General features: G+C 37.7%; 5 protein-coding genes and 3 long non-coding RNA genes across 19 annotated transcripts; 4 read left to right on the top strand and 4 right to left on the bottom strand.

Annotated features, from left to right (window-relative positions):
* Nucleotides 1–49337: 49337 nt before the first annotated feature.
* On the top strand, nt 49338–50597 carry cox7c (cytochrome c oxidase subunit 7C). Its single transcript, XM_077715265.1, has 3 exons — nt 49338–49507; nt 50276–50405; nt 50498–50597. Exons 1-2 carry the CDS (start codon nt 49433–49435, stop codon nt 50390–50392), a joined length of 192 nt encoding a protein of 63 aa, XP_077571391.1. The 5' UTR covers nt 49338–49432; the 3' UTR covers nt 50393–50405; nt 50498–50597.
* Nucleotides 50598–73358: 22761 nt separating this feature from the next.
* LOC144195096 (ras GTPase-activating protein 1-like) lies at nt 73359–95536 on the top strand. 2 transcript variants are annotated; one of them, XM_077714480.1, is made up of 26 exons: nt 73359–74508; nt 83011–83163; nt 83269–83404; nt 83567–83637; nt 83814–83931; nt 84119–84150; nt 84345–84397; nt 84475–84625; nt 84700–84778; nt 84852–84975; nt 85060–85216; nt 85580–85667; nt 85792–85872; nt 86705–86862; nt 86944–87020; nt 87100–87272; nt 88128–88287; nt 88361–88503; nt 88681–88796; nt 88871–88957; nt 89326–89393; nt 89495–89583; nt 89649–89726; nt 89801–89935; nt 91030–91109; nt 92703–95536. In XM_077714480.1, the coding sequence occupies exons 1-26, from the start codon at nt 74003–74005 to the stop codon at nt 92749–92751; spliced, it is 3162 nt and encodes a 1053-aa protein (XP_077570606.1). In that variant the 5' UTR covers nt 73359–74002; the 3' UTR covers nt 92752–95536. The 2 variants fall into 2 exon arrangements, with proteins under 2 accessions (XP_077570606.1, XP_077570607.1); XM_077714481.1 differs by lacking the exon at nt 73359–74508 and adding an exon at nt 78080–78452.
* On the bottom strand, nt 92014–98009 carry ccnh (cyclin H). Its single transcript, XM_077714482.1, has 10 exons — nt 97869–98009; nt 97072–97190; nt 96871–96993; nt 96730–96803; nt 96429–96642; nt 96193–96356; nt 95805–95875; nt 95623–95731; nt 92175–92238; nt 92014–92109 (listed from the first exon to the last, which is right to left on the bottom strand). The coding sequence occupies exons 2-10, from the start codon at nt 97186–97188 to the stop codon at nt 92083–92085; spliced, it is 963 nt and encodes a 320-aa protein (XP_077570608.1). The 5' UTR covers nt 97189–97190; nt 97869–98009; the 3' UTR covers nt 92014–92082.
* Nucleotides 98010–98351: 342 nt separating this feature from the next.
* LOC144195098 (uncharacterized) lies at nt 98352–131151 on the top strand. Its single transcript, XR_013326047.1, has 3 exons — nt 98352–98522; nt 121389–121476; nt 130793–131151. It is a non-coding gene; the product is annotated as an uncharacterized LOC144195098 (long non-coding RNA).
* Nucleotides 131152–137311: 6160 nt separating this feature from the next.
* Nucleotides 137312–149278, bottom strand: tmem161b (transmembrane protein 161B). 2 transcript variants are annotated; one of them, XM_077715135.1, is made up of 12 exons: nt 149020–149278; nt 146574–146677; nt 145883–145963; nt 144737–144834; nt 144503–144659; nt 141593–141744; nt 141455–141515; nt 141233–141373; nt 140966–141079; nt 139846–140020; nt 139152–139248; nt 137312–139018 (listed from the first exon to the last, which is right to left on the bottom strand). In XM_077715135.1, exons 1-12 carry the CDS (start codon nt 149020–149022, stop codon nt 138744–138746), a joined length of 1458 nt encoding a protein of 485 aa, XP_077571261.1. In that variant the 5' UTR covers nt 149023–149278; the 3' UTR covers nt 137312–138743. The 2 variants fall into 2 exon arrangements, with proteins under 2 accessions (XP_077571261.1, XP_077571262.1); XM_077715136.1 differs by lacking the exons at nt 144503–144659; nt 144737–144834; nt 145883–145963; nt 146574–146677; nt 149020–149278 and adding an exon at nt 143270–144422 and having other exon boundaries at nt 141593–141703.
* A 2092-nt stretch (nt 149279–151370) lies between these two features.
* LOC144195892 (uncharacterized) lies at nt 151371–154959 on the top strand. The gene is made up of 2 exons (XR_013326180.1): nt 151371–151416; nt 152906–154959. It is a non-coding gene; the product is annotated as an uncharacterized LOC144195892 (long non-coding RNA).
* Nucleotides 154960–163070: 8111 nt separating this feature from the next.
* Nucleotides 163071–199414, bottom strand: LOC144195891 (uncharacterized). Its single transcript, XR_013326179.1, has 4 exons — nt 199271–199414; nt 187016–187096; nt 167880–167988; nt 163071–163257 (listed from the first exon to the last, which is right to left on the bottom strand). It is a non-coding gene; the product is annotated as an uncharacterized LOC144195891 (long non-coding RNA).
* A 7935-nt stretch (nt 199415–207349) lies between these two features.
* mef2cb (myocyte enhancer factor 2cb) lies at nt 207350–283415 on the bottom strand. 10 transcript variants are annotated; one of them, XM_077715415.1, is made up of 13 exons: nt 283278–283415; nt 277076–277178; nt 250632–250853; nt 240896–241099; nt 223795–223938; nt 223505–223642; nt 221129–221309; nt 219650–219697; nt 212597–212769; nt 211247–211270; nt 210371–210500; nt 209127–209262; nt 207350–207850 (listed from the first exon to the last, which is right to left on the bottom strand). In XM_077715415.1, the coding sequence occupies exons 3-13, from the start codon at nt 250683–250685 to the stop codon at nt 207499–207501; spliced, it is 1584 nt and encodes a 527-aa protein (XP_077571541.1). In that variant the 5' UTR covers nt 250686–250853; nt 277076–277178; nt 283278–283415; the 3' UTR covers nt 207350–207498. The 10 variants fall into 10 exon arrangements, with proteins under 10 accessions (XP_077571541.1, XP_077571547.1, XP_077571548.1 ...); XM_077715421.1 differs by lacking the exons at nt 223795–223938; nt 277076–277178; nt 283278–283415 and adding an exon at nt 273664–273987; XM_077715422.1 differs by lacking the exons at nt 223795–223938; nt 277076–277178; nt 283278–283415 and adding an exon at nt 273664–273987 and having other exon boundaries at nt 221129–221306.
* Between the last annotated feature and the right edge of the window lie 4943 nt (nt 283416–288358).

Below are 288358 nucleotides of genomic sequence, written 5' to 3'. Positions count from 1 at the left end.
GCACATTCACCTTCGGTTTGAGTGGGATTTATCAAGGTAATCTGGCTTTCTCCCACATTCCCAATACATGCATGGTAGGCTGGTTGGACACTATAAATTGCTCCTAGGTTTGATGTGAGTATGAATGATTGTTTGTCTTCTCCTGCCCTGCGATTGGCTGGCCACCAATTCAGGGTGTCCCCTGCCAAATACTCCCATAATAAATAAAAAACAAAGGGTGTATTATTAATACAACAATAAAAACCTTTCCTGCAGTCCACTAAATTGAAAAATGTCTTCACTGACTCAAACATCTATTTTATTGTGTTACATTTTGTATGTTATTGAACAACGATTGAACAAACAACGAGTAAGAAAATTAGAATCAAACTGCAAATTAGAAAAATTCCTGTGTGTGCATTGCTGACACCGCTCACCTGAAGCACCTTGATTTTTATCACTAAATATTTAAATTGAGCCTGACTAAATTTTACTTCATTTAGTGAATCCTATTATCACTAAAATTGCATATGCTTCTGCCAGAGTCATTGTTGAACATTTCTTTGCTATCTTGTCAATGCCAATCATTGCTGCTGTGCAAAGAAAAATGAAATTTAATGAGTTGGTGGCAATAGTTACTTCATTTGATAAAATGGCAAGAGAAGGAGGTTTGTAACTCCCATTCACTTCAGTAGAGCTCATTTTAGATCAATTAATTTAACTGGGCAGAAATGCATTCACAGGGGGGTCAGACAGTGAAAAAAAACCAATTCTGGAGCACAGAGCAAGTGTTGGATGCAATTGTTCAAATAAGTCTGTAAAGTGAGCGTTGGCCATCTTGAACGATTTAAATTATTTAGAGTTGCTAGTTTTACAAATGTCAGTGCCCTTTATTCCCAATGTTCTTTGTTATGAAATCAGACAAGCAGTCCAAACGATACCTCTCATGTTTTGTTTACTTAAAGTGGTTTAATTGTCTCCCTGTGTGTGTCTGGTGCTTGCTCTGTGCTGATTAAGTTGTCTCTTCTATCTGTGGTTGTCAGCCTTTCCTTGTGTTTGACCCAATCAGCTTCCCTCATGAGCTATGTATGACATTTATAGACAACCATTCATCTGCAACCAATACCTGCATTGTTTAGGTATTGAGTGGCTTGTTATCATTTTTTTTTTGTACTTGTACAATTCTCTTGCGGCACTCATCGACTCAATTACTCTCCATGGTTTTAGATCACTGTTGAGCCTTTTTTCAGAGATCCTTTTTATTACTTCCTTTTTTTGTGTTTGCGTGTGTATTTGAGTTTAATAAATATTGTAACACACATCCTGGGTTTGCGTTGTCTGCTTGGGTGGCCAAAAATACCGCAGACCATAACAGAACTAACACGGAACAAAGGCAGAGAATTTATCCTTGACAAGCTCATAATGGCTCTGTTATTTATCTTCCATGACCTTAGCAGTCCTCGTCAACTCAGTAATATTTTTATTCTGTGAAAAAACTGTTTTTCATTTAGTTATTTGCCAAAATCACTTTTTTTTACACAAATAAAACCTGAGCAAAATGGTTAGCAATGATTTATTTGCTCAACTACTACTCTGAAATAAGATCCAAATTTGTAGGAGCAATTTCACTTACAAAGGGAACCTATTAGACAGATCCAGAGAAAAGACTTGGGTTTTTTTGTTTGTTTTTTTTGTCCTGGAGTTGTTTATACCTTTATGTGTGAAACAGCATAGCATTCGGACAAATATACTCAATATCTTTACATCAAGAACACAGAGAAATCCCCTGAATTACGAATACACATCTTGGAATAGCTCTGATATATTTATCTCCAGAAACTTAAAAAAAAACTTTTGAGAAATTAAATAGTATAAGAAACTATTTTAATTAATACATGAATTAATGTTATGCTTCAAATGGCCGAGATGCACTGCCAAAAATGTTCACCAAATGTGTAACTTTATTTCATTTTCTTCGTCCTACTTTTAAAAGAAGACAGTAAAACAAAAATCAGAGAACACTCAAAATAAGTTGTATTTATCAACTGCCATTGAAGGTGAGTCCATTTTGAAAGGAAGGGATTATGATCAGCCCTCCCAGTTAAAATTGATTGAACTTCTAGCACAATCAATTGCATTTAAAAGGTCAGCATTCATTCAATGTATTGAAATAAATTGGATGTTTATCTTTGTCAATGGCTTGCAATTTGTTAAATATTATGAAAACACAAAGAAAATAAAACAGCTTTTAATGGATGGTATAAGCAGAATAGTATACTTTTAAAATTATGTTCTAAACAGGAGTTTTACACCCTGAAAGAAGGTAAATGCATGTGGACTGATGTGGAAGGTATCTGTAAAGTTAAGGATCGAGTTTTGAGTAATTTATGCAGAATAAAAAGTCACAAAAGAGTCATAAAAGTTCAAATCCCCATCAAAACCAATGTCCAAGAATTTTTATTTATTTTTTGATAAAAGCACTGAATAGAGGATGAGCTATAATTTTACAACATTTATCCATTCAATAGAAAAAAAAGATAATGGAGCACAAGTTAGCCCCCTATGCCTAAAAACCAACATAATTTGTTGTAGGAAAATCATGAATATTGCATGTTTGAAAACCGGAAAATGTTTTCAATCACCCAAACAGCAATTATGCTTTTGTATGTGTTTGAGAAAAGTGAGCCAGTTTTGGAGCTTTGCATTTCACTGAAACATTTTATTAATTGTTGTTGGTCGATAGAGCCAGGCACATTTTGGATGTGGATGTTATTATGTTGTTTTTTCATTTAGAGATAATTTCTATTTTCGTAGTGGTGGGTTGGTAAAATGATACAATCTGCAGTCTCTATATGCTAATCACAACATGTAGTTTTACATCATCAGAACACAGATGACAGCCGCATGCAAGGAAAGTTAATGAGTCTCTGGGCTTCAATTGTATCCTGCACGGGATTCTCATGCAGAATTCAGAAATATGCCCGCTTTGGTCACTAGGCTTTTAATGAATAGATCCTTTCATCATCAGCATACTTTTTGTAGTTAAGCCACATTCTGACATTTGGATTAATGTCTGGGGAGATTTGACTTACCTATAATGACCAGTGGCCTGTCCCATACCAATATTTTTAGGTTCAGAAATTGATACATAGGATATATGCAGCTACCCAGAAACGTATAACAATTTTCATTAGGCGTCGAGAACCTTTTTGATTGAGAAAAATAAAAGATGTTCATTCATTCATTCACTTTTTAAGCAATTTTAATAAGGACACTGCATAATAAATTTGGGTCAATACACCCAACTTTGGGGTCATTCCACAAAGGATGATGTTGTAAGAATTACTTATTCTTATTTTTTAAGTTCTATAGTTGATTGATATTCAAATGTAGATACATTACTATATATGTGGATCTTAATTTGGGATTCAAATTGTTGCAAATTGACCAATTAAAATTAGTGTATTATATCACTAAAAAAAGTGTACGCTGAAAAGAATTTTGGTCAAGAGTGTATTTATGTTAAGTTTACATATAAACAGACATGAATATAAAAAGAAAGGAATCATCTTTAGTTACCTCTGTGCAAAAACATCTAAATGGGAACCTGTTTTCTTGGCTATATAAATTGTGATTCATATAATCTCTCTGTCTTTGGGTTCCAACTGACATGTCTAAGTGGAAGCATGTCCAAAGGAGCATGAATGGCTAGCAAACAGGATTATATTTTCTGTTCGGGCTTCAGAGGGTTCCAAGCCCATGTGCAGCTGTTACGACAGCTCTTAGAACAGCGATGTTTCAATCACTACACAAGATCTACACAGTCCCATGGGATGTAGACCTGCTTCATGTCATGATCCTAGCAGGGGGGTTTCTTTTACTGTACTGCAAGCCAAGTAACTGCTTGACTGGATATTTCTGCAATAGTTATTTCTGCTTGTTTTGTGTTTTTTTTTAATTATTTTTTTTATATGAACAATTGTCCAACGGTCATATTTAGCATAAATTGGGTGTTATGGTTAATGTTTACTGAATTAATTCCGATTGACTTAGATGAAAAACTTGGTGAGGCGCTCATATCACCAAAATCCAGTCCAGCCTATATATATATTTCTTCAGATATTGAAAATATTTAGGCAAGCCATCAATTTCAAGTTTAAGCCCACACAGTCAGACAGACAGTGAATCCATTTTAACTGGCTGGGTTTGTAAGTTTGCTTTGTTTTTTCAGCCAAATGTGTTAGACCACTGAATCACTAACCTAACTTTTGCAATGTTTCAAGCTCTATAAAGTATCAAAGCCTCATGGGTGGTGATCCCTCTTCAGGTTGTGATTCTACACAGCAAATGTATTTTCAAAGGTAAAGGGGAAATCTCATCAAAACCCACTAGACCCCTGCCATGAAGAGAAGCAATAACACTCCTTGCTCCATGCATCGACCTTTAACTAGACATAACGGTCATCAAAAAGACAAGGTATGGTAGGTGTCGTTCAAATGTCATTTGATGGTTCTGTCAAGCCTTTTAAACACACTGGAATTAACCTTTTTAACATCCATCTTTGCAGAAGCTATAATCTTGGAAGTCATTTATGAAGTGTGCATGTGCTCAGGTTAATGTGCCTTACTCATATGCTGAATTAATTTAACAAAATAACTTGGATTGTGATGAATTAATTCTATTTCTGAACCACTTATCCTCACAAGGGTGGCGGAGGTGCCGGAGCCTATCCTACCTGACTTCGAGCCAGAGTTGGGGGACACCCTGAATCGGTGACCAGCCGATCGTAGGGCACAAGGAGACGGTTAACCATGCACACTCACACCCATAGGGGCAATTTTGAGTGTCCATTCAGCCAAATTTGCATGTTTTAGGAAGGAAACCGGAGTAGTTTGGAGAAAACCCACGTATGCCCAGAGAAAACGCAAACTCCACAAACAAGAACCGACTGGGATTTGAACCCAGGTGCCCAGAACTGTGAGGCCAACGTGCTAACTACTCTCCACCAGGCTGCCCGGATTTGGATTTGTCCCTATTTTACTTAGACATCCTGTCCATATGAACTAGGAAGGGTAGTGGTAATCATTCGCTGCCAGCCTCTCCCAGTTTATTTGGATTGAACATCTAGCCCCGTCAATGGCACTTAAACATGATTATTCACTGCAATCCCTCACAGTTTTAATGGATTGAATGTCTATCATGTACAATTGAAAAGCTTGACAGTCGAGGAAGAGAAAACTTTTAATGGCTTCTCAGGAAAAGACAAGGAAGTTGCGGTATTCCACTTCATCTTATTGAACAAGTTTGCTGCCGCTAGCAGCTGTCAGCTAAGATGCAAGATGTTTAACAAGCTTAGTTGTTTACACGTTCCTTTCCTTAAACTTTCCACTTAGATGTTCTTTCTTTAGTTTCCTCCTACGTTTTATCCCACAACACTGCCACGATCAAGTTGTTTGCTGTCTTCTAGTTGGCTTCCAAGGAATATGGCGGCTCGTGTAGTTTCTATCAGTCGATATCAGCAGCTAGAGTAACAAAAGGTTTCAGCACAACCTAGAAAAATCAATTGTTTTGTCTTTTGGTGAGACACGAATTATGAGATGAGATGAATGATATGTGTCGTTCCGTACAAAGAAAAAGTGGAAGGCCAATGTGAACTACAAGCACACACTTTAATTTAATCTTCGAAAATGTATATGTTATAAGATTAACTTGGAAAACAAAATGGAAAATTCCAATATCACTGACATATATTCACAATAATTTAAGAATAAATAAAGGAATTATTATCTAAGTGGGATAAGTTTGGAATATGAATTGAAAGAGGTGTTTAATGCATTTTTTTTATTCAGGTCAATAATTTTGGAGGTCAGAAAAATAATTTGGCAATCATTTGATTCATACGTAAAGGGAGTTGCCACTATAACAACTATGGTGAGGCAAAGGTATTAGTGTATTTTATTACAATAGTCTTTAGTTATTTTTCAAACACATTTCCTTTATTTATTCATTTCAATTATAGCATTGTCCATTACTGTTAACTTCTATTTTTGTCATATATTGTTTCATTTTGTAAGCACTGATAAACTTGGCTTGGAACGCAGAGTATTTGTTCTTTTAAAGACTACTGTGTAATGCACTATTCATATCCCACATTTCTTTTATTGTTATTTGATGCAACACCAATAAACAGCAGCAGTGGTTCATAAACCAATTTTGTGGTATCCTACAATGGAGAGTAAGTACTGGTTCTTATTGTCTCTCAGTGTGAATAACACGTGTTGAGTATGTTAAATTAAAAATTGCCATCCAACATAACTAGTCATTATACCAACAATATGTAGAATTATTGCACACTCTATTTTATACTCTTTATTCCCTTTACACAGGCAGAGCCTTTATTTGCTTGAATTTTATAATACTTGTGTTGAGCTCAGCTCCTGTTTTTCAGAGGCAACAGCCCAAAATGCACATGAGGATTCCTGGCAGAACACCAGTTTACTGTTTGTAATCACTGTATGGAACAGCATCAAGCTGGCTTTGGTTCCCCGGATAAGAAAAAAACTGCAATCTCTCGGGAGGTCTTCATGACAGAAGAGGAGAATTTTTAAAGAAGAGTCCTACAGAGTCAGTGTTAAGAACAAACTCAAGGAATTAAAGTATATCAATGTCGAGCTTATGCTGTATTTAACCTCTAGTTGACTACTTCAAATGGTTAGTTACCTTAGTTTTCTGACAAAAGAATGATAAAATGTAAGAACATGTTGTTTCTTTCAGACTAAATAACAATAATAACACAGAGAAAATGTCAATTTCCATCACATCTATTTTCATGCCCAGTAAGTAAATTGCAGGGATAAGATAGAAAAGTTACCTTGGATTTGGATTAATCAAAGAACTAGATGATGTCAAATCTCCTTTTGCGTCCAGACGACAATTTTGAAAGGTCTGAACCCCTAAAAATGAACAAATTGGAATGTCTGAGTGAAGTACAAATATAATGCTTTTGTATAATAATAGTTTGACATCCCTAGTGAATGTCTGGAACAATAGTTGAAAAAGGTTACCACAATACACTCTGAAAGGTCTGACTTTGATATTGAGGAAATAGCATACAATGATTTCTATAAGGGAAAAACAAACCATTGTCTAACCCTAACCCTAACCCTAACCCTAACCCTAACCATTGCCTTTTATTTATTTCCAGGATTAAATTTTCTAAATATGTATAGGACATCAACAATTATATACTACAGGTGTGTCTTGTGATTTTGTGATAGAATTGGTTTCATTCATTCATCGTATCCCTTCACACAAGTGGATGGGGTGCTGGAGCCTAACCCAGCCAGCTCATGGGGGACACCCTTAATTGGTTTCCAGCCTAATGAAGGGGACAATGAAACAGACAACCACACATGCTCACAATCACACTGTCACTAAGTGGGAATCAAATCCAGACTGTATGCTCCAAAGTAGGCGGTGAACTACTGCACCATTGTGTAACATGACCATATCTATTTAGAGTTTTTTTTTTTAAATGTATTTCTGACATTTGATCTTTTCTTTTTGCTTAGATTTGAATGTGCAAAATAAATAAATACAAGCTCAACTGGAAACAACTGGAACAGTATCGCAAATTGTCAAAATTTCATCAAAAAAAATAAACATCTAGTAATGTTACAGCACTGAGTGTAAACTAGATGTAAGAAATAGTTTGTGTATCACATTTTGCCTAAAGTTATCCTGCAACTATTTAACCGTACATAAACATATGCATGAAACAGAACATTCATACAATTTTATCACTTGAAGGTAATGTGAATGATTAATTCAAGGAACTTGGGCAATTATTCAAATTGAATATCTAAACCTTTTGATAGCACTTATTAAGAGACAACTGCAAGGCAATCTTTAAATGAAGCGTATTAGAATTCACTTAGCAAACTTAGGGAATTCACATTCTCCTGCTGGAAATGCTAGCAGTAAATGATCACGTTTCAGTGCCTTTTACAGCGAAAGACGTCCAATCCATTTTTATGTAGATCAATCGCTATCAGTCCTCCTAGAAAAAATGGGATTGGACATCTGTCACTGTCAATGGCAGTTGAACCTGAATTAAATCTCATCTAAAATAGATATTAAACACATGAGTCACTTAAACCTTTAAAGTCCAGCTGCCACTGCTCATTTTAAACCTTCACATGGGTTCATGCCAAGTGCTTATATTGTTCAGATAGGCGCTATGCCCATCTGTGCATCCATATGCACTGCTTATTTTAACTAGGGTAATCATTTGGTCGGCTCATTCCAGTCTTAATGTAGTGCAGAGCATTTGCTCCGCTGACCAACAACACACATCTACAGTTTATGATCCATTATATTACCGTTAGACCAGTAGGAAAAGGTCTGAAAGTTTCCCTCGCTACAGCGCATCAAGTGAAATTGGAGGTTCTAGTATATCGTAATGGATGAAACTATACCATCAAAGTATAAAACTTAAAAGCCCACTATCCCCCTAGGGACACTTTTCTGAATAGATTTGACTTCAGAGAGCGACAACCCATTTGTTTACTACGACTTATTTATTATGTTTACTACTAATTATGTATTATGCTGACTACCTTTTTATTTACTACGTATTTATTGATTATGTATTTGTTATGTATATGTCTGTTTGTTTTTGTGTTGACACCTCATTTATTCATTTTTGTTACTTGTTTATTGATTATTTATTTATTTGTTTGTTGTTGTTATATGTGAACTTCGCGATGAAGCTCTAAATCGCATTAAAATCGATTCAATTCCTCCGGTATCATGCATGGGACATGCAGTGGGTTGAACACTTTAAATTGACCCCAGGTATGAATGTGAGCATGAATGGTTGTCCGGCTCCTTGTTCCATGCAATTGTCAGTGTGCCTCACACCTGATTCACGAAGTTAGCTGGGATAGGTTCCAGCACCCCCTGAGATCTTTGCAAAGGATAAGCCATACAGAAAATGAATGTATGAATGAATTTTAATAGCCATAGAGCTCTGCAAGTTCTTGATCATTTATTTTTTTTATACTGTTTGATAGATCCTATCTTAATGTGTAATCTTGAATTGCTATTGTGTGACTTGAGCATTAGTTAAAACATGATCTGTTTCGTTTAGAACGTTTTTTAAAAGATGCATTTTTTCTTTCTCTTTCTGGAACTGCTGGTTTTATGAAAATAATTTGTACATCTTTCTTCACCGTTAAACATCTGAAATGTATAATTTCTGTTTGTTTAGTTTTTTTAATTGCTAAAACAAAATTGTAACCACTGGCATCCACATTACCCATACAGCCACAAACTGAAAAATTAAGATGGGGGAATAAATGTAAAGAAACATGATTGCATATATATGCCACCAAAATATATATTGCATTACATCCAATGAGGAGGCTATACCATTCATCTTCAGTACTGACAGTGCATATTCTCTGCTTACAAACATTGACATAAGAGCGACCATGCAGTATTCGGTTTGCCATCCGGTGTTTGGCGCCATACTGTTTAGACGACAACACATGATCTGTCTCTAACTCTCCCAAGCATCTGGCTATAACAAAGATTAATAGTGTAAGTTACAGCAGTCATTTGGGTCCTGATCTACAGCACTGTTTCTCTAGGGATGAAGCCATCAAGCTGACTGCCGGCATCGAGATTGCAGCGAATGCTCAACGTAATCGCTTGGAGATGTATTAATAAAGTGCTCTGCTCAGGAAACCCTTCTCCAGTCCACTAAATCGGAGAGGGAACTAAAACGGGAAAATGTCACAACCCAAGGACACCACGAGGATCTCGCCCTGACACTGCAGGGAGATAATTGGGGTGTGAGTGTGTGAAGGAAAGCTCACCCCTCCTGTTTTTTGTTTTCCTTATTTTATTTTCAAAAGAGAGAAATGAGACTGTATAAAATAGAAATCTTCCAGACAGAATGTATTAGACTTGCAGAGCAAAGCCAAATTGCCAGGATTGGTAGAACAAATAAACTTTTTTTTAGTAAGTGCAGGGTTGTAACATTTTAATCATGAAGAATTGATAAATTAAAAGAACAAAAAACAACATGTTTTTAAACACAATTTGCATTCCAAGCAATGTTTCCACATTTTGTCATTGATTTAACAGTTCCTAGTAAAAAGTTATGTATACATGGAGTCGAGTTCATTTAATTTTTTTGAATGTATTAATTATTTTTTTCACCAAAAATAGAGTCTACACATGTTATTGCACTTACTAAACACATAACTAGGAAAATGATATACCTTGAGGATTAATTTACACTAATATTCGATGAAATACACTATTCTTTCACTAATAAAAGGTATGCACGTATGTGTGCACAGCTGCCACTTGCGATACCACCCCATTAAAAAAGGTTTGCATTTCTTATTCTTTAAGGCTTAATAAAAAAGTGTATTATTTATGTACATATATGCATTCAGATACATATTTCATTCAGATTTTGGTATACATTTATAATTGTCAAAGGATTTAGGGTGTATTAATAAAGATTGTGGAATGAATTATGCTAATTCAATGTAAAATATCTTTACTTAAAATGTTGTAAAAATGTTTTTTTTAGTGGAGTCCCACTAGTAGAAAGCAATATATTCATTTATTCTCAAGGACTTTATTTCCTTGGCAAATTGCAAAAGCTGAGCAGCAAAGCACAAATCTTACATGAAGCTATTGATTGGGCTTTATGACAAAATCTATATGAAATGCATTCAAGTATTAAAAAGGTGAGCTGTTAAAAAGAAAGCCAATGCCTTGCTAGGCAATACATATCATTTGCAGTGTACAGATGCTCCCTCATTGTGTGGTTGCGGTTGATACATTTACACAAGAAATTCATTTTCATGACCTACAAATTATGAGGATGCATTGTAAAATTAAAAGCCCATATGCGTAGTTGTAGTGATAGCTCAATGGGAGCTCAGAAGACCATCTGAATGTCCCTTGGGGTGTGTTGTGCGGAAAAAGTTACATGGATGTCTTTTTTATTAACATATATATATATATATATATATATATATATATATATATATATATATATATATATATATATATATATATATATATATATATATATATATATATATATATATATATATATATATATATATATATATATATATATGTATATATATATATATATATATATATATATATATATATATATATATATATATATATATATATATATATATATATATATATATATATATATATATGTATATGTATATATGTATATATATATATATATATATATATATATATATATATATATATATATATATATATATATATATATATATATATATATATATATATATATATATATAAATGTGATCCTCTCCTAGGCAACCAATGAGTTGAACAGGTACCCCAAAAAAATGGAGAAATCACATATCCAAACTGCTCTTAAATGAGCATATTTTACCCAAAGTTTTCTTGCATAGCCTCCAGCATCCTTGTGACCCTTGTGAGTATAAGTGGGGCAGAAAATGAATCATTAAATGAATGAATGTAATTTTTGTTTTGTGACCAACAAAATTCTGTTCCACACTTTAAAACTAGTTGTTGGCAATAATGCAAGAATGAGCTGCTAAAGTTATGTTTATCAATGATAACAGTGAAATTTATTGGAAATGAAAAAAAAATACATTGGGTGTCAATCTACATCGAGAGTCACAAAGCCTCAGTATCATACATGTTCTTGTGTACATTATGCATAATAATATAGGATATAATCATGTGAGTTGGTTATTATGTCTTCTAAATTCATATCCTAAAGAATACCCATCATAATTTACATCGCAGAGGGGGGAAAAAAGATACATTCCTGATGTTCATACTCAGGATATGTATCAAAGCAAGAGTGCTTTTAGACTAATTTGATTGTAGAGTTGATCTCAATGGAGTCGCTCTGTCAAGCACAAAGAGCAGAAGACTTTCAACCTCTCCTATCGTTTCTTGGCTAGATCATTAAGATCTCTTTTGGTCATGGTAAGTAGGCTTTCTTCCCCGGGGTCCAACTAATCATTCCATTCCTGCAGATTGGCAAAGAGACAAGTTAAATCATAGCACTGAGCAGCACACTATTGTGGACGGATGCACCATGTCCCGGTATATCAGTCACGGATCTCTTTTGAATAGCTTTATCTCTGAACGGGGGGCCTAATCTCGTGTTTAAAATGGTTGAATAAAAGATATAAAAAATGAAATCCATAGCTATTTAAAGTACAAAGTAAGGGTTTGGTTAATTGAAGTCGGTATTAACCGACTAAAAAAAATGAAGGGGTGTTGAGTAAAGGCCATGTACATTGCTATTTTATCCTCCAATGTGAACTAAACTGTATTTGAGACTTCAAATTGTTCCCCTCATTGAATATTGCTTTTGTTTTCCCCTCTAGGTCTTTGATGAGAATATATTTGTGGAACAAATGAAGGACTGACACAAGTACACCTCACGATAAGCAACAATATAAGGTTGAAGAAGCACCAAGCACTCGGAAGAACTTAACCCAACATTGACTTTATTTAGCTTAACCTGAAGCTCATCTCCAATCTTGTACATGTCATTCTCCTATGTATTTCAATGAAATATAACTTTAAAGTTCATTCTCCCTTTAAATAAATGATTCATTCATTCATTTTCTGAACTGTTTATCCTCACAAGGGTGCTGGAGAATATCCCAGCTGACTTCGGGCTGGAGGCAGGGGACACCCTGAATCGATAAGGAGCCAATCGGAGGGCCCAAGCAGACTGACAACCAATCATGCTCACACTCATGCCTAGGGGCAATTTAGAGTGCCCAGTCAGTCTATAGTCTATACCGTGACTGTTTTTGAAATGTGGAAACAAACCGGAGTACCCGAAGAAAACCTGCACATTGAGAACATGCAAACTCCACACAGTTGGAGCGACCTGGATTTGAAGACCCCAAAATCGTGAGGCTGACACGCTAACCACTTAGCCGCCGGCCCACCAACTAAATAAATTATAATTGAAGATAAAATAATCCACTGCTTGGCCATTTTCTACTTCAGCCTACATAAAATTTATAATTTATGCACATATCTTACTGCAGTACATTAAATCCATAACTTACAAATATTTACAAGATTTGTAATAAATGTATTCAAATTATGCAATTTAGATTAAGTTGAATATGATGAATAATCAACAATAAATTAATATACCAGCTACACCAATTTCATGTAACAATGTCAAATGTTGTAGTCTCGTAATGGAACATTAATAAAGTGATTGATAGTGAGTCAAAATGTGGGTCTCATTAGCGAGTTCAACTGAGGTACAGTATCTTGTGCATTTCACATGATGACCAATCTCCAAGGTATTTCAGCTTCCAAATTGTGCGAGTTATAACATTCTGAGGTGCCATGGTAATTCTTACCTTGCTTATGTATTAGGGAGCCTCACGCCTACTGGGGGTGTAAAAAAAATGACAGTGCACATGTCAAGAAAATGTTCAAACTGTATGAATAGCATTTGCCAAAGCTGAAAATTGCAAACCAACTTTTATAATATATGATCAACATGCCTAAAAAAACTCTTTTTTATTAAATGTCAAAGACAAGTGTTCTGAAGCTTGAGGGAGGAGTAAGAATCTCAATGCCACCAATTTTTAGGGGAAGTGCTTCAAAAAAAACGAAAAAAATTCAGCATCTCCACAAGTCATATTCATGCAACGTCTCCAGAGGTATGAAATAAAACTGGGCTGACTTCCTCTTTCACAGTCTCCTCTATGCCACAGAGGAATAAGTGAAAAGGGAGTGTTATATAGAGCTGCAGGTGCCGAATTGTAGAAACATTTTCTTAACTGAGGCTGAGCTGAAAATCCAGGGAGTGACTCCTAAGACACTATTTCAGCTGTATTTCTCCACTCGTGAAAATATTCTTTTATAAGACAGCCGCTTCTTCACATGCCAGGGATTGCAATATGTCTATCTGGCTTATTCTGGGAAATATATAAACATCTCAAAGGTTAAAATTAAAGGCAAACACATGATATAAAGTCAATTCAACGTGTATTCATAAAATGCTTTTCAAACAATATTACATACAGTGCTTTAGAAGTTAGAATTACCCATCCACCATCTCACTCCTCATAGTTGGAATAGGCTCCGGCACCCCCTGAATCTTGCGACGATAAGCGGGACGGGAAAAGAATAATTTACTGTAGTTTTTTTATACTCTATGGAGGAAAAAAACTAAAAATGAGCACTGTATCAGCTCTTTACCTTGCATTAGAGGTATTTTGTCATTAATGGCACTTAAGCATTATCTTTCACTCGTGAAGGTAGTGGCAAAAAGCAGCCTTCCTTCTGATAATCGCATATTGTTCACTAATTGCCTCATTATGTTTTGTACTTCTTTTTTCTATGTAGACTATTCATCCTCTGGCACAGTGCTTTATATTCTCAATGTTCCCTCTATGTTGACAAAAAACCTCAAAAATCTCTTGCAGGCTTCACTCTTATGTGAGCAATCTGAAGATGATTTTTTTTTTTTTAAAGAAGGCGTCTTACTCTTGTATTTTGTGCACACTTATCAGCCATTCATTGCTTTCCTGAGGTGTACTCAATGATTTATTCAGAGTTGGCTGGCAGCGGTGGGTGATGCCACGCAAAGCAACGACAAATTCCCAAAAAATAATAAAGGGGCCGCCCCAAGAAAAACAAAGAAACCACATAGAGCGAGATGAATGAAATTGTTGCAATCAAAAAGACAATTTTAAATGTTCCATTTTATCATATTTAAGACTAAAAGACCAAACCTATATAAAACCTATTGATATGCGTTATGTACTTGACAATCTTCAAAAAATCACATTTATAATATGCCATGTTTATTTGTTCACTTGGTTTCAAGGGGAACTTTTAATATCAGAAAAATATGCTGTACCATCTCAGGTTACCTTTTTAAATATATTCATTTTCACTTTTATTACTTTTCCTATAATAATCCATAGTTACATTTTGTTTTGATTCCGGGGTTAGTTTGGCTTAGTCAAAAAAAGGATGAATAGTGCGGTTACCAGCAATGATAATTAAAAATAAATCACAATGGCTTTCACAATTCTCGAAAACTTTGCTGTGATGAATTAAATTCCTTCACATTGTTCACCTGTGATGTGAGCATGCCTTCTCCTGAAAAAATGCCACCTTACTCTCTTTGGCTTTTCTAACTCAACCCATAATTTCCCACCCATTAATTCCAGCAACTCGTCTTCAGTGTTTGTTCTATATGTCCGCTGGCAGGCTAACATTTAGTTTATGTTCCACTGCAATCAAGGCATAGGGGGACAGGGTATGTTTAGAGAGAAAGAAAGAAAGAAAGAAGGCAAATGGGCTGAAAAAATTACTTGCAAAATTGTCACTGATAATAGAGTGGACTCTCAGTTTTGGCCAGGCATAGCAATTACTAAGAATCTGTAACTTTTATTTGAAAAAATCTGTGATAGTTTTCAACAATTCAAGGGTTCTTAGTCAAAACACCAATTGGAAAGTAGGGCTAAAAATTATATATATATATATATATATATATATATATATATATATATATATATATATATATATATATATATATATATATATATATATATATATATATATATATATATATATATATATATATATATATATATATATATATATATATATATATATATATATATATATATATATATATATATATATATATATATATATATATATATATATATATATATATATATATATATATATATATATATATATATATATATATATATATATATATATATATTTTTTTTTTTTTTTTTTTTAATTAGCTTTTTAGACTAAACATTTGTCTTTGTTTTGTTTTTCACCTTCCGTTGGTAAAACCCACTATGGGTGGTAATGTATTCCATACCATATGTTTCCTGTTATCAAACCTGCAGGACATGTTTGTAGCAGGAAAGAGAGGAGTTGATTTGGGGGTAATTAGGTCAAAGACATCGTTAAAAGAGTTTCGTGATAACGCAAGGACAAACAATTATGATTTATTATGAAAACGTGTAAGTTTGCAATATGAAACAGTAATGATCTTCCTCAAGGTTACTTTGACATCGTCCTCAGGACATGGAATTCACCTTTTGAGGGGAGACGTGACTAAGCTGTGATTAGGTTGCTCTGGCAGAAGTCTGCCAAATATTACTTTTGCTATTATTAGTTTTTTTTTTTTTATTTAAAAAAAGATCTATCTACACACCTATATATGCACATTTCCAGCTAAAATATGCAGCTTACAGTAATAGCACGTGATTCAAATATGAGCTAATGAGTTGACTAAATGTGGCCTGGGGTTAGCATATCCACCTCACAGGTCTGAGATCAAAGGTTCAATCCTCGGTGGGTTGTGACCTTCCTGTGTGATGTTTGCATATTACCCTCTGGGTCTGTGTGGGTTTTCTCCAAGTAATCCTCCCAAATCCCCAAAACATGCAGGGTAGGCTGGTTGGGATCTCTAAATTGCCCCTAGGTGTGTGTGTGCATGAATGGTTGTCTGTCTCCCTGTGCCGTGCGAATGCTGGGTAACCAATTCAGGCTTTCCTCTTCCGGTGCCCATTGTGGGCTGGAATAGGATCCAGCATCCCCTGTGACACTTGTGGAGATATACACAAATGAATGAATAGTCCACTAAACAATGAGCAATTGACTTTCAAAATAATGGTTTGTGGTAGCACTTGATTGAAAGATGGGAAAACACAAAAATGTTCTGTATAACTTTTCAATTAACAAAGGAATGAATTCAATTAACTAAATAACTGCCATTCACAGCGATAGACTTTTTATCCATTTGCTATTATTTTTTGGTAAATCCTTCTAGTTCAAATGGTTGGGCCCTCTATCACTGCCAGTTCTAAGTGCAACTGATGCACAATTAATCTTTTGACTGATCCGCAGTTTTCCATAGTTTTTCAAAAATCACCTTTGTGTCCTTTCTGGAAGGTTATTGACACCATTGAAACTTTTATCCTGACACTGATAAATGTCAGTGTGAATTCTGGTTTGTTGCTCTGCTTTTAAACACGGTGTTCTGAAACCACTATCAAAAGGAAGAATCATGATCCCACAAACCTCTGTCATTATCAGCCTATTTCTCAACTGCATTTTTATCCACGGCTTTAGAGAAAGGAGTTTATATCCAGCTGCAGTCATTTCTTGCCCAGCATAACATTTATGAGAAGTTTCAGTCGGCTTTTAAGACAGGATGCAGAACAGTCAATTGCCTCTAGCTTGTCCATAAGGCAGTTCACTGTCTGTTTACTGGTATAAGAAAGTAAGATCACATCATACCGATTGTAGATTCCTTTTTTAATGGCCTTGCGCCTTCATAGCACTCTGAGCTCCTTACATCCCTACTCTCCAACCACATTTTTAAGGTTTTCTAATCAGCTACTGTTGAAGTTCCCCAAAACTAGGCTCAACACCAGAGGTGACGGAGAGCAGCTGCTCCTAGACTCTGGAACAGTCTTTACCTCTCAGTAAGGACCTCGCAAGACTCTAAAGGCTTTTAAAACCTCTTTGAAATCTCACCTCTTTCTCCGGTGTATCATGATTAAAAACACACACAAACTGTCAGTTGCACCAAAAACCAGCACCTACCTGTGGAATAGTATGGATTGATCCCTGTCATTGTTTCTCTCAGTTGTTATTGAATTGGCTATGAACAAGGCTGTCAGTTTTAAGCGGGTGTGTTGAAAATAAATGTGGTGGAGAAATATATTGGTTGAATCCCCATAAATGGAATAATGAGAAACAGAAAGCCGAGCAGAGAGAGAGAAAATAATGATCGGATGAATAATTGATGACACCACATTTTCCAAAATAGTAATGAAAAATAAACACATTGAGCAACAGTCTGCAGAGATCTTTAGCAGTTTATTAATACATAGTTACTGTGAATCTCACCATATTTAAACGCAATGATTTTGTGTGCAACATAAACATAACCAAATAACAATCAATACCAGGGAATAATTCAAGAATTGTGAGGTGGGGGTAAGACTGCTGGGCATCTTGGCATTCAAGACGCAAACTTGCTCCAGATATGAGTTTTCCTATAGTGATCCATCAATGTAAAATATCCACATATTTTGACCTTGGTGTAGATGCATCAATAAGTCAGAGAAGGGTGAAGAAAAACATACCGGTCTCTCTGCTGGCTCTATTCATAAATTTCTCACAGAGCCAGAGGACGGGCATCAATTATTTACCTTTCCAGACAAGGCAAAGATGGAAAGGAAACAAAATGAGAGCCAAAGGGCATAAAGAATAAGAACAGGGTTGATTGAGTCTTGAAAATGTTCGATTAGTATACAAATAAAATAGGTAGCATTTCCCAGTGTCTATTTACCTACACTCCATTGGTGTTAGTTTTGTGGCTTTGAGTGTGTGGACACTTTGGAACAAACCAGGTTAGAATTGAGATGCCTTCCCTCCCAGTTCAAACGGGTTGGCTTTCTAAAACAGGGTAGCACAGCCAATGACTTAAAGATAACTTAACATTGAGTATGACTAACCTTCATGTAGGAGAAGATTACTCAAAATATTTAAGTGTGCAAATCATGAATTCCATAGCTCTCTAGTAAAAGCGAGAAAATGGTTTAATCACCAAAAAATGATTTTCACTGACGGATATTTTGAGAGATTAGTTTCACCTACTCATCTCAACTCATTTTCTGAACCTCTTCATCCTCATTAGGGTTGCGGGGGTGCTGGAGCCAATCCCAGCTGTCTCCGGGCCAGAGGCAGGGGACACCCTGAATCGGTGGCCAGCCGATTACAGAGAACACAAAAACTCCACAAAGGTGGGCCAACCTGTATAATTTGAACACAGAATCAAAGAGCTCTGAGGCTGACGTGCTAACTACTCAAGCTGCCGGGCCGCTTTGCTTCTTCACAGTGTATAAAGTAAATTAAATTAAATTAATATTTCACCATCTTGGATCCGCTTGACAATTGATGCCACTATAATTTTCCCCACAGTATGTGATATACAACTGCTGAAAACAAAAGAAGCCCATCAAGGTTAATGGACATGAGCAAAAGCTAACCCTTGTTATTCACTCCATTTATACTCCCTACTTAGCTATGAACTTGAAACCAAACGACATGGGGTCTGAAGTTTATCGAGTTTGCAAGAATTATAGCTGCTTGAGTCTTACCCAAAAATACAAATGTTAGGAAATTCTTTCCTTTACAATGTCAGCCTGAGCCTGATGTTCCTGGTAAAGCATTTTGTTTCTTTTGATTGAGGTCCTTGGGTTAAAAAAATGTCATGTGCCCACAAGTTAGCCTACAGGGGCAACCTTTAAACAATTAATTCTCACTGTGCTTCTGACAGTGACAAAATACCCACAGAGTCCACTAATAACTCTGAGCTCATTTGGAATGAGAATATGCGCCACCCTCATCTGCTACAGAGATAAATGACTGTGGAACGGCGCTTGTCGTTCCTTCCTTTTTCTCCTTCCCCACAGAGCAAGGTCTTGGGGAAATGGGTGATATGACAGAATCTTTTTTTCCAGGAAAGTGATTTCTAAGACGCCTCGTGAGACCGAATCGAGCGCCTCCCGGGCGGCTCTTACAGGGAGATTGGGAAAAGGCTGCCCAGTTAATGACATCACCTGGAGTAATTGCAATTAATCCACTTTTAAGGTCGCTTGTCAGTTCACCAGTTGATTGATGTGTCTCATCTTCTACCTTCGGACTTGTCTCGTTTTGTCAATGACAGACAAATCAACATAGAGACGTGAATAGCTGCAAAAAAATGAGGTTGTTTATCAAAATAGCAAAGCAGAATGAAATTAAAGTGTCTGTTTTGAATGGTTATGAGAGATTTTATCAAGTTTGCTAGGGTCCTAATTTCCTCTCTCTGTTACCTCGGTGTAGCACCCTGGGTTTATTGCTACTCACTTTGAAGACTATTTGGCATGAATACAATATATAGTTTATATGTGGAGACAAGACTGTCAGAGTTTTATGACCATATTTAGATAACATTGGAATATAAACTCAGCATTATTTGTTAATGGTGTTTTTTAATGTGATTCCCTCAACTAGTCTCGGCACACTATCGCATGAAAATTTGATTTGAAAAAGAATGCAGCACTGTACAGTAGTTCACCATTTGTCCACCAGTTTTCTATTGCAATGGAGTCAAACTCAAGGCCTATGACATGAATTTGTATGGTATGCAAAATGTAAATTATGTGCATCACTTTTAAAAAATTAACTAATTTTAAAAGGCACTTTTGGATTGGATATCGGTTGTCCTCAGTATGGTTACCAATGAGTTGGATCTCCTAGACCTGGTCTGGTCTCCATCCAATTCCAGGGTTTATGTAGGCAAGCAACTATTCACACTCACACCAAAGAACTGGTTAGCAATGTAGGACCTAGTAAAAATTATATCTACTTTCCATGTAATTTACCTTTCTCACATGACACATGAGCACATATCTTGATTTATGTACCTTTTCTTCCAAAGTCACCTATTGCAATTCATCTTCATACTCCATGCTCGCAGATGCAAAATCACCTCTCTCACCTCTCTTGTATTGCACCTAATTCAAATGCCGATTTCACTGTTTTGGACATTCCTTACTGGCCTTCGGATCAACAAATGACACCATAGATCCTTGCCCTAAGTCTTTCCTGGGCTGTTCTCTGCCCATCGTGTCGACCCCAACTATTCACACACAGACACTATATTTCTCTCATTTCCTGGAATTCTGAAAAGAGTAGACTGTCTCTCTTCTGCCCCCCTATCCTGTTAACCCCTCCCCTCTGGTGCCGGCAGCTTTGCAAATAGATTGCCAATAGGTTTTGTGGCAGGCACCACCAACTCACTTGCCCTTCTCTCTATTCCCTCCAAGCCCCACCACCCCACCCTCAGTAATGGCTTTCCTCAAGGGAGGGAGTTCCTACCTGTCACTGATCATGCTGCTCCCATGACCCTACCTTGCCACTTCTTCCTATTTTCTGTCACACCATTTGCCTGCTGTGAGGTAATTTGAGCCCATCTTCAGTGACTAGCAGCCATACATTAATTTGGTAATTCCACTTGGACAAGCACATAATTCAAATAAATTCAGTCTAATTTGCATAAATATGCATAAATTAAGTGTCAATATCAATGTAGGAGAGGCAGAAACTAAATCAAGAATATCCATTTTCATCAGAACCATGTTTACATTTCCGAAAGCTGCACTTTTATAGTTATGATATAATTACTTAGATTATAAGGAGTTCTTCAACGAAATAAGTCTCATGTTTTAATCCTTATTTTGAGTGTGGTAAGTAATATATCAAAGTTACTGGATAGTCAAGGTAAAATGAGCTCATTTTTGGAGCAACTCAGGTTTGTCTTTTGCTACCAAATGTCTTATATGCCATTATTTCATTTTAATTTTAACTGAATACCACCATAAACAAACTGATATTCTAAAGGCAAATTTATTGTGAATGTATATGGGATATATTTACATTTTGTGTTGTGACTTACATCTTACTGGAGTCAATAGGTTCTCTTCATAGTTTCATATGTTGATATTGATTGTACATCTTGTCTGGGTTATTACAGAAATGCACTTAAATGTCCTCTAACCTTTAACATTTTCTTCCTGCCTCTCACTTGCACTGTCTATACTGATTGAATCATCTCGCTTACCCTTTTGCCAGAATGTGTCAGAAACCAGCTCGGGGTGTAAAGTAACTGTGTGTGAGCACTTTTCTATGTAAGAGAAGATTGGTTTTCTGAGGCTGAAAAAATCAGTTCTAAATTCACTGTGTGAATTGCCTTGTTTATTTTTGCATAAATAGGTGTTGAAGCAACTTTACAAAGTCTTTTAAAAAAGTATCAAATGGTGACATTTTTAAGGCTTCTGTGTTGAATGAATGTATTGGGGTCTTTCTGCTGTCATCATTTCCAAACAAATCAACATCAAACAGCTGGGCTTTCTCGTCCTCACAGAGATTAAGCAGCCAGGCACCTGACATCTACAGAGGTATTAAAGGGCAAGTGTTCATTTATGTTTCAGCAGTTTCAGCAGCTTATCTTGAATTGCCTCGGAGTGTCGCTGCGTTCTTTTTTTTTGTGTACATGGATCGGTGTTCATTTGTAAATCCATCAAGGGGACAGGTGTGCTGTGGCTCTTGCCCTACTTCTGGATGGGATCTGTAACTAATTCAATGCTCAACGTGGCGTAAAACAAAACAAACAAAAAAGGCAACAGAAAGTTTTCTCTGCACAATGAAAATTGTTATTATAACTATAACTTGTCATGCTCAGATACAGGCAATCGTCAACTATATTCATTTAGCTCTCATCCCATGACTCTTTTTCTCAAACTCCCACTCATAGCCTATTTTTCACCGTTGCATCACTTGTTTTTTTTCAGTTCTTACCCTGCACTAACAATTGGTGCAATTAACCAGAAATATCTTGAAATGGCAGGTGGCTTGCCAACATAACAGAGGAGCCCAATTTCACTCCCTCACGACAAAAAAATAATTGCTCTAGAAAAACACCCATTAACAAATTCTTGTGGTAGTAATTTCAGGCAAAAACTGGCAACTTCAGTTTTTATTAATGATCTGTATTAGCAAAATAGAAAAGCTACATCTCTTCAAATTAACCAAAGTTATAAATTATGGAAGTCTAATTTGGCATAGGTGCAGAGTGAGAGTACTTCAACATCCTGTTTTGGGGTTTTTTTTCAGTGGATTGGAACGAATTAATGTTTTTATTTCATTTCAATGTGAAACGTTCGTTCGAGTTACGAGAAGCTCGACATACGAACTCAGTCCCAGAACGAATTGAGCTCGTATGGAGAGGTACCACTGTACTAGTGTCGATAGGGGAAGGTTGTTTTTTCTTTTTTTTTTGTAATTCCTCAAACCTCTCATCTTCTCGGTAGTGCTAACCAGCCCTCAAGGCGTCTCAATTCCCCCGTCTCATCCTTTTTTCTCCCCGATTATGGGTTCTACCCCCAAGGTCTTGTTGACCTCAAGAGGGCTCTCAGGATCAGACAGCTCCTGCTTGGCTTGCATTTCACCCCCAGTAACTTGGATAGCTTATCTGTTTCATTTTTTATTGAATGGATGTAAGTTTCCTTATACCCTTGGGCTCCAAGGGGAGACGCCCACATGCTGGCGATGGGAAGATTTTTATGCTGACTGAAAGAACATAAAAGAACCCTTACAATAAACATGACATGGCCACATGCTGTACCTGAAAGCAAAGTACATTACATATTGTCGCAGGCAACCTCTTTGTGAAAAAAAGAAGCAGGGGTGACACTTACAGTTAGAGTACAATTTGAGAAAGGGGAAACTTGGCTTGATAGGCACCAAAAAGGATTTCAAATCAAACATTTAAGGAGATGTGGAAACTGAAGGGTGTATTTGGAAGCATTTCGGACTCAACTAGTCATGCTGACAATTTGATCATTTTAACAAAACTCTAAAACGAAAGCTCGGCCTATAACAATGGTTGTATGAATCCTGAAAGACCACCACACGCTATGGTGAAAGACATGAGACCCAAGGCAGAAGTAAAGAGGCAAAGATTAATGAAAACCTGCTATAGTGTTCACATGCATCCACAGAGCCCTGACTGAGAACAACAGATCAGGTCAACCCTCACCCTCACCAGGACAATACTATGCAAGCCATTTACTTCTAACAGGCCTTTGCTTTCCATATAAAGTGAGTCCAGCCGTCATCATGAGCTCAGTGGCAGCTCCACAGCTGTGCCCTGTTTAGTCCTAATGAGCTGGAGTTTCCTCTGAGGGTGATATCCATTAATAATCTAAAATAAACCATTACATGCATAACAAATGAGGTAGATTCACATTGGCAACTGTATATATTCAGCGCATTTAAGCATCGGCAGCAAGCCTTTATCTGCCATTGGGCATCTGTTGTTTGTTTTGTCGAACAGTGGTGCCGTATTTCACTTATGGATACATGTAGTCATGTAGACGTATATGAATGTGTTCATTGTCTTGAATATTTCTCCCATATCCCAAAAACATGCATAGTAGGCTAGTTGGAAACTCTAAATTGCTCCTAGGTTTGAAGGAAATCATGAATGGTTGTTGGTCACTGTAAATCCATTGTATGAGCGGGATTGACAACCACAGTCTCAGTGCCTCACTGTCAGGCTCCACATTGGCAATAGAAAGTGTACTTTGCATGTTCTGTTTTTTTTTTGTTTTGTTTACAGTTTTCTCGGATGTCCTGTGTCAGGTAAATTAAGATCATTTACTTGATCTCTAATTTGTGCTGTAGTTTTGTAACCATTTCTTTCAAGCAAATACAATTACAAACTCTATCTTCTTAAGTTACTTGACATGGCCACTAAACTAATATCAAGCTTTCATGAAGACTTAAATTGAACTCAATCAAAATGAAATTATTTTTTTATGGACATAAATTGTGTTTCATTTGGTTGCCACACCTCAGTAAACCGACAGCATTATAAACGGCAACATCTTAAATGGACCAACACCGCCGGTCAAATGTATGGCGAGTAATAAAGCTGTGCAGGAGCATGTTAGGCTAACGCTCAGAGTTCTGTGCTTACATTAATCAACATGGACATGACTAAATGGACCATGATACCGTTTCCTGCATCGAGCTGCAAACAAATCTAAGTTACAAAATGCCTGCAGCTGCTGACCTGATCTGAGAAGGCAGAGCCAGTGAGAAGAAAATGAGAAGGCAACATGACAAATTTAATGTTTATTAGAACACACACAAACACATAATGTAGGTTTCCTGGCATAGCAGTGTGTGCGTGTATGTGCAGACACAATCCTTAATAATTTATAAAATCTTTTAATGCATCTAAATGTGTCAAAAAGCTCCTACTATAGTTGAGGCTGTTTTCAGTTTTAGCAGTTGAAGCAGCACCTCACTATTGACCTGCTTGCTAATGATGTGCAATACCTGTCATGAGTGACGGTTTCAAAGCACTGCAAAAATACAATAACTAATGACCCATAAGGAGGGAATTACACTTGCAGGGAACAAAGGGTCCAAGGTCATTTTCAGCCAGAATGTCTCATAATTATACATAATATTTTCTCCAATTTCAGAGACATTTGGCAGTTTGGCCACAACATGGTTTCATAATAGCAGCAATAAAACACAATATTAGCAAGACAGCATTTTACTGTCAGAACGTGAGATTTATTTGCCTGCTTGTTTTGTACTTATAATGAATCTCCAATATCAGCCATTCCAAGTACAAATACCGTGACTAAAGAATAATAAGTGATGATCTCCAAAAATCATTTCAATCCTCTGATCTGTTCCTCATTATGTTATGATTTTTTTAGGCACTAAAGCCCACCTATGTCTTTTCTCCTGGCCTTAACATTACTAAGATCTCTGATGTTAATTGATTAACTTTCAATAGATCTGACGTAGCGGTCCGGCGGGTCGAGTGGTTAGCGTGTCGGCCTCACAGCTCTGGGGTCCTTGGTTCAAATCCAAGTCCACCTGTTTGGAGTTTGATTGTTCTCTCCGGGCCTGTGTGGGTTTGTCCCGGGTACTTCAGTTTCCTCCCACATTCCAAGAATATGCATGGTAGGCTGATTGGACACTGTAAATTGCGCCTAGGTATGGAGTGGTGTGTGAGTGTGCATAGTTGTCTGTCTTCTTGTGTCCTGCGATTGGCTGGCCACCGATTCAGGGTGTCCTACGCCTTTGGCCCAGAGTCTGCTAGGATGAGCTCCAGCACCCCCCATGACCCTAATGAGAAAAAAATGAATAGATCTGAAATAATATATCTGAATCTAGGTTGTGCGATTCTCTTTGGGTCTATGTTCCAAAGGTTTTAGTCCGGTTTCAGACTTTATGTGTGCATTATGACCACTCAAGATTCCTTACCTTATGATGCAATGCTTTTCACTGCCACATTGTAACATTTTTAAAAGCTTCAACCTGGTCTCTGTTCCTTCTTCTTGAAGCTGATGTCTATACTGTGTCGGCCAGATGTCTGCCTTCTGGAAAAATGTGATGAAACTATGTGTCTAGATGTGATAATCACATACTCAGGCTTAAAGATGAGGAAAACTCAAAAAGGTCACAACTAATTAACGGCTTATGTGAGAGCTCTGAACTTTTTCCAATTCAACCCTTTTTGTGGGGGGTATTCCAATCAATTTGCACATGAAGGCTGTCACGTTTCATCAGATTAGGCCTCTCAAATGGCCACGTTCTCCGCTGAGACATCTTCTCCCAGTGTTTCATTGCAATACATGATAGTAACTTAATCCACAATATTCTCTAAAGACCATTAAAATCATTACAGTGAAGACAAACTAAATGCTTAATTGTCTCCATGGAACACGGTCATCAAGACACTTAAAAATGGGCTACAACAGATTATGGTCCTGTACCAGTTAATTTGATTTCTATGCTTGCTATTACTTTGATTGCTCAAAGGTCTACTCACACAGGGATTTTCCTCATGATGAGATTGCAGACATGACCAAACAGAACCGTAATTGTCACTATGGAAAATCTCCCGTTCTCATCGTTTCTTTTTTCCTCAGGTGTTATCTGCATAACAAAGAACACAGCAACGATGCATACATCATCACATTTATTAGCATGTAAAATGCGTGCACATGCAGAGACTTAATGGAATATTCTAATACCTCAGGAGACTGTGGATCGACTTATGTGGAGCTGAATTAACCCTGATGTATTTATAATGGGTAGACAGTGTTCAGAAGATTGCATTAACTCCCCATGTGTTCACAAGGTAAGTTATTGAAATTGTACATGAAAACTATGTCAATAAAAGAGACACTTTTCCAATTTCAAACATGGAAAACTCCCAATTGATTTTGATGTGCATATTGTCAACGAGGCCCTGGTGACTGAATACAGCCGCCGTGTTAATGGATTATCTTAAAAGGACGTGTACCCTTGATATTGGTCGCTTCGTGGTGGTGTCAAATGTTCACAGATACCTCTCCAAGTACTTAACGTGGAAAGCTGTTCAATTGTCTCTTAATCCTTCTGCTCATGGACTTGGATTTGCGAAAAAAAATAAGAATGTTGTAATGCTGGATTGTGTGGTAAGTAATAATAGAAAAAGCATAACTAAAGATAAGTTTCTCTTCATTCAAAGTAGTTGATGAAATAGACACATCACACCACTACACGTGTTTTTTTTTGTTCGCATGGTTGCCAGATGAAAAAGACAGTCTCAACCTAACTATAAGGAAAACCTACCCAATTCGATGGGAACCTGAATCTGTCAACACTGCTGCACCTACGCACCCAGATGCTCACCCTTGCTCTCTTCATGCAACAAAGATGGATGGCGGTGCACTGTGATTGTGCCACGTTTCACGTTTTTTATTTTTTTTTAGCTCCAGCACTCCACGCGACCCTAATGAGGATAAAGCGGTTCAGTAAATGAATACGTGAACTTCCCCACGTCCACCCGGTTAAGTCCTGATGAATGCCTCTGCCCACTTTTGTCTTACAACAGTGCAGATTGTAGCACAGAAACCCATTCAATGTGTATGTTGGTTGGGCGTAAAAACTGGCCCTCAAATCATGTTTTGGTAGAAAATTGTAGAGCCATTTCAATCTCATCCTCCTCCTTGAAAGGAGAAAAACTTGCATTTCTTGTACAACAATGAAAAAAACAATGTGTGGCTGTTCGTATTATTTTGCAATGAATTTAAAATGAGTTTGTCTCTTGGAGACATTGGGTTGACAGCAAATGAACAGTCGTCTATGGCAGTCAACGGCTGACAATGATAATATTGTGGACTAATTGTTACTTTTTGGTTTGCCTGTACAGTGCATTGTCATAAACACATCTTTGGACATATAATCAAATGAGGGCATCAAGCGGTCATAGGTCATTTAAACTTGATACATAAACATTTTTTACTATATTGAATTTCCTGTTGTGCTATCCTAGCAGTTAAAGCCATATAGATTGGACTGACACTTTCATTTAGCTCAAGTTTAAATGTTAATTTTCATCGGTGATTGATATTTTTAAGGGGGGGTCAGGTTAATGTAGCCACAATTAGATATATGTTAGTATAATGGCGTGTTTATAAATATCCCTTATCTTTCAGTAATAAAAAGGGACAAGATTTGGCATGGTGAGTGAGGGTAGTCTACCTTAAAGTTCTGCACATATGGACAATTAGAGTGGCAAACAGTGACATCTCATTTAACATTCAAAAGAACCAAAATGTTTTATCCCACTACATGTATCTTTGCAATTGACTGGCAACCAATCTAGGCTGTGGCCATCATGCTAAATGTATCCAACATTGAATATCTCTACGACCTAAATTTAGTGCAAAGTAGTGGAATAAAAACAACTTGACACAAACCAGACACAGTTTGAATTCTGCCAGATGATATTGAGGAGCTAATCATTTTTTCTAATTGTGAATTATTCCATCACACAGCTAAACGGTAATTGTGAGTAAATAAGTAAGGCTACTATGCAATCAAATGCAATCAGGATTACAGTGCATCAACAAAGTTGAAATCAGCTCAAATTACAAATATAGGCATAGATGCCAGCTATGAACGCTAAACTGTCCTCGACACTAATTTAGATGACCAGCTGTGCATCTGATTGTAGTTGCTGAAGTAATGAGGCTGATTGCTGAGCGTGTTGAGAGAGCCACCTGCAGAGCAGAAAACTTTAAGAACATCTTTTATGCAGCCATTACCTTTGGGAATATATAAGGCAGTCTGTGTTGTGTCAAAGCCTGTGCAATATTAATCTATTTTTTAGATTTATAGCAGAATGAAAATCCATAACACATAAGGAAGGAGGTTGTGTTTGACTTTGTGAATTGGATTTTTCAAGAATGTTGTACTGGTTATGTCATCATGTATTGATGCTATCGTGATCAGGGTTACAATTCAGCAACAACGTGCATGCGTTGCTGTCATGCTTTCTTGCATGTATGATCGAGACCACGGGTGGCAGATTAATCAACGTCGTGGGCTGCATTGTAATTATGGTTTTTGGATAGTCTTTAGATAAATTAGGCTACCACAATTACTCAGATTACCAAATGACTTGACAAAATTCCTCTTTATTCATGAACAATTCATCTTATTATTCATTTAGAGCCTTTTTTAAATGAAATTGTGTCCTAATTCTCTGTTGTGAGTCTCAGAAAAAAAATGATTCTCTAGTATACAGATTTTAATTGACCTTTTTTTATATAAAAAAAACCTAAAATGTTCTTTATTACATATATTTGTTCATGTAAAGAGTTGGAACTGTAAATAGTGTTTTTTATATTTATTTTATTTTATTGAGTACTACAGAAGTAGAATATCTTTTAGGGAGGAACACGAAGTCGATCCACATGATATACTTTGGCACGCTCAGGTCAGCACGAATCATTAGTGAGAAAACAGGCAATATAGTGTCTGTGTGTGCGTATGAATGTGTGATTTTATTTAGAAGGACTCACAAAGGACTATCCATGGAGGGCTGAGGGCAAGGCAGGTGGTCACCTGTCAAATGCCACCATGCGGGCAATGAGAAACAGCAGGTGTGATACACAAAAGCAGCTTCGAAAAATCACCTACTATGCGCTATGTATTCTTCATAAAATTCTGAATACCTTTGCCCAAAACCTCATGGCAGGCAAAGTAGCAAGACTGACCTGTAAATTGAAAAGCAGCAAGAACACGATTATGTGAAAGGTGAGGTGTGATTCAAAGCTCAAACCTGGCCGGCAGCAGTGACTCAATGGTAACGAAGGAAGTATGTATTTCTTTTGCAAACTGGAAATTAAATGCTGTTGACAGTTTATTGTGTCATACTTGCAGAGTCAATTGAACAGGAAATAGCTTTTAGGGAGAGAATATTACTATTGTAAAACTTGATGATGAGTGGTCTTCTCATACACAAAACTAAGGCTTGGCAAATCAGTGGACTGTTTCCAAAGGTGCCTTTTTAATTGGATATCAGGCTAGTTTATGAATGTGCTGTTCCTTGCGCCATTTCTGCCATATGTTTGATTGTTCTGCGTTTATTGTCCGGGCTTCATGCTTACTTTTTCTCTGCGTAAAGGTCGAGTTGACCAACCATGAATAATTTGGAATTCCACATAAAGTCAACTTTTTTTATGATAAATTTAAGAATTGTAGTGTGAAGGGCAGTCTATGGAACTATCAATAATTTGTAGTTTTAAAAGGCATCACCAGACATGTTTGACAGGTAAAGTAGAGTGCAATTCTTCTCCTTTTTACATCCTTGGGCAAAGAATTCAATAATCCACACGTCATCCCTGTTCCCAACAGCATCCAGTCAACCATTTATACAGTAAGTATGTATTAGAAAGAAATCCCATTTCCCAACTCAGCCTCTTCTGAAAGTGCACTTCTCTATTTGTAATGGCAGTGGTTTGATTGGCAGGACTGTGGACCCAACTTCTTTATTGATCTGATTGCCTTCCGAGTAAATTTACACCACGTCATCTCAGCAAGGTTAGAGGCTACAAATTTTAAAGTATTTCCGTTCCTTGAGGGAATCTCATAGGAATGGTGAAGTCTGCCACAGGCAATTTCCCCAAAATATGGCGGGTTTCCTTTTTTCACTGACCTTGATAGTGCTCTGAGAATTCTTGTTGAAATACTAAAAGTAACCTTTATCAGTATCTTGTTGAATAATTTCTTTAAGTAAAGTTGCAATTTAAAAGAATATTCTACTCTAAAATGTGGAAGAGTGCTTAGCGCATCTGCCTAACAGTTCTGATAGCAAGGGTTCGATCTCAGGTGAGTCCTCACTGTATGGAGTTTGTATGTTCTCACTGGGCTTGTGTGGGTTTTCTATGGGTACTCCAGTTTCCTCCCACATCCACAAAACATGTGTGGTAGGCTGGTTGATAACTCTAAATTGCCCCTAGTTAGGAATATCAGCATAAACGGTTGTCCCTTTACTTGAGTCTCGTGATTGGCTGGCCACCAATTCTGGAATAGCTTGTCTACCCCTAATCTACACATTCACCCAATGAGATGATGAGATGATAGAGGTCAGTTGTTTGGAAAAGCTTCCATAGGAAAATAAACAAATATATCAGGTGTCAAATATCCCTAAAAACCGATGGAAATGACAGCGTTCATTTGAGAAACTGCAACAAAGACCTGCTGTGTTGGCTTACTCAGGGGTCACCTGGGGAATTAAAGGATAAGCACATTTAAATTATCCTACATCAGTTAGTTAGAGTGATGATGTTACCTTTCATTTTATAGACTGAAGTGAATCATATTAAACAAAGGGCACTCCCCTCCCTGCAGGCCAGTGCTCTGGGTTCCTGCACAGTACGAAACCATTAATGATTCTGTTCATTGCACCAGTACGGCTAAACAGTAACTTGTTGGTTAAGCATCTTTACATCCAGCCTTGTTGCTTTTGGACACTCCCAAGGTTTATGTTTGTGTTTAATTTAGGAACGCGACTGACTAACCTGGGCGGCCCAGCATGTTCATGTCTATTCAAATATTAGGGCCATTTAATGAATAATTTATTTGCAAATCTTACTTAATACACCTTTAATTGAAAGTGTGAAATTTTACAGATGTATATATCCATTGGAGTATTATCAGAGTGGAATTCCAAAGTCTTTTAAATTTTCTAGCAGTTGAACATAGAAAAAAGAAAAATGCACAAAAAGCAGCAACATTTTGAGCTGATGTCAGCAGTAAATATCAACTAATGATGCTAATTTGAAAAGCATGATTCCTCCGTCAACCCAATCGTGAATGATTCTGATTGGTTCTCTGATTCTGCAATGGAATGATACAGTATTTTATCATTTTAAGACATTTAATGTAATCTATTGTCTGCACATCTTGCGTTAAACTGTGAATCTCCTTCTTTAGTATAATATATAAAACAGTGGTGAATTCCCTAACTAAGTAACTTCAAAATAAATTAATCCCTAAGTATATTATTAAAGGAACAAATATCAACGTAAACCCATTTTTTTAGATGTCATGTCTGAGCGGGGAGCTGAATTAAGGAGGTGGAGCTGATATGAGGTGGCATTGTGGTGAGTACGACGAGTAATAATTAAAAAATCTGACAGAAAGAGTTCATGACATAATTCTGAGATTTATAACTGACTTGTTCGCTGCTTGCACCCATGTTTTCAGCACTTATTTTCAAACAGATATCCTGTATTTAATTAGTAAATCTTCAAAATCGGCCTACGGCATCTTTAAGTTATTGGTTGCCAGCATCCATCTTACTAACAACCGTTCATGTTAAAATGGTGATTACAGGAACAGTCACCCAAGGGTTGTGTTGAGCATCTCTGAATCATTAATGTTAAGACCAAAAGAGGGTTCCATTAAGTCAAAAGGAAGCCTGAACTTCACATGAACCAGACAGGTTTGGTTTTACAAAGGCTTTGACAGACGACAGGTGACAAGGGAGAGCTGTTTCCTCGGGCATATTGCAAATGAGTGCATCAGACTGTGAATCGATGCAGTGTGTCGCATTTGAATATAGTCGGCTCATACAACGATGGGGGAAAACGCAAGCCGATTGTGATTGGTCCCGATGGACCATAAGGAGAAAGACTACTTGACACTTGTCTTCTTTTAAGCTCACCTCAGTGTGTTAAAGACAAATGACAAGGCTTTACACGTGCTTTACTTTTCACAGGAATGGTGTCAAAATCAAGAGAAAATACGAAAATGAACAAAGTGTTCGACATCTGCGTGGCTCTTCATGTCTTATCTGCTTATAACATGCCTGTCCAATTTACCTAAATAAGAAAAGACACAGTATGGGATTCTTGTTATTAGTTTATGATCTCATATTGTAAAAACAGTCTATTTATTACTTTACTCCCTGAAGTCGAAACACATTCCTGTTTGTGCAAATAAGCATTTAAATAAAATGATCCTATCATTCAGCAATAAAAAATTGTGTTTTTCCTCCCACAACATCAGCAATAAATCTAATTCCGCCAACCGTGCAGTTTATTGCCAGCAGTAAATGTTTTTTTTTTTTTTTCCGTACCTTGATAGTGGCCTGCAGTGAATATTGGCTCAGGCGCATTTATTAAATGAGTGGGAAAGGTTGGTAAATTACAAAGTTCTGTTATATTGTCACAGTAGCAACATAAACATGCTCCCTAATTATTTTAGAAAATTTTACTTATACAATTGATAGCACAGAGCATGAAGTGTTAAAAAAAGTCATTATTTCAGATCAGAACAGGTTTTTGTTGAAGAAACACATAGTTTTATTCATTCATTTTTTGATCAACCTTTCACAATGGTTGCACGGGGTGCTGGAGCCCATACTAGCCAACTACAGAGAGTAGGCAGAGGACACCCTGAATCGGTTGCCAGACAAGTAATGTTGACAATGTGCCTCCGCAATTCATTGATTAAAATAATTGTTGACAGTTCATTTGATAAGTGATTAGTTGTTGACTGGTAAATTAAAATGATGCCACGGTTGGCAAACCAAAACATTGGCACGTATCTAAAAGAGATTCACTACTCCGCTATGATTTTATGTAAAAAGTTTTCAATTAATTATTCCTAACAGTAAAAGTTGGCTAAGAAAATAGTTTTCCAACTAAAAATACCATCTAAGAAGATGATTCAATGAGCGTGTGTCATCCTTCATCATTTTTAGGGACGACACATGTATTTTCTTTTGTTAACTTCAGACCGATTTTTATTCCAATTGCACTTTGAACCTAATTTCTTACTGGAAATGATTTAACCGATTGTCTCAAACCTAAAAGAATTTAATCTCTCACAGAAAGTCACTCATTAAAGATTTAGACATTAAAATGCTCCACACTAAAAGGCACCTCGATTAAGACAGTAGAAGAAATTAGCATTGTTATTTTCCGCCTTAAAAATCAGCCTAGTTCCACATGATTGGATTTCAGCGTTAAGGTAGAGCGTGTCATCTAACTGCCAAATATAAATTAGGATTGTAAAGAAAAACGGTTCCATTTTCTAATCAGAATTTTTCACAGTGGCTGAAAAAGGGCCGACATTTCTCCAGGGAATGATTTTTCACTTTAAATTACTCACTGTGTCCATTCATCTCCTAGCCAATAAAGTCCTAAGTCCTGCACACACCTTGTCATCTTGGAGATTTGGTGTCAGTCCAGATGAATTATATTTGATCCCCATTCTACTAGGCTTCTAGTGGCCACAGCAGGCTAAAGCCTTTTGCTAAAGGAACCCCAAAGTGTTGAAAAAATTCAATTTCCTCCGTACAATATGATTTTTTTCCTTATAAGAATTAAAGAGGAGGAGATATAAATCCAAGCCACCTATTTTTGATACTTTCCTCTAGATTTAATGGCATTCACAGTTCACATTTTGCATCATTTTTGATTGATTTTGGTTCATTTCTAGGTAATTTCCCATTTTGGGTTACTTCCTGTTGATTCAGAAGCATTTGTAGGGTAGTTCCTGTTGATTGTGGGTCAGTTCCTTTTGATTTAAGGTTATATCTGGCTCACTTTCTATTTATTTTGGGGCATTTGGGACTTCTAGATGCTAGTAAATCAGTGCAGAGTAGAAAAGAAAAGGAAAGGAAAGGCCTACTAATAGTAATTCTGTTTGTGATCATTTTTCTCCAATCCAGCTATCTTTTTATCACGACAAACCCCAAAGTAGCCATAATCTTATGTTCAACTGTTCAATAAATGTCAAAGTCAACCGATTTTGTGCAATGAACATTTTTCGCGGTGCAGCTGATTCGTTTTATTTGTTTTTCTCAAGTTCTCTTGCGCATTCCCGGGAGATATCAGTATTAAATTGCTTTTTAGTTCAGAAGCTTCTCTGATGCATTCCAACGTGTAATGGACTTTGCCTTGGTGAAGGCGTCACACGCTTTAATGATTGTGCCTATTGGGTACAGCACAAGCTTTTTCATTGTGATGAATAATTCATTAGTGCATTAAGTTTATTGTCCTAATTGTTCCAATGTTTTGATGGTAAACTGCTCGGGAGGAAACAAGGCTGATTCAGTTGCACTCTGTATAATTTGAAAATGTGAATGGTAATATGATCATTTTATTTTTTGATATATGAAGATGCAAACCTACATTGGCTGCAAGGCAAACAACGTTTCAGAAGGGTAACGCCTCCAAGTTTTAATTAAAAACCACAGACAACCTAATTGTGGTGCAGTTGTGCTCTGCTGGGCCGTGATTGCTTTAGACACGAAAAATGAAATTGCAAGAGTTGCTGGCACAGATATTGCATTCCATGGTGTCAACCTCACGTCTGGACGTTAAGCAATTTATCTCTGAAACTTTATTTTGGGGTAATGAAGTCCCTTTAGATTTGTTCATTTGTTTGCAGATAGGTGGAAACCTCAGGGATGAAATGTCACTTAACTTGTTCTCTATGCACATGAAAGTCAAGTGAAGCAATTAAATATAGTTTGCCCTATTTGCATCTTACAAAGTTAGTCACTTTGAGAAACTACTTTGGCATGATATACTTGTTCCATACAGATATGTATGGGCTATAATTTGGGACAAGCTCTATGGACGATAGCTTGCATATTTATGAATATGGCAGCCCTTGGCATACTTTTAGCTGATTTTGCAAATGCACATGGAGCCGCATTTAGTTATAATCCATCATTATGCCATGAGGTAGTACTTGTCTTAGCATCGCACTTTGTTGTCTGTCAATTAAATTATTCCCTAATGCACATTTAGAAAGACACGTGTAGTTATGACATTGTTTAAAATTAGTTTGGAAAATACTATAAAGTAGCATGTGAATGTATTCACTGTTCAAATCAGTTGGACGTCTGTTTCCATCAATGGTAGGCAAGAGTTAAATAGTATATTTAGACACTTTAGACATGCATTCCAAACAAGAAATATACTTACTATACTGCATGGTAAGCCGCCTGATGGTGTAGCCCAAGGGTGTCAGACTAGGGTTGGTTCGCGGGCTGCTTTTGCGTCAACTTGATTTCATGTATGCTGGACCATTTTAGATATAACATTTAGATTTTTATTTATTTTATATAAATGGATTAAAAGAACTGGATTAAAAGCCCTGAATATTCAGTTTGTTATAGATCTAAAACAATGTTTATTTTAGCTTTTTTATATATATTTGTAGATTTTACTAAATTATTTTTGAACTAAAGACATAAAAAAATGATTAAAAATTACAATTATTGATTTAAAAGGGGGAAAATCAGGAAATGTAATATACATCTATACTCTTCATTTGAATTTGATCCTAAAACAGAAACTTGTGATTTACTTTCCCTGGCCACACAAAATGATGTGGCGGGCCAGATTTGCCCCCAGGCCACCACTTTGGCACATAGTGTATGTAGACTGTAGACGTTCACTCGCCTGACTTCGATGCAGGCAAGCGCAGACTCAATTCCCGCTGGTGTCAGTATCATTGTGGATGTGGTTGGTCGTTTGTCTCTCTGTGTGCCTTACAGGGTGACTGGTGACCAGTCTTGGGTGTAGTCTGCCTTTTCGCCGGAAGACAGCTGGGTTACACTCCAGGAAACCCCACGCCCCTTTTGGGGATGGGTGGCATGGAAGATGAATGAATGGATTAATGAATGAATTATACAAGTGACACAACTGTATACTGCTCTATTCTATTCTCCAATACCAAATAAGTTCAATATATTTAGCATTTGCAAAGATGCAAATAGGTGTATCCATTGGTCTCCAATCAGAAATTTGCGTCAACACCTCAGTTAGTATTGCCACACAAAGTAGTTTGGTGACACCTGACATGCCTGCTTATCTCTCCTCCGGGTCAGCGCAAAAGTTAAGCTACAAAACTTTATTCAAGGCCATTACAAAGTGGCTAAAATCCGAGTGAGTCAGCTGTTTCACTCCACCTAAAAATGCTGCCTGAAAATGTTGGCTTTAGCCCCAAATGAATTCCATTTGAATGAATTTGTATGAATACAAGACAAAGTACCCGCATATAAGATTTAGAGTGCCACTCACTCTATGATAACAAGATAAAGTCTCTTAGCTGCATTCTCCTCTGAATACGTATTAGGAGCCCCGCTTTCCAACATTATACATGCAAAGTGCTTACAGTATTTGAACGTTATCTTTGCGACATAGTCAAAAGTCAGGTTGCAAACACATCCCCCATAAGTGAGGGATGTCAGGCGGCTGCTCCAATGCACATGGCAAACTTTGAGTGTTAGGAGAACTGAATTGTCAGGGCGAGGATTAATAAAGAATGACTTTCTTTAATGTTTCGCCTGAGCAAGCTCATAAAAGCTGACATGTGGCAAAGTCAGAGATGCAATACAAATAACACGAGAACCAATAAATGTCACTGCGTTCTTGTGTTTGCAAGGCATGCAGAAAATGGGAGTGTTGGCTGCTAGGTGATACAGAAAATGTAATTTTTACAGAGCGTTTGCAATTGGCTGGCTCCTCTCAGAAGGAGGTGCGTTGTCATGTGTGCTCTATCCTTTATCTGATTGTGTTGCTTGAATGACCTTTTGAAAATGTGTTCCTTCAACCATCCTCACATCGCCCATTCCTTGTGGCTTTTCTTCACCATGTACCTATTCACACATTCAGAGTCATTTCATTTCCGATTTTCCAGGTAGTTCAATCTGGAAGTTTTTAGCCCCTCAACAATCGTTTGCCTTTGCTTGAATGAATGTTTAATAAAGAAACCACTTCCTTGTTAGACTGCAATTGTCATGTCAGTCAAATGACAGGCTTGTTTGCAAAAAAAAAAAACATGTTGGGGATGTCGGCAATGCACTGTTGCTGAACAACATTGGCTGACAAAGTTGTTCACTTTTACCTGGAGTGTTTCTGTGTAGGGTGGAATACATTGATTTGCAACACAATTTATGTCTAGTGGGGAGTTTGCGTGCTTTTTATTGTAGTTACTTACTCACTTATCCTGGTCAGGCTTGTGGGGCGCTGGAGCCTGTCTCAGCTAATTTCTGGCCAAAGTTGGATTACACCCTACATTGGTCGTCAGTCAGTCATACGGCACAAACTGACGGACAACCATTGGCAGTCCCAATCACACCACCACAGAGGAATTCGATCCCATGCTGCAGGCAATGTCAGGCAAATGAAGCACCATACTATCAGGTAGCTAAGTATTCACTGCTGCTTTTTTCTTAAAACATTAACTTCACATTCAAACAAAATGTCATAGTTTCATTCATTGTTGCAGATTCATTGAAACTTAGCTGAAAAAAAACAAAAAGATTGGAAAACAAAAAATGGTCAAACCAATTATCTCAGGTGATATAAGAAAGATTTAAAAAAAACTTTTTATTGGCTAGTTTGACTTCTATGTTTATTCAATTACAGCTACATAAGAGAAAAAAATGTGGTATATGGTATTTGTTCAGGTATCTTAATGTGTACCTCATGAAGGCTTAATCAATGTTAATCGGCAAATCAATTTTATACACACTTGGTTCTTTTCCAACACCGAATGAGCTGTACAGTGATAACAATTTACACAAAGAGTAATCAAACCATTGGTTTTTCCACTGACTTCTGCTAAAATGCTCACATTAAGGGAACATAAAGCAAAACATTCAGGTCTCGGGAAAAATAATAGCTGTAACACCCACACAAGTGTAAATGCACAGGCATTGATCGTGTCTGAGCCTTAAACTAAAGTCCCGTGGAGGCACACAAGACAGGCAGAGCCCATGGGCTGGAAGAGCCGAAGGCGAAAGAGAAACTTAAATCAATTCAACTTGATTAGGTGCCTCAGTATACACTACATCATTATAATTCCATTAACACAGGCATGGATTTTTCATTGAATGTAACTGCAGGCAAACGCTTGGGCATAATTGTATGAAATGAAATAGAACTGTGGTTTAGAATACGAGCGTGAATTTTTCCACTTCTTCGCCCTTTTCAGATAAGTACTTGGCTCATCCTTATCCTGCATGCTTGATCTTTTCCCTTTTTTGCAAAGCTACATCCTGATACGCCAGTGGAATTCTTAATTTCTTTTTCTCTGGCAACCCATCATATCAGTTTCAGCTCAGTGGGCCTGGGTTAGCAGGGCAAAACTGCCGTGCTATTGCATAATAATGTTGTGATAAATAAAATGAATGTGTGCCATTAATTACAGTGCAGGGAGGTTAAGCACTCCAACGACGCTTATTATATTATTCACCGACTTTGATATTGTGTTTTTATATCAGTCAAATAACAGTAGAAATGCTTTAGGTCAAACGGGGAGATGGTTGAAAAGGCTCTTTGACAACAGAAAGAGGCTGATTCTGAGTGGCGGGAGTGTGAGAAAGCCATTCCTGAATGTAATGCTCTGGATTTCAGGCAGTGAAACTTAATGATGATTCTTTTGTCTATTAAATCAGTTTTCCTTCATAAGTTGGTAAAGCACTGAACAAGCATACATTCGTTTCCTTTTTAATTGCACGATTACCACCAATGACCAGCCAATCACACTCATTAAATTAGCCTACTGTGCATGTTTTTGGTATGTGGGAGGAACCGGAGTACCAGGTAGCATAGGTAGAATATGCAAACTCAGCCCAGAAACTCCCCAGCGTGGACTTGAACCACTGATCCCAGAACAGTAAGAACGATGTGATAACCACTCTGCCGCCGTGCCACCATTAGTTAAAGAAAATTGCCGCACTGTAAGTTTGTGATTAAATCACAGTGGGTTGCTTTGCCTCTCCGCACCCGAGCCACGCCGCCTTGAGGGGTCACACGCTTCACCCTTGTCAATTACCACCACTGGGTAGCAGTGACCTAGTTTAAGTCCAAAGACCAAGTTTGGTAATATGATATTTTACCATGTGTATGTTGTTCATCTGCTTATAAGCAGCACTGAACTTTACTGCCTTTGATTTCTCTATGAATAGTTAACCTACTTTTCTTCTGTTAAGACCATTGATCAGAGGCAACCACTCCTTGAGCAACGTTGGCACACTATGCTGCAACTTTAATGCAGCATACTCATAAAATATTTGTGCCTCTCTCCTCTAAGCAACACAGCACTGACTGATCGCCCACTTGCACTCTCTCGGAGATTTGCCCTGTGCCGAACGGACATTGCATACATTCCCACACTCGCAAAGTCACAGAAGAAGGTCATAGTCAATTTGACTGTGAAAGTCTAGACTACTGAATCAACTTTTGAAATGATGGATGTTCTATATATTATCAGATAAACTTTAAGTTCCATTAGATATTGTCAGGCTTTCAGGGTTATGCAAGGAATATGTTGTGATTTACAGAAACAGTGGACAGAAAGTGTGCATGAATAATTTTAATGTTTTTAAATTTCTTCACAATAATGAAATTCATGGCGGCCCAATAGCCGAGTGGTTAACGTTTCGATCTCACAGTTCTGGAGTTGAGGGTTCAAATACTGGTCATGTCCACCTGTGTGGAGCATGCATGTTCTCCCTGGGCCTGCATGGGTTTCCTCCAGGTACTCCGGTTTCTTCCCACATTCCAAAACATGCAGGGTAGCCTGATTGAACACTCTAAATTGCTCCTAGGTGTGGTTGTGAGTGTGCATGGTTGTCCATCCCCTGGTGTCCTGCGATTGGCTGGTCACTTATCATCAATCTCCCCAAAAGCTAAAAGCTTAAAGATCCTGATTATTTGATTTGGGTGTGTTGGAGAAGGAATATATGGAAAACAGACTGGATAGGTGCCCTCGACGACCCCTGATTGTCTTCTTACTTTTGTGCCATATTTTTTCCACTATACATTCCTACAGTCGCACCGGACTATAATTTTTGGAGTGGAGATCTTATGTCTAGCAGCTACTGTGTTCATATAAACAGTACTTGACTTTAAACCCAGCTTGAAAACCATCAGTTTGAACTGTACTGCTGTATTAATTTTAAGATAACATTTTGGGGGAATTAGCAAACTATGTTACAGCCTTTCTTCAACAACAGTCATTTCAGGAATTTTTTTCAGGGGCTTTTCTCACAGTCTTGGACAATAGCCTGCTCACAACTGTCTTGTTAGTTTACTTGGGCTGTAGAAGCAATCTCTGCATTATTTCCGGGCTTCGGTTACATATTTACAATGACCAAGGTGTCATCCAGCTTGCCTCCAAAACTATTTATAATAAAAATAGAAAAATACTGTATATTGCTTGACCTATGGAAAAAAAACAAAAGAAACTTGTGTAGGTTCAACAACTGACACTCACCCAATGTATAAAATCTCATATTTCTGCATCTGGTAAATTGAAACTTGGAATAATGCACTTGTGAAAATAAATAGTAGATCAAAGTGTATTTGTCAAATATTTCTATCCTAGATTAGTTTTTCACCTATATCAACAATCATTCCTCCCCTGACCTTGTCTCGAGTTCCCCAGTGGGTAGTCAGATAAACCTTCAAATCCACTTGTGTAAATAATCATGTTTTTCACGTCCTACAACCATTGCAAGGATGAGCACAATTTTATTCCAATCTCTGCATATTTCTTTGTAAGTCATAAAAAATTTCCTAATTCCCCAATTTTCCCAATGAAAGCAAATGTGCCAGTTATATTGCGCAAGGGGAAATCAAGGAAAGATTTATGGGCATAATAATGAATCGAGTGTCTGCTTTAATTACAACAATCCTTGGCTCTTTGAAGTACGCTGTAAACCACTTGCCTTATGTCTTAGCCCTTAACACAGAATAGATTAATGTGCATCAAAAATTGAATTTGCATGTTATTGAGATGTGGTTAACAAACTGTAGCAAAAGAGGCTTAATAGCTAACTCTGCCTTCATAAATACTTCACGTGGATTCCTCTCAACGTTTAAGATGACATTTCATTGTCTGTTCATGAAATGACGGCCGAACAAAGCAGCCAGTGTTCAGTGTTGCTGAAATCCAATCCACTGGAAGCCACTTGTGATTCATGTGCACCGCTGATGTCTTCCAAGCATCCTTAGAGTGGCAAAATGAGGAGCCAACACAGATGCTTTTTACTCACATGGCCTTTCCTGCACCTGTCCCTGCCGTATGTTGAGAAGTCTGATCACTCCAAAGCAGGCGGAACAATGTGAGTAGGTCAAGATGACCTGCCAAAAAAGGTGTGTGACAGTTCCACCTGTGTCTCAGTAGGCATTAGCTTCATCCTACTCTCAGAGTGATAATGAGTTTCTTTCCCTGCTGGTTCAAAAAAAATATCTGTCATTTGTTTGGAATTTGAAGGTCTCCAAAAAACCAAACCTCCCAAATAGTCACCTCTTCTCTCTTAGAGGTTTAACTGCGATATAAACTGTAGTTCTTAAATTAACGTGCCATGATTTTATTTCATATTATTATATATTTGCTTGTAACGAAAAATGCATGCAACAAAGTTAAAGCTTTACTCCTGAAAACCTTGGTTAGACTAAATAAAGAGAAGCCAAAACGAACTCCTGGCAGCTGTACCTGCGTCATCTGCCTTCACCACGGACACTGCCAGAAGTTTGGTTTTGCTACTAAATTGACTCCTGGAATACAAAACAAAGAGAAGTCAGAACGCCCTGTCGTGCTGGGAATCTGGTCAGGGAACTGCACCTGCGCCTACCACAAACACTCCAAAAGACTGCCTGATACTTTAGTCCTCATCTGTTTTGACTTTTGACTATTGATGTCTCACTTGTGTTCTCAACCGTCCCCTTAGAGTTGAGATGTCCAGGCAATCATGCGTAAGGTCAGAATGCAGTGAGAAGCTGTCTCAATGGTCATTTTCTTTGCAAAATTTCAATAAAAAATGTCCTTTCCTCTTTATTTGTGCGTGAATTTGGGAATGTCTAATGACAAACCTTACACAAAACAACAGACAAGTTTACTGAGAGCATTTCATTCTAGCTTCTTCTTTGGGATTGAGGGGGTGTTTAGAACATACAGTAAAACAAGGTCAGAACCCAGGATACTGCATGAGGAGAGCACGTAAAGTGAGATGAGAGGAGGCGGAATGTGTTTGATGGATGCTTGGCAGCTTGACAGCAAAGCATGCTCGCAAAGTGTTGGCCTTCTACTAGTGAACGCCGCTCTTTTTGTGGGCTTGGGGGGAAGGCGCAGCTTGGCAGATGGCATCAATGGATAGTGTTTATTTGAAATTTGGAATCAACGGATGTTATTCTTTACTGTCTCTTATATTCTAACTACGCTGGTTTTACCCAACTAGGGTTGTCTCACTAGGGTCGCAGGAGTGATGGAGCCCATCTCAGCTGACTTCAGGCCAAAGGCGGGAGACACCCGGAATCGGGGCCAGCCGATCGCAGGGCACAAGGAGACAGACAACCATTTACACTCACATTCATACCTAGGGGCAATTTAGAGTGTCTAATTAGCCTACTATGCATACCTTTTGGAATGTGGGAGGAAACCGTAGTTCCCAGAAAAACCCACACAAAGCATGCAAACTTCCCATAGGTGGACAAATATGGATTTGAACCCAGGACCCCAGAGCTGTGCGGCTGACACACTAACCACTCAAGCAGACAGGATGCATCACTTGTCAAACGATAAAAAATAAGGTTTGCTTTGTTTTGTTAACCCGGTGGCCAGGCCTCACACACGTAACATGACGTTTTTTTGTGGAATTGTGTTTTACCATTATCTATAGAAAGTTACAGCAGTTTTTTAGCAAGCTACTTCAGCCTCCCCTCTCTGAGGAAAAAACCTTCACACTCTGAAATCTGCCATCGCTCAAATCACGGACTGGAATAAAAAAAATATTAAAAGTCTCTCTCCTTTTTTGTTTATAATTCAATGTGTGGTTAACATGCTTGTAAGCAGTTTTTGTTGACACATGCCTTGCGTTCTAGCAGCTACACATTTGTTAATGTCACTTCCAACAGCCAAACGGAAGGAGACGTTCTTAGCACAAGAGGGTGACGGTGGAGAATATGACAGCTTGACAGCTCTCATTAGTGTATTAGATGCAAACAGTAGCACAGATGCTACCGGTCATTTCTTGGTCAGCCCGGAGCTTTGCATAACAGCCTACTGACAGGTGGCTTTGTGGCCTTGTCTTATGGTTGACAGGGTGGTAAAAAAGAAGCTCATTTTTAATGGACTACTGGGATTAACCAAGACAAGTGCTTTTTTCCACACGTTAACCCTCAAGCTCAATAAACAAAAGTCACAAGAAAAGGATTTCACCTATTAAGGTTGGATTTTAATTAACTACTTAACTACTAAACCATTGCAACCTATAAGGTTGTATGTGATTCATGTCAAACATTTGCGGACAGGCCTGACTTCCCTCGCCTGATTTTTGGCATCGATTCTCGCTGGTGGCTCTATGGTTGTGAGTGCGAATGGTCATCTGTCTCTTTGTGTGCCCTACAGCGGACTGACAAATAGTCTTGGGTGTAGTCTGCCATTCGCCCGAAGTCAGCTGGGATAGGCTCCAGCAACCCCTGCAACCGTTCCAAGGATACACAGTTCGGAAGATGAATAAATGAATATAGAAAATCTAAAATACCTGTAAAGTTAGGCAAAAATGTAAGTGACACCATGTCGAAGGCATACATTAAGGTGTTTAGAAGGTGTTCTTAGCTAGTGTATACCCAACAGAGGCAGAATCTTAACTTTAAAGTAACTTTTCTCTTTAACATTTCTCACAGAAAAGAGACCAAAAGTTCACTTCTTACATTCCCAGCAGAAGTTGAAAAAAAAGAAAAAGCAAAGCTAGAGGCACTGGTGTTTTGTAAGTCAGAACAAAAAAATTACATTATTTTTCCATCACACCTTTTAGAAGTTTTTCTGTAAGCCTCAAGGGTGAGACAGAATGGCTCTAAAATGTAATAGAGTCACTGGGAAGAATGTCAAGAAGCTCGAGAGAAAGGGACAGTCTAAGCGAGAGTGAGAGAGAAAAAGAGAAAAGACAAGGCCAAAAATCTGAGTGACCCTTACATGGAACTTTATTTGTTATTTGCTCAGCTTGACATTTCTGTCACTGAATCTTCTTATAGATCACTTGCTCTGTGTGAAGCTTAAATGTTCTCAGCTTCCCCAGCTTGAGTCAGCATGATAGAATTCTTCTCAAGCTACCAATTCTTTTTTTGACCGAAGAGATTGTTTCCTCACCCCACTTTTATGACTTCAAGAAAACAAGTCTACACTAAAAGCGAAACAGACAACAGTCATTGAACTTGGCAGTTGTGATCCAGACCAGAATACCAGATGTTTGATGACAGTTGTTATAAATGATCTGTTATAAAAATTAACTTATGAGTTTGAGCAATATTAGAATTTTCTCACCATGAACTCACCATGTGATTGCTTCTATTTGATCATTGGTTTGTGTTGCCTGGTCACAGTAATGTGTGTCCACAGTATATGGCACTTGTGTTTGCTTTATAACAAATTATTCCTGTGTTCTGGCAGTCACAGCAAAGCAAAAAAATATAGTAAAACTTTTCCTGACCTGTATCCAAACAACCTGCTCTTATAGTTCAGAGAGAAGAGTTACATCTTGAGATATCTGCCCTAACCGTTGTTTACAAAAAAATCCACTGGTATTTGTTTTATAAAAAAAACAGTTGCTAAATCTGGCAGTTGTTCAGATGGTTCAGTATCAAAAACTCTCCTTCCCGCAAGCCAGAGCGTTGACTGAATTGATCAAACTAGCTAAGGACATTCTTCTGTAACTGAAACACTAATATTCAAATTATTGCTCAATTCTGTGTGCTGGAAAACAAGTTTATAAACAAGAGTTAGAGGAGGAGAGGTCGCCGTTTCTCTTTGTAAATAAAGGATGTTGTTTTGAGAACTGACCAAGAACCACCACTATGTCTGTCCTGTCTATAATTTTACAAAGTCCTTCAGAACAAAATTAAGAATACTAACACAGTACATAAGGTGTACGTACAATGACTGAAAACATTAACCCTAATAGTCAGGATAATTTAATTAAAAGGAATCTGCACTGGTTTGAATATACTTTTTCTGGAGGAAAAAATGTTAATATGGCAAATTACAGTAATTTGTAAATTCCAAATGTCTCCTTAGTAAGAAAAATCACAAAAATTAATAGCCACAACACTAATTCAAAATGACCAAACCAACCAAGACAAGTTACACCGCTACATTTGGTAGATATTGATTTGTGACAGTCTACGCCTTTGGGTTTTTTCAGAAGTAATCATCTCATAGAGATCATCGATGACACCGCTCGTTTTAGCCGAATGTTGTCATCATTGAGCACACAGATTTGACTTGTTGATTGTTGCAACCAGTGAGTCACTGGTCGGCTATTTCGTGGAGTGCCATTTGAAAAAAACAACATGGTCAATGGAAGGTGTCATTGAAACAAAAAGATTGCTCAATTTTTGAACAATTTTCAAACAGGTATGTTTGTCAGAAATGTCAGATATGAAGTAATCTGACAGCATACTTAACTCATCACCTACAAATAAACAGTGCCAGATGTCATCTTATCCATTTGAAGTGAAAGGACGGAAGTGAATGAATGAACTTCAAATGGATTGGATGTCTACTAGTGATAAACTCATTTAAATTCCCATAAGACGATGAAAAGAACCTTGTCACACTATTATTGTCAACAGCACAAAAAGAGTTACGAATATTATTTTTACCGTAGCAACTACAGTACTCACATTCAGAGCCGAGGAAATGAAATGGCCTTATTGCCTTTCATCCTGATACTATAAATGCGGGTAGAATACAGTAATCGGTGTGTCTTTGCTGAAGATGAGTAATACGAGGAGGGTCAAGGTAATATGTCAAACTAAGCGGTATTGAAATAACATTGTGTGTTAGTGGACTGCACAGGGCATGAACTCCAATCTAGGTGAGGAGTTGTGCTATTTTAAGAAGCCTAACCCAAAATACAGGAGGCCACAAGGTTGGTCAAATGCAATTCCCCTGCTAATCCGCAATAAAGATTAATGCCAAATCAAAGTGCAGTGTGCATGCAGTGAACTCCTCTGTTGATTTAACTGCTGGCCGGCTTGGTGTCACAGCATAATGTGTCTATATTTCTATATTTTTGTGCGCTCATTCCCTCACGTTTCCAAAAATGTTCTGGGTACAATGTTCTGGCATGCTAAGGAAAGTGAAGCCTTAAACCTGTTTGACAGTCTTCTTATTACATGTTCTTTTATTGACTTCACGAATGCGACCACTCAACAGGAAATCAATACTCATAACAATTCACTTTTTGTGCACCTAAAGATGCTGTAATTGTCTAAGTCAGGTCCCATCAATGGCAATTATGGCAGACCTTAAACACATGCATAAAATGAACTGTCCCCATTCACTTCATTGATTATCATTATTCACCCATCATCTTCTATCTCACTGTTTTCAACATGTTTGTTTACCTAGACAGGTCAACATACTATTTTTCAAACCTGCAATTTGAACATCAAATTCCATTTATAGTTAAATCTAGCATATTTAATGCATATGGCCCTTTTTTGTGGTGACTACGTGGATCAAACTGGAAATGTTAAATGTTCTAAGATAATGAACAGGGTCCACATAATCATTGCAAGGCTATCTCATTAATTGTTTGATTTTCTATTAATTAATCATCTCAAATTCATATGCAGGATATTATTTTATATGACTGATTAGTTCAAATCCCCCTGATGGTTCACTTGTATGACTTTGGTGCATCCTCGATTCACGAGCTCTCTCTGTGTGTTCTACGGCTAACTGGCGACCAGTCTAGGGTGTAGTCTGTCTTTCACCCGAACTCAGCTGGGATAGGCCCTAGCAACCCCCGCAACCCTTACGAAGATCCGCGGTACGGAAGATGAATGAATGATTCGTTCAATTGTTTGTTTTGTATTTGTTCCCGTTGTCTCTCCGCCCACATAACCTCTGACAAAGCACAGTGTGCAATATAGAAAACAAATACCCAACAAATCAATAGTAAACCCAGAATTGAATGGCTTTATATAAAGAATAAAGTAAATTCAAATAATTCAATTTCAGGTGGCAGATAGAAATGTTTTATTTATTCAAGGCATTGCAGCAGAGGGAATAAAAGTGCAGGAACATGGCAGCCGGCCAGAGCATAAAAGGTATTTTACTTTGGTTAACCTATGCCACTTATATTTTTTCACACTTCAGGGATGCATTCTAAATGAAAACTTCACTTCAAATCAGCTCTTTTCTTTTTAGGCTCACATTGATGTCATCATAATCATAAGAGGGAGTCTTCAGGTTAGGATGTCATCGACCAATAATATTTTGACGTTATGGCCCATGTGCCACATCCGCCATTTAGTCCCCAAACTAGTTTTTCTACTTAGCCATTGCATAGAGCTTGACTCTGTTTGTGTGCAATGTGAATAATTCCCCTTTTCCCAGTTTTTTTTTACATTATGGCCCCTAAGAAGAAAGCTGGCCCAGCCAAAATGAAAAGCAATTACCATTGAAACGAAGCTTAACATGAAAAAAAGATGGGCGACAGGAGAGACACCGACAAATTTCAATAAATGTCCTTACTGATATACGACTAAGGAACAGCTTTAATATAATAATTTTATGACTTTTTGTTGTGATATTAATGGATTCTTCTAATATTACGCCAAAAGCAAAATGTGCAGCGGTGCACACAGCTTTCCCAGTCTCCCCCTTATTTTTTCTCCTTCAACCTCTCAACAGTAATGATAGGTACAACATCCTTTTTAATGCATGTTAGTTTATTACGTGTTTTCACATCAATTTCACCTTTAATAGCAAAATCCGACTTATGCGGAATTTCAGGTTACACAGCCAACATATGGATAAAATTGTATGAAATTCACCCAATTTCAACTCAATTTAGGTAATGAACTTTAAAGTCTATTGCAGAACTGTGAGAGACAAAGTATAAACAAAACATTAGAAAAGGCAAAGAGCCACATTTATTTTTTCCGGAAGCCACATGAGGCTCGAGAGCCGTGTGTTCGCCACCCACAGTCTATTGCAAACAGTGGCATTTAAATATGATTGCATCATTTTCATCATTAAATGCAAGCATTGGGCATTTTTGTTGAAGAAATGTAAACCATCTAAAGGCTAATTTGAAAAGTTTTTGCCCCAACATTTCCAAACAATGGCTTGGATATTTAAAAAAAATAACCCTATATAGTTGAATTTAAAGAATATATTTGTATTTATTTATTTTTATAATAATTTGGTACAATAATTCTCTATAACAAATAATTGACTCTGGGTTGCCAGAAATAGTGCAGCCTGTCGGGTAGGATGAGCATTCTCATTTAAACTACATTTCCCATAAGCCCCAATCTTTCCCAGCATCCTTTGCGTTACAGCCCATCTCTCTCCGCTCAGAAACAAGAAGGTCGCCGCGGCGTACGACTGAAATCAACCGCTCACCATGTTGGGACAAGCTGTAAGGCGATTCACGACATCTGCTGTTCGTTCTTCACATTATGCTGAAGGACCAGGAAAGGTACATAAATATATAGAGCATGACTCGTTTAAATATTGATCATTTTAATTTGCGGCCTTGTATTATGTCCCGATCTTGCTAGCTAAGGTAACCTGGAGGTCATGGCGAACAGTTCTAAATAGTGTTCCTGTCATGGTTCTTAAAGCCCATTAGACTGCAAAGCAAACCCCTGTAAAGAGCTGTAAAAGTGTTTAAGTCGTAACGTAGTAATTGAAATTATTCGAAGCAGTACAACGTTTGTCTTTGACAGGCTACATTCATTTAGCTTCGTGGCTAATCAACCTGCACAACCCTATGCACGACGAGTAAAACGTATAAAATAATTTAGAAGCGGCTCTCTAAATGTTCATTAATCTATCCTGGTGTATCTTCTATTAGTTGGGTTAGATGTGTATAAATATTTTAGTCATGCCCGTTTCTTATTCCATGTCTATGTTCATGTTTCTAAATAAATGCACATGTTTTGACAAATTGGCTTACATTTTTGGTGGTAGACTTCCAGTCCATTTAAAGTGGGAGTGTTGTTTACAAATTGTTTGTGTATTTTCTGCAAACATCCCCAGTTCAAATTCACAGCACAAGCATAGAAGGAAACAACTAAATTGACCTCTATCATTGTCAATTGTGGTGTCTGGGCTGTAAACAGTTTGTTTCCCAAGCTCACGTAATAATGTTCAGCCCATAAAATGTTTCAATGTATTATTTGCACCCACCTATTAAAACCGGTTGAAAATAAAGTAATTCACATGTGGCAACACATCTTTTTAGAACCTTCCATTTTCCGTGGACAACAAGTGGCGTCTGCTGGGAATGATGGTTCTGTTCTTTGGCAGTGGCTTTGCATTCCCCTTTGTTGTGGTCAGACATCAGATTCTGAAGAAGTAAAATGTACTTTGAGGTAAGTTTCACGATCTCGTTATTTGTAAATTCTTGCAAACAAGTCATATTTATCATTGTACTCATTAAGTTGGTTGTTTTATCTTTTTGCAGACCAGCATCAGGAGCATATTCTCACCATCAAACTTCTCCACATGCAGAACAGTGGGACTCTCTTCAATCTTTGTAAATAAAATTATCTGAAATGTCCTCATACCTGTGTTTTTCCTCTTTCTTGACAAATTTGCAATCTTATTTATCTATAGCTAAACCTTCTCATTAATTCTATACATTTGTTTTGGTATGAGGGAAAAATGCATACCTTAGGATATTCCTTTGTGGAAAGTATGTTCCTTCTAATCCTTTATCACAATGACAAATTAAATACAGTTACCAGCCAAATACAAAATGTAGTTGAATTTAAGAAAAACACCAAAGGGAAAACGGCTTACCAAAAAACTAGTTCAAGTTTTTTTAATGTATTTATTAAAAAATGTACTTTTCTTCTCAACCTGAGCCAAAATGTTTTCTAAATTTTTGTGGGCATGATGACCATGTTTTTTTAACCAAAAAAAGCTAACATAGGTTATAATTGAAGATTCAACTCCATTTTAAAAGCTCGATTTGCCTTGCACTTTATATACAAGAAGTCTTAACATACCTTAACACCTCATGCATATAAGCCACTTAACTTTTCATTCCAAATCTGCATTAATCAAGTCCTGTACAACATCCTTGATCTAAACTAGCTTGAAACATTAAACATTTAAGCCTTAGAGGTACATTTAGACTTGCTTCCTGTTAATACAGCTCACTTCATTTGAACTCTCAGGGACTTATTTCCATTCAATTAACCCTGTGACAAATAATTATCCGAGGGCAAAATATTCCATAAGTATGCATAGTCATTTTAGTTCTCTGTACAGTGTGTGAAAGGTAGATTTGATGTGAATGTTGAAAAACAACCTGCCACCCTTGTACGACTCACAAATTCCAAATGGGAACTTGTAACCCTGCCAGTTGCTTGTGTGTGTGTGTGTGTGATATGTAATATATTGCGTGCCTTTGGCCCGCTGGATTGTGCAGCAAGCCGGTGTTTCAGCGCTAGTAAAGAATCAGACATCTAATGGGGTCAACGAGTAGAGAGTGTTTTATGTGTCTCACTTAGAATAGATTGTCCTTTGTGTATAGCTCAAGGGGAGAGAGGATGTGTGGTCTTAAAGTACAATTTTGCAGTATTCTAAATCTCCATAGCCTTTTCACTTCAGGCCACGTTTAACTCTGATAGCAACCTTTAATTTTTTTCCTGTTTCCACACGTGAGGAAACAACAGTAGCGTCTCATGAGAAATTGTCAACACTCCATAATGCATGACATTGAAATTTGGCTCTGTGATCTTGCAATATCTTTCTGTACTTTTACAGACGACAGCATTGAGCCTGCCGCCGACAACAACAATCTCTTTTCAGAATTTTCCCTCATATCAGCGCGTAATGAGCCATCCTTCATGTCACTCATTCTTTTTGCAGACACCTCTTAAGAGCTCTCCAGGCATCAGAGACAAATATGCCTCTCTCAAGTCATGTTTCATCTGGGCGCCCTCCTCTGAATGCTACACAAGAGGCTGTGAATACGCGACTTTTCATGATGCTATTTGTCAGACAAGAAATACAGCAGCCAGTCCATTAACTCCATATGCACAATCTTCGAAAGATGAACTTTTGTTCCCTGAACTTTTGACAATGTATTGCTTGGTAATAACTCAATTTCCATATGCAATGCTTGGCTTTATGGGATTTTTTCTTTTGCCATTTGACATCATGTCTTTCCTGGCAGTTGGTTAAATTTAGGGTCAATTAATGAATGACTTCCGCCATAAGTTTCAATGATCCCTGCCATTTCTCTATGTCAAAAGGAATTGAATGTCTAGTACATTCAATGGTACTGAATGGTTGTTCATCTTTTGAGTCTGCAATTAGCCTGGCCACCGATTCAGGGTGTCCCACACCTAGGCCAAAGGCTTGCGACCCATGTGAGATTAATTGGTTCAGAAAACGAATGCAAAAAATACTGGAATTCTATAAAAACACACAAGTAATAAGAACTGTTACCTCCAGGCCATTTCTTCATTAACTTCCTGATGGCCAATCACAGTCCGTTATTCTTTCAGCCAATCAAAAGTATACAGATAATGGGCTCTGCACTAAGAAGGTTATGTTGCTTGCATTCAATTAATTTTAAATGAAACTAATGCTTGTGAAATTTCACGTTTGTGTACATGATCTTGCAAACCTGCCATCTAAGAAAATTGGAAACTGTTCTATGGTTTTGTTGATTGACAAAATCCATGCGAGAACATTGACCGGCCCGGTTTTCATGTCCACAGTCCGCACTTTTTCATTATGGGGGACCACATTTTTTTTAGCGGTGTGCAACTGGCAAATACTTTACGATACATCACGGCATGATTTCTGTGATATAAATAAAAAAAAGTGGCATGGGATTTATTTTCCATTGACTATCCTATACATATTTATATGCATATGTATATACATGCAAACTCCACACAGATGGACCGACCTGGACTTGAACCCAGGACCCAAAGCCGTGAGGCCGACACCCTAACCACTCGCTCCATCGGGCCCCTCTTTCCATATTTGGACACCTAAAAATGACGACAAATTATGATATTCGAGGATTAAATGAAGTGGGAAATACATTTTTTTCTGCATCTGCGAGAGAAAAGTGCACTCTTTGTGCAATCATGTTATAAATGTTTGATCTATTATCTACCATTATGCTCCTGAGTGTAGCTTTTTTTAGAATTCTAAGTGACTCCTCACTCTGTCACTGAGGAAAAATTAGGCACTGTGGTGTAATCCGCCATATAGGGGATGGGCTGCAGTGCATTGCAGGCGATTTAGCAAAAGTCGGCAGGAGGGCACGTTGCAGCTGGCGTTCCTATGGAGCCTCCAATAGCCACCATGACACTTTTCAGCTTGGAGAAGTGTAGCACCAAATGCACAGTTGGCTTGCTAGACTTCTTCATAGTACATTCATGCATTCGATTGTACATTTCTACAGTTTTTTTGCCAGGTTATCCCAGCATTTGCATCTTCATTAAAGCAAGTAAACTCATTATTGTAATTGTGGCGAATGCTCTGCATTCCCAAGCGTCCGGGCTCTAATTAAAACAAAGTATAGTCATTAAAGATCAATTCCATGGCAGTTTATTCTCATTCACTGATTGCTTAATGCCATGCATTCTAATAAAATAAGTAGGTTATCCTCATTACTGCAGCAAGCAAAAAAAAGGTAAGGCTTCACACCGTAATCTCTCGGTTGCAGCAATTACTTCAAATCTTTGTCCAAGTGGCTAAATGCACTTTCATGTGCCCTTCCTGATAAGTCACCATATTCGTACCATCTGGGCCATTCATTGTGGAGAGTTCAGCACTAGCCTTTTTCCACATCACACATGTGCAATCTAATTATAGGACTCATTTGCACTTCAGAGCACAATACACAGAGCTTGGCTCAGTGCAGCCATCGAACACAAAGACTCAATATTATACGATTCGCTTCCTCTCTCATGTAGCCAGAAGGATTATAGGACAGAATTTAGTTTTTCTTTTTTTTTTTTTTCAGTGGCCAATTCGCTGCAGATTGGATTCACACAGTGAATGAGTTAGGAAAACTCTAATGTGTAGTCATTTTGAAAGGAAATCAATTGATTGTTTAATTTAATGTCGGGACAGCTGATGGCGTCATATGTAAAGGTGAGCTATAACAGTCTGAACAGTCTCATAGGATTTTGTGTCAGTCCATCTAAGTTTCAAGGACACACTCAAGTTTCTTGTTAATCACATCCACTTATCCGTTATTGTCTTTGTTTACCAAGCAAAAATGCTGATTCACGTGGAAGTGCAGAGTATCCCTTGCAGAAACATGAAGACACCTGCATCCTTCTACTTTAGCTCAGAAGCCTAAGCCGAGGAGACTGTCATGGTACATCAAGACTCTGCTTGTAAAATGGATGCATAACGATGCAGTGTTTGGTGTTGGCCAAAATGTTCTAAAAAAAAAAAAGCTGAAGTTTGAGAATTACCAGTGTGCTTCAATTTTGAAGGATAAAAAGGATTGTTATCTCACTAAAAAAAACTCACATAAAATGTTTCCAAATGTTTGTCCTTTATTTTTGGTAGCTCAAATGAATCAGTTCAATATTAAGATGAATCTAACAAAATCTACACTTAATACTTCTTACATTTCAGATTTTTCTTTGTATTCTACTTCTTCATTATTTGTCACTGATGGCTGTTTTGCAGTGCTATTATCAGGACCCCTTTTAATACTACGACCGGTGCAAACATGTATATATATTGTTGGGAGAACAATTGTTTACTAAGCCAAAATGTAGGTATACTTTAATGTACTGTACTGAACAAGAGGCCCACTAGGAATGTGATTGTTTACTTCCACGCCACTTGCACAGACGATAAAAAACCCAACAGCGAGTTATATTATTTTCTCAAGAGAAACATACTTTCAGTAACCGTCAGATGTAAAGGAACAGCATGCATGCGGTGTGGGAATGGGGTCTAAAAATGTAAGGTCACTGCAGATGGCGAATGAAAATAAAAGGCAGAAAAGCTCAACGGCTGTTTTTTTTTTTCACTGCCACTTATTTTTTTACTAACATTTAGTGAGGAAAAATTTGAAAGATTGGAACTGTCTCCAGCTTTCCACTTTTTACCACCCTCCTCGTTAGTGGAGCCTACTGTCTTCTTGCCCTCACTGCCACGCACCTCCATATTCACATCTGTGTTTGCACATATTTAAGCCTCCAAACAAATGCACAAACACTACTCTAGTACATCCACAGAAACGCCACTAAAATGGTGTGTTTTTTATGCTGAAACAAACAGAAACAGCCCACTATAATCTGTCACATTTATGCCAAGGCCATGTGTTTGTGAACACTTCTATTTATGCATCGGTGCATAAATTAACGAGTCATTCGGGCATTGACAACAATCAGAAATTGGTGTTGAATCGGTGTACAGGTGCCAAATATTCCAATGTGCCTAAGGTGCTCAAACTCTTAAACCTTTACAATGCACTCATTCAAGTCATTTGACTACCATTGACGTTGTAAAATGTCCAATCGATAGCATTTATAGACATTACAGTAAATAGTTTTAAAAAAAAAATTAAATGTTTTTTTTTACTTTTTTAAACTAATACAAAACTGTAAATGTAATATCTTATTGCTTATTTTATTACATAAAAATATCACTAAATATTGTCTTAATTTTTACTATTTGAAATGGTTAATATAAAAAAATAGTCAATTTTTACTTATTTTGCAAAATATGTTTAAAACTGCAGCAGTTAGCATGTTCGCCTCAAAGTTTTGAGGTCAAGGGTTCAAACCCCAGTGGTTTCCTACCTTCCTGCATTGTGTTTGCATTTTCTCACCATGCATGGATGGGTTTTCTCTGCGGTACTCCATTTTCCTCCCACATGCCAAAGACATACATACAAGGCTATTGAACACTATAAATTGTCCCTAGGTGTGACTGTGAGCGTGAATGGTTGTTCGTCCCATTGTGCCCTGCGATTGGCTGGCAAACAATTGACAGTATCCCTTGCCTCCAGCCAACAGTTGCCTGAGATACGCTCTGGCACCCCCCAAGACACTTGTGTAAATAAGAGCTGTGTATAACGACAATAAAGGCATTCAATTCAGTTCAATTTAAAATTTTATTAGGTTGGAACAGGATTCTTCCTTCTTCTAAATCCCCAAAATCCTATTCCATAAAGATCACAACAGGGATTGAGTTTACAGAAAGGCAGTAAAATCTCAGTTATTTATCTCCAAATGTCGTGAGTGAAAGAAAGCACGAAGGGTGAGAAAATACAAACCCAAATAAAGTATAGATCTCTTCAACCGTGGTGTCATTGCCCTCTATTTGTTCCAACTTTTGTGAAGTGTGAGACTCAGCACTTTTATGATTGTAGCAACTGAGTTGACCATTTATTCAGTCTAAGGATCTTTGAAAGAGCTCAACTGTGATCTGTCTGGAGCCAGAGAGGTTAAGAAGTATTCCTTTACTCTTGTCGAACAGCTCAATAGCATCCCCGTTTGGACAGTGTATGGAATGAATTATGAATTCTGAATGATTTGGAACACTGTTAAATATTTACTATATCTGATTAAATCATTGGTTTTCTTTCATACAGATAAGATATGAAAATGGGACCAATTTCTGTTGTGAATTCTGTACTTGATTTGAAAGAAAAGACAGTTTAGGAAATGTCGAGAGATACATAGTGTTCTGGTTTTGATGCCTATAATTTCACTGTTATATGTCGCCTGTTTGTGTAGGTGTGTGTGCTTGTTTGTTATCTGCTTTAGACACTCTTTACTCTTGTTGAAGAGGTTGTGATATCCAATTAATAAGTAAGGTTAAAGTTGGCTTTCCACAGGCTGATCCCAATCACAGGAGGTGCCCGAGTTAATTTGGTGAACAAAGTCATGGCAGGGGTGGCCAGCGACTCAGGGAAAAGTGAAGTAAAGAGAATGGGATGGATGAGAGGAAGCACGATAAGGACTGAAGGAAAGATTGCGAGTCTCCTCCTGACAGCTCAGCCTGCATGGCAAATGAGGAAGCCGACCGAAGAGAAACATCTGCTGAATTTCTAATGGGAATGCTGCAAACGGGTGTGATGGTGAGAAAACAAAGGCCCAAACACAACCCCCAATGACATGATCACTGATTTTCTCAAATTAAGATTTGTCAGCCTATTTTACTTTGTTGAAAACTGCATTTCTGTCCTTCTTTGACATACAATGTCTGCATATAATTTGATGATTGACAAAAGTAATGACCTACATACTATGGACCAGATAGCAACCTTGCACAATGCAATAAAACCTTGAGTTTGCATCAGTTTTATTTCATGGCATAGTAGTATTGTACAAGTTATTGTGTTTGTTTTAGGAATAAATGTAATTTCTTATATATATATATATATATATATATATATATATATATATATATATATATATATATATATATATATATATATATATATATATATATATATATATATATATATATATATATATATATATATATATATATATATATATATATATATATATATATATATATATATATATATATATATATATATATATATATATATATATATATATATATATATATATATATATATATATATATATATATATAATATATATATATATATTATATATATATATATATATATATATATATATATATATATATATATATATATATATATATATATATATATATATATATATATATATATATATATATATATATATATATATATATATATATATATATATATATATATATATATATATATATATATATATATATATATATATATATATATATATATATATATATATATATATATATATATATATATATATATATATATATATATATATATATATATATATATATATATATATATATATATATATATATATATATATATATATATATATATATATATATATATATATATATATATATATATATATATATATATATATATATATATATATATATATATATATATATATATATATATATATATATATATATATATATATATATATATATATATATATATATATATATATATATATATATATATATATATATATATATATATATATATATATATATATATATATATATATATATATATATATATATATATATATATATATATATATATATATATATATATATATATATATATATATATATATATATATATATATATATATATATATATATATATATATATATATATATATATATATATATATATATATATATATATATATATATATATATATATATATATATATATATATATATATATATATGAAGTTAGCGAATCAGTAAAGAGAGGAAGCAATAGTATTTGTAAGAACATTTTACCCCATATTTTTATTATTGCTTTGTAATTTTCAGTGGTAGTATTATCTCAATGCGATCCAATTTTAGAGTGGAGTCCCTTTAATGTCAGTGATTGTTTTCATCCATTCTTCAAAGCTCACCTTTTGCTGTATCAAAAGTGTTTCGATACTTTGGCGTCATTTTCACTGGACACGTCCAAGCAAGATTTAATGCAATACTCTCTGTTCTTTTCTACTTTGAAATTGCATTTCACCTATTCTTCAAAGTTAGGCAAATGCAATTAAGCAAACTTCTTTTACTTTAATTGTGATTTTGGTCTGAAGTGCCTTTGTTCTTAATGTCTATTCTCATAAGTTAATTTATTTCTCAGCAGGAGTTGTTCAGCAGTATGTAATGGGTATTTATTGGGGAGCATGTATATTGCTATTCACAAGCTGCTCTCTCGGCAAATACCTTTGCTGCAAGGTGAAATTAATCCCCCTATTGTACAATGAGCTTGTTATTTATGTTTCTTTTAATAAAAAGTTAGTTAAAAAGTCATGGGCTGCCGCTGATGGTGATCCATTTGAAGTATGAGTGGCAGTTAGCCAGTTCTCCTTCTACTTTTTAATCCATTTGCCTCAAAAAATATAAATTGTGGTCTGCCTTTACAACAATTTATCCCTGGTATCATCTTTTTGTTGGATATATCAAACATGCAGTCAGACTACAACTGTAGAGAAGAAGCTCAATTGTTTGGACGTCCATTGGCGTCAATGCTTGCTTCGTCACTACCCATAATTAACACTGCTTAAGCAATTACCCTCCTTTTTCACATATTCCTGATATGTCCAATCAGCCCGCTTCCCCTCCTTTTGCTTATTAGGGGCATCCTCTCCCATCATGGTGTCACATCAGCAAGGGAAATCGTAATGAGTCCATTGAGATGCTGTGGCACGATCTCAAAAGAGCATACAAGAGACCATGCACACCAGATAAACAAAAATATTGCGGTACTGAAACTAGATTTCTCCTGGCTGTTGTGCAGGTCAGATCTGCAATTAAAGGAAATGTTTAGTTGAGGTTATTTGTGCAAAAGGCGGCTCAACCAGTTACTAAATCATTAGTGTAACACTGTAAAGTCTATTTTTTTGTTGTTGTTGTTGTCTTGTTTTTTGGTTGGTGTTTTACACTTCATCCAAATTAGGAGTTTAATGTTAAAGCCCAAATAGTTTGATTTATTTAATAAGGAACATCACATATTCATATTCATGTCTATATATATATATATATATATATATATATATATATATATATATATATATATATATATATATATATATATATATATATATATATATATATATATATATATATATATATATATATATATATATATATATATATATATATATATATATATATATATATATATATATATATATATATATATATATATATATATATATATATTTGACAATCTTGCTCTTGCTAGTCTCTTACAAACAAAAAGAATGGGAAATCTAGCGCCACCAATGCCTTAAATGAGGATTGAATTTTGTTTTTTCATTGCATTTTGTGATTAAAGGGCTAAATATTCTTGTGGTAGTTATTACTTGCCCGATAAAAGACTCCAGCTAGAGTTAGCCAAAGAGGATACAAACTGAGCTATGGGAATGTTTTGTGTTTGTGAAGTACTTACTACAACAGAGGATGCAACCCTGCAAAGATTCCCTAGCTATGGGATTCCTTTTAGCTGCCATCCTTGAACGAAGCAGGGAAGGATGAGCATTTGGAAATTTTGAGACTCTGGAAATGTTGAATCCAATCTGTGGCAGCAGTGGCAAACAACTAAAAGAATTGTGTTGGCTAGGGAGCAAAGCGAATAAAAGAATAGTGCAAGTAGAAGAGAAATCTCGACTTAGACAAACACTGGCACATTTCCAGGTGTAACGCGACAAGACAAACATTCGGGAATGTGGCCTCAACTTAACTCTTTCAGTGCCATATGATGCAATGGTGTACTCTAACTTTTGTGTGCGTGAGTGGTGATTTTTTTCAATGTGCTCTGCGATTGGCTGGCAACCATTTAAGGGTGTCTCTCACCTGGTTGGCTGCGATTGGCTCCAGCATCCCCCCCGAACATTCGTTCATTTGCTTCCACCACTCCTAGTTCAAATCGTTTGGACGTCCATTGGCGTCAATGGTGAGACATATTAGTCACAAATGTGCTTTGTGACTTCACATTATTTGGCATAAGAAAAAATAAGAAAAGAAGAAAAAAATGAATGAGAAAAAAAGAGGAAGTATAGTGAGGGAAAGCTACTCTATCATCCCTGCCCAGACACAATTGAGATTCCGAGTGGTAGAGAGACTAATCGCCTCTCTTGACCTTTGAGAGAATAGCAACATACAATCATAATCCACTGAATGGAGAAGCTGAGCAGGTCTTAATATTGAGGGTTTGGGCTGAAGTGAACAGAATGCTGAGGAAGATAAGCCTAGGAAGGATGTAGTCCTCATCACCCCTACGGAGTTCTGCTCTTGTAACCCATGTTTCTCTTAGTCTTGGAGCTTGGGTGATTATGTTGGAATTCATTTACGTATTTTCTCCCTTAAAAGAAGCCAAGATGCCTCGGCTCACCAAGAATGCTCAAATCAGTTTAAAGATTTGTTCCAGCTTCTTTGCTTTGGGCTGTACTTTTTCTATCCCAGCCAGCAGTGAGTTAAGGTTTTCCAATACGGCCATTCCTACTTAACTTGCCCTCATTGCACGTTTTCTTTTTTCTTTTTCTTTGCCGCACAGTGAATGTGAGATATAGCCTGTGGCGTTGTGAAATCGGTGTTGCAAAGGTTTCATCTGCTAATAAAGAGCACTGACTAGTTAATGTACGTGTCTGCCACTGTAGTGTTTATTGAAATTTGATCTACATTGTTCTAGGCTTCTTCTTCTATTAGCAACAATAGAGACAAAAAAATGAATTAAGGGAAAGCTATAATATTCTTGGATGTGAATTATTCATCATTTACATGACAAAAAAATGATCCATATACATTTCTGGATCGCCCAAATCCTTTTATGTGCTATTTAAAACAGCCCACTCTCAATTTGAATTAAAGTATAATGCTGTAAAAAAGGTTTTTTAGTGCTCTTATTTTTATCTGCCTTTGCTTTTCAGGGTTATGGTGAGGTTACATATACGTAATGATTTTATTTATTCAACCACGGACCACAATGTTAGGTATACTCGCATGTTCTGTTAGGATTCAAAAACGGCCCTGGTACTGCTAAAATATGCAAAAAATTTATGTGATTTTATTAGTATCGGAAGTACCCTACTGTGATGTTCATAACCTAACTAAAATACAGTAAATAAAAATCATTTATTAAAGTTATTCATCATTTTAAGTTGCATAATTACTGTCACACAGGTTGATGAAGGTTTTACCTATAAACTTTTATATCCCAAGGGACTATTTTTGGTTATTTAACAAATGTAACTTTAATATGATTAATTATTATTACATTTGTATGGTATCATAATTTATTATTGTATTTTTTAAAAATATTTTTAATGAATAAATACCTGCAAATGACTGCAGTAGGTTCTGTATTCCATTCTAACTGAACAAGAGGAATCCTTTTCTCCAATCAGGTGTCATAAAAAATAATAATAATAACTTGATTGCATTCAGAGGCTGAAACCTTATTTGGTATATATCTCTGTGGGGGGTGGGGGGAGTCTGGGACACATAGTGGCCCTCAAGGACTGGTTTGGAGACCCCTGCGTTAAAGGTTTAGTCTGCTGCCAACCCTGCTTCCCAAAATGGATTGGACGTCTATTGCCACCAGTAGCAGTCAATGAGTTATGATAGCTTTTCATCATTAAAATTTAAAAACGACTGGCATGTGCAGTGTGAATGTTCTATATATCATTACAAATTGTGAGACATGCACACACTTTTTTCCAAATTTTATTATGACAAATAACATTGGAATATGAGATGACTGGTAAGGTAACCAATTTGTCTCTTTTGGAATCGTTAATGAAGCAAAACAGCATTGCATGAACTTACCAAACAGAAACTTTGGATTGTTTTCATTAAAAATTGAAGGCCAATCAGTATTCTAATGGTCCTGAAACAACAGTACAATCGATCATTTAATCATCTCATATCGCTAAATCATTAGTAGTGCTGAGTTGGGAAAATGCTGAGATTGTATATATATAAAGTGCTGTTTTGCTGAACAATGCTTTCAAGTAGAGCAGACACTGTCTTCTGCACTTGCTCAGCAAGTTCTTGTTGGGTTGCAGGGGTCATGAGATCAGGTCATAACACCTTCAGCCCTGATATAACTTGGCAATTTAACGCCATTGTGTAAAAGTGCAGCTTTAAAAAAAGGCCTACAGTGAAAATTATGTCAGTGGAGGAAAGAGATTGATGCACTTTAACACCTAAATCCTGCAACCCCTTTTACAATCTATAGATCACTAAATCACAGGCATTGTAAAAAGAATTTATGCCATTTAATGAAAGTGTGCGCAATTATCTTTATTTACAGTTGCGACAGCAGGCAAAAGAGAAACAGTTTCAGTGGGCGTAAAATAAAAAGGTTGCGATTTCTATCATTTTCTTCTCATTGTACAAGATATGAGAAGTGCATTGTTTGGGTGACAAATTGTCATTTATGTGGCTGCAGCCATTGACGTGGAAAAAACGCAGGCTCAAAATGTTTGCGTCTTCATGGTTTCTTTAAAGAAACAAAATATTTGTTCTCTAAAAGTTTCGCATGTACCAAAAAAAAGCCCAAAATTGCACTTTTTGAAAATAAAAAACAGTTAGAAATATCGATTTTTTTAAAAACTGGGGCCCAAATTCAAAAGTTGAGTGAGGTAACATCCCAGAGCCGTATATTTGCCATTTTTGGTTCAAAATCACATTCAAATCGGATGCTCACATTCTCAGAAATAGTAATATGTATAGATTATTTATCTTTAATGGGTCCTGGTGAATTTGTATGTGTTTTAAGTCAGAATAAAAATAAAAGAAACACGAGAAGAGGTGAAGAGCCACAGAATATATACAATATATGACAAGAAGCAACGGGCCGCATGCAGCTCGAGAGCCGGGTGTTTGCCTCCATTACAGTAATGGGGGGCGGGCATGTGTTATACTACAGCAAATTATCTTGGCATTGCAGCATGAGCTAATGAAATCATTTAAGATGCAGCAGTGCCGTCTACTGGTTAGTGCAAATGTTCATGCTCGTTTATTTAGATACTACGGAAGCTTATTGCAATTCACCTTAAAAAAATTAAAATACAAAAAAAAATGTTACACATAATACACTTTTTTTCAAATTATGTATTAATATAAATTTTCAGTATTGGTCTTTTCTTTTTTGTCAAACGGGGCAATGTAGTTGTAGTAGTAGTAATAGTTTTCATGTTAGTTCCAAATATAACCAGAGGAGGACGCTGTATTACTGTTTTTCCGTGAGCGTCAGGCGCTAGAAAAAACACAAAGCCCATTTCAGATCAAGGTTTTGAATGGATTCTTTTTTCAATAACCAGATCATCTCATCTGGCCAATGCCTCTTTTGTGTTGGAACAACAACAACAACAACAACAACAACAACAACAACAAATGCATCAATTCAATTGTTTGATTTTTTTCTTTGCGTGTAATGAAAATCTGTCTTTATATTTGGACACCTGATCAAGGCTTGTCCTTTTAATAACTCTACATTTGGAATAGTTTGTGGTCATAAAGACAGAATGTATTGTAAAATCGCATTATGTAACGTTTAAATATTGAAGACGTACAAAAACATCCCAATTTGAGTCATGTCTACAATATGAACATTTCTGACTTAATGTGCACATATGTGATTTTCCCCCCACTATTATGGTAATCATATTTTTTTATATTTTAAAGAATTTATAAAATTTCCAAATCAGTCATTCTATTTCCCCCCAGGATTCTCAAACTGGTGCATAAGATATAAAAACAGCATTAATAACAAAACATGTTTTTAATTCAAATTCTAATGTTTTTTTAATTTCAAATGAATATAGTTAAAAATAAATTCTAATGTATGTACTATGTACTATTTAGCTGCCATTGACAATGATAGAATTCAATTTTATTTAAGGACTGGCTCAGAATGCCCATCTTTCGGGGCCATTGATGCTGTTAAAAATCCTATCCATTTTGACGTTCCTCATTCGCCCTTCCCACTCAAAATAGATTGGACTTTCATGGAAGTTAATGATTTAAATGACTGCCATATAAAGGGTTAAAGTATTTTTTCTGTTAGTGTATGATCAACTCTAATTATGGAAGACATTGGATATGAAAAAGTACTCAGAAACCCCTAAGACATAGTGACTTAATGCACAGCTTTAGTTTTCATTGTATGCATTATGATGAGGTTTGTTTGTTTAGGTAGATAGATATAGATATAGAATGTACATAAGAGCAACGAACGTTACATATAATAAGTAATTTAGCTAGTTACAGTTAAACAGAGCAGTGAAATAATGAATGCAGAAAACAGGATTAATGTCCTCTTCATGAATCAGTTAAATTAAAATCCTCTTCTGGAGCATGGAGATGCTCTGAGAATATTACTGCAGGTAAAAATATAAGCGGTATTTCTCATCTCAAGGCTTGTCCTAGATTTCTCCACCTGCGGTGATCTTTATTTCCAACTTATATCTACCATTGCTCCTGTTAGAGAGGAAAAAAACAACATCATCATCAAAACAGATTCTTTAGAGCTTGAGGGTGCTATAAGTACATACTTTAAGCTATAGTATATTGACATACCAAGAAAAGAATTTGTAAATGAAACAATAGCCAGTGAGTCAGGCGGTACACTGATTTTCATAATTTAGTTGATGCATAATGTGATTTAGGCACATGGCTTTTTATCGCTATGACCTAATTTAAGCATAAATGTGCAGCATAAGTGAAGTCATATTAAAATTAAATATTAATAATGAATGATCAACGATTCAGCTACAGCTCCTGTTCCTAGTTGCTCTCTGACCTACTTTTTGAAGGCTCCTCTTGCTGCTTCAGTTGAGAATTAACAAAATGCACAAAAGAGCCAGGTTTTAGGCTTTAATCTTCATGTATTGTGGGAGCAAAATGAGAGGGATTAAGATGAATGAACTTTAATATTAAACTTGACATTTATAAAGCACATATAGAAACATATTACTGGTCAAAAGTGAAGCAACAAGTCATTATCAAGCAGTTGTAATAGAATACACAGCAGACTTGCACAAGTGATAATAAAATATATTATATATAAGTGATGAATTTACTAAAAGGCTCTACTGATCTATGAAAAGGATGTTCTGTTGAACAGATTGTTGCTTGTTAAGGCAGATGACTCCAAACTGTTCCTTGTGGCCCTACTTTTTCTTCCAACCAGACGTTTCTACAGAAAAAACACCCGACTCTAGTTTGGTAAAAAGGCCTGTTGGAATGAAATCATGCCTCCAAATCGGCCCTTACTGGAATAGATTGGAGACCCCTGCTCAAAGAGACCTCATCAAAACACTGATTGACATTATATGGACATTCAAAACAGAATAAGTTGCCATTAAAACAGAAAGACATTCCATCTGTTTTTACTGTGAGAGTTGGCAGTGAATGATCATGTTTTGGTGTCAATCCATTTCGACTGGGAGGTTCTGGCAGAGATCCTCCCATCATTACCATTTAGAGAAGCCCCAAATGTTTTACGTCTTGGTTGAGTGGACCGCTGGGCTGAAGGTTGTGTCAATGTGACATTGTCATTGTCCAAAGTTGTTGTTCGGCTGGTATTTTTGTTGTTGTTGTTGTTGTTGTTGTTGTTGTTGTATACATATATTTAAAGATGTCTCTTGGGCCTGATGATTTCATTCTCAGATATAAGGAGGGGAAAAAATGGATAAACTAGAGCTGCACCCTCAGAGAGTATATTCATCCTAAACAGCCAAATTCAAACTTCAGACTCCTGTGGCCTTTGACGCTTTTCTCTATTAATCATCATATTTCCTGCCTTGCAAATTTGAGTTATAGGCTGCTATTAGTATTGGAATTAGCGATGTAATCTTTTTAGTTAGCTGTTCATTGATTGATTGATTGACTTTAAAAGGTATGCTACATATTGATCAATATATTTATATTATCTCTCTATATATATGTATATGTAAATATGTAAGATTGTAGCCATGATTCTCTTATGTAATACATGCCAATACGGGACTCATTTACCCACATTCCCAAAACATGCAAAGTAGGCTAGTGGAACCCCCTAAATTGACCCTAGGTATGAGTGTGAGTATGAATAATTGTCTGTCTCCTTATGAATGGATGAATGCAAATCAATATTCTCAGCATCCCATTGTGTTGAGTGGATCTATGGAGAGCTTCAATAGATTTTACCTTTGTATTGAATAGAGTGAATAAAAATTCTAAAAATCATGAGCAATAGTAATGAAAATATACTATTTATACTTGAGTACCTTAGCAATGCTTTGTGAGTCCCACATTAGAACATATTTTGGGTATGACATATGTGTGAAGGTAAGTAATGCAACACGGAGCTGCATGTCCTCTCCATGGGAGTGCACGTTGCAACTGTGACTGTCAGCACGTCTTTGGGGAACCTCCATTATTTACAGTGTCTTCCTGTGACCCCGATGAGACATGACAGGAGCTACAGGAAGCTCATAAATTAAACAGAGGGGCCTAAAAGCACAAGAGGGGGAAGGTACCGTGTGATGGCAAAGCCTGACGGAGACAGCAGAGAAGCGGGGCTACAGATTGCAATGCGCCAACCACATGGCCCTAGGGGCTACGGGGAGGTGAGACAGGAAGGAAAGGCTGCAGGGACAGGAGGAAGAAGGAAAAAAAAGAGAGGATGTGAGAGAAAGGAGATGGTAAGACATTCAAATACTGTACACACTCTTTCATTAAAAGGCTACAATGAATCAGACAGGGAAGAGTAATGGTCCTACCAGCAACAGCAGCCTTAATTTAGCTAGAGAGACATTAATCCCTTCCTGATGCACATAAAATACAGCAGTGGAGATGATGTCATACATAGAGCCGACAGTCAGCAGGGAGTGTGGTGTCTCAGCTGTTGCTCAAATTGGCCGGCACCGGGCGGCTTCTGGTGTCATCCAGCATGCTCAGACGGGATGGATGGATGGGATAACCTCATTTAGACTCCTACTCACTGATGCAGCAAACCGGAATGTAGAAACTAAGGCTCATAAAAAGGAGGGGAAAAGCTATCCCTGCTTTAAGTGAAGTAATACAATTTGACTAATGGGTATTGAGGTCACTTGCAATTTGATGGATGCTGACTTTTTCTCCCCGCTTTGTGTCCACACACCAGTGGGTTTCTAATACAAATGCATGTCTATTATGAAGCTGAATGTTTCTTTTGTGATGGACTCGTGATTCCTGTAAAACTCATACAATGTGTACTTGCTTGGGAGATTTTTTCTATTGGTTTAACAGGAAATATAAAATAGAAGCGATGAGGGAAACTGAAGTACATACTATTACCAGTGTGTAAAAATAACCTAACCACTAGCATGCAAACAGAAAGAACAAAAGGTGGATTTACCCTATAGTATAGGGCACTCGTTTACCTCATTAGCTGCCACTGACAGTGCTAGATGTGCCCACTAAAAGGCCTGAAATGTATCTAAGTATAGTGTTAAAGGAACATAATATACTTGATAGTTTACATTCTATAAAAATATCTTTGATATTATATTGAGGTAAACTTGGCTTTTACCAAAAATTATAAACAAAACTCTAAGACTGAAGATATTAATACTTAGACTTATGCTTTAATACTAAAACTTATACTTACATATACTCTTTAGTATGCTAAAAGTGAATGGTCTGCAGTATACTTGCTATACTTATAATAGAGCATACTTAAAAAATACTTAAGTATACTACTTTTTGAAAGGGAGGTTCACTCGCCTAACTTCGGTTCAGGCAGCCGCAGGCTCAATTCCCGGTGCTGGCAGTATGATTGGGAGTGTGGGTAGTCTTTGTCTCTCTGTGCCCTACGACTGACTGGCGACCAGTCTAGGGTGTAGTCTCCCTTTCGCCCAAAGAGAGCTGGGTTAGGGTCCAGCAACCCTGCAACCCTTTCGAAGATGGGCAGTATGGAAGATGAAGGATGAATAGTACAATTTGCTAAGGGTTTACTAAAGTCGGAGATCTTGATGGGTGGAGAGGGTCATATCAGGACTGGGAGTGAATAATTCACAGTATTTACATGAAAGTTTAAAAACGCAGTAAGTGACAAATCCATCAATGGCGTGAGCGAAGATCCTCGGGATTAAGGGTGTCATTGCTCGCATGGGATTGTGGAAATCTGCCCATGCCGTGTATACTGTGTACAATGTCATGCAGATTGTTAAAGTTTAATGTAATCTGGGATTGTTCAAATAGGACATGCAATGGTGCATGTAATCCACCAAAAATGACACTTCGATTGTTTCAAACTGTATTTTCAATCATACAAAGACAATTTCTTGTTAAAGTTACAGTACAAATCAAAATTTGACATAAATGCTATGTGAGTGTTAATTGTTGTTCGTCTCCTTGTATCCTGTGATTGGCTGGCCACTAATTGACGCTGTCACCTGCTTGGTGCCTGTAGTTAGCTGGGATAGGATCCAGCAACTTTGGTGAGCATAAGCGATTCAGAAAATAAATTAATGTTTGTAGGCGTGGTCATTTATATACAGGTTCCTCATTTCAAAATTTCAGCAAAGACAGCAGTTCCTTACTCTCTTTCCTTACTTTTTTCTTAGTTTTGCTTTTTTAAGGTTGCAAATTAGGAAGTTTGCAGCTGCTACTTGAGTGGACAAATGGGCAGTGTGGTAGTGGTTGTACTGTGGTTGGGGGTTGGGGATTGGCCACGCACATGTCCTGTTCTGTCAGAAAGGGGTGGTGGCTGTCCAAGCATAATTTTCTCACAGGAAGAGAGTGTCTTTAGGGGAACAACCTTGATACAAGTCATGATGATGTCATTCATGATGCCATTGGACTTCCGAGTCATCTTTTACTCAAAAGTAATGGCTGTTTTCTTAATGTCCAAACTAGCACCAAGAGAGTTTCTACTGTCATTCTTTCATCTTTCTGTTTTAACAATTAGTAATTTCATTTTTTAACATTTACCAAGCTATCTAAAAGTCATTGTGGTGTCTGTCTTTGCTGATAAAGACAATCACATATAGTTTTGCATTGTGGTTTGATGTTGAAAAAATAAAACAAAACGGAAATTAAACAGAAACTAAGTGTCATCTTAATTATTATTTTTTGACGGACAAGATCATGATTTTTCTTCTCACCAGAACCACCTATCACAATTTTATTGTTTCTATAGACCATGCTTATCAAATCAATATATTGTCCATATAAAGCTAAAATAACATTCTATTAGAAAAAAGCTTGGATTTGGTCCATATTTGCACAATTATGCTTTGTCATACTTCTCAGAAAATGTCTTGTCAAGATGAATTCAAGGGGGGATTAAACACACTCACGCACAAATAGATGGACAAGTGATACACCAAAAGAGTGACTACAATTACAACTAATGGACAAAATCGATATGACAAGCTCTCTGAAGCTTTATGGGGTTGAAGTAATACTATTGTATTATTAAAGTTGGTAAGCCTAATTTACTTTAAGATTTATAACACTGCCAAATTCCCATTTCATAAGACAATGTAAAATCATTTGCCATTTGGATCAATACTTGAAGGGGGGAAAATTTCCTGATTACATGAGGTCTTTCCCTTTATTTGATAATGTACAGTGTGGCTCTATGCCCATATTTGAAGTTCATGATTGGATGATATCATAATGCCACCACAGTTGAGAAATGGACCTTAAAAGCAATTCTTCAAAAAGTTACTTTCAAATATAAGGAAACACAAAAATGCTGTGTGTGTAAATCAATGAACAAGAGAGCAAAAATCTCTTCCGATGGTGCATAGATCAATCAAAATCAAAAATAAAATCCTAAATAAATCCCTCGCAGTCAAAATGAATAGTTTTCTCGCGGTGTCAATACCACTCCAACATAAGCATTGAAAGCCATTCCTACCAATTTAAATAATCAGGACGTCTATTGTTGTCAATGAGCTAAGGCAGACAAATGCAACAATATTATGCTGTTGCAGTATATATATATATATATATATATATATATATATATATATATATATATATATATATATATATATATATATATATATATATATATATATATATATATATATATATATATATATATATATATATATATATATATATATATATATATATATATATATATATATATATATATATATATATATATATATATATATATATATATATATATATATATATATATATATATATATATATATATATATATATATATATATATATATATATATATATATATATATATATATATATATATATATATATATATATATATATATAATATATTATATATATATATATATATATTATATATATATATATATATATATATATATATATATATATATATATATATATATATATATATATATATATATATATATATATATATATATATATATATATATATATATATATATATATATATATATATATATATATATATATATATATATATATATATATATATATATATATATATATATATATATATATATATATATATATATATATATATATATATATATATATTTATAGCATATGTTTACATACATTGTAGAAACTTTCAAGAAATAATATAACTTTGACTAAAACAAATGTCCTAGTTATAGTGAAACAAACTTAAACAGAGGCACAGCTGTTCTCCTTGAAATGCCTTTCATTCTTTGGCAACAAGTCAACACAAGATTTCCTTATCGAGGAAACTTACTGGGAAAAAAACACGATGATGCTTGTAAATACAGAAAAAAAAGTGTGAAGGGCGACATGTAACAAAAAGGAAAACATCTAGAAATGTCTATTGGCTAGAATTGCTATTTGTGTTCATTTGAGTTTTCCACGATACAGTTTATTTATATGTTCATGAGACTAAATGAGATATGATCTGATCATAAGACTTAAATAATCAGTTTTGGTGCTGCTCCTGATTAAGGAGTGAGCATAATAACACGCCAAAGCAGTGTGTATGTGTGACCCATATCATGCTTGTGGGTGTCCTGTTTATTGAAAGAATACATAAAAAAATGAATCATCATTTTTTTATTCGGTTTTCAACCCATCAATCCACAAAAGCATTTTCTCCCATCATCAAACAGTATTACAATAGGAAAAACCAGTTATTGCAAAATTTCTTTTCCCATCTGACCTTTGACTTCCTTACCCATTTTTAAACAGCTCTTCTTTTTTCAGATTCTTTTCATCCTGCAAATTTGATCACAATTCTTTTGTTGTTCTTGGGTTATCCTACCCACTAGTGGAAATAAAAATCTCGATGCAATTTATATTGAAAAGATTTTGTTCAAGGGAGCATTCTGGGAAATACTTGTCTAAGTCAAAAACATTTTTTCATAGTTAAATAGAAATTCAATTTGATGTGAAGTCCGCTGTTTTTATTCTTTGGTCAGTCAGGGAAAACCAATTATCTGCATCCTGTCTAAAATCTTATTACCTTCAGTTTAAGAATCTGCAGCAGGACACTGTCATATTCAGAGAGAAGATGGTGACTAACATGGCAAGAAGCAGTAAGGCTTCAGTGTCATTTTAATGGTAGCGCATGTCTGTATGCATATTTGACATTCACAATGTATTTCTATGGGGAGAGGCTGGCAGCGAATAATTGTCAGCTCCAAAAACCCAAGGACACAGGTGTCAAAGTGGCGGCCCGAGGGCCAAATCTGGCATTTTGTGCGGCCCGAGAAAGTAAATCATGAGTGCCGACTTTCTGTTGTAGGATCAAATTAAAATGAAGATTATACATGTATATTAAATTTCCTAATTTTCACCCTTTTAAATCAATAATTGTCTTGGACTTCTGATTCCAAGTTTGGGAGAAAAGGAAGAACTACGTTTTTTGGTGGGAAAGTGGATTTTATTTATTCACAATATTTCTATTTTGTCTATGTATGCATATTGCAAAGTAAAGCACAATAACACTGAAAATGTATGCTTTTACTCTGAAAATAGATAAATGCAAAGACAGAAATTGCAAATTTTCAACTAATTGATAGCCATTGACATGCATAGACGTCAATTCCTTATTAATATGTTGATTGACAGTGCATGAATGAAAGTTCTTTTATTCAAAATTATTTTACGTCTACTAGTCTACGGGTCCGGCGGCGGGTGAGTGGGTAGGGTGTCGGCCTCACAGTTATGTGGCCCTGGGTTTGAATCCAAGTCCGTCCCACTTTGCATGTTTTTCCTTGGCCTGCGTGGATTTCCTTGGGGTACTCCGGTTTCATCCCACATTCAAAACACATGCATGTTCAGCTGATTGGATACTCTAAATTGCCCCCAGGTATGTGTGAATGTGTTGACCGTCTCCTTGTGTCCTGCCATCGGCTGACCATCCATTCAGGGTGTGTCCCGCCTCGAACCCAAAGTCAGTTGGGATGTGCTTCAGCACCAACCACGACCCTAGTGAGGATAAAGCAGTTCAGAAAATGAGAGAGATTCCCTTGCCCCATTGAGGGTCAATATATGACTACCCTGCCTAAATCAGGCTGTACCACCACCCTAATTTGAGGGCTTCTGTTTAGATGTGGCCATCACATTTGTCACTGTTGAAATTACATTTATTTTGCAGTGAAGAGTGTCTGGAGAAAAACAAAATCATCATCAACAACAACAAAACATTTCAGGCCTTCCAGTGATTGTAGAAGGCATGGATCGAGGGGTAAGGCTACAATCTCTGTGCTCGCTTGCCTTTGTCTGCTCGGTGTGTGAAGGGGAGTGGGAGAGGGAGGGCAGAGGGAGTGAGAGAGCGAGTAAGCCACTAGCACAGAAACCTGCAAACAACGTAAACTTAGATCGGAACGGGTAAAAATGTCTACTTTGACATAGCGATATGCACGGGGTCGCTCGACAACGCACCACGCCGTGGGTGTAGGCGACACGAGCGGGTCGTGTCTACACAAAGCTCGGGACGAACCGGACTCCCGAAAACAACAACAGTGGTAAAAAAGAAAGAGGAAAAGAGGAGGATTATACACTACAGTGACAATAAAACAACAGATCGAGTGAGCGAAGGTGAGCAGTGAGGAAGGAAGTAAAGAGTATTGAGATGTGCTATGCTGTTTTGGAGTATTCAACATGTGCTTTCTTGCTGTGAACTTTAAGATCGGGAAACAATGAGGAGGTAGCGAAGAGAAAAGTCATCAAGTGTCTGTGGACCTGCTACCGTTAGCTTGGCTATTCCTGCCTTAGAACGAATGCGAGGGAAAGCTAACGCGTGCTAGTTAGCTTAGGGGCTAACAGCGTTGCGCTCAACTTTTGCGATTGTTTCCCGGGAGCCCAAACACTGACGGAGTGTTCTGAGAAGGGAGGGGAAGGGCGGGCTCCCTTCTGGACTTTTCCCCCTCGACACCCCTCAATAGTCACCCCCGGAACCATGGCAGCGGAGGTGAGCAGCGAGGAGACAGCCTCGGTTACAACAGGGACAGGCGGCGGAGGCCTGGAGACGGCCCCTTTCCCCGTCTATGCCAGGCCAAATAGACAGAGAGTGTCGGATTTGGGAGCGGTGCCGGTCCTCCGTCAACACTCCAACACATCACCCGACTCGCTCCCGGACATGAGTCTGATTTATCCAATATCGAGTGGGGATGTCAGCGTAACAACCCTGTGCACAGTAGGGAGTGGCGGTGGTGGACATTCGCTTTTCCAAGGAACAAGCTCAGGGAACGTGGGCGGCATGTGCGGATCTCCCACATCGGATGGACCAGCATGCCGGATTTCGCCCTCATCGGACACGGGGGTGACCGAGTTCCCCCCACTACCTCCACCTCCGCCTCCTCCTCCAGGTTGTGGAGGTACCGCGGATGAAAGTGACCTGCAAGATGGACCAGAGTACGAGGAGGAAGAGGTGGCCTTTCCCCTCTCTGCACCACCCTCAAACCAGTGAGTACAACAATTAGAAAGTTTCAGAACTGGAATCTTAAAACTGGATTGCAAAAAGTATCAGTTGTCATGCATTTGATGGCAATGGAGGATAGTTTCCCTGTTAACTTGGTGGCTGCTATTGACAGTGCTGCAGGGTAGGCAGCAAATAAGTGAAAATTCACTTGGTGCCAACCTCCCACTTCGAATGGATTGAATGTCGATTACTTGTTTAAACTAAGTGGTGGACATTTTGCTTGAGGAAATCAGATTGACTGCCATTGATGGTGTTAGACATCCAATTCATTTTAAGTGGGAGTGTTGCACAAGTTGGCATTGGTTCATTTTCTCCCACCCTGCTAGGTTAAATAGATAAGACATACATTCATTCATTCATCCATCTCCCATACCGTGAATCCTTGTAAGGGTGTGCAAAAGGCAGACTGCACCCGAGACAGGTCGCCAGTCAGCTGTAGGACACACAGGGAGACAATTCACACTCACAATCATACGCCTGCAGCTGGAATCGAGCTCGAACAGAACCACTACAACATCAGGCGGCCTGGATCTCCTAGTGCTAAACTTATTTAAAGTGTTAAAATATATATATATATATATATATATATATATATATATATATATATATATATATATATATATATATATATATATATATATATATATATATATATATATATATATATATATATATATATATATATATATATATATTTTTAGATCCACAAAAATTGTTCCTTTCTCCACCAACACTTTTGAATGAAATTATCATTAAATGTATATATAGATATGTAAAAATATTTAACGCATAGCAGTAATTACATCAGTCACTTGAGTGATGATGAAAGATGTCCAATCATGTCTCTGTTCATCCTTCTGCTGTAAAATCAGAATGTAGTTAGTCACCACCACATGATTTGTTTGTTAGATATTGAATTGTGGCAAAATGTTTTGCAATATAGTGATCAATCATTTTACCCTCCCTAGGTACTAGTACTTTTTTCCAGCCAGTATGAAATTGGTAAAGTTTTATGAGTAACAAGTTCAGGAATCATTTTAACAATATTTTTAAGGGTGGCATTTTTTGCTACTACAGTACTTTAGTCACTCCTGATGACTTTGAAGTTTATCATGTGAGAAAGCATCATCCCTTTCATTTGAAGCATTATGATCATATGCTGACAGTACCCAATTATTTTTGGGTCAGTGTTGAAATGGTAAGCAGACATTGCTTAGAGCCTCAAGACTTAAACTAATAGCAAATGGGTAACAACCATGTTAGTAAAGGTAATTGCAGCCACATGTTGTTTTGACCTACAAACTAACAGGGAGCTGCTCATTTTTTGGTGTAGTTTTTTTTTTTCAAATGACTGATGGACCATTTAATATTAATCAAACCATTAAACAAGTTCTCTGGACCCTTGAACTTTACATGAAATATATGTGTTGTTATACGGTACGGTTTTCAATAGAGGATTCATACACAAAATATTTTATGCCTTAGAATTTTCTTAAATTAATAAGCGGTACGGCAAATGAATGAGTTTATCCTGCAGCGTGATAGTTTATATAATCTTTGCCCGCTGCTCTCTTTAGTTCTGCTCAGTCTCTGTGATGTCATGGGAACATGACAGCATCAGTGATTTTTAGAACGCTTGTAAATTGTAATAGTACCACAATTTATTTTTATGATTGAGCTGCACTCTGTACTTTGACCGAAATTCTCCATTAGAATAGTGTTAAGTCATTGGCTGCCATTGACGACATTAGATCCTCAAATTCTGAACATTAATCATGAAATAATGCACTGTGAGGAAGACGGATGTTTTTGACAGACTGTCTGCGACAGTGCAAAAAAAATCAACATTGCTTATTGTTCATAGAAATGTTTTAATAGGCCACCAAGAATTATTCTCTCAACAGTCGTAGCACCTTTTCTCACTCACCATGTTTTGAATGTCTTCTCTAATTTGTACCAGGACAGTGGGATATTCAATTAATTTGAGCTAGCAGTTCGTAAAATGCAATTGACATGAGTGGACAACGTAAAATATTTGGACTGGTATTAGTGGTCTTAACTGCATGTTGCACCCTGACCCTGAATGCTGAACTCAGCAAATTGTGCTCTGAGTGCAAATATGTGCAAAAGAGCAAGGTTGGATGTGTGTATTAAAAAAAAAAGTCATCATTTGCCATTCATAAACTTGAAGTGTGCAGTACGAATATCATACTGATGGTTAACAATGTGAAGTTACGATTTGTCCCACAAAAGTTCTCTACTTTATGGCGAAAGTGAGCGCTTAATGCCTGGGCTTAAACAAACAACACTGGGAAATGAGTGGTAGATTTCAAGTTTCCACGAAGATTAAAGCCTGCCTAATTCAGAAAGGGTTTCCCACAGTTGTTAGTCAAGGAGAAAGGTTTGGTGGATTTGATGATTATTCCCCAATAGTGTGAATGAGTTACCTGACTTTTCTAACTGCATGTAGAAAAGGCATTTGCGCTGGATACAGTGTGACAGAAAAAATACCAGCCTTATAAGATATTTGTTTTAATTAGTTTGTCTACATTTTACATTTTCAACAAAAGTCAATTTATTTAATCTGTATACTGCACATTGATAAGGATGAAACCTATAGTTTCCATATATTTTCATGACATTATGCAATGTCCTGTGCCCTTCCAATACCCACTCTGCCCTGCGTTCTTTCTAACATCCTGTTTTTCAACACTTCTGAGCCATTCATAACCTTAATAGAGTTTCACTTACATTTGACTTTTTAAGAGCTTCTCACGTGGGTGCGGTTTGCTGCATCATAATCAGCATAACTAAGTGTTGTCTTACTGTAAAGGGATAATGGGTCCTATTACATTCTAACATTGTTCTCAGGTTTATTGAATGATTTGCAGTGTCACAGTACACCTTTTTTGCAACCTAATAGTCAACACAATGTGACAATTCTTTTTGACGGGAAACAATCTTTTTTTTTCTCTCTTTTCGCAAAAATAATAGTGGTTTAATGTGGATTGGTCGGTAGTGAATGTGAGCGGAAGAGCCATCGGCATCCATATTTTTGGTATGTAAAGTTCCGCAAATGAAAAGGGTCTTCTTAGGAGTTCTCCCTAGATTGATTTAGCATACCAGGTCAGCTATCTTCCAAAATATATAAGTTTGTACACATAAGCATAATTAAATATCTACATACTTGCTCAAACATTCACGTTAACCTGACTGTTATTCATTAATTTACTCAAAGTGGTTTCCATTGCTATTGGCACAGAAAATAGAAGGATGACAAGCCCATCATTCACACTATAATCAAAGTATATGTTCAATCGCCTGGATATTGCTACCCATGTCATTATAAACATGTTCTCTTAGATGTTTAGGGCAAAGCTGAAGCTATGTTAAATGCTATCTGCGTTATCAATGATCATCATATAAAGCAAAATGCGTATTCATACATATGTTTCAGTGCAGAGTTGCCACTCCCTGCTGCTTCTGTCTCACTGAGTCAGAAACCAATCGGCTTCACGCTCGTGGTTTTTATGAGGGGAACATGGGACGAGAAGTAGGCAGAAAGTCAGAGGAGAATAAGAGCAACAACTGCCGGACAACACTTTGCCTCCTTCTTGTTCTTGAGAGTGACCAACAATCTTTTAATAATATTGGATAACAGCCATTGTTTGTTTTAAAAAAATTAAAGAGTGACGACTTTCTGAGTCTGCATCCTCGTGCTATTTCTGCGGATGTTGATAGCGATGAATGCATCAAGGCGACAGCGGCAGCACATCATCATGGCTTGTTTAGATTTCAAGCTGCCTGGGCTCAGCTTTCTACGGCAAACGTCACATTTGGCCACGCGGTAGCCGCATCAGTGGAGTGGGCGCAGCTTGCGAGACCACGGGACGCAGTGGAGGGAGATGCAGCAGAGGGTAAACTCGGCGTAAGTGGGGCGTCTGTTAAATCCACAACCCATACTTCAACTCCAAAACAAGCGTATGACAGAGCCTGCTTATTAGGTCCACTGATGTTGGATTGAAAATGATACATGAATGGCAGCGTACCGGATTCAATACATTGATCAATTACTATGTATTCTTATGTATTAATCGGATTCAAATTATATTTTTGCCTATTGTTTAGTATAATTCTTATTACAGTTTCATTACTCTTTGATTTAATGATGTTTACATTCTTAACTTACTTACTTGTTGGACCTGCCTGTAGTTATGGAAGGGAAAAATATATTTAAATAGTTTGGAAACCCATTTTCTGCTAACCCAGGATATACCTGCAGGCATGATATCATCACACCATTAGGTTTTCTTTCTTGATTAGTTACATAGGTAGACTATTCAATTTTTTATCCATTCATTGGCAATTGCTGAATCGTTTTTTATTGGGCTGCATACAACTTGTCGATAATTCAAAAAATATGAATTAATGAATTCTGTGGATGTAATACTTGCACAATGAAAATTACTTGCTATTTTTGATATTTGAGGTTATAAATGTAAACATTTTGACATTATGTATATAGCAATGAAGTGACTCAAACAGAACAGATTTGTTTATTGTTTATTTATAACAATAACAATTAAAAATTAAAGTGGTATAGTTGGATTTTTTTTCTAGGTCAAGTCGACTTGCAAAGAGCAGTTTCCTCAAAATGTTCATTATAATTAATTAATGTTAAGCTCCTTTAAGCCCGTTGCACACCGAGGGATGTAGCCCAACCTGACTGAACTTTTTCACAGGGAGCGGGTTTAAGCAACTGTTTGAATGAATGAATGGCTGATCACTCAGTCACTGGTTTTGCTATGATGCGGAATTTGAGTGCGTGCGGTGGGTCTTTGACCACCCAGTGAGGGATCTCGTATTCAGTTTCAACAATCTTCAGTGAGAGTTTTACTTGCCAGTCGACAGTATCACACAAACTTGCTCACAGGAAATGCTAAAATGATCTTCTTTTTCATATTACCTCAAGATGACAGGACATTGTGGGCCATTTTGTGTATTTTGATGTTTCTGCAGCGGCAGCGATTTGCTATATCGGGGAAATGTCTTTTTTTTTAATGACCGAATACTTATCGTGTTATAGTTGTTCTTGATGTGCTTTTGTTTGGTGAGTAAGGGAAAATCCAGAATAATATTTTATCCTGAGTGCAGTGTCAGTCAAGTAAATAAACTGCGCATCACTGTACTGCTCGCTGTTCATGTTCAGACATGACTGGGAATTCCTCTACTTCATTGTTGAGCCTAATCCCATAATCACTGCTCGGTCATTGCTTAGGTGGCCAATATTAAGGAAAAATATAAATTTGACAATTTAAGTCGACATGTTTCAATAATTGTAATTACCTGTAATATATGGTCCAATGATTACACTTGCTCAAAGAAGTAATATAAGTAAGATTACCATTGTTATTATTTATTAAATGCTCAGAAAATATCAATAGACATTACAGAAAGAATATTTTTGGAAATACTTTTTAATGGTTATGCTGAGATTTCCCCATTTCAAAAGTTGATTTTCCCCAAAAGCATTTTTTTTTGCTTTGACGAAAGCTCGAACTTCAGTGCTCACCGGCACTTCAGCCAGAGCATTGACAATCCATTTCAAATGATCACGTAACTCATGCGAGGCTGCCTGCCACTCTTTGTCTGGAACTTGTTTGCCATCCGACATCCGTCACTCCCAAGGTGTTCGCAACACCCCTTCTCCCGGCTGTTATTTCGTGTTCGGTCCATGGGTCGAGTCCATCTTCCAAGCTTTCACACACATCCTGTTGTCATTCACGTTAGGCCCTTTCGTCTGTGTAGATTAGAGGTGGCGTTTCTTTGACTATTGAGGGTCAAAAGCACGAAGAGCATGTGGAGGTCAACTGCCTAACCACTTGTCTGAAATCTTTTGAATGGATTTACCATAATGCTTGGAGTACGCAAATAGGCTATTTTTAGGGTCTGCTCATTTGACCAAGAGAACATGAACGTCCACTTGGTTGACCGCAGTAAGTAGCGTGACGGCAAGAAATGAAACCGGTCAGTCAAGTGGTCAGTGTCGTACAAAATTTGGAACTTGGTGCTAACATAAGGCGCAGACCGACTGATTTGGCGCTGCGTCAATTTTAGAGGGAATTCTAGACTTTGAAGTGCGCTCTATAGGCGTAAAAATGCAGTACTTATTCACAGCAGTTTGAAGCTCCAAATTGGAAAGACAAAAAGTTATCTTGATAATTATCGATAACGACTGATAGTTTTTTTTTATAGTGATCATTTTTGTCATATCGCCTTGGCTTTCCTGCAAAACAAGGCTTATCATTTTTCGTCCAATATGGCTGTCAACAGTTTGGCTTGCAAACCCCTGGCGTAGGTAAACAAGTTTGCAAAATTCGTTTGGGCCCCCTGTGTCTTTTGACATCACACCAATAGTTGGATTGCACATAACAACACTTAAAAAGCACACCTATTGGGAAAAATTAATGTCCATGATTGGCTAGGACAAAAGCCATGAAATGTCATTTTAGAGAGTAAGAGTTGAGAGGGAAATGTGTGCACACGTTTCTTCTTTTATATAAAATTGATAATAAAATGTGTGGGTTTTTGTCACTCACTAGAATATAAGCATTTTTAAATGGGTACTTTGGCGAACACATTACGACTCTCAAGAACGACTGGCTCACTTTTTAACAGGCGTTTGATAGGCAACCATTGGCCAATAATATAGCGAGGGTAACGACACGTTACTGTTAAGCGCAAGTCCCTGAGCACATTTTGTCCACGTATTCAAGGCATTCAATCGCACAAGATCTTACTTAAAAAAGCATACAACATTTTCATCATAGCGTTGTTTCTGTAATTTTAAAATGCAACATAATTGAAATATTGGGAAAACAACAATAAAGTCTCACTTGCAATCAAACTTGCAGTATAATTTTTGGGCCACAAGTTTTTCATATTGCTCCTTTATGAAATGCTGATATACTGTGTTTGAGTGTATTCTAAGTTGGTGAACCTGTTTGGTTCCTGTTCGGGCCAGGAACAAAATTAACGGCTTGTGTGAAGGTTACAGCCAAGGATTTGTTGGTTTTCATGTCACAAAGCAGATTGACTATTAAATGAGCCTCAAATGAAAAGTATATAATTAGTGTTCTATAATTCCTACATTTGTAATTATTTGTGGGCAGTGTATGCACAACTCTGGGATAGTAAGTGCTTAAACTTTATCATGTGGTCATAATTGTTGCCAAAATACTCGTAAAATGATGTGCCGAGCTATGCTTTCTGACACTTTGATTTTGTCTCTTCGTCTGCACGTGTAGATCTTCCTTCAGCATTATTTCCCACCATTGCCTCGGCTCCTTGATGTGGCTTGCCCAAGCTTTAAAGCTGCACTGTATCTCCTTCAATGCTCTTATCACACAAAGCCCTTGGAGACACTTCACTTTCCTGCTTCTAGCTTCTTCTTTGCAAACTCTTCTTGGTGGGAGGTTTAACACCCTTTTCCCACCAAAGAATAAACCCACTAGTTCATAAACTACACAGGGGTCAGTCTAGCTTTACTGTTTCAAAAAGTATGTATTGGTCAACCCCTGCCACATGTTATTATTTTTTACCTCAGTTGGGTAAGGAACATCAACATTCAGCCTCAACTGATGAACATTTTGAGACAGCTAGGTTAGCAATAAAGTCTAACTGCATGAACGCAAAATGACAATAACATGGCCAAAATTAGCGTTTATGAGATGCAGGACAACACAGAGCCAATCCATTAAAAGATTCAAGTGAATTATCCCTGGCATTTTCTTACTTTTTAAAAAAATGCCCCTTTTATACCTGAGCAAAGAGCAGCCTTATTGAAAATATCCTTAACCCACTATCCTCATTTAAGGACAGCCTGTAATATTTTTCTTACTTGAGATCAAGGGGTTTATGTAAATGTCTATCTTGGGTTAAAATCGGTTAAGTTCATCCAACTTTTTTATTTTATTTATTATTATTTTTATCTATTTATTTCATATTGCACAGCAACTTTTGGTTTGAAGGCAAATTAAAAAAAATGACGCCTTGCAAAATTTGTGCAGGTTTTATTCTTTACTTTTCATAATGTAAGCAATGATTTGTCTTGTCTTTATTGCACAACTGAACTTAAATTTTAAAATCATATTTCATATTCTCTTTTCTTATAAAGCTAGGTAACAGTTACCTTCATATTTGAATAAGGAAGAAAGTAATCATATTATTATAGAATTTCAAAGTTTCAAATTTGAAACAAAGATGTTATAGTTATTGTGATAATTTTCGATAACGGCTGATAATTTTATTTTTATTGTGATGACATTTTTTTTCATATCGTCCACCTCTAGTTGCTGGTAAAATGTAGTGGAAACCATGTGCAATTGTGTTTTGTTTTGGAACAACCTTGAATTCCACTGGTACAATTGGAATTGCAAACATTTTATCTTAATCAAGTTTTTTTTGATTTCTTGCGATCATCTCAGGTGGTACCATGGCAAGCTAGACAGAACCATTGCTGAAGAGCGGCTGCGCCAGGCCCGGACCCATGGCAGCTATCTCATCAGGGAGAGTGACCGCCGGCCCGGTTCTTTTGTTCTGTCTTTTCTCAGCATGACCAACGTGGTCAACCACTTCAGGTAATTTAAGACCCATTTTATTTATCGATGTGTTATTGTGTCAGTAATATAAACATGTCCGATTGGTCTAATTTTTGTTGTTGATGTATTGTTTACTCTTTCAAGGATAATTGCCATGTGTGGAGATTATTACATAGGAGGGAGACGGTTCTCTTCCTTATCAGACCTGATTGGTTACTATAGCTATGTGTCTTGCCTGCTCAAAGGAGAAAAGCTGCAGTGGCCTGTGGCCCCTCCTGAGGTTAGATGACATATTTTTGGCATTTTATACCAATGTTGTACTATTTGTGATCAACTCCAGTCAAACACATTTCTATTTGTGTGATACTAAACATGTTAGTGTCATAGTGCCCATTCTGAAGGTGAGAAAATAACATCTTATTTTTTTAATATCTTTTCACAGCCAGTAGAGGACAGGAGGAGAGTAAGGGCCATACTGCCATACACCAAAGTGCCAGATACTGATGAGATCAGGTAAATGTTCATCTTGTAATATGACAGACCCTAAATGTAGCGCAATTCTGTCCTCTGCTGGTTAGTCTTTGTTATTTCAGTAACACCAGTAAATGATTTGTTAGTGATCCACTTCTAATAGTAATTATAACAGGAATTAGTCCCTCTTACAACATGCTGACTAAACGTGCCTGCAGCTTCTTGAAGGGAGACATGTTCATCGTCCACAATGAACTGGACGACGGCTGGATGTGGGTGACCAATGTCCGAACGGAGGAACAGGGTCTGATCGTGGAGGATCTGGTGGAGGAGGTGGTAAGCGCATCCTACTTTGAATTTAGTTTAAGATATTTTGTCTTATTAACCTTACTGAAATAATTTGTGTTTGTAGTTTTTAAATTTGTTTTTACACACATGAAGAAATTGCATTATTGGTTCTCATTCCCAAGCAAACATATAAAAACATGTGTTGATGAATAACTTTCTATGAATATGTTTCTAGTGCCGGGAAGAGGATCCACATGAGGGAAAAATGTAAGTTTTGTTGTTTTTGCTGTTATTTGGTTGACATTTTGACAAAATGCTATCAACTAATGCCATTGACAGTTATAGATGTCCAATCCATTTTATCTGGGAAGCCTTCAAAATGGTTTGGACATCTACCAGCATCAATGGAAGCTAAAGCGTTCACAAAGAGACTAATTGAATTAATTTTGGATCTTGTACAGCTGGTATCATGGAAAAATCACCAAACAAGAGGCCTATAATTTGCTGATGACAGGTAGCACACTTGACTTATTCATAAAGTATAAAAGATTTGAGCACTAATGCTCACCTTTTTTTTCAACTAATACGTAGTTGGCCAGGTGTCCAGTTTCCTTGTCCGGCCATCCGATAACACACCCGGGGACTACTCCCTCTTTTTCCGCACCAATGAAAACATCCAAAGGTTTAAGATCTCTCCCACCCCCAACAACCAATACATGATGGGAGGGAGGTACTACAACAGGTTTGTGTTAACTTGCTTACAAACATCCTAAACCATAAGTGTATTAAAACATGTCTTGTGCTCTAACCTGGTAGCGTTGACGACATCATCGAGCATTATAAGAAAGAGCAGATTGTCGAGGGTTACAACTTAAAAGATCCTGTTTCAATACAGGTAATGTTCGAAAAGATGTCACCTACATTCCTTCATTACTAAAATTACAAAGCTTGTGTTTGCATTCATTTAGCACCAAGAACAAGTTATTACTGACACTGTGGATGGGCGAGAAATTTACAACACAATCAGACGAAAACCAAAGGATGCATTCTACAAAAACATTGTCAAGAAAGGCTACCTCCTCTTTAACAAAGGTACGTCACCTGATTAGTCTTACTCTGTATTCTAGCATTTTTCTTCGTATTGTCATGTATTTTCTATAATCTTATTGGGTTTAGGCAAAGGCAAACGCTGGAAGAACCTTTACTTCATTCTAGAGGGTAACGATGCCCAGCTTATCTACTTTGAGAGTGAGAAAAGAGCCACCAAGCCCAAAGGGCTCATCGACCTCAGTGTGTGCTCGGTTTATGGTGTGCATGACAGTCTCTTTGGCAGGTAAGGGGTAAAAAAATATATATACTACTCAATATTAGGCTATCAGGCTTTTGCACTGCTAAAAAGAAACCTTTTAATAAGTGATGATAACTTAAGCCGTGAAAACTCAAATATTTAAATTTTCTTAAAAACGTTATTGAGTTAACGCTTAATTTAATAACATACATTGCTAATTTTAATATGTTTGGACAAATTTTATTCTTTTTTGTTTTCTGAGGTCATTTGACTTTACAAGTTTCCATTAAAACTTGTAAGGTCAAGTGAAAATAGTTTATTTGCAATTGCAAGTACCGTTTTTTTTTTATCATGTGAGTAGATATAACATTTTATTGATTCTTCTTTATTTTTAATTATCCCATTTAGGCCAAACTGTTTCCAGGTTGTTGTCCAGCACTTTAGTGAGGAACAATACATTTTCTACTTTGCTGGCGAGGTTCCAGAGCAGGCACAGGTATGACAGCAAGTGATTGATACAAGTCTTCAATTTTCAGGGGAATGCAGTCATAAGTGTATTTGATCACTTCTTATGACACGGTTGGCATCTATGCTAATTTTGTTTGATGTCTTTTTGATAGGATTGGATGAAATGCCTTCAAACATTCTGCAGTAATTTACGAAAAACAACTCAGCCTACCTCCAACAAAAGGCTGAGACAGGTATGCGTCAATAAACACTAAATTAGTGGGAACTCATCTTTGATGTGGGTCATATCGTATTTGCTATTTTCTACGGAGGGCCAACAAGGGCTAACACAATCGACACGAACACTAAGTCATTAGCATATGAAACAACTATTTAAAATATTCAATTAATTGTTTTAATTTATTTTTCATCTCAAAATTATCCGCATCCTCTTTCTTGAGCCATACCAGCATATATTACAAGAGGAGCACTGGAGAACAAGACCTGAGCATGACCTAGTAGACGATTGCAGACAGTCCGACAGGGCAGGCTATCATTAAAAAAATGTTTAAATAGACAGACAGACAGACAGACGGTTTGACAAGACAATGAGGAGCAGGTCGGTGATCCGAGAGACAACGAATAAGGAGAGACACAAAGGGCAAGTAACAACAAATTAAATCAATGGGGTAAACATGCGGACAGGTTACACAAAGGGAAAAAGTCAAGAATCCTCAAAATCACCACAATAAACCCTATGAGAATGCGTTTTTATCAAAAGAATCCCAATCTATTAATTGCGCTCATAATTTATAATTGTTGCGTAGCCTTAATTTACTCTTAAAGCAGCAAAATGAAAGTAAAATATTGTCATAGTCCTTGATATTTCATTGATGATGGCCAGCATTTTAAGTTTACAGATATAATTATTCTCACAAAACACACAAAATGATGTGGCCGGCCGGATCTGGACTCCAATATATTTTGTTGAGAAAAGGCTACATTTTTGTCTTAGGCACCCAATGAGTTAACTCCACCATTAGTTTTTCAAAACCAACATGGATGGATTTTGTATTCATTTTTCAGGTGAGCAGTCTGGTGCTGTATGTGGAGGAGGCCCATAAGCTACCAGTGAAATACTTCACCAACCCCTACTGTAATATCTACCTGAACAACGTCCAGGTAGCCAAAACGCACCCAAGGGAAGGCCCAAACCCCGTCTTCACCGAGGAGTTTATTTTTGAGTAAGTCTCCATTCAAACTTCATTTTTTGACAATTTGATTCCTTGTTTATTCAATTAAAATTCACGTCTGTCTTTTTCTAGTGACCTGTCGTGTGAGATCAACAGATTTGAGATCAGCCTTAGCAACAAAACAAAAAAAAGCAAAGAAAGTGACATCTGTATGTTCATTTTTAATATGACATTTATTCTTAGATTTGGGGGAATTCTTATCTTTTGAACATTTTGCTATTTTGGTAGTATTCATGCGCTGCCAGCTGAGCCGTCTGCAGAAGGGCCAGATGATTGACGAGTGGTTTCCGCTCAGCTCCCACGTACCTTTAAAGGGCATTGAGCCAGGGTCCCTGCGGGTACGCGCACGCTATTCGATGGAGAAAATTATGCCTGAAGAAGAATACAGCGAATTTAAAGAGGTCAGACTATTACAAATTAACATTTACTTATTCATACAATATGAATTTGGACTAACACAAATTCAATGGCTCATCCACAACTGTTCATCATCTCGAGACAAGGTTGACTTTTATTTATCATTGATATTTCTGATTAAAAACTGTAAATATTGCATTTTTATTGATTTATTTAGAAGTATATTAAAGTAAAACGTATTTTTGGTGAAATTGTGTGGGGATTCTCTGTTCCCATGGGTCACTTTCTATTAATTTTGGGGCATTTTCATCCAATCTGGTTTAGCAGCATTCTAGAGTCCCTTTCTTGTACATTTTGAAGTCTTCAGTTTACTTGAGGGCATTGCTGGGTCGCTTTTTGTTAAGTTTGGGGCATTTCTGGAAAAATTCAATTCGAGTGAATGGAAATTTTTTTGAGGGAGATGAAATTTTCTATTGGAAATTAAAGGAACACTTTGTTTTAATTTAGCTATTGACCCTGCAATCCTTGAAGTTCCATGTATGAGCTTGTAGTTGATAACTTTAATGCTTGTTATTTCTTTCTTACTTCTACAAATGTTACTTCCCTTTAAAATCAATAGGAAAGATTTTGTCAAATTGTTTACGTAATTGTACGTCTTGCCAAAAACTTGCTATAAACGTTTTAGCGCCATGATTTTGCGTCAATGGACATTATTCGCAATTGCACATATTGCAATTTGAGGTTTTCACACTAAAAGATAGCAACTCAAAAATCCGTTTTATCGCCTGAAAATTACGGTCGTCAACTAACTTCCAGAAATAAGCAGTGCTTAATCAAAACAATCATTTGTGGCAGCCCAACTCTCAACAATAATCTTATGTCTTTGTTTCCTCGTGTAGATGATACTGCAGAAAGAGTTCCATGTCGTTTATGCTCTGGCCCACGTGTGCGGTCAGGACCGCACTTTACTGGCGAGTCTGCTATTGAGGATATTCAGACACGAAAAGGCTGAAGCCCCACTTCTCAGGACTCTCAATGACAGGGAGATTAACATGGAGGGTAAGAAAATGAAATAGAATCACAGTTAGATTAAGTCTAATCTCTACATCTAAATCTCTCTTCTTGTGGACAGATGAAGCTACAACGTTGTTCAGGGCCACCACGCTGGCCAGCACGCTAATGGAGCAGTACATGAAAGCCACGGCTACACCTTTCGTCCATCATGCACTAAAGGACACCATTCTCAAGATCATGGAGAGTAAACAGTCCTGTGAGGTAAACTCTTAACTTCTTTGAAACATATATCCATTCAGTTCAGAAAAACTCAGGCGGGAAGTTAATATAGCACTATAACAGCTAGGTTTCATACAAGTGAATTGCCTTTGTCCCCTGTTGTTACAAGCAAACCTACCACATAACATGACATTTCCATTAATCTGTTTCATTTTTAAGTTGAATCCTTCCAAACTGGAAAAAAATGAGGACGTCAACCTCAACCTGGCTCACCTCCTCAACATCCTGTCAGAACTGGTTGAAAAGATTTTCATGGCTGCTGAGATCCTGCCACCGTAAGCAAGCAGCATTGGATTTGTTTTTGTTCCTTCGAGGCAATCCAATAAAGCTGCATGTGTTATTGTTTCAGGACACTTAGATTCATTTATGGCTGTTTGCAAAAATCAGTGCAGCAGAAATGGCCGGCGAATACCACCATGCGGACCAGAGTTGTAAGGTAATCGAAACAAGATTATTGGTGCTGATTGACCTCGCTAAGCTGAATATAGGTCTGGGCAATGACAAAAATTATGCTGACTTAAAATAAAAATTTAAAAAATGATACTTTTCATGATAACCATCACATCTTTTGTCTTTCAAATTTGTAACTTCAAAATTCAGTAAATAAGTAGTGAATAAGTTACTTTACCCACTATTTTCAGCCTCATAAAAAGAAATGATGTAAATTGTTGACCATACTTGTGGCAATTTAAAAAAAATAAAATTTAAATTTTAGATGACCTTAACCCAAGTTAACAAAGTTTTAAATTTTTGCAATGTTTTCATAACATTTGCATAAATTCAATTGAATTCACTGTCTTTCAGTGGCTTTGTCTTTCTAAGACTCATCGGTCCTGCAATCCTCAATCCTAGAATGTTCAATATCATTGCTGGTAAGCATTCATCCAAAGCTACATACAAATAATTTATGCAGTAGCTATTTACAAGATAAAACATAAACTTACATATTAATTAATTATCTGTCTTTCTGCAGACCCTCCATCTTCAACGGCCGGTAGGACTCTCACACTGGTGGCAAAGTCTGTTCAGAATCTCGCCAACCTGGTTGAATTCGGTGCTAAGGTAACTCCAACCTTTACAATGACGATTTTGGGGTGATAGTCTGACAAGATTGCTTCCATATGCAGGAACCTTATATGGAGGGTGTAAACCCTTTCATCAAAAACAATAAGCATAGGATGATCATGTTTCTGGACGAGTTGGGGGTGAGTACACTTTTTGATTCGTTGTGAATCACCAATTTTGAAAACGACTGAAATTTGGACCAACCTTTTTGCAGAATGTTCGTGATCTTCCCGAAACCACAGAGCACTTTAGGACAGATCTGTCCCGAGACTTGGCCGCATTGCACGAGCTCTGCGCCGCGCACTCCGACGAACTTCGGACGCTCAGTAACGAGAGGGGGGCTCAGCAGGTGGGTGACATCAGTGGCGCTGCGGGTTTAACAGCTGTTTCATATTCAATCGGACGTGACATGGCGTTGATGGAAACTGACAAATTTGCAAGATTTTCTTTTAAGAGTCTAATCCAATGTTGATGGTGTTTTAGCCATTTATAACACTTGTGTTTAGGTGAATTGTAACACTAAACAAGAGATTTTGCATGTACGTAATGTAAATTTGGTACGCCGTTTAACGTACGGGTTCATATTGAACTGCAACGTTATTGACACAAATGTAGAAAAGAAGTGGTGACTTGTTAGCCAATCAGAATGCAGAACACAATGCAAATCCATGAAGTAGCGAAGCCGTCAAAAGTAAACCTTGTTACAGCGAGGGATCACTATCTTCCCACTGCTGGCATTTTTCTGTGAAGTACCACCCCCCAGTGGCCGAGGTGCACTTGCGCTCGTGTAGTTCATTTACAAATTTACTGCAATATTGAGGGATGACTATTAAATTTATTAAGAAATGTGTCAATTTTTTTTTTTTTTTTACAATTGACTTGATATGTTAGTGTCACTCACTAGTTATATGAGGAAAATACACATCAAATGAATAGTAAGAAGAAATATATTTTTAAATCACCCGAGTTTCTCTAACTTTCAAGCCCCGTGCCTATGTTATCCGTGAACCGATCATATGGCATTACCCAGAAGTCCAACTTATTCATTCATTTGTGTTTCAGGGCAGAAAAATCAATTGTCAAATTATTGTTGCCTCTAGTTTAAGAGTAAGCCAGCATGCTGTAGCACACTTGTCTGTTTCCATTGTACATACCTCCTAAAATGTCTTGATTTGCGATCTATAGTTATCTATAGCCATTCTTGCATTTTTGAACAAACATTTTTTAAGCTTTTTTCTTACTTTCTGCAAGGGGCGTGGTATTCATTACTGCTAATTTTACTTCATATTGGGTAAAAAAAAGGGACTATTCTCTAGTTTCTCAAATTTACATTGGATTATTTTCAAAATTACCAGTTTAAATAACAATAAACAAACTAAAAATAAAATGTCAAAAGAATCGGAAAAAATATATAATGGTGGTTCCTTTTTCTTTGTGTTCCAGCATGTATTAAAAAAGCTGCTGGCCATCACGGAGCTCCTCCAGCAGAAGCAAGCTCAGTATGCAATGTCCAACAGCAACAGGTAGTACTGCACCCATCCTTCTTCACTCCCATCTCCATCCCCCAATGGGGGCGCCACACTGTGGAGACCTCGCATGTTCTACCCTCATCTCCATGGCAACCCCATCCCACACCACCACGCCTCATCATATCGTCCGGTAGCTCCGCCCGGTGACTATCCATGTAGACCACAAGAGCTATGCAACATGAAACTGACAGCTGCCTGCACAGTAATAACTGACTGACCTTTTTACAAACTGTGTGAGTGATTCCAACTTTGGGTATATATACACATGCCTTGCTCATGAGGGACAATGCTTGGATTTTAAATGGTTTGTCAGTACCTGCCACGCAGCACAAATTGCCAAAGTGTACCCCCGTTCCTGCTTGGTTTGAGGAAACTGACATGAAGAAGCTAGTTGTCTCTTTTATTGTAACTGGATTGCAAGCGAGGATGCTTTTATACTGTAAGTAGTGACTGACTTCAAGTTTGTGACAATATCTGCCAAGTGCTGAACTAGCATGTTTTTTTTTTGTTGTTGTTTTTTTTTTAGATTGAAAGAATATGGTTATTTTATATAAGATAAAATTCTCTTGCTGGAATCATGAGTATAGGGGTGCGGCGAAATGAATTCCTCCCAGTCTGATTGTATGGGCTGTTTTGATTCTTTTTTTTTGGTTAAGCTTCCCCACCCACAAGAGTTTGCAATTGTGGCGAAAAGCATTATCTCAGAATTTAAATATGATGCAAAAGTGTTTACAGCTGGGGTTTTTTTGGAAATAGATTGTATCAAACGTGCATGCACTTATTAAACAGTTTTTGTAAAATAGTTGGAGTTGTTTATTCTAAACTTGATCATATTTTTCAGTGCTATTGATGGGGAAGGACATCCAGTCAATGATAGCCAATGTGTTAACACAGCATGTAGAAAAAAATACCTTTTATTTTTAAAGCAAGAGGAAGGAAAATATTTGACAAGGAATGATTTTAACAGTTACATTAGGTCTTCATCAGTCCAGTCCTATAAAACATATTTAAAGAAAATGATTTAATGTTTAACAAGAAAATAATTGAAGACGGTCTCACCTCTTCTTTTATTCTCGGCTCCTTTGACACATGGCCATCCTCTTCATATCCTCGCTTGCGTTTGCTGTAACACAAACAATACATGATTTGTTTGGGAGATGTGTGAGTGTTTTAGACCAAGAATCTGAAACATCATGAGCATGCTAGAATTGTAGAAGTCTGAGCAAACCTTTCATTTCATTGAAACAATAAGGGGATCTTTGTTGACGTATTTTCGGTGCATGACTAAGTTGTTGGGTAACAAGAAGTCACAAAGATGACAGCCGGCAATAATGACACGATAGACAGTTGGCGAGCAAAATCTCAGATATAAAAACTTGATGTGAAATATTGGTTCTTGCCACCCGCTATCAAGATGCAACGCAAGAAATAATGTCATAAAAGATCCTCCCTTTAAATGTGTAGTTTTCATTAGGTGTAGTTGCACCTCCCACTTCATATCACTCCATCAAGTGAGTACCGCTTTGTGTTACAAAAACTAAACTCCACGCATCTACCTTTGCTCAACAAGTCTACTTTATCTTCCAGGACAGAGTGCACCATCATGTCACTGGCAGCTGCCATCCAGGTAATGTGAATCCCCCGGAATCCCACCTGAGATTCAAAAGTGCCAGCCAGAAAGAGTAAGGCCTTGAGTTCGCTGGTCTCTCTCAGCATGTGGCCTACTATCTTTATACTTCAAATGCAATATGGCCACCCTCAATAGGTTGGAAACACATTTGCTGCATATGTGAACGTTGTCCTTCCAAAGCTTTTCCCAAATATGCTTTAGACACCGTGTTGGAACGATTAATGATGGACCTGAGCTGCCGCCAGCCGCAAATCTCTACGACCTCCTTTTACTATGGATTTGGGGGGCAACCAAAGCGCTGAAGTAGCATTACCTGCAGTGATCAGGGTATGTGAACACGACCACATAAACCGCCTTAAGCCCATTTTCTACACACCATCCTTGTCACAACACTAGTTCTATTTCTTTTGTATGCTGCTTTGTCGATAGAGGATTGAAATGTATTTGTATGATGTAGTAAAATGGCAGAAAGTTAGTCTTGTTTAGGAAATGTGAGTGTGTAACCGGTCTTTTGCATGTGTTCATCACTGCTCTTTCACTTAAGCGGGGTACACGCAGAGAATAATTTATCAGCATAACCAAATTAAGTATGCTTGCTATTTCTACAGTAGGAGTAATTCAGATAACTAACATATTAAAACTAACTTAACTAACCTGGAATGAAGAAATAAAGCGGTGGTTAATTAAATTCAATTGTGTTCTACATCAGTCCAACAATCATAATCAAATATAATCATTTTAACCAACATTATGTTAGGGTATATATAATGTGTTAAATATGCATGGAGTTCTTTCACTTGGGTTCGCTTTAATATATTTTGAAAATCAGTATGCGTGTACTCCGCTTTAGTCGCAATCTCACCCTTTTTATATTAATCAGTACACCACCAAATTCTTTTGGCAGGTGTCCTTTTGACAAGTAATCGTGCTACATTGCAAAGTGTGAGCGCAGTGAGGAATTTCCACTAGATAGTTTTCAAAATACTAAAATGCAAATTGGAAACTTTTCATGGAATTGGTATTTCAAAAATCAAAATCTCCCGAGTTAAAATTAAATTAAAACAACAAAAATAAAGTCAACTGATTGCAAAAGACAAATCAAGGTACTGCTTGACTTGCAGGAAATGTTTTGTAGTGCAAGTTAGGATTTTGGGATTTCTTTTTTTTTTTTAACTCAAAGACCTGACCCAAAATGTGTCAAGTGTCAACTATAAATCAGACAATAGTCCATCATCCAAGCAGCCAAAATCCAAGCCTCACTATATTTATGATCTCTATGACCTTTGACGCTTTCTCTCATCATGTCACCTACTGTGCAAATATTTATAAAATAGGCTAATTTGTCATTGTAAAATGCCTTGTTTTAATCTCTCAGACCTGATGACCTCAAAATGTAATCACTTCATTCATTTTATATAACAAACATATCCTGCAGGTTTGATAATCTTTTATTTGCTCTTGAATTATCAAGAAATGCCTTTTCCATACTATGTTACCTTTGTAAATCCCCCTTTAAAGTGGGAGCCAGCATTTTTGTTTTTTTTGCCCAGGAAAATTGTAAAGGTGTTATACAACACAAACATTGCCGATGTAAGCCACTATTTATCCCGTCCAACCAAACAGTAAACTGAGTGAATTGAGCACTTAGAAGTGGGGCAGCTGATAAGTAGCCTATTCTGTTGTTTTTATCTAAACATTTGGGTAGTTTTGGGGGACTAAACTGCAGTAAAATGTGTTAGCTGGTTAGCATCCATACTTGCTGCTGTAGTTAACATTGGCGTGGGAATCAGAACAAGACTTTAGCCGGAATTTTTTTCCTGGCCCACATCGTCAAAAGTGCACCATTAAAAAAATTAAATTAAATTTTAAAAAAATCCATGATTTAATTCCCAATGAAAGACTATTAGATTTTCAATCGCCAGATTTGCAGAGATACTTACCATTCAGTAAATCCTATGTAAATGGAGCCCAATAAGCTTGTTATGGTGCTTTAGCCAACATATACATAGCAATCATGTTTTTGGGACCCATTTTTTCTACTTTTAATTTTGTTTTCCATGGTAAAACCAAAAGGAACCCTTCCATATACTGTTTTTTTCTTCCCATTGAGGCATACGGCCACTGCTGCTCCTGTCCTCCTATTACGCCATCGTTCGTTCCAAAATATTTTATAACCTATATTTTTTACAATGTCAATACTTATGATTCTGTGTGAGTCCTAATGGATCATTTTTGAAAACTCTTTGCCAAGATTCTATCATTTAATTAGTATGGAAAACCTGATAGTGAGACTTTACGAATATAAATACAATTTGATTATGAGCAGTAACACTCTAAAGCTAATTATTACTGTGAATTTATGTTTCAATAAATAAATGAGTGCCCCATAAAGGTTTAAGTGTTTAGCGATGAGAAATTTAAGGGTCTTGATGTTATATAGGGTATGTATGATTGATAATGATATTAGTCAAATTCCATTTTTGTACATTCATATTTTAGTCCCATGGAAATGTTCTACTTTTGAAAATTCCCACCTCGACAAGTCTGTTTTTTGTATCAATGCCTGTCATATAGGTAAAAAAGCAGTTTTACCTTCAAGGCACGTAATACCACGGACCTTGCCAAGCTCATTAAATGTCAACATCTGAGCTCAGCGGCATATCGTACTTTCCTGTTATTTTATATGTTGGATAATGTGTTCCTTTTTATTTTTCTACCTGGAACAAAACCTTGAACCTTTTTGCATCTTAGATACGACAACCTGGTACTAATAAAAGCAACTGTTGTGACACAGCTGTGTAGTGGTTCACTTGGCATGCTTTAACTGACACTGTCATGTAATTTGTAATTTTAAATTGAACGAGAAATGATCCTTACTTCTTTGAAGTTGAAGCAAATTCAGCGTGGATCCTCATCAGCTTCTGTTTGCAAGAATTCACCTCTTCAGGTGATGGAAGTTGATATCTTTTCAGGAGATTTTTAATCCCTACAAAGGAGGAAGCATGCAGGTTATCAGCCTTGAAAATCTATGCCACATCATTCTGTGTCAAGTTACTCACGTCTCATGGTGTCGTACATCTTGGACAGCGTTTCTTGGTCGTTTTTCCGTCCCATGCATCCAGTCAAGTAACTAGAAAACAAATCCAATAGAAAGACCTTTTCATAATGCTTGGAAAGACAATGCACCAGAGTTGTTTAGTAGTACTGCAACCCTCACATTTTCTTTAGTAACTTCTCATTGCTCATAACTCACCAAGTTAACCCCATTAAGTTTATTATGAATGCTGATCTAAGTTCATCTTACTCCAAATGTTATCACGTTTTCCATCAAACCTGCAAATGCTGGTGAAACAGGTCTACTTGAAATTCCAAGTGCTGGTCACATTTTTTTGACAGTGTAGGTATGATGTCATAGTTCAGAAAAAACAAAGTAAAACAATGCCTTACCTCTCCATGTTGAGGCCAGCCCTTGAGGCGCTGCTCATGATAGCGGTAAGCGCAATCTGTGATGGGGGAAAGAGCAGCCCAGCGTCCGTCATGGCCGCATATGCCAAAAAGTCATCCACATTCTTCCTAAGTGACTCTGGGTTCTCTAGTGTAGGATATCTGGTCTGAAGAATGAACGTTCAGTAGTGATTAGGTCAAATCTAACACTATGGCGTACGTAAAAGCACTCAACACACCTTTAGGTCAATCAGCAGCCCCTCCAAGGGTCGGTATGGGTTGTGGACCACCAAGTGGAAGTTGAGTTGCTGGACAAGTAGCAGCTCGTACTCTAGGATTTGTTCTAAATCTTGTTCTTGTTCCGCCGGACTCTGCTGAACTAGGTTTCCCCCGAACTGGATACTTGAGACGTTGAACTCGTCCACTTTGCAGGCTAGATACGCACAAGTCAGCCTGAAATACAAGGAAAAAAATCCAGCATAGTTTGAGGTATTGAGGGAAGAACACAATTCCATTGCAGTTCATTCTTTTTAGTCTTACATGATAATCCTGGGGTGATATTCCATGAGTGAATTGTTCATGTAGAATCTTCGGAAGTACATGATGGCCGTACCCTGCATGATAGATACTTTTTCTCATATCTACAGCATTGTTTTGAAGTCTACAAATGACGATACATACAATAACAGATTTAGGCATTGTTGGTTTGAATACATTGCAGAAGTCCAGAAGCCTTCTCTCATAGTTTCGGAAGAGAATATCTTCTTCCCGAGGGTCTAGCAAGCTAGACTCGTTGAACATATGCTGTGGAAGCACAAAAGAAGGGAGTGTGGGCATTCTGATTGGAGAAATACTGTTAGAATTATAATCATCATCTTTAACCTTTCCATTTTCTCTTATCTTTGTTCTGAACTTCTGGTTGGCTTCATGACGCAACTGTTCCAACTCAGCTTCGTTGTTAAATGTCCAATATTTTCTTTGGGAGCTGTCATGGAACATGTCTGCAAAAAAAGGACATTATCATTTTCTGTTTCTCTTACATCTTTCATACACAAATTGGGACACTTTGACGAATTTTCAAGGGTTTAGTTGGCAGTGATGTGAGAACATCTCATTTCATCTCATTTTCTGAACCACTTTAACCTCACTGGGGTTGCGAGGGGTGCTGGAGGCTATCCCAGCTGACTTTGGGCCAATTGGTAGCCAGCCAATCGCAGGGAACAAGGAGACAAACAACCATTCACACTCACACTCATACCTAGGGGCAATTTATTGTGTCCAATCAGCCTACCATGCATGTCTTTGGAATGTGGGGGGAAACTGGCGTACCCGGAAAAAAACACAGAGAACATGCAAACATCACTCAGGTGAACAGATCTGGATTTGAACCAGGTCTCCCAATGGGAGAAACGTGGATCAAAAACTAAATTAAAGAGGTACGACTGTATATATAGATTACCTTTCCACGAAAGTTTACAATATCTTTTTTTCAGATTTTGATTTCATCAATCTGCTTGATTAATACTGTAAATACAAGGTGATTGAAACCAGTACGGACGTGAGATCATGTATTATAAGCATTTAAAGAAGATATCGCGCATGTTAAATTACGTTGACTCTAAGCTATCTACCGAAGAAAATATGATAAGTACCAGATTTAAAATTAAAAAAACAAATACCTTCGATGATCACAATAGTTTATAGATTAAAAAAACATCTGGGTCCGGGATACGCACGGAAAAAGATGCCATTAAATACTAGTCGCAGAAATGACGTCAGGTTTCAGCACGCCAGATCGTCGCTTTCTGATGACGCACAAGGTAACTGACAGCCCGTGCGTGAATATTTTTGAGCTTGCTTTCTGTATTAAACCATTCATTTTTCAGTTTGTAGTCCTTATTAAAAAAATAAAATCCGAACATATAAACATACGTGAGACGGTGCCCCCAAAAGGTGTCATGATCCATATTTTTTTAGACGGATTTACTTCTACTATGTATTTATTTAATTTCCGAACAATAACCTTTGCATTTCCTTATTGTTTAGACTTTTTAATATCCGCACATTTGATAGGGGTAACACAGGAGCTGACTCTTAATTAAAGGCAGTGTATTAGGAACGTTGCTCCTCAATGTACCCCACCCGTGTTTCCGTAGACCATAATTTGCATAAACAGGAATCATTTGTGAATAATGAATACACATGCGTTCAGCGAGAGCCTCTGATTTGCACATGAGCCTAGCTTTAGTTTGATTTCTTAGCTTGGTGCTTATTGTCCTTACAAGCCCCGCGAGCCAGCTAAAATCACAAGTAAGGAATTACATCTTAAACAGGTACGTGCGTCCGTTGTAGTGCATGTCAATAATACATTTAATGGGGGTGTCTGTTTGTGGTTGGATTGTTTGTGAGGATTGTTGCACCTTTGCCTCAACTCAGTTCTTTGCTCCAGCCTGCCATTGCGTAAACATATGGAAACATGCATTATTGATGAGTGTTTGTGTGTGTGTGCGCGCGCGTGTTATGTCCGCGTGTGTTTACGCGTGTGAGTGTGCGTGCGTGTGTGCGCGCGCGCGCGTTATGTCCGCGTGTGTTTGCGCGTGTGAGCGTGCGTGCGTGTGTGTGAGTGCGTGTGTGAGTGCGTGTGTGTGAGTGCGTGTGTGAGTGCGTGTGTGTGAGTGCGTGTGTGTGAGTGCGTGTGTGTGAGTGCGTGTGTGTGAGTGCGTGTGTGTGAGTGCGTGTGTGTGAGTGCGTGTGTGTGAGTGCGTGTGTGTGAGTGCGTGTGTGTGAGTGCGTGTGTGTGAGTGCGTGTGTGTGAGTGCGTGTGTGTGAGTGCGTGTGTGTGAGTGCGTGTGTGTGAGTGCGTGTGTGTGAGTGCGTGTGTGTGAGTGCGTGTGTGTGAGTGCGTGTGTGTGAGTGCGTGTGTGTGAGTGCGTGTGTGTGAGTGCGTGTGTGTGAGTGCGTGTGTGTGAGTGCGTGTGTGTGAGTGCGTGTGTGTGAGTGCGTGTGTGTGAGTGCGTGTGTGAGTGCGTGTGTGTGAGTGCGTGTGTGTGTGAGTGCGTGTGTGTGAGTGCGTGTGTGTGAGTGCGTGTGTGTGAGTGCGTGTGTGTGAGTGCGTGTGTGTGAGTGCGTGTGTGTGTGCGTGCGTGCGTGTGTGTGAGTGCGTGTGTGTGTGCGTGCGTGCGAGTGTGTGTGATAGTGAAAGAGTGGGCACTCTTTTCTAAAGTGTGTTCTCAAATCATTTACCATCATAATGGAGCCATATCCGCTATGATCACCCTAAAACAAACAAAACACATTGTCATGTACCAGTATATTGATAAAATATCTCAATTTTGTCTTTAAATTGAGGGATTTATATTTGTTTCAAATGGAAACTTGGGATAGTCACAATTTATTGGCTAAAATAGTAGCAGAATTGATCCAATGGTGACAGGTAGCTGGTTGTTTAGCGCTTTGGCCTCACAGTTGGCAACCTGGGTTCAAATCCGATGCTAAGAGAAATTAGTTACATGCCACAAGATGATGTGGCATATATTTTCAAAGGCTGATAACCTGCATGCTTCTTTTGTAGGGATTAAAAATCTCCTGAAAACATAGCTGAACACCTGAAGAGGGGAATTCTTGCAAATAGAAGCTGTTGTAGTTTTCATAACGCTCTTAGATTGCTATGTTTGGGGGATTTGAATCAATGATTCCTTTTTTTTGTTATTATACAGTATATTATGTGGGTTGAATGTGTTGGGTATTTTATAACAGTCTATCTGTGGTTTTATTTGTGTTTTAATTGCATGATTCTGCACTACCACAAGAGGAAATCAAATTCAGTTCTTTTGAATTCTTTTGGTAAAATATCAACCACAAGATGCTGTCATGGCACTTAAGATAAACTGCATTTATAAAACAGTGCAGCAAATATTTTCATTCATTTCACACATTGAGTGAATATAAATAAAATTCACTGCCAGGAAAAGTTTTATTTTTGTAGATTGATCCTCTATAACAGGGGTAGGGAACCTATGGCTTGGGAGCCATATGTGGCTCTTTTGATGGGTGTATATGACTTTTTAAATCATACGTTTTCTTCATTAGAGTCTTCTGCATGCATACTCTTATTGATACTCATTGATTAGCAACAGTGAAATAATGTTCTCAAAAGAATTCAGACTTATTATTTACTTTCAAAGTGGTGAAATGAATAATAAATGCTCACATTTTCATGTATTTTTACTTTTCAATTCTGAGTAAGGCTCCCAAGGAATAATGTTTGAAAATATGAATTGTTTATGGCTCTCCTCGTCAAAAAAGCTTCCCGACCCCTGCTCTATAATGTTGCCGTCCCTGATGTCAGATGTTTGACTTTTTTGCCCCTTTAATCAACTTAGACTTCCACACACATTGAACCGTGCCTTTTCTCAAATATCACAAGCCTTTTCCAGGCGTATACAGTGTAAAAGATTGCAATTCTTGGACACAATGTCACCTAAAATCCAAACACCGACTAATGGATCGGTACATAGTCACCTTGGCCGTACACATCTCAGGCGATAGTTATCATCTTGCCTCTCATGTATAAAAAGAAATCATTCTGAAATAACCTTGGCAGCTACGCAAATTATTTTTCTGACCAAGGATTTGTTCACTTAATCTCATTTGACGGTTTTCATTTTTGTTAAGCAGCTCGGCTTCACGTGTCAACAAGTACAATTAAAGCCTGATTTTTAAATCCCCTCATGTGCATATTAATTACAACGTGAGCCCCGTTCTCTTTCCATGCCTCCGTCGCTGTGGCAACCGCTGCTTGATTTCAGAGACATCTCCAAGGACACTGGCGCCGCACGAAATGTGGGCATCAAAACCAAGATGGCCACCTATCGCCTTTGCCATTTCATGTATTAAAACACATTGGGAAGTTTGTACTTACCCTGACACCTAAAAGAATTGCCTTTTAAAACCACATATTTGTTGACAAAAATGACAAATTTGCTTAAACGCATGTTTGCATTTGGTTTCCTCTGGTTGGCATTGTTTTCCCCTCCCATCCTCCACCCGTGTAGGCTCTTAACCCCACCCCCTTTCCCCCCATTCTCTAATTGAGCTTTGTGTCTACTTCCATTTTCATTCAAACACACCCTCATTTACATAGCACTGTAGCACCACGGACAGCTCCCCAGCTGTACAGTACAGAAGTAAATGAGGAACACAGCCCCACTTAACGTGAAGTGAATACTAAGTAGCCTTTGCATCCTGTCAGTGTTTTCTGAAAATATAACAAGCATTGAGAGATGAGCTTTCATACTGAGCCAACTGGAAAGACATGTACAATTTTGTATGTCAAACAAAACATTTCAGACCGTGTTGTCTATAAATTGATACGAAGGAGTCATAAAATGTGCTATTCAAGGGTGAATCTTAAATTCAAACTCAGGGGTACTTTTTAATCAGTTTGGCACAATGTCAAAACTATTTAGCACATTTGTTTAGTAAATCTATTAATACCTATCACTAATTCAACAACAATAACACAATCTTTCACTGTAGTATAGCATAATTCCATTTTAGGGAAGGGTCATTGGGTGGATTTGAAGCAATAATTTAAAATGGAGTTAACATGATTCTTATGAAAATATCAGTGTTTCTTAATGTGGTGATAAACTTTAATATAAAATGCAAATTCATTTAGGTCTATATTGGGCTCTCGTTTAGCTCACTGGCAGCGCTTAATGTCCAATCTATATTGACTATAACAGAAAATACAATAATGCATATGTTGACATGTCATTTTCTATCTTAATCATGAAGGCGTTATGACCACACATGTGGACGTCATGTTTTAATGTTTTTATTATTATTTTAAATGACCAGAAATGGTCATATGCCCCTTTTTAAAGAATTCAATATCATGTTAAATACTAAAGAACTGTAGATTTTAAATACCATACAAACTGTTAGCCGGTATTTTTTAAAGAAAATAATATACATCCAGAGGTTTTCTGATATGTATTTTTTAATATTGACGGCATGAAATAAAATCTGGATTCGATATTAATTGACAGTACTGAAATTTCTATGCCCACTTTGCTAAATATCCTCTTTGGATAAAGAATATTCTGGAGTCAAAATGAAAATGTATATCAAATGAATCAATCATAGGTAGTTTTTTTGCCCTTATAACAAAACTACAAAATACCAATAACTTTCCAAGTTAAAATTACTGTGTGTATGGAGGCCTAACCTTAGTACACGTTCGACATTAATATAGATATTTTTGGTATACACTATATGACTGGATGCTAAGATAAGCGGAAGAAAAATGAATGTTATGTTTTATTATGGGCATCAACCCAAGGACATTTTTTTCTGTACTTATTAAAAGACATTGGTGACATTTTCTTTGGTTTTAAGATTTATGGAGTAGGTGTGGCTCCATTTAGGGGGCAAATGCTCTTAGTGTAGAAAATCCATGGGAGAAATGGGAATTGAACTTAACGTTGCAAAGGTTTGAAATCTCAATAATTGATGCTCATATGTAAATGCTTGCCAGTGTGGTATAAAGACGGGGGTGGAAAACACATGCATGCACATATCGAGTGAACAAATACCGTATATACACTGTAAATGCTGTTACCCTTTTAAAATGGGGACATTAAGGTCAAATTGATCCGCGAAGGTTGCTAGTCTTTACTTTACATGTTAATTTTGTTTATCATCTTCAAGGCCCTGCAGTGTGTGTTGGAGTGTATGCATGTGAATGTGTATTGCAATACAACAAACACAGTATAATAGTACATAATGGCCCTAAATAATTCAGTTTTACTGCGTTGGCATTTGGCATTATAATGAGATGTCATGTAATTCTGACAAAAAATGTTCAGGTCTTACAGGAGATGATTTTTTTTTAACTGCTTGGATAGGAGATCAATGTAATGTCACATTTGCAATTTTTTTAATGGCAATATTTTATGTCACAAAAAGTATATGTTAATCATTCAACAATTAACTTATTGGTTGTCATTGACGCCGCTCGGTGTTCATTTTTTTTTCACTGGGAGGTTGGCAGCAATTAAATGATTGAATTGGACCTCTAGTGCCGTCAGTAGCAGTGAAACATGATCACTCAATGCCAACCATCCCATTTCTAATAGATTTGTCTATAGCTACCAATAGCAGTCATTTAGTTAAATAAGGCAAGCAGCTCTTTTTGGTCATTTAGAAATAATTTAACCTCATAAATACCTGGTGTCCACATTAGTGGACATCACATTTTGGGTCATGAGGGCCACAATTTTACAATTTGCTAAACAAATGTGGTCTAAATGTCCTCCTGTACACACTTAGTTAATATGAATTCTAGACAAAATGAACACAACCAAACAAAAATATATTTCAATAAGTCTAAAGTCTTTTTTAAAAATGTATAGTTATTATTTTTTGTTGGATAACCATATCCACACTGTTCATTTAAACTGGAATATTGGCACAAAAACAGTTAATGGAACAAGATGTCAATTTTGTCTTTAACTTTTGAAAATGAAATGAGTAAATGGGAAAGAAAAATACAATCTTAAGTGTAGCATTACTTTTTAAAATAAGTGTTTATTTCCTTCATTATTTTCTATATTCTAAATTTCCAAATTTGTAAATATGTGAAAGTTAACAAGTGTACACAACATTTGGATTCAATTTGAATTAGAAGCTTCACACTTGAATATTAAGATAACACCATTTAAAATGGGGGAGGGGGATCTGTTTGATCAAGTCTGGTTGCCTGGCAACCAAATTCATTTTTTTTTTACAGACAAAAAAAAACTGATTTAATAATCAGGTTGTGTGCATTAAAATGTAAAACGGGCTTGTCAGCCAGCACCTGAAGGACGACAGGAATTAGACCAGGGTAATTTTGCTGCTTCCTATTGAAAGGTTGACCTTCTCAGGAAGTGGGTGTCGTAATCACACACCAACACAACAAATTAGAATGGGCAGCTTTTAAATGTGTACACATTTCAGTGAATAAAATGAGACATATTTTTCTGTTCTGCAATAATTAGTTGTTGGAGTCCGTGTAAAAGTAAATGACAAAGTCAGAAATTCTTATTGACAAAGTGCATTTTTGTTGTGCTGCTACTATTGTCTTGCTGCTTTAATTCCCGTGTAATAGTTGGCAAGCTCTCATTTTTGTTTTCCTAATTGTCGCCATCCTTTTTTTTTTTTTTTTTCTTTTTCCCGGACACATTCTTGTAAGTGCTTGAGATTTTCCCGGGCCTCCTGTGGACTCGCCTCACAAAAAGCCCTGTCGGGTGGTCATGGCCATTAGTCATTCTGCTCTTTGTGTCTGGAAAATTTGACATTTAAAGCACACACATATTTTCAAAGCACTTACTCTCATTTTCTTTTTTTACCAGACAAATATTTGCCTCCAGGTCTTTAAACCATTATTTTATCTGCATTGGGCCACACTATTCATATGTTTCGGTGTACCATCACAAAAAATAATTATGAAGTAAAAGGTATTTGTAAGTATTTTCAAATGAGTTACATTTGATAGAAATGACAGCGGATTTAAAATTAAATGTGGTCATTTGAAGAGAGAACATTGAAACGATTGAAAGATACTTGAACTTCTCTTGGTCTTCACTAGATGGAGTAAGAACATCAGCCTGTATAAGAAGTGAAAACTGCGAGAATATTCTCTGATTTTTTTTAGTTTTTTTTCTTAAAATGGCCATAAATTCATGCATGACTGTCACTCTTAAAAATCTACTGAGGTAAGATTGATTTGATTTTTTTTGTTAGAAAAGGCTGTAAATGTTTAAATGATAGCTGGTCTATCAAGTAAATATTATTTTCTTTTCATTTTTTTAAAACAACAAACCCTTCAATCCTAATACAATAAGATTAAAATCTGCGAGATTTTTTTTCATGCAGATTTTTTCCCTCTCTCTTAAAGAGACCAAAACATACAAAAAACAGGGAAAGCTCAAAACAAGCTAAAAAGGATAACAATTGAACTTTATCTTTAAAAAAGTGCAAAGCCTTCATCTTAAATATGTTTCTCTCTCCCCATTTTGTGCTGTCACCCCCAAAACACAAATAACTCCACAAAAAAACATAGTACGAAAACAACAAAATACTAAATAACTACACAAAGAACATACTTATGGTAGAATTTATTGATTATCAGCCTCCTCATTTATAATTCAAAACAAAAACATCTACAAAAAACTCTAAATTATTATTGTCTGAATTTTTCACATAAAAAAAATCACATTATTGAATGAATTTGATTAATGGCTTAAACAATGTTATTAATTTTATTGCTTAAAAATAGCAGATGTAAAGATTTGGTTTTGTTGTTCATATTATCACAAATAAAAAGAAAAAGGCAATGCCTAGTTTTAGCAATTATTGAAAAGAAAAACATATGCTATGTATCGTTATGTCCAATTCGTTTTGACTGGGACCGACTGACAGTCAAAATTAATTGTACGTTTCATCTTACCACTTTATGATTGTAGAAGAAAAACTGAAAAAAACAACCAAAAATGTAATAAAAATGTAATAAAAAAATGTATATTTATATTAAGGAGGGAGCACTCTAAGAGAGTAGTTCGCATCCTAAGCAGCCAAATGCAAAGCATCACCATATTCCAAACATTATGCATTCCTCGTCTCACATACAAGTTAAATTAGCATATCCTTTATCAAATATGCATAAATTTCATTTTCTGACCTCATCTTGAAATTTATATTTTAACAAAGTATATATTGCTAGTTTGATAATAATAGTACCTGTATCTGTTCTTGAGTTATCATGAACACAAACATACAGACAAAAAAATAATCCACTTTCTATGGTTTTACTTTGTGGCAGCAACCAGAACCGACTGGGCCTGGTTCTAATAGGACCACTATTTTAATCGCAAAATGCCTGTTTTGGACAATGTTTATGGTGGGAAACATTATTTCTATACAAAATAGTGAAACTACATCCACCCACTCAATCAACACAAATTCTGGGTAAATACACCAACCAGAACCGATTGGACCTGGTTCTAATACAACCACTATTTCCATCGCAAAAAGCATGTTTTTGACACTATTTATGGTGGGAAATAGTCCCAGAACATCCCTGGATCTTTATTCTTACAGAGAATAGTGAAAATACGTCCACCCACACAATCAGACACTAACTGTGGGTAAAAGCACCAACCAGAACCGACTGGGCCTGGTTCTAAACCACCACTTGTAAATAAAGTGCCCAAATTGAGGTCATTGATTCGCAGTAATTGTAATTGACACCTTGCGTCCACGTGTGGACATCACACACAATATAGACATTTTTATCCAACTGTGGCCTACATTATCCAAAATGTGATGTCAACATATATAGACACCAGCCAGGCCTGTAAAGTGATAAAAAAATCAGCCAAAATATTCACTTGCCCTATAAACGAGCCCAAAGTCCGACTGAGCCCAGCCACACTTTTCCTGTGTTCTTTATTCATACACCCTTGTCCTTTTCTCCCAGAAAGAGAGCCAATAGGCCCCAGCAGGTGAATGTAAAGAAACGCGAGAGGAGCCCCCCCCCCTTGCTTGATCGGCCTTTCAGGGCCAGACAATAGGCCGGCCCACCTCCTGTATAGCTGCATTAGAAGACTGATTAAAGCTCTTCCTGTGAGCCATTGATTGAGGACGTAAAGCTAAAACCAACAAAACCCCACACTGCTGCTGTCTGATAATGATGGAGTCCCACCTACAAAGCATAGGCTTCAAATGATTAGCAGGGCTTTGTTTTCATAGTAGCCTTGCCCGTAGTGTGTGTGCTTTAAGACGGAGCAGTGCTCGTCTAAACATAGCAGGAGGTCTTCAAACAGATAGCTCCAATTAATCGCAGCTTTGCTCTAAATCTGTAATATCCATTCCTCGCTTTACTTACAAGCTCTGTCGTCCAATTAGCGGAGACAGCGTACGTGTTCCGTTTTTCAGATGTGTATGAGAAGTCTGTATTATATGTCTTGTAACGTAGAATTACAGAAATGTTTATTGCTCGCGTTCTCAGGTAAAACACATAGAATTAAAAGCCTTTTTTTGTCTTTGCATGGTCGGGCAGTTTGCACTTCAAGACTGAAATATCAATTGCATTTCTAAACTACTCATTTCCAGTTATACAGGAAATAATAATAATAATAATAATCTTTCAATATAGTGCAATTTTTAGCATTTTTTTTTATTAAAGATCCCCAAGTGTAACTATTACATTTTGTAGCAACACTGAAATTTGCGTCCAGGGAACACATGGTAAGTCTCAAGAGTGTTAGTATTATTTTTATGCTGACAACCATAGAAAATGAGGACCATATTTTTTATTTAAATCTCAACACCACTCGTGCAGTATCCTATGATGTACAGTTACTTTCACACGGTGCTTATTACGTTCCCTGGTTTAAAATATGGATTTTTAAACACTCCCCTCATTGTTATGCTAACGGCCCGTTCTGCATGTTAATCCTTTTATGAAGGAATGCTATAAGGGTCAAGATGTGGGAAAAGATTTGCAGACAAGCCGCCAAAAATACTTAAAGCCTGTATGTGTGTGTGTCTGCAAGAAGGATAGTTCTCAGATGATTCATAAATATTGCATTTCTTCTGGGGATGACACAATTTCATGTTTCTGCTACAAATTTCTGTGTTGCACGTCTGATTTTGTCACCCGTCTTGCAAACAGCGCAGGCTGACAATTATCCTCAAGAAGCTCCTGAAGAAAAAAAATCCAAACACACCCTTGTGCATATACTTCATCATACTCACTTCCCTTCCATATACTTTATTTGATTGCAACACTCTTTATGTTGTTGCTCATCCCTTCTCTTACTATAAATAGATTTATAGCATGTTCATTTACATTTTATACATTTTTTTCAAATGTTTGTTCTTTTTTTTAAGCATTGTAACAACATTTTTTGTTCACTTCCTTGACTGATGGGCTATTTTCTCACTATGCCTGGAATTATGGTTTTACAATGACAGTTAAAGCACTACTGTCTATTTCTCATATTGTTCAGGTCAAATTTGAACTTGTAACAATATATGTTGTTGGAAAGACCCAGCGATTCTCACTTACAAACAATTTTGATTTTTCATAGCAAGCAAAAATAATGTACTTTGAAATGTCAGTTTGGGACCAGTGTATTGTCTTTAAAAAAAATAGTGGTGACACAAAAAGACTGTTAAAGTCTGAATGCCTTTTGTGTGAGACTATTTCCTCTTTTCAAGACAAGAAAGTAATAATAACAGTGTTTGAAACTGTCGGATTATTCCCACTCTTGCCTTTTATATATTTGAGAAATCTCAAAACAGTCAAAATGTGAAAACGATGGATGATCATACTTCCAACAAGGTTAATTGAACGATTTATGGATGTCAGATATGATATTATTTTTCTTTTCAAATCGGAATTTCAGAACGTGGTGGTAATGATCAACCAATAATTCGACAGGGCTGATATCGGGGACAATTGACATATATCAGTATATATTTATAATATATAAATCTGAATGGGTAATATGAAGAACTCAATTTAATACTGGGTTATTTTGGCTTAGATATAGCCGCGCTTTTCCTCTATATATCTCTCTCTCCTGCCTGCCCTCTCTCTCTCTCTCTAACATAAACGACCAGCTGCTCATTAAGTCGAGGGCTTTGTCGTTGCTACTGCTATGCTTCAATTCGCGGCGGCCTTTATTGGTTATAAACACATGCATGCATACAAAGACACAGTAGCTCCAACGCAAATTCAACCCCTTAACCCTCTATTGCCATGCTGCCATAAAAAATAAGTTCAATTGTACATTCAATAACATACAAAATTCAAAAAATCCTTAATATACTATTTTTTAATGAATATAGGGCTAGAATAGATCATTTTGTTATTATTTAATATATATGCATTGTTATTATTTTTTTACACTTTTACTGCAAGTGAATATAAGCTCCATATATCAGATATCGGCCTGCGCCATCTACTATTAATCGGTTTCGGTCCTGAAAACCCCATAATGGACGATCAATAACTCTTAGCTTCTTATCTTTTGTTTTTTAATCTATATTTATATTTTCTTTATACTGTTGATGAAAGCTTTTATAGAGCTAGTGACTTTTTATATTTTAAGAATAAATAAAATGGTTAATTGCTAAAATGTTAATCAAAACAAAATTAATACAGTTTAAATAAATGAAATAAGAATTGTACTAAAGTTGATTTTTTAAATTAAGTATTTTAACGCTTCGCCTTCCATTGACAATGTTAGCCAGCCAATGTATTTGAACTAGGAAGGGTAAATGAAAACTAGTTCATTCCTTCCTCCCAGTCAAAAAAGATTGGATGTTTACTGCTTTCAATGGCAACCAATTAATTAATTGAGTGCCCTATACAAATTTAAGAAGAGAGAAAACCATCAGACATTTAATGTCTAATTTCTATGATAATATGTACATATGGGCGGCCTGCCGAGTGGTTAGTCCGTCGCCCTCACAGTTCTGGGATCCTGGGTTTGAATCCAGGTCTGTTCACCTGTGTGGAGTTTGCGTTTGTTTTGTCTGGGTACTCCGGTTTCCTCCCACATTCCAAAAACATGCATGGTAGGCTAATTGGACACTCTAAATTGCCTCCAGGTATGAGTGTGACTGTCAATGGTTGTTTGTCTCCCCTTGCCCTACGATCGACTGGCCACCGAACGATTCAGTGTCCCCCGCCTCTGGCCCAAAGTCAGCTAGGATAGGCTCCAGCACTGACCCTAATGAGGATAAAGCAGTTCAGAAAATGAATGAATGAATATGTACTATATTTGTCATTGTGAGGGCTTCATTTTGCCTCATTTCTAAGTACCACACAAAGCTCAAGGTATTTTTACAAATCAAGCCACAGAATTGGGAAAAAGCAGATCCACAAATGACTAAAAAAATACAATCAAAATACTTAAAAAAATGTTATAAAATCACTTTTTTAGACACTTATTTTACAGAAGTGGCGACAGAAATTGCTCTACACTGATCTTTATCACCTCACTCAGTGAAGGCTCATCACATTTAAAATCTAGATCTATCATCATAAAGTTTCCATAGTAGAGGTACACACTTATTTAAAGCCACTTACACACCTGCCTACACCCACTCTTTTCACCCTTTCAAACTCGGCGCACCTCATCCTCCCACTCTCCTATAATTAACCTTCAACACTCAGACTGACTGACTCCACCTACCAGCATGCATGAGTTTCAATGACCGCCGTTCTCATTTCACATGGGAGAATGTCATTGTTTCATTTAGATGCGGTGCATAAATTTAATAGCTAAACTTCATAAATATTGAGCTGAGAAATATTCTTGGCAACAATATGCTTTTGAATGGAATACCAGTCCTGTACTAGTGTTTTAAATAGTCACCATGCTACGTCAGTATCTAGTAGCATTTATAGTTAACATGTCTGACTCACATTTTTTTCGGTTTGGGTGGGAATCTATGAGGAGTTTGCATATTCCTACCGTGCTCATGAGGCTATTCTCCAACTATTACCCTCGACTAACAAAAACCAGCATGTATCTCCTGTAAGATAGATCAACCACAGCTCTAATGAGGACAAACAGTTTTTACTGATTCAATAATTCCCTGGTTGGAAATTGAAAATCAATGTGTTTTAGGGTGCAGTTGTGTGTTTCCCAATAACCACAGACGGGCACTCTCAACACAACCCTTGTCCTGAGTACCGGTTCGCCCCCCCCCCCCCCCCCCCCCCACGCACCCTTGTCCTTGCCCCCATCTCTTTGCACTCAACAAACCATGGTCCTTTGCCACACAAACAGTAGTACTTTGTCACATCCTCGACCCTTTGTGACAGCCGCAGGTCACCGAAACGACGACGGGTTGCGTGCGCTATTAAACACACACATCAGCGTGAAGGACTGCCACGTTGTCAGCGACTGTTAAAATTTCACACCTGCATACACACACCTGACCCTGCACGATGTGGCTCAACAGCTCTGACAACTATAAGAAATTAAAAGTGTGTTTCGTGTTTAAAAAGGCACTGGCTAAACTAATTTGACGCACTAACGTGATTTGAGTGGGCTCAGATAGAGTGCTGCGGCGTGTAACAGATCTTTGCCAGGGAAATCCGCTCATTCGACTTATAATGGAAGCAAATGCAGGCAAATGAAGCTTAAGGTTGAGCAGGCTGCTAATCTGTTTTCTTAACACATAGGCAGGTCTAGCTGCTATCATTAAATGTTCTTGTGCTTAACCTCATCAGGGCTATGAACAGACTGCCTGTACCATCTGACTTTGAGGCACTATAGACACTATAGCTGCCAGCCAATCGCATATTTTACACAGAAGAATCAAGATGATGTTTAGCATTTGAAATGTTTTTGAAAGATACATACAGAGGTCGTGACCCTGATGGAAGAGTGGATAGTGTGTCGGCCTCACACTTCTGAGAACGAGTTGCTGGAATAGGCTCCAGCACCCCCGCGAACTTTGTGAGGATAAGTGTGACAGAAAGTGAATGAATGAACATATAGATGTCATTTTTAGCATTTTTTTTGGACCATACTGTGACTACTTCTATCCGGAGGCAATCTCGGTTCGATAAAGATCATCAGATGAGTTCTTAACAAGGATTGGGGGAGGTCAAAAAGGGTGCAAGAACAAAGTGTTGATTGGATCAAAGTGTGTGGTTGCGCTTGGAAATTTGTGAAAAAACAAGGTTGGCCAAAAATGCATGAGATTCCCTGAAGAGATTTTGTTTTGTTTGTTTCTGTTTGTTCAGGACAATGCAAGCACTCTAATCTGTATGGCCTTTGCCAGTTTTTAAAATTATGCAGTATGTAGATGGAAAAATAATTATCTAAATATTTGCATTGTCAAAAGTCCTACTTGGCAGGAAATCAAGCCAAGTTAACTGTCAGTAGCTCTTAATGCTGACGGTCTGTGGACGGAAAAACATCAGAATTGGACCTTAGTCTCTTCTACCCACATATGGCCACACGATGACCCAAGTGAGAGCTTGCTTCTGTTGACAAACCCCTACTGGGCCCTCTAATCCTGTCTAAAAGAACCTGGAAGATGGCTTCACTGCACCATCTCTGAACTTTGGCCCTGTGACACCTCTCAGCGGGTGAGGGGATTAGCAAAGCAGGCGTCAGGTCTCCCTGCTGATTCAATGTGGAGTTGACCCTGTCAGCCTATGTTCAGGTGGACCTCTGAGACAGAAGAACGGCAAAGCCCGAATTAGCTTCGTTTTAAATGAGGTGCCCCGAAGGGCACCAGGTAGGACAGGTCACGCAGAGTGGACGCCTCCCTGTGGTGGGATACAAAAGGAAGTGCAGGATCACCTGCCCATTGGCAGATCAAATGAGGGCTTAGAGAGGGGCGCTTCCCTTGTCAAAGCTCTACTTCTTTACGGCCTCCCACTGTCTCAACCTCCCATGGACCTCTCAGCCTGTCCTCTTTTAACGTCAATATATTGGAGCTGAGGTCCCCTCACAGTGGTCATCAAGATCTTAATTCGTACTCTCAGCCTTTCACTAAGTACCGCGTGCATAATGGAGCCATAATCAACCTGTGGCCAACGGAGTCTTTTCTCTCAGCGTGTCTGCACTCACGTGGATCCCGCATGTCGACTTGCAATGATATGCTAATTAGTACTCATATCTACCCGTCTAATCTGTGTGTTCACATTCAGGTACTTTTAATCCACTCCGTAGCCAAATGCTTCTCGCTAATTTGAGGGTATTAGGCCCGTCATCAAGAAGGCCCGGGCGAAACGGGTGAAATGATTTCATGAAACATGAAGAAAGCACTCTTTCAAAGCACATTTACAGTAGGCTGTGTGGCTTCAAAGCTAACGGTCAGATCCTGTTCTGGCTAGCAAATAACCTCATCATGCTATTCGGCATGACAGGGTAAGTGTGGGGTGTGGCAGTCTCGGTGCCCGACACAATGCCCCTTGTCAGTCAGTCTCATTCCTGGGGGGTGTCGAGGGGCGAGGGAGAGGTAGCCACAGGCCCTTGGGTCTCTGCAATTGGCCTTAATCCGCCAGATAATAAGTTCAGAAAGGGGCCATATGCTGCAGTGCAATGTGCGGGGAGGGGAGTGTTGCCTCATGTTACTTACACCAGGCCGCCGCTTTCTCAGGTACCGCCCTCCCACGGTCTGCGCCTTTGTACTCGGGGATCAGCCCTCTCCACGCTGTGAATGCTCCGAATTGATTAAACCCCACCGTATAATTGTCAGCAAATCCCAGCGAATCATTTCCCATCCATTTGAAAAGTACAATGTGCATTTCTTCTTTTCACCTCGACTCCTTTCTTCAACGCCCTCCCCACCCCTTCAATCGTCCTTGCCCTCCTGTTTTTCTTCTTCCCCTTATTCCAGGGACCAGGTTTGTCCCTGCGTGCCACCCTCAGGCCCCCAACGAGGGGAGGGATAAGAGGAGGCGTAGGGGTATGCTCGGCTGGACTGTTGGCTGAAGATGAAAGTGGAGATGTGATTTAATCTGCGGCCGGGTGGTTGATCTGAGCTAGTACCTGCCTGAAAATAGACACATAGTCACAGCATGAAGTCCAAAAACGCCATGAAAGAGATCAAATATTTTGCATTTATTTGTCCAATATTGTCAAATATAAATACTCAATACCATTTTACATAGGACATATATACAAACCTATTCATATATTCATTTATTGCTTTGCCATCGATAATGATACATGTCCAGTCATTTGGCACCCAATCTCCATTCTGTCACTAATTGAAACAATTACATTTTTTCTCTCTCGTAGAAGTCCAATCCATTTGAGCTGGAAGAGTTTCAGCCAATAAGGATTCATTCATTTGCTACCAACTGATTTGGTTAAGAATCAAAGACCATGTCTTTAAAAAAAATCCCTTGCTCATGCGGGTTATTTTTCCGTTATGTCTTGCCAGAATGTAACAAAGAACAATGTCCAAACTCTAGCATTAAAACGCATCTTTTATAATGCCTGCCATCTACATTTGTTTTAATTCTATGTTCTCATTTTTGGGGTTTCCTCTTTTAATTCATCTATTCACCCTGTCAACAATCTTCAAACTTGACATTGATCTCCACTATTGGCGCTCGTCCTTTCATTACCATCTTGAAGGGCGTTGTTTGTGAGAGTGATCTTCATGTAAAGTGCTCATAAATGCTCATAGGCCACGCGGGCAGATTTATTGGTGTGGGGTTACAAGGAGATTTGGGACAATGCACCATCTCATCTAAACTCACATAAACAGGACACTCGGCTAGGTTTGGGGTTTGTCTGCGGTCAGGACGATAACGATGATGAGGTGAGGAGGGCCCGTCTGTAATATAAGGGGCTTTGGTTATGATGATGTTGGCTTAATGACTGACTGATTTGGTGCTATTTCCTATGCAAAGTGCCTTGTGGATGCTCATGTGGAACACCCAACACACATTAGAATAACTAATGGTCAGGAAATGCTTCACCTTTTGGCCTTTTATTTCCGAGCAAGATAATTAATCTCCACATTAATGATGAAAACCGCTCTACTCAAAACTCTACCAGCCAAGGAAAGTAACACTTATTTTCCTCTCGCCAAAAAATTGATGATGATGATTTTCTGCATGGATGTCTCTTTGTACCTAGTGCATATCTGCCCTCCTATCCACTGTATCGTGATCTGTGATTCAGGTTTTGTCACATTTTAAGGTCAACACAAGTTCGGTACAACTACCGACGCAATGCAAATTTCTGGAAAGTGATTGTAGTAAATTGCATGTGGTTAATGTTGGCTTATTATTTTTAAGTCAGTATTGGAGGTCCCAGAAAAAATGTGACATTTTTGTAAAAATGTTTCAACTTTAAAATAGAGATGCTCATCCACAGTCATTAACTCATTGGGTGCCATTGATTGTAATAGATGCTCAATCTATTTTAACCTGTTTGTCTGTATACTAAAAGCCAAAGACAAACTAAAACCAAACTTCATGATATGTTTGTAATATGAAACGGGTGAAATTATTACATCTCCGGGTCATGTGGTCAAAGATCATCAGGGTCCAAAATGAATTTTCCAATTACTTGATAATGGTTTAGCCTATTAAACGCAAATTTCTACAGTAAATGATATAAAGATATTTTGGGTCATGAGGGCCAAAAGTAGGATGCCGATTTTCCCAAATATGCCAAAGCTTTGAATTTGGTTGCTTAAAGGGTCTACACTAAACTATCTCTCTGACTCACCCTCTAGTTTGAATTTTCATAATCGTTTTTAAAATTAACAAATACATATATGAATCAACAAAACATTACCACAAAACAAAAAATATATCAAACAAATGATCAATGTTTTGACAATATTAACACATTTTTTTAGATTGACAAGGATCCAATTATGTGGATTTCTTTTAAATCATTGAAATCAAATGATAATTATAATGAGAAGATTCATTAAAATTCATTTGCTGCCAATACCTCAATTTGAAAGAATTAGACGTTTAGCTGCATTAATGGAAACCAATGAGTTAAATGAATAATTTATCACATTGTATTAATTTATTACCAAAAACTTTTACTCGGAAAAGAAATTACATTTTTACTGCTTGATGATTCAACATTGGACCTTTAACACGGACACAAAACTACACAAAACTTTATAGAAGCTATGCAAGAAAATCACATTGGGTTTTCTTTGTGTATCTTGTGTCACTGTAGAAATCGTAAACACATTTTAGGGAGGAGAAATGGCATTATTTTATGCATTTATTTATTCTTCTTCCATGTCGCTTTTACTCCTGGGAGCCTTACCAGCTAACTGTGGGGAGTTGTCGGGAAAAAAAAACCCTAAATAGTCTTGCCAGCCAATCACGGGGCATTGTTTTACTGCTGTCAAATGTCAAAACAGGTCAGATTTGACCCGAACATGATGTAAAGGTTAATGATGTGTACTAAGCGACACAGGAGTCCATCAGTAGCATCCTTCTGGGAATGAGGTCGTGGTGTTGGGTTCGTGAACTTTGACCTGCAATGACCACAGTAGTTTGACCCACACATGTTGCTCGTGTAGCAATGAGGTCATCAATGGAACCTTGTCAAGGGCCTGGAGAAAACCGATTAAGTCCATTGTTTGTTAAATAGGATGACCAGCTGCCTCGTTGCCCATCGCTGTCATTCCGTGCGGAAAGGGAGCAGGCACATGCTGTTGTGTATTCATAAAAATGAATGAAAGAATATGGATTTTTGAATGAAAAGAAAAATTAAATATATATGAATACTACAAGAAAAAATCTGAGGATTTGCCAACTTAAAAAGAAAAAAATTGAGTTAAATTTGATGCGAGGATTTGTATTCTTACACAGATTCAAGGGAGATATGACATGTTTATAATAATAACTCATCCCATTGGACAGGCTGGTTAAATAATAGATTTTTTCAATGTGTAATAGTGGAGAAAAACATGATAAAAGCCAGTACTTTCAGGAAGTAATGACAACATCATCAATGCCACTATCATTTTAGCCAGCCAAATGCAACTATCCCAGATGAGCCATCTTTCGTTGTTACGTATTTAATACCCTTACGACATGAACCTATGTTAGTGTGTAATGTGCGCAGTTATTTTTTAGCTGTCTTTTTTGTGTTTTTGTTTAAGTGTTATTTGAGACATTATGAGTAGTTTAAATTTCAGAATTCGCATCCTTAAATTCTTCGAAAAACCATCTTTTACGAGGTAATGTAAGTATGTTTTCATTCGAATTACAATATAACAAGAAGAAACATATTATTTATTGCAGTATGCTTCCCTTAATATACCCACTTAAACGTCATAAAATAATGACGCTCTCCCACAATTTTATTTTCTCATACTTTTGAATGTCAAGGACACAGCGAGGAGAAATATAACAATTCTCTGAAAATGACAGGTTTGCAACATTTACATCGTAAACTGTTCACTGCTACATTTTGTAGCGTAATTGATAAGTACTGGTGAGAACAAAATGAAAACGTGTCCAGGCCAAACATTAACCAAGCAATGGTGGTCAATTGAGTCATGCTAATCATTACTGCATTAACCCCTTACTGCATAACAAATTGCACCTTGACCATCAGTAAGAAGGTTGACTGCGTGAATCGTGTGTGGCGCCCCTTGACCCTCCGGATGCCGTCGAGTATCCCCATTTGATCCCTACGACCCATATGGAGACTGGCCACGCTCCTATTGGTGTGGATAGTGGACAAGACGGGGTCAAAGGTTAATTGACCAGGCCTGTTTATTTAGTTAGTTATCCAGTGTTATATTAAACTCATACATTTTTACTTTTTGGGGGATTTTTTTTTCATCATATGATAAGGCTAGTTTTCATCTTAGCTAGTGTTCCCTTCATCACCATCTCTTCACATGGGTTATGAATCTGATTAAGGCGCGGTTTGCCTTTGTTTAGTGTTTACATAAAGAGGCCCAGTGGGACCAGGCCTGGGGGTTAGCAGGTCGAAACTAGCTTGTCAGAGAGCCTTGTGACATTTCTTTCCCACGTTTCTAGGCACCTATTGTCTGCTGCCTAGAGCCCCCTTTAACGTTTGGCCCTGGGAGGTAGTGTGGCGTGAGAGGGAGGCCTCGGGGCATCGGACCCTCAGCGGGTTCCTGGGAAACGGGCGTAACCAGGCGGGGTTGAGGCCACCGCAGACAGCATGGGGTCATTTTCCGGCTTGCTGCCCCTCTTAAGGGCTTTGGAGCCCTATATTGGCCCCTGGAGAAGAGATGGTGTGGAAGATGGTACAAAAGGCTTTGTTTGCACGTGTGTGTGTGCGTGTTTGGAATTCATGAATCAGTAATTGTCATTACTGCTGAGGAAGTAAAATAATACCATGGCAATAGTGAAGAACAAGGATATCAAGAGTTTAATTTATTCATGAGACAAATTTGAACAATTAGCAAAGGGGTGTTCATTAAAATTCCGATTATACCATGATGTTTTAAATACAAATGACTCAACTAACTTGACATGATTTTACTACTATTGATGTTGATAGACGAACCAGATTGTTTTAAAGGGTGCATCGATCAAAATTTTCTGTCTATTTAGCGATTTATGAAAAGCCCAATGATCTAGTTTTTTGCCAATTCCAGTTTTACATTTAACATTCCAATCCTGTGTTAGTGACAGTCAAACATTAAGTGTGAAACAGCACACACACTCACAATCCTGTTTTAAATTGCGAGTTGTCATACATTTTTTGCAGCGTCATTACAAAACAGAATCCGTAATGCTTTGATTACAAATTAAGTTTGATCAATGGTGCTTCAGTGTGTAATTTACACATAAAGCAAATGATACCTGTGTGTATTGTTCAATTTTCTCGCCACACTTATTTATAAGACAGCATTGTCTCCGAACACATATTTCATTTCTCTTTCCCTAAGTAGACATGCATTAACATTTTGCCAAGTGTAGTCCAAGGGTGTCACAGCATGCTGAAACACTGAGCTATTGAATATTAAATGGACGTCAGCAAAATGAATAAATAAAACATTTTATCCTCCCATTATCCAGCTTTTCAACATTTCCATGCAAAAGGAAAAAAAATGTTGGGTCCATATTCCAATTTCTAATGAGGCCATTCTTTTTTTAATAGTATTGCTTGTGTTCAGTAATGTTATACGCAGCTTTGCAAAAGTGAGACGAGTGGGTGTTCACAGGTTCTGACACAAGGCAGTGGGCAGTGGGAAACACTGAAATATTATGATAAAAAGTCTTCAACCTCTTTAGTTGAATGTTATTGTTTTATTGCATAAAATAAACATAGATGCTCACATAGTATTTACAGTAACATAAATCGGATTTTATTGCAAAATTGCTTTTATTGAGTAAAGAATGGCTTCTACTTGGTGGTATTTTAACCCTTAGATTCCCAATGATATAGTAGTAGGTGGGTGAATACCTACATGGCGCAACTCATTGCTACATTGTTGCAAAGTGACCTATTACCCAACATATGTTCATTGCGTGATTCTTTCATTGAATAATGAAAGTGATCATACAAAAATCAACGATCGTTTGGGCAGGTTTTTATTGAGATAAATAAAAACAACCATTTAACGTACAATTCAAAACATTTTCTATGATACGACAAATGGCTGGCTTGGAGAAGTAAAATGGTTAACGCTTTTTGTAAAAGGTTTTTGACCATGAATGTCATAGTAGAAGCCTGTATTCTTTATCATCTCTCAAAAATGACCAATACTATGACAAATCATGCAGCCCCTGTATTTCCCTAGTAGCAAATCTGCTTTGGCTTCGATTTGGCCCATATCAACAGCAAAGGTATCGTCCACCATAGTTCCCCTGAGTGATTGACGGCTCACATCTTGCCCATGGATATTTACATTTGTGTTCAAATAATTGCAGTCCAATCCATCCAAAATAACTAACTAACCAGATTAATACACATTTTGTGAACATTTTACATCTCTAAGATTTCTTACAATTCTACATGTCAAACAATTTACCAGTAGGTGCAGTAGACTTTCAGAAAACGAATAGTACCCAGCATCTATTACATACACACTCATAACACAGAGTAATTGGGCAATTTGTTGAAAGAGGTGGGTTCAATAAAACATTAGTGTGGGATTCAATAGGGTGGTTTATCAATTTTATGAAAAAACAGGTGTGAATCAGGTAGCCCCTGTTTTTCAGATAAAATAATCTCTAATGCCATGAAATGCAGCGCAAAACCAGACTCAGCCTCAGCCAAAGATCAGCTCCAGGATGATCAAAGTGAGTCTGGAGTTTCCTATAAGTAGTGTGACAATGAGAAGGCGTCTGTGTGAAGCTAATCTATTTGCAAGAATCCCCTGCAAAGTCCCTCCGTGGAAAAAAAAAGGCACGTGCAGAAGAGGCTACAATTTGCCAAACAACACATTTACTGGCCTAAGGAGAAATGGAGCAGCATTTTGTGGACTGATAAGAGTAGAAATGTTCCTTTTTGAGTTCAAGGCCCACAACAGTTTGTGAAATGACCTTCAAACTCTCAATTCAAACCACAGCATGCAGTGAAAAGCATGAAGGATAATGGTGTAAGCATCATCCCAAACTCAGGATCATGGATCGGTTAGATTATATGTCAAAATACTTGAAGAGGTCATGGTGCCTTATGCTGAAGAGGAAATGACAGTGAAATGGGTGTCCAGACAAGACAATGAATATAAACACTAGTAAATATGCAGTCTTGGTTATATACCAACAAAGTTAACATCATGGAGTTGTCCATCCAATCCCTAGCCATTAATCCAATTGAGAATTTTTGGGGTGACATGAAAGAAATCTTCATCAAAACAAGAAATGTAAATGTATTCTTGACTGCCATTACACAATCTTGTAGTGGAATAAACAGTAAATGTTGCTACAAGTTAGGTGACTCCATGCTAAGTTATAAAAAACTCGTCATACATTAAAATATTAGTTCAATGATTCAAAATTAAATCCTAGAAACGAAAAAAGTTTGTACAAAATAGTTTGTAGTTTGTAAAGTCAACAGGACACTGCTATTTTTTTTTATACACACCTCTTTCAACTAATTGCCAAATTCCATAGGCCTAAGACTGAGTATATCAGGAATGTTTGGTCTTGTTGGTTTTCTGAGAATTTACGACAGCATCGACTGGTAAATTGTTTGACATATAGTAATTATACAAAATATAAATGAATAAAAAACAGGCCTCTCCCACAGCTGTGCCAACCACAAATGATTTCATATTGCCTTGGGCATCATAGAGTTCTGATAAAAGATTGCTCTTATGTAGCTCACAAACCATTTTTAGTCCAAAATACAGATTTAACCCAGAAGCAAAAGTAGTTTATACCAAATTTCTTTTACCTGGCCAACATCTGAAGGAGATGGGCCACAAATAGTCCATTGGTTAATAGTGCCAACTAACCAGATATCTACCAGGAGTGCACTAAATAATCCTGATTAAAATGCTTGATTAGGAAGTAAAAATTCAATAACTGAGACTACTGGGGGAATGGAAACAGCCTTGTTCAGTTCTGGCAATTGCAGCCAAAGAGGTCATTGAGTACCCCATAAAAGGTTAAATCACTGTTCATTTTTTAAAATAATATCCAATCCTTCTAAATGCATACAATTCTCTTTTCATGCTAACAGAGCTACCATCTGAACATGGATAAAAAGGTGAAGATTCTTATGCATCTCTCTCCATTGATGATGGGATGAATCCACGCACAAATCTAAGGTACCCCCCTTCATTTCCGGCGCGGTGTGTGTTTGCCCAGCAGTTAAATTCTTAAACTATTGTTTGTTTAGCTGACAGCAACGAAACTACTGAAGGACACAGCAGTTCAGCAAACAAAAACCTTCTTGATTGGCTAAGGGACAACTCAGACCAATGAGCAAAGTTTTCATGGTACGTGGGTAGTTTTGGAATGGGGGAGGGAGGTTGGTGTTTGAGGACTGTCAATTAAAGTCGCTGCCAATGCCTGAGGTGAAATGCGCTCGCCATCATCTCTCTGGTCCCGTCGGATGTGTGGTGATAGCTGCGGTGTCGTTCCAGCTCAAACAGGAAGAGCCTGTCAATATTCATCTATTTAATAACCCCGAATATGGTGCTCACGCTGCCTTTTGAAGACTGTGCCGTCCGCGTGGCGCTTTGATGTAGTTTCATTGTCAGACTCTATCTAAAATCTTCCCAGATAGAATTGGTGACATTTTCTCGTTTTTCATTCATTTAATCCAACCTCAAAGGTTTCCAGCGCTACTTTTTTCCCGTCCAAAGTGCTTTTTTTGTGTGCAGGGTAGAATTCAAGTTGGTTTTAGTTACCCTGCAGGATTTCCATCACGGGGTAATGGAACACCAGGAGATTTTGGCAAGGATGTTACTCACCGAATCTGCATTTTTATGTCTACTGCATGATTTGTATACACTTTCATGCTGTGCATCACTTGACTTTCGCACCAAAATGACTGTTTTTTGACAGTGGCGCTTTCTCTCGACCACTGATTAAATCCTATATTATGAAGTGGTTGGGACGCTATAGCATAGTAAATAGCTGGGTTCCCACATGCGCCTTTGGGCTTTATAGAACTAAAAGCCATTTTCTTCTAAAACATTCTTTGAAAAATTTCCTTTACTTTTCTGTATTTTCACTTGTATTTAATGCCACTTATTACAAAGGTAGCAGAGGGTGCTGGAGCCTAACCCAGCTAGCTTAGAGCACCAGGCTCTAATTTGTCGTAAACAATCAAAGATTTATTATCGGATCTTACGTTTTCTTGATGTTAAAATGAAATTATATGATTCATTTAATAATTACAATATTGGGTATAATTACGATAACAGGGTTGCAAATCTGTGGTCATTTGTGTTTTTCTTAGGTACAAGCTCTTATGTTTTATTATTTTGTTCATTATGAGAAAGCAGCAGACTGAATATAATTGGAGGGCAGAGAGGAAGGAATGAAGAAAAAGAAAATGTATATTTCAAGTTGTTATACCCAGAAACTGCATGTTTTTGTGATTTTGGGATATTTTAAATGAAGGACCCATTTAATGACCAAGTCCAGCTGTCCACTGAGTAGTCCAATCTCTGAGTGAGAAGAGTGTTTTTTTCCCCCTTGCTGTTAAATATTTTTATTAAGAGGTTTAACTCTCTCGAGAGTAAGCCGTAATGTTGAACAACCCTCCCGTATTTAACTCACTTGCGTTTTCTCTTTTCTTAACGTGGCATCGCGTTCTCTTTACGTCTGTAGCGGCCATTCCCTCAGATTTTGACTCTATGCGTCCTGACTCTGAAGGGCCTTCACGCCAGTAGATAAGAGGAAATGAAGTCTCGTCGGCACAATTTGAAGCAGCGCTTTGAAGCTGAATGTGAAATAGGAGCGCTCTGGCTGGTAAAATAAGGACGCTCTCGTTAAAAGCACTTTACCTGTGCTCCCTCCACGGATCATTGTGCTCATTAAACCGATTTGGGGTTACATTCATTCCACAATTACTACTCCTAGCGCTGAGTGTTCATGGGCTCCAAGGTTGGAAGAGGAAGAGAAATGTTTTTGACATTTTCTTTTATATCTCTCTTGGAGTTGCCACTAGAATGCATCATAAGGTGGAGGGTAATGCATAAACTAACCTTAACCTTTTCCAAAGCACACCGTGCCATATTCATTTGTACTGGAAGACTTAAAAAAAGTCTAAAAGTACACTTTATATTTAGTGCTTCAGACAGCAGGAGGGTGAATATTTATAGGTGTGTCTACTGAGTTGCACTAGAATCTGTGTGTAAGTTCCTTCATTCATTCATTCGTTTTCTGAATCGCTTCATCCTCATTAAGGCCGTGTGGGTTTCCTCTGGGTGCTCTGGTTTCCTCCCACATTCCAAAAAACATGCATGGAAAGGCTGATTGGACTCTCTAAATAGCCCCGAGCTATGAGTGTGAACGTGTATGGTTTTGATTGTCTGTCTAATTGCGCCCTGGTGCTGGCCACCGATTCTGGGTGTCTGCCACCTCCGTCCCGGAGACAGCTGGGATTAGCTCCAGCACCCCCTGCGACCCTGATGAGAATAAAGTGGTTCAGAAAATGAGATGAGACAAACGTGCTTAGAAAAAGTCAGCAGTAACAACTATCTGTTTGTAGGGTATTTAGAAAGGTTGTTCATATGTTGTGTGTTTATGTTGGTGCCGTATGCGTAATGGTGTCTTGTGGTTACTGCCTCAGGCAATAACAGAATGTAATCCAGCATATGCCTCTGGTCGCTTAGCTGCCCGCATGGATGGGAAGAAGCGTTTTAGCCCCTGCAGTTTGCTGTAGGGCACAAGTTCTCACCCTTCAATATAGTTAAGAGGCAGTACGAACCTGGTGTGGGGCTGACACACTTTTTCTCTCTCTGTGGCGTCATATCTGTGGGGCCTGGTTCAATTTGCAGCAATGAGAGATGGCTCAAGGAGGGAGAAATTGACTTTTGACAGCCATTATAGTAAAGTATGCACACTTTTACAAATTTTTATCTGTGTCTGGAGGTGAGGGTGCCGCGCTTGGCAGGAAATCATTCATCTTGTGAATGTGCGGCCTTATCATGATTGACACTTACTTGTACAAAAAGCTAAGATCCTCTGGTGCTAAATTCAAGCTTCATGACAGGCAATCATCATTTTTTTGACAAAGGAAGCAGATTTATAAAAATATTATTTTTTAGTTTTATATATATATATATATATATTTATATATATATATATATATATATATATATATATATATATATATATATATATATATATATATATATATATATATATATATATATATATATATATATATATATATATATATATATATATATATATATATTATATTGAAGGCTTTTGATGAGTGACAGTCATGATGATTTTTTTTTAAATTTCACCTGGCAAAAAACTTTCTAATGATCTTTCCTTTGATATCTGTGCCTAGAACACAACACAGACGAAGGGTAGATCATTGGTCTTCAGAATCGATAGGTCAGGATTAGAAACAGCTCAGAGGTCATCGTTGATCAATTCCCACCTTATTGCACTACAACCTCTTTTGCTGAGTGTCGGTCATTATCTATGAGACGCGGCAGGGGTAGCGACACCCCGCCTGCTCTCGCTACCGTCAACTAATCCTACTTATTAGCTGAGCGCTTGGTGTAGAAGAGATGACAACATTTTCTACATCTGTATGCGATGTGATAGCTGTCTGGTCCTCACACCCTTGACCTTTCTCTCTATGAGACCGGTCCTTGTTAGAAAAAAGTCAGCTTGCCTCCCGCTGCGGGGATCTGTTGCGTTATGAGCATCAATACTGAATGTGATGTTGTACGTGCCTGGCACACCATGAAGCTGCGGGACCGAGCTCCAGGAGGCAATCCGGAGCCGATGGGGTTTCTAAATCAGAAGCTTATACGTAGATAAAAGCAACCATAGTGTAACATGTAGCAACGCGGTAAACCTACCCAACATCTGGATGACTGGTTGGCTGAGTCGAACTGAATGAGAATTCCATTTTTCCTAGTCAGCGTACACTTTTCACCAGTCTGACATAAACGTTATCCTTGCTAGCAATCTATAAAGACTTTTGGGAGTTTTGCAGGATGAGTAAAAACAGACTAGACTGAATTAGAAAAATTATTATCAAGTAGGTTAAAACAATCTTTTCTATGACCAAGCCACTCCCTTTTCCTTATTTTTGACACTTAAGGTCTATTTGATCCGCCACTACTTTGCTCAAACCACAATGAAGTAATTATGGTATGGAATTATGATTTCCCACTCTCATAGTTCTGCCTCCCTCTGGGTGTACTGGGTGTACAGAGTACTTCTCCAACCCAGGCCTTCGGTCCTTTCTTTGCTCTGTCCTTCTATTCAAAGAGAATGTGTAACTGAATTTCAAATGGAGGGCCTTTGCTTTCAAGGATTGCCACTAATGAGACACTTTTCCTTTAAATTTAGGCTCTGGTAGGTAAGGCCTGGAGATCATAACCTGCAGTGTACATCACATTCTCTGCTGAGATGTAAAAAGATGGTTTTGTAAGTGTGTCTACCTAAATCTTCATGCATGTAGCACCAAATTAGTGTGCTCCCGTTGTAGTATATTGATACTATTAGTGCAGTTATCACAGCCGTCAACCTGGGTGTATTGACAAAAGGACTATATATCCCAGCAGTCACTGCACACCGACGGTTATGTATAACATATATATGTACTATATATCTATATATCTATATATCTATATATCTATATATCTATATATCTATATATCTATATATCTATATATCTATATATTTATATATATTTATATATCTATATATCTATATATCTATATATATATATTTATATTTATATATCTATATAATAATCTATATATATAGAATATAGAATGTGAGAATTAGATTGAGAAAGTAAAAAGAACACAAGAGTAGATTCCGAGCTCATCACGGAAAGAGGCGCCGAAGGTAGTCAAAGGGAAACAGGTATAGTTGACAGTTTGAGGTTTGGGGATCATCTGAGGGACACTGCATGGGGGCATTGATGAAAGGAATCAAGTGTTTTCCTTCCTAGGGGGTTCCCTATTTAATCAGGGGCCCCCGAGGAGAGGACTGTGCAGCTTGTGGGCCTCTGGCTGCTGCTAAACACTGTCATGCTAATAAACAGGAATCAGGGTGTGAATGGAGAGGCTAGCTTGTTACCAGCAACCTAATTAATGCATGCGGCTTGAGCAAGCATGGACGTGTGATGGTCCTGTGCATCTTTAATGAGGAGTCTGAGTGTGTGTGTTTGAATGTCAAGATGGCAGGGTAGGCACACGAGTAGACGGATGTCTGACCGAGTTGGAAAGCAGGAGTACTAGGTGAGCAGCCATGAAAATAATTTGATAGAAATAATACTGATTTTATGAAAATTTAATTATATATAGTATAAAATCAGAAGAAAAATCCTAATGCAATTGAAAATGAAAAATAACGTAAATTGCCTTTATTTTTCCATTAATAACTTTGTAGTGGGGGAGAGACATATAGAAACAGAAAAAACAATAGTTTGTCACTGTGATAATTTTGTACTTACAGTTCAAAATAAATATGTTTTTACGTGTTGTATTTTAGATGTTTTGACTAAATATATTTATCAATTAATAAAACACAATAAAAATACAAAATGTATACCATCAACATTCATTTTAAAAGGAAATATACCAAAAATATCATTTTCAGAATATGGCTTTCCCCGTCAAAATAGATCAGCGTTTCGCTCGGTCAATGTCAGCCATTGAGGTGCTTGAGTGCCCTATAAAGGGTTAATTACGCCCATACCAGAAATAAAAAAAACTATAAATGATTTTCTAGACTAGAGCATTAAATCTCCCACAGGATGTGACCCAGTGTAAATGTGCAACATTAATATCACCGCTCCACTTTTTCCTGCCAATCATTTGAAATCCATTGGAAAAAAAAAATCCAATATGCATTTTAAGGCAGCTCTTTTAGAATGTGCTATAATAGAAGTGCCTTTATTTTGTTGTGCTAGAACAGTCACATGTATAGCAGCCCCCTTCCCCTCCCCCTACCTGACCTTGTTCTCCACTGTAAAGTACCATTATAAAATTGTCAAGGGGTCCTTCTCTCTTGTCCTGCTTGTCAAAATCATGTGCCATTATGCAAATCATGGTTGAACACACTCTCACCAACTCTTAGCCACAGTGAATTTTTATGACTACTAACCATGTATCCACTGTAAGCATTTATAGAACATACAATTCCTTTTAAAGTGAAGGGTTAAAAATGTTATTGTTTTAATGTGTCTACACCACAAATAAACACAGTATAGTGTGACATAAATCTGCTAGATTGATCTCATTCCTAAAAAAAAAAAAAAATTAAGAGGGGAATTTTAAAAAAATAATTAAACAATGGAACATCTCTAGAGTATTCAGTAACTTGATGTATTTGTAAGATGGGAAAATGCCTTCTTTACATTTTTAATGTCTGAATTATTAAGCCTTAAAATATGCATATACACCACCCAGTACACCTATTCATCCATTGATTCATTTTGAAAACCACTTTACCCTCACTAGGGTCGCGGGTGGTGCTGGAGCCTATCCCAGCTGACTCCGGGCCAGAGGCGGGGGACACCCTGAAACGGTGGCTATTCAATCGCAGGGCACAAGCAGACGGACAACTATTCACACTCACACCAACACCTAAGGGCAATTTACAGTGTCCGATCAGCCTACCATACATGTATTTGGAAAGTGGGAGGAAACCAGAATACCCAGAGAAAACCCACGCAAGCCCGGGCAAAAAATACAAACTCCCCACAGGTAACGAACGTGGATTTGAACGCAGAACTCCCAAGCTGTGAGGCCGACGTGCGAACCACTCAATCCGCCTGGCTGCACAGCACATCTATTTGGTTAAATTTGAATACATTTTTTAACTAAAGAGGATTTTTCTTTTCAGCTACTTGACTGATTGAGCAGATCTTACTAAACGGTCATATGTCAACAGCCCTTCAAATTGCATTTAAAGTGATTTTTCTCAGTGATGATGAATGCCTATTTTGCATTCCTTGACTTTCAAATCTTGTGAATGTTAGAAAACCGGCAAATGCACACATGAGGAAAAGTAGATGTGTAGAAAGGGTGTGTGAGGGACGGAAATATGTTGCATCTGAGGAGAAAAACAGAATGAATCTCATGTTGAGGTCAAACCTGTGATGTAGCCATTTGCAGGGAGTGTCATTAAACCCATTTACAGTTACTTTCACAGCATTACTTGGGTGTAATCACTATGGTCCTTGTGAGGAGAACCCTTGTATTGCATTATTCATCAAGAAAGGATGGATTCTATCCTGGGTTGGAGGTGAAAAATACAGTCACGCAAATTTTGAAGAACTTGGTCTTGTCTTGGTCTATTTTGAAGAACTTGGTCTTGTCTTGGTCTAGACCCCAAAAGGTATTGGTTATATATTTGTGTTGGTGGATTATACTTCGTGGATTGTCAAGACTTGAATTCAGATATTAGTCACTACATTTATTTTTGCGAGCAAAATCTGTGCGGTGGGGGATTTTTTTGTGGCAGTGTACTCAACTCCACAAAAAGCAACAGTTTAGCAGATGTAAACTTTTTTTAAACTAAAGCGGCTTCACTTGATCCATTCCGCTCCCATTTGCCAATTAGTGTCAAACAAAACATTTTTAAAAAACTAGACAAATAAAGATTGTGCATTTAAAAATAACCAACATTCCAACGTGTGTTTTTGGCATCCTTCTGAAGTGCACAAAAAGTGAATGCAAAGGCAACAAAGAATAAATCAACATCATCAGACAAGTGAAATATTCCTCATTCATGGCTTGCGAGTTAAAATGGATTGGATGTCAATCGCCCTTAGCGCCAGTGAAATATGATCTTTAGTGCCAAGCCCTCGGGTCTCTTGTTCTGACAGCCCTGATGCCGAATATGACTCGATGTTGCTTGTTTGTGCAGTCAGATAAGTCACGTGAGTGACAGCAAGTGCGAGCTGCCTCACATTTGCACTAATTGCCCCTTCCGCATCGCATGTACAGCATGCCAAGTTCGTGGTGAACATAGGTATGGCGTCCACAAAAACAAGGACGAAAAGGCTACGTGTTTCCACGTGTATTATTCTGGAAGGACAGAGGGCTGACGGCCTTGCTTGTAAACCTCTGTGGCATAATAATGTCGCGCTTCCATCTCTAGCCATTTAAAGAAGGAAAAGTAGCAGCGGGGTGAAATCGGGCCTCCCCAGCCAATCAGAGGTTAGCGATCCACGTTGTAGTTTTTGTTCAAAGCGGCAGCACACACCTCGAAACTGGAGGATATCCTTTGAAAGGCTGCAAAACGACCTGATATGCACTGATGCTGTTTTAATTAAATAGTTGCTAGGTTACACTGCACAGAGTGGAATTGCATAGGCGCCTCTGTTTGTGTGCGGTGTTATAGCACCGAACAATGCGACCACATTCCATCTTATGTAGAAAGCACGGGAAACCTCCAGCCCGCGGGCCGAATACAACTGACAAAGACAATATGACTCAATTTGTGATCGAAAAGAAAAGAAAACGTCAGAGCAATTGTAATAAAATCCACAGGTACTACACGAAAATATTGGTGAGTCACCCAATTAATGGAGCAAGTTTCCTAGACCTTAAAAAGAAGCTAAAACTCTACTTTCCATGCAAGCAATGCAACGCCACTAGGCTTGTGGTTTTTACTTTTTTTCCCCTTCTAAATCTCAAATCAATGTGAGGTTTTGTAAAGTCGACTTTTCACTGTTTCCTTTTATTGTTATGTGATTCTGCCGCCATTGACAGCGATAGACATCTGATCTATTAGAGCTGTGAGGAGGTTGCTGACTGCCGTCCCAGTTACAAGAGATAGGACACCTGTCGCTGCCAATAGAAATGAATGAGTTGGAGGATGGCTCTCGAGGGGATTAATGGAATTCCCATTCATTTCAGTTCGGAAAGTTAATGCTACATCTATGGGACTATACAGTTGTACCTCTAATTACAAAATTAATTGACGGTGGGCTTCATTTGACCCCCAGGCTTTAAGTTGGACACCACTGCTGCACTGGTTAATCTTGTCGACTGGCTTGAAGTTGAAGGGTGTGTGTGTGTGTACCATTTTCCTCCCCCACATTATCCTTTTTTATTTTCAACATCATTCCCCCTCAGTCTGCTTCCCTTTACCATCAGATATAATGCCGTCATTTAAGGCAGCTATGCATTGTGTGCGATGACTGATGCTTGCTTCTCTTGCTAATATGCGGCCGCCAATGCTGGATAATAGTCTTTTTGTCACAAGAAGAAAAGAAATGCCTTCAAAAGGAACCAGGCATTTAATGTTATATTCACTAATGTGCTAAGAGTGATAGATAATTCTGTCCTTTCATTAGAGGCTAAATTGATAATGATGAAAGACTTCTACATTTTCTTTTCCGGGCTGCAGGAAAAAAGAATATATGAATACAATTTCCAGACATTCTTTGACACTAAATCTTCTGTGTACCCCCAGATTATCACTTCAGCTAAGATACGTTCAACCAAACTGCAGGTCTTCCCGAAAGGGCCCACTTTCCCCGAGGGACTCATCTGAGATCAATCCGATGACCTGCTGCCCTCGTTGCTGGTCATCGTTGGATGACTAGTGTCATGTGCTGCCATTGACAGTAATAGACGACTATTAAATAGTAAAAGACAACTATGAAATTCATGTTATAACAAAAAAAAACTGTAAAATATGTTGTTTCAATGTAATATTTGTATTTTTTTCCAAAAAAAATCTGCGAAGCTCTGAGTCCGCGATAGCTGAACCGCGAAGTAGCGAGAGAACACTGTAGTTGTAACAGACAAAACAATAAATACTACTGCTTACTTTTGGGAACCTTTGGTCCAGTGAATAAGTCATTGGCCTCCCACTTCTGTGGACCTGGGTTCAAATCCTGTTTTGCTCTGCTTACCTAACTTTCCCCACTTGAAGGTACCATAAAGTACTAAGTATGATCTGGGAGTGGAAAGAGACAAGACAACAAATACTACTGCATAATCCTGTAGAGTGGTGGACCAGTGGATCAGTCATCAGTCTTCCACCTCTTTGGTTTTGGGTTCAAGTCCTAGTGCTTGCAAAGCTTTTCCCACTATTATTCAGGTAAATGAAAGAGGTAAAACTGCAGATACTACCACATACTCTCAGAGGGAGGTGGATCAGGGGTTAAGTCATCAGTCTACCACCTCTGTGGTCCTGGGTTCAAGTCCTAGTGCTTGCAAAGATTTTCCCACTATTATTCAGGTAAATGAAAGAGGTAAAACTGCAGATACTACCAAATTTTCTCATAGAGTGGTGGCTCAGTGGTTAAGTCATCAGTCTACCACCTCTGTGGTCCTGGGTTCAAATCCTAGTGCTGGCAAAGTTTTCCCAATATTATTCAGGTAAATGATTGAGACAAAACTACAAGTACTACTGCTCACTGTCATAGGATGGTGGCTCAGTGGTTAAGTCATCAGTCTACCACCTCTGTGGTCCTGGGTTCAAATCCTAGTGCTGGCAAAGTTTTCCCAATATTATTCAGGTAAATGATGGAGACAAAACTACAAGTACTACTGCTCACTGTCATAGGATGGTGGCTCAGTGGTTAAGTCATCAGTCTACCACCTCTGTGGTCCTGGGTTCAAATCCTAGTGCTTGCAAAGTTTTCTCAATATTATTCAGGTAAATGATGGAGACAAAACTACAAGTACTACTGCTTACTGTCATAGGGTGGTGGCTCAGTGGTTAAGTCATCAGTCTACCACCTCTGTGGTCCTGGGTTCAAATCCTAGTGCTGGCAAATTTTTCCCAATATTATTCAGGTAAATGATGGAGACAAAACTACAAGTACTACTGTTGACTCTCACAGGGTGGTGGCCCAGTGGTTAAGTCATCAGTCTACCACCTCTGTGGTCCTGGGTTCAAATCCCAGTGCATGCAAAGATTTTCCCAATATTATTCAGTTAAAAGAATAAGTCCTAATGCCTAAGTGTATAAGTCTTCAGTCGTGGATGAAGTATTTTGTCCAAAAAATGACTAAGTGTTTCACCCCATTTCCTTGGATAAAAGTATAAGTACTACTGCTTTCTCTTACAGGTTGGTGGCCCAGTGGCTAAGTCATCAGCCCGCCACCGGTGTGGTCCTTGGTTCAATTCCCAGTGCCGGCAAAGATTTTCCAAATTTTCAGATAAAATAATAAGTTAAAATGCCTAAGTGTTTAACTGAATAAGTATTCAGTGGTGGATGAAGCATTTTGTCCAAAAAAATGACTAAGTGTTTCACCCCATTTCCTTGGATAAAACGTTTCAACACCTATGTATAAGTGGGGCACGAGTTGGTGTAGTGGGTTGCACACTCGCCTTTGCACGGAGAGAACGTGAGTTCGCTTCCCGGTGTCGGCGGTTCACTGACCAAGCAAGCGGTCGAGGGTCGGCCGAAGGCCGACCCGAGAACGCCTTTTGCACAGACAGGTCCTTCAACTGTCTTCCGAACTGCCGAAGGCAGTTCGGAATATAACCTTTTGCTGAAAAGTATGACTAAGTGTTTAATATAAATTAAAAAGATCTTTCTTTTTTTTTTATTCTTCTTATTCCACTACTCCTTTTTCCACTACATGGTGTAGTGATCAGCCAAACGACAGCGGGATTCGAACCCTGGTCTCCCCGACGGGAGTCCAGTGAACTAACCTCTGCGCCAACCAAGTGACTACACTTCCCTTAGTAATCATTTGAGTGTCTTGACAAGAAGTACACAGAAACAATTAAGTGAAAAGGTGTGCCGACCGGGATTCGAACCCAGGTCTCCCCGACGGGAGTCCAGTGAACTAACCTCTGCGCCAACCAAGTGACTACACTTTCCTTAGTAATCATTTGAGTGTCTTGACAAGAAGTGCACAGAAACAATTAAGTGAAAATGTGTGCCAACCGGGAATCGAACCCAGGTCTCCCCGACGGGAGTCCAGTGAACTAACCTCTGCGCCAACCAAGTGACTACACTTTCCTTAGTAATCATTTGAGTGTCTTGACAAGTACACAGAAACAACTAAGAAGAAAATGTGTCCCAAGCGGGATTTGAAAACAGGTCTCCCAGACAGGAGTCCGGTGAGTTAACCACTACGCCACCAAGTACCTATACTTGCCTTTGTAATCACTTGAGTGTCTTGATTGCAAGAACACAGAAACAACTAAGTGAAAATGTGTCGCAACCGGGATTTGAACCCAGGTCTCCCACATGAAAGTCAAGTGATTTAACCCCTACGCCACAATTTGGCCACACTTGCTATTGTCATTATTGGAAGGTCTTGACCACAACTATATAGAAACAACTAAGGGAAAAAGTTTCCCATCTGGTAATCGAACCCCAGCCTCTCACATGGGAATCACGCAAGTTAACCTCTACACCACGAATCAGTCACACTTTATTTTGTTCATTATTGGAAGGTCTTGACTACAAATATATAGAAAGGTCTTAAAAAAAGAGCCTTATTATACAACAGAGAGGTGTAGGCCTTTTGATTTCAAGTGTCCCCTCTCTTTTTCACATCTTGTCATAGTTACGTTTTTTAGTCAACGCAGCGAAGCACTTCTCTCTAATTCAAGCATTAGAAAATCAATGCAGACAATTGCACTGTGCTTCCAATTCTTTAAAATCAGGTGTCATTCAAAGGCCGAGTGAGTGACACTGTGCTCAATCTTTCCATCCTCCAATTGTGGTTCATCATCATTATTGGGACTTGAAGGGAGCGTAACAATAGTCAAGAGGTGAGACCTTCATCTTTGACCAATTGCATTCATTGCCAAGACTTATAGACTCCATCCGTGAACACATTGCAGAGGTGCTCAGGTAATTGGATGACATGCTCTTGCATGCAATGTCACACATGGATGATGGCACCAGGGGGCACTCCACTGTTAGTGGATATTGTGAGTGGGAGGTTGATCATGCAACAACAGCAGATTATATTCATTCATTGATTTTCTGAACCGCTTATCCTCACAAGGGTCATAGAAGCTGCTGGAGCCTATCACAGCTAACCACAGGAAGGGGAGAGGGGACAACCATTCACGCTCAAACGCATACCTAGAGCCAATTTAGAGTGTCCAATCAGCCTACCATGTATGTTTTTGGAATTTGGGAGGAAAGCGGAGTACCAGGAAAAATCCACACAAGCCTGGGGAGAACATGCAAATTCCACACAGCAGGATCACCGAGTATATTTTATATACCAAGTCTTTGCCTGCAGTCAGTTTAGATAGGCTCCTGCACCCCCATGACACTTGTGAGGATAAGTGGTATGGAAAATGAATGATTATATACGGCATATGGCAGTTTGAGTGGTTTATCGTGTCGGCCTCACAGTTCTGGGGTTGAGGGTTCCACATACATGGACATCTTATCATATTTACATTTGTATACAAGTGTTGTCTAGCTTAATTCTAAATTTAAAAAAAATATGGATAAAAAACAAAATAAACTCATGTTAGAGCATTCCTATGGTACATAAAGTACCATAGGAATGCTCTAACATGAATTTTCTGTTCATAGTATTTAACATATTAACTGCCTTAAACAAGGATAGATTATTTCAACTGGGAGGATTGCTAGGAATATTCACATGATTCAAGTGCTATGAAACGTGCTAGATGTCCAATCCATTTTGACTGGTAAAGGCTGGCACCGAGTCACAAGTGAGTGCTTCTTAAAAGGTTTATGAATAATAGATTTACATGTATTTAGCACAACAATACAACATGATGGCTATTTTAAGGCAATTAGACAAATTAATCGTTTGGGTTGAATTTCCATTAAAATTTGATTGGTTGTAGAAGGTCTAATTCAGTGCTGGTTTGTGATTTATCAAAAGAAAACACTGGGATTGATTCTAACTGAAAAAATATCCACAACCATGAATAGGGTATTGTCAGACATCATGGCTTACAAGTGGATATTTCATTTAATGCTGCCATTTAGCACAGGCTCGGTCCACAATCTCTTCAAAATGATTATTTAGGTTTCAAAAGTCTCCAAAACACAGGAACTAAAGGGAGTGAGTAGAAGAACCTCTTCACTCGTCGAGTCTATTTAGAAAGCTTATAATCTTTTATTGATCTGTAGCAACCAATGAATGTAATGGCCCAGTTTGGCCACTTGGCCCAACAATGGCACTCAAGGCCTTGTATTATGTTGCTTGATGTAATTCCCAGAGGTCAAGATTGCAAGCATTTGCCATTTTCTACTATGCCCATTCCTTAATTCTGACAAGGACACAGAAACAAAGAGAACTAAATTGATAGCCACAGACTGTCAAAATCAATAGCAGTTTACACAAGGACACATATCATGACTCCAGTGGTGTTCAATAAACAAATAAATAGCAAGAGCCATATAAATACTAGAACTAGGCACTGATCACAATTTTCTAACCTTTCTCTGATTTTGGAAAAGCCAGACCCTGATTTCTGTTGTTCATTAATAGATGCACCTTTAAAGCTTTCAGTGCCATTGACAATAACAGAGGTCCAATCATATGGAAATGTATCTTTCTTGCTTGGAATTTAGTTTTGTACTAGTGGAAATCCATTTCATTGAAAGTGGGAGGGCAAAAGGGTAAATGAATGTGTAATCCAATTAATCTTGCCTTTCTGTAAAACATTAAACATTACCCAGAAAGAAGACTCATTTTTTTAACTGCAGATACAATAGTTCCCTGACAAATAATTGAAAAATGATAGATTACTTTACCAAATATTCAGATGCAGCAGTATTTTACTTTACAAAAAAAAATCACAAAATGTAACTGAAAATCTCATTTCAGCTCATTTTCTGGGCGGATTTCCCGACCAAATGTGAGCAAAACAATGTGGATAAAAAATGACTTACTCTAGAGCAGGGGTGGCCAAGTCTGGTCTTCGAGAGCCCACATCCAGTCTGTTTCCCACGTCTCCCTTCACCAACACACCTGAATGAAATAATCAGGATTGATATGAAACTTCTGGACAGCTTGCTGATGAGTTGATCATTTGATTCGGGTGTGGCAGATGAAGGAGATACAAAAAGACTGAATAGGGACTGGACTTGGCCACCAATGCTTTAGAGTCTAGAGACTCTAGTGACTTGTGCCCAATATTGGCAGTCATATTTTTTTATGATGGACTTGTCACTGATCCCACAAATAAAGTGTCTTTGTGCGACTTTAACAAAAAGATATCCAGAAATTAAAGAACATAATTTATTTCATGACAAATTATGGTGCCAAAATAAATACATGGTCAACATCAGCACATTACTTTGTAAATCCATGAAACGGAATAAAAATAACATTTATTGAATTTTAATTAATGATTTGAAAAAATGTGAATTGTGAAAGTATCCCAGCTACTCCCCAACTAAACAGGTCAACCCGGTAGAATATGATTAAAATTGTCATTGATGTACAAAACTGATTGAAGTGACCAAGTTAGATCTTGAGTTAACCATTTATAGGGGCGCTCGTTTACAACATTGTCTGCCATGAACGGTGTTAGAGACCCAATCTATGTTGACTGGTGGATGAAAGAATTTGCCACATCCCAGTAGAAATGGATTGGATGCCTAGCTGGGACAATGACACTAAACAATGAGCATTCACAAGGAGTTAGACAATTTTGGAAAAGCCCCCAAAATTGTGTTGTTGGGGCCATAAACAGAGGGTAATTCTGTTATAAATTTTATTTAATTCCTAAACAAATCTGATTAATTTAGAATGGTATTTATTAATTATTTTTATAATTTTATGTATTTCTATATATATATATATATATATATATATATATATATATATATATATATATATATATATATATATATATATATATATATATATATATATATATATATATATATATATATATATATATATATATATATATATATATATATATATATATATATATATATATATATATATATATATATATATATATATATATATATATATATATATATATATATATATATATATATATATTACAGAATATAATAATAACCACTTGCCCTATAAAGGTTTAAAAACATGTTTACAGATGTAGAAATATTTAATAAATACAATGTAAAGATCAGTTAAAAGCAGTCATTAGAACAAATAAAATAGTGTTACCACAGTGTAGCAGAATGGCAAAATGGAAGTGTGGGGTGATTAGAGGTATAAAAAAAAAATCATTTCATGTTCACAAATTACGCAAGCTTTATACATTCAATTTGTTTCCCATTGTGTAAAGTAAAAACATGATATGAAGGGACTATCATTATAAAACTTGAAGGTGCTATAAACTCAAAACAAAAACAAATTGTTGGATTGAGCCAGAGCAAGGACTATTAGTAACTATTAGGAATAATTTTACTACCATATATATGGTAGGGGTGGGCCAAAAAGCAGTGTTAACAAGATCTGGCATTTAAACCCCACCTAAAAAAAACCTTTGAAAAACCATCAGACTAAAAGGGTCTTTGCCTACAAGTCAAATGTTTTCAGCACCTGTTTTCAAACAGATTACATGTATTATTTAGAAGAAAATTATCAAATTGAGTTTGCAGCATCTTTAAAAGTTTCACATAAAAGCAGTAACCAAACATGATAGCATACCAGTGTTGGATCTCTTAAAATATTTGGACCTTTCTACTCCCTTCATATAGGCAAACTAATCTTCATGAATACTGTAGTAAAAGAACTTGGAAGTCCTTTATGGTGTGGAAAGTGGTTTGAGACAGCCATGAGAATACTTGGCACCATTGATTATATGAACTCGATTTGTTAAAAAAAAGTTTAAAAAAAAAGAAGTGATTAGAATAAGTAAAACAATGAAGGCATTTTCATATCAACAGTAGTTACAGGCCGACCCTCCTGCCTGCCTTTTAAATCGTCACAGCTGCTAGGAAAGTTCTCAACACTTGTGTTTCAGGATGGCTCAGTCAAAAACACAAAAAACAATTCATGCTGCCTTTTTCCACATATTTGTTTTGAACTTCATTTGGACACACCCATACAATCTTATCAGTCGCACACATCCAATTTTCCCCATCACATTAAGACCTATTTTGTCACCATTGACAATTATCCAAGTAGGGCAGCTATTCTATGTGATTTTACGTGTATGCATCTCTGACACATACGCCCCCAAATTCAGTATTATATAAAATTAAATAAAAAAAAAATAAAAAGCTAAAACGTTTTTGTAACCATGTCCAGCATTAGATTTAGAATTTACTCACATAAGTCATATCTGGAAAAGGAAAAAGAACACATTTGTTACTTTGTCAGTCATGTGATTTTGATTGTTACTAAACAAGAAATGGTGTGAAACTTCAAAAATTACAGAATGCAAAAACACAGTTTTCATCTGCAAAGGAAGCACTAGGAAAAAAGATCCGAAGATAAAAATCAGTCAACGTGACAGGCCTTGTTTTACGCCGCCATGAGATACTGATGGTAAAAGAGGCCAAAGAGGGACGTGGAGAAGAGGCAGGCGGCAATCCACCACGTAAAGAAAGACAAGAGACCCCGGAAAAGTAAGGGGCTGAAGACGGCTTTCAGACCCACCAGGGCCACAGACAGTTGGGCGACGGAAGCCCGTGCTCCCACTTCTACCGCCGGGGGCACTATTGGCGCTGACGTCAGTACAGAGTCCGTCTGATGTGTGCAAGGCACCTCTTCGGAGCGAAACCCCCATGAGTGTCCACCTGATATTATGAGAGATGTTTTTAACAACACTTTTGACTTCTCTTATTTCCACTTTAAGATTTTGATACAGCTAATGTATTCGACTGTGCAGGTGTCTGCTTAGTTGTTAGGACAATCATAAAGAAGGCTCACCTAAGGTTTTTAGCAGCAAAGTTGTATGCAGCAGCATCACCAGAGGTGCCACATACTGGAGTGCGATTACACACAAGTAGTAAAAAACACGGGCAACCTGGAGGACAATAAACAGGGAGGGTGGAAGCACAGTCTTAACTCTCGGTTTGCCCTCCAGTTCAAGTGGATTGAACATCTATTGCACTCAATGATTAAACTTTTGCCGTCTGACGTTGCAAAAGTATTGGTATTTGTTTTAATTACATTTAAGCTAAAGTGGAAGTGCTTCATTTGAACTCCTCTACATCAATACAAACACAATGACTAACAACCCTAACAATGATTCAGGGTAAGGGTGTCAAATTCAGCATCTGTGGTTATGCCAGCTTGAAACTGCTTGACTCTAAATCAGTGGTCTCAAACCGGTGCTCAAAGGGCCGCAGTGGGTGCAGGTTTTCATTCCAACTCAACAAGGATACCTTTTGCAAGTGCAATCAGTTAATTAGACTCAGGTGCTACTTATTTTAAAGACACCCGATTGGTTAAAATGTCGGCACTGGATCGGTTGGAACAAAAACCAGGACCCACTGCGGCTCTATGTGGAACCGGTTTGAAACCACTGCTCTAAATCAAGCACACTTCCAAAGTGACAATGACCAAGAAGCAGTTTGACACACTGTCCTAGGGAATATCTAATGAGTATGATGTCAATCACCATTTTCTGCAGGTCGACGGTACTTATGCGCCCCGCCTCTTTCTTCATCTGCTCCACGGACTTCTTTGCCAGGTTGAGGTAGGCCTGCAAATGATGCCTCATCATCGCCAGCCGCAGTGCACACATCAGTATGATGGTCCATAAGCGAAGAGTGTCGTACGTCTGCTCAGCCATCCTGACACCGAGGTAGAGAGAGACACTTCGGTGAGTGACGGGAGAAGCAGACGCATGAAAAACTTTTCTTTGTTACCGCGATGTCAATGCATCATTTGAACTGTGGTCCACGAGGGAAATAAAGGCAATGAGAATGATGGGTTTTGTGCATGGACTAAAGTCACAATACACGGCTCTGACCAAATTAAAGAATATTTAAATCTTCCTTAAACATGGACATAGTTTTTACGAGTTAGCCACGTGCTTTGAATGAATATTCAGTTTAGTAGAAAGTCTTCTCAAAGGAGTAAAATAAGTTATTGTCTGTCCCAATAGTTGAAAGTTATGTAAGAAAATATTGTATTCAGCTTCATTCGTCTGTAAGTTCGTGTTCAAAATAATTTAAGAACGAATAAAAGGAATTATCACACTTACAGGATGTTTGTCATGCGAAATGGAAGTGATTCGTTTTTGAGGTTAAGAGGTCAAAGGTGACAAAGGTCTGTATGTTTTGTGTGTTTGGATAGATGAAAAATCGGGAAGGAATTAAGGGATTGTCTTTAAACTTTCAATACGTTTGTATCCTCCAACAGAAAATTACATTTTGGGGCAATGAGGTCGATAATCACACAAGTCAGGAAAGGAATTTTATGACAACCGAAGAAAAAATTATTATCAAACTTGCAGATTATGTTTGTAAAATGAAAGCGAAGGTTTTGATATTTAGAGGTCATAAGGTCGAAAAAGAAATTTCACAACAACCGTCTTCATATTCAAAGAAAATTCCCACTCTATCAAATGTGGCGAAGCCTTGAATTTGGCTGCAGTGGAAATTGTAGGGCAGGAATGTATACATGCTGAAAATATTGCATGACAACAAGAAAAATAAAAGGTTAAACAACAATATGTTTCGAAAGCGATGTGTATGGTTTAACCGTGGAACGGAATTTGTAAGTGCTTTACTCACAAAGGCAAGCCGTCTTTTCCCAGAGTGGGGTTCATGATGTAGTCCTTGGTAATGGGCTTCACCCAAAGCAGAACCATGATGAGTGGAGACAAGAAGTTGATATGAAGCAATGTTCTAAAGAGGGAAAGACATTACAAGTGCATATGTGGACAGAAATCCTAATTAAAAAAATGATTATACAATACAGTTAAATGATATCAAAGCATTTACATTTCCCACAAATGAACAAAAGAACAAACATGAAAACAAGGAAACACTGTTCCTCACTGTGTAAATTTGACTGTGGTCAAATTGAGGGCATCCAGATGCATCTGGGCTAATCGCAGGCCAGGGAAGGTTAAGAAAGCTCCAATCAGCGCGCAAAGAAAGGCAAGGATTAGCTTGAAGGTAAGTTTTGAAATTGGACCCCTGTGGAAAATATAAAACAACCTTAAAGCTGTGAATCAGGATCATTTTTGAAGAAAACCATTTTAGTAAAAAGAAACTCACTGCGACTCCAAGCCCTGGTGTTCCAGGAAATGTAGTGCGCCATCAGAGAAGTTGGCAAAACCTTGCAATGAAAACAAACATGCATTTTTACTTGAGACTCACAAGAGGATAAAAAAAAAGCACGGAGCGGTATTTCACCTGTTTCCAGACCAAACTCCAAGTAATTCTCAGTAACAATGAGAATGGCCATGGCTTTGACGAAGAAGAAGAAACCAAATGTAATACAGAGGGAGCGTTCACCGCCTTCCTCTAGTTTAAAGTAGTGAGTGGTTAGAGAGAATAGGATCTTTCTAAAACAACTGTCAAGGAAATCAGCAGAACATTCGACATGTTTGAGAAATAGCTGCTTTTGTTAATTGTTTTTCTAGAATACAAAGTTGGGGTAGTATTGAATGGAGAGCCTTGTCAAACCTTGGAGCAAATAATTTAATGCCATTGACAAAGACAGTTGAACCAAGGGGCCTGGCAATGATCATTCAGTATCTGTCAGTCTTCCTAATAGAAATCAGTATTGTCATTGTCAACGAGTTAAAATGAGAAAAAAAGATTTCCCCTTGAGCTGATCGAGCAATAATTGCTGTATATACAAAACTGTTTCTGACTTCACATGTTCATTTTATCATTAGGTTTCCTGTTTTTTATGTCACTAAAAATAAAAGTTAATTAAAAAAGCAACATTAAGATGTTTTTTTTCCAGTTTATCAACGATCTCTTTAGATTTTTTATTGGGTTTTTCCCCCTCCCTTGGATTCAGTTACTTTGGGTGGGCTTTTGAATTTATAGTTTAGAACAGGAATGGTCATTATGTAGATCGCAGTCTCCCGGTAGAACGCACGACAATAACATTTTGATCCCTTCCCTCTATCGATTGCCATAGCTATGAATTTGTCATGTCACCAGTAAACTTTAGCGTGCATCAAGAGTGGATTTCCACCTATTCCCGCTCCAATACATTTGGATAGTCTAATGAGAGGTATATAATTACATAATTGCTGAGTGGCCTGTAAAAAAGAATGATTATGGAAGGTTAATTCCTGGATAAGTAGTTGTTGGAGCAAGTTTGAACACCCTTGCAGTAAGTCATGTGTAATACCTTTCCACAAATGTGAAATGTGAGAGGTGCAATCAGTGGATTGTGGTCGGGTTCTTCTTGTTTCAGCACAATGTTGTTTAAAGTGTCTGGGGAACAAAAATCTGCACCCGCAGCGGCCCTCCAGGCCCACGTTGCCCATCCCTGAATTCTAACCCTCACAACAAAGTAGATCGCTGGAGGTCGGCTCATTGAAAAAAAAAAAAGTGAGTGCCACTGGTTTAGAAGGTAAGTTTATATTTTACTAGTGGTATTTTTTTTTTTTTAATTTTATAAACTACCTTATTTTTATCCCTCTGTTGTGAATTTAAATGTTTTTGTCACTAGCAGATGTCCCATCCAATAAAACCGGGAGGGCTAGCAGCGGATAAACGAACGTGGACGTCTATAACGTCAACGGCAGTGCAGTTTTTATTTCTACCCACAAGAAGGATTTTTCAATTCTAGTTTTCATCATTTCATTTGTTTTGGCTCACGATGATAACCTTGCAAAACAGCCCCTTCCAATCTTTGCAAAAGCAACATTTGACACGGCTCACCTATTCCTCCCAACACTGAACTTATCAACGTAGTTCTTATCAAAGTACTTATAAGAACACACAGCACTTTTGCAGAGGCTAACAGCACTGTATTGCCCAAAAGGTCTTAAACATTGTCATCATAGACGAAACAGGAAAACTGAGAATCGAGTGCTCCATTAGCACATATATTGAAGAAACACGCACCCTCATATTCTAAGTCATCTGCTCTCCGGTCTATCCTTTCCCACTGAGCACGTCAGGTGCCGCGCTGGGGAAATTTAGGTCTCCAATCTTTGACGTAGCCAGGAAATGACACACCATCTGACCGCGGCGCGCCGAGGTTGACCAGGAGCACCGGAAAAGATTGATTCCTGTGGTTGGCGGCACGGATAATGCATATTATTAGGCCATCATTCAGCGTAGCAAAATAGCAGGGAGCTGTGGACCATAAAGGTGCTGGCAGTCAAGCCTAGTAGGAGATCTCCACATCATTTTACATCCTTCACTGCTGCTTGGATCTACACAATCATGCTGAAATGATTTGGCCTCTCTAGCAGACAAAGAGACACTAACCTGTGGCATTTAATATAGGAGGTTTCAAGTTAAAATGATGGAAATGTGATTGCATGGGGGAAGAGCGCATAATGTCCTTTTGTTCAAACTACAGTTGATTCTATTTAAATGCAACCTCTTTTCAATGTGGCACAAACATTAAATTATTTTATATCTTCGCCTAAGAAAAATCTTAACCAGTTAGTTTTAGACAGAAGGTATCATAAGGGCTGCTTGTTTTTACGTACGTTTTATGTCATTATTATTGAGAAATAATAAAGATTTCAAATTAAGACTTTTTAAGATGTATTTTTAAATGTCAATTAGTGGGGAAAAATTCAAAGCTCATTTTCCCAACATAAAAAAAATCAATGCTTTCAGAAAATTGATCAAGATGGCAGTTTTTCTTTTTAAAGATAATTACATCTACATGCTATTTTATTCATAAGAAACCCAAAGGCTTGAATTTTTAGGGGAAGCATTAATGTCTCAAGCGGATAGCATACCAAATAACTGGAGTACACTGTCTGTTAGCTATGTCATGTATATAAATTATTTTATCATTCTGTTAGGCACTACTTAAACATCTTATATTAAAGGTTATTGATAAATGCTGTCACAGTAGTCCCGTGATAATTTTCTCTCTTTTCCAGCTGCTCTGAGAAACGTCGGAGTGCCAACTAGAGGGATTTGTCAAAGCTGCTTTTAAAAACGACCTTCTGGCATCATTTTAAAAGCATGGCTATACAAAACAGATCACTTCAAATGGTCTTTGGTTTCCATACGATAGACAGCACTGCATTCACTTGATTCTAATGCACCGTGCATGTTGTCCATTGAGAGAACATTTGGCGTGACATCTTGTAAGGACCAATCCAAGGATACACGACAAAGGCGAGCACGAGCATGGACCAGACCACACTGATGTTCATCTCTCCTGAGGGTTGAGCCACACTGTAGTAGAGCTCCGTGATTAGATAGACCACAGTTGCCGCTACTGTGAAATCAACAAGCCACTGGAACTCTGGGAAGTAGTGCAATGCTGAGGGTAAAAGAGGGATTTTAATTTTGCAAATGGTATCGATATTTGAAATGCACAACCAACAATCAATTCAGTACCTAATGTGTCGACTTCAGTGATATATTTTGTCTCCAGTTGCAGATCAATGTCCTTGGGTACCGTTAATGGTTTGTTGTCTATGTGACCATTGTACTTCCTGATGTAAAGAGCATCATTCAATTAAAATTCTACTTTCCACACAATTTTAAACATCAAAATTAGTCTTACATAAAACATTGAGCATAGTAAGACAATAGTTATCTTACTTCTTTTAGCCCTTCATAGGAAAAGTGAAATTTGGTTATTTTAACAAACCTACCCGATAAATTCTAGGACATGACATTTTGGGTCATGTAGTCCACAAAATTAACATTTGATATGTGGTTCAAACAATGTTATGTACCCTTGTATATGTGGACACCACCTCTCAATTATAATTACCGTAGTCTGCAAGTGAAAACTATGGAAGATTGCTTATTTGTTTCAGCATATTTTTGTCATTGTTGATTTTCTTTTTGAAGATAGCTCAGAATGAATAAAGCGATTATGATCAAACTTGCAGCATATGGTTGAAATATATTTAACGGAAGAGATGGTTCCACTTTGGGGTCATACGGTCAAAGTTCACATAAAAAATGGACTTGACTACAAATAAACGGGTTTATCCTTGAGGGTACAATTGTAAAATGAAATGGGAGAAATTACATCTGGGGATCATAAGCTCAAATGTCATAGAGGTTAAAAAAGGGATGATGTGATACTTTTATACTTCTCGGGAACTTTGCTAGCCTCTCCCAGGTGTTTAGCACCATCAATGTCAGCCAATGTGCTAAGTGAGTGTTTGTTCTATTAAGAGTTCATATGAAAGAAATGGGCAGAACTAAGTCACTCACAGCAGGTAATTGAGAGCTACTCTTTGAGCATGAGGAACTATCTGATGGGCCACCGCAGTTCTTCAGTTAAGCCCCGTATGTGCGCTACATTCATTGGACAATGCGACTGTCAGAGTCCTGGGTCAAAACACGGCCGAGACACATTTCTACTCTTTAGATTTTGCCTTTTGTAACTTGAATATCTTCCGTATTCAGAGACAAAATATTTGTGTGCCAAACAAAACTAGTGGTCAATTTCAAAGTGTCAACTTTTTACTTGCTTCTATAGCATATTTAAATTATGACAACCTCGGCATCATCAAGCATGCATACCTGTCTTTCCTCTTCTGGCCCTTCTGTTTCCCAGCAAGATTCCTTAACTCATCTTCCGTAGGGTGCTGATACCACCGAAGACTAGCACAAATAGACCAAGGGGGAACAAGGGTTAGAAATCAGGACACCTTCAAGTATTCATGTCATAAAAGAATCAGCTGGCTGGTGTAGGGAAAAAATAAAGTAATAATGATAAATTCACAATATGCTCACCCCATTTATTGTTATGTGTGTGTAAATCACCTTTCATTTAAAACAAGCAATACAAAAGAATGATATTGTATTCCCAAATTCTCTTTAATGTAAAGAGCCTTTTTCTGAAATTAGATTCAAAGAAATTTAAGATAAGCAGCTGTTTGTGATATTCGAGCCATTTATAAATATTTTTGACTCAAATATAAAAGGCACTTGAGTACAGTTATACAGTAACAAGTATCAAATTAAAATCTGTGGTTGTATTATTTGAAAAATATTGTATCACTTTGAGTCAACAAAACAAATTACAAAAGCATTGCAAATCTCTTTTTGTTATGAACACCAATAAATTCCGTTTTATTTGAAAAAAAAAAGAAATCTTTAATTAGAAAATGAGGTTTGTTAAAAAAAATCCGCTGTTGGTCTATTTTCTTTAATCTATTTTTTAAGATACTAAAATGGACAACAAACAATGCTGTGTGACAATGTGTATTACCTGCCACTGCAGAGTAGCCATCTTGCGAAGGAATAATGAGGTATGATTTTTTGTATAACACTGGCCATTACCATGGTAACCACCAGCTGCACACCGATCACACCCTGTGAAAATAAAATGGTTTAAATGGCATTTGAATGAAAATAACTCTTCACTTTAGCTACATGTGGCATAGCATAGCAGCATACAATATACTGAATATTGGTGAATATAGAGTTTTGGCCAACACCTAAATACCATCTAAGTTTTCACCATGGTAGAAAGTGTACATTATTATTTTTGCTTTAAATTTCAAACATAATACAAGTCCTAAATCATTTATATCACAACAAACAACAGGAAAAGCTATTTGAACTCAATTTGTGACAAAAGAGAAACACAAGTAGCTCAACAACAAAGCCACACAGACCAGGATCAATATTGCCTTAACATGGAATAATTCAATCATACTTCCCTCAAATGAGATTTGATGCAATTGCATTTATTGATGTCAGAACAATTGGATTAACTTTGTGTGAATACATAATTCAGTCCCACATCAAAAATGAACTAAATTTGTTTTAATGTGTATTAAACACAAGTCACACAATACAAAAGATGTGAATGACAGGTTACTAGACCTACCTGTAAAAATTGTCACAGAGTTCATGCCTATTTCACCTAGTTTAAGCTCCCAAATCCTGAGTCCATATGCCTTCCTCATCCAAAGAGAGAGAGAGAATTCCAATATTAAGGAATTATCGGTGCTCAAGAGTGGCCAAACAACATCTCTCGCTTAAGACCCCCGCCTCACATCATCCCAATGGGTGACGTGGTCATGGTATATGGGTCCAAAGCACACTAGTTCAAGTTCGCAAGTGGTAGCTGCTGACCAATGGTTATCAGAAACCTGCAAGGAACTTGCCCTCAGGGAAATTGAGCCAGCACGGCTTCTCTTATCTACCCTATCCTGCTTGACCTCCTCCACCTGACAACCAACTGAACTCTGTGGGAGTGGGCAGTGAGTTTTCCACCCATGAAGATGGACTTGGAATCTTATTAAAGTTTTTTTTTCCTTTTAAATCGCATGTGTGAATCTAGTGTGGTGGTTCATTCGCCTGACTTTGATGTGTGCAGCGTCGTGTCAATTCCCAGTCAGGTGCAATGTAATTGTGAGTGTGACTGGTTGCCTGTCTCTGTGTGTACCCTAAGACTGACTGGCAACCAGTTTAGGGAATAGTCCGCCTTTCCCATAAAGTCAGGGACACAGATAAGCGTTGTTGAAAATTAATAAATGAATGTAAGTCTGTGCAATTTGTTTATTTATAAAAAGGGACTAAAATTTTAAAATCGATATAATGGAATATAACAGTACGATGGTTAACCCATTGTCTGCCTTAGACACCGATAGACAAAACAGAGTAGCTCAACAAAACCTCTCAGAATATGGAAATGAAAGAAACAGATCAACAGCTCATCAATCAAGCAATCATTACAATAATTTGCTGTCATTGACAGCGATAGACAACGGATTAATTATGGTGTAATGACTGTCAGCCCTCACATTTAAAATGGATTGGGACTCTATCTTCAGCAATAACACTGAAAAATGATCATTGGTTGCCAGCAAACTTAGTTAAAAATAAGTTGGTGCTGTAAACACAAGTATTGGATTGGAACCGATCTCGTGACCCAGATTATAGCTCGACTGATTATCGGCGGCGATATTTGGCAATTTGACGCATCAGCCTTTTTTTAATTGATGGGGTATCGAAATGGGACATCATAAAAAACCTTCCCACATCTTTCACTGGCTACCACATGGATGTCCAAACCATTATAACTGGCAGGGATAACAAATTATCATTATACGGTGCCATTGACGACGATAGACATCTGATACATCTTGACTGGAAAAGACTGACAGCAAATGATTACAATTGGTAAAACACACTAACTACTCAATCTCCTCCAAAATCAGATGCAATTGAATCCCAATGAGAAGGAGCAGTTAAGAAAACAAATGATTAGATGGACAATATGCACAAAGGGACAAGATACACAATTTAACCTCATAGTCAGTTTAAAGTCATCCAGGGGTCACCCAAATGAGTCAGGTGCACTTTAAGGTTAACAGGTCAGCTAACAGCTAACTCATGCAGATTCCAAGGATCAGACAAAATTGACAGCCCCAACAATAATCACTAGTAACTTTAAATAGACCAAACCATTATTGACTTATTTAATTAAAACGTATTGTGTCTGTGCATGCAGAATAGAATGAATTGAAGAGAGGTGCGCCTCAGTTAGCCACATGTTAGCAAAGCAAGATGCTAAGTCAATAGCACTGGCACGAAATGAATTTAATACGGGGTAGTAATGGAAACACGGAAAATGAGAATAATACGTAATATGCATATCATGCAGCCAAGATAACACAACGCATATTGCTCGCTGTCATGCTTACCATGTTGATGCAGTGCAGCTGAAACAGGCACAACACCGACAACACTGAGCACTCCGACTCGGCGAAGACACAGCGAGGAGCACATATGCCCTTCTTGAGACGTTTGTATACAGAATGAATTGATTATTTTAACAGGGTAAATGTCACCGTTTGCGACGTAGATGCGGTTACATTTTTTTGAATCAGCCCTAATGATTGCCGCTCCGTTCCCAAGTAATATCAACTGCAGTAGAGGTCACAGTGAAACTCCGGGCAAGTAGGTGTTCAATGAGGCGCCTGAAAAGGGAGAATTAGATAATCTGCTTCAAAATATGTTTAAGTCTGTGTATACTATTGAAAAATTAATTATATACTAAAAATAACATTGCACATTTATATTTGTTTGAATTGGTGCAGTTATTAAAACAAAAATCATAATTTTGGACAGGCTGTATTTAAAGGCGCTAAACGTGAGTTTTGGATCAAAAGGACCGGCCGAGATGAACGGTTTATTTTGTTTTGCTTAATTTATAACAATAATTTTAAAAAAAACTATTTAATATAATAACTAATTTGTTTTTGATTGGCTTGTTGCTGTTTTTATTTCATATATTTATTTATTACTGTTTCATCATTTTAAAGTATGTGTTTTATTTTCGAATTATATTCCTGTATTATTCCTTGGATGTTTTGATTTCTATTAATTAAGTTTCTGAAAGAATTGGTGATTTATTCATTTTCTGTATGCTTTATCCTCAAAAGGTTCGCGGGGGGTGTCAGAGCCTAAAACAGCCAAGTATGGACACCCCAAATTGGTCGCCAGCCAGCCGAGGGTACAAGGAGACAGACAACCATTCATGCTCACACGCATGACGTCACATACGAGAAATAATGTGTCTAATGAGCGTTACTAAGGGTGTTGATTGTTATCTTTTTGCCAAAACAATTCTTAATGGTGGCCCGGTGTGGAGAGTGGTTCGCGCATCGACCTCACAGCTCTGGGTCCTGGGTTCAAATCCAGGTCATGTCCATCTGTGTGGATTTTGGATAAGCATTTTCTCCCCGAAACCCTGTGGGTTTCCTCCGGGTACTCCGGTTTCCTCCCATATTCCAAAGACATGCATGGTGGGTGTGCATGGTTGTCTGTCTCCTTGTGCTCTGCAATTGACTAGCCATTGCTGGGATAGGCTCTAGCACCCCCTGCGACCCTAATGATAAAACAGTTCAGAAAATGAGATAAAATGAGAGACAATACTTAAGAAACTGAGGTCCTACACAGAAAATGCTGTCATTACAATGCTGCTTAGTGTATGAAGCATATTTATACTTGTATAATGACAATAAAAGCATTCAATTCAATACTCTTGGTGAGTTTTCAACATCACTTGTCCTTGTCAGGGTGCTGAGGCCAATCCCGTCCGACTCCGGATGAAAGGCAGACTACACACTCGACGAGTTGGTGTGTGTGTGTTGACGACTGAAATATGTATCAATTTTGGATTCTGCTGAACTTGCTGCCATTGATGCTCCTAGACGTCAAAATCCATTTAATCCATCACCATCAATGGTGATGGAACACTACAACTTACTCATTTTGCTGGAGCCTATCCCAACCAACTGAACACACTAAATTGGTAGCCAGCCATTCATTCATCTTCCGTAAAGCATATCTCCGTAGTGGTTGTAGGGCAGGCTGAATCCTATCTCGGCTGACTTCAGCCGAAAGGCAGACTACACCCTAGACCGGTCACCAGTCAGCCGTATGGCCCACAGAAAGACAGAAGAAAATTCACACTGACAATCATACCACCACCAGCGGGAATCATGCCCGCACCAAAGTTGGGTGATAGAACCCCAACACTGTTCTGGTAGTCTTTAACGAGCCCACCATGAACATTTATGAGAGGAAGCCGGAGTACCCGTACAAACCATACAAGCCATGGAGAGTATGCAAACTGTACACATGAAGGTCATATAAGACATCCCTGATTCACAATTTTAGCCTCAATTTTCATGGTTTTAATAGGGAGGACAAATGTGTTACATTGAAGGGAAAATCATTGCACGATGTATTTCTGAGATACTGTATGAATCGAAAGGATCGTCTGCTGGATTGTACTTTCAGAAAGGGTGTTGCCAGCACATGAAAAAATTAAAAAAGGAAGTCATGTGAACAGTACAACCAGAGTCTCTGGATTCAATAATAGAATGGGATACACATTACATAGATATCAAGGCTGATATTTTAATGATCGACCGCAAGACCTTTGATCAGCCTTAACAACTACTGGGATGTGCTGACATCGTAAACATTACAAACATGTATCAAGGCTACTAGCGTCTTGGTCAGTCAGAGCACATTTAACTATTGGTTAAAGGTAAGATGGCGGCGCCCTAAGCGAGCAATGGCAGGCACAAGTAAGTGATTTTTTTTCACGTTTTAGGCATGGTTAATTTTTTTCTGGAATTTCATTCATAGACGTCAAAATACATTTCATTTAGTGTTTTATCTGTTTATCTTTTCTCTATTTTGAAATAAATGACCATATCAGTCAAGTCTGATTGTCTTGCGTTATGCCGTTTCATCTTTGTCACCTTGCAGTTTCGTGCATGTCAAGTCTAATTTGTGCATATAAAAGCCCTGATTCAGTCATCATTTTTTTAGAGTTGCAAATACGGCTTGTACGCGAGAATATATGGTAATATCAAATGAGGCATGGGCGTGTCAATGTCGAAATATCATAGGTTGAGGACATTTTAAGCCGAGGACTGCCTGTGTCTAAAAACTGTAACCAAATGGTTCCCTGAAGAAACAGAGACCTGCCTTTATTTGATAACTTTGGTTTTTCCATTCCTTCCGCCCTTATTTCAGTATTTTATCATTAAAGTTACCTCTTCTTACTGTACACTCTCTTTTATACCACACTTGGCACCATTACTACTATACTGCTTGAATGTGACTCTCTCTGGAGTTTTGGTTTTTTTCTTCTTGTCTTTTTAGTCGGCCTTGTTATTTTTAGATGAAACATAATAGCTCGAATCTTCAGAGTATATCTGAGACTTCCATACTTCTTGTGAGTGTTTAATCCATATGACATCTCCTCAGTGCCTGCTGCTGCTTTTGGCTCACACGTCTTACAATATAAATAAAGAGGTTGGGAATATTACAGTGAAAATCTCAGCCTAGTCAATCAAATAGATTCACTGTTGAATGTCATCATTCATTTTTTATGGCAAGGCTTCATTTATTTCGTGGGGGCGCATTGTACGTGGTTTCCTTCTTTTATTAATCAAACATCATTTTGAAATGTGTGTCACTGATCTCAGCAGTGCACTCGCTCCAAGCGCAGGAAGAAAATAGAACAAAAAGTCGACTCCTCAACAGCAGGACTAAAAATGGACGAGAATGTAATTCTCTTTGGTGCAGCGCCTCTTTCTCTAGTCTGTGTAATCTACTGTACAGAAATGCAAATTACAATGCAAATGCAAATACCACTGAATTATTTATTCGTTTTATACGCCCCCTTTACAGAATGCAGAGGAGCTTTTTGCTTGAAGTGGGGATTGTGCCATTTGAAACAGATGTTGACATAACAGGAAATAAAACTGTATTCAATGCACGCAAATTAGGAAGGAGTGTTCAAAAATCATTTTGTGTCTAACATGACTATGTTGCATTTTCATTTTTAATTCAAATGAATTTGTTCTATGAACAATATTAAACGTGAATGCCATTAACAGCGGCAAATAAATGTTCATTGTGTAGATTGATGTAGATGATATCTTTTAATATATTGTCAAGATACATTATCTTGTCATTGTTTTTGGAGGTGTGCCTAATAAAAGGGCTGTGGTATGTAAATTAGAACCATGAACATATATCTGTGTTTTTTTTTTCCCCTCTCAGTTTCCGCCTGGATTATTTAGTGTCTTCAGGCTTTGCCCTCAGTGGTTTTCTCATCTAGGAGTGTAATTAAACAAGAGCATTCATGAGTGGGTCTGCTCATTTAGCCTGCATTTCGGCTTAGGCAGCTTTGAGGCGACGGAAGAACAAACCCTGGTGGAACATGATGACAACACGGCAGCCAAAGTGAAACACACTGCAAACAAAATGACAACTACTTTGCAAGTTAGTGTGTTTTCTGATACTTCCAAATTGCAAGGTGCATGGACAATGGATGTAAAAAGCCTATTTGTCTCTGTTCAATGCCAGGGTGTTTTCACGATACATATGGGTGTTTTGACAATACATATGGTTGTTTTTCTTAAAACAGATTAGGGTTACTAATACCTAAAACCTTTGCTTGAAGGTAAAAAAAAAACATCTGTCATCAAAGAAATGTTGTGCTGATTCTCGTTTTATTGTAATTGGTTAAATCTGAAGCAAGCCAAAAACCCCAGTGAAAAGGCTCATGCAACTTTTTGCAATCTGATTTATATATTTCAGATCAAATTAATATATATTTTATGTACCTTCTAAAAAGATTTTCTCTTCAAAACACAGTCACATTGTTATTTTGGAAAATTATTTTTACTTTTCACAAATATATGACTGATGACCAGTGCTGTGTAGACTTCAACTTCAATAGGAAGCAAATGTCCATACCAGATGACGCATAACATGAAATATTTGAGGGTATTTTATTCATATTTATCAGCAGAAAGGATTTAATTATAATATCACGGCAGGCCCCCTTTTTTATGGATATACTGCTTCAACACATGCTTATGCTAATATATCATTTGTACATGAAGAAATATTTTCATTTTCTTACATACAGTACACGCTCAGCTTCTCAGCAGGGCATTACATTAGCAACCATTTGTCAATGCTATGTTTGCATTGCCACAATATCAAAAGATTAGTCTAAGCATTCATTTCCATGTCATCTATGTCATTTTAATGTATTGACGATTTATTCTACGTGCTGCGCTTTATCCAACACGGACTCACGTCATGATATATGAATGTATATTTCCCTTTATTCATATCAAGACTGATTTATTTGGCAAATAGGATACAGTGAGGGTGTGTGCACACAGAGAAATAAAGGCAGAGCCAGACAGAGGGGAGAGAGAGAGAGAAGCTCATTATAATCAGGCAATTATGCTGGCAGAATTAGAAGCATCCTTATTTTCTCTTGTGGCGGCGCGAGTGCGAAGACGCTTTGGTGACTACAGATTCAAAAACCAAGGATGTGGCTAACTCTGCGGTGTTAACATGGAGCATCTGTTGCGATGTGTGCAAACAAAACCTGTGATTTTTTTCCCCCCTCCTCTATTTTCGAAGAAGCAAGTCTGTCTTCCCTGCTTCTCATTTGCATTGAAGGGAGTTTTCGGGGGTTTTGAGCGGAAGTCAATGAAACAAGAGAAGTTATTCATTGATGCCTACAACTCAGGACGACATGGCTGTCCACAATGTGTCATCTAAACAGGTGTACATAATTGTGCTGCATGTTATTGTTTTTTTTTTTTTTTTAATCTATTCATGTTGATTATAAAAGTGCTAATGATTGTGCAGGCAATGGAAATGTCAGTACATGTAATTCTGTGGATAAACAATATACCAATATATGCTTGAATAGTAGACATACATTTCCAGTTCGATAAAAAAATATTATAAATTAAAGGGAAAGAAATGCTATTTTTGTCACATTTTGTCTAACTATTTTGATTGTATTGTGTTTATTTTTTATTTATTCTTTGATTAACTCTATTGTCTACAAATGTTGCAAATAATGCGTCGGCAAAGAACCAAAGGCACAATTACGTTAAAGACTTTGACCTCTGGTCAAGGGTGTTTGGCCAGAGTTTGACACTTGACCTTTACTACACGTTTTATAAAGATGCTCGCTAATGTGTATTGATTGTCCCTCCCTTGAGATTAAGCACCAATGTTGTGTGTGTGGAATGTAGCGAACCGTATTTTGCCGAACAAATATATAATAATTATAAGCATCCTCCATTTTGTATTGTACCGATATTTACGTGGTTATATGGTGCTGGTGCCGATCCCACTGACATGGGGGGAAAGCTATCCTGTCAATCACTGGTTAGAGACAGAGGAATATTTTAATCACATTCATAAAAGTGAGTGGGAACAGACTGGTGAACCACACCCACAATGACTTCTAATGAGTTTAAAATGTGATACAGAAATGTTATATTTATATAATAGTTGCATTTTATGATTCAAAATCAAAATCACCATATAATAATGTAATACCTAAACATGTTAAAATTGAGATTAGGTTTAAACAAAATATATTAATAACTAATCTAAAAAAAAATACTATATTAGCCCTTTTTCAAACTATCTATATACAAAAAAATATTTATATATTACTCAAGAATATTTAGCTGCGTGTTTTAAAAGAACAACCAATCCAAGCATTCACATGTTCCACCCTTTTTCTCTATAGGAAAAAAAAAAAAAAATCCAGACTGTGCATGAAATGTGTCAAGGGGGATTGTTTGTCTATGAGGTGCTAAGATGAACAGCGGAATGACGACTGGCTGAAAGTTCTCAGACAAGTGCTTGTGTCTGGCCACGAAGCCGGCAGCTGATTTGGGGACTGTTATTAGCATAACAAAGAAGCCGAGCCTGTGAACTTGGGGCACCTTTCGACCTTGGTGCTGTGGGGATGAATGGTGCGCGGGCCTCTCCATAGTTTCCTCTCCACGCACATGGCTCGCCTGATCGTGGCTAAATTGCTAATCAGGGTAATTTAATATAGTATTTCACCGTCTCTTGGCGGTTATTCCTTTTCCCGCCTTGAAAAAAAAGGACCCTTCATTGAACGAGACGAACAGCTGCATGGCAGTACACACACACACACACACACACACACACACACACACACACACACACACACACACACACACACACACACCATAATTGTTTAAGCATGGCGGCACATATTTACACTGACCCCACGTTGAGATGAGACACCGTCTGCTACAAGTAGACAATCACATACACATCAATGTGCACTATTCTAAAAAATAAATGAATAAAATAATAAAAATGAGTGAAACAGTACTGATGAAAGACAGTTTAACACTTAATCTCTACTATGTAAATTCAGACATGACACTTTTATCATCGCACGTTTGTGAATCTATTTGAAAAGTCTGTGAAACAAGAGTTGAAGATTCATAATAATTTTAACAAGCGTTGTATTTTTTTTTTTAAAGTTTTCATTATGCAGGCTGGATTAAAAGACCAAGGGTGATTGCTTTGTATGTTTGACACCTAGTCAGAGTGAAATCATTCATTCATCAACAAGTTTCAGCACCAATCCAGATGATGTCAGGTTTCCGAGTGACCATTTGTAAGGTGACAAAACAGAAAGAGAGGTGCAAGTTTTACACCACTCAAATTCTGATATAAGCTTACTGTGTCCTCATTCTTATTGAGAATGATTAAACAATTCATGGCACTGTCAAGGCTAACATTCGTCGTGAATAGAGCTAGCATGTCATCAAAATAAAAGGATTAAGCGATTAAAGATGTAGAATGAAAATATCTGAAAAGTCCTTGAAAGTGCATAGAAAACTCAAAGACAGTTTGGCCGTATTGCATTTATCATTTTTAATAATTTCTACAAGCAAATCCTTCTACGGCATATATGTAGAAATTAATATTTTTGCGCAACCAATTGAGGTTGCAAAAAATATTTTTAATCAAGCTTAAAAAAATAAGTATTTTATTGCAACAGTAAAATAAAATAAAATTCTACCTCTTCATGATTCTTTGATGGCTATAGTATGTGAGCATGAATATATACTGTTAATAACTGCTTTGTGTTTTAGTTGTTGGTATTTTTCATATCTAATTTGTTATTTTTTAATGAAGTTTTGTAATGTGTAAGCAGACCTATTAAAATTAAGTTTCATTTTTGGCATTGGATGGCAAACTTGGCAAATCACCTTTTTTGTAACCATAACAAACCCACAATCAGTGTGTGTGATGGACGTAGTATTAAAAGGTAATTAAACTAACAATGAGGGGTGACAATCCGGCAAAATGAAATGAAAAAAATCCCAGTAATTACAGCTTTGAAACTCACAATCTACAGAAAAGCAAATGAATATAGTTACTATACATACCATAATATCATAGCTATATCATACCTGTCAACCTCGGCCAATTGCTCTCCTTATTAATGATTGCAATTTCCCTTATTAAGCAATGAAAAAACATACTAATGCAACACGGCACATATTTACTAACAATAGGGCTCACTTAAATATCTAGAATTAGATGAGGTGCCTAATCAGTATGCACTAGATTCAAGATTCTGTAGATGTCACTGTATGATGCTGATAGCTTGACTGTCTTGGTACATTGCTTGCTGATGGTGAAAAGGCAGACGTATGAAAGTGTAATGCGCATATCATACTTAAAGCATGACTATTAGTAGCCGACGATGAAATTCTCATCTGCTATCAGTGGCCAAGACGGTCCGGTTTGGAGCCGAAATGGGTAGAATCAGATCGTTTTTTTTTACAAAAATTGTACTTAAAAAAATCCTGTGCAAAAGTTTAAATAAATATAAACTTATAAAATACGGGAAAACATATACGTTGACAAGTATGCTATATTTATTTATCTATTTACATATATATACATTTTAAATGTATAATTTCTATAAAAAATATATCTATTGTGTAGAATTAAGCACAGATGTGATGTGCAAACACTAGTTAATTAGCATATCATCTAGCCATGAGCTGCCCATTTAAGGCATTCATATCTGCCGTCTGAGCTTTTCCGTTAATTTATGCATGCGACCAGACGATAATTCATGCCCAAATCACCAGGCGCCCCCCCGCCCCCCGGAAACATCAATGCAGACGTGCAGTCAATGTGTGGGAACCGAGGGCCCAAAGTCAACTTCACACATTCATCACCAGAACAAAGACACTTCCACACTTGGTTAAGCAGCATTAAAAATTGGAAGAATACGATTCATATGATTTACTCCCATGATATGTTGGAGGAAATTACCTAAAATCTTTCTGAGTGTGTGATATATTTGTTTGGCAGTATTGTCTTTTGTAATGTCTTGAAAAAAATGTCAACTTTTACTTGAGTCACACAACAATGTGCAGTCCAAGTGGAGTTCAAGTTTAGATGTTACCATGTTTGAGGTCTGACTATAATGACAGAAAACAGAATTGATCAACATGCAAACAAAGGTATTATAAGACCCTTGGGAGTCGGGGGCTAACAGAGGTCATCAGGACTGAGGGGGTTTGTCTAGACGCTCTGCTTTGGTGGTTCCACAGTTGCTTTCTGGTTACACTCTCTCAATAGAACAACTTGACCTGTGTCTGAGAAGAAGGAATCGGGGAAAATACTGAGGAAAAAAAACATGTTCTCTGTAGCGTAGGTTAAGTTGACTCCAAAATATCTAATGGTGGGAATACAATAGAATATATCATCGCCATAAATCAGAAGCATATTTTAACAAAAGTTCTTATGATTTTTTTTTGTCACAAAAGAACTTAGCACATAGTAATTGTCCATGAATTGATGGGTGCAACGTTTTGGCAAGAAAAATGTATCTCCAATTTGCTTTTATCAATCTTTTAGGACATTAGTGACTTTTAGACGACCTTGTTTTTCTGTTCTACACTGCTAAATCAGTGGATTGCTAACCTGTGTTCAAGTACTTGACTGGAGGACGAGATTGCAATATGACCGGTATTTAGCTTGACCTCAATCTCTTTTTGGAATAAGTCACTTTGACCCTAAAAAAACCATCATTGATGGGGAATAAATACCGTATCTCTCTGCAGGTTACATCCTACTCCTCCGTTAAGAATAATAATCAATATAACATTTTTTTGAATAATATCCTCAAAACACTTCCAACAGAAGCCCTTGACATTGTAAAGAACTCCTTATACGTTCAGAGAGTATCTCGCGGAAAGAGGTTAAAGGCAACTATTGACAATGCCAATATACAGGAAAAGAACCCCACCCTACACCAAACACCAAATTCAGTCACTCCTCCCACTCTCTCAGCTCCAATCATGGCTGACGCAGTGTCGAGCAGAGAGGTGCTGCAGGGCATGGTATAATTGAAAGGCTGAAGAAGAATACGGCTTGTTTAAACCAAGCAGGCGGCAGCGAGGCCATGATGGGAAAACAAAGCGGGGGCCTCGGGAGCGGCTGACGCGACATCACTAATAGTAGAGCGCAGAGGAACATTGCTTCTGTTTTGTTTCCCTCAGTCATCATGATGAGCAGCAGGTTGATGATGTACTTCAAATATGAAGTTTGCACAGTTGAACAGACATGCTGGAGTTCTCTACAATCTAACGTGACTCTCATGGATGTTTCTTCCTAAATCAAACTTTCTTTGATTGGAAAATATAAGCATCCACTACTACTCTATTTTTAATACTATATCATGGCAAGTAGAGTACGCATTGAAAAACTGTTTTAAAAATCATGTGCACTCTGAACTCATTGGTACTTATATTAGTACTATTTTACTGTCCATATTATGTATGAATTACGGATAAAATATACCGTTTTTTAAAGGTAGAAAACAAACTTTGATTTTGGCAAACCTAACCTACGCAACAATTAATTATATTTTATTTTTGGTCATTACCTTGTTTTGGAAACTCACTGAAAAGCTTGGTTTAAAGGTTAAAGGTTGACGTCTGTTTGGACGTGCCCTTTTAGCTAGTCATAGGATTATTAAAAATAAGAAAGAGGGATTTTTTTGCCATTCTTTTTAGAAGTTTAAAGCTTGCTAAAATTCACATATAAATTCAGTACCTGCTCTCATTTATTAGCTTGCTAAAAATAAAAGATTGAAGAGGGTGATGTTTTGCAGTATTGTTAATGTTGACTGAGCACGTTGTGATTCGTACAAAACTGTGGTCTGTACTTTGGTTAAAAAAAAACTATCTATTGCATTCCACACTAACATGTTTTCATTACTAAATACCTAAGAAATCTTCTTAGTCTCAAATCTCTTCATTTTTTTTTACACTAAAATTCAGGATTTTCAATTTCCAGGTTTGCAATGTGAAATTTCAGTTTTATAAATTATTACATGCAATGTGAAATACATAATATTTTATGTGCTTGAAATGTTTAACGTCCCTGAATGGTCCTTAAGCAACTCTGATTAGCTTTGATTTAAAAAATATGCCAAAGCAGATGTCATTCAAATTGATACATTTGCAGCTCTGTGTACTCTTCTTATCTCCACATCCAATATCACACCATAGCGTATATTTGCAAAAATACATACAGGGACCATGCAATTGCTGACTGTACAGATTGCAGGGCATTCACAAAAGTGATAATAATAAAGCAAAATTGAAAAGCTGTGATGTTCCACAAGACCTTTCCATTTCCCATCATTCCTGCTTCCTCCACTTTTTATATAGATGTGTTTGACACAATAGATATCTTGATCTCACTGGTATAGACTACAGCAGCTATGAGTTCACACAGTCGATTACCAAGCATGACTATCTTTTATTGACCCGCCCTCGGAATGTCCACCGGTGGCAAGGCAGCAGCTCATTTCGGACGGCAATAGATATCAATGTTCCCTATCAATGAAACCATCAGGGGATGGTGAGGATATCAGAGAGAGGAATAGACTGCAATTGTAAGTGGATGGAGGATTGCAACGAGAGGGCAGGGGTGGGACAGTGGACAGTGAGATGGAGAAGGCAGCATGGTGTCGTCCCTCCTGGGATGGCAGAACACTCGGTCAACATTCAACACTTGAAAATCAATCACTGTCCACACAGGCCAACACATGCACATTCAGAGGAAGAACTTGTGTTATCAGGCTTCCACTTCTCCATTTAAATTTACATTTACCAAGAAAATCCATTTCTATAAAAGTAACTCCCTTTTCATTGATGGTGATGGATGTAATATGGAAATCAGCTCTAATGTGATATCCCTATTTTGATGTTTGACGGAAAAAAATGCATTATTTCACTTTCAAAGTTCAAAGCATATAAAGAGCCTCACAATAGATTTGTAGATTTGTTGGTCAGAGTAAACTTATTGTATTGTTTTTATTATTTTCTATTATATGTTTTTTTTAGGACAACCAATTTCTATATACAATTGTGTGTTATTGGCCAATGTCAATACTACGTATAGCCACAGTATTTGGAAATATGTATACATGACAAACTACAGTAATACTTTGCCATACGAGTGTCTCAAAATACGAGAAATTTGACACACGAGGAAAATTCTGAGCAAATGTTTGCCCTGAGATTCGTGACAAATTTGAGATATGAGCATATGATGTGGCCGATTTTCAAGCTGCGCATTGTTTATAATGACGTATGACATATGAGCATAGGTGGTGAATTAGAACAATTAAAAACTAACATTAAATTAAAAATGTTTTCCATTGTAATATCCTATGTTAGGTGTTTTTTTCAGAAGAGAGAGAGAGAGAGAGAGAAAGAGAGAGAGAGAGAGAGAGAGAGAGAGAGAGAGAGAGAGAGAGAGAGAGAGAGAGAGAGAACTGATTAATTTGTATTAATAGTTATCTTATATGGGAAAAATTAATTTGAAATACGAGGAAAATGACATACGAGCTCGGTCCCAGAACGCATTAAGCTCGTATTACATGGTATTAGTGTGTAGAAAATTACTCATCTGTGGCATCTTTGTTGTTTTGTTAATACTTGTACATCATGATAGTAGTGTAGTATCAGTGTCTATACAACACTAAATGACATTGCCTGATTGTTGAATTTACATTTACATTTATAATGTCATAAAATAAGAAATGTAATAGTATCATTTCTTTATCATTTTACTTGGCAATTGTAAAATACAAGTGTTTCTTTATTATTATTTTTAATCTGACATCCCAAAAATATCAAAAATGTTTTGAAATTAAACAAATCCCTGAATAATTTCCTCTTTCCAAAAAAAGTGAGTCTTTATTTTTTTTCAGCATTTGTTTTCAGTACAATAGAATGAGAATGATTGTTTCAGCTACTTGAAAACCCCAAGGACACCTTTGCTTTATTTCTGGTATTTTTTTTTTTTTGTGTGTGTGCGCTGTTAGCTGTAGATGTGACTGTTGGCTCGGGGGCATCCTTTGTCTCATCACACGAGCTGCCAAACATCATTGGACACTGTGGGGAAAAAACATACCATCTCACCTGTCACAGCGTTGACATCTGTGGTGCAAACAGAAGGTGTAAAAATGCACGCAGTTGGGGAAATTCGGCCACCGAATGACTTGTTTGTGTAAGCGTGACCGTATGTCAGTGAGCATATAGGTGGAGACCATCTTTCATCCCTTCCTTGCGATTAGGTATTCTACATGATATGATGATCCAGGGCCAATTAAAGGATGAGGCTGTGTGAAAAATGTGATGACAGGGCAAGCGGAATACAAGAACGTCTGATGTGACATCTGAGAGGGAGAGCAAGACAAGTGAGCAGAGGAGGGGACGCTGGCTGAAAAGAAGGGAGGAGTGATGTTTCTAAAGGAAATGAAGATGGGCCAAGGAGGAGGGAGAAGGACGGCGAGAATGAATGTTAAGTAGAAAGCGACAGGGAGAATAATATGGTTCGGAAAAGGAGAGGGGAAATGAAGAGGCACATGAAGATGAATGAAGAGAAGAGCAGGAAAAATTATCCGCCTTTCTCATATGAAACAATTTCTGAAACCTACTTTTGATCTTCTTAGATTGGATCCCGTCATGCTTTTATTTTTTTCACGACCCCAAAATCACCAAGCAAATGCAAAAAAATGCAATGAAATATGTATGCATGTGACTGGCGATACAAGAGGAAAATATTCAGATGGTGTTGCTCATATTGCACACATAGGTACATTTGATTTACAAGGCAGGGGATTTATTGTGCACAAGCAGGCAGAGAAATGCCCCCCTCCCCAGATAAACTCCAAACTGTCGGACGCGTCAGTTTGATGTGGATGCTTTGATCAACCTGCTACCTTTTATCAGTGCTCGTGCTCCTGTCATCAGCAAACAGGACCCAATTATGTCAAGCCTATTGTTCAAGAAAAAAACACGGAAATGTCTCTGGTCTTAAAAGGAATTTTATTTAACCGTCAAAAAACAAACAGTCAGTTTTGCTTAATTATCAGTGAAGATATGAATAGAAGAACATTGATTCTCATAAGCTCAGGCTAAAAAAAATGTGTTGCAATTATAAGGACAAAATCACTGATGACTTTTCTTCAAGTCGTTGAGCAGGAAGGGATACACCTAAAACAGAAAAAAAGGGGTTAGATGAGAAGGAAAGATGACAGCTGTTGCAGTATACATACACCTTTTTCCAAACACAAAATTTGTTAAGCTAGAGTCAGAACTTGTTTGACATAAGGCATCAAAAAGTAAAAAAGCACATGACATTTTATTTCCACATTTTTGTCTGCATTTCAAGTAGAGGGAAGGAAGTTTTAAGAACTAAAAGGCAGTGGAAGTCTGCATTTTTGAGTGTTACACCATTTTATTTAGCCCTTTGACCTAATTAATAATACCAAATATAGTCTTTTTTTTTAACGTCTTCTTTTTCACATGAAAAAAATATCCTGCAAGTGTGATAATAATTCATTTTTTTGTTCTTGAGTTATCTCCCCCATACAAATACAACCAGGCATACAGACCCAAATAGATAACTTCCTTGTTCCCCTGAAAGAGTGCAATTTCTTCTTTCATTTAACACTACTTGTCTTCGTCAAGGTCACGAGGTCCTAGAGCAGAGGTGGGCAACCAGGTCCTCGGGGGGCCGTGTGGGTGCAGGTTTTTGTTACAACCAATCCAACACAGACAGTTTAACCAATTAGATTTCGGCTGAAAGAAGAAGCACCTCAATGCAATCCACTGATTACACTTCTAAGATATCAAATTTGTGGAAATGTTTCCTCTTATAGGTTGGAATGAAAACCTGCACCCACTGCGGCCCTTTGTGGAAATAATTGTCCACCCGTGTGCTAGCAGGGATAGGGAACTTATGGCTCGGGAGCCACATGTGGCTCTTTTGATATGTGCTTATGGCTCTCCGCTAAACTGTGAGCTAAAATCTGGACACTATGTCTAGAGTCGCTTTAATCTTCCAGATTTTAATTAAACCTTTCTGCATGCATGCATGTATGCGTGCTTCTCATTGATTAGAATCAGTCTAACAATTTTGTCAACATAATTATGGGATATTTTCTACTTTAAAGGCAGTGAAATTACTAAAAATGCACACATTTTCATGTATTTTTACTTCTAGTAAATTCTGAGTATGGCTCTCAATGAATAACAATTGAAAATATGAATTGTTTATGGCTCTCTCTGTCTTAAAATGTTCCCGACCCCTGTCCTAGAGTCTACCCAAGCTGACTTTGGGCAAAAGGTGGGCTTGGATTGGTTGCCAGTCAGTCATAGGGCACACAGAGTCTACCGTTGGCACTCACTCACAATCCCACCCCTACCGAGATTTAACTAACGCTGCCAGTAAAAATGTCAGGTGGATGAACCACTACACCATCGATACAATTCCCAAAAATACATCTATATTACATAAAATGGATAAATAAATTAACTCGTGTTAAAGAAATGTGGTCACATCTGATCTGAGTTGTTAACACACATTACCTGAGTGTGTGTATTTTTGTCTGGGAGCGAGTTACCTCAATGAAAGTGTTCTCTGAGCCGTGAGTTCTCAGTAAACTTGTAGGTAACAATGACCTCAACAATAGCGGCAAACATTACCCAGCACCTCATATCGCACTGCACCTTTCTCTTCTCCTTCCTGCAGCACTTCTCACATGTATTGTCTTACATGATCTACTTTAGAACCTGGCCTCTGACTTTTTTCTTTTTTTTTTTTTTTTATAGATACGATACATGGCTCAGGAGTATCTCGGGTTCACAACTTGTTATTATTCTCTTTCACAGGAAACCAGTACACAGATGGTTTATATTTACACGACAAATACAACGTTAGTTGTGCATGGATGACAAAATCAAAGGAGACTCAAAATACTGATAACAATGCCAGGGCATTAGTAAGACTTAAAAGGAAACTGTAATAAGCATCAAGAAAGAGCATTTAAAATGTGTGGTCCGCTTTTTCGTTAAAGCGAACTAGTTTGACTAGCAAGGTGACACATAATTTTTATTTAATCATCTGCATTCAGAGCACAGGTCAAAGGCAAATTTTGTGCTTTCATTTTATATTTCTAGCTAACTTAGAATTTACCTAAATGTCTATAAATGATATACTGTTTTTTCTTTACTTTTCTTTAAAACTATACTACATGCAAATACATTTTAAACTCTTACAAAATTAATTAATTCGTTTTCCATTCCGCTTATTATCACAAGGGCTGCAGGGGTGCTGGAACGGATCATTCAGACTCCACACAGGAAGGTTGGAACCCACAGAGGATTTAACTCTTGATCTCGAAACTGTGAGGCAGACCTGCTAACCAATCCACCGAACCACCCATAAATAAAATTATTCATATTTTTTCCCTATTTTTGTTAAAACACAGGATATATTGAGTGAATAAAATTAATTTCATTTTAATTTGGTATTAAATTGTTTTTTTTATTAGATAGACCAATAGATTCCCAACAAATCAAGATGATTTACAAAGCATATCACAGGTCATTTTTTATATAGTAAGGATAATATCTAAAATATAGAAATAAGAATGCACCTAACTGTCCTTTGGCCATTTTCAAGTTGACCTTTTTAAACCACATTCATCCCTTCACAGACTTGAAATATTGAAAGACATATGCTGGCACATATACGTCAAGAACTGCTCTCATTTTTGCTGGAATTCAATGAATACAAAAGCATTGAGGCCAGGATTCTTTCTTCTACAAATGCTTCTGATGCTTAGCTGACAGTACAGAAAAGTTCAGGGTTGGCAGGCGGTCCCTCAGCTATTTACAGCCAAGCTGAGCCCATCACAAAAAGATGAAGGAAAGTGAAGTCAGCCTAGTCGGGTACAAGACCTCTCTTGCTTGGTGCACCTCTAGGGCACATACTTTCTACCTGGCCAGCCTTTTGTCTGTCAGCCTGTTTGAGAGAAGCTGAATTTAGTCAAAGCAGGAGCTGTCTGTCTTGACATCAATTTTTCTGCTGACATGTCACTTCAATGACTTGACACATTTATAAGAACATGATATCTCTCCAATGTGGGTCTTAAACGTATCTAAATGTCAGTGTAGATTCTCATTCATCCAAGAAAAAACAACAACACTATTTTCTTATGGTTAAGACATTATTTTGTTTGGATTTATGTTTGATTAGATCATTAATATATTCATTTTTCTGTACTGCTTATCCTCCCAAGGGTGGTGTGCTGTAATCCATCCCACCCAATAAAAGTACAACCTGAATTAGTGGCCAGCCAATCACAGGGAACAATGAAATGTACAAACATTCATGCCGACATTCAAATTTTGGAGCAATTTACAATGTTCACTCTGCCTACCCTGCATGATTCTGGGACATCCCAGAGAAAACCCATTCAAGCCCAGGGAGAACATGCAAACTACCATCAGGATCAACATTGAAATATGTTAGAGGCCAAAATGTTCAGGGTAAAGAAGTATTAAGGTTTTATTTAATTTTATAAGCCACAGTTTGAGCATTAATTAATGAAATTTCATAAAGGGTTGTGGGAGTTTCTGGAGCTTAATCCAATTGATTTCATGTGAAAGGCTGTCTACACCCTAGTCATCATCAGTCAGTTGTAGAGACTCGGAAAAGATGTATTATCCCAATTCCACTATATATATATATATATATATATATATATATATATATATATATATATATATATATATATATATATATATATATATATATATATATATATATATATATATATATATATATATATATATATATATATATATATATATATATATATATATATATATATGAATAAAATGTGATGTTGTGAATTAGATTTAAACATTTAAAATTTAATTCAGTCTATATTCATGAGACCAATGGTAGAGCTTACCACATTTAGAGAACTACCAGGTTAGATTGTTTTCCTGTGAGATGACAGGAATTTGGAACAGTTTAGAAGTTCTTCCACCTTTACGAACGGTTCTCAGAAAAATGTAGCTTGGCAGGAAAACCACATTAAGAACCATCAGAGCAGCACCATAGCCAAGGTGAAACATGGCGCGAGCTACATGAGCAGCACTTGTGAAAAATATGGTTTACATTTTTACATCATGAAGAAAAAAAATAGGTACTTCTAGGTAGTTCCAATAAGAGGTATTCACACAATTTGCCAGTCTACTCAAAATACAACCAACGATGCATATTACTTGACTATGACATTCACATTTTCTCTTGTGTCAACTCCTCTCAACATCCTATATATATATATCTGTCAATATGGATGGGAACATACGTATATGTTAAAAAATCAAACACTAGAACAACCACAATGCTCTAGTCACTACAGACAAGGCTTCATGTTTACTGTGCTTGAAGCAGTGCATTATTTGTTAAGTGTCTAGTAGCCGTCCTATAGTAAATAATGGATGCTCCTTTTCACTTCTTTTCACCAGAGGGACCAGTCATGGTTTACCTGTATAAATGCCCTTTCTATGTCTTTGGAGAAATGGATAGTGCTAAAGGATGGGGGTCAGATGATTTCATCAGCGCAGCATTTCTCTGCATGTCTCCTTCAATCAACAGTTTGACACATGCAATGTCACTCCGAATGTCTTATGGAAGGTTTCATGGTGAATTCTAGGGTAAAAGGGCCACTATAGGCTGCTGAACTATAGTAGGGGGATTTTGTGAAATACGGCCTGCATAAAAAGAGGGCAGAAACAGTACAAAAGGAGAAAGTCACCTTTGCCATCTGCTGAATATCCTTGAAGTGTATGCCTGAAGACTAGCATCACTGCAGCGTTTTTTTCCGGGTCGCCCTCTGCGAAGTCTTCATCATTCTGTCAGTTTTGCTGCAAAAACACACGCAAGAATACATGATGCCTGTGTTTTTCATCAGTTTTAACACTTAGTTTTGAAAGAGAAACATTTCTAATTGAGATCAAATTAAACTTAAAAATGTGTTAGAACATTGGTAAGTCTCCTTGGGCTCCCTCCCCCATTCCTGCCGAGGTTACATCGAAATAGTTTCAGCAATTGTGAATTATTTACTTGATTCGCCATCTAGTCCTTTAACCTTTCAGCAAATGCACATGGCTGTCAGGGTTAAAAATATACTCCCATAGGATATGCATCTGAGTGTGTGGGTGTGAGCTTTTGTGCACATTTAAGGATAGAGAAAAATAAAAACTTTTACAACCCTATGACACTAAAAGGGGCGTCTTTTCTCGTACACCTACGGAAACTGTTTAATGGAGTTTCTTCACAATCCCTGGTGAGATTATTAGAACCGCAAGTGTTACTTGATTTGATAGTTTGTTCTGTTTGTCAGGATGATTCTTGACCTCAGTGATGGTGAAAAGTATAACACAGTGTTTATTTGAAATCTTTCATTCACATTGATGTCATCCCATCGGATATTTTTATTGCTGTCAAATGTAAAAAATGGAACAATGTCATGGCTTTATGTCAGACTCACAATTTTGGCTTGAGACGAGTTTAAGAGTGACAATACCAATTCTAAATAACCAAGATGGTTGCTAAAAAATATTCAAGTGTGCAAATAAAGGAATTTCATAGATGCAAAATGGAGAAAATGTTAAAACAAAACAAAAAATGACTCTGCTTATGTTTGCTATACCTACACACAAACACACCATTTTTCATTTAGATTTATTAAACAAGATTCTTTCCGGCGGCTGGGCAGCTTAAGTGGTTAGCACGTCGGCCTCACGGCTCTGGGGGTTCTGGGTTCAAATCTAGCTCAGTCCACTTGTGTGGAATTTGTATGTTCTCCCGGGCCTGCATGGGTTTTCTCCAGGTACTACGTTTTCCTCCCACATTCCAAAGACATGCATGGTAGGCTAATTGGACACTCTAAATTGTCCCTAGGTATGAGTGTGGGACGTCTATTATCGCCATTGGCACTAAAATGTCCAAAAGTTTGAACATTTTCTATTCATTCAGTGACATGCTAATGCCACACATAAAATCACCAACACTATCGCTACCTCTATTCACATTATTGTGGTATGTATCTGGCATATAGCAGCGTTGTCATGGATACCCCCCAGACACATCCGCCATGCTTTGAGCGGGGGGATGCTGCTGAGCGCCTCCGAGGGGTTGGCGCCTGCACCCCTAGACACCTCCCTATTCTCTACCCCTACCCCCCAAATACTGAATCCAAATTCTCCCTCAAATGCAGCTTTGCATAACAACTGTTCCTAGCTGTGCTTCTTCTATTGCTTGCTTCTTTTGCAATTGAATATGAGCAACATATTTTCTGGGACGTTGTTGTTGAGAAAATGGGCTAATGGAAAGTGAAAGTGGAAAGACCAAACAGATTGAGTTTTTCTAAAATAAGAAAAGACAGAATGCAAATTGTATGTGTGTGAGTGTGGCTTAAGAGAGGGTGTTGGTGTGTTAGCCTTAGGGCTTTGGTTAAGTCCATAGTTCATCCTGAACTGATCCTTTTCATTAGCCATTATCAATAATTCAACATTGCACTTGGTTTAATGGTTTAATGTGGGCAAACCGTCTCTCTGGGTGATCAGAGACACATATGAAGTATGAGTGGGCATAAACATGGAAAAGTGCCAAGAAAAATAGAAGGAAACATAGATTCATAGTTTCCTACCCATGGTGCCCCTGGTGTAGTGGTTCACTTGTTGTACTTCAATGCGGGAAGGTACAGGCTTGATTCCCACTGGTGGTGGAATGATTGTGAGTTTGAATGGTCGCCTGTCTCTCTGTGTGCCCTACATCTGACTCCAGTTTCATCCTTTATCCCAAAAATGTGCATGATAGGTTAATGGTAATTTTCCAAATTTTCCTTAGCATGTAAGGTTATTGTTACAGTTTACCTCAAATTAAGAGTAATACAAATCTTGGGAATCATCAACGTGTCTTCTTTAGAGACTCTTCAAAAAAATCTTCAAACCTTGTCCGTTCCATCAGCACCTTTTTATTTTCGGTTGAATATGTAGTGGCTCATCATTGAGCTCAAACTCTCTTTTTTTGCTATTTACAATGGCTATCTTAAAATTTTCCATCCCTACTGGACCGTATCTTCAAGTACTATATGTGGAGTTCCAAAAAAATGACATTAATTCCTCTACTCAAAAAGGAGGAATGAAAGGGTTAAGCTTTTATGACGCGCCCCTTCTTACCTCCACTTTGCCCTCCCTTTTATATTCTTCAATATGGCAGTGCTCAGTGGCTGCACATATGCTGGAAAGACATAATCCCTTTTGATTGGAAGGCTAACTTGAAGTGTCAATTATTCTTGGGAAAATGATGGCACAGTTTCTCACCTCTGAAAGGTGTTGAAGGCACAGATGGGTGTGTGCATGTGTGTGCATATACATGGTCTTTCCACCCCACCACAACTTACTCTTATCTGTACTGCTTTGGAAATATAAATGACATACAAAGTCACATTCCACAATGGATATGTGCATGCACAATGTGAACACTGAAGATTAAATATGATGTAAAATAAGAGCATGATGCCAGAAGACCTAAGGCAGTCATCAAAGAATGTCTATCGTCATGCCTTTTGATTAAATTAGTGTGTAGTGTTCTTAAATGTAATGATGTTGGATCACAAAAGAGAACATTCCTAGAAATCAGGTACTTAGACCCAGCACTGGTGTTTTGTTTTTGTAATAATTTGGTTGAAAACAAGGAGGCAAAAAGAGCAAGAAAATTGAAGTGACAGCATAAAAGCAAGAAAAGTTAATACGCAACTCAGTTTAAGATCGTCTTTTAACATATCCTAGAGCATTCCCTGCGACACTTGTGGGGATAAGTAGTACTGAATGAATGATTGTATGTGGCTTAAAATTTTGATCCCCCAAATGTGGTTGCCGTGCCAGGTCTCAATTATATATCTCCACAGTTGTAAACTGATAAAGGAAATAATTACAACAGCATTATACATTTATTTATAAGGGGAAATGTCCTACATTTTTCCTCACATTTTTTATTAATAAAAAAAAATGTTTAAAAAAAACCTTTAATAATTACTGGAATACATACAATGAGGACCCTGTAAAAGTTTAAGCAATTAAATCTTATAAAATAAGATACTGAGGAAAAACATAAAAATATTTGATTTTCTCTGGAATTGAATTGTTCAGCGTCTAGCATTTAGTTACACCAGAAAAATGACTTATATTCATCATACTCATCCTCAACACAACAGAACCTTTACCTCAAAAGATGTAGACCAGAAGGAAGAAGGAAAAATCTCTGGTTCAGGGGGTGTGTGAACAGTGGTATGAAGGGGCGTATGGTGATATTTTAGACGATAATGGTGTTGGAGAGATTAGATGGTATCAGCATACCATGTTTGTTTTCAGATGCTTAATTCTACAGATTGAGAAACTCCACGGAAACCTTTCATGCATCAATAATCTCAATTTTAGCTATTATTTTACTTCAACTTGCAGCTCTCACATTTGTGTGAAAATGCCAGGAGAGATGAAATGTCAATGGTTCAAATTTATTGACTCCTGCGATTCTGGTTAACATAGTTCCAAAGGCCATATAAAATGACACGAGAGCAGTATTTTTCTTTATTCTGCCCCATAGTGAAGGCATTCTTAACTTTTTATATGGCACTTATTTAACTCCTTTCCTGCTTTTGAGGGTATTAGAAATCTAATACATTTGACCTCCAAGGGCTGGCAATCGTTCATTCAATCCTATACCTCAGTTCAAATGGACTGGATGCCAAACTATTTTTAATGCGCACTACAAAAATGAAAAGAGCCAAAAGATTGGAGCTTGATCATCGTCAATGTCATTGAAAGAGACAATATTAATTGTGCAAGTTCCAAACTAGGGTGGAATGATGGTAGAGTGGATAGCACATTGCTTTCACAGTTCATAGTTCCGACCGTCCTGTGTGGAATTTGCATGTTCTCCCAAGCCTGCATGGGTTGGAGGTATGAATGTGAGTGTGAATGACTGTTTGTCCAAGTGTTCCCTACGATTGACTGGCAACCAATTCAGAGTGTCTCTCACCTACTGTCCACAGTTGGTCAGGACAGTCTACAGTACACCCGCGATGCTCGTGTAGATAAGCGAAGTAAAATGAATGAACAAGTTACAAACTATGAATGAAAGGACTCCAAACATTTACAAAAAAAACATCTTACAGAGGCTCATACTAATTAAGTTACTGCTCTGATTAAATGACCACATTGGCAAACAGCTGGAGCTTCACTCTCTTTTTGTTTCCCACGTAAAAAAATACTTTACATCAGGCAGCCCACTATTTACTCATTACATTCTCAGTGAACCTTGTTTCTGTTACTGTCATTTTGCGCAAATCCCCCCCCCCCCACTTTCACTCAACCACCTAATCTACCAAAAACCTGCTGGACTACATTTTTACATTTTGTCTTTCTGTTGGAAAACTGCAATCGCACAGTCCTTACTAACTTTAAATACTTGCTTCTGGTCTGTCAATACGTCTGTTCATCTACCAACACGCTCATGCATACTTTTCCTCTCTCCCAAACTTTGTGCCTTGTACATGAAAAAAAAACCGAGGCCACTTCTTTTGAGAGTTTTGTGTCGGCCATGTAGAGAAAAAAAACAGCTATGGTAGGGGAAAGTGATCTCGGGCTCTTCTCTGACTCTGGGTGGGTTCTCCTGGGAAACACACAGCTCATACAATGGATAGAGGAGGCCTTTTGTTAGGTCTCTGGGAGCTGCAGGGCTTTCACTGGATCAAACGTCCGTGTGTGTGCATGTGCACACTCTCAGCTGCTGCATTTCACTCACATTCACATGCTAGCAGCCGGCAGGAAAAGACGGCACAAAGACAACACAAACACACACACACACAGGCACACATTTTCACCCACACTTGCACGCTGAGACGCAGACTTTCATTATTTCCCTAAACTTGGCTTAACAAAGTTAACTTCTTCAATTTGTTTTCATACATTTGTCAGGAGTGAAAATTTAAATTAGAAGGAGAGAAAGAAGACAATAGTGAAAGGACGTGGTTCAAGGCTTATCTGTATTGGTTTTAGTGTCAGCAATCCCAAGAGGTTTTTGCTGATAAAACAGAGAAATATTACTTTAGATTTATAACTATAATGGTGTATTTCACTTTGTAAAGTATTCTTTTGTGTACCATTTGACTTTTACATCTTGAAACACCTAATCTTGGTATCCCGGTGAACGAGTGGTTACCGCATCAGCTCACAGTTCTGGGGTCGAGGGTTTATCCCAGGTCGGTACTCACGGTGTGGAGTTTTACTGTTCTCCCTGTGCTTGTGTAGGCTTTCCCCGGGTACTCCGGTTTCCTCCCACATCCCCAAAACATGCAGGGTAGGCTGATTGAACTGTGTGTATATATATATATATATATATATATATATATATATATATATATATATATATATATATATATATATATATATATATATATATATATATATATATATATATATATATATATATATATATATATATATATATATATATATATATATATATATATATATATATATATATATATATATATATATATATATATATATATATATATATATATATATATATATATATATATATATATATATATATATATATAAATATATATAAATATACATATAGTGTTTCATTGTCAATTTGTGAAGAACATCCGTGTTGGGTTGGAGCTGCACTGACTTTTGTTTGTTTGGGAAAGCCTGTATGTTTCTTCTTTGCAGTGAAAAGGTCTTGGAACTACTCCAGTACGCCCCCTTTTCCAGTTCCCCAGTCTCTCACAGACCGCTTCCTCTTGGGTGTTGTGTCTCCACATCTTTACCTCACTCCTACCCCCTCAACAACCCCCTCTCCTCCCAAGTCTGTGCCCTGCTTTCAACTCCAATTTTGGGCACAATGAAGTTGTTCTGGCTGACAGTTTGACCAGTAGAAATAAGTGTTGCTCAAGCCCGCTGTGTGGCCCTGGAGTGGGCCCATTCTCCCCCTTGCCAGCTCAGTTACCGAGCGCTTTGCTGGTGAAACGTGGAAGCTGCCCGTCCCCCACGCTCCCACCCTGACCCAAACAATTAGCCTCAAACTGCAATCAAGCTTGGTCCCACTTGACTTAATATTTTGTTTCCAATGGAAAGGCCGCGTGGTGATTTTAGCTATCTAGTGTCATTTACTCCGTTACATCCCCTTTTGGAGGACGTGTCAGAAATAATTGTGTATCGGGGTCATCTGGATGGACAAAGCCTGCTGGCGTCGTTCTTATGTCGCATCCAGTGAGCATCAACAACCTTTACTTTCTGTCACCACCCTCTGTTTCCTTTCTGGTTTTCTGCCTTTGTGCTTTAGTAGTAACTGAAAAAGATTGAGCGACTCCGCAAAGACTCACAAATAGACGACGCATGAGAAAGTGGCTGGGAGAGGCCCTGATGGAGGGCACCATATGTCCGGGCGTTGAATATCAGTTGTCTGGCCCCCGGCGCGCCGCCGGACCACCATAACTTAGTTTGTCTTCAGGACAAAGTTTGGTCCAAGCTTGGCTGGCTTCATTAGGAAGCTATTCTCTGCAGCCAATGAAGCTCAACAGACCTCCAACAAAGGAGCTAATCACACCCACTGCTGCTACTCCCTTTTAGCCCGTCTCCCTCCTTCCTGCTCAGCCTCACCTTTACAAAAATCGCTCTCTATGATTTCTATGCAGTGTAACTCTCGACTAAGTAGAAAGCAAAATAAGCCCTTATTCAATCCCAACAATAGTGCAGAAAAAAAGGTTAACAGCACAGTAGAGAAGCAATCAGTTGCAATTATAAAGGAAAATAGCAATCGGACAATATTTGTACAGCTACTAAATGATAGTGATTCTTCTGTAGGTCAACACCCGCAGCTATTTGTTTACGTTAGTCTCACCTGACAGACAATATACTGTTGCAGACCAGCGTGATAGTGGGATGTGGTGCATTCAACACCCGCCTACCTACAATACGCTGCTCCTGCTGCAGCCTGTGGGCACATTTGAGAGCAAAGGATGTGGTGCCCTGACAATGGAGAGCCCAGGGTGACTGAATACTTGAAATGACCTTGAACCTTCACTGTTCTTCTTTCTAGGAACTGGCAAGTAAATTGTGTGTGTCTATATACGTGAGTTTACTCTAAGGACATTTATATGATTATTAATTATACTATTTATAGGTTTATTTTGTATAGAATACCTGAATCTAAATTGTAGGTCATTAGGCTGATCAGGTTGAGTACAGCAAGGAACTGCAAATGTAGTCATTTACTCCGCGAAAGAGACATGGTGGTTTAAAAAGTGAATCCAGGAGCCTGACATACTGAAGAGAGACCCATTGACTGGTAAAGGCCATGTCACTTGTTCATGCATAAACGCCAGTAGCAAGACTAGCTGTCGTCTACAATAACTGCTGTGTAGGAAGCTTGATAACCTGGAGAACAACTGGAAGGCATGCCGAAGCATAAAGTTGCAATGCATGGTCAACAACTTAGAACACAGATGACGTAGTGTTTCATTCGCCTGACTTTGGTGTGGCTGAATGCAAGTACTGTTTATCTCCATAACCTTTACCCTTCTGTTTTCTGTAAAGCGCCAATTGCCATCAGTGCATCACAATAGACTAAAATGAAAAATTTGCCCTTCAAAGCAAAAACATTACTATTCTTCTGTCACTTGCCTCTGCTAGGCTTAAAACATCTAAACACAGGCAATCCACAGCAGTAGAATACAAACACTTCGAATGTATGGAAAATAGGTTTATCGTTTTCTTTTGAAAGGTCAAAACACTACCCACCACCCATCTAAGGCACTTTGAAGAGCAACAAAACACATCCAACAATGCACTCGACATCAAATAGATTTTACAGCTCCTTTGAATGTACATAGGGATGTGTCTTCCATTCATCTTGCATTATGCTGAAGTGGCTCTTCATTCCATGTTGTCCAACAAACCTGGAGGCTTGCACTTGGTGTGCAACATTACTTACATGTGTTTGTGCTTATATGGCTCAAAGTAGCATGGTGAGTTGTTGATACACAAATGCACGTACACAGACAAAGTCACAAACTGGTAATATTTAGTACTATTTGTGGAGAAAGAATGAATTCCAAATATCATTCAAAGTGTGCAGGCAAGTCATGTAATTATGATATGACTGAAATGCACAATGAAGTTCCCTTAGAGCCTATATTGTATGTATATTTTCCCTTCCCCTACTTCAAAGCTTTACTTTAAATAACAGCAACATCGATTTGTGCCTGCATGTGTGAGGGCATAAGTCTTTGCCTTTTACACACTATAGATTGCTGCTATTATCTGGAGCTATTTTCCCAGATGACACATACAAATGGAGATAACACGGACGTAAACGGATAAAGACATTTCATCTAAATGCCATGTGAAATGCTGATGGGACTTGTGGAAAATTCTGGTTCGCAATTGTCAGCATTTGTTCAACTTAAGTTGTCAAAGGACCTTTAGACCAGTCAGAATAGGTACCCATTGGTTGTCGTATTAGGTAGGTAGAATGTGTTAGAACTTGAGAGTTGTAGCTTAACTCTTTTTGGGACATTCATTTAAATACGTTGAAATAGAATAAATAAATATGACCCACAATTATTTGATAACTCAATAATTAGCAAATGAATCAACAACCATTTTAGATATCCAAGGATTTCTTTCAAGGTATTCTTGACCTCGAAATTGTCCAAATTTTTATTTTGAGCCCCTTAAAAGCCAATGTTTTCTTATTTTTTTTCCATTTTTTAAAGTAAAAAAAGCAATGAACAGCATTCATTTATTCATTAATTTAGCCTTACTCAGCTAACTATCGGCAACAACAACCCAAATTGATGGCCAGCCAATCAATAAATTCATTTATTTTTTCATTTCTTTTGATTTTTTAAAAAATAAAACCAAAATGGAGGACTAACAGGGCTGTCATTCATTAATTTCTAACCCTTCTAATTCAAGTAGAATTGGATGTTTATTCCTGTCAATCTCATCCAAAAAGAAAATATTTGGCCTCTCTCAATAAGTCTACTTGCATATTGTGATCTTTTAAAAAATAACACTATATATTGATGCAATTGTAATAGAACAAAAAAACTCACAATGAATACATAGTTGACAGTGTCGATCAAAATTGACAAATAATGTTTCATCAGATTAATGCGTAGCCATTCTTAAATATTCTACATGGATCTCGGGTCCGATTTCCGAGGAATTTATCAGTGAGCAACTGTTTTGGGGCCTGGCATTTAGTGTGGGAAGATGGCACTTGTGTGGGTCACTCAATTCTACTGTGAATGGACCCAAAGCAGCAAACCCCCAAAAAGGAAAAAAAAAATCCCCAAGTTGAAATAGTCTCCCTTTTTTGCTAATTGATTGCTTCTACTAATGTGAGGTTAATGTATTCTATTGTGAGCATTCTTTGCCCGTGTTCATTAAGCCAGGAAGCAGGGAAATCTTTTCCTTTTGTCTTGTTGTTTCACCCCCTTCTGCCTCTCACCCCCACCCTGGCCTCTTTTTCTTCCTGACATTCTCCTTCTTTGTAGGAGAAGGTGATGGCACGACGGGCAAAGCATCCCTCACCATCCCGAATGCAGACATAGTGACGAACAAAGGACCGAAGGGCGGATGTGGATGGAAAAAAAGATGATAAAAGAAGAAACAAACGGGAATGAGCAGAAGAACGCATCTTTCCTCCATTTTTTTTTCTTTTTCAACGCCTCCTATTACACCCTCCTCCCTCTGCCATCTACATATGCACTTGCGCACTTAGACATCCCTTCTTGCCCCATTTTCACCCAACTCCCTTCAGTTCTTCCGTGATGCTCCTCCTAATGAGAGCTGGCGGGACAATGGCAGCATTGTTGGCCGTGTTTGGAAAGCCGGCACTGAAACAATCGCTGTTTACCCAAGCATCAACACAACCCAAAAGCACTCCTTCATTACTGCAAGGCCAAGTCTGATTGTTTTTTTTTCTTTTTTTCTCCAAGAGTGCTATAATGAAACACAAGGAATACTCTTCATCAATCATTTGAAGTAATTTTACTTCTGTTTTTTTTTAGATCAAAAGTGCTCCTTTATTTTTTTTTGCATATCTATATATTTATTTAAATAATTTCATTTCCAACCATACTTGAGTTTGATTTAGACTTTCATTGAGGTGCAACTACTGTTTCTAATATATCACCTGCATTTTTGACAAGTTAAATAAGACATTTTAGAAGGAGTAGCTGCCCAAATATAAATTTACATAGATGCTTCTGAAGAGCAATGAGTCAAACCTGCCAATTTCACAAGAATTAATTTGATCCTTTTAAAACATTTGAGTGACTCGGTCTAAACCCCAAAAGGGCAAGTGAATATTTTAAGTAACTACAAAAAAAAAAAAAACCCTCACCAATTAAGTGTGGTCTATACATGACCCATTTAGTGGTGTTCAGATCTATGGATACTAGGTCATGCTTACAATTGATCTGATTCATAAAAAAAATTATAAACAACATTAGATTATTATTTTTAATTTACTCATTGTTTGTCATAACAGCAATTTTAGTCCAATTCATTATGATTTTATTTACTATATTTGAATATTTTCTAAGTGTAAAAGACATGATTCAAACATAAAGCCAATTGGCTGCTATTGATGGGTGTATGTCCCTTTTATTATTTTTTTTCCCTTTCAATTCTGAACTCAATTTAATTAAAAAAAATCATTTGGATTTTCTTTTTGCTAAGGCTGCAGTTTTTGGAGCTGGATATTTAATCCATTTAGAGGTTTTAAAAATTTTTTTAAGTGAATAATTTGGCTGCCATTGAAAATGAGCATTGGAAGTCGAGCGGCCTCAATATATGCCAATGAATTAGAGTGCCCTATAAATGAAGAAAAATATCTCGCATAAAAATCCTTGTGTAAATGATGCTTGCTCAAAGTATTTAGTTATGAAAGTCACACATTTACTAGACCTTTGACAATAGCTGAAAATATTGTTTAAAAACAATAATGGCAACAACCATTTTGTGACATCAGTTCGAACCACACAAACAGACTCAATCATGATGGGTAGTCGGCAGTCTGGAAAACTTGGATTTGATTGGCTAAAAAATATTTGCCCACACAAAAGGTGGTCACTTCCTGGCTTTTATTTATTCATTCATCCCTTGTCCCTATTGCTTATCCTGATAAAGGTTACAGAGGGGTGCTGGAGCCTATCCAAGCTAACCACGGGCATTAGGCCACCTTGAAATGATGGCTAGCCAATCACAGGGCACAAGGTGACAAAGGACAATCATTCACATGGCTATTATTTAGATTTTTCTCAATTATAACGCAAGAAAAATAACATTGCTTTTTTCAATTGTCAAAGGTCACATATTTATCTTGAATTCATATTGTCTATCACAATTTTCAGTTGTTACGGGATGCTTATTGTGCTCTTAAAATAGTGTCAATTGAGTTAATGTGCGTCTCTACAGAAAATTATGACCTTGCTGATCCAAGACGGAGCTACTTTCTTTGTTTAAATTCCCCCACTAGGTTTAAACAACCCGCAGGCCGAGGCAGTGTGACTGACTGTGAGAAATAAGAGGAAATTCTCTTGCGTGATAGCCTCAGATCATATAAAAGAAATAAAAAAAAGATGGAGGTATGGAGGGAGTGTTATCAAACGGATGCTTGTGGCGGAGACATAGTGAATCAGTGGATTGACAGCTCTTTCACTCAGCTGCCTTCCTCAGCTGTTATGGCTTCTTGTGGAAATATGCTTGCAGCTCTATGCAAAGCAGCATCATGAATATGCGTAATTAGGTAGGACTGCTGTAATTTTTCTGGGTTATGGGATGTGACGTGTGTGAGGCAGAAGCATACATCAGCATAAATACGAATGACAAATGCATCTTCCTCACCTCTGCAATAAGGCTTTTTACACATTACAACACATTTGGCTACATATACAAATACGTGCAAAAAGGAGTCAATGAGATACTTTTATACGGTAGTTCAGAATGAAGGTAAATTGTAATGATTAGGAGTTTATGAGAGCACATAGATTGGAGTTTATTATAACCTTGTTCTTTAAAATCATACATTAAGATAGGTACCAAGAGTGCATCTTTTAAAAAAAAAAAGAACATATGAAGTTTGTTAAAGAAAACTAAACCTTAGAAAAAAATATAGTAAAAAGAAACTTTATAGTTGCTTCTTCCCTTAAATGAGGTAACCATAAAACATGAAACACACACACACACACACACACAATAATGAGGCTGGGTGTGGTTATTGAAATGAAAAATTGAATGGAAAAAAATGAGATTAATAGGAGCTAATTTATATTTTAATAAAGGGGCAATTTCTTTGTCATACAAGGTCTGGTATATCTGAATATATTTTAATTAGTAACTAAAATCATCTTTTGAAACTGGATATACTTTTGAATCGGGTTATCTTTGGCTGATATTTACATAATTTTGTGTTTATTAACCAATGTAACTTATTACCTGCTGTCTACCAGTGAATGGTCGCTGCAAGCCCTCCCAATCAAAATAGATTGGATGTCTAGTAAAGTCATTGGCAGATACTCAATTAAAAATATAGGAATTTTAAAATTAAAAACTTTAGTGTGTTATTGGTTGTCAAAACCAGATTTGATTTCAAATTTGAATTCATTTAATTATATTATTATATTAATTGTTATTTTCTTATTATTCATACATTCATTTTCTTTACCGCGTATCCTCACAAGGGTCGCGGGGGGTGCTGGAGCCTATCCAAGCAAACTATGGGCACCAGGCAGGAGACAACCTGAATTGGTGGCCAGCCAACCGCAGGTCAAAGGGAGATGGACAAACATTCACCCTCACACTAATCCCTAAGGGCAATTTATGGTGTTCAACCAGCCTTCTAAGTATGTTTTGTTGATGTGGGAGGAAACAGAGTGTGCGAAGAAAACCCACGCAAGCCCAGGGAGAACATGAAACTCCACACAGTGAGCTTCAACTAGCTAACTCAATCCCTAAACATTTTATCAACCCAGAGACATTAAAAGCACAAGCAAAGAGTGTGCATACCTACAAAGTTGAACCCTACAAGTCCGCAATTTATTAATGTAAACATTCCTGCTGCAAAACATTATATGAGCTCGATGCATATAATATACCAGCCAATTTATTCTTTCAAGCAGGGTTTTGAGACCTCCATCCAGGTGGTCAAATACACACACACACACTTTTCCTATTAATGTGATGTTTGTGTATGTGGACACAATAATAATAATGTTGTGTGTGTGCTTTTGTCTTTAGTTTTTTTTCTTAATTACAAAAAAAAGGCTTTTACTCTGTAAAAGGTTGAACTTTTAAGTAGTAGATAAACCATTGACAAGGGGGCAAACACAGAGGTGGACATTCTACATGTAAATATATATATATATATATATATATATATATATATATATATATATATATATATATATATATATATATATATATATATATATATATATATATATATATATATATATATATATATATATATATATATATATATATATATATATATATATATATATATATATATATATATATATATATATATATATATATATATATATATATATATATATATATATATATATATATATGTGTGTGTAGTATTTATGACATTTCTTTTCCATAACAGTGTATTGATATATATATTTTTGACAATGTTGATCAAATGTAGGCATCATCCTATTCAGCTCTGTCAATCCAATGATTTGAAATACACCCATCCTAAATCTGGCTAGGCAAACCTTCCCCAAAGACACCAATCAGCAAGAAAAGAGGTTAAATGCGTACTATATACGAATATATGCGCCGGTAGTAATAACCTTGAGATTTTACCGCCAACCTAAACTATGCATCACGGTTAATGAGAACGCATCAGCGAATCTCCCTCCTCTGCATTGTTGCCAAATACTCAGGACACTTTTTTTCTTTTTTTGTCAGGGTATTGAATTACTAAGCATTCATTTTTGTATGTGCTTTAGGATTGGATTCAGATGAACCTTTAGAGGAGCTGAACGTATGAATGCACAATAGGGATAGGCAGATGGGAACAGGGACACTGACAAAAGCATCTATTAATAATTGGATCATATTCCTACACACACACACACATGAATATATCAATGCATGTGCACGTTCTACACACTTTTCCAGCCCTTCACAGGGAGCCAATTTATAGATACTGTACAGAAGCTACCCTCAGCAACCCTCATCTCTCTCATTGCCATGCCCCTGTCCCCCCGTACACACACGCAGTGGCACCCTGCTAAACATACCGAAGGGGAGGACACATCGCTCATAGCACCCAGGAAATTAACTTGACATTTGATGCAGACAGAAAATATATTTCAGTGGGGGTGGAGAGGCAAAAAAAAAAAGTGTACCAAAGCAGACAGCATAAACCCATCCCTTGTACATCCATCCCCACCCCCCGTTAAACCCAGGAAACCTTTTTATTTTTATTTTTGGGAGGTGGGGGGGGGGGGGGGGGGGCAATCTGCAATGCAGACGTCACTGGGTGCCCATGGAAAATGAGCTTCATCTTTTGCCTGTCCTTCTCAGTGCATGCTGTCTGTCCCCCTTTGTTTCCATCTTTTATGATTCCTGCATGCGTTCCATTTTCATATTCACTTCCCCTCCCCTTCGTTTTGGTGCTTTTCTATTAAGAGGCGGGTTGGAAAAGCAAACGAAAGATGGAGAGCCCCCGTGCATGGACGGTCTTGCAGTTTACTTTTCAACTCAATTGCTGCCATTGGCGGCTCTAGACGTGAACAAATGTTCCAATGCTTCTTCCCACTGAAAAAGGATTGGACGTCTATACCCGTCAATGGCACTGAAATATAAACATCCACAGCCACTTTTGCCAGTTTGAATGAAATGAATGCAGTTGCAGACAATGAGTTGTTATCCAATCCAATCCAATTAGGCTGTTGGGACATGCAACTTTTGGGGCAAGAAACTTGATTAATATGAAATATGTTTTTTATATTCCCTAGATCTATTTATTAAACATGTTAAAATCTCAGTTATACCAATTTGGGAAGTTTCGTAACTATAAATAGAAGTGAATCTATCTTAAATGAGCTGAGTATTTTCAAATTGGAAAAGGGAAGAAAAAAGGAATCATGAGAAATAAAATTGTTTCAGGGGAAAAATGCAAAACGGTATTTAATTGGAATTTTACCTTTCATTTTAATCATAAAATTTTGGGGATTGTATGTGTTTTAGGAATAAAAATGTGCCATTTTAGATGAGTTGGGACTTTGTGTGTAATATGGCCTGACTTGAAATTTTTTCAAATTGTTCTAAATTATCAGAATGAATTGAGGTATTTCTAAGATTGAGCGGAAGCAAATATTAATAGTACTAATAACATCATTTTTGTGGAGAATACTTCATACTCTATATACAATATTTCAGTAATTGTTGAAAATGAAGATGCTTTAAATATATATATATATATATATATATATATATATATATATATATATATATATATATATATATATATATATATATATATATATATATATATATATATATATATATATATATATATATATATATATATATATATATATATATATATATATATATATATATATATTACCTTAGCATATTGGAGCACCAATAATCGCTGCTCCTTCTGTCCTACATATCAAGGGCCACATACAAATTATAATGCCATCAGACATGAAAATACAGCACGACGTGGTTGTGCACAATCTGTTAAGATTAACGATCACACCCTGGGCCTTTCAGTAGCCTCGGCAAGGAGCCCAAACACTGACGAATAGTGCCGGCTGCAATTAATGCATCATTACGCAGTGCCTGAGTTTACACCTCGTATACAAAGAAGAACACGCAGCAGGAGCGCTGAGGAGCCGGCTTCTGTCGCATTAGACATGCGGAAATGTTAACATCATAACACACAATTGCCAATGTTTTCTCTGTGACCGCACCCTCCTTTTACTCACAATTGTCATAGAGTGTGTGGAGATTCAGATATTATGATTAAATAAGAAAATATTCATTTTATTACTCTTACTGAAGGGAATTGTTTAATTGTAGAATTTTGTGGAAAAATAAAATATTCATAATAAAAGTCACTTGACACAAAGCAACAGTGTTGTATTATGACTCAATAAAAATGAGGGTGTATTATTCATCACTAATATAAACCGACATTTAGAAACATAAATAGACTGTATATTCTGCCTTAATGAAAATCAGTATTCCTGCTGGTTATATATTTTTAATAAAGAGTGAATATTCCAGTAAAAATGTATATGGGTGCAATTTTATTTGACTGCAGGCTTGTAGAAATGAAGGCTATTATTTGCGTCAGCTTTGTGTTGTCAACATATTGCATCATCTTAGTACTAGTATTCTATTAGCTTTTTCGTCATCTTACAATTCATGGTAAAAAAAAAATCCCATCGTGAATTATTTATTAATACAACGTTAGAAAGAATGAGACTTGGCTGTTCTCTCGACATAGGTTTGTCCTACACCTTGTGTACAAAGTCACCAGCATATCTCTCTGCATGTGCAAACTCCTCCCCCATTGCTACTTCTTGCTGTTCGTGATTTGCATTCATTTGCATGATTTCACAATGTGCATATCCTTTGTTCTGCTTGTGTGGTGATGCACAAGAAACCCACCTCACCATGTTATACAGTCTGCTAAAATCTTCCTGGATTTGAGGATTGTGTTTGTTCAATGCTATTGGGTCTGCTTTAATTGAACATTTTCACTAAACCTACAATTGTAGGCTTAAAAAAAAACAATATAGTGTATAAGGAAGAATTTGGATGTGGATGCTTTACTACAGGTTTCACTGTATATAATTGACATTGTGTTATCGCTAAGAGGCATGAGCATTTGCAGCATGCAGTATGGCTAAAGGACTTCATCCAAGCATGAAATGTGGACTTACCTTGCAAAGAAATACGGGAACTATGAATGGCAAATAAAGAATTTCACCCAAAAAAAATGTCTGCTTGCTTTCATAACTAAATGTTCATACTATTTCCCCCTCTTTTTGACCATAGTAATGGCCCACCATATGCTGACAGTTCGTGTTCTTTGGTGTTGTGTGTTTTGTCCATACAAATGCAAAATAAAAATGTCAAAGCTTGGCTTTAATGGTCCTTGGCAGGAGATGGTGGTGTTAAGCTATTTATTTGAGGGTACAGGGGGATGTAAAGTATACATAAGTGATATATTGAAAATAGGTGCCATTTTAAAAAATGAATAATTTAGGGCATTGGGATTTATTATTTTTGATTTACTCATATTTCAATTAGCTAATACTATTTTTTTCTGAATGAATGTTGGTGAAAGACTGAATCAATAAGCATGTGCAAAAATAATGTTATTTAATGGGTATTAGTTTACATTGATTCATTTTCTCAACCACTTAATTTCACAAGGATCGCAGAGGGTGTTGGAGCTGATCCCAGCTAATCATGGGTACCAGGGAGGCGACACCTCTGAATTGGGGGCCAGCCAATCACGTGGCAGAATTTTATTTACAAAATGCAAACTCAAAAATTCAAACATCTTGTAGCATACTGTATTTTACTTTGAAAATGCCATGATAAAGACGCCCCTTTCATTAGCTATTAGCGGTGTGGCGGCCAATAGGGGAGTCTGGCCAAAAATTCCTTTTCTGTTCACTTTATCCAGCACCATAGTAGGACTGGTTCAGCATTGAGTGCCAGAAGCTCTAATTTTTGAGTTTTTCTTAATGTGCTTAATGCAGCTTTATCAGGAAGTTATAGTGCTAGTGAAATTTCTGTGTTTACGTGCGTGTTTATGTATGTTTACTCAGCTGCCAAACATGTCCTATTGTTTTTTTTTTTTTATTTCGTAACCTTGGTCGTGAAGATTGATCAGTGTGTGCAGCTATTTCTATTGTATGTGAACTATGAATGCAAAACTTGTGTATTTTACCTGTGAGTGCATTTCATTCAGAATTGCCTAAGGTCACTTTAACAAATAAAGTCGCCCATTGTTAGAACCAAAGTAACATTTGTCATGACATTTAATGTGATTTTCCAATTCTGAGTTAAATAAAAATAAATGTGTAATAATGATGATGGGCAGGCCTAATTGAAAACCAACTATGTCCTCCACAGGACATAAATGAGACCAATTAGTATTGGCTTTCCACAGCTGGAGGGAATGCTTTTGAAACTGCAGATTTGAGCATGTGGGTTTTTTGTTGTTAAATTAATGCTAAGAAAATGGACCGATATTTTATTTGTTTTCACCACTACAATAAATAGAAACTATAGCGAGATTAGAAGTGGTCACGGGATGTTCCCACAATCACAACCGAGCAACTGTTTTTATGTCGTTTACTGTCTCCTCTGGACCACAACTAACATCTCTGACTGTATCTTACACACATGGTCAAGCACAAATAACACGGTGACACAATTGGAAAAAAAGGAAAAAATGTGTTTCTTTTTATTCTATTATCATTTTGAAGAGTTTAAAATTGGTATTTTGAATACTTTTATAAGTGGATTTGTTATTCTCTAATTTACAGAAAAGGTCGGACTAAACTTAACATAATGGAGTTTGGGCAGAAAATTTGGAAGATTGCATATATAAAGTAAACACTGAATATTCCTTTACATAAAACATAAACACATTCATGCAAACATCTATTTTATTGATTTATTTTTTCACATTAGTGTTGTTGCACCTACTTTTGGAACTACAGCATTTGATCCGAAGTATGAATGTGGTTTTAATTCATATAAACACATTCACAAACCCTCTTAAATGTATATAGATTTAGCTTACCTTCAACTGCTCCAATGAAAACAAGAGAAATCCCAAACATCTTATCCATGTTCTCTTCTGCAAAGCTTCAGGTTTTCATCACTGAAGAAATGACAGAAAAAAAAAATTTAACAGGAGGAAACATTTAAAATGTCAAAGCAAAATGTAGCCAAGGTAATAGTAGATTATATGAATGGATTTCATGTTCATATTTATTGATACGGTTCTTTTTCAGGGATTCAATTTAGGGTACTCTGTTATTGTCAATCACGGTGATACTTTTTATAATTCTTCAGAATTCTCATGTTGCGTCTTAGTAGCCCAAAAAAATGTTGCCCAAAGTACTTTAAAATAACTACATTTGGCGCACACAAAATTTCATCCTATAATCTTACGCAAATGCCAACTTTTTTCTGTCTAATGCAAATACATTTACATTATTGTCATTGTATCTTTTTTTTTATAACCGTTTGTAGTAAGAACACATTATATAAAATATGTCTATGTCTCAATATGTCTGCATTTTAATATACAGAAATAGGTCATGGGATATAAATAATTGTAGGGGTTTGAATTACTTATATTTTGTCATCGATATGTGTTTGAAGCTTTCCTTTAAACGTATTTTAAGTATTTTTACATTGGAAATTACTCACGTTTTCACTGCCTGCCTGATTGTGACATCTTGCCCCCCAACCAACTGTGCATGTGCCGAAAGTGTCATAGCAACCAGTGAGTTAATAAATTATGCAAAAATATATTTGTTATATAATGTATACATCTTCCTCTAAAATAATAAACACACCACACACCTTTTATTTACTAGTAGTGTCACATTTTATTCATACGTTATTTTGTCAAAAACAACCCTCATAACAAAAGAAGTCAAATTCCAAACTGTGATGAGCAAACAACTCAATACATGACACAGTTCCTGACAGATATCTTTATCTGAAAATATTCTCCTCATTCCCCAGTGTAATGTTCTACTTGTGTGCCGACCGCTCAGTATGTGCATGTGTATAGCCCTAAGGCAGGGTTTTAGGGCGTTCTCCTGCCCTATCTTCCTTCCATTTTCTCTCTTCATTCACTTTGTGGCCCGTTTCATCCCATCCTAGTCCTTCCCTGCATTTTATGCACCTTGTACACTCTTTTAAAACCTCACTGTCCTGTGTCGACCTATGATTCTAAGCAAACATCAACGTGAGGATACATAGGATATAGAAATAGAGTTCATGTTTACATCTTGCAAACATAGAATAAGAAATGAAGAAGAACCAAACACCTGCTGAGACTATTATTAGTAAATAGTATGTGGCTTTCAGTGATTCATTATTCTTCAGGTCAAGTCCAGGTCTGCTTTGACATTCTGCTCCCCCTCCCGTGCCGCCTGTCTCATTTCCTTCCCAGTAACAATCCATTAGCGTGCGCTCGGCTCAAACAAGCAGCCGTTTAATTATTGTCTCTTTGTTGGCAGCACGCCTGTACTGCCCATCATTATGGCAGAGGGGAGGTCTTACATTGATATTGTGCATGCAAAACATGACAACATGCACACACGAATATACAGTGACTTGCACCTAACCCTTTATAGGGCATTCATTTACAGTATATAATTGACCGCCATTGACGACACTTGGCATCCAATCCAATGTGACTAGTAGAATCTTCCAGGAACCATTCAAAGCAATAAGTTAAATGATACTATGAAAATTTTTTATGGATTTACTGTTGTTATTTTTGTTTTGATTAGCATTTCTTAATTTAAATATATATATATATATATATATATATATATATATATATATATATATATATATATATATATATATATATATATATATATATATATATATATATATATATATATATATATATATATGAACAATAATAAAAATAATATTATAATATGATTTTCATTTAAGCTTTCATATACATCACATACAGTGGACATCATATTTTGGTTAAATAGACCACATTTGTATACCTAATTTTAACATTTTCTACTTTGCAAAAATTTCAAAAGTTTCCAATAATTTTTATATATATTTAAGTGTACAGAGCTCGTACATGTGTGTGTGTGTGTGTGTGTGTGTGTGTGTGTGCATCAGCTCGGTTGATATAAATCCTGCCTTACTGTATTTTTAATCTGTTTATGCACTTGAGCAAGCATTTTTATGATAATTAACACATCTGCCTATTATTATCACCGGATGTTTTCTCTTCCTTGATCATGTCATGTTTGATAAACTAGATGTTAATTTTAGGTAGCTTCGAATCAAATCATTCGTGCATGATGAATCATTATCATAAAAGACCTTTTTAAAATTTGTTTCGTCTCTTAGAGAAACAGAATAAATTGTAAAACCTTCCCCTGCATTTGGCTTTGCAGGCCGCGGCTAATGAACGGAGCGCAAACGAAACACTGCCATCTTGCAGGTGACAGTAATCGGCGACATTAATCCATGCAAATGAAATGCTCTGCATGCAAAGCGGACAAGCACAGTAATTGAATATGCGAAGTTTCATCAGACCTCCCCTTCGTCATCAATAGAGGCGTGTAGCCTATTCTCAAATGCGTATGCGAGCACGTGTTTATGCCAGCGGACATTTTAGGACTACCCTCCTTTTGCGCCTTAAGATGGTGGCACCTTGAGGTGGCGCGTAGCTCCTCCTCAGCATCCCTGTCACTACCATCCTTCTTTCCTCTACACGACAACACAAGACGGGCCCCTTTCCTAACCCCGAGCCCCCCGTTATAAATATTTAATTCACAGCTCTCTAATAAGGATATTAAGGCGAGTATACCCCCCACCCGGGCATATATGCATGACTCTTCTCATCAAATTTACATAAAAGGGCCAGATGCTAATGCGAGCATAGGAACTCCCGCTCACTATTCTATAAGCACAGCTACCCGGCCCCCAGTCCGAGCACTCGTATAATTTAAATGGCCGACACCGTCATCTATTTTTTAAATGCTGCGCTGCCTGCCAAATATAACCAAGCCTCTATATCCTATGCTTCATAGGGAACATGTCCCTAGTACATAGATAGTGCCACTGCAGAATTGATTATTCCTCCGTTAGTGTTCCTTGTGAGTGCCCAGTACAACACCTTTAACTCATTGACTGCCATTGACGTTGGTAGACGTCCAATCATGTGCCTCTTTTCATCTTTCTGTGGTAAATTCAAATAAAGGGTTTGATGTCCAATCTATTTGAAATGGCTGGGTTTTTTTCTTTTGCTTGAACACACCCCTTGTTCAAAAGGAATTTACGTCTAACACTCTAAATGGCAGTCAAGGACTTCAACATTTTTTAAATTAAATTTTAATTGTCACTTCAATAATCTTCATTTTTTTCATCTTATTCGATGATCAGATCCAATTAAGATTGGATAAATCGACAATTCTATATGGGTATATTATGATCAAGTCCGATCTGTTTAAAATGTCAGAGTTGCTACAACACTATAGTACAGTGGGGGTTGAAAATCACAATAGTACCTTGAGCATATGTTGTCGAAATATTTAGCATATACCATATTTGGAGTGTATGCTCCACTATTTTGTAATTAGTGCAAGATAAATAATGCATTAGGGAAAGAAATATATATTAATCAAATCAATTTATCATTAATCATTAATCAAAAGGCAGTGGAGCCTGGACATCCAAGAGGGCATGCATGGCATCTAGCTTTAGAGAGGGAGTGGAAAAATAGCAAAATTGCTTTTTTGGGGGCATATGACGCAATTTTAAACTGCTGTAGTGACATTGGTTATATTACAATAAATTATAATAAGACAAGGTAACATTACTTTTGGGCATAGTCTCTTGTTTAGAGTCAGATGGCTCTTCATAATTAATTTCACGGTGTAAAATCCAAATCTGATCTCACATTGAAATTTTTTCTCTCCAGATTTCACCTGTTTTTGCACACCGAGGGTGTTAATTATAAGAGGGTTGGGTGTCAAGGCCCCGAAAACAACCATAGCAGTCCAATAAAGTAATCAAGTATGGACTTTAAGTCACCCTTATATCCTTTATTTCTTCGAAGAATTATAATACAATGTGCCTTGTGTATGGATTTTGAAATTTTTAAAAGAAAAAAGGGATCCGGATTTTCAAAAACTGAATGTTATCGTTGAAAAATTGTGCTTTCTGCACCCAAAAATATTGAAGAAATCAAACCAAAATAAACCAAAAAATCAAAGCAACACAAAACGGTGTGACCCAGACCCTTCATTGTTTTTTCCCCCCCACAACGCAAAATAGTCATTCTACTCGTTATTTACAGTTAGACTTGGCAGCGATCATTCACCGTCAGTCTCTCCCAGGTCAAATGAATCTTTCGCCATCAATGAATTAATAGTACTAAAATAAATAGTATTTGAAAATGTCTATTGCCCCAATGGCCGCAAATCTTGCAGCACCTAAAACCACGACTCAATGACGTTAAAATTCTGAGAAGACCATGCTGTCTACAGCATGGCAGAGCACAGCATGCCCGCTGCTTGCAACAAGACGCTCAAGTAGCCATGCATGATGTCATTAAAAAGGGCTGAATGATGCAGCATTCCTCACTAGATTATTGAAAAGTATGACAGCCACATACGTTTTTGTGAGAGGTCAAAAGGTCAAACAAAGGGTCAACTTCTTGCAAAACTCGCAATAAGTACTGAGCATACAGAAGAATGAAATTGCATTAATCTCAACCCTCAAAACGAAAAAGGATGATAAAACAAAGACACAGTATAAGCAAAATAATAAAAAAGACACCTCGGTGGTGCGAATACCGTCTTTTCCGGACTATAAACCACACTATTTTCACAATTTGGCTGGGCCTGCGACAAATACTTGAGTCTTTTTATAGTCCAAAAATAGGGTAGTCTTGATAGCTGTAGTGCAAAAGATTAGATTAGAGATTAAAATACTGAAATCTTTGGATAACTTGACTCTCTACATAAGAGATGGACCTCAGAAAGCCTTTATTTGAAATGAAAGTCAAACACAATAGCGCAAGGGTGTCAAGTCATCTTGGCTGCAGGCCGCATTGTAATTATGGTTTCTCTCGGAAGGCCATTACTGGATGTCTGCCAATTAGTCGAGTAAATGACAAGTATTTTGATAGTTCATTTTAGAGGGTTAAAAGGGTTCCATACCATATTTCTGAGCCTGCTGAACCAAATGTTCCTTTTATTGTTTTTCCATTTTTTTGGTTTAATTTACTCTTAACTGAAAAGAAAAAAAGGGGTTAATTATTTTATGATGTTCTTTTTAGAATTCATTCCCAAACAGTTTTTTTGCCATTTTTAAAGCAAAAACAGGTCATTTTTTCCATTTTAATTGTTTTATTTTAATTTTTAATATTAAAACAAAAAGGAAATTATTTATTATAGTCAGGTTAATTCTTTTTTAAAATAAAAAATATTTACTATATATATATATATATATATATATATATATATATATATATATATATATATATATATATATATATATATATATATATATATATATATATATATATATATATATATATATATATATATATATATATATATATATATATATATATATATATATATATATATATATATATATATATATATATATATATATATATATATATATATATATATATATATATATATATATATTATTCCTCAAAAAGTCAATGTACTTGAGTACTTGTAGGACAGAACACATATCTGGCCCCCGGGCCTTAACTTTGACAACATTGCAATAGTTTGTTTCCATTCACTCAATAGAACACAGGTGTCGTTTTGGTTTGTTGCCGACGTCATTCACAACACGCACTCTCACAACCAATGAAACCGGGCCAAACTGGCAGAGGCTGATGCTGCCATGCGCACGGTGATCTCACCTACCGTTGCCTTGACGACACCAACCAGAGGGAAAAGCCTTATTCTGTGTACGCATGCGTATGCGCGACTGTGATTGTGACAGACTAAGACGAGGAGGGCCTGCAGGAAATCACATTGTGCCCGGCTTGTTTAAGCTTTATGCCTCATTCACTTACTAGCCTTTTTTTCCAGGGGAAACAGGCAGCCCTTTCAATTATTAAGGCAGTAAATTTAACATGACGCTGCCAGTAAAAGAGCTGGCCAGTGCTTTTAACAGTGCTTGAAATCCCCACATGTACAGCACTAAGTTCTACCGCTACACACGCACTTACCCCTTTTTTTCCTCCAACAGAGAGGCAAAGTCCCCTTACTAGCAGCTGCTATTGTTGAATTCTATTAGTGATGAAGAGCTAACTCAGACTATAGGGGTCATCTGCTCATCAATGGGTGGTACTGGCCTAGGCTCGCTCTGCAGCCATGAATGCACTGAATTCATTAGCCCTGGTGCACAGATGGTGTCTGGCTGCCTGTCTCAAGTTCAAGTTCATGTCCAGGAGACGCACATACACGCATAAACACACAGATGCGTGAACACAGATAGAAAACTAGCGACATAGACCAAGCTTAAGCCCAGACAAACAGACGTTGCTGAACGAGATGCTGCCATTGTTCCCTTTCATCCACGGGATGGAGACCCACTATTTGCATGGATTGGCTAACTGTCGACACAGAATCAACAGGACTACTTACTAGAGGGGTAGAGTTGGAGTCCAGTTGGGTTGATGTTTTGAATGCTTAAGCTAAGATCCAATCAAAACGAATATTAAACAATATCCACATTTATACAGATGCCTATTTTTTGGTCAAATGTCAAAACATTCAAATTACTTTGTTTTCAAATCATATAAGTAGGGGTTAGGTTAAATGTGTAAATAACATCATATAAAGTCAAAGGTCATTGACTTTAATAAAACTATTTGTCAAAGATCATATCATCCAAAGAATCAATGTTATATATATATATATATATATATATATATATATATATATATATATATATATATATATATATATATATATATATATATATATATATATATATATATATATATACAAGCTTACTTCCCAACAAAGACTACAATGTATGGCATTTTTTGACAAACAGGCTGAATAAAAAAAGAGGATGACATTGACATGACTAGGAAGAGGTCATTTATTTTCTCTTCTTTTTTCCCCTAAATGGAAATAAAATGCCCAAAATATTTCTGTGGCTAATAACGCATAATAATTCACAAATCCTAAGTCATCCCTACATGTAGACTATTCATATGCTCAATGAGAGAACTCAACCAAGGTTGTTCTACTTTTTGTAGAAGCTGCTATGTCCTGTGTTCACAATGCATGTAAAAGCCTCACACATAAAATATGCTGATTTCCTTTTGGGTGAATATGAAAACACCTTTCATGGTCACAGTGGTTTTGTCACTATTCAAATCAAATGGCAACTAATGAGCCATTTGAACTGGAAGTGCATGATCATGTTTTAGTGCCAATGACAGCTATAGATGTCCAAACCCTTTAGATTGGAAGGGGTTGCCAATGATCGAACAATTGCTGCCAACACTGCCAGTTCTAAAGGATTGGACTTCTATCAATGTCATTGCTAACCAATGTCCTAAAAATAATAATAATTTAATCCTCTTGTGTACTGCGCATCCCTGTAAGGATTGCCGAGCCTATCCCATCAGACTTTCGTCAAAAGGCAGACTACACCTGAGACTGGTTGCCAGTCAGCCGTAGGGCATAAAGAAGGACAAACGACCACTCACAATCATAACCGTAACCCTGATCAAAACAAAACTGTTCTGAAAATAAAGTTGAAAAAAGGACTTAGGCTGTGCTTTACACAGCTTTGCACTGAAATTTATACTGAAACTAACAAAGACACAATCCTAACAAACAGGCACAAACAAAGAAACACAAAATTAAATGGTAACACTTTAAATCCTAACAGCACTGGCCAACTCTCTGCAAGTTGTTTTGGGAAAATAACCAACAAAATTGCAAGAAAAAATGTCAGGGAAGGACAATTCAGTCTATTGATCAAAATAAAGTGAGTAAAATATGCTGCCCTTAAACTATAAACTTGGGTAAATGAAGAGAGTTGAATAACATTGACTATTTTGGTAAAGAGTTTTAGCTTGTATAGGGTATACAAATTCTTATAACTCACTATTAAGCGTGTAAAAATTTATTGTTCTAGGTTACCGTATTTTCACGACTATAAGGCGCACCCTCAATGAATGAGTTTTCCATATACAAGGCGCAATGTATTATAAGGCGCACTGTATTATAAGGCGCACTGTATTATAAGGCGCACTGTATTATAAGGCGCACTGTCTATTATGGAGAAAATTTAAGACTTTTAAGTGCGCCTTACAGTCATGAAAATACGGTAATATGTTTAATGCTTGCTCAATGGTCCAATCAAATGGATTTTTATACGTAGAACAAGCTTGTAAAAGTTAACGTTATGTTTAAAATAAGTAATGAGTGTGTTTTTGTTTTAGCTGATTGCCCCAAAAAATGTGACAATACAACGAAAAACAAGTTAGATCTTTTCATTTTAGCTCAAAAATATACTCTTTATTTTAAAGGCGGAAATGTTTCAGCCAGAAAAATCTCCCCCAAAATGTCAAATGCCTTTTTTTTGTTTTTTTTAACTTGGGCTTTACATATAACTGTCCTAAACGTGCACATATAATCAATTGAAGGCCCTTTAACCAAATTGAAGTGTGTCACATTTTGAATCATGGAACATTATAACAGCATCTATACTGTATTGTATTGTCATAAATAATAAACGCTTTCTTGTGAGTCAAGTTGTCCACACCTTATGAGCCACAAGATTGCTGAAATAACAAAAAAATGACGCTGCCACATGTTTACTTTCCCTGTTCTTCCACACACACAAAAACAAAACAAAAATCAAATCAATATGGTTAACTAGAAAAATATATATAGAATTGAGCTGATACACTTGTTTGACATTATATGTCTTAAAATGAGATGGGCCCTAAAAAAGATGCCAAGTTCAAATTCCCACAAAGGACATAAAGACATCAGTGAAATTACATAGTGTACCTAAATGCCTAAGTGCAGAGTGTTGAAGTGGGGCCATATGTAGCACAAGCCTTTGAAAATCACTAAGTCTATAACTAAGATAATGGCTATGCCATTATGCATACAACTGGCAGAGGCGTGAGACGTTCAAAGACCGTTAGTCTACTCTACGTTGGCCTTTCTTTGGGGATGCAGATGAGTAGGGTGCACTTGACATCTTTTCATGACAAGTCCCCTACATTTATCCCCCCCCCAACCTCCCATCATATTGGGCCCGCTCATGGCATTGCCACTTGCCCCCACCGAGCGTGGGAATGGGATGGTCCAGCCGTTCACATCTCCTGCACTGCGGTTAACGGAATCAATTAAGGCGGCCCGACCCCCCCAAACACAGCCACTCTCCCCCTCTTCTGCCACCACCCTCCTCCTCACACCCCATGACCCCCATCCCTTCTGAACCCCCACTATTTGTCAGCCCCCCAATACATCCCAATTATTGGTACCCCCCTGCTTTGGGATGCCAGTACTGTTTCTTGAGTTGAACTTGTAGAAATATATATGAGCCTAAATGCTCGTCGATATAATACAATAAGCAACCATAAATGTCAACCATGTATGGTGATGGTGTAAGGAAAGTTTAGTGTATAGGCAATGCTATTACAATTCTCCTGAATATATCACCAAGTTAGCAAATAACAATTAACAATACATTTCCATGTGTTTAAATCCTAATTGCTACATATACACAAGACAAGGTGCATTTTCTTGATGAGTGTAGAAGTGATTTTTACTTTCGGTTATCTAGCTTTATGACGAGCAGAACACTCATACAGCTAGATAACCAAAGATAACAACACACTTCCTAATCTTCTGCAATAATCCACATGCACAACTCCTCCGCTTCTGATTTCCAACTCTCCGACTCTTACAATTGAAAATACATTTAAGCATAATAAAAAATGACATTCTGCCTTATATTCCAGTTTTGCGGTCACTACACATGATGCAAAAAAAATCCTCCATGAGAAAGAGGGCAAGAAAAAAAATGATAATCCCAATGTTAATGTTACATTGACTTGACATGAAGCAATATGAGTGAGTTGAAGCAGGCCAGTTATAGAGTGCAGTCATCCTTGCACAGGGCCCTCATCTGCAATGCAAATGAGCCTGAATTCCACATAAGACTCGTTCGCCTCTATTAAATCGTTGTGGAGCAGCCATAGATATCCTGTGAGGCCAGAGAAGAACCAGGAAGGTGTGAGGAGAGAGAGCTAGAGAGAGATATAGAGGGGGGGGGGGGGGGTCCGTCTTTCCCATGGAACAGCGCAGGGAATTAGGACGCAAATGTTTCGGATTAGGAAGTCTGGATCTTGCTTTCGAGGATCAGATTGTCCTTGCTCCCAATGAAGGAGAGGCGATGCCTCAAAGCTTCGCAGCCGGCGGTTTCCACTATGCAGGCGGCGTGTATGTTTCCCCTCATCCGCAAGGAGTGTGGATGGATGGAAAGGGGCCATTCCCAAAAGCTTGGGGGGGCTGGACAAAATATGGACCAACCCCGGTGAGGTCAGAGGTCTCGGACCACGATGTATGTAAATACGATGATGTCATGAAGAAAAGCAAAATTAAATCCCCCCCACCACCACTGCTACCCTCATCCCTCACTCCTCATTCTGCTCCTCTTCCCTCCGTATCCGCGCACACGTCCGCGCTGGGTGGAAAAAAATCCTCTTTGCCGGTAAGAAGCAACGTTCACGTCGTTTTTCACGTCAGGGAAAAAATATTTTCCATTTCTTTGCCTCAACCTGACACCGAAAAAATGCGTTTAAGTGGAGAATGCGCGCGAGGAAAAAGAGAACCGAGACGGGAGTAGAAAAGAAACGAGGAGATTTCGCTTCTGCGTCAAAATGTGGACTTCCATTTTTTTTTTGCGCATCCGTAGCGAAGACTCCAACGGCACCGTAACCATGTTGTTCTTTTCCCCAAGCATTCTGAACGCAACACGACTCGTGAGAGCAATAATACGAGCGATATTACCACGTATGGCATGACGCTCTTTTTTGACCACTTACGACACGTTTACATCTTTCTGCAGAATTTTTGACACGACACAGACGAGTAAAGCAATTTCCTTAATTGAGGATGATGTTTGTCAATCACGCCATCATCCACTCGCCAAAGGGTCCCACTCGCAGTGTGGCTGGTGGGCGGGGCTAACCGTGTGTCCAAATGAGTCAAATATTATACGTGTACACTGCTTTTACTTATGAAATATCATATTTTGAAGCACAATTTACATTCTTATTCTCTTGCACACTTACATTCATTTCTTCAATATGATACATCGTATATATCACAATCGCAAATATCAAAACAACATACTTCGTGTTCTGAAAATACGTGAAAATAGCAAGCACTAAAAATATCAGTTTTTTTAAGTTGAATAAGATCAAAATTTCTCTTTCCTATTAGATTAAAATATAGCCATCTCATTAAGGCTTCAGAACGGGCCTTCCACGGGCGTATTCACGCACGCGCATACACGCACGCTTACACAAATACACTCAAACAAATACACTCACACAAATACACGCGTACAAATACACGCACGAATTAACACGCACAAATACCCACACAGACACAAACGCGCACACACCCACACACCCGCACACACACGCACGCCCACACGCGCACACGCACTCTCTCTCTCACACACACGCACACACATTCACAGGCTCACGTCATTACACCCTAAGAATTCAAATACAAATCGTGCTTCAATTTTTTTGTGACAAGATGTAGGCTACTGCATACGAAATTGTACACGTAAATGACATGTTTGTTAGATTCATAAATGACAACATTTTACTTAAAGCATGTAATGTTACAAGTGGGACTTTATGGTTTTTTTTTTTCATAATATCAAATGACGAAGTATTTGATCTCCACCCAAGTCTACCTGAGCAAACGTATGGTTAAACGTCTAAAAAAAACACACACACATCAAATAATATTATATATAATTATATATATGTAGATATATATGTTAAGAATAGTTTATTTTCTTTTTAAAATATATGAGTTGCACTACAAATAACTTAAAATAACTGCAGCAATAAAAAGCAAGTCACTCCAATCTGGGTCAAAAAGAAAATCAACCCCAAACTTGTTTTTTTTTTCTTCTTTTTTTAAATAACCAATCCATACTCAACTAACACATGTCTATATTACACATAATTCAAATGTAAACTTTTCTTTCACAAATCAAACTTAAAACTTGCACTTACTTCATAGAAAGGTGCATCATTTGAAGTGTGTCGTCCGTCTTTGTCTTGCCGTCACATTTCTGCTTCAAATATCCCGTTCAAAAATAAGAAAAAGAAAGAAAAGTAGGAATGGGGGGGGGGGGGGGGGCAGACGCCGTGCACTTTGTGGAATAACCTGCATTTGATGCATGCTGGAGCCGCTCTGAGCACAGTGTGACCATATCCCAGGATCATGATAAACGGAGCTAGGAAGGAAGAGAGGGAGAAAGGGGGGAGGGATGGAGAGAAAAGGAGGAGGAGGTATATGTGTGTGTGTGGGGAGGGGGGGGGACTTTACCATACTGCCACCAAATAGAAAAAGTGCGTGTAGAGTTTTCAGTCACTCGGTTGATGATGGAGTGGGATGGTGATGATGATGATGGTGCTGCTGCTGCTGCTGATGATGATGAGGGGCGCGGAAGGGGGGGGGGGACGAAAAGTCCACCCTTCTATGTGAGGACGTGCTCAGAAATCCGAACAAGTGCCCCCAAATTCTTTTGTTACCCCCCAAAAGTGTTCATGTCCCTCCAACTACAGCACGATGACACAAACCATGCACAGTCAACCAACCCCACTCACATTTATTTCCACTATAACACATCCGTACACATTCTTAAATGATAGAAACACACTTTTAAAAGATATCTTGATAATAATGACTCAAATATAAAGGTGTTACAGTTATCAATAATAACACATTTGAGTGCATAAATAATGACAGTATGGTTTATTTGTGGAAATTCAATATATACATCTCTATTTATCATTGTAGTACAAATATTAAATACAGTCAATACAGTTTTATTGGAGGTTTTATTTATTGGTTCCCATCTTGACGTTATATTCTCATCAGTATTAAAAATCATGGGAGCCCTCCCTCTGTCTAATTAATTCAGGCTGCCGTTAGGTTGCGCGTGCACATCCAGTGACGTCGACGTGCAGCCATATTTAAATACACCAAAGCAATTAGCACATCCGAATATGCAAATGTGACTGGTAGTACACGGTCATTGTGCGTGGGCTTGGCTGCTTGCATGGCCGCAGACGGACTAATGTTCGCCCCTTTCCACTCTTTTTTTTCTTCTTAACCGGCGGGGGGTCTTATATTACAGAATTATCTTTTAATTTGACGCTTCTGGAGCACAAAGAAGAAAAGATGAGTGACCTCAACGTGGACCAACCGAACAACAATTATTATTTTTATTTTTTTAAATATTTTTTTTAATGAGACGACTGCAAGCTGCAACATTCTCCGATGGTATTATTTTTTTTAATACGAGAGTATTTATGAGAATAATTGTATTGTTGTATTATAGTCATCATTTATACTGACTTTTATTTGGTCCAGTGATTGCTATTTCAATATTAAGTATTTAAGGGTTTGTGTGGATTATTTGATATTAGAGGATGGAGATGTTTTTAATTATGTAAATAAATGATGAATGTTGTCAGATTGCATGCATGGGCGCACCTCGACCAATCTGCTCCCTTACAAAGACGACCGGAAAGTGACATTATAAACGCCCTTCAAATAAAAGGCAAAATAACCGAAATTCCATTCGTAAAAATTACAGTGACGCATTTTTTAAACCTAATAACTAAAATTTGATTACACGTCGCTATAATCATAATAAATTAGTGATAGGTCGCCATGCACGTAACCTTAAAACTGCTGTTACATCGTCGTCTTGTAATTAAACAGATTTTCTAGAAATTTCGTCTCAATGCACCTCAAAAAAGTCACCAAGAATTTGGCAATGTTAACGTGTAAGGTTGAGTCTATCTGCCATTTTAAATTGCACAGAGCTTTACAGAAACTTCTCAAAACAGTGGTGTTATATTTATTCTTTATAGTTGTGAAAATCTAATTTATTTCTTATATTATTTTAATGTTCTCTGTACTATGTTTAACACACTTGACAAATTATCACAAGAAAAAAAGCATGTAATATTTGCATGAATTAAAGTCAAGGGACATAATATGTTTAGTTAGATCTTGTGCAACCCTGCAACCGTTATGCTTGTAATATAATATTAACGAGAATATTTTCTTACCATCGTAAATGTTTTTTAAGTGGTACATTGGAACTGGAATAATTATTTTCATTTTGTTGTGCACAGGGACATGATGTTACATTGTACTGTTGCATTATTATAATGCACAGTTCACGCATTTAGACAAATTGATGGTATTTAAACTATATAACATAAAATGAAACCATATTATTTTTGCCTCGCATCCGTTTTACAGCCTTAAGGGTTTATGTTGCAGTGCCTTTGACGGCATTAGACGCTGCCAACTTCTCTGTATTCAAATTAAATAGACGTCTTTCTCCGTCAATGGCAATGTGATCGAATTGGAAAAATCTACTACCAAGTATTATTATAATGTTCCTTATTGCCGATCACGAAGTGCCGAGATTGATGACTCAATAATGACATCTAGCGGCAAAAAAGAAGAATGACTACAACTGCATCTGGAAAAAGCGGCTTCGATGAGGTGCAAAAATGCACGTTTTCCACGAAACTTGCTTTAAAAAAATACTGTACTCTGCAGGTAAAATTAAAATAGAAGTCAATTCGACATTTTTCAAGCTTTGAAAGTTGGAACGTAATTTCTGTACATTAAATATTTGAATTATGTTCATCTTTTAATGCAGACTTGGGCAATTAATTCCACAAAGAGCAGCAGTGGGTACAGGTTTTTGTTCCAATCCATAAGAGGAAAGTGCAATCAACTGGATTAATGTCAGGTGCTTCTTGTTTCATAAGAAATATAAATAGTTGGAACAAAAATCTGCACCCACCGAGGCCCCCGAAGACCGGATTGCCCAGGTCTGTTTTAATGGATGAGCCGGAGTGACTATATTGTATTAAGTTGTGGGTATATTTGGCTCTATATGCACTTAATATGAGCAATCGTTTCACTTTAACATGCTTGATGTGTACAGCATTGTTTATTGGACTAAAAGTGACAGGGACAGTGTTTCATTTTACCGTTTAATATAAAATTAGTGTTTCTGTAACCCAATGTTATTATACCTTATAAATAATTCATTTAAAATCTAAATTATAATCATACACCACAAATTCCTGATTCATGTTTTAAAAGTTTACCTTGCAGGATGCATTCATTAGACTAAATTGTGCTGTTTTCTTTGAAAAGTGTATTCTTTAAATAAAGGGTTGACTTTTTTAAATTACATTTTAAATATAACTTAGTTGACTTGAAAACAAGAAATTGTTATAAACAAAATGGTTGTGTGCAGTCATGAATGCAGTCCTTTTGGAAGCTAGTTGCATTTAAAATATTCATCTTTCATCTTGTTTGTTCATAAAGTAAATGTGTGTGCGATTTTAAAATGTCAATCAAACAATGAATTCAACGAAAGGGAGAAGTATTTTTGAACAAAGCCATAGCAAAACTTTTTGAAAAGACTTTCATTTGAAAGATTTCAAACGAAAATGTCCACTTATCATACGATTCTTAAAAATGTACATTGATGCCGTTTAGCCAACTTTAAAGGAAACACACACTATAACACACACAATGGTTTGAATGGAGGACCAAAATTTCCCATCCCACTAAATCAGAAGTGAAATTTATCATTGAATATGACAAAATGTATTATAACTATTATTACTTGTATGTTCTTAATAATGTCTGATTTAAACTGCTCAATTTCCTTTTCACTAAATGTAATCTTTTCAATGACTAATTATGATTAAAAAAACATTTGCAATTAATTAGATGCCATTGGCAGTTCTAGACGTCCAATTCATTTAAACCAGGATGAACACCCTCTTAGTTAAAATGGAAAAGTTTTCTAGAAATATCAATTTTTCTGAAGCATGAGAATTCACAGCCATTCCTCGTTTAAAATAATTGGATGTGAACTTTTTTCAAAGGCAGACGATGAGGTAAGTACTATGAAAAAAATAAACTGTTATGGGGCCTTAACCATTAGTAATTCCTTATGATTATTTTGAATTTGATTACTTTCTAATGAACAATGTCTCATTTCATTAAAGTATTTATAATTATAGAAAATATAAAAAAATGCATTTTTGAATGATTAGGAGAAATAATAAAATTTCAAAATAATAGTTATTGTGGTGGCGTGAGTGGTTTGGGTGTCGGCCTCACAGCTCTGGGGTCCTGGGTTCAAATCCACTTCATGTCCACCTGTGTGGAGTTTGCATGTTCTCCCAGGGCCTGTGTGGGTTTCCTCTGGGTACTCTGGTTTCCTCCCACATTCCAAAAACATGCATGGTAGGCTGATTGGACACTCTAAATTGCCCCTATAGGTATGAGTGTGCATGGTTATGCCCTACGATCGACTGGCCATCGATTCAGGGTGTCTGGGATAGGCTCCAGCACCCCCTGCGACCCTAATGAGTATAAAGCAGTTCAGAAAATGAGAATAATAATTGCTAAGATTTATTATTATTTATTCTGATGACCAAAATTAATAGTTAAATGGGTTCGAGGGCCAACTTTTGAATAGCTGATCACATTAATGACTACTGTCCCCAAAAGGGTTATATCAATCTATTTTAATCTGATTTGAATAAATGCTTTGCCAGGAATATTGATAGAAAAATGCTGACGAGTCACTGTTGTGACCATTTGCATCTCTTTGCAGCTAAACGGTCGCCAAGACTCAAAAGAGAAAAAAAAAACATACACAATGAAGTCACACAAAGTCACAATGAGGATAACTAAGAAAGCCAGTAGGTTTACTGAAATTTCTGCAAAGTACAAACAATTCAAACTCTCCCCTCAGCAGAGGTGACTTGTATATCCCAGCCCACTACACACAGTCCAGTCCCTTTGAGTTCCACGTGTAGATTTCATTAAACGCCATTATCGTGAGTCTCAAGTGGCGACAAAGGCCAGCTTATGCCGCTGAAAGCCGCTCATATTCTTTGCAAAAAAACATCTCCAAACCTGCCCCAATCTCTGGGTTGACACAAGCTACATTTCACACTACAGACTGACGATTTTAAGCATTGGACAGAAACAAAATCTTTTTTTTTCTTCTTTCTTTAGATTTAAATAAACCACATAATGTGGAGGAACAAAGAGGGATGATATGATATTACACATGGCTATACAGGTGGATGCTCTCCCATTTGCACTGCAAAGTGTCAATACATCAAATGAGTATTGTTTAAGTCATTTGGAAGTACCAATGTTACTTTTTAATCTCATGATACAACTGATCAACAGATAATGAAATGTAAATGAAACACAAACACAAAAAGGAAAACATGTAAATACCCTTGGCCTAAATTTTATCTTTAACTATTGGCTCACTGAAAGACATCCAATGAATGACCATGTTTCAGGACCATGGACAGCAATAGATTTTCGATCCCATTTCAAATGGATTGGCCGTCACTCACCGTCAAAGGCAGCCAATGAGTGACCCTGACATATTGGCAATAGCTCAAGTTGTGAGTGAATATAAATTGAGGCTAATTATTGTTATAGTCAAAGCAAAGTAGGGTTGATGCTGTTGGCATTGGTGCAAGTCAAAAAGGAATTCTACATTCAACATTTTTTTTTATTTTATTGTCACTTTCAATGGTTGCAAAATAAAAACATAAATGAATGTGAAAATAAGAAGTTTACAACACACAAATGCCACTGGCTTTGGTTTCTCCACTTATCCGCCTGAAATATTTTTTTTATTTTTCCCTCTCAACCTTTTTGTATATTGAATTTTTACAAAAGGAGAGTTGAGAAGAACACTGCTATAGAGGCTCTGCCTCTGTTTGAATGCACAGACTATACAGTAACAACATAGTGAACCTGCATGAAATATGCACATTGAAATATCATAACACTTAAATGACAGCAGATACAGGACTCCGCGGCAGATATAAGTGGCTAGTTTGCGTAATCGAAATAGCTATCGATCAAAAATTAACAACAACGTGATCCAATTTTCCTCATGCAGCTGTCAAAACTGCCTGCAAATATGTTTCATTTGAAAATAATTGAACTCGAGCAGGTAGAAAAATTGAATTCACTTTCCAATCATTCGAGGATTGATTCCTCAACAACCATTTGTGGAATTCAATTACTAAAATAGCTCACTGGGGAAAATGTGTAACTTGAATTGTGTGATGTTGAATAAGGGAAAACAAGGTCATGTTCAATAAGTTAATAGAATGAAATGTGAGAAATCAAAATGCATGTTGGGTCAGACGTAACTAGACGTCAGTGTGATTTCTTTTGCCGCTTTTGCTTGTGTTGGAGCCTAAAAAGTTTTCGGAAAAAACAAACCAAACAAAGATGTGCAACTGCACATTGAAACTCCACTAAGAAATCAACAACAAAAAAATTATTATTATATATATTTATATATTAGAAAGCTATACACAAGCATGTTAATTTCACAGATTTTTTTGTCTTTTTTTTCCTTTTTTTCCTTTTTTTTTAAAGATTCTTAATATTACCATTATTATATATAATTAGAAATACACGTTTAATAACAAACCTCTACAAAGATAAAACAGTTCAGCAAAGCATTGGATCTCAGTCTGTTTCATGGCTTAGGGCTCCAAAGCCCATTCAATCCCCCCAAACCGGGTGGGGTGCGCTATCCTTCTCTTATTTAGCAAAGCTATCAAAAACACATTCTGGCTTATAGAAACTACAAAAAGCCACAAAATGCATTGCATTGCATTGTATTCCTTTCATATGAAAATAGAAGCAAGTGTATCGTACAATTGTTATTCTTTTTTTTCCTCCCTCCTTTAATAATACTGATAGTTAATACTAGATTCCAAGGTTACTTGATTACACTAACTCTTGGATTGGAGGGTGTCCTCATACACCCAACTTTTTTTTTTACACACCAAAAGTTCCAAACATTTTGGGGTCCGAATACCTGTACAGTCCTTCAAATGTTGCATATTAGCTTTTCCTTTAGCGAGTAAATAAATCTTGAAATATCCTGCAACTTCCCCCCCCCTCCCCCTTTTTGACCTCTATTTACATAAATACGTTGAACCTGCAACATGACATCATCTATTGTTAACACACACACTTGTATTAGCCAGGGAGAAGGTACATACTGATGAAACTGACACTGTACATGTTTGTCAAGTGCACTCGTTCTCATGTTGATGCTCTTTTTTTTGTCTTTTCTAGTCACTTATAATTACAGTGGGCAGGAAGAGTCAGGCTATTTTCAAATTCCAGACACTTTGCCAAAATGAAAAAAAAAACACGAATGCCAATCGCCACAGCACGAACGCAAAATGACAAAAAACGGAAATAGATTTAACCAATAGGTGCTCTTTGATAGATATTGCTTTGTGACCATCGTTTGCTGTTGACTCTTCAAAAGTGGTTCGGGTAGAAATCGTTATATGAAATTAGCTGCTACCGTTATCCAGTCCAGATCATTGTATTACGTCTGTCATCTTTATAATAATGTTAGCGGCGAATGCTATAGAATGATCTTGTACTGGTTGAGAAAAAGAAGAGATTGCCACAAAGCCACATCTAACAATGTTTCACATGTTATAATTTGTGAGACTACTTTCGATGTAACACTCCAATTCCAATATGGCTATATGCGTTGGTGTTGCAGTTATTGCTTTACCTGTTTTTGTTGTTGTCATTGTTGTATTTTTTATTTTTAAAGCGTTTGCTGAAATTGACCGACACTTTGCGCCTGCTGTATATAATGAATTGGAACTTGTAAGAAACAAAGTACCTGACTATTGTTATTGGCGATATGCATATACTATGTATATACATGCACGTAATGATATATGCATTTGTGATTGGAATTAATGCATAGTTCCCCAACTAAAAATAGATTACCCCGCCCCTCAATTGATTGACATCTACAGGAGCCCACTGGTTTATGGAATTATATATCTGTATATATCTATATTTTTATATATATATATATATATATATATATATATATATATATATATATATATATATATATATATATATATATATATATATATATATATATATATATATATATATATATATATATATATATATATATATATATATATATATATATATATAAAAGGATATATCTATTTATATACCACACACACACTCAGCAAAAATAATAAAATGGTTGTAGAATTTTGAGAGGGGCTGACAGTGGGTTGCTTTTGTCACAGGGGGCAAAGGGTGGCCTTGAGTTGGGGAGGGGTCAGGGTTATCATGTGGCCCAGCCCTCAGACAGGCGCACCCGCTTGATGGAAGGGCTCTCGCGCTCGTCCAGGGCGGGCCGTGCCAGTCCCAGAGGAGAGTGGAACTCGTTCCTGTGCTCGTCGCGGTCGCTGCCTTCGTGGGAGCTGCTACAACTGCTCAGGCTATCGACTGGGGAGCGGCCCGAGTCCTGCCGGGATGAGGGGTTCTGGGGAGGGACTACCCCACCGCCACCGTAGCACCCCGGTGTACTGCTGGTGCGATCTCTAGGAGGAGAAACAGGTTCGGACTTGATGTGCAGGCTTTGAGCAGAGGGCAGGGAGAGATTTGAACCCTGACATAAGTGAGAGCTAGAGCAATTTCTGTAGGAAGGAAAAGGAAAGGAAAGGTGTTACAGAAATACAGAGCACACAATCATGCAACTGTCCATTTTCAAGAGGTGCCATATTTGTGAAGGTTGGAAAAACATGTGATTGATGGTAAAGTGGTGCCTTCAACTACGAGTTGCTCTGTGACCATGCTCGGAACTCAAATGTTAACCCTAATCCGCTTTTCCCTCATATAGAATGAAAAGAAATGTCATTAAAATACCATTGACAATGATACATGTCCTATCTACTTCAACTGGGATCATGTAGAGACATGCCCAATGGTTTCTGTTAACATGATGTTTTACTGCTAAATACAAAGTATATTAAGCCGCCTCATGGTATAGTGATTCACTCGCCTAACTTTTGTGTGGGCAGGCGTGGGCTCAATTCCCATGACTGACTGGCAACCAGTTTAGGGTGTAGTCTTCCTTTTGCCCAAAGACAGCTGGGTTAGGCTCCAGCAACCCCTGCAACCCTTTTAAGGATGGGTGGTATGGAAGATGAATGAATGAATGAATGAATACAAAGTAAACATTCAAATGAGGATATCAAAACATATCATCAAGGGCCATTGTGGCCTATTTTCTTTGTTCCAACTGATCAAGCACAGTTAGTTTAACAAAGCGAGTTTCGGCTGAAACGAGCAGTGCATGATTGCAATCAAGTGATCGCACTTTAAGACACCTGGTTGGTGGAAAGGTGTCCTATTTAATTGTAATAGTTTGCAGACCTATACATCAAATAAATTGTCTATCACAATTCTTGGTGTGGCTTCTTCATTTGTGCATACCTTGATCAACACCATATTTCTACCTTCTGATTCAAAAGTTTTAATTTTAATGGATTTAATATCTTTTCTGGTCATTCATTCATTTTCCGAGCCACTTATACTCAAGAGCTTATCCTCACAACGGTTGCAATGATTAAATAAGGCAATTTTTAATTTCATTGTTTAAATGCCAGGTTGTTAAAAATATCGCTTTGCAACACTTTTGCATTGCCTACAGAAACAAAAATATATTGATTTATCAAAATAGATCTTTAAAAAGGTCAGTGAGCCCCAGAAGTAATTGAGAACAAGTGTTTGCATCAATGCAACACATATTTTGTTGGCCACTGTTATTGATATATTGTTTATCTACGATTTGCTGCGTCAAAGCCATCTCCAGTCACTCGTAAGTCAAGGTACCACTGTGCACTTTTGTGTCTACGTTGTGTGACATCATCCTTGTGACGTGGTGAAACATGCAATCCCAAAGCCACTCACCCGAGTTGTCCAAGGGCCGAATGTTGCATGTTCTGAAGATGTTGTTGCTGCCAGCCACTCATTGAGCCCAAGTGCAAAGAACTGCCGCTGTTGAATCCAGACAGCGAAGACAAGTCTGCACTATTCAAGGAATACTCTGCGTTGAAACAAAGGGATGGACATGCAATATCATGAGAAAAGACCCCAAAAAGTGTGCAAATCTAATGAAAGATGTTGAATGTAGGCCCTCAAACATTATAACAACACTACCCTCTTGTGTTCGACGATAGCGTTGCGTGTATTACAAGTGGATGAATCTTAAAATACTAAAAAGTACTAATGAAGTGTCTTTTACAAATCTATCAATGTTATTCTAATTAAGGAGTTCTAGTAAAGGGGCTGATTTATTTATTTTGAATTAATAACTAAAACTTCCAAATTTCATTAATATCAAGCAATGTTTAAATTTTAGTTGATTATATGTTATAAAGTTCTATGCCTATCATGGATGATTATTTTATATATTAAAGATTTTTTGGGGTATTTATTTATTGTTGTTTTGTTGTTGTTTTAAAATTTTCTAAAAAGACAAATTAAAAACACAAATAATTGAAAATGTAAAGACTATAATATATATAACTATGTTTTATAGTTATAATTTAACTGATGATGCTATATATCCTGTCCATTTCATTGTAGTGATTTTTCTTCTAATGACAATTTATTAACAATATTTTTTTCATTCAAAAACAAATATTAAAAAATGGGTAAATTGGCATATATTTGCATGAATAACAAATTCTGGGTCTTTTTCCATGTGTGTATTCACCAGGTCTTTATGAGATTTATTTGTATTTATTTATTTTTAAATGACCAAAAGAGTCACATGACCTAGAAATGATAATGACAATTTTATTAATTGGAAAAGGGAAGCATTTTGAGTTAGGAATAGATTACTGCAATTTAATATGTTACACTGAAATTTTCAAGAAAAAAAATACCCCTCAAAATTTGAATATTTATTGTATTTTTTTCCCTTCAACATTAGTTTTTTAATTGTAAAAAGACAATATTTAGTGTTGAGTGGCTTAAAAATGATTATTTGTACAATTCTGACATCAATATGTCACTAAATGACGAATCAACTCTACAAATAGCTATTGATTATTTTGATAAATAGATCACATCCAATAATTTGATTACTTGGTGAAACCTTATGATTTGTAGAACCTCAGCTAAGTTAAAAAAAAAGTTTTGGTACAGACCTGTACCATAAGATGTGGAGAGAGCCGACGGGTAACCACCCATGCCTTGTCCTGGCAAAGTCGGAGTTGCTACGGACACAACTGGAGTGGCCAATGACTGAGCAGACTGGGAGTTGTTTATTCTCTGGTTCTGTGGTGGCAGAAAAAAAAAGAAAAAGAGAATATAAAACAAAAGTTACTGGATAATATTCACCGAAAAGCATAGCCTAATCAAAACAAAAAAAGTTGCACTAGTCTTTTCCATTTCTTCTTTTTTTCACTTTGCTGTGAAAATGAAGGTGATGGTAAGTTGCGCCAGGAAGCAATTGCCAGACAAGCGTTGAACCCAGCAAACCCTGTCATCTACCCTTAGTGAGGGTCCACTGTCGCTATAGTAACGCCACCTGTCTCCAAGGCAACGCAGGGTAGCGATGGCAAATGAAGATGACGCGCTTTTCCGAGGAAAAGATGTGCGTTTGCTGGAAACGATGGACTTTAACGCAAAAAAATAAAATAAAATAGCGGAACACAACTTTCAGTGATTAAAAACGATGAATTGTCCTTGTAGGTTCGGTGACCGAAAAAGAAGGAAGAAGTCAAAGGCAGAAACTATCTTGTCTAAAAAAAAGTATTGTCAGGTCAATGTGCTGTTATAATTTTACAACACTTGGGGGCACTATGTACGTATCCTAAAAAAACGAGTCGACTTGGTGGCTTTCAAAAACCGTTAGATGGAAAAGTTACCCTGATTCATAAATCAGATCAGGCTCTACAATGGTGAACTTTAAGGAAAAAATAAATATCAATTCTAATATTTTGTGCATCAAGCTAAAAAAATGTCTGCTATATAGGAGGGAGAACGCTGGGATTTTTCTACTTTTAAGCAGTCCGACTTACCAATAGGAGATCAACATCCTCAGACTGAGGGCATTAAAAGGGGAGGGTGATAAATTCAAATTAGTATATTTTGACGACTAGTTAAGAATCTAAAGAAGAAGCTGTCACATATTCTTCTAAACTGCTACACTACCTACAAAACTTATATTATTCAATAGATAAAAAGAAAAATGGTCCTCAAAGATAAATATAGGACAGCAGTGAAAAATCCCCTGTTGCCCATAAAGTTGGAATAAACTCTGTATTTGTTTGAACAATTTCAATTTCATATAAATGAATCTTAAGATACAAATAATTTGAACCAGGACATTAAATTCTCACAATGAATGAAACATGATTGAAGAAGGATTTAAAATAGGGGTGAAAAGGAAGATTTCTGAAAATGTAAATAATCCCAACTTCAAGGCAAACAATGCATGATTAACAATGTGTGGTATAAGTAGCAAAAGTGGTAGGCAGTAGTTTCTCAATGGTAAGAATCATTTACTCATACATTCTAATGAAATTTATCATTTAAAACATGCAAAACAATCAATCTCGAATGGTAATATATATATATATATATATATATATATATATATATATATATATATATATATATATATATATATATATATATATATATATATATATATATATATATATATATATATATATATATATATATATATATATATATATATATATATATATATATATATATATATATATATATATATATATATATATATATATATATAGGCAGTAGTTTCTCAATGGTAAGAATCATTTACTCATACATTCTAATGAAATTTATCATTTAAAACATGCAAAACAATCAATCTCGAATGGTAATATATATATATATATATATATATATAAATATATATATATATATATATATATATATATATATATATATATATATATATATATATATATATATATATATATATATATATATATATATATATATATATATATATATATATATATATATATATATATATATATATATATATATATATATATATATATATATATATATGTATATATATATGTGTGTGTATATAAAAAAAAAAAAAACAGCCACTATTCAGTTGTATTTACCAATACAGCTACATGTATTTTTGGATTTTTTGTTTGAATACACTTCTTTAAGTTAAGTTGTATCCTACCAACCTCCCAAAGATAACTATAACAACAAAGTAGCCCGCAAAAATATACATATTAGGTTTGACGCCCTTGAACGAGGGTGAATTCATATCTAAAATGTTACATCACTGCCGTCTAGTGGGATTTTTGTCAAGCATGTCATTAAAAGTAGACCAGCAAATATGTAAGACCATAGCTAACAAAGAGTTTACTCACAATGGAGGGCATGTTGTTCTTGGCGCCATGAGGGATGAGCACACGGAGGTCGGGTTTGCGGTTGTTCATGCCTAAATTCATGGGTGGGGGTGACTTAGCCTGCATGTTCTTATTCATGCCGGCCTGAGAGACCAGCAGACCGGGAGAATTGCGGTGATTTCCATATCCATTACCTGGGAAAGCAAAGGAAATATCGGAAAATCAGAAGGATTCACCTAAAATATGGTTGGCAGTAATTGATAAGATTCCAGTGGCACTGTTCAAGCAGTTTTGAGTGGCCAACTAGAAGGCAGAGGTTATGTATTCAGTTCAGTTTGTTTTTGATTGTGTTCAAGATAAATGAAAAATGGGATTTATTACCAAATTTACAGGATGGGTTTGTTGGGGTATTGAGATCTAAGGGTTAGAAGGTTAAAAAACTTATTTCATGAAAAAATGATAATGGGTTATCATAATTTACAGAGTAGGTGATAGGCTCAGAAAGAGAGTCACAAATGACAGTGGATAAAAAAAGCTTTGAATTTGGCTGCTTAGGTGGAAACCTGCTCACTTAAAGTCTTTAAGTTATAGGCTATTTTCAAGAAACATTAAAGAAACTATATTGAATCCTACATTTAAAAAGTTAGAAATAAAGCAATGTACTGTCAGCTAATTAAAACTCATGATATTCTATTTTCACCTTGCCTTCCTAACCAGTTGCAGAATGTTTTTTTCTGTCATTTGGATAAGTGAGGCATGGAAATGCTACTTTCTGAACAAGGACCCTCAAGTGTTCATATTTTCTTGGTGTCCATACAAAGAGGGGGAACTCCCCTCCAACTCTGTCACAGTCAGTTAAGACTACATGTGCCCGGCAACAGCCAGTGAATCATGTAAAAACATTAAATTACGGGTAGCATGACCACAGAAGGACGGGCCCCATCATTTGGCCATCACAGCTAAACACTTGTGGTCGCTACACACAAAAGACCCTCCCTTGGGGCTGCCACCAGCTCAGCACACAAGTGCAACACACGTTTTTCCCGCTTGAAAAATGATGCGGTAAAAACCTCGCAAAATCATAAAGACAAAAAGAAGAAAAAAGGAGGAAAGCATTCCTACTAGCAACATATTCTTTGTTTCTAACCCAATCCCACAAGCTAGTCTCCCCCTTACTTAGAACACAGGGTGCAGTGTGGAGTTTCCCACTTGAAAGACAGGCAGGAATTATACGTTAGACATAAATGAATTTCCTAATCATATACTCCGGGGGGAAAATGAGTCGCAGATGTCTTCCTGGGCAATTTCCCTTTGCTGATCTTTGTTTAATTTTAGAGGGAGGTTTTGTTGTTTGGAAATGAAAAGTCTCAACAAGCACAATTTCAACAATTTCAAGGGTAAAACCACCGCTAACTAAAAAAAAAATGTGCGCGCCATTTCCGTTAATATAGGATATCGCGCATATTTGGGCCTAAATGTGTGAGAGCGGCATCTTTGTACGTTTGAAAGTATAAAAAAGCGAGCTCCGCATTTGGATGCACGTGTGTTTTGTATGGAAGCCTCTTAGTTCGATCTCAATCCTCACATTAGCAAAGTGGCAGCTGCCTCTTCAGCTTTCCTGCTCTCTCATTCTCATGGCTGGCCTTTTGTAAGATGGAGTGGGTACATGTGGAGATAGATGAATGAGACCTCACACACTTCTAAAACACACATTGACAGTACGCAATACACACACAATTTAGTAAACAACCCCGTGCCTCAGTGTTTTTGCCGAGATGAAAACGCGCTTGGGGGGTGCGACGATAATGCAGTGTTTGGTCAGAAGGACGCCGACTTCATGTTGGTTGGGCTTCAATCAGACATCTGCGCATTGCTACCGTGCGGCGATGGCTGCGGTCCAGTCAATTATTACCGCTCAATGATCAGCAGTGGCACAGGCCGCTCCTTAAAGCACTTCACAAGTGAAATCATGAAGTCATTAGGCAAATGAAAGCAGAACTGCGAGTCAAGTCTTTTCATTTGGTTGTTTGATCCCCTCTGATTTGGAGGCAGATGCTCGGACTTAACCAGAAACCCAAAGACTACTACACCCTATATGCTACTTGGCACGCCATAGGAAGCAAATAAGTACTCAGAGGGGAAGTGATAAGACGCCATAGTGCCAAAAATGAGTCAGGCTAGGACTCATGTAGAGACCGTAATGTTTTCCATACTTTAGGGCAGTCATTGCGGAGTGATCGCTGCTAACCTTTCCAGGAAAAAAATGGATTGCCCGTCTATTGCTGTCAATGGTACTCAAACATGAGATTTTAAAGCCAAGACTTTCCAGATAAAATGATTGTAAAGCTAATGTCAATGACAGGTAATGATTTACATACCCATACATTACAATTTTAAAAAGTTATTGAGGCCATAACAACAGTGCATTTTCTTTTTATTCATTTTAATTTTTGTAAACTTTTGATCAATTAACATTTTAACAATTTATTCACTTGTCTAAATAGAATATATATTAAAAAAAACATTAGATAAAACTATACCGTGAATATACCTTATCTTTAAGTTATTGCTTTACATTGACAAATTCATTCAAACCAGGCGGATGCTGTGAATACTAATGTTTCAATGTCATTGACAATTTTTAATGTCAGGAGCAAATGAATAAATTAGTCAAAATAATATCTTGCACTATAAAGGGGTAAAGCTAATTTTCACACTTTTAAATATCTTTGTCTTTAATTTTGCTTTTTAACGTTTTTTTTTTAAATGTGAAAGTAAATTCACACAAAATTACCGAAAAATGTCAATGAAAACTTATTTAGGGATTTTGTTTTCTACACCATCAAAGTACCAAAGGTACTTAACAGGTATACTTTCATACCAATAGGTGGTGCTGCTGCCATGACGACTGCGAGCTAATTTTTGGGCTCTTTGTCTTGCCCAAAAACACTTTGGCAGTGGGTAGTCGGAGCCAGAATTGAACCACCCACCCTGGTATATCGTTCACCACACGCTATGGCAACTAAAATTTCAAAGTAAACTGTGTGTACTTTAATGTTCACATTTTTGGAATGTGCTCTTATTGTGCTTAAAATTAATTGATTGATTTTTATTACTGTGAGTCATGGTGTTGATTTAATTTAGTGAAAAGTTAGTCATAAAACAGTGAAAATCATGTTTTGGGGGAATGAAAATAAAAGGATCGGAAATTGTCTTAATGCAAGACAATTGGAACAATGGAATTAAAAAACAGTCTGATTCTTTTGTGTGTCTGGGGGGATAGATTAGGCACAAAACAACTTTCCTACTTCTTTTATTTATTATTTTTTTACAGTGCTGCCACACTACAGGGGGACCCCAGGTAATAGAATTCCCATGTGGGAGCTTGCTGTCATTTTGTCTTTTTTACACAGAGTGGAACCATGACATATGTGGAAACACACACATACACACACACCTCTTCTTTTTTAAACTGTTACACTGAAGGAACACCTGACAGCTATTTGTACTATTCTGAAGCAAACTTGTGAGCAGAGGAGGAATGCTAAAAATCCATATATTAATAATAACGTGATTGTGGTTGAGCCACCTCACTCTGACTGTATCCATTACAATGACCGAAAAAAAGTTCACATAACGCTTGCATCTGTGTTACCCGACTGTTTCTCCTTTACACACATGCCTCAAAGCAATAGTGGATATTCATCAATGCACACCCTCCCCTTCGCTCTACTCAGCCTCTAGATATGATTTAAGGACCCTTTGAATGGAATCTTTTAGTTTCGCACAAGTCTCTCTGCGTGTTTTTTTGCTGCTGCTGAGCGACGTGCTACACTCCTCACAGAGCGCCTCTGTTCTGCGGCCCCCGGTGACACAAAGAGCACATTGGAAGCGTCGCTCTGCGCCGCGCCGTCGAACCGACGCACGCCACAACAAACCATCCTGTTGTGCGTGTGTACGACGGGTGACCAGACAGAAACCAAGTGGTGACCCCGATGACGGAGCCTTAGGGGCCAGACGGGGCCGCCCAGCTGTGCCCCACTGAACCACCACCCCTCCTCTCCATTTTTACACTGTAAAATCGTCCAGGCTATAAAATTTCACCCCTTAAATAGGGGTCTCTTCACTATAAACTTTGCCCTGACATGCCCCGAGGGATGAACCTAATGGCGCACAGAAGCTAAAACATTACATTTGCTGACATTGGTTTGGTTTGCTCAAATCTCTGTAGGCACGACAGACGTTTTTTTTGGGGTATGTTTAAACACTAAAACACTGCGTTAATTTGGTTACAAGACATATGGTAGCTGTTAATCTCTGCAAAGGAAGTAAAGAAGCTGGGGTGTAAGGAGACAAAGAACTACCAATGTATAGGTTGCAGACGACCGCAATTTTCCCCCGGAGCATCCTCCAATGTATTTATATGTACAGCTAGTCCCAAATGTTGTTTTTAGCTGAAGTGAGTTTTTGTTCAAGCGCTTTCCCCCCCCACTATAACCGCCAAAAATGATTTAGATCCATATTTGTTTCTGAGCACAGCTAACGTTGTAAATTAGGTTGTCCAAAGTGTGGAATGCTCTCCGTCTAGCGGTATGTGAAAGAATAACTGCATGAGTGTGGTTCAGTTGTATTTAACTTTCGTACATTTGCACTTTTCTTTACCTCATTGGGTGTCACTGACAGAGATCGATGTGTGATCTGTTTTGGCGTGAAACCCATGAACAAATGTACTAAGACATAAGCAGATTATTGAAAAAAGCAACATAATTACATGTCGATTATGGTCAATGCTATTGAAAGAGTTAAAAAAAAATTGAAAATATATTGATTTCCGATTTAATGGAATTGGGAGGGTCTAATAGTTTTATAGAGTAATCAAAAATATTAAAATTAGAAGTTTAGAGGAAAAAAAACTTAAATAAATCTAAAATATAATGAACAATTTCAAGGTATTATGCCTTATGTTCAATCTAGATATGCATTGGTACACAAAAGTATGTATCGGAAATATGCTGTTTTATTAAAGTATTTTAAATTTTGCAATTATGGTGGAACTTGGAGAGATAAGACTTTTTTGAGGTGCTATTAACTGTTATTTTTTTTGGAAAACAACTCCATTAAAGTCATGTGCACAACTAGAAGGGCTTTCAAAAACAAGTATTATATCGTTCTCCGTGAAGAAAAAAAAATCTACGTACACACCATCTCATTTGGAGGAAAAATATCATCCACACCCAACTGCCTAAGTGCGGTTTCATGCATATTTAAGGAAAGTGCCAGACATTTTACATTGTTTAACTTGTTTTACACCTTAAGTGTGTGCCATCCCATAGTATAGTGGTTAAGCTCTTGCAGCAGTACAAAAACATTTTCTCATGAGTTCGACTCCAGCTGTTGATGGCTGACTTTTATTTTAAAACAAGGTTTACAATTTATTGCAACTGATCGGAAAAGTCTGTTGTGTTTACCATTTTTAGTCAAAGTTGGTGTTGGAAATCTGCCTGGATATTAGGTAATAGAACTGTATTTTACATTGTATTTTGTCTGTGTTTTTACTGGGCTTTTACACAAACCTGGACGAGAAGTGGCATCAAATCTCCTTAGAGTTAAATGACATTGTCTCTGAATGTAAATGCGGGTAGCAAATAAGATGTATTAACATAATTTGACGTACGTACTATTACACTCAAATCCTTTGTTTTTAAAAGGCCCAAATGTCCATGTGTGGGGTAGATAAGCCAATTTCTCCTTTAAAATCTCCAAGGTCTGAATGTAAAGTGGCGTTTAAAATGTAGAAGTTTGAGCTTAAAAATATATGATCTAAAAAAAAACTATCCACAAAAGTCTGAATATAAGTCATACTAAATTGAAAATGTTAACTTTTCAGTAATTTTGACTCAAGAGGAAAAAAATACCTTCATCAAAGCTTAAAATAAATAAACAAACACAATGTTGGCACCGACTGTATAAAACTAGAGTTAAAAAAAAACACCCAACTTGAACCGGATCCAAATAAATCTCAGCAGCAGACGTGATGATAAAACAAATGCATGCATTGAAAAGTCGGGTATGGTTCCTCTCTTCACCTCATCAGGAAGTACGTTTCATTTCTCCCCCCTCCCCTGTCTTGTATGATTTTACTGCTTAACTCAACAGGGGCAGGATGTGTCACAGGCCCGGCACTGAGTAAACATTCCCAGATGAACTCCACCACCACTAACATCAACACATCTTGGGCAAAATCTCCACTTGGGTTTGGGTTAATATTAGTCATGCATTTTCGCCCTTTCATGCATGATTTAGGATTTATTTCTTTTTTAAATCTCACAGGGCACTCATTTAACTCATTGGTTGACATTGATGGGGCTAGGCATCCAATCTATTCTGAATGGGAGGGGCGAATATTCATTCTATCTGCCATCACTGGCTTGGAATATTGGCAATTGTATGCTATGGAAAAAAACTACAACTATTTTATAGTTACTTCTTGCCGTAATTCCTGATCTATAAATTCTAATTTCATTAATGTAGTTTATATTAACATTAAATTACATTAAATATATATATATATATATATATATATATATATATATATATATATATATATATATATATATATATATATATATATATATATATATATATATATATATATATATATATATATATATATATATATATATATACATATATATATATATATATATATATATATATATATATATATATATATATATATATATATTTATATATATATATATATATATATATATATATATATATATATATATATATATATATATATATATATATATATATATATATATATATATATATATATATATATATATATTCATAATGACAAAAGATGATTCATTAAGAAATAAATATAGTACAATATTAATAAGTGTGAATAAGTATTTCTAAATTAGCCTAAATGATTAAAGATCTGAATCACCATTTTTGAATGCTTTTCTACCCTAGTGACCATTGTCCCTAAAAGGGTTGAAGGGCGAAAAATGTGAACCGATACATGGTGTTAGTTGCGAGACAATGAGGAGAAGACATTCTTACCAGCACTGGTGCCTGCGCCAGTGGTGAGGTCAGCACCCATGAGGCCACCTAAAAGACAACAAAAAAAAACCCCATCAATGAGTATACGAATGGATAATTTTACTAACTACCACTGCACATACTCTGTGTATGTGATATTGACACTTCACGAGTTAACACTGTTGTGGATTTCAGTTTATCAAAATGTATTCTTAATTGAATGTATATTTCAGTGGATCAAAATGTATTCTGCGACCAGAAAAAAAATGAAGCTTAAACACGCCCTATCGTCCAAGAAAAATGACACATTATTATTTTTAAGCCATGTGAGGTGGAAGGGTGGGATAGTTCCCAACTCATGCGGTTTTCTGTGGATGCTCGCAAGCTCCAAAGCTCATATTTAGTTTTGTGCTGGCGTTTCTTGCATCCAGTTGTAATGACAGGGTGAGGGTGTGGGATGATGGCTTCAGTGGGACAGAAAAAGGACTCTGGGCAACAATAACAAACTAACAGGCTTGATTTTCTTTATGTCAACAGCACACTGAAAGACTATGCTGTACATGGTCCAGACAACAAGTCTGTTCAATTTATTCTCATATGTAATGGAGAATACGGTTGGTTGTCACATGGGTTGGTTGCGACACTTAAGAAAACATGACCACCAGAGGGTGGTAGTGTGCAATATCCATAAAGAAATGATCTGAATTGTGTCATTAAACTCTAAACTTTATTCTTGAGTGTCACATTTTGTTGAAGTAAGAGAAATGACCTTTTAATGTAAATTACATGTTTTTTAACATCTCCACTTTTCTTTTATGGGTTTATTAAGAATATATTCCTTGTCATGAACGTGTTACGATTAAGTATGAAGTCATAGCTAGTTATGATATTATTTCTCGAGTTTAGTTAACTAGGATTAGTTTATCTTTTAGCCAAAAACTTGAGTTGAGATTGGGTGTTACGGTAAAGATGAGGGTGGTTTTGTCAGATCATTAACATTTCAAAAGGTAAAAAATATTTTGTTTAACTGTACAGGGCACAGTGGATGTGTTTTCTCCAATATGTTTCATCCCTGTATTCCAGGGATTTAATATGATACTTCTAAATGATATTCTTCATCTTTAATCCAACAAGTTCTTGTTTTAAGTCATTACCTGAAAAATGGATGTGTTCTGATATGTTGAATCAACCATAATGTTCTATCTAATAAAAGACTAACCATGTTAATGTCGACTATTTGTTAAAAAAACTTCAATTTAATCAATAACATTGTCATCAAAAACCAACCGCACAATGAAATGTTTTTCACAAAGTCTCACTATGCCGTTTTTGACAATAAAATGACTAAAATATTTGATATTGTGAAGGATGTCAAATCCGACCCAAGATATAGATTATCTAGGAATTCCATGAATGACTTTACTATAAGATATCCAAGAAAGTTGAAAAAAATTGGTATAGTAAACCTGTTCTCCCCTATTGTATTTGTACTTGTGTTACCTGCACTGGGGGGTCTGTGTGTAACTCCTGGCGACATGCTGTTTCTCTGTAGTCCATGGTGTGTCAACGGTAGCAGGTTGTGGTTTCCAAGGGAGCCGCCGGGATGGCTGTAGATGAGATTGTTTTGGTTGCTGACGGGGATGGACACGGGCATGTCGTAGTTGGATGGGGGCATGGCCTGCTGAAAGAGAGGTAGGGAAAAACAAGAGCGGCCAACTTTGATTAGATTTGTGGGTTACTTGTGAGCAAGGAACAAATGAAGCAAGACCAATTTGTTGGGGAAAAAGAGAGGAGACAGTCAATGGGAATTAGAAAGGGGGGAAAGGATGGAATATACAAAAGAGAGTCTTGAAGAAGAGAGCTTGAAACAAAAAACTAACATCAGACATTCATGCAGAATGGAATGAAACAGAAGACAGGACCACAAAAAAAAAAAAAAGAGATTTTGCTTTTGCGAGGTACTGGCAAGAGTAAAAACTGCCACAGTAACCCAGCATGCTCTTAATGGAATTGATGAGCTGGAATCACCACAGTTACATTAACAATCTCACTGGTCACTTTTGAGAAAGTAATTGTCCAAATAAAACATCTGTCACTACTTTCTTCCCAGTTTATGTCAATGAATGAATAAAAATATACTAAGTGATTGATTTATTTGGAATGGCATGGGTCCCAAAAGGCAAATATCTTCTACTCACGCTCTTTGTATAAATCTGCAATGATCTCCTTTTGAGGTGGCAGGATTTGAGTTTAATCTGAAATGATTTATTTTTCCATTTCATGGTACTAATATTGAAGTACTAGTGGTATTTACTCAGATCAGCGTGCTAGCTCATCAGTAACATAAGAAGCCCAAAGCGCCCATTTTTTTGGTGGCATTTTTTGTGTCACTTGGCACAAGGACTTAACCCTTGGGAGTGCCCTGGAAGTGGTTGGATTTTGAATGTTAGCTTTAGGAAGTAGAAAATGGGGGGCTAAATTACTGCCATGTGTCTGAGAGTCTTCTAGGGAGAATAAGCATGAAGACATATTTAGCTTGCTTTTTGAATGTCTAGTCAACAAGTGGCATTGTTAGTAATACTACTAGTTATTGATTTTTATTTGTGAGAGCATTTATTCTTGAATATTTCACATGAATAAACATTTAAAAAGTTTCAAAGTGGAGACATTTATATTCTTTTGAAATTTATAAAGCACTCATTTAACTCATTCTTAATTTAATATCGTTGTATTCTTTTTTTAAAAAACTTAACTAGAAAACATCTTTTTAAATGTACAAGTAAAAATTGATAATAATAATAGTTTTATCAATTTGTATTCTTTCAAAGTGAAAGTTGGATTACAATTGCAATACAAAAAGATTGGACATCTACCAGTAACAAACTAATTAAAGAACTCTCAGTACATTAATAAATAGGGCATACACAATTTGATGTCTATTATCGTCAATGCCACTAAAAGAGTTACCTAAAGATTTTTAGCATTTTTAAAGGGAAAAGAAAGGGCTCGATTTGTGAAAATAACCAACCTATGGAATGCAGACACCCTTTTCTTAAACTAGATCGAGGTTTTACACGCCTCTAAACAGCAATTCAACGAGTGCCATCCTTCCTGTTTTGACTCATCCTCCTCGTTCACACTCCCCAACCCAGTCCCCGGCAATTCAGAGAGGCCCGGGGCTTGGCAGCCTCACTGACCACACACTGAACTGCCACTTGTTTTGTGCAGAAGGCTCCCCCACGCCGCACCCCAAAGTCTAACCCAGCAGCGCCAAGCCCAAAACTTATGTCACCCAAAACCACATTCTCGCTCCTCTTAGGTTTTGTCAGACACTACCGTTCTCCTCCAAATTATCCGCCAGCGTAACTATTCCAATATGATTCTTTGTAAATGGAGGGAAGGGTCTGCTTATACAAAGCCACTTTCATGAACGTGGTTGCTGGCAACGGATTCGTTGTGTAAAATGAAAACTACAATCCAGCAGTTGAGTTGGCACGCCAAATTTGGGAGCGCCATCTTAACAAATATTACAATCGTGCGTGCAGACTGCAGCTCCCCTCTTGAAAAACAGGTTCATGGTGGGGAATGCATTTAAACGGGCCAAAGTCTGCAATTACGGAGCAAAAATGGCTGCTGGTTGCAGCCGCAGTTCTGTCAAATTAGAGGACCTCTCCTCAATATGCCAAATGGGAGGGCGGTAATCTTTTCCACTGTGTGTATGCATGTATACATTGTAATCTGCGGTTGTACTCGCACTATCACTTTGTGTGTTTAGTCTGGTGGCAAACAATGGCGGTTAGCGAGGTTAGCACAACACCAACTGGCCAGTCAGCATTTGGTTAGCCCGCCCGTGTGACGTCAAAAGCCCGTACTTACAGGTATCTTATGACTTTTAATCATTTGATCAAACTCCTCGTTAATCTGTTTGTATTTCTCCTCAGTTCGCGGGGTGAGGATGAGAGTGGATTCAAGCTCCGGGCTCTCGCCACCTTTGTTCTCCTTCTTGCTCAAAGCCTGCCGGGTCCCACGAGCAAACACAAGAGGGGGGAGTCGAAGGGACGGATGGCGGGGAGACGTGATGGAAATGTGGAGACGAGGACCAAGTGAGACAGTGGGGAGGGGAAAGGAAAGAAAGAGGTGAGGAAGGGTCAGCAAAAGGTACTTACACACAGTCTCTGTCTGCTGATCATCAGATCTATGTCCTCGTTTATTTTCCTGTATTTGTCCTCAGACTCGGGGCTGTGGCCAACCGAGTCGTCTGCGTCGGGGTCAGGGCTGTCACAGCCATTTAGGCCTTTCTTTCTCAACGTCTGTGAACAAAACAGTGGCACAGCACAGTTGAAATGCTGCGCAAAATCCCCCAGAAGAAGGGATATTAAGTGGAAACCGTGGTTTAAAGGCCATCCAAAGAAATGACTGATTTGATCATTATTTTTTTGGATAGCTTTGGTTTTGTCTATAAAGAAGATGTGGGGATTTGTCGTGGTGCGCATAAACACGTTGAATCTTGTGAGATAATGACCAAATCTGAACCTGGAAAATGATTGGTATTATACATATTCAAGTTTTTGAATAGAAATAATTGGAAAGTAACCCGAGATGAATAACAAAGTAATTAAAAATGAAAATGTGGGCAAATGAATGAAGGTTTTGGTCTCTGACAAAGACGTACATGTGGAGGGAGATGTGCACTACTTAAGGCAGCAGTTTCCATTTCGACCACCTGATGGCCACCTGCCCCCATTAGAACCCTCAAACCTCACGGCCACCGTTCTAGTTGACCTTTCACAATTCTTTCTAAAAAAAATATTAAAATTATTATATTGTTCACAACCATGTTACCCATTGTGATATGAGATACACCATTGTGTGTATGATTGTTTACCAAAGTGTGCTATCGGTAGTACATACGTTCATTTGTAAAAGTGAGACAAAGACCGCGAAAGAAGAAAAAGTACAGTAGCTGACAGTTATAGATCTCATCAAAGAAAGACCCCCTCTTCTGTATCCTAACCACCACCAGCCCCCTCCATCTCTTCTCCCCCTGGCTTTAATAAAGAGAGATTAGTCTAGTGGAGGAATATCACGGGCCTTCTTCTGTCTGTGTAGTCACCGCTTCACACTGCGCTCCCTTTCTTTCATCTCTAGCTCCATATCAGACAGACGTAATTAAATTTACTTTAGTACACCCAGTATTTGATGCTGATTAAGTGTGTGTGTGTATGCGTATGTGTTCGAGAAGGTGAATTGTGTGGTGCTGCTAGTGTGGGTGTATAAAGGAGGAAGGTAGATGCTGAGATAAGTTAATCTCAGTGAACTTCTTCCTCTCATTTGTTCATCTGTGTTGGCGCTCGCTCACAGAGAAGATACGAGTGATGCTCGCTGCTCCATCACGAGCTGCGGCGGCGGTGACAGGGAACGATCTGCCTGCTTAGAAAACAAATAACGATCCACTCATCTCTCATGTCAGCACAACAAAGGACTATTTGGAGTGTGGTTTTAGTGAACTTAGAGGGCTCCTTTTGTGTGCGCGATCACTGTTTGATTCCTGAGACGTCTTGTGGCGAGCAACTACTGTATAAACGTGTCAAAATTTGCCGGCTCTCCTCTTTTTTTTTTTCCTCTCCAAATTCTCACCTGCATGCTGCCCCCCCTCAAGAGAGTGGAAATCTGGAATTCTAAAATTGAAAGCATCTCTCACATCTCTGACAGTCTTCAGGAAATCACACCAAACAAACGCAAGGAGATCTGACTTCTAACGGTGCAGCCGTGAAACAGCCGCTCTCGCTTCATGTGAGGTGTGTGAGTCAGGAGAACAAAGGGGTTGCAGAGGTTCATCATGCAGTCTTTTTTGGCAAAGGCGAGATGGAGTTTTTTTTTTTTTTAACCACTCTTTGTTGCACTTGCATTCTCGTCCTGGCGGTGCAATGTATTGAACTGACAAGAGTGGGACTGCTGGCCTTTTGTTCACATAACAAACCAAAACTTTGCTTCTAAACTTCTAAATAAATTTCAACCAATCCAGGAAAAATTGCAACCGGGGTTGTCATGATAATCACTTTGAAATTGTTTAATTGTTGAAGTTCACTTTTTGGCAAAGCGGCTTTCCTTGTAAATGATTGTTTAACTGTTTTTACATTTGACATGCAGAATATTTGGCATATCATCATGTACTACAGTAAAAAATACACACTAAAGATTTTAAGTAGAGATACCTCAAATTCTCAAGTTGTTTTAGGAATATTATTTTGAGTTTTCTAAACACATTTTATTTATGATGAACTTACCTAAATGAATTGAATAACCTTGCATCATCAAATTTGTCCTTTTTACCTTAAAAATTTCTGAGTAAACTGAACTCAGCAGTCCGGTTATTAAGAACAGTCATCAGTGAATTCTGTTACCACCCCGAAGAACCAGCTTTGAACCCCACATGAAAAAAAATATAAGAGTAAATTTAAATTCACATAAACCGATGTTGATCTTACTCAAAACGTTGAGTTCAAACTACTTATTTGAAGCCCAGTTTGCTTAAAAATATTCAGTGTTAACTCATTCATGTTGTTTTTATTGCAGCAAAACAAAATTATTAATTTAGAAACAATCGTTGACAACCTTACACATCTACCACTCCCAATGGCATTGAAACATTATCATTCAATGCCATCCATCCCAGTTAAATTAACCTTAATGTCTTTCACTGTCAATGGCAGTGAATGAGTTAACAGCTGTCATCAAAACAGGAGTTCAAACGATTCTAGTCAATGTAGCTTGTGAAACGGTCACCCCTAGAGCAACTAGACATGTCCATTTTAGGAAAAACATCATCGCAGAGCTTGGGGAAAAGGAGGGACCCAAAGGGGCTTAAAGAGCGGGTGGTCATGCGAGCGGGTCGGGGCACCGCTCGTGTTGGGTGTTGATAGGTCGCAAAGTGTTATATGACTTGGAAGCATGCGGCCCCTTCCCCCGGGCTTAGCTTTCCAGCAGGGCTCAGCACTTTAAGGGAGTGCAACGGGGGCGCTATGCCACTCATCCCAGTTATGACCACCTGTCTGCAGGCCTCACACCTGTTGCCAATGGCTGACACACGACGCGAGCACCAATCAAGTCTGCCGGAGTGTTCACATCACCATAGAAGGCCCAGTTGCGTTCACACTTCACAGCCTAACGTCATTGTATATATTTATATATAGGACGTGTTGGCAAGTGGGAGAAAGAAGGCAAAGAACGTTAATTCCTGGGATTGGAGGAGAAAAGCTGTTTTTGCTTGCTTGGCTCTTATGTCTTTCTGCGGCCCCTTTGGAGGCTTGCTCCTAATTAAACTCCTTCTTCATGATGCTCCCTCATGACTTGCCTTGTCACAGGGCCTCTGCCAAGCAGGGACAGCATAGACATGGTGGCCTACATACATAGACACCCGTCTCATCAGTACCCTTCAGCTAGGACAGCTTCCACAGAAGAATCACACTTTAGCATTGCTTCACAAGTGTTGTCCCAATCTGATTATTGGCATCAGTGTTCCTTCAATATGCCTGTTTTTGGCCAAAGGGGACTAGGTTGAAAAAATGGGATCCGATTCTAGTATTCACCTATGTTTCACCACTATTGTGCTTTTTGGATACTGTAAATTAAACCCACAAGGCCGAGGATTCCACTATGTGGGGGTAATTCTTTAAAAAAAAAGTAAATAGTTACTATTGAATGGCCCTTCAGCAGAGAAACTTTATTCCAGTAGTTGTTTGTGTAAACTTCATTGTATTTAACGTTCGAAAAATAAGTATTGCATCGGCACAGACAAAAACATCACAAAAAAATCGGATCAGAATTTTAAAAATCTGGATCAGAATGTCCCTACTTTAAAATGGATTGGACAATTTCCTTGGAACAATTGGCTTTCTTTTGTTTCTAAAGTGTTGGCATAGCATCTGCCAAATAAATGTGTTTTAATTTGTAACAGTTCTTTCACACAGTTCGTGGTGTGAGTAATAACTCCAATGACCCACACAGGGTATTTGGGTGTAAATTCTGATCTGCCCCTCAGGGGGTTTGCAAAGGACAGCTGATGCCCACCATAGCAGGATCCTTCTGTTCGGCATTCTGCCACCCTTTGCACCATCTCTAGCCCTCTGATCCGTCTTCTCTGTCCCAGTCTGCTTCTCAGTCTGTCTCTCTTCGCCCGACTGTGCGGCCGTCCCCCTTATTTTCTGGACTCCCACCACATCTCGACATAAGCACAGTCAAAACATTGTTGGCTTGATGGGTCCATCTTTATTTTTGACAGACGTGCGTGTTAACTCTTGGGTTATGTTTGGAAAGCTCTTTATTGCTGACCGTCATCTTGGCAGTGGCTGAAGGGTACGGCACGTTCAATATTGTGCTTATGGTTACTGGCGACAGACAGGCCAGTCAATGTATCACAGTGTCTTCCAGCTAGTAGCTTTGGGCAACAAGCTCTCACTAAACTGTTTGTTTCTATTCATTCCAGGTTTTTGCCAAACTGAACAGACATTAGATAAGTCTTTATCTGTAAAAGTACCATTTTCCCCAAACAGTACTTTTCTAAATGTGTCTAGATAAGATAACTGAGATGTATAGATATTCTCCACATGAATTCTGCGCTATCTTAATATATTTAAATATTATATGCACCGTTTTAAGTAAATGGTTTCACACTTCTAAGAAATCAAGAAGCTATGTGAGAGATGCACACCTGCCAAGGTGATGGAATGTGTCTTTGGGTGTCCTGTAGTATGCAGGTTTTTTTTCCAATTAACCTTTTTAATGACTATGTCATTCCAAGTTGCTTTTTATTTTTACATTGACCATTAAATGCAAAAATTGTATTAAAAACGTTATTGTACAACATTTGCAAATGGTAATATTTTAAAGTTACTGTGTGGTCAATATGAATATTGTCAGTTTTTAGAGCAGATCTGGTTTTGTCTATCCCACAGCCTGTAAATAACACAATAATAATGAAAAATGACAAAACCTTGTGAACATTTGTGATTAAAGAGCCTAAACCTAGATTCAGAGTTTTTTTTTAGGTCAGCAAAGTCTCTAAATGATGACTCGATTATACAAATATGTCGAGTCATTTGATTATTGATTAGCTGTCTATTAGACAATTCATCATGACAACCTTAGTTGGCAGGCATCAATGTCAGCCAATGAGCTAACCAGCTCAATTTTCATGACAAAGTGTCACTATGCCTTTTTCATCAATGCAAAACAAGCAAGGTGGTCATTCTTTGTTGGGGAACAAAATTTTGGAGATGTGCTCCCATTTTCCGAATTTGGTTTTCTCCTACTTTTTGTCTCGGTTGCCACTCACATGGACCGTTACGCTATCATTCTCTCTGCTTTTCAGATTTGTCGGTGGTAAAGGGACATCAGAGGGATCAGGCTGACTTAGATTATTAGAAACAGATGGCAGACCAAAGGCAAAGAAGGCCACAGTTCCACGAAGCATGGTTTGAACATGCCAGGACCATGTCGAGGGGCAAGTCGGTGAATGATGCCTGAATGGTGTGCACGTGTGAGATGATTATTTTTTGTCGGTTAATGTTTGGGAAGAATACCCACCCCCCTTTTTTAAAACCCAATCTTGTTCCCATCTTTGCCACTCTCTTTGTATGATCTGAACCTTTATGAAGAACTCATTGGCTGTCATTGAATGTACCAGACTTTGTTTCTTTTTTTCTTCTACTTTTTGGTTTAAATTTTGAGTTAAAAAAACAAAAAAGGGAAAACAATGTTCTCTTATTTATTTTATTATAAAAGAATTGGTTTTATAAAAATAATAACATTATTATTGATTATTTTCTTTTTAAGAATGTTTAATATTTCTTCCTATTTATGTAAAAGGGGAATTTTTAAAATTGTTATTTGGTATTCATGCTATTTTATTTATTTTTTCTCAACCACTGTTTAGAGCAAACCCAGGGATGACTTTTCAGCAAATAACTCCGATACTATGCCATCTTTCAACAGCCAAGGCCTTAATTTAATAAAGAAACCTGAAACAAAGAACCAAGTTTTGCGCGTAACAAAGCTCCAACCATTAACAGACCGTGGCACTGTGTGATGTTCACGTGCTAAAATCACCATCAGGAAAAGCCCCCATAGACAAGAGCCCACTCACATACAGGCGGTCATGGCTATCCTGTATGCAACACAATACCAGATGGTGCAGTGTATCCCATATGGAAGAGACACACACCGAGCACATGTCACAATCCAACACGCTTTGCTACAGCATCATCCAAGTCTACGAACAAAGTGGTCATTCAGACAAGTCACCACACTGTATAATTACCCAGATAGACATTACGAGACAATACCAGCTCAGAGAAAGTGGATAAAGAAGGCACTTATGTCTGCACCCCAAGTCAATCTTTTTTTTTTCTCATTACGTCTGCCTCTTGTTGGATAGCATAGATTCTATTCTAGGGTACTTCTTTTACAGTACAGCTCCAAATGTAAGAATTGTACATGGAAGTTTAAAAATGAGAAGTCTTTTAAAACAACCGCCCATTTCTTCATTTTTTTTTCCCCCGCGCTGCCCACCAATCATGACTTATCGTCGTTTGTCACTTGGTCTCTTATCGCATGGCTCCACAGCAGGAAGAGGGAGCCTGAGGGAGGCCTTGAGTAACAATGACCAGCTGCTTGACCTCTGTAATGTGACCTTGGATTTCCAAACCCTGCCCAAAAGCTGCAATTATGCCACGGAGCAAGGGGGGTCGTTAGAGGAAGCTCTCAGGCCGGGTGGAGGGAATGCCACTTTTATAAATAGAACATGATTCCGAGTTTTCCACAAATAGTTTCAAAGAACAAGGCGTCATTTCATCTTTAATAGCTGGCGTGAATTGTTTTGGGCTCTATAGTGGAAAAGCCTAGCCTGGCAGCCTTGCCAACGTGGCCTCAGAAGTAGCCTGACTCTCTACACAACAGGGACCACCACATATTGGCACATATCAAATGCTCTATTTTTAAAAGTTACTTTTGTTGTCGTGGGCCTACCTCAGCCACTTCTGTTGCATCATATTGACCTTAAATTACACTCTGCAGAAAGATCCAAAATAGTTTGACGTCTGACGTTTTGCTTTTCTGGACACTAGGTGTCTGGTGTGGGGCAAAAATGCTAAGCTCGTAAATTAAGTACATTACCTGCGTTGCTGTTTAGAGTTTCCTCTAAAATTAATTAAATAGACAGTGTGTAAAGGAAGCATGAACTGAATAGTTCAATTTAACTCTAAATCTACATCTGTGCATTCATTAGGTTCTGTTCATGTGTGTTCTTTTTGAAGTACAAAAGATCTACATTTAATGTTATAACACAAATTCACGGCATGGAACCAGATCCAGCTTACCAAAGTCAATCATGTGTACCAACTTAGTGTTTCTCGCTAATAAAATAATACATTAGCACCATTTCTCTGGTTCTCGATGACATATTGAGGAGAACATAAAATTTAGTTTTTTATTAATGAAATTTTCTGAGATAAACAATGAAAATAGGGCGGTACAGTCGGCGAGAGCATCGGCTTCACAGTTGTAGGGTTGAGGGTTCAATTCCAGGTCGGTCCTCACATTATGGAGTTTGCATTTGCTCCCTGGGCTTAAATGGGATTCCTCTTGCTACTCCAGTTTTCTCCCACATTCCGAAAACATGCATGGCAGGGTGGTTGAACACTCTAAATTGCCCCTAGGTATGAATGTGCCTTGTGATTGGCTGGACATTGAGTAAGGGAATCCCCTGCCAGGGGCCCGTAGCTGGCTGCGATAGGCTCCAGCACCCCTACAGAATCTTGTGAGGTTAAGCGGTTCGGAAAATGAATGAAGGAATAAATTTTCATCAAAGATCATTGAAAAGTTTTTTTTGTTTAATTGAAAAAGGTAAATCATCCAAAATAAATATATAATTTTAAAATCAAATTTATAAGTATAGTTTGATAAAAATAATATATATGGCATTTACTTATTCATGAAAAAATCAATCAAAATAAGCTATTTCCATTCTTCTGTTGCGAACTGAGATGTGTTCATCACTAGTTGACGTTTGTTCAATCACTGCCATCTCTCCCAGTTTAAATGGATTGGACGGCTCTTGCCATCGACGGCAGCCAATGTGTTAATGTTGGCTTTGATGTTTGTTATTCAGAGAGCTTTGATAATGCTTGAAGGCAGGTCATAGGTCATTTTCTCAATAACATCATTAGAACACAGACAAAGACATTCTCAGCATTAGTTGTGAAAGGGGCGCATGTTTTTCTCTATTATGTATGAATTTTAACAAACAACAAGACAGGAAGCTACTGTTTGGTTAAGCATGGAGGCTGGGGGAGCCAAGTGAATTAAATAACAGCCGTCTTTATTCAAGGGATCAAATGTTTATAGGCACCGCGGGGTCTTGGGCCGATGGTGTCATGCATGTGGTTGATGAGAGCAATTATTCATGCTGGATGATCAGAGGGAAAAAGGGGGAGATGAGGACTGAATGAATAGCATGGAGCTCTGCTTGCTTACTCACTCTTCTGTTTGAAAAACAACCCCCCCCCACACACTAACACTCAAATAGGGGGGGGGGGGGGGGGAAGTCCTCCCAGCAAAGACCGCCAGCTACTAACTATTTTTAGCCACACCAACACTATTTTTAAATCACTTTTTAAACATCTTTTATATAAAGACTTCTATTAGGAGAAAAAGAGGTCACATTCAGTGAAATGTAAGTAATAGTGGTTGCTGTGCTGACTTTGGATGATGTCGCAAAAAAAAAAAAAAAGTTACTTAAGGTATTCGTCTTCTTTGTATTGGTTTTAAGAACAGGATTAAATGAGTAAAAAAATATCACCAATGTGGAAGCCCAATGTGGACAAAGCTGGTTAAGACAGGAAAAAGGGAAGGAAACACAGCTGTATGACACATGGAACATCACACGAGGTTTTGCACGTATACAGTAGCTTGTTTGCTTTTCCAACAACTCATCGGCTTACTTACAGCTGCTACTTTTGTTAACATATAAACCATGAAAACATGTTAAAGTTTGAAGTTGGATGTGCGCAGAAATTTTGTTCCAGTCATATTAAAAGACATCCGGGATTTAAGTCCTTATGGAGCAAGGTACTATTATTGCTAAATTAAACACTAGTCTATCAATGGTAGAAGCGCAATCTATTTAAGATTGGGGGGGGGGGGTAGTTTCTGGCAGTGAATAAGCTGTTGTTCATTAATTTCTTATGTCAAATATAATATTAGAGGTTTACTATTGATAAACTGAGATCAAGTCCGGGACCCGAGAACTGTGAGGCCGACATGCTCACCACTCGTACACCGGGCCCCTGATGTTTAATTAATCTGACCTTAATTTGTTTCCCGTTAGCTATTTTTTTGCACATTAAAATGTATTTTTGTTGTTGTTGTGCAATGCAAAACTATTGCAAAGCAATATTTTTGTAAAAATGGGTTCATCATTGGCACCTTAAAACAGCCTGGAAGTAAAAAATATAGGAATATAATTGGCAAAACTACAGTGTCTAACTCCATAGTACAGGCTGGAATATTTTAAATTGTATTGAATTCAAATATTATCCAAAGTAAAATAATAGGAATATGATAAAAACGAAATAGAGGATTTCATGAAAACTAAAGCGTAGGGAGAAAAACAATGTGGGCAAACAGTTAGTGACCACAATAATATAAAATCAGTTAAAAAGATTAGTCATCCCATTTTCTGAACCACTTTATTCTCACTAGGGTGGTGGGGGGTGCTGGAGCCTATTCCAGCTGACTTTGGGCTAGAGGCGGGGACAATAGTAATAGTGGCCAGCCAATCGCAGGGCACAACGAAACAAACAAGACTTCATGCTTACACTCATACATAGGGGCAATTCAGAGTGTCCAATCAGCCTATCATGCATGTACATCTTGGAAAATGTTAAACTCAAATATATTTAAAAGCAAATGATTAAAAAAAAAGTACTACATTTATTGTTCATGTAAAATTTCTTTAGCCAAATATGGATTGAACCCTGCAGGCAAATGGCAATCAGCTATACTTTAAGCAAAGTCTTAATTTCTTAATCCCCCCAATGTCATAATGTTAATTTACTTAGCCAGTCAAAGCAGCTTCAGACCTTAATCCCCACCTCAGCAGGAAAAACAAGCCGTGTATCTACGCTGCCAGTTAACCCTGAAGCACTCTGAGTGGCGTGGTGCCCCCGCTCAATATCGTACCTTCGCTTAAAAGCTTGACAAGACTACGTGAGGTCACTGTGGACAGCTGGGGAGATAGAACTGATATGACGCCATTTATTCCATTAGAGGCTGACAAATGTAAAAGTCGCGCCAGATAAATTAGCGTCGCTATTCAAGCTTGCACAATTACACAGCCTTTGAGAGCCATGAGAAGAAGTCATTCAGTGAGCTGATCAACACTGCAACTCCTTAAGGCTAATGTTCTCCACGGTGTTTAGAAACCAAATAAGCACACAGAATGGCACACATGCTGGAAAATATTTTCGAAAGCGCGAGGCAGAACATGAGCACACTGTTACTTCAGAGAGGGAGATCACATGTCCTGTTACTGACTTGCTTGAAAGACTTAATGCACATTTACTGTATATGGTATAGAATTGCTCCTAATGGACCTTGCTGTCGGTGAAAACTCACTATCCACTTTAGCTGCTTAATCTAATGAATTCATTTTTTGATTTTTAAAATTGATGAAGATCATGTTTGATTAACTCTGTCAGAGATTCTTTTAACAAAATCACAGGTTGATAGCGTTATAGCAAGAAACCTGTCAGAATGCTGAAATTATTAACTTATCTGTTCGGGGGAGGACGGCAGCAAATGGCCACTGCCAAACCTCCCAGTCACAATAGATTAGACAACTATCACTCTCCATGCCACAATGAGTGAAGAAGGCATTCAACATTTGTGATCACTGTGTAATTTTAAACGAATGAATAAAAATGCATTTTTATATCTCTGATAATAGAGAAAATAATGTTGCAACTTGCGATTGGCTGACGACCAATTCAGGGAGCACTCTCGAAGATAAGTGGGTGAATGAATGTTTAAATATAACAAATGATACGGCTGATAAGAAGAATGATGTTGGTTATATTAAAACTAGTTTTTTTGCAACATAAAAGCTACATTTAAGAAATTCCTGCAAGCTAGGCACGTTTCCATTTAAGTTCGTTTTTTGGAAAAACACCTTAAGACTAGGTTGCGTCGGGCATGTTAAATTAGATGAGGTTTCTAGTATCCATTGTCAATGGATGTGGCTCCCTTCAAATGGAAATCATGCATGCACCTGACCTTCACCTGTAACATCACAAAGCAAGATGGTGCCTGAGAGACATCCCTACATATACCAGATACCAATATCAGATAAACACTTTCCGGAAATACTGGCTTTCATTTAAATTTTTTTCAACTTTTACACTTAAGGAAACCTTTTTTTTCTTGATAGGATGCAAAATTCTTTCCATGGGATGGGCACAAAAAAGGTTTTATCAATCGGTTTAGTTGTTAATGAGTAAAGTTTTGGATGGCTTTATCGTATGTATATACATATATATAAGCCCATTTTGACTGTCTGGTAGAAGCACATTCCAGCTACTTTACCGCCTGCTGTATTTTGATTGCCGCCGCACTGGACTGAGCACACACCTGTGCCTCGCACACATCTTGGCACATTGGTGAAACATACGCCGGGTGAAACATGGCCAGGGAGCTTTGCTGAATCTCATTAGCCGAGTGGGTAGTCATTAACAGAATGACCTTTGGAAATAATTACCAGCCTTCCTCCCTCCATCCCTCTTTACCTCCCTCCTCCTTTGCTCACACTCATCCATCCCTCTGTCCCACACCTCCCCCCTTCCCCCTTTTGCATGGAATGCATTCTCCAAGGTGTGCAGGAGAGAAACGAGGCAGGGCGGGTGAGGTAAGAGAAGCATGCTCTTGCTCCTGCTGCTGTTGAAGATTACAAGGAGAGCTGAACTTTCAGATTAGATTAATCTGATGGAATGGGATTGGCCAGCAGCCTTTCTTCTGGCAGGTATGGTAAGAGGGAGGGGAGGTCGGTTTAACAGCAGGGGCCATGTGCCACGCCATGTGATGCTATCACCAATGTCATGAGAGTGGGGCTCTTCCTGAGGTCATCAATATGCATTTCTGAGTTTAACTCTTCATAGGGCACCCATTTACGTTATTCATTAGCTGACCCGGAGGAGATTAAAAATGACTCAAAATGGATTGCAAGTCTAGCATCGTCCATGAAAACCAATGAGAGTTAATAGTAAATATTATTGTATTTATTTATTTCCAGCATTTTAAAACTATATATTTATTATTATCTTTTTAAAAACAAAACATATTTTACTTTGAGTGAAAATATATTATTTACAACAAAAAAAAACAACTAAACTCATACCGAGGGGCAATTTAGAGTGTCCAATCAGTCATAACATGCATGTCTTTGGAAAACAAAACCCACACAGGCCGATGGACAACATGCAAACTCCACACAGGTGGACCAACCTGGATTTGAACCGCTGTGAGGCCGACGAGCTAACCACTCAGCCGACGGGCCGCCTTATTTACATGTATTAAAAGAGAAGTAAAAGACAAAGTGTTTGTATTTTCACAATTTCTACTTTCTTCTCTAATACCAGTCACATGTCCAGGAAGCTGGCCCGGCTGAGCATGAGGTTGGGAAATGTGTCTGTTTTATCTGGAGCCAGATGCAGGAGAGTACTGCAGAACTGCCTGGACACATTTGGACATCATATGACAGAAGAGCTGCCTCTGACTTGCTTTCAGTTTACTATTGGAAGCATGTGTTTTGATCAAAAGTGTTGGAATGTTGGAATAGGGTTGGTATCCAAGAGGAAGGGTTTTAAGTATGAATTACATAGGAACCACTAAAGTTGAACAATACTCTGATTCTCCAATTTAGAAAAAGTTGGGTGAAATTAGATTTTTTTTTAAATCTCTCTTGTCTGTCTCCTGTGAATTTAAATGAGTTTCTGACTAGTAGAGTTCCAATCTATTTGAACTGGGGCAGCGAATTAATATTTGTTCATTCAATCCAAATTGATTCGGCCTCTATCAGCAAAGATGTCAACCAATGAGTGAACTTTAGTTTGCATATATTTTTATGAATCACTTGCATATTTGACCTGCATGTTCCGTAATGTCAACCCAGGGTAGAATTATCGTATGAGCTGAGTTTTAGCATTTTCAGTAGATTAAGTAAAAAAAAAAAGAAACATGAGAAAGCCCTGGAGCGTCTTGTAAACATGCTGTAGCTACAGAGGCTATGTAACACACTCTGTGGCACTCTCTCAACAACGCTAATTATCAAGCAAAGACATGCTAATTACACAGAGTTTTATTGCTAATGTAGTGAGCCTCGACGCTGGCCGCCCACGCTGAGCTCTGTTCCCCTACCTCTGCCTCGCCTCCCTCCCACTACACCTTCAGGCACAGCAGCATCAGAGGGAGAAGGAAACCTTTCTGTACACTTCTGAAGGCAAACATGGTTTACAAAATCAGAATGAGACATGTATTTAAAGTCAGATTCCAGCATGTGAAAACCCAGATTTTAGCAGACATAACTAAAACTCACCTTTAATATTATGATTAACGTCCTTTGTCAGCCACCATAGAATACGCTTCACTTCCCCCAACCCAACAACCCGCCCACGATGATGAACCTTGACAAAGCTTAGCAGTAGCAACTGGCGGGTCCCGACCCATGTCCACCTCCCTCCTCCATCCCACTGTCTTCTTGCACCCGGCTTGCGTCCATGCTAAACATGCCCGTGTCAGCCCTGTGGCCAATCCAGTTAGTACGGTGAGGCCACATAGCATCGATCTGGAGTGGAGACCTCTGGGGGTCCCTGCGCTGGTAACATTCTGCACCTTTTATCATTACCCAGCCCCCACTAGGCTCTCAAACATCTTTCCTGACACGGCTGTTTATATGTTAGCCGGCTCAATAATGGAGACACGGTTACAGAGAGCAATCTGATTCGGGGTCGCATCACGAGCACTTGTTGAAAAATGTGACAACATAAGAACACAATAAAATGAACGAATTTGTGCAATGCATGCATGACAACAATTATATTGCGTGAATAATTCCAATTTATTTACAATATATTTGTCATCATTGTAATGGTGGTAAATGGCCATGGGCATGAAAATAAGTAGGATTTATTGTCCTATATAGTTTAACAGATGGTTAAAGGATAACGCCAAACTACAAGGCAAATATGTTCGCTATGTGGGATAACTTCTCTTCAATAAGAGAAAATCAATAATATTTGTATATTTTTGGAGGAAGTAGCAGCAGGGGTCATTTTTAGACGAATAAACTCATCCAACAGTTAGCCCTAACAATTTTAATTCCTTTTCCCCATTGTTATTTTGACTGCTTTTTAAATTCCCCCTTGTACACCGAGTGGTATTATGTCTTTTGAGTTTGATACAAAAAACGATTCACCGTTAGCATGGAATTTTCCATTATATTTTGTTCGTCTATAAATGTAGGTATTGGCTTGATTGATCGGTTTGTTATTGTCCCCCAAATATCGTTAGGAATAATTGAATTGGAGTATATTTCTAGTTGATAACGCAATGGTTGACATGGACAACGACAGGTGAAGAAGCACTGCTGAGCATTCTTTTTTTTACATTGACTACACAGCAACATTGTCAGATTACCACTAACAATACCAAACCGGAGGAAACCGATTAACAAACATACGAACGTTCTAATGACATTATAAGCTATCCTCACACATTTAACGCAAGCACAGCCAATATTAACAAGGGCAGGTTTACTTCCCAACAAGTACATCAATGTCTTTCAAAGGATGTAATTGGGATCATGAAAACGGCAATTCGCTTCCAAAGCAGACGGTATTTGATGCGAATGCGAAAACTGAAAAGGTTGTTCGTGTGGGGCAGATTGCCATCTGGAGTAGCGTGAGTACTCCCAGTAGACCTGTCTGCCCGTGTTTGGGCATCAAGCCCAGTAACACCCATATGAAGAGATAACAACATGTCCCATGCTGTGGGCTCCTGTATTAGCCTGGCCAACCTGATCCATAGGGGCGTGTTGGCCTCGACTATTCATTCATTACATCTCATTGGGCTTCAGTACATCTAGTCTTCTTCAGTGGAGAGCCAATAAATTCAGAGAGCATATAAATAATTTTTCACTGAACAAATAAGTATATTAATATCAGAGATATGAAACTCATTTTTATCATGGGGCTCATTGGAATTTAATTTTTTCATGAGGCTCATTGGAATTTAATTTTTTCAGGGCCAACTAGGGTTTGCAGTATTAATCCACTAATTGACAACTAATAAATTAGAAAATGAAGCAACAAGAATCTTGACAGTTGATCAATAGTTTTGAGACATTGTTGAGCTAGAATTTGATTAGATTTTTTAAAAATGTTTTGTATTTAATTTTATAGATAAGGTATAAAAATATGTCGGCAATTTAGGATATGTCATTAAGAACTACAGAAATGCTTTTATTTTTCAATTTGTGTGAAACTTGATGCGAATGATTGATTTTCTTCAGCCATAAAAATATATATGGAGAGTCGGCTCTGGCCCAGGGTCCTGAGTTTGATTTAAATACTATATTAACTACTATATGACGTTTAATACCAAACTCATTGATAGACTGCAAATCTATTTGAACTTGGATGACTGCCATGATCATGTTTCAGTGCCATTCCATTTCGACTGGGAGGGGCTGGTAGCAATCTAAAATTTAAGCAGTCTGAACAGTGGCAAGGTTGTCGATACTTTTCCTGTGTTGTAAGAGGTAACATGCAAAGTCAATGTGCGGTTAATGTCCTAAACAGTCCTTTGGAAAGCAGAGCTGCTTCATTTATTACAGTCGTGGCAGCCAAAAAGGTAATGTGCCATTTAACTCAGTTCAGTTAGAAAATGAGATGGATTCATCAAGTGCACTTGATCGGCACATATATGTGTGTGTGCGTGTGCACAAGAGAAAGGGATCAACTCTGCCCACCCGGTTGGTCAAAACTCCGGTGCGAACGTTGCATAACAGCTTGATGTTGAGCGCTTAAGGATCTTGTAAAGTACTGGCGTCATTTGCAGTTTTATCTGCTTGCCTGCTGACAATGATGTTTAGAATTGTCAGCAGCCACACTTGCGACATATGTTCACTCTTTTGGATCAGCGTCCAACTCTGTGAGCTAGATCAACGATGACAGTATGGTCACGTTAGGGCAGTACTCTTTCCATGAGACAGTTTTACTAATACACTGGAACTTTGGTTTGATAATTTGTTAGCCAATGTGATGTATAAAAAGTGATTTTTTTGTCATGACAGGCACAATGGGGTAAATATTTCATTTTGAATTAATAATTGATGTTACAAGAGAAATCATGGTTTGTTCATGGCTCATTGTAATCGTCAGAATAAGTGTCAACAAAAGAAGGGAGTTGACGATAATAACCTGTAATCATTTATCAAATGGTAACATAATGAACCATACTTTACTAAACTGGTGTCAAACCCAAGGCCAGGGGGAACAAATGGCCCACTATATGATCTCATGTGGCCCGTGAAGTGCACCAACTTCATGTTTGTTGATGAAATAAAAGGTAAATACATCTCTGTAGTACTAAATGAAAGATGACGACTACAGGAACCAGAGCATTTGTACTAATTCTGATTTTTTTAACAACGTAAAATGAATGGATATATAAGCAGTTTTATATTTATTTTTTTTCTTTTGTGTTTTTTTATTGTAAAACAAAAAGAAAATTTACTGTCTACTCTAATTTTTCGAATTATTTCCAAGAAATTCTGTAAAATAAAGTGCAAATATGGTTGTAGCCCTCAATGATATATGCATTCTATAGGAATCAAATAAAATGTAATTAAAATTTGAATAAAAAAGAAAATATTTGTTAGAAAGATGCTAAAAAGAGCCCTAAACATTAATAATAAAAACTCTTACCAAAAGAAACTGTACCTACAAAGATAAGTTTGACACCTCTGCTCTAGTATTTTTGCTTATGTTTTGAATTCAGAAATTTACCAAACATTTAACTATACCCTCAATTCTATCTCTCAGTGATGAGTGTAAAGAACAAAAAAAGAGAAGTAATGATTCACAAACATCTGCTCTTTTTCCCTGTATGATTCAGTGCTTCCGGATGCACGTGCTTTTGTGTCGTCTTGCGACTCACCTCCACAATGTCCGAGTTGGTCCTGCTCTCGTGGGGCTCGTTGTACTCGGTGTATTTGAGCAGGACCTTGTCCATGTCTGTGCTGGCATACTGGAACAGCTTGTTGGTGCTGTTGAAGATGATCAGGGCGATCTCACAGTCGCACAGCACACTCAACTCGTAGGCTTTCTTCATTAACCCAAACTTTCGCTTTGTAAATGTCACCTGGGATAGAGGAAAATAAAGATTAACCTTGGGAGAATTGCAAAAGTTTCTGTTCACAAATGCGTCACTCTTTCTGACCCATAATGGACATCAAATCATGTATCTTTTCATTTTTCTGCTATTAAATTGAAATCAGTTTAGCACTAGAAGACATCTAATCCATTTGAACTGGGAGGGCTGTCAGCGAATGAATATTCATTAAATAGGGCAGACCTTTATAGGCAAATATACATTTTCAGCTTTGTGGCCAGCGTTAAATTATTAGAAACAGCTCATTCTATTCATTCAGCAAAAAGGAAATTAAAATATAAGCGATTTTTTTTCACATTCAAATTGAAAGTGCATTCAAGGAAAAGAGAAATCCGTTTAATTTTGAACTACCCACAACTTACAAAGTCCAACCACCAGACCAGGAAAAAGAAAAAGTTGCATTTTAAGGAACTGAGAATACTCTGTCTCGGAAAACTAACGGCCAAAAAGATCCGTTAATGTTTGCACATCAAAGTACGCAGAGGGATTTATGATAGATTAAAATGTCCCTTTTTCAAAAACCTTCTCGTGCGCTATTAAAAGAAATACACACCAATGACGACTGTCAGAAGAATAGAAAAAGTTAGTGTTGCCCGAGTAACTAGCTTTTTATATAAATAGCAACCACTCATATTGACACTGAGAAGACGCTCCCACAAAAATCACAAAAGGTTGTTTTTTTTATGGGGATTTTTTTCTTGTTTTCTTTGAGGAATTTTTGCATGACGCAGATGTATTCAGTGGCCGCAACTTTTTATTTCAAAAGAAACGCATACATTTACCAAACCTGCATCGGTGAAATGTAAAAAAATAAAATGCATTGAAGTCAAGCTATTACGCTGTGTGTGACTTTTACTGCCTTCTGTGGCACTGTATTATTATTTACATTGGAGATGTGCACTGACACAGCTCTTTTTGTAATGAGAAACATTGCATCAGATCAGTGCTCTGCTGGCATTATCTACTGCATGTTTGTCTATTTTCTTCTGACACTTCGACGAATGGCAAAAATTACAGAAATGAAACCTCCTAATTCTCAGTGAATCATGATTTGAATGCAATAATAAAGACTACAAGTGAAGTCTTTCAAGAGAAAAGATCACGCTGCCCTTCACACTTTGAAAGCTGAAAGTGGAGATGAGAATGACTGGATATTGATGGATAGTTTTGTATTACATGCAAGTACGTCTCCCAGGATGCACCAAGGAAACTGAACCCAACCCTCACCTCAACCCCTTTCCTTGTTTCGCCCCCTACATTGAGTTGGTAACCTTGCGTGAAGTGCTCCATTTTTATGCCACATTTCTTCCAAAAATCTTCGTATATTTTCTGTAAATGTAGTAGCTATATTTCTTACTCAGCGACCACACAAATAAATAAAAAGCCTCCCGTGGGACGTAAATATCATGCTGACATTTTCAAAATCAGATTTAAATGTGAAACAAACAAGTAAGATGAATTATTATGCCCAAAAGCTTTGTTGGGCTTGGTGTCCGACATAAAAGATAAACAGTAGGACGTGGGGTTGGACCTTGCTATGTGAAACCAGCACTTGGAGTGTTGCCTTACAAGGATGACACACTGTAGACAGCTAGCGGACGTTCGAGCTACGTTATCGCTCAGACAAAAACTTTACCGGAGCCATCAGTGTTTTAAAATGTGGCACCTGGTGTTCAGTGAGCTGACTTCGAAGAGAACATATCCAATGATAATTGAGGGACAATCCACATGCTGGATTAGAATTGGAGCACCAACTGCATCAATTGCAATTAGATGTAAGTTTGTTTGTTGTTCTAAATAAAAATACCCTGGTTACTATTACTAAATTGTCTGCCTATATGTGTTGCTCTCCCTTTGTTGTTCAAAGACAAAACAAAATGTTGTTCACTGCTACTCTACAATGTATGCTTTGGTATATACGAAAATGCTCATTTTTTCAACGGGCTGACAGGAAAAGATCGCTGCAAGCCTAACCAGTCAAAATAGACTGGACATATAATGCTGTCACCTGCAGTAATGCATTCACATAAACAGTGCTTTTTAGTTGATTCCTAAATGGCTTTCATCACGCTCCAGAAGGCGAACAAGCGTGATTACGTAAAGCCAAAACTGACCAAACAATAACACCTAGATGAATTTCACACCACACCCACACGTCTCAATGTGACACATACAGTACAACCTGCTATATCGCATACATCCACGCAAATGATCCTATTTGTTCGTGCTTGCACATGAACATCAGGTGGGATGTACTAATTAGGGCTGGATCTGGACTTTTTCCTCTCCCTACCATTAAATTTGCTTTGGCCCAATGGCTTGTAAAGACATCAACACATGGTCCATTTAGTCCATCACATTTGTCAGTCCTGTTTGAAATGTACCATCATTTTCTTCACTTATTTAAGTATATGTATAAATATCTTCCTATAATTGTAGTTATGGTATAGAATTTATATACATATCTCACTCAAACGCACACATTCTCCTAAGAAAATTGTGTGAATTTCATTTTCATTCATTTATTTTCCATTTGGATTCATATTTATAGTTAATATTGTGAAAATGCATCACCTAGTTTGTGGATCATACTTACATTGCCAAGCAAAGGGACTTAGAAATAATAGATTGTGTGAACTTAAAAAAAAACACTGGCACTTTAGCAAGTTTTTTTTCACTTAGTTTTCAGCACGCTCTGCTGCCAGTGTAAGGGTCTTGATTTAATACCTGCTTGGAGCATCTTAGGCTTATATCTAAAACCCAGATCAGGTAAAATGTTGTTTTAACCTATTCCGTTTTTTTTAACCATTAAAAGTTGAACATTGAAATTAAATTGACTTGATAGAAGTTCTTACTTTTTTTTCCTCCAGTGCATGTTTCAATCTTCCATCAGCATTGTTTTAGCTCGAAATGGAAACTGCTGTACACATGTTTGGCAAATGTATTTAACTAAGGTTTGGAGTTTTAATTCAGGTTCTGGTCTAGGCATGTTCCTTTTCTTTGGTTAGATATTGAATTCATTTATTCATTCAATCATTATCCAAGCCATTATCCCCACAAGGGTCATGAGATTGCTAAAGCCCATTCCAGCCAGCAACAAGCAGTAGGCAGAATACTTCCTGAAATGGAAAATTTGGGGAGGAAAACAGTCCCTGCAGAAAACCTACGAAATACACGTGGAGAACATAAACACTCCACATTGGAAGGCCGGAACCTACGTGGGATGGGACCCCAGAACATTGTGCCGGACGTGCTGTTTCCTGTGAAACCATTAGATCTTCCTGCTATCTTTATTCATGTACGTATGTTTGTCTACGAAATGGCAATTATATTTGTGTCCCAGTCAAATGAGCAGAGATTTTCTCTGCATTAAATGACATGTCACATTTCCACTGGCATGAGAGGAACGTGGTGGCCCGGGATAAACAGAGGAGGCAGATTCACCGCCACATGGGCGAGAGGGGAGACAGAGGGAAGAGAGCAAGAGGGAGCGGTGGCTGAGTGAAAGAGATGAGGGGGGCGAACCTACAGGAAGCACATTTGTATGCATTTCCTCTCATAACAGGAAGAGGCCAGTGGCTTCCCCTTCACAATGGCTTCGCTTCTGCTTCCCACCTCCTGCCTGCTTCCCTGGGGGAGGCATAGGAGGAGTGGAGAGGTAGGCACCAAAAACTACTCACTAGAAACCAAACATGGTTCGCTCACACACACAAATACATGTCAGTCAGCTTTAGTTTTGTCCTGAGACAAACACTTCTCCCATTGTCAGAGGCCAAGCAGGAAGACACGGGCTTACGCAAAAGGAATACAAGGAGTCCAGGACCTTCTTATGAACTCTGCTTCACAGCCAAGGAAAGAGTTAAGAGGGCCACTTTGACAAAAGAGGCTTTGTCACCCCTATAATACATGCTCTGCTCTTCTCTCTCTCTTCAAAACGCCACTTATTGTCATTTTCGGTGCACAAGGCGGCAGACTAGAGATTTTTTTCCCCCTTTCATTTTATGTCTGAATCAAGACCAGTTCATGTTGGGTTTTTAAAAGCTAAATTTAAGACGAAAAGTGCATTAATCTTGGCGACTCAAGGAACATTGGACATTTGAGGTGCAATTGTTTATAATTATAATCCGGTACAGCAAGGTAAAGGTTGGGTGGGTTCCTCCCTCAGTGCTCCTGTTCAAGATGAGAAGCTGCAAATTGGATTTTACATTACAAGGCCCTGAACTAATTAGAAACAATCATAAGAAAAAAATAACTCGATTGCTGTAAACCTTTGTCACAATGCCTTAGCTAAAATACATTTTGAACTACTTAACACACTGGCTACCATTGACGGTGATAAACCTACAATCCGTTTGGTCTGAAATGGACCTTTCCATCACCCCTCCTAAAACTCAACCAAAAATGTAAAAGACAAAAACAAAACAAAAAGGCAATTTAAAAAAAAAATGAAAAGAGCAGTAAATATTCTAAAATGTATTCATTTCATACGAGCCATTCCAGTTAAAATGGCATTGAATTATTTATGAACTGAATTTCAACATCTGCTCTCAGAACGTTACTTTAATCCTATTTTTCACACCTTTGACTCCATAACAATCAAGTAGTTAGGAAAAAAAGGTGTGAAGGGGTGAATGAAGCAGACAAAGGTACACGGTTTATAAGCAAAAAACAAAAGTTCTTCCGTCCGTAGAAATGTAGAACAATGAGGTGAGAGCTTGGTGAGCACTTTACAGGTGAGGTCGAGCAGATGATAGAGCGAAGGTGACACTCACAAAGGGAAGGTGGCAGGTGGGAATGAACGGATCAAAGGGGTGATAAGGAGCAACCCCGCGGGTCTCATTATTTTCTTCCTGGTAATTTCACCAGCACATGTTCTCACCATGGCACTGTTGATTGGAGTAAGGCTTTATGATAGGAACAACAAACAGCCTCTTTTAACCATGTGCCCTCAGGCATCACTGTGTATCTTCCATGTGTTGTTTGGGGGGAGGAGGGACTTGGAGACGCCGTTATTTTACTTCCTGGCACTGATGACCTTCTCCATGTTTAACCTTTAGCCCTGCATCCTTGTTGGAAACCGAATGTCTCCATCTGAACTCCTGCAATTGTGCAAGCTAGTCGTCTGAATTTATCCCTTCTAGCACAAAAGGGAGGCAACACTAATTGAGGCCAATTGTAGTAAATTAGTGGCTCCTGAGACAAGCTCAACAGAGCTAGATGATGCTGTTTTTATATTGACCATAGATATCCATATTGACCATAGATGATGATGTTTCAAGATTGACCAGCAGAAAAAAAACACGATTCCATCAGAGAAAGAGCTGCTATACTTTTGACTCTCTCATTTCATAATTAAATAGGATAATTACACTTTTTATTCATAAATTTTTTCTGTATTCTCAGAAACATTGAAGCATTTTAGAGTAGCATCCTGTCAAAAGTTATGCCAGTAAAGTAACAGTTTCGATACACTTTATTTGGCCAAAAGATATATTTTTTTGAGAGTGATACTCGAAATATTGCGTGCTAGTCATCGTTTATTATTGCTTGCTAACCACTGCTAAATTAGCAGTATAATGGCTCAGGAATGTGTGGATAAAGTGTGTTTATATAATTTTACAGTGACTTTTAACAGGATTTGGTGTGCAGAAATTGCCAGAGTATGCCAAATAGACTGGGAAATTTTAGTTTTTAAATGTATTTAAAGGGCTGTAGTAAGAAGTGATTTTAAGAGATAATTGAGATAAACCTTTAATCCGAAAAAATGACTTATCATTTATTATGTATTTTTCAAATTGTTAGTGTAAAAGGTGTATTTTAGCTTACTTATTTTGCTAATGTTAGAATATTATGTCACAGGCCAATAATGTGGGCATATTTCATCATACAATACATTCTTTAACCTGTATCCTTTCTGTCTAAAACCTGTACTCGTCAAAAGTTTGTTTGGAAATGTTGAAAACCTTTAACGTTTTTTAAACATGGAAATGTTTTAGGCAACCATCAATTAAAACGTGATGAAAAAATTCTATGTATCAGTCGATAAAATCTAGACATGCCTGACATATTTTTAAATCAGTAAGACGGATACGTTTTTTAGTCCAAAAGACTACGATTAAATTGAAAAGGGCTTCCAAAAACAACACAGGTTGCCAACTATATTGGTTAAGTAGTCATATTGTTGGCTGGTCCATGTATTGGAAATACATACTCTTTAAAAGAACATATTAAACGCACTGTCTATCAAAGTGTCAAATTGAATCAATGTTTAAAATCTATCCACACACATGAACCTAGGATTATATATTGCATGTCTGCTTTCCGCGTGCAGTCCATGAGGGGTTCTTTTATGTGCTTGAGGAAGGGAGAGGGTCTGAGTGGTCAGGGGGCCGTGAGCCAGGTCTCACACACTGCTGCCCACTGTCCAAAGTTTTGGGCAGCCAGTCAACAACAGGGAGGCCTGGCTCTTCTGCCACGGCCCTGGGGAAGTGTTTTGGGGGGCCCGGGTGGCAGCCCAAAGTGGCCGCCCAGGGAGATGCGGGCCGGCTGCCCAAAGACATGTTGCTTCTGCAACAGGGCGGGCTGGGAAGCAATGTAGGTGGCATGCTGGTGTTGACAGCTTGGTCCTACATCAAAAAGGTATGCGGGTAAAAATGCAAGGAACTAAAAGGGAAATTTCCAATTGCAATTGGACGGCCCACAGTGTGGAGTTTGCATGTACATCCTGGGTTTGTGTGGGTTTTCTTCAGGTGTTCTGGTTTGCTCCAACATACAAAACGCATGCATGGTAGGGTGGTTGAATACTTAAAATTGCTTCTCGGTATGAGTATGAGCATGACTGGTTTCCCGTCTCTTCGTCGCCTGTGACTGGCTGGACACCAATTCAGAGTGTCCCAGCATTGCGCCCATTTTCAGGGATAGACTACAGTATCCTCTCAAAAAACCCTTGTGAGGGTAAGCGGTTCAGAAAATGAACGATACACGGGTGTTACGGATGGTGAAAATTTTACATTTCTGGTTCAAAATAGGGATTTTTTTGTACTGTGAAGTAAATGATAATGTGCTTTTTTTTTTTTGCAAATGAATTCTCATGAATGACATTAACAGGTAAGAGGTGAAATAATAATTGTGACTTTGGAAAAGCATAGGCTTGGATGAGTTTCTTTGTTGATAAATTATGTATTATTTAAGAAAATGTTGGGAAATATTGTGAAATTGGTTGTTTATGGTCAGAAAATGTGAAAAAAAGAAAATGTTGCATGTTTTGTCAATATGTCAAAAGAACAGAATTGTTCATTTTTGGTCAAATAATTAAAAAAAATATCCATAACAATGAAATCCTTTTGAAAGCACAAAAGTGTGAAAGTATGTGAAGCAAGTGACTTTTGAAGGCAGTTTATAACAAACTCACCTTGGAGGGAAGTGAAAATATGCAAATTCAACTTCTGTTTTTCATTCTTTCAAGAAGGTTGGATTTTCCGGTCTCCCTTGTGATGCTGTTTAATGCAGTGATGTTGTTAAGTTAGGGTGATGCCACTTGTGGCATAATGGCATTACTCTGAACAAAACCTGACTAGTCGGCAATATTTCTTGACGTTAATTTGCCATTGACGACGATGGAAAGCCGATGTTTTTTTTTTACTGGGAGAGATTGAATGGTAGATAATAATTTTAACCCCAGCTGAACAAATTCCAGTGTTTTATTGACTCTTATCCCTGAACCCTTTCTCCTCTGCTTCTGTCTTTCGCTCTCTCCTTGTAAGTAAAGCCCGGATATCTTAGGCATCGATTCCCCTCAGGTGTCCTTCCTGTCTCCCTCTTTCCCTCCTTATCCTCAGGAGCCGGATGGCCCGTTGCATGTGGCGGGCTCAGTCTAAGGTGAGGGAAGGGCTGAGATAACAGCGAGGAGGAAGCGTGGATGCTGCTGCTGCAACACGATAGGCAGAGCCCTCGCAGGAAACTCTGTGACCTCTCTCACTGCTTTGACGACAAAGTGATGCTTGCTGTGACAGTGCTGTGTCACAACTGGTGAAATTACTGGAAGGTTTTTTATCTCAGGTGCACTTTCTCACATGCAATTGTCAATTGGGAGCTCACACATAAAGCTTAGTCATAACACTGGTTAAAATGATTCCTTCAGCATAGACTAATCGATTCCATGAACATTTTTATTTTAACTCAAAGTGACTCCACAGAGTAGTGTAGAAGTGATGAAAGCGCTACTGTGTTAGACTTGTGTCAGAGAATTAAGAAAAGCCTGAAGCTGGTCAGAGTGAGTGTGTTTATGACCTGTGATCCAGAGGCCACGCTAGATGCGTATGGATCCAATTTGAAATGTCGGGAAGCTGAAAAAGTGTCAGTGGTCAGTTTGGAGCACAGGAAGTGATCGATTGAGTGCCTCGGGGCAATGTAGAGGAACGTGCTCTTTGTCTCTTTTTTTTTACAGCCATGGACCCAAGAGTGGGCTCGAGTCACAGAGTCCAATTTTTCATGTAACGCAGGAAACTGTGGGTAAGATTTATAGGCTTTAACTGTGTGACTGGCTTGAAAACATGCACTGTATTTGGAAGGAATTACAAAGTACGTACAGGAATACAAAAATACATTGGGTACACAGTTAAATCATGTTTGCTCGTTTAATGGCTTACCTAGCACTGTTGTAGGTCATCCTGGAAATATTTGATTGGTTTTAGAATGATCACAACAAGTGAATCTGTTGTGCGTATACAACTTAATTCATTCACTATTATTGACAATGGTAGATGTCAATTTAATTCGAGTTGGGATGGGTGGCATTGCGTTTTCATGCCGTTGATGATGATAGACGAATAATTCATAACATTGTGTTTTACATTGTGGTATGTTTGCTGGCTGGCCATGAAAACAATAGAAAAGTCTTCATGTGTTTCTTTAGTTAGCATTTTATGAGTGCTAATATCCCAGTTACTTTGTTAGTAAATTATAGTGCTATCAATTTAAAAAGAGTTCACTTTCGAAGCAGATTTGGTTCGTCAATCACTGTCAATGGCGACCAATGAGTTAACCTTGATTAATAAACCAATTCATGTATGCGTGTGACTATCAGTGTTGAGCTCCACCCTGTTTTTTCCACAGACAAACAAAGTGTTTGTTCCCCTCATCCAGTAATATTCCACTGGCAGTGAGTTTACCAGAGTGAGGGCCGCCATAATAAACGCCAGCGGAGTTCTTCACGTTGAACTCATGCAGAATAGGATTGAAGTCTTGGAGATATACTCGAGGGGAAAACTCTTAGATTGCCTCAACACAGGATTGTCATTATAAAACAGGAAGACGAGATCCCCAAAGCAATAACTTGATGCTACACTGCCATCCACTCTCTTGTCCCCCTATTTCATATTGCCCAGACTCCCTAAAGACTACCACTGGGTTGTGCAGGGTTTAGGGTGTTCCCCCTTGCTCTATTCACTCCTCCCTTATCCACACTCACACTCATCCATCCTCCCATTCCCGAGAGACGTACCTGTCTGTTGCGTTCATCCATAATCCGCGTGATCTGAATCTTTTTCCTCCCCATCGTCCCCGTCGCTTTCTTTCTCTCCTCTTCCCAAAGAACTTTATGCTTGCTTCTCTCTTCTTCTTTCCTCTTCTTTCTCTTTACTTTTCTTCTTCTCGCTCTCTCTTTTCCTCACTCTCGCTGGTTTGCTATTTGTTGCAATCAACTCAAAGATTCCAGCATCTGTACCTGCAAGAAAGAGAGAAAAAAAGGCAAGAGGGGGGAGGATGAGCATTAACTGAAATGAAATATGGCAAAATACTGAGAGGAATAGAAAAAAAAAATAAAAGTGGCATCATGGCAGCCACTAGGGAGGGTGAAGAAAGACAAAGAATCTGTCAACAATGTTGTGAGAGCGGCTGTGTTTTTCACTGTCGATATCATGCAAATCAGTTTTTGCCTCTTTTGGTCTCGCTCTCTCCCACTGCAGACTATGAGAGGAGACAGCGCTGTCAGGATCTCGCCTCGTTCACAGAGACTTTGACAGTGTTTTGGAAGTGCCGCTAACTTAAACGCTCTAATCACTGGCACTGTAACATTACCTCCAGACTGAGCAATGCTTTTTACTTCCTGCTGCAAAACGTCACTGTACTGACAGTAAAACTCGCATTCAGCTTACCTCTCTTGGGCTCTTGTGCCCGATCATCTTTAAAAAGGGGGATGAAATAATTCCATATGTATTAATGTATTTCAGGCGGTGATTATCATGTACAGGGTCACAAATAAGGCGAATGTGAATGGTAAACTAAGTCAGGGATGTCCTAACTATTCCACAAAAGGCCAGAGTGGGTGTGGGTTTTCATTCCAACCTATCAAGAGGACACCTTTTCACAAAGCTGGTGTCCTACAAGTACAATCAGTGGATTGCTGTCAGGTGCTTCTTGTTTTCTGCAGAAATCTCATTGGTCAAAGTGTCTGTGCTGGATTAGTTGGAACAAAAACCTTGGCCACCCCTGAACTAAGGGAGGGCTGCTACAGATAATCACCTAATCGTCTTAATTTTTAAATTAATCGCATAGTATTTCAATAGTCAGATACTTTAGAAACTTTCTGTTGATCTCAGAATTGTCCAAATCCTATTTTTAACACTGTTTAAGTCATCGGCTGCCATTGACAGAGAAAGCTTTGTGATCCATTTTGCATGGGGGATGTTGGTTACAAAACATAGATCTCCCAGTGATTAGATCGGGATTAATATTGATTTTAAGATAGCATTTAAATATATCCTTTTAAATTGATTTTAACACACAAGGAAAATAAAGGCCAGAAAATGACAATCATTAAAAAAATATATTTTACTTAATTTAAAATGTATTTTTTAGATAAAAAAAAACATATTTAAAAATTATTCAATTTAGAAAAGTTTAATAAATCTCATCTCATTTTCTGAACTGCTTTATCCTCATTAGGGCTGCGGGAGGTGCTTGAGTCCAATCAGCCTACCATGCATGGATACTTTTTTATCAAGTCCAATAACTTACAAAGAGAACATTTATTATGTTTTTAGAGTTTTCATTGAATTCAAAAAGTATATAGAGTATCTATGTTAAATTTTTGACAACAACAAACAATGTTGAATTCATGAATTTTAAAGTATATTATTATGAAAAAAATAACATTCAATAAATATTGCCATGATTTATATATATATGAACTGATCAGTCACTCAATCAAGTTAAAATTATAAAATAATTGTTGGTTAGAATATCTAAATAATCGTTTGTAGCAGCCAAGGACTCACGATACTTTTCAAAGTCAAAGGCAGGAAAAAAAAAACTAAAAGTCAAGATAAGATAAAAACAAATGTCAAGAATTAATATTTGGAAAATCTTGTTTGGAGACTGCATTCAAATGATCATGTTAAACTGGATAGCCTTTGTTTGTGTCCGTGTATTAACTTGTTCTTGCCCCAAAAGCTGTCAAACTGGACTTTGCGTTATGTTTGCCCAAAAAGTTTTTAAGAGGGTACATGCATGTGTTCTTTATTTGAGCATGGCTAAACCGCATCTCTCTGGAGGTGCTTAAGTAGGCCAACCCAATCTATCTGAGGGAGGAGCACAAGAACTGTTGTTGTGTTTTCTTTTGACAGTAGAGGTGATAACGTCCCTCGTTATGCAAATGAGCATCCCATTATTTAAACTCAGTGCAATGCAGAGAAGCTGTCAGTGCCATCACATAAAAATAAAAAAATAAAAATCCTCCGTCTACCCGGCCTTTTTTCTCCATCATCTCTTTCTTCTCTCCTTTCTGAACCAGATTTCCGGCACCTGGCAGCGCGAGCATCAGACATTGATGTGGAAGATGACACCGCTTCACCAAAAGACATGACAGTCTCTCTCTATCACTCTCTTCTCTCATGCACCCTTGCTCCCTTCATCACTCTTTTTTTTTCACATTCTCTCCTTCGCACACACACTGTACGGCAACCCACCACCCCCCACTCTTTTCTCCTCATCTCCCCTAACCCGAATCCATGTATTTATTGAGTAACATGCATGAGAAAGCAGAAGAATGCTTTATACCCAAGAGATGAACACAGCACATGGCTACGCACTTGACCTCTTTTTTTCCACTAGTAGGACATTGATAATGAAAGTATGCAATAGGGACATCCACCAAAGCTTGCGGAGACACTAGCAACACTGCTTCACACGCAATAAAGCATTTGCGGTTTGTAGTGCCAAAGTCTTTTCCACAATCATCTTCAAGTGTGTTTATGAAGGGATTTATTTTTTTTAGTGTTTTTGTTTTAAATTAAGAATAATTATATTGTTTAATTGATTTAAATTTACTCTATTCAAATGCATTGGACATCTGTCACCGTCAATGACAATAAGTTAACATTAAGGTACACTCATTGGCTACTACTGATGCCAGTTTACTTATTTTTATTTTGTTTTTATTTAATTTATTTTTAAAGAATAAAGCGAGAAAATATTTTCTTCTTTTATTATTTTTTTCAAAAGCTATTTTACTGTAATTAAAAACAATGAATATTCTATTTTTATTGTTTTAATTATTTTTTTTTTCTTCGAAAATTTGAAAATTGGAAAAGAATAACTAAAAAAACACACTTCTAATGTATTGGAACTCTTTTGCTGTCAATGGCAGCTTTTGACGGTGATATATGTCCAAACCATTTAAAACTGGGACAGTAAAAATCATTCAATTGGGCATCTATTGCCATCAATGGTGGCCAAGGAGTATGAAAATGCAAATGGATATTTTTTTCTTTTTTTTCCCAATGCCTTGATATCATTATTGACATGCATATCAAAAATCTGAAAACCTTAACCATGCGGTATTTGATACGCATACAATTAATCACTGGCAGTTGGGGAGATAATAAGATCTAAAATAACTCTGGCAGTTGTGAGAAGGCTATCCAGCAGAATTTTGTGCAAACACGCCCATCTATAAAGAGAGAAAAAAACAAAGCAATGCCCCCTGGTTCATTTTCCCTGGTATGAAACAAAGAGGGATGTTGTCAGACAAAGTGGGATTACAAGCCAACTAAAGACGCTTGGCACAAGAAAACCAGACAAGCGTATCAATCAAGCCAGCAGCGTACCTCAATCACAGACTGACAGCATCATCCCCTCCCGGCCTTTGTAGTCAACACTCGCCAGCTCGGGCAGGGCTCCAAAAAGCCAGGGGTTACTTCAATGATCCCTGCCTGCTGGCCTCTACCACCTCCTCCTCAATCCTCCCAAAGCACCCGTGAGCGCGGCTGAACCTCTCAATGTCAACACCCGGCGGGGCAACACCTTAGGCCTTATGTAACATTAAGACAAAGCCCGTGTCCTGAACATTTAATCCCTGCTTTTGGCTCGCAGTGCCAGCCATGCAGCACAACCCGAGGAGAAACGGCACGAGCGCTTCCCCCTAAACCGCCTCCTCTCATCCCTTCTCACGTTCACTTCCTTTACCTCCTCCTCCTCCTCCTTGTCAACGCAACACCTGCCCCCGTCCTGTATGAGAGCCAACCCCTTTCTGGTTCTGAGGCGCCTGCCCCTGTGGCAGGTATAGAGCATCAGTTAACAGATTACCAAGTGAATCGCTCAATCCAATTTGGGCTGGTGACGCCAAGGCGGTGAAACGACAGGAAAACAAACACCGCTTAGTGTGCGTGGTCATGTGGCACATGGCGATAATCCTCTACAGGAATTTTTCACAAGGGACCTCTGACCCCGGGGAGGCAAATGAGGTGAGCTAGGAACGTGAAAAATAGAACCCATGACAGGTTCTGAAGACTAAATTAGGAACACAACTCATCTAATCTGACTAGAACTGCAACAAATGATAAATAACATTTAATTTCTTTGTATTTATTTGTTTTTATTACTGTTATTTTGCTCTAAGCGGAGCATTTTAAATGTAGATGAAAATTCTGACAAAAAATTATGGACTCAAAATGTATCATATTACATCTATCTACTCTATCTAATGGTATCATTGTTTTTTGGAAGGAGATATTTGCAATTACAAAGTTATATTCATTATGCTGGTCAAAAAAAGAAAAAAAAGGGGCGGCGCAATGGCGAGGTGTTAGCACATACGCTTCACAGTTCTGAGATTGACGGTTTAATCCCCAGAGGGTTCTGATCTTCCTGTATGGAGTTTGCATGTTGTTTTCATGCCTGCTATGAGTACTAAGTTTGTTTCCCCCTACATTTTGGGGTGAAGAACCAAAAATTCTCTTATCCGTTTACCTATAGGTAAAATAGAGTCCCTCAGTATATCAATCAGTAGTCAAATATTCCATTAATTTTGCAAGCCCTAAATCTGACTAATACATATGTGCTTGTGGATAGCTAGGGAACAAAAAAAAAATAGAGTGGGCGCCTGCTAATGTTGAAGTAGGCGGTGGAACCATGAAGACAGAAGGATAACAGTTGCTCCTCTGCTTGTTCAATATCACAGGTCCTGGCTCTGTGGGCTTCGAGCTGGACAGGTGACAACGAAGGATGGAGAGAAGAACACATACATACATACACATATGAAGGAAATAGAGTGAAGCAAAATAAGGGATCTTTTGAACAGGCACCAGGCCTCTCCAGGGGGAGGGGAAGCGCTGTAGCCATGACCCTCCCATCTGTTAAGCAGACGGACAGAGAGAGCAAACCATAGAGAAAAATGAAGGTTGGGAGGGGGGGATGGCAGAATCGGAGGGATATTCAGCACATACATCTAATGAGCGCTCTTTCTCTCACCGTCTCCGAAGTGGGAGCTGAGAGGACGACGAGAACACGAACACTCTAGTGTGCACCACAAGGCTCGATTCTAGGTCACCTCTCTCCCAGGCGTTTAGTTGCTAAAAACTAATATGCAGCACACATTGTAATAGTCTATTGGGTGCTTGTTAATGTGGACTGAAATGAACAGGTGACAAAAAAGAGAGGACTTAATGTTGAATTTGTGTAGTCCCACAATAAAAAAAGTAGTAAAAACTACGTGGATAATGAGACTAGCAATCAGTTGTTGTTTTGTATGAACTACTATATGCCAACGCAAAAATTCCTTTTTTGGCAGAATTTGAATATTTCCTCAAACAGAGTCCAAACTTGATCGTTTTTAGGTGGTTTATCACACTCCAAGTGCGTAAAGTTAAACATACAAAAAAGTACATATATTTTAGAGTAGACCTCGAGAAATACAACATTTCTAACTACCATATTTTCTGGACTATAAATAGCACTTTTTTTCAAAGTTCTTTGAGGGAAAGTTAGTATCTGACGAGAGGGTTTTTAGCATGTTGTCCATTTAACTGATATTACTAAATACACAGTAAACAGTTTTGAGACTCTTTCTAATTGAACTGAACAGTGAAAAAAATCACTGCTTCCATAATAGTCTTAAAAATATATTATTTCCATTTCCATGGTAAATCACACTATTTCTTAGTAACCAACCTCCACAAAATCCATTTCTAGTAAGGCTCGTTGAACAGAATCATCAACTTATTTCTAAATTCAGGCAATTGCACAAGGGAAAAATGTTGAAACTGAAAGTGACGCTTGTGAATCATGCAATGTCCAAAAATCTGCTGACGGTGTATTTCTTGAATTGTAATTCTCTAAAGCAAATTGAAGAAGGTGATTTATCATGAGAGGTTTGTTGATGTTTTTCCTAAGAAACCCCACCTCAGCAGGGCAGTGTCAAACTCATAGTACTGTACATCTGCAACACATTTGGTAATAGTAGATGTATATGTCTGTATAAATATATACATATCTGTATTGCCAGTACCCCCTTATCCTCTGAGGAAGTGTGGTTGTAAAGATTTGAAATAACATATTATACTACAGTAAGTAAACCTTTTAGGAGGTGTATGATACATTAAATAAACTGACTCTCTTTTTAAATAAACTCTCACTTCCTTGAAGAGGGGGCATAGAAAAAAAGCGCTTTATATAATTTTTCGAATACAACATTAAAGTCGGGCGCCCTGGTGGCATGTTCTCCTTAGGCCTGAGTGGGTTTCCTCTTGGTACTCCGGTTTCCTCCCACATTCCAAAAACATGCATGGTAGGCTGATTGGACACTCTAAATTGCCCCTAGGTATGGGTATGAGGGTGCATGGTTGTCCAACTCCTTGAGCCCTGCGATCGGCTGGCCCTCGCCTCTGGCCAGTCAGCTGGAATAGGCTCCAGCACCCCCCGCAACTCTAACGAGGATAAAACGGTTCCAAAAATGAGATGAGAGAGAGAGAACATGAAAGTCGCCGAATTATGTTTTCCATTGAGCATTTCATAAAGCCTATATTTGTAAACGTGTTTCCTTTTAGTTTCTGCTGTATCTCATGTCAGTAAATTTACACGTGGATTTTGTTGTATGTAACATTGGAGTAGGAATTAGCATTGCACTTGGCATACATGGTGCCTCCAAAGATTGAGACGCAGCAGCAGAAATGAGAGGATCCTGCGAATCAATGGCCACGCAGCATGGGAGCGAGGAAAAAGAATATGTACCGGGTCTCATTGTGCCTTTAATGTCATTAGCGGCGGTGACTCGTCTATGTGGGACATAGCGTTCGCTGTCTGTCACAGAGAGATAGGTAGGGTGACGAATGGCTCGCGCTACTACTTTTCCCTTCTCTATTTTCCATAATGTCTATATCTTCTCCAAGTGACCTAAAGCTGGGTGGTAGCCCATGTGTAGGTGGGCCTCGCTGGCTTTGAATTGTTGGAGATATTACCGCTAATTTAGTACGTTATCGGCTAAAGAGATTAGCAACATGTACACCCATGGATTAACGTGATAGTAGCGGATCATCTTATAATGTGTTCATTCTCCTGAGTGAAGGTTTGAGCTAAACCAGAATTTGAATATTTTGCCTGTGTGTGTGTGTGTGTCCTCTTGTAAGTGTGTTTTAAGATATCAGAATATATTCTCGCTTGTCTCTTTCTATTAACACATGATCTAATCCGATCATTAGCAGGACAGCAACGGGTTCTTACATATTCTATTGCCAATCTTCATGTGCCTTGAAGTAAGACGTCTGTCTATTGAAAATGACTTTTATTTACATGATTCCACACTTCTAACTGAATTTGATGTCTCCTCCACAAACCCAGTTTCAGCGACTGTTCAACTTAAATATGAAATGTAATGAAATTGTCATCTATGGCACTCTTTCAGTAATGTTTCACTCTTGTGCTTCACCCCTTCAAATTTTACTCCAATAGTTTCGGAGGACAAGAAGACAGGAACGTTTGTGGAAGGATGTGACTTCAGTAGCCCAAGACAATCAAAGTTATTTCCTATCCTAAATCTCTTCAAACCAAAACCTAAAGATATGTACACTTCCCCACATGAGAAAGACACAGTAAAACTTTCTGGATCTGGGTTGTTGAAAGGAATCATCTTGACTTCCCCATATGATTTATTTTAAGTCATTTGCTAAAAATATTTCCAGGAAGCCACCGTGTGATATTGTGAAAACAACATGGAATCTCGAATGACATGCTAAGTAATATACTGTTTTTTTCCGAAGTGACAAAAATAGAACACTTAAAAAGAAGTGATTCTATCAAAAAGATTGGCAAAAACATAGTTGGAGTCACCCTTCTGAAGAGAGCAATCCAAGATGAGATCACAGTATTGAAACGCAAAATTATTCAGAATTATGTAAAAGGAAACTCTGTGTTCAATAGTTTTGGGAACATTTGAACTCGGTTCTCTATAATCTGAAGATAAATCTCAGATTGCAACGATACCACTCTTACTGTTGTGAGGATAAATTGATTGGTTTTGTAAAACTATATTTTTCGGTTCCTCGGATATTTAAGTGCTGAATTGGTGATTGTGAGAGTTTTAGAGATCAAGCATGTGCACAGCTGCACATCTCTGTAGCAACAAACAGTAGGCCACCCGAGCGGCCAAAGAGACAGGTAGTCATCCGTCAGAGGCAACGGCGAGACAGGTGAGAGCCATCTTTCCATATAGCCTTGTGCTGACTTCCCCAAGGACGCGGTGACTTGACACAATACGTCAGCCCCCCTCTCTGAAAGAAGGCCAAGGGCTGTAAAAACCACAGCTGCTGGGCCAAAGGCAGATGAGCCAGAGGAGGACACACACGTGGAAGTGAGGGCAAACACATGGGTACGAAAAAATACTCTACTTGATTTGTCCATCTTAATTAGATTTTTGAATAATCTAAGGTAACACATTCTATATTCTATATAAATAGCAATGTTTTTTGTTTAAATAGATCATTTTAATCATTTGGAAATGAATATGATGGACCACAATTTTTAGTATGCTTTTCTGGCGATGGCTAATGAAGTATTGTAGAGAAACAATACTTTTTAAGGCCCCCAAAAGGTGTTATCAGTTAACAAATGTAGCTGTTTTTATTTGCCTTTTTTTAATCAGTGTCTGAAGTTCTACAAATTGATGGTATAACTTAAAATACAGGCAGGATTTCTTGACCGCGTCCTCTCTTTCTTCTACTCTCCCCTTCCTGTCGTTCTTAGGTCATTTCAACACTATTCAGTTAGTCACCTCCTTAAATCTAGACTTGAATGCTTCCAAAAGCAAAAGGTTAGGGTTAATGTATGAATGAACGTATGAATGTTCAGATAAATCAATAGATAGATAAGCTGCAACAGTCAGAGTATTGGTACAAGAACAGTGCACCTCTTTGTATCTCTATTTGTCTAATATTTAGATTAAAAAAAAAATAGAACAACAAACTAATACCATCACCTCACAGTGAGACAAACTACCAACCGCCCTCCAATTACACCCACCCCCACAGGAACAGCCGCAAGTCATGTCACTTACAACACAAAGCACTGACATATTCACCCAATTATGTTCTCTGCCGACTAAGACAACGTCTCGGTAGTCTCCCTGGCGGGGGAGCAAGGCAACGAGGAAGAATGCATAAGAGGTGAGAGCAGTGTAGGCCAGTTATGAAGACCTGAACTTATGAACCCCCCTTTCTGATACCCCACTTTTTCAAGCAAACACCATGTCAACAGCAGACATCGCAGTGAGTGTGATGATTTCATCACACCCCCCACCCTGAGTTCTCCTGGTTGCCACAGTCTTATAATCACACTAATTAAAAGCTTTGTTCATTTAGAAATCTCTGATGACAATTTGTTTCACTCTCCCCCTACAGCAGTGGTGGCTGTGAAAAGAGGAGAATTAAATTTGATCTTCTGACAGCAATTATTAAATGCTCCCCCCTGGCCTCAATTAAGGCCCGCGGGCTAATGCCAACATGGCTAACCTTCATGTAGCCACGAGGCATACTTCTTTTTCTGTTAGCTACTTTGTCTTGTCACCTCTGACTGCAAAGTGCATGTACGACGCCTCCGAGGGAAGAAACGTTGTGTTCGGCGTCAAGCTACTTTTCATAGTGGCTGATTGTAACAGTACTACTATCTACAGTACAAGGTTTTTGCATATTCGTGGTAACTGAATCAGGAAGATTTTGGGAAGTTTTATCCTGTTGCTTAATAAGCAAGTTTGGGTTACACCAGAATAACTTCATATATTTATTATGTTCAATGGTCAGAAAGAGACAATAATCGAGGCATACAAAAATCTCAACTGAAACACTACTCTATTATTCATTTTTGTTTTTTGTACAGTATTTCAATATCAGTTTTTCAGTACTTTTTTTCCATAAGGGAACCTAAAAATGAGTTTCTTTAACCTAGAATTACAACTGAGTGATAAGAAAATAGGAAGTATATCAAATGTGGATGTAGGCGTGCTCATCAAGTGGTACATTATACATAAGTACCAGCAAATAACGTGGTGTCCAAGCAACACACCATAAGAGAATTATATACAGTTTAAAAACACCTCTTCCAACTGAGTAGCTCTTCATTTTTTGAAGTGGAACTGGGCGCTTTTGTTTTACTTCAACAATGTAGAATAATATGAAATGAATTTATTTACTATCTAATATGATTGGAATTCTTCTCAAATTGTACATTAATCAAAATGGGAATACATGTTCTGCGTTGTATATATGTGTTCTGTTTAAATCATTGGCTTTTTTTTGTTTTCATATTTTGAAAATTTTGCACCTACCAGTCAAAAGAATTATTTATCTTTGAATAATTAATTAATTATTTATCATGTACCAGTCAAAATTAATATTTTTTTATATTTGAATTTATATGAATTTAATAAAGAGAGAGAGCAACAGTATACGTAGTATTTTTTCGTATTAAATTGTATTTAAAATGTTCATTTTTATTTTTCTCCTCACAGATGTCAACATTGAATAGAAAGTAATCTATTGAACTTCTATTTTTATCCCCCTAAACTGTCCCATAGCAAGTTGTGTCAAAGACACATTTGATTTGCGGAGAAGTAGACAGTTGTGGACTTCAACAAGGATGTCCTTCATTCTGTAGATACGACCTTCTGTACAACCCCCCCACCCCATTCTAGTCAGGTCCCTTTGCTCTCCTCGGAAACCGAGTAACCTACATAGTAACGTATCAGGAGGGGAATGATGAGATAGGAGGAAAGAAAGAAAGAAAGAAAGTATGTGGGAATGTGCAATGATAAAGTTTGGCATTCAAAGGGAAAAAAAAGTGTAGTGGAAAAAGAGCTGCATGACCATTTTTTTTGATTGATAATTGTGAGTATTGTGTACATCATTAAACAGGCTGCTACACTATTCGGGCTTGTTTAAGCAAGGCTGGTGTTATGTTTCCAGGCGTTGCCTCTTTGCCACACGCAGTGTAAATTTGATACACAAGGAGCAAGCTCTAAATTCATAATTAATGTCACACATTTTCTTTTGTTCCAATAAAAAAAATGGACAATTTGGTGAACCAGACCAAGAAAGACCACTTATAGGCATTTTTTTCTGTACATAAGATGAACTCTACCGTTCTAACAGAGCTTTATAATTCCCAAGGGGGTGCTGGTGTTGGGGTGTGTGAGGAGAAAGGTTGTCTGGAGTGTGGCGGGCGTGCGGTGGCATGACGGCACCTACAGATGAGCCTCTGTTTAGGGGAGTGGCCCCCACCGAGGCCAAAGCCGGGCCAGGCCCAACCCAGGCCTCTCATTACACGCTGCTTTTTTGGAGTGGTTAAGAGGGGGGTTACTGGCGAGGGACTGGCAGCACCGGCATATTCCACTCCCTGCGCCATCACAAGGCGACCTCATCAAAGCGAGCACTCGTAATTTGTCACAGAAAGCAGCCAATTAACATATGTTAAGGAGGAGGGAGGACGAAAAGATGGGAGGAGGGGACGGTGGCTACAAAAAAAAAAAAAAAGATAGCTTATGATTAAAGAGTCTCCACAGCTGCATGGAATCAAGATGGCAAAAAGGTTTGAAAGAAACCTCAGCGCTAGTAATCTGATAAAGCCTACTGTTACTTCAGCCTCACAAGCAGAAGTGGGAGGGGGTACAAAGAGAATAAACTAATGCAGACAAACAAATATCAAATTACCGCTATGAGACCATGAGCATCGGCTGAGTGCATTGGCTCTCTCTGTGGCGACAGCACAGGCCACTGTATGTATCACATATACCGACGCCCACCCAATCCACACCCTGCTGTTTGACCGCGGTGTATTTTTAGCTCTACTTTTACCATTGTTCCTGACACTTACACTAAAGTTGCCAGGAATGTTAGCTCATTTTCTCATCGCTATACCGAAATTGGAAGGTCCAATGCATTGGGCAAGTCTTTATAGATTCTCTGGGCTAAGTGAGTTTTAAGATAATTACCATATAGAGCATAATTCGCACCAACCCAGAAAAATGCACAATGGAAACGGGCAAAAAAAATCTAAGTCAAGGCCCATATTGAAGTTTTAGTTTCATTTGGAGGGTTAGGCAATGAATCAAGTAATCGAAAACTAACTAATTAGCTACGGAATCTATTTTCATCATTTGAAGCCACTGTTGACCTAAAACTACAATTTTTTAAGCCCTTAAAAACAAATATTTTTCTAATTATCTTATTCATTTCTGTTAATTTATAGATGCATTTTTCAAAACAAAATGGACAACAGTAAATATTATATTCATTATTATATTATATTATTATTATAATCATTAGTAGATTTGTCAATATTTTTGTAATAAGAAAAATGTATTGGTCTCATTATATAAAAAAAATATTTTTACTTTTTGAATGTTCTGCAATGTTCAATTTACCATTGAGGATTACAGAAATGTTATTAAAATTTAACTTTCGCAAAAAACTTGAAGTCAATGTAAATGAAATGTACGACACCAGTGGACTCTGGCAATAACAATAAAATTGAGAACAGCTGGCTAAATAGCATGTGTTACCATAAGATATGAACCGTTTTTTAAATAACTATATCCAGAAATAAACAAATCCGAACTTCTTACCTCACTCTCAATCTCATCTCAAATTACAACCTAATCTGTAAAGGTAAAAAAAATCCATCACTTTCTCACGGCTGTCCGTGTGAAAAGAAAACAAAGCCAGACAAAGTCGCAGGCCTGGCAGAAATATGAAAAAAAAGTGACTTATATTTCAGACTATACGGACTATCCAAACTTGTTTGCTTTCAAATTTCCCTTCCCATCCATGTTTGGCTTTTACCACGTACTTGACGTACTTTATGCACGCATGTTTCTGAATGTTATTGTCGATGTCGGAATTTCTTATGTGATAGTCTGCCTTGTTGTTGGAGCGCGGTGGCATGTTGAATGCATTAGCAGTGCACAGTGATGGCGTTCTGTTATGTGTCGTCTCGCCGCCGTGCCTGCGCCTCGTCTCTTCGGCAGCGACTGATCACACGAGGCTGACAAGCCAGCTTGGGTCGTAGTCTGCAGACACATTCTTCGCTACATGGGATCTGACTTGTTCACAAAAAAAAAAAAGAAAAAAAAACAGAAGCGGGAAGGAAGTGTTGAACAAATTTGAGTGATTTATGGAATTGTATGCAGAGGTAAAGGGGGAAGCCTAAAACAAAAGTCTGCTTTTCACTTTTGCTTAATTATATTGACTCTTTATTTGGTGTATCTGTACAATTGAACTCTTTAGCTGTCAGTGATGATGATCAATATCCAATTCATTTGAAATGGGAGGGTTGGGAGTAGATGAATTTGGATGTAAAATGTGGGAAAAATAAATGTGCCAACGTTATGACGGAAAATTGGAAAGAACAATAACTTGTGTGGTTACAATTAGAAATTATGGTACTTGCAGAGTTAAAAATTACCCCTTTTTTCAAATATTAAATGAAAATAAGCCCTTTTGGTTTAAATTCTGCTATGTATTTGTTTACATGCATCACATGAACCCACAAATAGTGGGGGAGGAAATGTCCTCGACCGTTTCTTTCATATGTATAAATCATGACGGTTTCCATTTTACTCCTCTCCATCTCTCTGTAACTCCTATCTTTGCCATCAGGCATCGATCGTTACTTATTTATTTTTTGGGAAGTAAAAGGGGAGAGTGGCAGTGCGAGGAAAATATGCGTTTGGTTCACATCTTCAGATTCTGGTTCAGAGGAGGACCTGGCCACCCGGATTTCCCTCAACGCCACTACCATCATCTTTATCATCATCATCCTCATCATCAGGAGCACTCAAATCCCTCTGCTCAGAGGACAGCTGCATCGTTCACATAACCTCGCTTGCCCCCTCCCAGTGCTCCACCACTGCCGCCCCCAGCTAATGATAGCAGAGCATGTCCCCTTTCGCAAGCTTTTTTCCACACAAACTCACAACAAGAGAGGAGTGGGCACAACACACGAGGCCCTCTCCGTCTTTCTCCTCCCCTTCATTTATTTTTCTCATATCACTCAATTCCTTCCCCTAGAAATCCCCTTGCCTTCTGAACCAAAGAAGGCCTGAGAATGTGAGACAAGCCCCCGACGCACACAGTAACATGACGCACACTTTACCGCCCCTGTGATTCTGTACTGTTTTCCTTCACTGAGTTCACCCCTTACTGCAAGTGACCTGCATCACAGCTGTGTGTGGGAACTTGCATGGTGCACTGTGTGAACATATGTGTCTGCATGTGTGACTACGCCTGTTGACGTGAGTCCTAGTGTGCCTATTACCCCCTCATCTATCCCCTGGCTACGTTTAACCCTTCTGCCCTGTCCCACTACTTTTTTCTCTCCATCCTGGTCTTTGCGTAGTATTACATAAAAAAGTTTCATTAGTAGGGATGTTACATTAAATGGACACTATGCAATATAACCCACCAAGCAACATCCAAGTGCCTCAAAAAGCAAATTAAAATAAAAAAAAAACAAAAAAACTATAAACTTCAATTTCTTTGTTTTAAATTCCTCAACATGTAATGAGGCATCTATGGTAATTCATTTTAAAAAGTTGGACTGACTTGTTATGTATGCCTCACAGTTCTGAGATCGAGGGTTCAATTCTCAGTGGGTTCGAATCTTCCAGTTTTCAAGTTCTCTGTTCTGTTGATCAAGCTTGATCAAACCCATAGTTTTGAGATGCATTTGAATTCATATATTCATTTTATTTCAAGGAAAGTATGTTTCAACAACATAATTGTCAAAAACATCAAAATTGCTTTGGGTAGTTTGCTATTTTATATTGGATTAACGCGATTGGAGACATTGAGTCGAAGTATCCCACGAAATGCTATTTTCATTTAATCATTTCAATATCATCATCAAATTGTAAAAGGTCATCCTTCTTCCTATGGTAGCAAGCTTTATTTAGCAGTCAAAACTATGTGCTTGTTAAGTGAATGCCATTGATGAACACTGTTAGCTGTAATGTTGAAAAAAAAAAATTACACTTACTTTCAATTGTCTCCAATGAACTTCTATTTATACTTTTTTTATGTTGCATGTCTCTTTGCGTGTTTGTAATATGAATGTCAGGGGGATGTCTTTAAATCTGCCTGAAATTCATTGTTTGATGAAGTAATTTTGCATTTTAATTTATCTACCCAAAAATGTATAAACACAATGTTTACAGTGTTTTATCATATCATCTGTTTCCTCATTACAGCATATATTTGCTTTGCTATAAATGGTCATTTATTGATGACCATGAAAGCCAACCATTGAGTTCAAATATAAACTGATGTTCCACCACAATGTGGTTTGTTTTTTAGTTCTTATTTGTGAAAATAAATAAGAATGCACCTGATTTGATTTTATCCTGGTGTATTGTTGAGGATGTGGGGAAATCTATGCCTGGGGAAAATGTAATAAAGTACGTAGTTCTATTGTGTGTGCGCGTGCATTTGTTTGTGTGTGCGGTGACAGTGCTGCAGTTCTGGTTTCTGCGGCTCCTACTGTGCATCATATGAAATAAACAACGCATTACATGTGTACTTAACCAAGGGGAGCTGCAGAGCGCTGGGAGCTAATCCCTGTTATCGTTTCAGAGCATTTCTCCCTTGATTAGTGAAGAGAAGCCTAAGATGGTTGAAGAAAGCCAGTGAGGAGGCGGTTAAAAAAAAAAAAAAAGCATTTGCGTTAACTTCCCACATACTATCCCCTTTCACTCGCTCTTTTGGCGCACCCGCTAACCTCTCTTTGCCTTCTTCTCATTCTTCTCCCTGTGGATTTCGCACCACTCTTGCTTGTTTTTCGACCACCTTTCAGAAGTGGGTCAGCATTTTGAAGAACATTGGAGAAAAAAATGTGTGTTCTCTCTATGAGAACAATCTGAGAGTTCCTTAACAAGCAGCCCGCTTATCAAATTAAGCTGTCAAAAGCACATTAATAACATGCAGCTAGCTCAATTCCCTTCACACACACAGAGGGGATATGAGGGAGTGCATTGGAAATAAAGAATGATTCGTTTCTGGCTGTGTAAAGAAAAACACCAAAGGCACTAATGATTTTCACAGATTTCTTCCTCTGTGTATATTTCTCTTTGTCAAGCCAATTCTTAATATGCTTATTGGCCATCAATTTGGGAGGCCAAGCTATAGAATGCCACTCATTTAAAGGGCAAACTGCACGGAGTGCGTGCCATATTAAAAATAACAGAATTTTCTCGTCATTTGTCACTCACTTCAAACATGTGAAGAGAAGAGAGAAAGTTAACACTCTTGACAGCGCTCACATGACATATGCCCAAAAAGCAGAAGCAAAATTAACACCTAGGTGTGCAGATGGCGGTGAGGAGAGAAAACCACCCTGTGACCTCGCATGCCGAGTGTAAGTTTTGACGCAATTGGTCACGCATAGGCATTACTCATCGGCTTTGACAATGATAGATGTCCAATCGTGTAGCTGCCTTTTATTCCTATAAATTAGTTAATGGGTATTAAACTAGTAGTCCATTTGAATGAGGAGGGTTGGCAGCGAATGAACAGATGTATTGGAAGCCCAAGGGAGGTAATAGAGAACAAAAAAGGCGACCAACATACAGAGGCCAATGAGCTGTGCTTAAAACAGCAAGACCTAAAAATCACGCGTATCTCCATGATGTTAATTTCCTCTCTTTAGGTTGTTTTTTTTTAAGCTGATTTTAATTACTATTTAGAGATAATTCGAAACAATATTGTTCCTAATCAATGTATCCAGGTTGATTATCATTACACCCATAGTAATGTATATTTAATGTGTATCCTTTCATCCTTCGGCTAAGAATTTGAGTGAGTTTATTATTAGCAACTTCAAATGCATTTAAAAAACAAAAAAATGACTTTTTCAATGCTGGACGTCCAATCAATTTCAAGTGGGAGGGTGGGCACGACTCATTCGTCAATTGTCTACTACGGTAACTAATGAGTTAAACCTTATTTGGTTGATTATCAGAGGAATGAGAAATGTACATTTGCATGTGGAAATACAACCACCTTTAATAAGTCATGACATAATAATGTCCTTTCTACTTGTCGTCTCTCCCTTGAATGCGCAGTGCCACTACTGTAAAAGTTACTTTTGTGTTGCCACAACATTTTACAGTCTGTGTCCCTATTTAATCTGACAGACCCCCCCAACCCAACCCCTTCCCCAGTCACTGATTTTCTCACACCCTCATCCTGTTTGTGCATCTCTCAAGGGAGCCGTTCGGAGCGAGTCGGCGGCGGATAGATGCGGCGAGCAGGCCCTGAGAGCCAAGCTCCGGCAACGGCAGGTATCTCCCACACTCGCTGAGCTATTTTTAAAACCCTGAGGCCAGCGGAGGGCCAAAAATAAGTCAAGAGGCCATTTTTATCCCGCATGGTGGAGGTGACGCCCCCTTGGCTTACTCACACAAACACATGTGGTGCCAGAAAGTTAAGAAGCAAAGTGGGGGGAAAAAATCTTACTAAACAATGGAAGTGTCACTCTATCGAGCACACATACGCACACACAAACGGCAGACAAAAGTCAATATGAAGGCTGAGCTATTTCTGTAGAGAACACTATTTAGGAAGTGTGGGATGGGTGCCAGTATTCTCTGTATCGTCTGGGCGCTATACAAACCTCACCTCTTTCCTCTTTCTTTTTCTCTCGCTGACTCCTCACCCTTTTTCCACCCGACCCTCGCGCTATTGTCGGCTCTCTCTCTCCCTGAGCATTCTCCTACAGGGTTATTAGTTTTTTTCCAGCAGGTCCATCCTAAGCGCCAGCCAGGTGAAAGCATCTCTAAGAGATTCACTCTGTCCAGTAAGGCTTCAAGTGAATCGTGGGGCTGGAGTTTCAAATAAAGTGCCCCCTCATTCATTATACATGCCACTGCACTGAAAATCTCCTTCCGCAACACCATATTTTCTCCTTTCACTCCATCTTCCTTTGCCTCACCATTGTTTGAAGGGTCTATGAACTACGAATACGATTCACTTATTGGCTGCTATTGTCAGGGATAGATGACGCAGAGTTACTCTAAAATTGAACTGGTTCTACACTGACCATACAATGAATTTATCTGGCATTGTCCCACTTATAACACTCAACAAAGGAAACACATCAACAACCTTCATGCTTTTTAATACTACTTTAACGTTAGTCAAATAACATCAGGAAGTTAACCAGAAATACCTGAAATTAACAGCAAATTACGCCGAAATGCCTAAAAATCAACACCAAGTGGCCTAGAAATGCCCTAAAATCAACAGGAACTGACACTCTATAACAGGAAGTGACCTGGATATGCCCTAAAGTCCATAAGAAGTAACTCATCAATGCCACTAAATTAACGGGAAGTTAACCATAGGGGTTAAACATCCAGCAGAGGAAAGCATCCTCTTGCGACACATTTTCTAGTTTTATAAAGTAACTCGTTGGCTGCCATACTAGGAAGAGCCGGCAACAGTTGGCAGAGAATGATTTCATGACATCATCCGGAGCACTTTGGACAAAGGTCATGCGGGAGAAAAGATAAGGTGTGGGTGTTGTAGTCCTGTAAAGTTTCTCTTCCTCTCGGGCTATGCAAGTATACCCTGTGCTAAGTCTTTCAAAACCTGGCCTCCAGTGTGGGAAAGGCCCAGATGACAATAAAAAGGAACACTGGCTTGGACTTTGGCAGGGTAAAGCCTCTTGTTCGAGACAGAAAGCGCCAAAATTCAATGTCAAAAGAGTTGAAAGTGACGTGAACTGGCGCTGCAAAATTGCCTATCGCAGCGGGAAGACATTTGATGGTGACTTTTTAAGGAAGGATTTGCGATACGGCAGTAGCAGAAGGGCTAAAACTTGAGTCATTTCCCTCTCTTGGATCCATGTGTCAACACAAGATGGTCTAAAAATACTTGATAGTGGGAGCGGTGGCGACGGTGCGGAGGAGAGACTCCGGGTGGATGCGAGCTTGTGCACAGAGCCACGTCTGTGCGTCTCGCTGGACTACGCGCTACCGAATGACTCCGCTGTGTCGCAGGCATGACAAAGATAAATTACAGTCACTGCAAAATACATTTTGAAGCAGTATCTGCATCTCCATTCGTGTATTTAACTATTCTTCCGATAGTTCAGGACCTCAAAGTTTCCCGAGGTGGGCCTCTTGTGTTATATCACAGGACAAGCCAACGTGTAGAATATAATCCAATACAAGCATATTTGATCCCAAAATACAAATGCACCCAATAACATCTGCAATAACAATCTTAAACGTTTTGGTTCACAAATTAATGTACAAGTGTAAGCTCATTGTCATAAATCTTCAATTCTATAATCCGAGTGTACAGTTCAATATTTAGAGAAAAATGTCCAACCTTGGTTCTAGTCTAAATGTTTCCTTTGTCTTATCATGCACGGTCCAACAACTCCCTCCTTCCTCTGACTATCCAAATATTTCAAGGAGCTGGCCTCAAGCATGGGGAGAGGTGTTTCGGGTGTCTCTTTAGGTGGGCCAATGCTGACGATACCATTGTGTGGTCAGCGCACGGCTGGCTGCGGACCACCCACCAGGCTGCCGCTGCCTGCGCCGCCGCCATCGTGACCGACAGGCCAGGCAGGAAACCGGAAACAGGAAGGAGGAGGCAGGACGTCCTGTTCAGAACCATTTCACTCTGCCGTCATTTTAGAAAAAGAAATCGGGAGGCGCCAATAAGAAATATGATTTCAATTCCATTTTTTTTATAGTCGTCTCAGTTTGCCTTTTCAGACGACATTGCATTTTCAATGTGCACCAGCAAAAACCTCACACGACTCAGTGTAAAAAAAAATAATAAACAACAACAAAAAAATAACAAAGGCATAAATATTCCTATGTGCAAACTGAGACGATACACGCACACACAAAGAAAGGCAGCAAAACACAAAGCACAAAGCAGCCCAAAACAAAAAATCAACTTCATGGAGAAAAAAAAATTCTAAAGTGTGTTTTACAATACAATTAAACATCAAAGGCTGATCTATTCCGCTGTGATCCTTAACACCCAAGTGAACAAGCCCCTCACAAACACAGACTCATAACATTCACACACGCACACACACACACACACACACACACACACACACACACACACACACTGCTGAGCATCAGCGCTAATTACTAGACAGAGACAAGTCTTGGCATAAATATTCAAAAATCAGGACATTTTCCAATATACGCATTCAACATAAGCCACTCAAAAGTGTTATTTTTTATGTTTTAAAAGAAGTTGCAGCCACTACGAAGCTAGACGCAAATAGGCAAAAAAATACTTGAGGTCAAGTTTGACTTCTCTGATTTCATTACTGCAATAATAATTAAATTATGGGCATTACAGCATAAAAGGCGAGCTGGCCTTGTGTAAACAAACTCCGTAAGCCCTTGAGTTATTAAAAACTTTTCATCTTATTCAAGAATGGTGAGGATAAAATTGAGCTTAAATATATAACTTTGTTGTTTCCCATTTAGCAAATTCTTTATTGATTATCTACCTTAAACTTCATGATTTGATTTTGATGTGACTCCACTTTCACCCTCTGTCCAATTCCTAAACTTTGATATCTCCTCAAACCTGCATTTCTGCTGATGGTTAACTGAGCAAACTGTATGAAACCCCTTCAAAATATTGGATAAGAAGGGGGGGGGACTTTAAAGTGTAGCAAATGGGGCTGCTGAATTATTTGCTAAAACATGAGCGCCTCTGATGTTTCTATGAAGCTAAATGTTTTCATAGATCCGGTTTTCCATAAGGAGGGAATTGTCAAATGTGCCTTTTTTTTTTCCTTTCGGATTACACGTCTGAGTGTTATACGTGGCTTATTCTCTCCTGTGATATTTAAAAGAAAAAATACAAGATGGTTATGACACACGTGGGGGGCTAATCCCCATTTGTTAAAAAAAAAAAAAAAAAAGATTTACAAATATTATCATGGACACACACAAGGCAAAGACTGATCATTTTGCACGCACATACACGTTCGTGTGAGTCCTCCCTTTAAGTAAAGCCTCATTGAGCCCCTAGTGTACTGCAAAGTGGCCTGACAATCGGCTCAATGCCCCAGCCAATCACAGGGACACGTGACCCTCTAATCCTTCTCTGAGAGGGGCAAGTGTATGTTATCATTGTTGGTTTTGTGAATCAACGCCCAAAATCCCACATGATTTGTCCAGATCCAGAGGGAGAAGGGAGGAAAGGAAAAGTAGCCAGGACAGTGTTAGGGTATGCTTTTCATCTACGTGTGTGTGTGTGTATGTTGTGTGTGTGCGTGTGTGTTGTGTGTGTGTGTGTGTGTGTGTGTGTGTGTGTGTGTGTGTGTGTGTGGTGTGTGTGTATGTGTGTGTGCGTGCGCATATGTGTGTACTTGCACGGGGTCCCAGAGATTACAGTACTTGGTTGACAGAGTCCTCAGTGTGTAATCGTGGGTCCACATGTGAGCACTCACCTTCCTCTGAGCGGATTAAGGCAACGCTAAATCCCAAGAGAGCAACAGGCCAGACAGGACAACTTCATTGACCATGGCCATGAGAGGGGGCAATGGGACTCATTTTTTTTGGCACACACTAAAACTATTTTCCTACTGTAAAAGTTAATGTGAAAAAAATAATAATACAAAATTAACATTTATACAAGTTCTAAATGGACTCTATTAATTACAATAGGGGAATGTTTAAATTGATAGGAATTTTTAGAAAGCTATTTAAATACGTACTTCAAATTGAATTGTTGATGATAGTAAAATATGTTACGATGGCAACTTTCTACATGTTAACAGCATTTGAAAAGAAGAGTTGTTGAAATCACGGGTAAGGTTGTTTAAGATTATGTGGGTTATGTCGCTCAGTGTGAATACAATAAGCGAGTTTCATGACCAGTTTATATTTAACAGACTGTGTGTGGGTTTTAAAAATGCTTAACATTAATTGACATTGAAGTATTAATAGGTGTAACATGATAGACTAAATGTTATCATTGAAACATATACATAGAGCAATTATATTTTTCAATGTAGAATCCCATAAAAGGTTAAAGTTCATAAGGTAAAAGCAAGCAAACATAACACCAAACATATATAACTCTATAAGTACTATAAATACTCTATATATTAATAAAAAAAACTAATTTCCCCAGTGTGATGGCATCAAAAATTAAATATCAAATTATAGTTCTGTCAACACTTGATATAGTTGACATTTCAAATATTATTTATTCATAAATGCTTAACATATACAGTAATAAATTCATGTTTAAGACAAATTTACCAAACTTCCATTATGACGTTTCCCCCTAATTAGTTCATGAGTGTGTTTAATTTTACCCAAATATAAATTAATTTGATAATCTATAGTTATAAAATTTAATTAGTCTTCCTTCCAATACTTGAAATGACATTTCTGGTTGTCTGTCATGCCATCTGTTCAATATCAAATCAATGCGAGTTGAACAGAACAAATCAACTTTCCGCAACCCCAAAGTTCTCCAAAGTAAATTTTCTCGGCAGTAAACTTAGAGGTGTGCTCCGGCATGTAGAGATAATGAGCCCCACTCTCCAAAATAGCCCATAAACGACGTTTTAACGATCGGATTGTCACATCAACTGCGCCTTTGATGAGAAGCGCGTGTGTCAAAAGTGCGTGTGAATAAGCGCCCTAAATTAAATAATAAAATATACTTACAAAAGTAAATCAATTAATGAATAAAAAAAAGTGAACATTCGCATCTACTTACTCTAAGTGACCAAAAAAAAAGCCGCATCCGTCTGGTGCGTTTGAGAAGGAAGCGACGGCGAGGAGCTCGGGAACAAGCGCAGGTCCGGTCCGCTGATGGGTCGGGTCGGGTCGGCTCTGGATCCGGGTCCGGACGGGACAGCGGAACACTGACAGGAATCGAAACAGCCGCTCGGTTGTCGACGGCCAACTCGTGGGGTGAGCGCGCACTTAAAATCCAGGAGCGCAACTTAGCAGAAGACGCCGCTGGCAGAGAAAAAAAGTCATCTACGGTACACGCTGGGAGTCTCGACAATGTCACGGAGAACTGCGAGCGCGCTCCCTCTCTCTCTTTCTTTCTCTCCCTCTCTCTCTCTCTCCCTTTCTCTCTCTCTATTCCCCTCTCTCTATGTTTCTCTCTCTGTCTCTCTCTCTCTTTAATCGCCAGTGAGAGTGTATGGGCAGTAAAGGTGTCCGTCTATACTGGTCGGGTCCAAAGCTAGTGGATCGGTGAAGGTGGTGCTGGTGTCAAGTTGGACGTCTGCTCTGATCTAAGGGGGCTTGACGTTCTTGTTTCTTCTCAGTAATCGTGACAGAGTCTTTCCATAAAGCCTCTCTTCTATTTCCTCTTAGCGCATGGCTTTTTTTCTTTCTTTTTTTTTTTTTTTTTGAGTACGGAGGAAAGAGGGCGGGTTTACATTTCCCCCTAACTGGACTTTAATGAAAGAGGCACTTCTGCTCTAATGGGTTGTTAGAGCGCCAGCCCCCCCAACGTGGACTATTGTTTATGTGTTATAAGAGAAGACATCTAAAAAAAAGTGGATTTAGCATAAACTTATAACTGACTGACAGCCATAGACGTGGAATTCATTTAACTCTTTCACGCACAATTTGTTTCCTAATCCTTACAGGGAACTCATTTAACTCAGTGACTGTTGTTGACGACGCTACACGGTCAATCGGTTTTGACGGGAAGATTCGTATTTACAAAAACACAGCTGAAGCTGAAGGGCAACACATGGTTATGGGTTAAGTGTATATTCTGCCATCTAGTGGAAGCGGGTCATTTTTTTTCTGCTAGTCGCTAAGGCTACGTTTAAATTGCTGGCGTGATTTACGATTCGATTTGTCCGATATTTTTGTCTACCTTTTTAAATCGCATATTCGTGTGAAGGAAACGCATTGATGACGTCACGTTGTAAAATGTCAGTGTTTACGGAAGCAAATGTGGTCCTTACTATTTCTTACACGTTAGTTTTCTACATCCCACCACTAGATGGCGATAGTGACTTCAAAAGAAGTTACCACAATCAGTTATCTCGATTATTTTTCGAAGAAACTAGCGATAACTGTTATGTGCTTGTATTTTCCATTCATATGTACAGGTTTTCTTTTTTGCTTTTAGAATTAGCAAAATCTAGTTACGTATATTGTGGGAAAAAATGGCATTTTGCTTCAAACACAATCCCCTCCCCCTCTCTGGTGGTCCCTGTCAAAAAAGTCCCACCTCCCGCATGGCGCCAATCATTGTGGAGAAGGCGCTATCTGCAGATGATAAGGCCTGACACAGACAGTAAGCATGGGGAATTAGCGAGCTCTTATCCATCCAACCGGATGATTTCAAAACATCCACTCCACTGGTGTGACGATAACAATTAAAGCAGCAAGTTTGCCACTTCAGATAAGTGCCAGACAGGCATCACCATGGCTTTATGTACAAAGATAATTCTTAGATAGGACATGTAATAACCCATCCCTATTATTCTGACATTATATGGCTGTTATGGAGATTATTTTGAATTCTTGCTGCTTCATTTCATCAACACGTTTTCTTTGGTTTTTATCCAACCGATTCATATAGAATGAGTAAAATTAAACTCTTACCTTAAAATAACAACTTTAAAAGAATGTTGATGTGAGATGGCCTTGTAAAGCACCCATGTACACCCTCAATTAAGAAAAAACTTTGAGGCTTCACAAAAGTAAATTATGTTGGTTCATCTTCCCAAGAGGTCTTAAATTCTGACTTTCAACCTCACTCATTATCAACACTGCTTGTCCACATGTCCTATTATAACCTAGACTGGTCGCCAGTCTGTCGTAGGGCACACAGAGACAGACACTCTCAATCTCTCACAATCACGCTGCCCCTGTGTGGAAATCGATCCCATGCCACCTGCTCAGAAGTCAGGTGAATGAACACTACACAATCGGGCTGAGTGACCCCAATAACCCCCACCACACTCCAAAAAATATCAAATAATCAAATAAAAAATAAAAAATCTGACAAAGAAGCCGAAAAAGAAATGAATCTGCCCCAAGCTTACCTTCAAGGCTCACCTGCTTCCTTCTGCTCCAAAGCATTATGGCTATTCATTGTTTATAACGTAGGGATAAGTCAACATTTAGAATGATTGTCTAAAAACATGCTTACTTGAAGTGACACAATGCCACGATGTAAAACAGTTTTCTAACAATTTACATACTAATCAATTACTCTGTTTTCCATATCTCCCTCCTCTATCATATATGAATCAAATGATCAACTCGTCCAGAAGCTTGCTACTGATCCCGATTTTTTGACTCAGGTGCGTTGGTGGAGGGAGATATGGAAGGCAGACCAGATAGCTGCTCTTGAGAACCGGAGTTGGCTACCCCTGATCTAGAGCATATTTGTACACTCGCAATCAAATGTTTGAGACATTATCTCATCCTACAGAACATTGAAGAATCTAAAAACATTTGAGGAAAATGTCTATCCAAGTACAGTATTTGGACACCAGGTCTTTATGAGGCAACATTGATTAAATTATCAAATATTAAAAACTTGCCCTATCAAGAGGTAATCTGGATAAATAGACCATTAGTATGAATCTACAGAAAACTGTCTAACTGACATGTTTATGCTGTGACTATAGTGTATATTTGTTAATAGATTGGATTTAATGTGGCTATAATAGTCCTTAATTCGTCTGTTTATGCATTAATTGATGACATTATTTCATTATATTCACCAAACTACAAATGCCTCCCTTGCATTTTTTACTTTTCTAAAATAACACCAACCTAAGAATTTCTTTCAAGTTCAACTCTGAATTATATTCTTTCTGCTGCATTTACCCAATCAGTTGGGAGGCAGAGTAGGGGTAAATCAGTTAATAAATAAATCAAGACGGCTAATCTGCTTCACCGGTGGCCATTACTTTTTGTAATGCAACCCCACTGGTGTCTGATGACTCGAGATGCCACCATCACATCGCCTGACCTTGTAATCTTTAATAGAATTTTCTCTGCCCTCTCCAAATCTCTAATAATCAATACACTTTCTTGTCAAGGAAGAGTAAAGAATGCGACATGACAAATCCGATTGGCACATGGGATTTCTTTGCTTATCGTTACGTAGTCACTTATTGGTGCCTGCACTTGCAACATACCACTTTCAATGTTCCTTCGTGTGTCGTCTCTTAGCTTTCTTTGTCGTTCATCTGAGAGCTCAACTCAGTGTTCACAAGGCTTGCACTCTTCTTTGGTTGGCACCTGGAGTGAGAAGCAAAGAAGCCAAGTGTGAGGAGGAGAAGGGAGGGAGAACCTGTCACTAACACGGTAATTGTTTGCATAGAAGTGTGGAGGAACAACACCAACTACATAAATGTGAGTGCATGCTTGCAAATGTTTTGTGTTTTCGGTTGTTGTTGTTGTTGTCGTTGCTCCTGAGAACAATTTCACGTCTATTCAAAACTCATAGGCCATCAGGATATGTAGACCATAATGAAATGTCATTAATTAAAAAGAAAAAGCTAGACCACCTTCCAAAAATCGCAAATATTGTGAATTCTAGATAATAAGACTATACACTGCAATTTAATTGAAATGGTTTGACTGGTCCTCTGAATTATACTCTGGTGCGATTCTAGCAGCCATGAAATTGTTGTCCTAGCAATTGTTAATATGTTACATTAACGGTTGCCTATTTAGGCTGTTCCCCATTTTATTGTTATCACTATAGTTTACGCTTGTGTTTGTTCGCAGATAAATCAAAATATAATAATTTTTCAATTTTATTGTAAATTGGAGCTATCATATACTTACTACTTAGCTATGACTTTTAGTTTGAAAACCATGGATTTCATAGAAAGCATGAAGAATGAAACATGTGGAATATTTGACTGCTTAATGCTTAATCAAATCAAATTATATTTTTAAAAAAATATACCTAAAAAAGTGAAAGAAAAAAAACTACACACTGCATAGTCGCCTGCGAACAAGATGATTCTACAACAGGTTGAAAAAACATATATTGCGGCATTCATGTCATCCGGAGTCAAGGCAATTTATTCCAAATGGAATGTAATTACAGTATAAGTTTGCCTTGTGAAACCCTTCCTGTCCAAGTCAATAGATATCTGAGCACTTGATCACATACTGTATAAATGCGAGTAAGCTCATTTGAGGCCCGTGTGTCTCGTCCAAGTCAAATTAACAGTTTAGAAAACCAATTATGTTGATTCAAACCTCTTTACGCACGTAAGGCATTTAGGCAAGTACAATTGTGTGAGTTTTGGCATTCTCCATGAAGAAAAAAGAAGGGGCGGGGGAATACGAAAGGACGAAAACTGCACGTGTGGTTAGATAGAGATCTTGCTCGGATTGTTAGTTAAGCCTCTTCTGGCAGCCAGTTCACAGCATGTGTCACACACACACACGCGCCCAAACACACGACGCAGCTCGCATGTAAAAGTGTTGGAAAGAAAGGAATGTCTTTCTCTAGCAAAAGATATAAACACAAACACATTTCCAGCAAGATACAAGAACAGCGCGAGCTCTTTGCAATCTGTTGTTCTTTAGGCTCACGTGAAAACACAAGCTGCCACTCACACCGAGGAGACGTCAAGCAGTAACCGCTCTGGAGAATCAGCCGGCTATAACAGCGGAGCTACAAAATACTCGGTGGCTGTCGTGTGTCACATAAATCTTAAATATGTTTATTAAAATTTGACAGCTTTCAATCAATGTATCTGTGCTCCCTCTCATTTGTATTTTGATGTACCTTGTCATGATTAACTAATATGGGTACAATAACTAAATTTGTCAGTTTTGACTAAAATGAACTGACACTGGCTGTTATAGACTCCAATAAATTGTTGGTTCTCGTTAAAACAAAGATTGAAATAATAATAATAATTTGTTTTTCAGAGTTTCTGTCTGCTTAGGGAAAACTGATGAATGGTATAAAAAATAAATAAATAAATTAGTGGTTTAACTTAGGATAATGTACATCAAATTTGATTTATTTTCCCTTATGCAATACATATTTGATGTTTTTATGCAACATATTCGGATGTTTTCAAATGGGACACGAGATCATTCTTACATGGATATAAATCTAAAATTTATTTGCCAACTCTGTGTTAAAATGCTAAAGAATCAAAATACATACAGCACTAAATGTCAGCATTTATGCAGACTGTCCTACGTCATAACAGTTAGAATATATGTCCATAGAACTGAATTCAAAACATTTGCCTATGTTCCTGGTATTATTCATCTCTTCCTAATATTACCCACAATTGTAAGCTTCTTAACAATCACATTTGTAATGAAAGCCAGGGCAATATCACCAGTAATTATTGTGGCAGAAATGATACTAGTATGAAGTGTAATCAAGTGAGCAAAGGTGAAAAAAAACATTTTTAATTAAGTTAGGCAGTGTAAAAGAATGGGGAATAAATATAATAAAAGAATAATACTGAATTCAAGGAGTTAATGTTCATGCAAACAAAATAAGTCTTTAAATAAAAGTTGCAATTGTAAAATTGTAAAAAACAATTGTTTTTATACAATTGAAGCTATCCATTTGTATGTTTACAGTGATACCGTTTCGTTCCTTGTAGAGAACATAATTTATATTACCAAATATTACCAAAGACCTCCCAGTGACCCCTGCACGGGCGCAATGTCAAACATTAGACAGCAGAAGCCATTTTGCATGTGCCGTGTTTAACCAACAGTGTTCTAACTGTACACCTTGTATGCATAATGGATGAAGCACAAGCTGAACAACAAGCACTCCCTTTGTTCTGCCTGATGCTCCTGTTACATCACAGGAAGAGCTCCATGGTCTTATGACCATGTCTGGCTGGTTGCACCAAGATGCCACAGGGCAGGCTGGCAGACAACTCACTGTTGGTGCTTCAACATAGATGCTATGCTAGACTAAAATCAAAGAAATATCATTTTTCAAGGTGATATGCATATTACAGTTGTATGTCACAACTTAGGGGACATTTTTATCCACATTTTCAAGACAGGATGGTATTGTCAAGTTGGTATCAGCTAATAAAAGGTGATATTAATTCACTCCTAAAACTAAAAAGTTTAAAACTAAAATCAAAGATGTGATGTAACACTTTGAGGTCATTAGAAAAGTTTATCAAAAATAAAGGCTTAAAACCATCAACATAAAAACTCAAATGAAGTAAATTGAAAGGTCAAAATGTGTCGAGAAGTTATGTGAAAAAACATATACATATACAGTAATACTTTAGAAACTTCCCAATAGCAATTTTAAATTGCTTGTTGTACAAGTGTAAAAGGATTCCAGAGATGGTGTACTGCTTGTTAATCACATTAGGATCACATTGCTTAGCCCACAGTTGTACATAGAAGTATGGCCTAGGTGACACAACATGCATGGTCGAGAAAAAATACAATAGCTTAATATGTCTTCTATCTAGTAAGGGGACCATTGGTATCGATCCTATAAATGGTGTCCTTTCACAGTGCCTCAAAGTTTTCTCTTTGTCAAGTAGTGTTTCTGCATGTGAGGTGGAGAACATACATTTTTTTTGGTGATTTAGCCTCCTACTGAAAACTAATTCCCAGTTAACCGCTCTAGCACAGGCACAGTTATTTCATTGTTCTGACTGCACCATCTCTAATTGTGCCAATACAGGCAAAATGCCAATAGTTCCTTTCCCCCCCCTCTTCTTTCATTTATGTTCATTGAGTTCTCACAGTCTCATTTCCAAGTGTGCCTTAATTGAGTACTTTAGGACTGATATGTTAGACTTCTACTTTGAGATTATGGCCACAACCCGATCTGTATGTAACCATTATAAATATGAAGATACATTATACACATTACAGTTTTGTCATCGTACAAACGTAGAGTCCATTAGGGTGGGCGAGGTATTTTAATGGCGCCACAAATCTCGAGAGAAACCTTGGACTCCATTGAAATAGCGAACAGTTTTCCGTTTTTCTACTCACTACAATAAACACCACACAGCTGTTGACCTTGACAATTGAAGTTCAGTCCGCATGGCAACAGTACTTCTTACACACGGCCTACTAACAGCCAGTTAATAACATCTGATAGTAATGACAAAGAAGAAAAAGAAGAGAATACGATGCATCTCAGCGAGGGTCTTATATGCGCGCAAGCCGGCTCTGCGACCGTAGACGCGCGCCGCACGCTGGATCTCGGCAGATGAGCGGCTGCGTCTAAAGCTCTTTGTGCCTCTAGCATGGCCCCCCAACTCATTCTTATTCAGACATGATCAGAGGGGAGGCAGGCAACTGAGATTAGCTACAGATCAAACGAGCTGCCTCGCGCCAGTGCTTGTGTTTTGTAGATTTAGGCCGCCCCGGCACGTTGCCGTTGTATCGCGTCACCGGAGCATCACACTCATTTTTGGGGAGGGGTGGCTCGATGGCGCTTATGGGGGTTGACAGAAGGGGAATTTGCGTGCAGGAGGTCGAACGGCTGCTGGAATTATTAAAAACATTTCATAAAAACATACTATGAAAATAAATTAAAAAATATATCCAATTTCCTGCATATATATATATATATATATATATATATATATATATATATATATATATATATATATATATATATATATATATATATATATATATATATATATATATATATATATATATATATATATATATATATATATATATATATATATATATATATATATATATATATATATATATATATATATATATATATATATATATATGTATATATGTATATATGTATATATGTATATGTGTATATGTGTATATGTGTATATGTGTATATGTGTATATGTGTATATGTGTATATGTGTATATGTGTATATGTGTATATGTATATATGTATATGTATATATGTATATGTATATATGTATATGTATATGTATATGTATATGTATATGTATATGTATATGTATATGTATATGTATATGTATATATATATATATATATATATATATATATATATATATATATATATATATATATATATATATATATATATATATATATACTGCTTCATATGCAGGAAATATCTTCTATGATTACTTTTTTATTCTTTAATAAACGAGTCAGAATCTGAAACAGCATACCAGTAAAATGATTTAATTGGATTCAACTAGAACTCAAAGAAGACTACTAATAGTTTTTGAAAATTATAGCAAGATAGAACATTTTCATTCTAGATCCCAGTTGAGAATCCAGAAATGACAGCATGAGGTGACTTTTCAAAGACACAGAGGCAAATGTATAAGAACGCTCGACTCCCTACTGAGTGCGAAAACAAAATACTTCCTCATCTGGGCTGCCCATCAAAGCAAAGTAACGGAATTTAGAGGGCAGAAAAGCTAATAAGTGAAGACTGCACTGACTGCCAAGTCTTTGCAAGTTTCTGAGCTTTCACTGACTCTTTGTAACGAGACGGCAGTAATTCTTCCCATTAAAGTTTTTAAATTATTATTATTTTTTTAACAACTTGAATTGTTTTAAACAACTTTTTCCAAAATAAAAAAGGGGTGGGAAAAATTCTTATGTTTTAAAGAGAGTATTTGACCACCACTTTCCGTTTATTTTATTCTGATTTCGTACTAATTTTCTCCTTTAAAAAAAAACATCACAAAACAGGGAATAACAACTTCTATAGAGCCGCTACCTCAAAGATGTCACTTTGTCTCCAAACTTTATCTCAGTGTGTTCTTAAACACCAAACCCTGTGATGCACATTGTTATTGAAGTGTGTATCTGCTACATGGGGAGCTACCTTGAGGAAATGAGTCATTTTTAAAGCAAACAGCATGTTGGAGCTCTTTTCTCTCACCAATGGTTCCAGACTGTGTACGGAGATGTTCTGAGCAATTACCCTTAACTGTAGCCGTAACCTTAACTGAGTGTGAAGCATTAGAAAGAGAGAAATAAAACCATATTAAGTTAAACGTTAACTCTTTTAATCGTTTGTAAAAACCGTAGAAGTGAAAAGTTTGAGACACACTTTTCCAGGTACCTAAGTCGACTTTTCATTAAGTGCTTCAAGGAGATGTTTGGCAACAGCTGGTATGTGACCACGCCTTTGATGCCAGAACGTCTCTGGTATCATTGAGCTGTGCCAATGCAGAGAAAACTCGAAATAAACAACAGTCGAACAAATCTTTTGTTGTTGTTAATAAAGAAACAATTCATTAAATACAGGATAAAACGAGTAATAAAATGAATCCAAATCAAACAGAAATTTCTAAACAGGCTCAAATATCTAAATAATTGCTTTATCTTGTTAGGAAACATTGACCCACTATGTGGGCTTAATTTAATTTGAGGGTAATATGGACAACTCACCCGTGCCGTTTCTCTGCTTCCTCAGGAAGTTCCACCCTGCAGAACCAGCTGAGGCCCCCAAAAATTACAATTAAAAAAAGCTAAGGCAAAAGGGGGCATACGGAAAACTACAAATACCCCAAAGTGCCTAAAATAAATGTCCTGCACGTAATAAAGCCAGACCAGCTGGCTTTGAATAGAAACCCCCGATTTGGGTTGTGCGATTGCCCCCGATGTCTATCCGCATCTGAACTAAAATCAGGTGTACTTCTTTCCAGACACCCCCTCATCACCAACGCCCCTACCACTGCCCAAGCGTCATCCACCTGCTTCTGTCAATCACGCCTGGGTAAATTTAGCATTCGGGGATCAGTGACAGCCCTAAACCCCCCACAGACACAAGAGTACACACCCCACAACCTTTGTCAGCAATGTGCATACATACAGTATAGCCCAGATCACTGACCTTTCAAGAATGCAGTCATCAGAAGTGCCTCCCCTTTTTCACCTTCACATGTTCCAAATTTGCAGATGCCATTCTTGCTTAATGGAGCAACAATGGAACTTACCAATTTGAAAGCCCATAAACTAGGGCTGTTGTGATTTTAGGCCTGTTGAGAAGTTTAATACTAGTAATGTATTGAAAATATATCCAATACGCCAGCTATTTGAATGCAATAAATGTTTACTCTTACATAAAACAGACACTGTATTAAAAATTACAACACAAAAAAAACAGCAACAATGTGTCTGTTAGGTAGCTCTCCAATAAGCATGTTGGCTAAATTTATGGTACCGTAAGTTTTTTTTACCCAACTGACGAGCTGGCCAATGCAGTGAAAAGATAATTTCAATGAATTTACATGGAAAAAAAATCATGATTGTCTTTTTTTTACTTACTCTACCCATTTTCTTCTTTTTGTAAAAAAAAAAATACAAAACTGACATATAAAAATATTTAGTTCTAGGAGGCTAAAAAAAGGAAAACACAAAAAAATTGAGGTTAACTTTAAATGACATAATATTTGCTGCTTCATTTGCCATTACATTCTTTGCCAATGGATAGTGGCAGCCATAGTTAGCAGACAGAATAACCCTCTAAAGGAAATCTCAACTACGATGTGACCCGCGCTATAGATTACTTTGCTGTAGCCCCCTTTTCTGCATTGACAAGCTTCTGGTTTGTGACTTTCCAAAATGTGTACGTGTCTCCAGGCTCCACCTTTCCAACAAACACTAATTGAAACAGTCATCAAAATTAGTATCATTTTCCAAATTATAAAAATTGATCCCGAAGATCATGTTTTTTTCCATCCGCCTCGCAGGCCTAAACATAACCACTTTTCCACACTAATGACCCATGTTGTCGACAGTGCCAAAATCATGAATGAATAAGCCTTCCTTTCAGTACTCCCTCAAAAATTATAATCATAAATTATGCAAGGCATCAGATAAGTCACCATGGATAGCATCTTATCTCAGGTCAAAACAACATTCTAAGTAGTACCCACCTGTAATTCGGTAATTGCAAGCTCATTTAACTATGCATTTGTGTTGCTGACAGGGCTCAGGATAATACTTTTCAATATTACCTGATAAAAATCATATGTAATCCATCCAAAATAAAAGTTACAGGCTTGACAAAACTGCTGACATTGTGGCTTTAAGTCATTTCTGCTGCTAAATGAGACATCCTTTTCAACACAATTATGAACAGGCTTAACAAGTACACTATTGTCTGTGATTTTAGCACAGTCTTTCCAAAATCCAATGCTATATAAGTGGGTAGATATAAGTAAGGGAAATAAGTTAGGTTTGCCTTAATATTAATTACTTAAAAATGACAACTGGCCCGGTTATCACATCAGCGTTGTTGTCCTGAATTCCAATCCAGGTCGGTCCACCTGTTTGGAGTTTGCATGTTCTCACCGGGCCTGCCTGGGTTTCCTCCGGGTACCCTGGTTCCCTTCCACATTCCAAAAACATGCATTGGTAGACTGATTGGACAATCTAAATTGCCCCTAGATATGAGTGTGAGTGTGAATGTTTGTCTCCGCGTTCCGAAAGTGAATCAATAAATGAATAAAAATGACAATGATTCAAATAAAGATCGGGGAGAAAATGGCTGATTCTTTTCAGAAAATTTTCAAAATCCTGGATTAGGAGGAGAAAAAGAGTAGTGCTCCCTGCTAATAAGTATATGAGCCCCCCTGATGGTGAAATTGACTTTGTATTGATCTGGTTGTATTGTTTACATGTTTCTGGGCAATGATAATTAAGTCATCTGTTTATTTTTGGTGATTTTTACCACTATGGCTCCTATACCTGTACCAGTGTACACTAAGCGGCAGTCTGCTCTGATTGTTGCACTGACCTCATGGACAGGAATTCGGTAATGTGCCAGGGAGTGGCTGGGGTACGGTAAGATAATGCTCAGTGGTGGGAGTTAATTGAATTATGACAGGGCCCGTGGATCAGACCGGGAGCCATTGTCAGGATCAGTATAACCTTTACGTGACAGCAATACCCGTAAATTCCTTTCATTGCATTCTCTTTAATGAGCACCAACTTTGGCACAGAGATTGACATTGTCCTGTGCTTGAGTGTTAAGTTCCCGTTCAGGCTCCCTAACCACTTTGCCTGAGGGTCTTTTAGCTCACTTTCCAGTCCAATGAGGAGGAAGTGAGTTAGACATCAAATACATTTGACCTCGGATGGCTGGCATTGAATTATCATATTTTAGTGCCATTGACGGTGTTAGATGCCCTATCCATTTTTACTAAAGTTGGTTCGCGACAATCGTTGGATTGCCCCTCCCAGTCAAAATGTATTAGAAAGGGAGCATCGTCAATGGCGCCCAACACGATCAGTCATGAAATAACATTAAAATAGTTGCAATATAGGAAAACTTTAAATCTATTTTCTTAGCTTCAAGGTATGAGTAATAATTACGGCAAAGGGAATGTGTGGTCCATCTAAAACAGTTCCCTTTCTGAGAAATCTATTTTGTCTGTCACCATCAGTGGCAGCCAATTAGTTAAAGTGAATTTCACATCCACTGACATGCAATTTTTTAGTCTAGTTACACCTAAAAAAATCTTATGTTAACAGATGCCTGTTGTTCTTTATTTTACCATTGTTTCTGATTATTATTATTATTTTTAAAAGCCCTCACAAAAATTGCAATACTAAATTGAATGTTATGCATTATTTATTCCTATTGACCAAGTATTCATTGGCTGGTGCGACTTCGAGTCCGAAAAATACGGTACCTAAAATTTACTGTGTTGCTGCCAGAATGCTTTTGAGCTGAATATATATTTCCGGGAAACTTACTGCAGAGATCTACACTAAAATCACATGCATTGTAGGCGGGTTGGACACTCTAAAATGCCCCTAAGTACGAGACTGAGTGTGAATTGGTGGTCTACTCGTGCCCTGCGATTGGCTGGCAACCAATTCAGGAGGTCCTATGCCTTTGGCCCGTCAGCTGGGATAGGCTACAGAACCCTTGTGAGGATCATCCGTTCGGAAAATGAATAAATTAAGGAATTTTCCTATCACAATATTGTACAAAAACTGAGGACAATCATCTCTGGAATTTCTCTGCACATTTGTCTCCAAATTTGAAGGCAAAGATTGAAAATTGAGGCTTTGAAGTGAATATTTGCGCTCAAATTTGTGTGCTTTCCTCTTGCCAAAAGGCGAGCTTACTTCAGCCTTCTGTTTTACACAAGGTCGCTCTGTGTGTGCTCAACATTGGAGAATGAGGCGAGGCACAATTCTGCTAAGCACATACCTTTCTGCCCCACAGGCCCGCCAGTCCAGACACAAACTCTGGAGCTGTATGTTTATCGAGTGTCTCAGGGTAAGACTGCTGATTTAGGATCCCTCACATTGGCACCTTAAAGTGACAATTTCATGGTGAATCACAGTCCGTGAAAACATCGAGAGTAATTCATGATGAAAATGATGATTCTGAAGTGCTGACCTTAAGTCAACACCTACAATCTGATAGGGAGGATAAACACCAAGACGGGTTTTAACCTAACCCAGACCAAGGCAGATCTTTGGGGAAGACCTAACATGCCTTGATGAGTAGTGTGGGCTTTAGGAGACAGAAATTGATAAAACACAGCAGGAAAATGCCTAGAGAAAGAAAATGAGAAAGAGAACAGCCGGCAACTAAAGAGCACTGTAGCGTTGAGCGAGATGGCTACGCGGCGATGGCGAGAGAGAGAGAGAGAAAGAGAGAGAGAGAGAGAGAGAGCCAGTGCACTCCTCAATCCAAAAACAATATTTGGACTGAAACCTTAGCCTCTCCATCTGGTTCTTTTGAAGGGCGGATTATGACTGGTGCCATGGCTAACTCTTGATCCCACACTGTTCCTTCTCTAAGTGCACTCTGACATTTTTTCCTAAAGGACACTACTGTTTGGCTAGAATGAGCAAAACTTGCTGCGCTTTGATTTTGATTCAATAAATCATACATGATGATAACGTTTTGTATTGTTGGGGAGCTAGGTTCAAATTATGTAAATAATACATTTTTATACATTCCCCTGGGGGAGGGGGTCTTTTTAGTGGTTATGGGTGTTTGCCTTACAGTTTCTGGGGTCGAGAGTTCGATCCCAGGTGGGCCCTCACTGTTTGGAGATTGCATATTCTGCCCGGGATTGTGTGGGTTTTCTCTGTGTCCTCCGGTTGCCTCCGACATCCAAAAAAACTTCCATTATAGGCTGGTTGAGCACTCTAAATTGAACCTAGGTATGAGTGCGAGCGTGAATGGCTGTCTATCTCCTTATGCCCTATGATTGGCTTGCCACCAATTCAGGGTGACCCCCACTTGGTGCATGTAGTTGGCTGGATTTTATTAACCATATATGGTGTTCCATGAGACATGTTTGCTTCTGTTAATGACAACAGATGCCTGGATACATACATCTCACATCAATTTCGGGTAAAAAAAAAAATCTATTTAGCAACTCATTTTAAGATTTCCCCCTGATAAGATCATCTCCCAACATTCTACATGTTCTGAGGCTTAAGAATGTTGTTTATGAACAAAGAAAAACACAAATCTTTTTTAAGTGGCCATGGCA

The sequence above is a fragment of the Stigmatopora nigra genome, chromosome 4, assembly GCF_051989575.1.
Source record: "Stigmatopora nigra isolate UIUO_SnigA chromosome 4, RoL_Snig_1.1, whole genome shotgun sequence".
In the NCBI taxonomy this organism is placed as follows: Eukaryota; Metazoa; Chordata; class Actinopteri; order Syngnathiformes; family Syngnathidae; genus Stigmatopora; species Stigmatopora nigra.
This window is presented reverse-complemented; position numbering and strand designations above follow the sequence as displayed.

Coding starts and splice junctions, on each gene's coding strand:
- cox7c (XM_077715265.1), top strand. CDS start 49,433: ATGTTGGGACAAGCTGTAAGGCGATTCACGACATCTGCTGTTCGTTCT. Junction 49,508..50,275: donor ATGCTGAAGGACCAGGAAAG/GTACATAAATAT, acceptor ACATCTTTTTAG/AACCTTCCATTTTCCGTGGA.
- LOC144195096 (XM_077714480.1), top strand. CDS start 74,003: ATGGCAGCGGAGGTGAGCAGCGAGGAGACAGCCTCGGTTACAACAGGG. Junction 74,509..83,010: donor TCTGCACCACCCTCAAACCA/GTGAGTACAACA, acceptor CGATCATCTCAG/GTGGTACCATGGCAAGCTAG. Junction 91,110..92,702: donor GCAATGTCCAACAGCAACAG/GTAGTACTGCAC, acceptor TTTATCTTCCAG/GACAGAGTGCACCATCATGT.
- mef2cb (XM_077715415.1), bottom strand. CDS start 250,685: ATGGGGAGGAAAAAGATTCAGATCACGCGGATTATGGATGAACGCAAC. Junction 221,310..223,504: donor TTAAAAGTCATAAGATACCT/GTAAGTACGGGC, acceptor CCTCTCTTTCAG/CAGGCCATGCCCCCATCCAA. Junction 207,851..209,126: donor TCGGCCCTTGGACAACTCGG/GTGAGTGGCTTT, acceptor TCCTTCCTACAG/AAATTGCTCTAGCTCTCACT.
- ccnh (XM_077714482.1), bottom strand. CDS start 97,188: ATGTTCCATGACAGCTCCCAAAGAAAATATTGGACATTTAACAACGAA. Junction 96,804..96,870: donor CAATGCCTAAATCTGTTATT/GTATGTATCGTC, acceptor TCTATCATGCAG/GGTACGGCCATCATGTACTT. Junction 95,732..95,804: donor GATGTACGACACCATGAGAC/GTGAGTAACTTG, acceptor CCTCCTTTGTAG/GGATTAAAAATCTCCTGAAA.
- tmem161b (XM_077715135.1), bottom strand. Junction 139,249..139,845: donor CCGTCGACCTGCAGAAAATG/GTGATTGACATC, acceptor ATTGTCCTCCAG/GTTGCCCGTGTTTTTTACTA. Junction 139,019..139,151: donor TTTGCTGCTAAAAACCTTAG/GTGAGCCTTCTT, acceptor TCATAATATCAG/GTGGACACTCATGGGGGTTT.